This window comes from Rhinolophus hipposideros (assembly GCF_964194185.1).
Source record: "Rhinolophus hipposideros genome assembly, chromosome: 20".
Lineage (NCBI taxonomy): Eukaryota > Metazoa > Chordata > Mammalia > Chiroptera > Rhinolophidae > Rhinolophus > Rhinolophus hipposideros.
Window position 1 is genome coordinate 36,410,484 of NC_138066.1, and position 270,149 is coordinate 36,680,632.

The 270,149-nt window shown below is 47.3% G+C and overlaps 11 protein-coding genes and 1 pseudogene across 24 annotated transcripts; 3 read left to right on the forward strand and 9 right to left on the reverse strand.

Moving 5' to 3' along the window:
• Positions 1-23,671: 23,671 nt before the first annotated feature.
• Positions 23,672-31,668, reverse strand: DHX58 (DExH-box helicase 58). 2 transcript variants are annotated; one of them, XR_013991913.1, is made up of 14 exons: positions 31,604-31,658; positions 31,196-31,364; positions 30,803-31,004; positions 30,263-30,453; positions 29,417-29,533; positions 28,673-28,799; positions 28,334-28,525; positions 27,402-27,655; positions 26,760-26,909; positions 26,509-26,670; positions 25,639-25,788; positions 25,062-25,206; positions 24,575-24,671; positions 23,672-24,284 (listed from the first exon to the last, which is right to left on the reverse strand). XR_013991913.1 is itself a non-coding variant. In XM_081028513.1 (13 exons), exons 2-13 carry the CDS (start codon positions 31,361-31,363, stop codon positions 24,099-24,101), a joined length of 2,037 nt encoding a protein of 678 aa, XP_080884639.1. In that variant the 5' UTR covers position 31,364; positions 31,604-31,668; the 3' UTR covers positions 23,672-24,098. The 2 variants fall into 2 exon arrangements, 1 of the variants encoding a protein (XP_080884639.1); XM_081028513.1 differs by lacking the exon at positions 25,062-25,206 and having other exon boundaries at positions 25,598-25,788; positions 31,604-31,668.
• Positions 31,669-32,198: 530 nt separating this feature from the next.
• Positions 32,199-39,686, reverse strand: KAT2A (lysine acetyltransferase 2A). 2 transcript variants are annotated; one of them, XM_081027143.1, is made up of 18 exons: positions 39,302-39,686; positions 39,045-39,168; positions 38,559-38,704; positions 38,364-38,453; positions 37,897-38,078; positions 37,615-37,806; positions 36,636-36,742; positions 36,327-36,437; positions 36,099-36,235; positions 35,805-36,013; positions 35,462-35,588; positions 34,476-34,586; positions 33,928-34,071; positions 33,558-33,672; positions 33,430-33,466; positions 33,288-33,351; positions 33,061-33,145; positions 32,199-32,918 (listed from the first exon to the last, which is right to left on the reverse strand). In XM_081027143.1, exons 1-18 carry the CDS (start codon positions 39,638-39,640, stop codon positions 32,725-32,727), a joined length of 2,514 nt encoding a protein of 837 aa, XP_080883269.1. In that variant the 5' UTR covers positions 39,641-39,686; the 3' UTR covers positions 32,199-32,724. The 2 variants fall into 2 exon arrangements, with proteins under 2 accessions (XP_080883269.1, XP_080883268.1); XM_081027142.1 differs by having other exon boundaries at positions 36,099-36,238; positions 39,302-39,681.
• A 1,277-nt stretch (positions 39,687-40,963) lies between these two features.
• On the forward strand, positions 40,964-41,446 carry HSPB9 (heat shock protein family B (small) member 9; the record flags this gene model as incomplete). Its single annotated transcript, XM_081028742.1, has 1 exon — positions 40,964-41,446. The coding sequence occupies one exon, from the start codon at positions 40,964-40,966 to the stop codon at positions 41,444-41,446; it is 483 nt and encodes a 160-aa protein (XP_080884868.1).
• An 820-nt stretch (positions 41,447-42,266) lies between these two features.
• Positions 42,267-63,336, reverse strand: RAB5C (RAB5C, member RAS oncogene family). Of its 2 annotated transcripts, XM_081027729.1 has the most exons (7): positions 63,173-63,284; positions 52,957-53,068; positions 46,659-46,913; positions 44,994-45,145; positions 44,698-44,820; positions 43,732-43,825; positions 42,267-43,191 (listed from the first exon to the last, which is right to left on the reverse strand). In XM_081027729.1, exons 3-7 carry the CDS (start codon positions 46,822-46,824, stop codon positions 43,076-43,078), a joined length of 651 nt encoding a protein of 216 aa, XP_080883855.1. In that variant the 5' UTR covers positions 46,825-46,913; positions 52,957-53,068; positions 63,173-63,284; the 3' UTR covers positions 42,267-43,075. The 2 variants fall into 2 exon arrangements, with proteins under 2 accessions (XP_080883855.1, XP_080883854.1); XM_081027728.1 differs by lacking the exon at positions 52,957-53,068 and having other exon boundaries at positions 63,173-63,336.
• A 1,571-nt stretch (positions 63,337-64,907) lies between these two features.
• On the reverse strand, positions 64,908-82,211 carry KCNH4 (potassium voltage-gated channel subfamily H member 4). Of its 2 annotated transcripts, XM_081027046.1 has the most exons (17): positions 81,829-82,211; positions 79,738-79,971; positions 79,277-79,414; positions 79,024-79,151; positions 77,968-78,214; positions 77,481-77,638; positions 74,463-74,670; positions 73,338-73,532; positions 72,709-72,908; positions 70,848-71,097; positions 70,048-70,292; positions 69,361-69,399; positions 68,808-69,160; positions 68,427-68,533; positions 67,762-67,835; positions 65,888-66,555; positions 64,908-65,127 (listed from the first exon to the last, which is right to left on the reverse strand). In XM_081027046.1, exons 1-16 carry the CDS (start codon positions 81,902-81,904, stop codon positions 66,172-66,174), a joined length of 3,036 nt encoding a protein of 1,011 aa, XP_080883172.1. In that variant the 5' UTR covers positions 81,905-82,211; the 3' UTR covers positions 64,908-65,127; positions 65,888-66,171. The 2 variants fall into 2 exon arrangements, with proteins under 2 accessions (XP_080883172.1, XP_080883173.1); XM_081027047.1 differs by lacking the exons at positions 64,908-65,127; positions 65,888-66,555 and having other exon boundaries at positions 67,818-67,835; positions 68,427-68,528.
• A 2,051-nt stretch (positions 82,212-84,262) lies between these two features.
• On the reverse strand, positions 84,263-85,664 carry HCRT (hypocretin neuropeptide precursor). Its single transcript, XM_081028768.1, has 2 exons — positions 85,568-85,664; positions 84,263-84,727 (listed from the first exon to the last, which is right to left on the reverse strand). The coding sequence occupies exons 1-2, from the start codon at positions 85,586-85,588 to the stop codon at positions 84,353-84,355; spliced, it is 396 nt and encodes a 131-aa protein (XP_080884894.1). The 5' UTR covers positions 85,589-85,664; the 3' UTR covers positions 84,263-84,352.
• A 1,673-nt stretch (positions 85,665-87,337) lies between these two features.
• Positions 87,338-91,752, reverse strand: GHDC (GH3 domain containing). Of its 4 annotated transcripts, XM_081027815.1 has the most exons (10): positions 91,607-91,740; positions 91,329-91,412; positions 90,836-91,131; positions 90,419-90,534; positions 89,770-90,271; positions 89,202-89,394; positions 89,015-89,086; positions 88,805-88,938; positions 88,356-88,441; positions 87,338-88,102 (listed from the first exon to the last, which is right to left on the reverse strand). In XM_081027815.1, exons 3-10 carry the CDS (start codon positions 91,116-91,118, stop codon positions 87,884-87,886), a joined length of 1,605 nt encoding a protein of 534 aa, XP_080883941.1. In that variant the 5' UTR covers positions 91,119-91,131; positions 91,329-91,412; positions 91,607-91,740; the 3' UTR covers positions 87,338-87,883. The 4 variants fall into 4 exon arrangements, with proteins under 4 accessions (XP_080883941.1, XP_080883944.1, XP_080883943.1 ...); XM_081027818.1 differs by having other exon boundaries at positions 90,836-91,412; positions 91,607-91,752; XM_081027817.1 differs by lacking the exon at positions 91,329-91,412 and having other exon boundaries at positions 91,607-91,737.
• Positions 91,753-96,431: 4,679 nt separating this feature from the next.
• STAT5B (signal transducer and activator of transcription 5B) lies at positions 96,432-157,295 on the reverse strand. Its single transcript, XM_081027271.1, has 19 exons — positions 157,150-157,295; positions 121,542-121,678; positions 118,280-118,436; positions 117,086-117,175; positions 115,975-116,149; positions 112,930-113,060; positions 112,532-112,683; positions 111,900-112,055; positions 111,326-111,505; positions 110,865-110,952; positions 110,664-110,786; positions 109,320-109,412; positions 106,952-107,158; positions 105,727-105,821; positions 105,486-105,616; positions 104,417-104,587; positions 100,041-100,092; positions 99,616-99,720; positions 96,432-99,078 (listed from the first exon to the last, which is right to left on the reverse strand). Exons 2-19 carry the CDS (start codon positions 121,667-121,669, stop codon positions 98,952-98,954), a joined length of 2,361 nt encoding a protein of 786 aa, XP_080883397.1. The 5' UTR covers positions 121,670-121,678; positions 157,150-157,295; the 3' UTR covers positions 96,432-98,951.
• A 9,073-nt stretch (positions 157,296-166,368) lies between these two features.
• Positions 166,369-186,240, forward strand: LOC308488956 (signal transducer and activator of transcription 5A). Of its 2 annotated transcripts, XM_081029374.1 has the most exons (19): positions 166,376-166,506; positions 167,302-167,439; positions 167,780-167,936; positions 169,085-169,174; positions 171,705-171,879; positions 176,579-176,709; positions 176,956-177,107; positions 177,584-177,739; positions 178,134-178,313; positions 179,696-179,783; positions 179,862-179,984; positions 180,377-180,469; positions 180,931-181,137; positions 181,731-181,825; positions 181,920-182,050; positions 182,469-182,624; positions 183,335-183,386; positions 183,703-183,807; positions 184,806-186,240. In XM_081029374.1, the coding sequence occupies exons 2-19, from the start codon at positions 167,312-167,314 to the stop codon at positions 184,966-184,968; spliced, it is 2,382 nt and encodes a 793-aa protein (XP_080885500.1). In that variant the 5' UTR covers positions 166,376-166,506; positions 167,302-167,311; the 3' UTR covers positions 184,969-186,240. The 2 variants fall into 2 exon arrangements, with proteins under 2 accessions (XP_080885501.1, XP_080885500.1); XM_081029375.1 differs by lacking the exon at positions 167,780-167,936 and having other exon boundaries at positions 166,369-166,506.
• Positions 186,241-187,561: 1,321 nt separating this feature from the next.
• Positions 187,562-239,543, reverse strand: STAT3 (signal transducer and activator of transcription 3). Of its 4 annotated transcripts, none has more exons than XM_081027899.1 (24): positions 239,237-239,543; positions 211,592-211,742; positions 210,538-210,682; positions 209,852-209,950; positions 206,889-206,984; positions 206,631-206,712; positions 206,347-206,441; positions 206,053-206,204; positions 203,931-204,089; positions 203,686-203,778; positions 202,821-202,880; positions 199,216-199,245; positions 199,022-199,115; positions 198,874-198,921; positions 196,910-196,993; positions 196,075-196,173; positions 195,803-195,938; positions 194,997-195,049; positions 194,686-194,780; positions 194,432-194,571; positions 193,712-193,924; positions 190,720-190,762; positions 190,325-190,387; positions 187,562-189,668 (listed from the first exon to the last, which is right to left on the reverse strand). In XM_081027899.1, exons 2-23 carry the CDS (start codon positions 211,717-211,719, stop codon positions 190,363-190,365), a joined length of 2,169 nt encoding a protein of 722 aa, XP_080884025.1. In that variant the 5' UTR covers positions 211,720-211,742; positions 239,237-239,543; the 3' UTR covers positions 187,562-189,668; positions 190,325-190,362. The 4 variants fall into 4 exon arrangements, with proteins under 4 accessions (XP_080884025.1, XP_080884023.1, XP_080884026.1 ...); XM_081027897.1 differs by having other exon boundaries at positions 190,325-190,437; XM_081027900.1 differs by having other exon boundaries at positions 193,715-193,924; positions 239,237-239,489.
• LOC308488365 (large ribosomal subunit protein uL22-like) lies at positions 219,780-247,720 on the forward strand (annotated as a pseudogene). Its single transcript has 2 exons — positions 219,780-219,864; positions 247,203-247,720. The product of its transcript is annotated as a large ribosomal subunit protein uL22-like (transcript).
• Positions 247,721-248,005: 285 nt separating this feature from the next.
• On the reverse strand, positions 248,006-262,446 carry CAVIN1 (caveolae associated protein 1). Of its 2 annotated transcripts, none has more exons than XM_081028881.1 (2): positions 261,610-262,446; positions 248,006-252,084 (listed from the first exon to the last, which is right to left on the reverse strand). In XM_081028881.1, exons 1-2 carry the CDS (start codon positions 262,078-262,080, stop codon positions 251,383-251,385), a joined length of 1,173 nt encoding a protein of 390 aa, XP_080885007.1. In that variant the 5' UTR covers positions 262,081-262,446; the 3' UTR covers positions 248,006-251,382. The 2 variants fall into 2 exon arrangements, with proteins under 2 accessions (XP_080885007.1, XP_080885008.1); XM_081028882.1 differs by lacking the exon at positions 248,006-252,084 and adding an exon at positions 254,817-256,487 and having other exon boundaries at positions 261,610-262,401.
• Positions 262,447-270,149: the final 7,703 nt, after the last annotated feature.

Sequence of the window (270,149 nt, forward strand, 5' to 3'; positions counted from 1 at the left end):
ATCTCATAAGTCCACACATCCAGTGGTGGAGCACATATCTGAATAAAGAACATGAATTTCTCAAATCCACAACCAAGAATCTGCCCCTGACCTACCTCCTGCTCTCAGTAAGCTGCTTGTCACTGTTGTGGGCAGTCATCCCTCATAACAGGTCTGTCACTACATGTGTGGGGACTGCGTGTGAATGGAATAGAGCTGCACAGTGATTAAGAGCACGAACTCTGTTGACTCACTTCTAGGTTCAAATCTCAGCTCCGCCCATTTGCGGCTTGTGTGATCTGAGCCTCAGTCCCCTCATCTCTATGTCTGTAAAATGGGGGTGATTCATAACAGCTCCTAAGTCATAAGCACATTGTGAGGATTGGATGAGCTGATCTATAGAAACACTCCTCGGTGTCCTATAAAAGCCAGCTGTTATTAATCTGTGGTGTGTCTGTTTTGCAGCTTGTGAGCGGAGTCACCTGGTCTGTCACCCTGCATGTCTGTCATGGTGTACCTGGCTCCCTGTGAATGTCTCTGCGACCCAATCATTTGCTTAGGTGACTCTGTCGCTCACTGTGTGCACGTCACAGTGTACCTGTATCACAATGTGAGGGTCGCTGTGCCCATCTCATTGAACACTGAGACTCACCATGTTTTATGGATTGAATTATGTCCATCCCACCCCCAAATCATATGTTTAAATCCTCACCCCCAGCACTCCAGAATATGAAATACAACCTTGTTTGGAAATAGTGTCACTGCAGATAGTATTAGGTTAAGACGAGGCTATACTGGAGTAGGGTGGCCCCTAATCCAATATGACTGGTGTTCTTATAAAAGGGAAAATTTGGACACAATCATGGGCACAGTGAGAACGCCATGTGAAGATGAAGGTAGAGATCAGGGTGAAGCTTCTACAGGCCAAGGAATGCCAAAGATTGACAGCAAACGACCCAAAGCTAGGGGAGAGGCATGGAACAGATTTCCTCACCGCCCTCAGAAGCAACCAATCCTGATGATACCTTACTTAGCTTGGACTTTTAGCCTCCAGAACGATGAGACAATAAACATCTATCGTTTAGACTACCTGGTTTGTAGTACTTGGTTATGGAAACCTTAGAAAACTAATACACCATGGGTCAGACCCTCATGTGCTCACTGGTGCCTGATGCTTTGAGGGCAGACCCTGCAGGATGGTGGGGCTGGGCTGCAGTACCAGAGGGAGCGTCCAGGTGGCGCAGAGAGCACCTAGCAGGAAGCTCAGAGGTGGAACTCAGTACCCCTCCAGGCAGGGCAGACCCGACTCCTCCACACTCCTGGGGCAACTGGGCTGCCCCTCTGAGCCGTGCCAAGCTCCTGGGACCATATCTGGAGCCCAGGGAATAGCTCTGCCCACAGAGGGCACACTGGAAGGTCACTCCCATCACCTTGGGAGAAGCTCCCCCCCACCAGGCTTCACTGAGACGCCACCAACATTCTGCACCCTCTCACGTGTAGATGGAGGTTATCATAGCTATTCTTCTGCCTTTAAAACTCTTCCCCCACCCTCCCAACAGGAAGAAGGGTCAGGAAAATACCAGGTACTAGTGTCAGAGGTGGGGGTCCAACTGGCCAGGGGTGTGTCAGGAGAATGAGAATTTTCTGGCCATGCCAAGGGAGCTGCCTGCCCCGCCAGCTAGAGGAAAGGGGTTTTTTTTTAATCTCAGTGCAATTTATGACAGGCAAACCGAGGACAGGGCCCAAAACAGCAGACAAATATCTGCCACAGGGCTAATTAAACCTCTGTGATATACAGCCTTTGGGCTCACAGGGCCCTCCCGGATTCCCGGGCTAATTGTGTCCCCCCAGCCAGGCTGCTGGGCCTGCCACAGCCTGCCCTGCTTGACCCAGCCCTCCCAGCTGTCCCCTCAGGAGTTATACCACTCCAGCTAAGCTAGGGCTCCCACCCAGAACATTGGGAGGGGTAGGCAGTTTTCAGGGCACACAAATGGCTTTTAACTCCTGCTGTGAGCATCAGCAGGTCAACAACCCCTGCACTGGCCCCTGTTCAGAACCAGCATGACTCACCCTAGCTGGACCTACACTTGGACAGGACCCGGTCCACATGTTCTCATTAACTGAAGAGGAAATTGAGTCCCAGAACAGCAGAATAGACTTTCTTCAAAATACATGAAAAGACAGTGCAAGAGCTGCGTCTAGAAGCTTCCCTGCCTTCCTCTCTACCAGCCAGATGCCAAGGCCACCTCTTCTTCATAAAGACAACCACTTTATTGAGAGCTTACTGTGTGCCAGGTGCTTTACACAGAGGATCTCTTTTAAATTTCACAACGACCTCATGAGGTGGGCACTATTATTAACCTATTACCCCACGTCACAGTGTAGAGAACTGGGCTCTGAGAGGTTTCACTGACTCAAACCTACACTTGTCTGACCCTGGAGCCCAAGTCTTTAACCACTTACTGCCCTATCCCACTTCTCCTTAAAGACTGCCAAGCCCTGATTTGAACTGCTGGGTGGGGAGGGGAGCCCTGATTTGAACTGCTGGGTAGGGATTCAAAGAAGGGCTCCTGGGGAGGCTTGAGGCTGCCCAGCCCCTATCAGGCTGAGGTGCCAGGCAGGGAGGTGCCACACCCTGGTCAGGAAGAGTGGAGCCAGACTCAGAAGGCTGGGAGGAAGGGATGTGAAGAAGGGGGAGAAGAACTAAACTTAACTCGAGAAAAGACCAAGTAAAAGCACAGCAAAAGAGTGTGCTGGTGTCTGTCTGTCTGTCTGTGATTTACACAGGAGTAGGGGGTAAATCTCTCTCTGTTCTCACCTTCCCTGAGAGATGGGCTGAGGCTGCAGCAGGGAGGGTGGGGGGTTGGATGATAGAAAAGAGCTACCCACTTGAAGGCAGGCTCATACCAGAGCTGGGGAGCTGATGGAGGTTCTCTGATGGAGGCCAGGGTAGTTGCCTGCCTCCTGTCTGTCTATATGTCCTCCATATGGAGCTGGAGGGGCTTGGGGGAAGGGAGCACTCAGGCAGGGTCCCATCTCTACCACTTCTTCCTGAGTGACAATAGACTTCAGGGCCCGGTGTCAGTGGGACCCTCAGACACTGGAATTCTCTGCCTGCCTATCCAAAGAAGGTTGGATAGAAAGAAGGTTGGAGACCATAAAATGCAGAGCCAGAGTTGTTTCAGCTGCAGTCTAGGGAAGGGGATCCTTAGGAAAGAGCTGCTTTTGCCAAAAGGTTAACAGGAGAGGAAGGTTCTCTGCTTGTCCCCAACCTTTGGACAGGCATGAAGGGCTCCCTCACCAAACCTTTAATGAGCACAATTACACTCTGGCATTTTCCCCCACAACTGCCAACATTTACTCTCCTGCCTCCCCCAGCCAGGTCCTAGATCTTGCCTCTGAGAAGGGAGCCTGGCTGGCTGGCCAAGCTTGGGCCAGTCCCTGCCCCTCTGGGCTTTAGTTCCCGTCTTTAAAGAGAGAGGGCTGAGCTAATCTCTTAGGTCCCTTGCAGGCAGTGTGGCAGTGGCAGCACAGAGCAGCTGCCTCTAAGGTGGGGGTTGGGGGAGACCAGCAGGGTGGGTATGGGGAAAGAACTGCCAGGTGGTGAGTGTCCATTGCCTTTTGTACACTGTAGAAACATTGCCTCCATTAAACCTCCTAACAACCCTGGGACGCTTTACAAATAAGGAAACTGAGGCTCAGAGTCGAAAAGAGAAGCAGGTGATAGAGCCAGTTCTCTCCCACCCTATGATTCAGGGGTAGGGGGTGCAGACATTGGAGAACTCCATCACTGTCACTTAGAGGGTCGTAAGAAGGAGTGTGGGATTCCACTCTCCCCATTGACCCAGCTGCAGAGAGAAGTGTCTGGAAGAAGAGAGACCTTCTCTGTTCCTGTCCTGGCTGCTCCCTCGATGCCCCCGAGGAGCCGCCACTGAGCCTTTTGTTCCCTCTTTCCTGCCACTTCCCCTCTCCCAAGACTGATACCTTCCTGGGGTGAAGAAACAATCCACTTTAGTGTGTGGCCACCACAGAGTGGCACCCACCCCAACCATACTGTGGGCTCAGAGAGCTGCGGTCACCCAGAGTCACACCCAAAACTCCCCAGAAGAGCCAGAGACCCCCCACCTAGAGGATAGGATAGCCTGAGTGGGGCCAGCCATGCTAACCCCCAGTCTAGACATCCCTGCTTTGCCAGAGGAAGATGCCCTGGGGGCTGAGCAACAGCTGGTCCAGGTGTCAGGGGCCAGGTGGGGGTTCCATCAGGCAAACCAGGGTCGCCATGCCTGTCTTGCCATCCAAAGTGGTAACAGAGAAAGCCTGCCACCTTCCCTGGGGACTGCTGGGTGCTGGGGATTTCAGGAGTGAGCTGGCTAAGAGGTGCTGAAAGTCACCACTCCAGCTCCAAGGAAGGGAGAGAGAGGGTATGGGAGGTGAGGGAGGGTGATGGTTCAGGGATGAGGTCACTGTCCCCAACCACTTCCCCTCCCCCAGTCTGCTGTCCTCACCCCCTATTGTCTGGGTATCCCAGAGGCCCACCTGACACCCTCAAAGATAGAGGCTTCCTCTCCTAGGCAGTGAGACTCCCTGAAAAGACCCTCAAGCCACCCTCAGGAAGGAAGTCCTTCTTGCTATCTAACCTGCAATTCTCCTTGCAGGGTCCACAGTCACAACACAGAGCAGCTGCTTCTAAGGTGGTGGGTGGGTGGGGTGGTTAGAAAGGGAGTATTAGCCTCAGTACCTCCCTGTTTAGCCTATGCTGCCAGGAAAGGCCTAGGAAACCTGACGTTGTACAGGAGGTACCCCAAACCCTACACCCCCCTCTTCTGTACACCACCCAGGATCCTGGCACAGCTCAGCCTAATCCACAGCCTGCTCCACCAGCCCAACTCTCCATAATACTGAGCAGCACCTCCCCCAAACCCCACCCCCTGCCCATGATAGCCCCATCATCCGCACTTCCAAGTTGGGGCTGGGGGAATGAATCCTGGAGCCAAAGGGAGGAGGGTTGGGAGGTCCCAGGACTGTTTGGGAGTTGTGGGTGGGAGGCAGGCAAGGAGTGTCCAGCCTATGCACATGGCTGAAGATGAGACAATCTGCTTGAAGGGGGAGGGGCGGGGCAGGAAGGCCTCCAATGACTGTGAATGACCCTGGTGGTGGAGAGGTTTGGCAAGGGTGTTCTTTGCACCCCAAAAAAGGCAATAGGAGACCTCACCTACCTCACCCCTTCCATTCTATTCTATCCCAGGGGCTGCTAAGGGTGGGTTGATTTTTGGGTTCTCTAAACTCCTTAGGAAAAACAAAGTGAATGATTAGGTTGAACCTCATCTCCAGAGAATGGTCCTCTCTGGAGGGTGGGGGTCTCACCGGCTGTGCCCTGTGGTCCGCAGCCGCCCTTCCTCTACCGGGAGCTGGAAGTTTCCGGCTAAGTTGTGGTTCTTGTCTCCCCACCTTGCCCACACACAAGGCCGGGCAGGGTCTTGGCTGCTGCCTGCAGCCCTACGGGGTCACCTACAACCAACCCCACCCGTGCGCGGCCCCCTCGGGCGCTCAGTCGGAGCAGCGCGTGGGTCAGGGATGGGGACCACCAGCGCCTACCTGAAGGGAGCTCCCGACCGGAGACGGGCCGCATGCAGCCGCCCGCCGCCCCCGGGGTGATCCGGCTCCGCGGCTCCCGGAGGTGCACGGCGGGGGAGTCCCGGGCCCGCGCGTCCCGGGACGCGGCGGCCGCGTCTTCCGAGCCCGCCCCTGGGCGGCCCGCACGGAGCAGGTGACAGGAGCCGCGCCGCCCGGAGCCGAGCACAGGCAAGTGGGCCGGCGGAGGGCCTGCGCGGTGTGGCTCCCTGGGGAGGAAAGCGAGGGGACACCCAGGGGCTCTCACTGCGGAAGGGCTGGGCCCACTGGAGAATCTCTTTTCTACCCCTGGCCGGCCAGGCCTGAGTGCCCTTCAGCTTCCAGGGGTCCCACAGCTTAGGGAAGGGGACCCCAAGGTGGTTACCTCCCCCTGGCCTCCCCCACGCCCTGCAGATTGCCCCTCTTTTAGAGGGAAGCCCAGAGAGAAGGAGAAAGTTGACATTCATGGAGCATGTACTGGGTGCCAGGAGGGATCACATTCAATCCCCATAACCACTCAGCCCGACTGGTTTGATCCCCATTTTACAGACTAGGAAATGAAAGACTCGGGCCATTAAGTAACTAATCCAAGTCACACAGGAAGTGAGCACCAGATGGGAAACTCCAGAGGGCTCCTAGGAACCGTTTCCGGAGGTCAGGGGAGGTAGCCAGCGGGCCTGCTGGGGAAAACTCACCTGTGTGCAGCAGCTGGGGGTCGTTTCTGATTTCTCCCAGGAAATCAGTGCCCTGGGGCCGGCCCACGATGGGGGTACAGTGAAGAAGCATAAAGCCAAGCAGGTTAGGGCAGGAGACAGGGGGTGGTGGCATGGCCTCCTAAGTGTGCTCTGCCATCGTTCTGTTATTGGGAAGGCAGTAACAGTAAAGAAAGCGAGTCCCAAAGAAAGGGGACAGAATTGTCTTTTGTATCCAGAGAAGATGTATCAGTGCTGCTCACCCACCTCGTGCCCAGGGCCGACCTCATGAGGACCAGGTCTTCTAGAGAGGAGGTCCCAAGCTGGGGAGCCCCGCAACGCCTCGCCCACTGCTCCCCAGTCTCCCAGCACCTCTTCCTGGCCTTCACACCCACCAGCTCACTCCTATCTTGAGGGCTCTGCCCCTGCAGTTCCCTCCCCCTGACCTTCACAGGGCTGTTTCCTTGTCACTCAGGCCTCAGCTCCAAAGTCATCTCCTGAGAACCCCGTTTCCCGGCCCCACCCCTGGTTAATTTCCCTCTTAGCACTTCTGCTGAGGCAAAGACACAATTCTTCTGCTTGGATCCTTACCTGTCTCCCTCATGAGGGCAGGGCCTTTGTTTCCCAGGGACCCAAAGCACCAGCACAAAGCTTGATGCATACCTAATAGGTGCTCAATAAATAGTTGTTGAATGAATGCATGGATTCCTTTCCCCTCTAGCGGTAAATCCACATTAAATTGTATACTGTAAATGGGTGAATTGTATGGTGTGTGACCTGCCTCTCAATAAAGCAGTTAGTAAAAATCAATCAATCAATCCATCCAGGGTGGGGATGACAGTCATGGTACACCCTGTGTCATCCTGCAGCGCACCCATCCTCTAACTCAATCCAGTCCACATCCTGCATCTGTTCATGGACAACTTTAGTTGCTCAGACTTGGAAGGGATCTTAGAGGTCATCCTGGCCTTTTTGTAACTTGTCCCTGACTTTACCCTCTGGCCTCTGCTTGAACATGCCAACGATGGGGAGCTCACTGCCTCCAGAGAAAGCGCACTCCATTGTTGGATAGTTCTCAATGATAGACATCTCATCACTGTGGGGGGCTGAAAGCTGCTTTCCTATAATGCCATGCACTGACTCTAGATCTGCTCCCCAGTCATTTGGGAAAAATACACTCCACCTTCTATAGCCAGCTAAACATGGCTGGCAGCTTCTTCCTAAGAGTTCTCCCCTCCCAGCTAAAGAGACCCATTTCCTTCAACTACTCTTCCCCTTCCCCAAGGCCACCTCCTCCAGGAAGGCCCTCCTCTGAGCTCCCAGGACACCTTATATGGGTCACTAGCACGGTACTTATCACAGTATTGAACTGTCTCTCCCAAACCCTGCCCTGACCAGCCCACTGTACTCAGTGGGTTAATCCTGCCCAGTTCCCTTGCAATGTTGACCTGAACTAAGCAACTCAATAAAAATTTGTTGAATAAATGGCTTGTAGATGTTTTATTATTCCAGTCACATCCCCCTAAACTTCTTTAAGCTTTCAATGTCCTCCTTAGAACAGAAAAAGGGATAGCATCACCTTCCCCATCCTCAACCCTGTCCTTGATTATGCTGTCCCTGAACTTTTCTGCACTCTTCGGTCACACAGCTGAGGGGCCATGAAACCCCCCAGGTCTATTTTCGTGTGACACGTTGTTGAGTTCAGCCTCCCCATCTAGTCTAGAGAGTGATTCCTTGAACTGTGAGCAAGAGACCTTATGTTAAGCTTGCTGGCTCTCCCGTTCTGCCCAGCCTGTTGAAATCATTCAGCAGGACCACAGGTGCCAGCTTAGTGCCACCACAAAGACGTGGCTTCACCTAGATACCTAGGAATAACACTCCTAAACTCCAACCCCACACGCAGACAAAACACTGCCATTCGTTGTGGGCCATCTACATTCCAGGGCCTTCCCACACCTTTATCAACCCATTTTATCTTTCCAAGAGCTCTGAAAGGTGGTATTCCTCTGAAAAGGGAGGGAGGCTCTGAGAGGTTAGTTTACCAGCCCAAGGTCACACAGCTAGAAAGGGGTGGAGTTGAACCCTATCTGGTTGACTACAAACTCTAGGCTCTTTCTTCTATGTTATGGTGCTTCTAAAGGCCTTATCTCAATATGCCCTGTGAATATTTTCCTATAAAGGTGGGCTAAGAAGGAAGAATAAAGAAAACCTCTTCCTGGTAATGAGAGTTAAAGATGCCACGTGTTGCTGATGCCCCTTGCCCACCTACCACTCATCCAAGGAGGGATTCAGGTCCCTGGCTGTTGCCCTCTTCCTGGCCAAAAAAATGACCCTTAGTCTAAATAAAGCTACCGAGTCTCTAGTTGGGCCGCTCAGTTCTCACTGCTGCCCAGTCTCATCCTGTTATCTCCTCTTCCTTTGTTTTGTCTGTGATCAATCCCCAGCCTGGCACACCGAAGGCCACCAGTACAAACCGCTGGGTTTGAGGAATGAACCAACTCTCACTGTGGGTGCAAGAAGTGGAATGGGCTGTGTGGGCTGAGGCAAGTTACTTTCCCTCTCTGAACTTCAGTTTCCTTCTCTGTAAAATGAGGCAGTTGATACATAAAAAAAATTGCTGAGGGTGATGTGAGATCATCTCTGACATAATATATGCCCAATTAATAATACGGGCATCATTAATGAGGTGTTATAATCTCCACTTTAGAAGCAGGGACACTGAGGCTCAGAGAGGTGAAGGGATTTTGCAACCCATATTACCAGCTTGGAAGTGGTCTATACAGAACAGGTGCCCAGGTGAGCCTGACCTTAAGGATATGCCCTCTTCCCTGCCCCAGGGCACCTTCCATAATTGCTGGACAAAAAATATGAGATGGTTATATTAATCGTTCACACTAATAACACCAAGGGCCCAGCTGAGGCAAAGCCTGTCGCAAAGGGGCTTAGGCCAGGAGCCATAGATGTCTGCCTGGCCAGCAGTTTCTAGTCTTCTCATAGCCTGGACTAGGGTGGGGTGGCAGCATAATTCTGAGCCGCTGGGGTCCAGGCAGGTGAGAGAAGCCCCAACCTCAAGTTGGCCTGCCCTGCCCATCACGGGTCCTTTCCATTCCCACTGAAAGGGCAGAATCACTAATGGCTTGAACAAGTCCACTGTGTTCCCTCCCCCCTTGGGCCAGCCTTTTGCCTCCTAAAATAGCCCAGAGCTACCATGTGCCCAGGGCGGCTCTTCACCCATTGCAAATCCCCCTGAAATTAAATCCCCATCCTGCCTCAAGCAGGATGGCACCACCTCCTGCCACTGCTGGGCTCCAGGGCTGGCCAGACTCCCCCCAATGGAAACTGGGACAGTTGTCCTTCACAGTGACCGAGACATAAATCCCCAAATAATGAGACAGGCACTCTAAACACAGAACCAGACACGGTGCTAATTGGTTTACTCTGGGCAGGCATGACGTGAAGACAACAGCAATGGGCCTCGGTTTCCCAGCCAGTCAAACGGGGTAGGGGGATGTGATGACTTCCGGTGTCCCTACCTGGGCTGATTATCTGTGCCCACTGACCAGCCTCACACCCAGACCCCCATATGAGAACAATAACTTCTCAGATATAAAAGCAAAGCTTGGGTCCAGGTCTTGAAGTAGGGAGGCACAAATCATCCCTACCATATCTAGAAACACCTTCCTTCCACTAAAAAGAAAAAAGAAAAAACAACCAAACAACCAAACCAAGACTCAGTCCTTCCCAGTATGCACGAGGATGGGGGTGAGGATGAGAGCAGGGAAGCCAGGAGGGCCCAGCGCATTCTCCCGCTCCTCATGTGAGGCTGGTAATGGATTCTTGGACGAGCCAAAGGTCCTCAGTTTGCAGTAATCAGGATGAGATTATCACATTAAACTTTGAAAGTCTTTGCTCAAAAAGAAACAACAGCAGCTGACACCCTTGACTCCCCCAACTTTGCCACTGTCACCCTCTCCTGGACAAACTCCAGATACCAGCCATGCAGAGGCTCCCCCTGCACCAGCTAGAGGCAGGGGGGATGGACAGGATAACCTCTCCCAGACGAGCCTGCTTCTGAGTTGTGGTGAGATGGGAGGGGGAGGAATCAGGGAGAGGGTGAGCATGTGTCTGCAGGAGGAATTTGAAGGGCCCCATGAGAACTAGAGTAATGTGGAGTCAGCAAACATGCACTTAAATTACAACTTTGACACTAACCTGTGGCTGGGAACATGTCCTTTTCTCCACACCTCAGTTTCCTCATCTGTGAAATGGGGATAATCATAATAACCCCAGGCTGACAGCTGAGAAGATTAAATAAGATAACATACAGAAAATACCCTGCAAGCTGGACAGAGCCATTGTGATGTGAGGAATGACATTAGCTACATAAAATAGGAGGAACACTGATAAGACTACAGTAAGAACTTCCTCTCAGCTGTGCATTGGAAACTAATGGGGCAAAAAGAAAAAGAAGACAAATGGGCCTGGAACCCCAAAAACCTCACCAATGATCCCCTCTCCCAGCCCAGGGTGTCCATCCCATGCCCAGACTAAATTGCTCCCTTCCTGCCCATCGTCTTGCCTCCAATGCTGCCAGCCTGTCCTCAATCTTTCTCAGCCCAGAGCTGTATCCAACTTGTGTTTGTTGCCAGTGCAATGGAAATTATTTCAACCTCCTCACCCAGCTTGGCAGAGCTGCTTGCGTTGTGTAGGAGAGGCTGGAGCTACAGGACAGGAGGCTGGGAACCGGGGTGCCCACAGCAGGAGTGGCCCTCTTCTCAAAATATTAGCTGCAGTAGCAGCAGTCTAGAAGGCAGTCAGCTTACTGGGGGGACTTCCCCATACAGCCCCATGGAAGGGACGGGAAAGGCTGAGGGCCCAGGGGTCCTCGCTGGGACCTTGGCTACCTTTCCCTCTTACTTAAAGAGCTGCATTCAAAAGAGGTTGGGAGAGGCCCTGACTACTAGCCAGGATCAACCCTGTGGAAATTAAGATCTTTGAGTCTCCCTGACCCACCTTTCATTTCCTGATGCTTTCATTTAGTTTGTTCAAGAGAATCCTCCCACCATAGCCCACTCCACCAGACCTTGGGGGTCCTTTCCCCTTCCCCAGTATGAGAAACTGAACCTAACCCATCCTAACCTCAGAAGGATGGAGGCAGAGGGTGGGTGAGGATGACCCTGAAAATCCAGGGTCGTCTAGAGCACAAGGGAGGGGCAAGCCTCCAAGCCTACTGGCTGAGGGAGACAATGGGGTGGCCAAGGTCCCCTTTGCTGGCCAGGGAGCAGCTGCCGACCACATCAAGGAGTCTTCCTCTCAAATTGGTCCAGCGAGTGGAAGCACATGGCAGTTACAGGCCATGAAGGAGGTCTTTCAAAGGAACCTCCATGAAGGAACCTTTCAACTGAAAGGTTCCAAGAAATGCCCCAAGGATGGCCCACGCCCCCCAGGCCCTCTGTCCAGCTTCCAGGCTCCCGGCTGCTTCCGACAGCAGGGCTGCTCCAGGACCTTGGCTGAGAGGCAGCTTGGGGCTCAGGACCCAGCCATGGTTCTGCAGCCATCAGACTTTGGGCAAGTTGCTTCACCTCTCTGATCTGTAAAACAGGCCCAATAGTATTACTATCTATCTCACAGGTTTGATAGGAGAATTAAGCGACGATATAGGGAGAGTGCCTGCCTTTGTGGCTGGCACACAGTAGAGGCTCAGTAAAATCACTGAATAAACATTTGTTGAACACCTACTATATGTCAGGCCCTCCATTCTATGCCTGGGGAGCCAGCAGTGAGGAGCGGTCCTGAGGGGCCCTCATGATGCCTGCAATCTAGGAGCGATAGGCACACTAATAAGGGATAAACACACAAGGTCAGAGAGGATGAGTGAGCAGGGGACAGTGCAGCCTAAACCTGGTTAGTATGAAGGACAGGCCTGCCTGAGGGTCCTCAACCATGGTGGCTCACTGGAATTGCCTGGCAACTTGGAAAACTTCTGATGCCTGGGCCCCTACTCAGGGATTCTGCTGGGATTGGTCCCGGGTGCAGCTTGGGCACGGGGGCTTTTAAATTCTGCCCAGGTGATTCTGATGTGTGTCCAGGGGTGAGAACCCCGCGCCCTGCAGTACTTCCAAGTGTTGGCCACATGAGCAGCACCCGGGCTTGTCAGGCACCCTGGGCTGGGCCCCAACCCCGGGGGTTCCGATTCTGGGTGGGGAGAGGCCCAGCATCTGCCTTTCTAACAAGTGCCCAGGTGATTCTGCAGCATAGAGAGGTCTAGAGATGCGTGTCAGAGAGCACATCCCAGCTGAGAGCCCTTAGCGCTGACCCCAGCCACTCCCACGGAGACCACCTGCTGCTTCAGTACAACTATCCCTCCTTCTCACCCTCAGCCTGAGAGGCCCCGCCTCCTTTCTCAGCCCGTCAAGTCCTGCACAGGTGCCTAAGCTTACTCCTGAAACCTGAAGGTCCCCATCTGTAGGCTTGGACTGTTTCCCCACCACCCTCAACCCTTAGCTGAGTCCCCCTGCCATTCAGTTCCATGTCCACGCTTCGTGTCTGCCGAGACCCTGAGCTCCCTGGGGTGGAGCTGGCTCCTCCAAGTATGTGGCACCAAGCCTGGCACCCCACAGAGGACTGGTCCTTGTTGAAGGAAGACCAAATCTGCCCCAGCCTTCCCTGGCATAGCTGCCACACCTGGGCCAAAGATGCCAGGATTGTGAGCTACTTCTCCAGAGATCCCTGCTCTACCCTCTTCTCCTGCCCTGGGTCTCTGGTCCTGGGACTCCTCCAGTGGAGTCTGACTCCTCTCCCTCCCACTGCACTCTTAGCCCTGCCCTAGGGGTCAGGCCCTGGGACGCGAGACATTGCACAGTTATGTTCCCCTTGCACAGAGCCGCTCCATCATACTCCTGCATCCCAGCTGGAGTCAGGTCCCACCCCCTTTAGAAGCCTGGCCTAAGGGATGCCCACCCCTTCCTTAAGAGACGCACTGTAGTGTACCCATACTGCCCCAGTTCAAATCCTACCTCTGCCACTTCCTGTGTGACCTTGGCCACCTCTGTGCCTCAGTTTCCCCATCTGTAAAATAAGGATAAATCGTACCTCTTTTAGAGGGTCATTACTGGGGTTAAATGAATCAATATTTGTAAAGTCTTTAACAAACAAGTACAAGGTAAATAATGTTTAAAAATATGGGATTCTAGGAAGGTGATGCTTTAGTCAGTCAACCAAGGAGGTCCAGACAATGCACCAGGTCTGGGAGGCTGGGATTAAGACTCCATTTTACAGGTGAGGAGACTGAGGATCCAGCAGAGAAAGTAACTTGTCCCAGAGGACATGCAAACCTCGGGTCTGTGTCATTTTAAGCGTTCTCTCTTCAAGTAGCCCCAGGCCCAGCTCCCTCCCTCCTCAGGCGCCTGGCCTGGCCTAGATGGGCTCTGTGCCCTGCACGCACTGACAGAGGCCTCTTTGTACCCCTGCCCAGGGTCACACCCTGAGCTTGGAGCCAGGGGCCGGACAAGCACCCTGTGTCTGGGGCTGTTTCACCGCCAGCTCTGCGGCCACTCTGGCTGCTCCAGCCACGTGCTCTGGGTGGGTGGATCCAAGAGCCATACCCCCTAGGCCTTCCAGTCCCCCCCACCCGAACCTCCGCTGGGCATCCCTGACTCTCCCTTGGCTGCATTCAGGCAGGAGACAGACGGGGAAGGAGCCCCAAGGAAAACACCCCAGTTCATGGTCTCCACCCTGTGCAAACTCCAGGGGCCAGACTCTGAGGTGTTTGGGGCCTTGGAGGAAGGGAGAGGCAGGAGCTGAGGGTGTGGGGAATGACATCGAGCTCACGCTGGGCACGTGGGAAGGGCTGTGCTGAGATCCTGGGGAGTGGGACAGTCATTACCCTGTCCTTTCTACCTCCTTCATCTTTCTTCAATCTGTTCCCTTCTCTTTACCACCTGGATTGGCATAACGGCCTCCCCAGTGTCCTCCCTGCCTCCACTTCTCCACTTCTTGCCCTCCCAGTCTGCTCCCCACATGGCCAGGAGTCTTTTAAAAAGGCACATCTTATCGTGTCACTCTCCTGCCTCCAACCTTCAAAACCTCCTCCTTTCCTTTAAGAGAATTTTTACTTCAGCCTGGAAGATCTGAGCCCTATGTACCTCCCCCAAACCCTAAGGTTATTACTGGTAAAAGTAACACTGATGCTAGTTAGAACCGGATACAACAAAATTTGTTATTGACTAAAATGGACAGAAGAATCCAGTCTTGACCACAAGTCTTTTTTTAAATTTAAATCTTCCAAAATTGGAGAGGAGTTTACCCAGTAAATTTCACAATAGCAGAGACTGGGGTCAGGAGCTTTTGATCGATGCCAAATTGATCAATGAATCAAATCTTGGCAGCAAAATTTATACAGAATTGACGCCAGTGAACATAATTCCCGTAAAATTAAAATGGAATGAAAAAACAAGTGGAAATTTGTTTAACTGTACCATAGAGAAAAAAAATTGAAAAATCTGATCAAGAAATTAAGTTGGACGAATAGCGTTCAAACTGGAAAATACTTTCTAAAAAAGTCTCCAGTGTTGGTATGTTTGGTTTAAAATGTTTGCATTCAAAACATCCTTGGGGTCAAAATGTCCAGGTCAACATATCCTGTGCTCCTCTGATCTGTTTTTGTACCACTCCCTACCTTGCTTCTGATACTCCAGCCACACTGGGTTCTTTCTCTCCCTGGAGCACAGTATGCTCTCCTCTAGAAACCTGTTCATTCTGCCTGGATCACTCTTTTCCTCCTGGGTCCTACCTCCCCTTCTCAGGCTGATGCTGAAATATCACATCCTGAGAAACCTTCCCTCCTTGCCCTCCTTAAGGTAGATTTCCTTCTTGCCTCCTTGTAGTGTTTCTTATTCACCTTATTCCTCCTTGAAATCCCAGAGCAGGTCCTAGCAAGTATAACACACAGTAGGTGCTCAATAAACATTTGTTTAAAGAACGAATAAATCAGTATCACTGGGGTGAGGGTTAGGGGAATGGGTTGGGGTTTACAAGGGCCTCTGAGAGAGAAAAGGGAAAGTCTTCTACTCTATCCCCCACTTACTCATGACGGTAAGTTCCAGATAAGTCCATGTCAGCAGGAGAGAAAAGAGGAGATAGTACCAGTCCTGCTTAATTTCTGCCTCTTGCCCAGCTTCCCAAGGTCTAGAGCCATGTGCCAATGGGCCAGCTGCCCCCAGCTGGGCTGCACCCCCCCCCCCAGCCTGGCTCCCACATCTGGATGTGGGCCAGGCTATTTGGGGAAACTTCCTGATCCCCTCTCTGGCCTCTCTGCCCCCACACCTCATCCTGCAGGCCCGGGAATAGCTGTCCCCAGTCTCAACCTAGGGACAATCTCATTCCCAATTCGCACCCAGATGGTTGAAACCATCTCTAAAAGCTTCTCGTTTCCCTCTCCCCTCAGGAAGCTGCTAACTAGGACAGCAGATCTCAGAACGAGGTCACAGAATGCTACCTGCTCCTACACTCTCTTCCCAACTGGAGACACAAGTGGGCCCAGTAAAGATGGAGGGGGAGATGCAAGGAGAGCCGAGAAATGGCTGCAGCCTGGAGTTCTTTTTGCCCAAGGAGCAGCTCTGGCTCAGTCCGGGGAGGAAGCCTGGCTATGGGGAGTGAGGAGACCAGGGTTCGAGTCCAGTCTCTGCCTGAATGGAGATTTTGTCACCTCTCCAGGTGCTCAGGGGGCAGGATGAGATAGTTCTGTATATAGTACAGCACCATACAAAATCCAGGGATGGAAAAACCCTTGAGGTACCAGAGTGATCTTTCTGGAATGGATCCTGGGAGGGGCCCCAAACTCATGAGGGAATTATTCCTCTGCTGAAGTCTCACTCTAGCACTGGTTCAAGCCTCAGTCAATGAGAGAGGTGGGCAGACTTCGCCCACATGCTGAAGGCCACACGCCATCTGTTCCTCTCTGGGATCCCCCCAGAGAATCCAAGGAAGGGTTCCAGTTCCCAGCACCTTCCCCTGTCCCTCCCTAGGTGAGGGACAAGGTGGGTGTGTGCAGAGGTGTGTCTTGTACCTCCCTATCCTGTCTGTCCAGTGGGAGGAGTGCAGCTGGCATCAGATGTAGGAATTGACAGACCTGAGATCAGGAGAGGAGTAAAGTCTGGGGCCTGGGGATGTAGGAGAGGCATGTGGGAGCTTGAGGTAGGGCCGTGGGGGCAGTGGGAGCATGGTGGGGCCAGCCTGGCATCTTGCCTGGGCATCTGACGTGGGGAGAAGAATCAGTGGAGTCGGTCTTCACCCCACCCAAAAATCTTAGTCAAATAAACAAACAGCCAACACAGCCGCTCCTGTGCAAGAAACCATGGCAGCGAGGAGAGGCCTGCCGAGGTGGAGAGGCCAGGAGAGAGGGCAGGGAGGCTGTTTGAACAGGCCCCACGGCCCAGGGGCAGTTGGCGGAAATGTTTGGAACAGGGTGGGGAGCACAGTGGTGGTTTGGAGCAGGAAGCTGGGGCTTGGGGTGGGTGCGTTGAGCTTGGCTGCTTCGAGGAAAAAGAAAAGTGTCAATTCAGCCCCATTCTGGTTAATGCCTCTTGTGAGGGGAACTTCAAGTCCCCAACACTTTTTCCCTTGGCTCAAAGTCAATCAGATCAACCAAACAGACAGGGGCGCTCTCCCTCATCATCCTGAACCCCCAGTCCTGTGCTCCTGGGCCTTGTCACTAAATGACATTTCAGAATCTGGAGCCAAAGCCCCCAAGATCTTAAATTCTCAGCAGAGGAGCTGGGGGAGATGGGCCAACGTCTATCCTCTCCAGAGCCTGATATCCTCCCCCACTCTTTGCCTGGCATTGGAGGGGCCCAGAGTGATGGCAAGCCCCTTTCCCAGATGCTTTGCCATCTTCTTCTACACTCACAGACGTTTGACTGTCCTGTTCCTCTGGGACACTTCACAAGAATAAGACAGGGAGAGAACAGAGAGACACACACAGACTTAGAGACAGAGATGGAGAGAGGTAAAGACAGAAACAGACTCAGAAAGACAGACTAGAGAGATGCCACACAATCAGAGACAGAGCTGAGACACAGGAGAGAGATCGAGAGTAAGGAAGGGGTGTGTGTGTGTGTGTGTGTGTGTGTGTGTGTGTGTGTGTGTGTGTGTGTGTTAGAGACAGAAGGGCAGAGACATACACAGAGACTGCGAGAGAGAGAGAGATTGAGAAAGACAGAGATACACATACAGAGAAAAAGGAAGAGGAAAAGAGAAAGACAGAAAGACACATAGAAAAAGAGACTGAGAGGCAGGGAGAGAGGAGAGACAGAAAATAACAGGCACAGGAGCAGGGCAAGGACAAAGCAGAGAGCAAGCAGGAGACACACTTGCAGGTTGAGAGGCAGAAGGCGGCTCACAGAACTACACAGGGTCAGATAGACTGAGAGGGACTCAGGACCCTGCGAGACTCGGGGGAGCAGAGGTGCCGGACATTGAGCTGAGTGCAGTTTGTAGAGAGTCCCAGGAGGGCAGCACTGCTGCCTCCTGCCCCCAACACGGAACACTGCAGGTGTCTGGCCCCTGGCCACTGGAGCTGGTGGGTCACCCAAGGTGAATGAAAAGCCACTGAGGGGGAGAATGAGACTGGGACTGTGGTGAAGGCTCAGGGGTCTGCAAAGCGCATGTGTCAGGTTGCATCTACGGGGGGGTCCACTCCCAAGATTGCACTTAACGCGGTGTTTCGGAGTGTGCGACTCTGTACAGAGACATCTGTGAGTTAGTGTAGGTGGCATGCGTGCCTGGGTGTGTGAATATCTGAGTGTGAATGTGTGCGTGTATGAGTGCATGTGTGACTGTGTGTGTCCAGTTTCACCAAGCACTTCACAGCACTAATGAGGCCAAGATGGCAGGTTTGATTCTCAGACAGCCCCGTCAGAACTGCGTGAGTCAGAGATGGGCACAAAAAGGCCGCATGTCTCTCTACTGAACAGACGGCGTGTCCAGGTGCCACAGGGTCCTCAAGTACAGTTGCAACCAATGTGAGAGAGACTGAGAAAGACAGAGACACAGACACAGATACACATTCCCACCAGGGATGACTCCCACCGCTTGGCCAGCTGGCCCCCACACTCTTCCCCATCCAAGGCCCAAGATGGAAACTTACGGGAGGGCGCACATTACAGATACTCGGCCCCCCGCTTGGCTGCACGCATAGCTCCCTCTGAGAAGGGCAGCTGGAGGGATGGTGGGGTCCAGCCCTGATCTTCCCTCAGTCTGACTTCCATCCTTCTTGCTGCTGTGGCCCCATTTAGCACCCTCCTTGCTCCTTGGGTCCAGTGAGTGCCTGCACCCTCCCCACACTTAAGGACATAGGCAACCTCGCTCCTCATCCTTTCTCTGTAAACATCACAGGACATGTTCAAAAACTGTCCCAATTCTGGGTGGAGAATGAGGTCAGGAGGCCCAAGGGGGGGACTGCTTGTTGGTGACAGCTGACAGTCTTCATTTCACCTTGGAACTCTTTCCTGGTGGTGGTGGGGGGCATGTCGTAAGCCCAGTTTTACAGGGGCACTACTGTACTGGGGGACAGACAGCAGAACGGGAATTGACCAAATAGCAGAGTTAGTCACAGGTTCTGCCAAGCCCACCCCTAACATTTGCACAGTCTGGGGCAAGAGGACAAACGGGGTCCGCATATATATGCTTAAATATTTAAAAGTTTCATATCAAGCTAACAAACTTAATTAAAATATATTGTAATCTCCCACCTTGATAAATACACGCTCGCAATGACCTGGAAGACCAGATTCCAATTAGACTTCTCTGACTCCTGAGAGTTTTGCAGGACAACGTTATGGAGGGAGAGAGAGCTCCGTTCCCACCCTCGCCCCAGCCAGCACCCCCTTCCTACTGCCAGCTCCTTCTGCACCACAAGGGACTCATATACATGTAGGTGGACACCCAGCCTCACCTCCTAGTTCCATCTTCATGCCCTGCAAACAGCTGTCCCTTAGCCATCTCTAGTTGTCCCTCAGGTCTAGGGTGCACAGCTCGTGGCATAACCTGCCCTGTGGAGAACAGGCTCACAGCAGAGGCTTGCATGAGCTGGGAACAAGCTGGCGGCCATCTAGGCAGGGGCCTTCAGAGTCACAGGTGTGGGGAATGTGGTCTTGATGGGGATGAACAGGCTCCTTCCCTTGGGCCTGTTGACTCCTCATCTCTCCGGGAGGGGGACGGCCAGAGGAGTGCCAGAGCAGAGCCCTTGAAGGCGCCCAGCTAGTGCATGGACATCCCTGCCCTTGCCCAGATTTAAGGGTGCTTACTAGATCCAGCCTTCCCCAGCGGCCTCCAGGGCTCAGGCCAGGAACTGAAGCTGTTATTCCATTGGAGGGCAGCGCCGGAAGGTGATGACAATGGGGCATTTTTTTCGGTTGGGTCTCTAAGCCAGTTTGTTCTCCTGAGGCATCGTCCCAAGTGGGCTCCTGCTGCCACAGGTCCCTGCCCTGTGGTCCCTCTCCTCACCCTGAAGACAAAAACAGGGTGATTAAGAGATGAGGAAGTGAGGGGTCCTGGGCAGACTATACAGGTTCAGCAGAGATCCAGGGACCAGCAGGGAGCAGGGGCTGGTACGGTGGTGATGGTGAAGGGCATTGCTCTCTCTGGCCAAGTTTTAAAAAAAACTTCTAACCCCCACCCCCACCCCCTGCAGATCGGCTTTGCTGTCCTACACATGAGGGGACACTTATACTTGTTGAGCCCTCACCAGGCGCCAGGCACTGTGCTAAGCGCTCTATTGCGTATGTTCATTTAATCCTTGCAGCCACCCTATGAGGTGAGTTCTATTATTATCCCCATTTTACAGGTGGGAAGTGAACTCAAAGAGGTTAAGTAACTTGCCCGAGGTCACACAGTAGGTAGAGGTGATAGAACTCGTCTAACTGACCCCAAAGCCCCCACTCTTTCTACTATAGCACATTGCCTTCCAGAAGCAAGAAACTGGCACAGAAGCAGAAGGGATGAAGGTCAGATATGAGAAAGAATTTCCTGACGATAGTGTATATGATAGAAGGAGACAATGGAATGGGGAAATTAAACAGACACAGGAAGCCCTCCCACCTGAGTTTGGATGTTGGTCTGTCGGTAGTTTGTGATGAGCTAGAAGGTCCATTGGGCCCTGGCTGGATCCATCGCAGCATTCTGACCTACTTCCATTCTATAATCTGGGCTCCTCTGCTGTACGCTAACCCAGCACCAAGGCCCAAAGTCTAACTCTTCTTTGTGTCTCAGAGCTCTAAGCATCACAGCTGAGCTTTCAGCCCTAGAACTCCTCTTCCAGGAAGCCTTCCTTGAGGTTCGGGGAGGCAGGAACCCTTTCCTACAGCCCAAATCCCAACACGGAGAGTGCAAGTGCGCCCTATGTCTACAATAAGGGCCACTTCTGTGATCAGCTCTCCCACCTGGCTGTGGAACATGGACACAGAAAAGATCTGCTCAGTCCCCAGGACTCTGGGCTCCCTGCTCCCTAATCCCCATAACCCTTGCAATCTGTACCCCAGTGTAAATAAATGATGCAGGTGCCCTGGGGCTCATCAGAAAACCCAGGCCCCAGCTCCGCTAAGCAGTGGACCTTACCTCATTTGCACATAGAACAACAGCCGTCTGGGTTACCCCATCACTAAGGGCCGTTGGGGCAGGTAGGATGCTGCTGGGGACATGCCAGTCAATGAGGGTCCCTACTTGGAGCCCTGCAGTCACTACCCCCAGCCTGCTCTCTTCCAGAAAACTGTGTGCTTAATGCCCAGCTCTGCCTGTTTTCATCCCTTGGAGCCCACCTCGGCATCAGGGATAACCAGCCAGGATCCTCTAAACTTCCCCCGAGTTTAGTCCCATCCGCTAGATGCCCAGGTTCCATGCGCAGAACCAATAGGGATATCCTCACTGCCTCTTGGGGTCCCCCAGTTTTGAGACGAGGGTACAGGACAGGCGGGAGGGGCTGCCTTGCTATCCTGCGCTGCCCTCGAGGTCCTCAGGGTGGACCAAACCGCGTTGCTGACTTACCTGCGGGGCAGAGACGGAGCCCGCCGCGGCCACCTGCTCTTGCTGCGCTCGAGAGCGCAGCGGCTTTGGGCTGGCCAGGGAGGGGGCGGGGCGGGGCCGGGGGCGGGGCCTGGGAGGGGGCCCGCGGCTGAGCCAGTCCTAGAGTCTCACCAGGGTGGGTGGACCAGCTTATTCAGGTGGGGGAGAAGGGAGGAGCATCCGGGCCAAGAGGGAAGTCTAGAGCTCTGGCTGTTCTGAGGATTGGGAAGATAGGATGCCTGGGTCTTGAGGAGCTCATGAAATCCTCTCCTTCAGGAAGCCTTGTCCAGGTGCCCCGGAGGCAGTGGCTCCAAATAAAGACCCTCACACAAAGAAGAAAGCCAGGGAACCCTTCCTTGTCTGAGTTCCGTTTTCATCTGAGCTCAAGAAAGCTCTCCCAGCCAGCCTGGTGAGGTGGGTGTGCGACAGGACATTCCCTGTAAAGTCAGGGTCTCTCATCCAGGAGCTCAGGCCACTGAGGGAACCATTCGGTGCCCAGGTCATCTTTATTCTCAGTCCATCTCATCTCTCTCCCTGCAACACAGCCCCTCCACCCTCAACGCCAGCTCAGGTCCCTCAGCTGTCACTGTTTAGCCCTGAAATGACAGGTGTCAGGACAACGTGCGTCCAGCCACATTCAAGGCCATTCAGCTTAGCACCCCTAGGCCTCTACCCCCCCTTTTCTGCCCCCAGTCGCTAATTTTATTGACCTGTAAAAGGCACGTTGCTGGCAGGGGCAGTAACAACTGAAGGCAAAGTGGGAGCAGATGGGCAGAAGGGACCCCGGGGAGCCAAGATACGATAGGAAGGAGAAGGGTGACTCCTGGAGCCAGGGCCATTGGACACTGGAGATTAGGAGGAAGGGGGCCCTGGGAAACAAGGTTATACCCCTTTGTGGGGGTTGAGGGGTGGAGGCCAGAAAGCCAAGAACTGGAATTTCAGCTCTCAATCAGATAAGAGGTGGACTGAAGAAAGAATATACTGGGGAAGAGAGAAAGCATTATTTCCCATATACCCTGAGGTAGGACCAAGGATTGTAGCAGGAGAGAAGGAGGTTAGATGGCAGGAAGGACTGCCATCCTGCTCTCAAATCTCTGCCCTAGCCCCCTCCCTTCTCCTGAAGGTGACTCCTGCCTGCTGGGCCTCTTACTACAGAAATAGCCCTTTCCCTGAAGAATCAACCCAGATCTTGCCTTTCTTTTTCTTTCTTTCTTTCTTGTTAAAATGAGAACAGAAAATTTAGGCCTTTACAACTTCCCCCACCCCCATGTCTACACCTCAAATTCTTTTGACCTCTACCCAGCCCGGGGGAGATAACATGGGGGTTAGGAAAAGATGGAGAGGGGGGCATTGGGTTTGGACCCTCTTACGGGATGGAGAATTTCCTGGAAGACCTCATATTTTTGATGGCTCTCAAATTTAGACTTTTGATGCTCCCTCCAAATGAGCTTACATGATAGCCATAAAACGGGGTGTTAAAAAATAACAACACTTTTAACATTAAAAATATACTCCAAAGCAGATCAGTGGATGGGGGAAGGAGGAGGTATTATAATGGGGACAAGAAAAGTTCTGAGGCTGTTCATTATCTTGATTGTGGAGGAGCCTACATACGTTAAAATTGATCAAACTGCACACTACAAACATGTACAGTTTATTTTGTCAATTATGTCTCAACAAGTCTGTTTTAAAAATACCATTTTCTACAGCAATTTTCCATTTCTTTTTTTTTAATTTATGGGGACCCTCATAAAATAGAAATAGCCTTGGCAGGGAAGGAATGTCAAGGGGCCAAGGGAAACTGGTGATTCTAGTATAGTCGTCTCCTCTTATCCGTGGGGGATATGTCCCAAGACCTCCAGTGGATGCCTGAACCCACAGATAGTACCCAACTCTACACATACTATGTTTTTTCCTGTACATACATACATAACTAGGATAAAGTTTAATTTATAAGTTAGGCACAGTAAGAGATTCACAACAATAAAATAGAACAATTATAACATACTGTAATAAGTTATGTAAATGTGGTCTCTCTTTCAAAATATCTTCTTGTACTGTACTCACCTTCTTGTGAGGATGTGAGATGACCCAATGCCTATGTGCTGACACGAAGTGAGGTGAGTGATTTAGGCATTAGGACAGAGCGTTAGGCTACAAAGGGTTACTTGGACATAAGCACTTAGATACCTCGATTGATCGCTGATATCCTACATGGCTACTAAGTGGCTACCAGGCAGCATATACAGTGTGGATATGCTCAACAAAGGAAAGATTCACATCCCCAGTAGGACGGAGCAGGATGGCGCGAGGTTTCATCACACTACTCAGAATGGTGCACAATTGAAAACTTGTAAATTGTTTATTCCTGGAATTTTCCATTTAGTATTTTCAGATTCCAGTTGACTGCGGGTAACTGAAACTGCAAAAGCGAAGCCGCGGATAAGGGAGCACCACTCTACAGTGTGGTTATTCTTCTGCCTCAGTTCTCCCTCCACCCCGTTGCCACACCATCCAGTGTGTCTGAAAGTATCTGTGCGGATGTGAGAGACGTCAGATCAGCTGTGACCCTTCAGCTGCTGCGTCAGTGCGGGAGCTGGAGCACGTGGGGTTCCTCTGGGGCTGGTCAGCATGGGGGCCCTGAGCTGGTGACTCAGGCAGGAGGAACCTGTACACAGGCTTGGCTCAGGGGAAGATGGTGGCTGCTACGGATTCTCCCGCCCCCTGCAGCCTGAGCCGGGCACTGCAGTGACAAGACGGTCAGTTCAGGGAGAGGTCTGACAGGCTCTGGGCACAGTACTGCACGTAGTCGAAGTCAGGCACAGGGAAGGGCACGCGGGACCACTTCTTGGCCTGGACTCGCCCTCGTGGTGTCTCCAGCAGCATGCTGCGGACTTTGAGCACCGGCAGCTTCACTGACTTGTAGATTATCTGCAGGCCCCAGAGCTGGGGGTGGGATGGAGACGGCAGGGTCTGAGTCTCTGCCCTCAGACTGGGCTTCTGTCTCAAGCTAGGGTCCCTGAATGTAGGGACCATGTCTCCTACCTCAAACAGAGCTATCCCCCCCATCACACTGTGGGTTCCCTAACACAGGGGCTGGACCACCCCCCTCAGACTGGGGCTCTTGGGCCAGGGCTGTCTCCCCCGTCCCAGTAAAGGCACCCTGACGGCTGGGACCCCTCTCTCAGAATGAGGACTTCTAAAGACGAGCTGAGAGCCATGGCCCCAGCACTTACTTCCCCACAGGTCTTGCAACTAATGACACCCCCAGGCTTCCAGTCCTTGAAGACTCTGTCCATGACCACAGGCTTCTGGGAGACGTTGTAGTAGATCCTGGAAAGGAATGGAGTAGCCACAGCCTTCATGGACCCCCAGCCCCAGACCACATGCCATCCTACTTTCCGAGTCTCTGCCTGGGCCTTGGGCCTTCCTGCCTGTTGAGAGGCACAGAGAGGTCCATAAGCTCTGCCTCCATTCCACTCCCTTCTGCCCAAGTTCAGAACTCAGCACTACCTACCTGGATGACCTCAACAGCCTCCCAGTGGATCCCCCAGAGCCATCCTTCCACCCCATCCCATCCTCGCTCCCACCCCCACACTTTCCTTCTGCCAACTGCCAGAGTATCTTCTAAAAATGTAAATCTGACTCTGACATTTCCTTGCTCAGAATACATCGAAGACTCCCCACCACCTACAGGATAAAGGCTAAACTTTCAGGTCTGACCTTCAAGGGCCTCCACAGGCTCGTCTGTCTTCCTTCAGAATCTCTTCCACTCAAGTCAACCCGTGTTGCTCCTGTCATCCCTGTCTGTTGGCATCATCTCACAGCCAAACCCAACCCATCCATCAAGACCCAGTTGAAATGCTACCTGCTCAAATGAGAGAATCTGTGTGAAGACCCTTGGCCCGGGGGCCTGGCATACAATAGGTGCCTAATACACATTTACTGAAATCATGAATGAAGGGAGGATGGGGGAAGGCTACCCTCTAGGGGGCAGAGGATGAAGAGATGGCTGCGGGACAACCAGCCCCTCTTGATGTCTTCACAGTAGGGAGGGCCAGGGGGCCAGTTTGTGGCCCCTGGGCTTTTGGCACCCTGAATTCCAGTTCTTGCTCAACCATACAGTGGCTGTGTGAGCTTGGGCAAGTCACTGCGCCTCTATTTCCTCACCTATAAAATAGGGTGGTGATAAAACCTATCTAACCCTTAATGTACCCCACCCTCCCTTTTGTCTGGACAGCCCCTTCCACAGGTCTCACGAGAAATTGGGGTTCACGTTGACATGGTGGGTGCCCTCCACCTTCTGCAGGTCGTTCCCGTAGCCCACGGCCACCATGCAGTTGACGCAGAGGAGACGCACAAGCTCCGCTCGAAACTGGTGCCGCTGACTCTCCTGCTGGGCCGCCTGGGCTGCCCGTCTGACCACAGCTGCCCGCTGCAGATCTCGGATCTGGGGTGGGAGGGCACACCAGGCATGGCTGAGGGCCAAAGAGACCTGACCCCAAGGAATGCTCCCACGAAGACAAAGGGCTTCCAAAGACCTCAGATCATTAGTACCCGGAAGAGACTTTTCTCAACCCTCCCTGGAGCTTTCAGAAGCAGCTCGGTGGAGACAAATAATACTGGGGTCGGGGGCAACAGTGGGAAAGGGGCAAGCTTTCTCACTGATTCTGCCCCCACTCTGAAGGATTTTGTGCAAAGCTACTTCTTTGAATCTAACATGAGGTACCATTAATAATCATGTTGGGAGAACAGGAGAAAATAAGGACCATCCTCTGCAAGGCTAGACGATGGTGAGTCCACTCAGGGGACTGATTTAAGTCCTGGTTCTGGGCTCTTTTTCTGCATGTGTCTTTGTTTGTTTCCCTCTGCTTGGTTCCAAAAGGGCTGTAAGGCAGCTCTCACACATACACCAAGTATTTGCTGACAAGGATAAATTAAAAGCCCTGCACAAGGCCTGTTCCCAAGGCACTATGGAAAAACAGCCATTGCCTCTCTGGCAACCCCTTGCCTGGCCTCTACCCTTCTTTGGATTCAAACCTTCCCCAGGTGGGCAAAGTTAGCCCCCAGAGGAAGGTGGAACAGGAATGTGTATGTGTCTGCATCAGAGATCCTCCAGGCAGTACGACCACAGCCCCCTCCCCATAGGGCCCACAGGTTGCTCACAGACCTTGGCCTGGTACTCAGCCTGGTCCATCTCCTGCACAGCAGCCACTGCCCGTTCCATCAGAGTCTCCAGTGCCTCGTTGGTCTGCTCCCGTCGCAGCTCCCGACTGCCATAGGTTGCCACGAATGAGTACACACTTTGATCAGCCCGGGCACGGCCTCTTGCCTGGGGAGGGAGATAAAAGAGGGGCCTGAGTGGGGCTGGGGTCCCACACAGGATCCTTCAAAGGCTGTTGAGAGGGATGGTTTGGGCACCTGGACCATAGAGATCTCGTTGGTCAGGAGCCCATAGCGCACCACCACATTGCACTGGGGGATGTCTAATCCCTCTTCTGCCACACTCGTAGCCACCAGGAGGTTCAGGGTACCATCCCGGAACTTTCGGATCACTTCTTGCTGGTCCCTCTAGGGGTGAAAAAGGAGGAGAAAAAGGAAGGCACATGAAATAGGTTCAGCCCTTTTACTAACAATCTTGGCCCCTTTCCCGAGGGACCCTGAGTCTCTACCTTTATCTCCAAGTACGCCCAGGATCTTCTCCATCTTCCCAGGTGACCATCTAACCCCTTGCTTCTCTAGGGACTGTACTGCCTCTGTACTCTAGGAGCTCTCAGGACCTACTCTTCTCCTGCAAAGAACCCCCAGACCCCCGATCCTCTGTCCTGAGGACATCACTCATCTCTTGCCCCGCAGACCCTCATGTTTCTGCTTCTCTGCCCCCAGAGACCCTCAGATTGAACATTCAGCCCTGAAGTCAATCTCAGTGTTCACCTCTCTCCCCCAGCTCTCCGCCCGCTGCCTGGGAATAATCAGTCCCCCCATCTCTATGTGCTGAAGACCCTGTCCCCTTCTCCCCTGGGGAATGCCCCCAGCCTCAGCTCCTTTCCCCAAAGCCCATACCTGGGTCATATGGATGGTCTGGCTGCTGTTTCCAGCCCCTATCAGCAAGTGGGCCCTGATGTCCACTGTCTGCAGACCAGGCTGCTGCTGGAGCCAGAGCAGGAGGGAGTGCGTGCTCTGGCGGGTGCAGGTGAAGATGATGCCCCGGGGACTCCCAGGGCTCCTGAACTGCTTCTGCAGGATCTGTTCCAGCATCTCCAGTTTGGGGTTCTCTGGGCCATGGGTTGCCAGGAGGGCCAGCTCATTCTTGTTGTCTGCCAGAAAAACCCCAAACCAGAGGCATAGGACTCAGGCCCAGAGGTGGGCAGGGCATGAAGGTGGGTGGGCTAGGATTGCAGGAGTCCAGAGGGGGCCCGAGGATACCTGCTCCTGCCTAATTTCTCCTGAGCAGCACCAAGAACGCATGTGAGGATACCCTCTGCCCACCCAGCCTTACACCAGGGACCTACAGTCTAGAATCCTTTGCTCACATACCTTATCCAGCACCCCTCTTCAATCCTGCTACCAGGATGACCCTTGACCTTGTCATGCTGACCTCTGCAACCCAGGATTGACTCAACCTCAGGTCTCTTCAGAAAGATCCTTGCCCTCCAACCCGTGCCAAGGCCTCTAGCCTTAAATTTCACCCTCTAAACACCTCACTTTCCCAGTTCAAAGGTACCACACACCCTAGACTTTCAGAGACAGTCCCAATGAAATGGTTTTCAAAAAATCTTTGTCAAGAACTTAAATTAGTTTTCACATCTATGCAAACCTTCACAAATGAGGGCATACATACATCTTTCGTCATATCCACAGCTTTGAGTTTTGGTTATAAAAATGGGGCTCCAGTACCCTCGTTGGCACCTTCCCAACCCACGATGGCGTCCGGGCCCTGGCTGGCCTCTGACAGCTAGCCCCATTCCGATCCCCCTCCTCCCAGCAAACCTCACCATCAAACAGCGCCAGCAGCCAGCGCTCTGCGCGCAGGATCTGGGTCTTGGTGGTGCGCTCCCTGTCGTAGAAATCCTGTAGCACCGCCAGGGCGTCCACCGCACGGACCGCGTCGTGTACGAGCAGCGCGTCATTGTAGCGCCGCAGGTGAAGTGCAAACACTCGCCGCTGCTGGAGGCCGGCCTCGGCCGCTGCAGGCGGGCAGGAGGCGCAGGATCTGAGCAGCCACGCCCCGAGGGCCCAAGACAGCCTAGACTCCGCCCCTAGAGGCTCCGCCCAGGCAGGCTCGTTCCGGGCTGCCCAGCCCCCACATCCACCGCCTGGGCCACCCCTCTCACCGTTCTGGCTCAGCTCCACCACCTGCTGCTCGTACATCTGAGTCCCGAAGTCCCGGCTCAAGTTGGGCATCTCCAGGCGGTCGTGGATTTGGTCCATGAGCTTTTTCAGCATGTCCCCGAAGGGGTCCTGGATGAGAAGAGTGAAAGCATGAGGGAATTACCATACACATGGAGGAATGGGCACTGGGGTGGGGAGGGCTGCTCTCTGCGTGCTGTGTGGCTACTGCAGTCCGTGTTGGAAAGGAGGGAGTTCCGGAGGGAGGCCAGCTGTGGTGTGAAGTCCTGGCTGGCGGCGAGGGCGGGGTGGGGAGGCGTGGGGGGTCAGATTCCCACACCTGGGTCTCCACCCCCTACGTGCCCTTGACCTCTGGCCTGAGCACAGTGATGTCTAGTCCTTGTCCAGCCTTGTCATAGCAGACACCAGTCAGTGTCCAATGGCAGGAGAGCTTGGTGTTCTCCTTACAGCGCCCCTTCTCCATACAGCGCCCCTTTGCAGCTGTATGGTTTGCAAAGCGCAAGGTTTACATAGATGCCTAAGGTGGCATCTGAGTGAAACCAAAGAGCAGGCTATAGGCATGGGCTGCATCTGCTCCATTTTACAGAAAGAAGAAATGGAGGCTCAGATACATAAGCAAGTAACCTGAAGTCACAGAACTAGTAGTAAGGATGGAGTCAGGGCTCAATCCCAGGTGCCCTAATTTCACTCCAGACCACACCCCAACCCCATGCCCTCCCTCCACACACCTGGCTGTGCCTATGGCAGAGGTCATACTGTTTGCAGGGCTGGTGGCAGTGCTCTTGCAGCTGGGGGCGGTGGTTCTGGGATGACATGATGCGCCACGTGTCCAGGTTGGCACAGAGCTGGGGCGACAGAGAGGGGTTTACTGGAATAAGGGGGGTCCTGTAGGGACACTGGGTAGAGTTTGGGGGCAGGATGGGTCCCAGCCGAGGCAGGGCCATTGTGGGTGGAAATTTATTTATTAACAAGTATTTCTTGCTTGCCCTCTCTGTGCCAGGTGCTGTTCTAGGTATATTGCGGAATCACAGCATCTTATGTTGGAGTTGGGGAGACATGATAAACTAGGAGAGAACAACACAATGAGACAATTTCAGATAGTGTTAACGAACTCTGAAGATAATAAAGTTGAATAATATGACCGAGTACAGTGGGGGTAATGGGGGATGACTTTGAAGGGGTGACATTTAAGCTGTTCCCTGAAATGACAAGAAGGAGCCAGACAGGTAAAGTGCAAGGGGAAGGGCACTCAGGGCAGAAGGAATGGCAAGTGCAAAAGTCCTGAGATGGGAACAAGTCTGATATGATCAAGAGACAGAGAGAAGTTCAGTATAGCAGGAGTGAGGGAGGGTGAAGGAAATGAGCTTGGACAGGTAGGCAGGGGCTAGGTCACATGGAACGTTGTAAGCCAGAATTAGAATAAAGTGCAATAAGAAGTCTTTGAAGGCTGGAACATAGGTGGGAAGGTGTGTCCGGACCCTGCCTGGGGGAGCCTGGGTGGGCATAGGGTAGGGCAGGCCAGAAAGGTCCCTGGTAGGTCAGGCTGGGGGAGGGTCACATGGGCCAAAGCTGACCTGCAGGATGTGTTCAATGGCTCCATCGAGCTTGGTGGCCCTGCCAGTGCCTGGGGAGGCGGTGAGACCCAGCACTTGGGGCAGGGGCCGTGTTCTCCGGAGTTTATGCTCTAGGTACCGGCTCAGGATGACGTTGTAGACAGTGTCTTTGTGCGTGTGGTGACACTCATCCACCACAAGTAGGGAGAACTCTGGGGGCACATGAGGAATGCCGTGACCTATGTTTGCAAAGCCCTTCCTCCCATAAGCTTTGTTTCATGTGCTCCCCACAAATCATCTGAGAATTCCTCCCTTCCTTCAACTTGCAGCCAAGCCCCAGAGAACAGCCAGCCAGACAGGGATGATTTAATTCCATTTTACAGATTAGTAAACTGAGGCTTAGCTGGGGGAAGGGATTTGCCCAAGATCCTGCACTGTAGACAGATCTTTTTCTCCAAGGAAGTTATGTTGGGATTTGGTGAATGAAGAACACCTACTTTACTCCCACAAAATCTAACATTTTTGCTAGAAGAGGGGGTCTAGGATACACAGAGCTCTCACCATTGAGCTCCACATGCTCGTCCTCCTCGGAGCTGGTCAGTGCTATCTGCAGCAGCTCAGCTGTGCAGATGAGCAGGTCATTCTTCCGGGCCAGGTGGCCAAAGCCGGGTCGTAGCCCCATGTCCCCACTCAGGGTTGCAATGGCCCAGCGCCCACCCAGCATACGGCTGAACTCCTCACAATGCTGGGTCACCAGGTGTACCTGGGGGTGGACACGAGATGGGGAGAGGAAGGTGGATCAGGTGAAAGGGGATAGGGAGGAGGCAAGGTGTGGGATGGGTAAAAAACACACAACTGAGCTTAGAGATGGCCACAGCAGCTCTGGTGTTCTGGAGGCTCTTGAGAGGCACCCCGGGAGCTGAGAGCCCACTGAGGGGAGAGCAGGCAACTCACCCTATTGACCAATACAACCACCTTGGCTCTGTCCACAGTCTCGAGATGCCTCTTGGCCACATAAGCAGCTGCCCGTGTCTTCCCGGCGCCCGTGGGCAGCCATATGATGATATTCTTGCCTTCCAGGGCAGGCATGATCACCTCCCACTGGTAGGGTTGCAGCTCCATTCTGGGAATGGCAGGGCACTCAGACCCCTGGCCCTCCTGGCCCCCTCCCGGGCCTGACCCCCTCAAAGCTGTCCCCCACTCACTCCCAACCAGCCCAGTCCGGTGCAGAGAACTCCATTTGTCCAAGACTCCATCCATCCTGCTTAAGGCTGGACAGGGCACGAGGACCTACCAGGAAGCTGATCTCATCAGAGGGGAGGTACAAGTAACTGGACTCCACCTGACCCCTGCCCACCTCACCTGCACCACTTGCCAGGGGCAGCCCTACGCAGCGTAGCCCAGATGCCTGTCGCTGAGCTCTGCTGAGATCTGGCTCTGCTGAGATCGAAAATGGAAACTGAAACTGAGGGGAGGAGCCAGCCCAGCCGAGATGAAGCTTGGCCTTAGGAATCTCCCTTCCCTGACCCACAGAAAAAAACTGCATGGTCCTCGGAGTGGGAACAGAACTGCTGACAGGAAAGTACCATTTCGTAACTTCTGGGTCCTGCCAGCCACCCCTGTCCCCAAGAGCAGAGTCTCCACCACTCCACCCCACCCCCACTCCTTTTGGAGTCAGCTGTAACCATGTCACCCAGGGAAAGGCAGCCAGGTGGAGATTTGGACTCCTGTCACCCTGGCACCTGGATGAGAAACAGCCAGAAGTGGGGAGAAGCGGGGGCTGCAGCCAGGCAAGTCCTGTCACCCCAGGGGCACGGTGACTAGTCATGAGGCTTGTTGGGGAGGTGTCCCCAGCACCACCTGAGCTTAATCGGTTCCAGCTTGCTAGAGGTCCTGGTGGGAACAGGGTCAGGCTGCTGAGGCCTGGGATTCTACTGAAGAAACAATCACACAGCAAAAAAAAAAAAAGAAAAGGCTTTATTGATCCCTCCAAGGGATTAATGCCAGGATACGAATGGTCCCCATATCCCCAACCACTGGGGGACAGAACACCGCAGGGCGAGGCATGGCCCCTACATTCCAGGTTAAACTTCCCACCCCTGGAGGCCCCTCACTCAAGCTAAAATTGGCAGTCTCGCCTTGGAGGAAGCTGACCTGGGTCAGGCCCAGACTCCACAGCTCTGTAAGAACCAGGGCTGGGGGCCACCAGGGCTGGGCAGGGTTCATCCTCTGGCCACCAGCCACGGCAGAAGGGCTGAGCCCCCGACCCAGGAGGCCCCTCCCAAGGTCAGACACAATGAAGGGTGAGACAGCTACAGGCATGGGGGTGCCTGAGGGCCCAGGCCGGGCTGCAGGATTAGGGGATGAAGGGCCCCTGGGTAGAGGGACCTGAGAGAAACCCGGGCACCAGGGTCCCCGTAGGGATCAGATCAGAACCCGAGGTGGAGACATTTGAGGTGGAGGCAGTGGTCCAAGGTGGGGGACTACTTGTCAATAAGTCCCCCCTCTTTGAGCTTGAAGTAGAAGAACTTCTCCAGAGCACTGGCACAGCGGCAGTACTCGCTGTCCGGGGGGTTGTACTCGCGGCAGTTGGCGATGACCCGCTGCAGGTCAGCCACAAAGAGCTTCCGGGTCACATAGTAACGGCTGCGCAGGCGTTCCGTCATGGTCTTCAGGTCTGGGGCAGCAGGGCAGAAGGGCATGACTTTAGGAGGCCGAGGAGAGTGGGTCAAAGGGGCTGTGCGGCCCACTGAAGGCAGGAGCAGGAAGAGATTTGGGGGCGGAAGTGGAAGGAAGGGGTTGGGATGGGGCATCCTCACCGATGGGGAACCGAATGACCTCATAGTAGTCAGGGGCCTCCGACTTCTTCACGGGCTCCATGAAGGGCCAGGCACTGGGGTGTGACTGGAGAGGAGAGGACAGGAGAGCTAGGGCCAAGCCCACTGGGCCCCAGGCCCAGCTTGTGACTGCCGCCCACCCCAGACTGGGTCATAAAGCCATAAGCCATTGGCGCAGGAACTCCCAGAAGGGAGCTTGGTCTCCGCACCTTGATCTGGGCCAGCAGGTTTTTGAGGGTTGTGTAGAGCTGGTCAGGGTCTTTCAGTTCCTTCCTGGGGCAACAGATGCCAAGTCTGAGGTCCTGGTCCCTCTGCCTCCCCCAACACCCTCTCCCTCCATACAATACTCACCCCTTCTCCTTCCCCAGCGGTTTCCAGCCTGTCTCTCCTGCAAAGTGGGGAGTGGGGAGAACATCCCTAAGAATGCCTGTCCACACCACAAGCAGCATGCCTCCTCCCCCACCAAGGCCCCTGCTCACGAATGCCAGGGACACTCTCCACAGGTATCTGCCTCACACCCTCCTTGAAGCAGCTGAGCCCGGGGTAGACCTTTCGGATCTGGGCCTGTTTGCGCTCAATCAGCTTCTTGATGATCTGAGGAAGGAAGGGTCTGAGGGGCCAACCCCAGCCCCAGCAACTACCCTCCCAGGGCCATTATCAGAGCCCGCACCACTGAGGCCAGGTGCCTCCCCTCCTAACTTCCCTGGAGGCAGCGCAGGAACCAAGACCCTGGCCCCACCTCACACGTGCACGTGCATGGACACAGGGTACACGTCCACACACGTGCTCATCCCCACACACACATTCCACAAAAAGCCCCATGGGTGAGCGCACACGCACACACACAACCTCCTTCTGCTTCTTGATGATGTGGGAGAGCTCCGTGTAGGGGATGCGGGGGTTCAGCTCACACTCCATCAGTGTCGCCCCCTCATAGTCCTTGATGTAGCCCAGGTAGCGGCTCTTGGGCACCTTGATGTCCTTGGAGAAGCCCTAGGGAGTGGGAGTCATGACCCAACCCATCGGCAAGACTTTTCCAACCTTAACAGCTCCTCCCCCACTCTCCCCAGTTCCTGAACCGCCTCCAGAGGTCCCCAGCACAGCACTCTGCACTTTGAAGGCTCAATCTGTCCCAGGAAAGATTCCAGGTCACGTGCCCCTCTCAACTCACCCCCAAGAGCCTCCAAATTCTGCCGGCCACCCCGCTGCCCTACAGGACCCCACTTGCTGGGGCAGCAGCCGGAGGAAGACAGGCAGGCAGGATGTGCCCACGGGTGCTGGACAGCACAGGGGACACAAAGGGAGGGACTCCCAGTCCATCCACACCAGGAGGCTAAACAGAATGACCCCTACCCCAGGTGGCGGGCAAGTGTGGGGTGGGGTGAGGCGAGGGTCACCTGCTTCTTGAAGTAGCCAATGGCATACTCATCAGCATAGGTGAGGAAGTAGAGGATGTTGTGTTTGATGTGATACTCCTTCAGGTGGTTCATCAGGTGAGTCCCATAGCCCTGCGGGGGAGGAAGCAGGGCTTACCAGGGAGGAGGGGCAGGCCTCAGGAGGGCCCTGAACCCAGCGAGGAGGGGGCAGGTTGGGAAGGAGGTGGGGTACCCAGGAGATCCAAGGCAGGTAGGAAGAAAGGGGACCAGCAGAGGGGGGGAAAAGTGCAGGACGCTCCATTTCTAAGTGCTCGCTCTGGGCCAGGTACGGTGCGTGGCGCTTTGTAGGCCGATTCTCAAGTAAAGTCATGAGGTAGATATTACTGCCATTTTACAGAAGGAAAAACTGAAACTCAGCTACATGGGGAAATGCGTCCAAGGTCAGGCAGCCAGCCATGACAGGGCCAGGATCCAAAACCAACCAGAAAGTTGCTGTCCACAGGCTACTGCTCCCTGCTCCCTGGGCCTCAGAAATGGGGGGAAGGGAAGGGGTACACCAAGGACCCTACTGTCAGGGCATTTGAAGCGTGAGGAGACACTGTTTCCCACACATGTCAGGACCAAGGAGGCACCGTGCAGATCTGGGTTATGTAAAAAGGAGAAGCAGGGACTCTATTAGTGGGTCTGTTGTGACAAAGCCAGGACTATCACCCAGCAAGGCTATTGTAAAAATTACTTACTCCCCAACGTATGTAAATGTTCTCGTGATGAAAGAAATTCACGTCCATTTAAAAGTGTGACTGATTCTTGGGATCCATTTGTCAACAGGCGTTTATTTAATGCAGGTATTAGAGTATAAGTGCCACCTTGTGGGGGAGTGAGGAACTGTCTGGCCACGAAAAGGGGATGGGGGCTGCGGCATCACCATTTCCTCTGCTCCGACCTGGTCCCAACTCAGAAGCGGGTGGTGGATGGGGTCGGGGCTGGGGCTGGGAGCGTGCACTCACCTTCACCTGTTCATTTGAGGTGACAGCACAGAAGACAATCTCGGTGAAGCCCTGGGTAGGAAACATGCGGAAGCAGATCCCACCAATGACCCGCCCGTCTTTGATCAAGGCCAGAGTCTTGTGCTTCCTGAGGGGAGAGGGAACAGGTCAAAGTCCCTATCTGTCCCCCAAATGTTCCCAAGCTCTCCACAGCCCTGGAGGCCTGGGCTGTAGTTGGGGCTGGGAACTGAGAAGCAAGAATTCCCGAAGTTGGAGGAAGAAGCCTGGGGAGGGGTGGACAGGCCAAGAAAGACCGGCGCCCGGGGGGTGGTGCTGTGGGGTTGCGGCTCTCCTGGGAACGCACGGGTCAAAGACGAGGCGGGCGATATACTCCTTGGGCATGCGGGGCAGCTGATGGGAGAAGACATTCTGCAGCCCCACGAGCCAGAGCAACACCCGCCGGTTGGCCTTGGGCGTCAGCGAGTTGCCAATGACGTGGAACTCGATGATGCCACGACGTTCCTCCAGGCGGGCTGTCTCGTCCCGGGCTGCATTGGCCGACAATAGGCTCGTCTAGGCACCAGAAGAGAAGCAGTGAGCTAGGGTCTCAGGTCCATGAGGCCCTCTCCCCGGATGGCCAGCAAGCTGCGCTGCTTACCTCAGGCCCCAGCATGGCGGCAGGGTCAGTGATGGTGAGCATGACCTCGTTGACCAGCTCCATGGGGATGTCGCCCATCACACGGAGCCTCTTGGCATCCTCTAGGGTCAGGTTCTCTGGGAGCTTCCTCTTCTCACCTGCTGAAGAGGTTGGCAAGGTCTCCCAGGGACAGCAAGAGAGGTTGGGGGAAGGGTGAATGGGGTCAGAGGTCAGGGGTCAGGTACCCACCTGGCATGGGCTCAGCACCTCCAGAATCTAGACTCAAGGAGCTGTTGCTGCTCCCACCTATGGTGGGGCTGAAGATGGGGGCGCTGGGAACAACCGCTGCACTGACTGTAGCTGAGAGACAGAAGAATCGGGGGACAGGGGTCAAAGGTGTTGGTGGATCCCCAAAAAGAGATGTAGACCCTCCAACCCTCAGGTGAGCCCTCCTGCATGTCCCCACTGCTGCCATTCACAGCGCCTCGTCCCCAGCAGGGGCTGAGCTCAGCCAGGAAGGCCAAGCAGATATCCTGCAGAACCTGCTGTGGCACATACCTGGCCGGGGCACCAGCTGGGTCCCCTCTGACGGCGGCATGGTGAAGCCTGACTCCCAGATCGGAGAGTTTGCTCCGTAGATCTCCTCCTCCAGCATGGACAGGAACCTGTGGAGAGGGGACAATCTGTCCCACACTCTGGCCAACCAAGGGACCAGCCTGGGCCAGACACCAGGGCACTGGACATGGATCAAAGAAACAGATCCTGTTCTCAGGAACTGGGAGCCTAAGAACAGGGACAACTTCTGCCTTCAGATTAGGGGGCGGCACAGTCCTCCTCCTTCTGGGAGACCCTGATCGAAGGCCGGAGGGCAGTACAAAATCCAAGACAGAGACCAGAGGCCCAGTCTGCCAGTGCACCGATGAAGGAGACAGGAGCTGAACTGGCACCGTCCTGTACTGTGTGGCCAGACAGGGCACCAAGTCACGCTGGTCCTCAGTGCCAAAATAGGGCCCAGAATCCACCCCTTCCTGCCACCTTATTCCCATCTGGGGGCAGAAGGGGCACGGGAGGCCCTGGATTAGTCAGTAAAAGCTTCTTGAACTGGACAGCTATGAGCACGTTTAAAATGAGAAGAAGGTGTGGCAGAACAGAGAAAAATCTTACTGAAAGAACTAGGAGTGGAAACTGGTTTTACCTCAAGTGTAAACTCTGGTCTTTTGAAGTGTTGTGGTAGAAAGGACTCTGAGGCTGTGTCCAGGCCCCATGGAAACAATTACTAATGTCTACCAGGGGTGTGGATGGGGCTAGTGTTAGCACTCAGGCCATGTACCTGCCATCCCCAGCCTAGTACACACAAAGGCAAATGCTAGCAAGTTGTGTCTGGGCCATGGGCAAATCTGCCAGGTAGATGCCCAGATCCCAGAAGGCTCATGGAGGGAGAGGAAGGACCAACTCAGGAAGCCTTCCTGGAAAAAAGGGGACATCAGGGAGGATGTGAACTTGGGGCTAAATCATGATAGACCAGAAAGAGCCTTACTTGGGGAAGTGGGTAAGGATAAGGGTTCTCTTCTCGGGCACCAGCTTGTCCTTCTCCACCCGGAACTTCTCTAGCAGTTGTCGCCGGGTAACAGTGAAGATGGAACGGAGAAGGCTTCGCCCAAAGACATGAGTGGTCTCGTAGCGGGGCAGGCTATCGCAGCTCTGGGGCACGTGGCAGTAACAGAGCCATCTGCAGGGAGTGCGGAAGTGGTAAGTGAGAGTGGAAACCACTGAGCTCAGGCTGGGCCTTCAAGCTTCCCCTCATGCTGGCTGGGCCTACCTGGTGTAATTGACCTTGTAGGTCGCCACATCCTCAGCCTGAGACCTCTGCCGAAATTGGGCAGGTGTCTCAAGCTTCCAGTAGTTAAGGCAGAGTAGGAACATCTTTGACAGCTCAAACATCGTCTGCCGCTCCCGAGGAGCCAGATGACTGAACTTGTACTGCACAAAGTTTAGCACACCCTGAGAAGGGGTGGGCAGGAGACAAAACCAGGAAGGAGGTGTGAGCAGCCAGCAGGGGCTTCTTATCCAAAAATAGAGACTTCCTAAGGGCAGCAGCAATGCTCTCCTCTCATTCTGAGGCTCTATGTGAAGAAAAACTGGCCCCTCTCACACACACCCCGAGGTTGGCACAATACATGTTCCCCTCTTGGAACCTCTCCCATTCTCAGTTTGATGAGGATGGAGAACACAGGCTCCCCACTCCTCCAAATGCCCCCAACTCTCTTGCCCCCTTCTTCATCCCACCTGTTCAATATTAGGCTTCTCAAATGGGGGGCTGCCCAGAGACCCCTCCACTACAGGCCGGGTCATCTGCAGGATGCATTTCCGCAGGAGCTAGAGGAAGAGGAAGAGGGAGGGGTAGAGGTCAGCAGAGCTCTGAGATGCAGAGTTCCCAGCCTCAATTCCTTTGCTCGCTCACTCTCTGCGGAGGAAGCTCACCTTGAAGAGGTAGAAATAGACCTGCTTAGTGTCTGTATCCTCCTCCTTGTGAACAGACATGAACAGATTCTCCACGTCCACCACCATCCCCAGCAGCCGGTTAATCTCATCCTCTGACACATTCTCCAAGTGGGACACGTGGTCAGCTACAAGAACAGGTGGTAGAATTGGGAAGAACACACAGAAGACATCAACAGGGTTTTCTGCCCCTCTTCATAGCCAGCTACGATACACTCAGTCTCTCCAAACACTATGACCAGCACTAAGACTGACTGCTCCTGTGTGTCAGCCCTGGGTGACCCCTTGTTTCTTCTGAATTGGCAGATTTCCTTTCTCCTCCCCGGGGAGATACACATTCCCAACCCAATTCTTCCTTAGAAGGCATCTTAAGAGATGAAGCTCTGCGGCATTGAAGTCGTCCTCTCCGAGCAGGACCCGGCACCTGCCTCTTCCCCGCCACCAGCTCCAAGGCACTATCTGCCTTACCCAAGGGGTGCTCACAGCTGCGGCACAGCTCACTCAGGTTAGCAGCTGGCTGTTGCAGGTCCATGCGGGGTGCAGTGGGGGGCTTGGGGTTTTTCCAGCCATTACACTTGCAGGTTTCATTGGCCTGGAGGCAGAAGGATCAGTCAATAACCTTGTACCCCAGGGACGGGGAGCCGCTTCCGAGCCAGAGCTCCCATTGCCACCCGAGCCCTAGGATGTCCCAAGCCCCGCCCTCTCACCCCAGGCCCCGCCCCCACCTTGCAAGCCGAGAAGACCCCTAGCTTCTCAAGCTTCTTGGCACGCGGCAGCCCCCGGACTTGCGCCTTCCTCTGGCTGGCGCGCTGCTGCTGGCTCAGGCCAGGTCGAGCCGGATCCCCCCCGGTCCCGGTACCCCCACTTCCTACCCCGGGCCCCCCCGTCCCGGTGCTCCCGGCTGGAACTGCAGCTGGGGCGGGGGCTAGTGCCGGAGTAGGAGCCGGAGTCGGCGCCGAAGCCGGGCTAGGGGTAGGAGTCGGAGTTGGGGCAGGGGCTGGGGACTGAAGGGGACGGGGCTGCGCGGCCGGGGCCGGGGTGGAGGCCTGGGAAGGTTCCGCCATGGCCTCCCCCGCAGCGGAGCGCGGCGTAGCGCTCCCAGCCCTAGGGCCGCATGGGCAACCGGCGCTCAGTGCGCAGGCGTCGCTGCTTCGGAGCATTATGGGAGTTGTAGTCTTCCACCGCTGCTCCCTTTGACTCCAGCTTCCAGACTTTTCTATCCTGTCTCTTGGTCCCAGACAGCCAAGAGAAGTCCAAGTCAGCACCCCAGATTGAACCCCTCTTCATTTCCAATCTCTCTCGAAGGCTTTCAGGATAGTCAAGATTGCTGTCCCCTTGGGGATAAGGAGAAGCATCCCAGAAAAAAGGCTCTGGTTGGGGGACTCCCCTCCTAAGACCCGATGGTGGACGTGCAGACCTAGCGTCTGGGGTCGAGTTGGCTTCCTGGTACATCTCCCTCCCACCTCCATCCTGTTCCTGTCCCACCTCTTCAGAGACAGAGTTGCAGCTACGGAGGAGATTAAGCAGCAACAATTCTAGTTCTTGATATGTGAAGTGGTTACACACGTGTATTTCTCTTTGGAATACTTCAACTGTACCCTTTTGTGTACTTTTCTGTATGTACGTTATAGTTCCACAAAAAGGGTTTATTATAAAGCAGCACCAGAGGCATGGCTGTGGTCACGAAGAAGGCTGCCAAGGAGGGTATGAGGTAGAAGCAGGGAAGGGCAGAAGCCTTTCCCTACGTGTGGTAACGTCTCTTCCCCAATACCATGGGTACCTTGAGGGTTGGACCCGCGTCTTCATCTTTGTGATCCCAGAACCCAGCTGAGCCTGCCGCACGGTAGACCCAGCATGGATAAATGAGGGAAGCCAGGAAGACTGTGTCCACCTCCAAGTCCCCAATGTGTCACAGGTTTGTGCCTGGTCAGAGAAAGGCAGGACATTCCAGTGGCTCTGTCCAAGGGACAATCTTCTTGCCCCTAGGCCTGATTCTTGGAAGGACAAAAGCCCTGACATCTCAGTGTTATCTCCACTCTACTCATTTCCGCTCTGGTGTGGGGCCCACGTAGCCCAGCCTCTTTTAGCGGACCCAGTTGGGCTCCCTGCCCGCGATGGGGAGGGTCCCGAGAAAGGGCAGGATCCAGGGTAAAAGCAGCAGGGGGCGCTCCAGGGTGGCTGACAACCTGACCTATGGATATAGGACGTGCACAGCTGACCCGATACTGCAGAAGTGAAGGGAGCCCCACTGAACAGAGTTGAGCCGCGAGGAGTGGAGCCAAGGCAGAGTAGAGCCGTGCGTGGGGCAGGAGGGGCCCTCCTCTTCCTGTCCTGCGTAGAGCGCTACACTTGGGCCTCGTGCCCTTGAACAGCAGTTGCTCAGTTGGATGCAGCGGGTCGGTAGCGGTCTTCCCAACGGGAGCCAGGTGATGTCGCGGTCCCCCAGCGCAGCCCTCGCCCAACAGAACCGAGTGGCCGTACTGCCGGTGCAGCTGCTCAGGGAAGACGTGGCAGCTGCATGGGACGACATCCAGGTGGAGAATGGTTTCCGGATGAAGATGGATGCCCACGGCTTCACCCCAGAAGAGCTGGTGGTGCGAGTGGACGGCCAGTGCCTGATGGTGACGGGCCAGCGGCAAACGGAGGGCTACAACCCGGATGGGGGGTGCTACCGCATGACAGAGACGATGCAGCAGCAAATGCAGCTACCATCATCCCTGGGTCCTGCAGCCATGACCTGCTGTCTGACCCCGTCGGGCCAGCTGTGTGTCCGTGGCCAGTGCCAGGCGCTGCCTTCCGCTGGAGCCCTAACAGGTCCATCTTCGAGACTCGGGAGCCCTGGCTCTAAGAAGGGTTCCAACCTAGCCTGACCCGGTAAACCATCACCCTAGTGAGCAGCAGCCTTGGCGTCTGTGGTCTTTTATCAGGGTTGAGGTCAGAGGTGGAAGTGTAACGAAGGTAGAGGGAGGCAAGAAAGGCCCCTCAAGGTGCTGGTCCACCAAGAATTAGGCCTTTGTGGCCGGTGGAAGCTGGGGGTGGGGGTCGGGGGCGTGTTGTCCTACTCAGCTCAGCTCACTGCTTGGACCAATATCCTCAACCTTTGGCAGATGAGAGCAGCAGCGCCAGCAGGGAGCAGCAGAGGGCCGGGAGGGCCTACGTGTCACCTGGTTCCAGAACCGGCAGAGGGCTCCCTGGAGACCAGGGAGCAGATGGCTTAGACCTGGTGTGAGGCAGCTGTCTTGGCCTGACCATCACTCAGTCCACAGCTCCAGAGGTCATAGGTGTTTCTTCCTCTTCAGGGAAGAGGACCCAGTCCCTCACAGGCCTGGTACAGACTAACCGAAAACCCCAAAGAGCTTTTTTTGGTGTTTCAGAGACCAACTATTTTCAAACCCAGACTGCAAATCACCCCAATGTAATCTGGATGGGGTGGGGGAGAGGCAAATGTAGGGCCCTCTTCAAACTCGGTGAGATTCAGTTCCAAGTCAGTCTTACCCCAACCCCATGCCAGTAGCACTGGTAACCAAGGGCCTCTTTCTCCTGGTTACCATGAGCACCAGCATCTCCCCCCTGGGGGGGGGATTTTGTTTAACAAAATTCAGTGGTTCATTGTAAATTAACCTCAAGTAAGCTAGAGAGGATATGGTCTGATAAGCTCTGCCAGAGAAAGACAAGCAAGACAAGCAGAGGTCGATCGATCGGCTGACTATATTGACAAGATACTGATTGGTTACATGTTGAAGAAAACATACAATACAAAATACAGAAAAAGTTGGTTCCATCCCCTCCCACTACCCCCCTTACCCACCCACCCCCAAATACTCATCATCGTGATTTGGTCAGAACAGGGCTCAGAGCCAGAGGTCAGTCAGGGTGACCAAGGACGAGGAGGGTGGGGTGGGTTGTGGGCAGTGGGTTCGTGGCTGTCACAATAATGCTGTGGTTTCTCTCCCATCTGTGAATCAGGGGTAGGCGGGTGGGGGTGGGGGGCTGCTCCCTGATGCCAGCCAGCTGAAGGTAGAGCTGCCTCTCCCTTCCCTAGCCCCAGGGCCTGCCCCACCACCCAGAACCAAGCCCACTCCAAACACGGTAAGGATATGGTGCTCTTGCTGAGTCTGCTAATCAGCAAGAGGAAAAGAGGGTAGTTGCTCCCACCCCTGCCTCCCCATATACAAGGGTGGGAGGAACAGGGGCCCGTGGCTACTACCAGCAAAGGGAGAGTGGGAGAGCAGTAGAAAGGGCAGGAAGTGGGAAGAGCAGAAGATCATATATATTAAAAAAGTGACTTAAGACTTAAAATTGAATTAGTATTTGTACAGAACGGTGCAGGTGGAATAACTCACTCCGGCCTATGATCAAAATTATATGGTGAAATCATGGTGGACCCCTCCCCCTGCCCCCGCAGTGGTGGCCCGAGGCGTTAAGTGCGATTGGTTAGAGTGGATTCCAGTCGGGTCATTCAGGCGGAGGAAGTGGGGGCAGTGGGTGGGCAAGGGGGCTCAGTTGCTGCAACACTGGCTCCGGCTGGCTGGGTTGTTCTCCTGGAGGTCCACACCTCGGTTCCGGCCTGGAGCACCAGCTGCATTCTGGGGCTCGTTCTTGGGGAGCTTCTTAGCTGTTTGGGAGAGGAGAAAATGTTTGTGGGGGTAGGCTAATACTGTTTCCCAAGTCCACTTGAGTAGAATCTGGCCTTTACCACCCAATCAGTAATAATGAACATACTGAGGGCTTCACTTCCATGTGTCAAGTGCATTCTGAGTGTTTCAGGAAACTGAGGCAGAGAGAGGTAAAATGACTTGCCCAAACCCAGAGTTTATAAGTGGTAGAGCTAGGACTCAAACCCAGGCAGGATGACTCCAGAGCCAAAAGGCCTTAAAAAAAATCCTAAGAAGTGGGTAGGATGGTGACACAGGGTTTTAGATGGGTGGCAAGCTAAGAGGTCAGGAAATGAAATGTTGAGACTTTGGCCCAGGCTGTAGAAACTTCTGGAGTGAACTATCTATATCTGAGAGTCAGATGAAGAAGAAAATGATTTTATCAGAATATTAAAAATGGTGAAAGATCTGTTGGTGAAGGAATCTACTACGGAACAGCAGGCAAGTTCTATGCCCCGATGTGGGGGTGGGAGAAGAGGCAGGCAGAAGAGGCAGCTCACCTATTGCCATGAAAATTTCATTCACGTTCATTGCGGTCTTTGCTGATGTCTCCATGAATAGCAAACTGTTGTCGTCTGCATAGGCTTGTGCTTCCTGATTTGGATAGAGGCGAGAAAGGGGGTGGGAGGGAAGTGGGGACAGTTGGTAGGGGCTGGAGCCCAGGATAAAAAAAAAATCTTCCCTGATCAGTGCCTTATACACAATAGCAACATTGTGCAGGGGCTTTTCAGGCTGCTAGCTCTCCTGCTCTGGGTTCCGCCGAGACATCTGGCCCCATACCCCCCACTTAGGTACAGCGCCTCTCAGCTCACAAACACTGGCAGATGTTTTACTCAGGTTTCCCTATGTCCATTCTGTCTTCTTCTTTCTCAAAATCACTAGGCTAGGAAATACTCTAGAAAGTGACCTACAAATATAGTTGCACATTTGAACAAAAGCACAGAAGTACGTGCATGTTGACTGCAGCACGAACAACCTAGAAGTCCATCCGTTAGGGACTGGTAAAAAAAACACAGTATGTAGAACACACTCCCATCTATGTAAAGAAAGGGATTCATACACATGTGCCTATTTCTGGAAAGATGAGAAACTGAGGAACTGGGGAGGGGGGCGGGAGATTGATTTTCTAGGTTTGAGACTTAAATTTCATTTATATACCTTCTTGTGCTGTTTAAATTTTACTATATGCTGGTATTACATGAAAAAAGTATTCTTCAATAATTTCATTTAAAAGTCACTGTACAGAACAAACAAGCAGAGGCTTCAGCTCCCTGTACACACACACACGCTACCCACCAAGGAGAGGCAGGCAACTCCGTTCGGTCCATGCTCGAGTCATGAGAGGACGGCAGATAGAAGTGCTGCTGCTGCCTCCCCATAGGGCCCTTCCTGAAGCCCCTGAGGGGCCTGGGGAAAGCTGAGTGGAGCTGCTCACACCTCCCCCAAGCCCTTTCCATGCCCCCCACCTGGAATTCCACGGCTCTCTTGCTGGCCAGGTCCGCCTTGTTCCCCGCGAGCGCAATGACGATGTTGGGGCTGGCCTGCCTCTGTAACTCCTTCACCCAGTTCTTGGCCCGTGCAAATGTATCCTGGGGAGACAGGGCCAAATGTCAAAGGGACAGAGGAGGCATTCTGCCCAGGCCACTCCCTGGAAAAGCTCGCGCTGGCAGAGCCCCAGTGATTCTGGTGAGACACCCCCAAACAACAGGAAATTTGCCCACATCACATCCAGGAACAAAGGTCAAGAAGGGAAAATCTTTACTGTGTTGGTGATGTCATAGACCACGATGGCAGCCTGGGCCCCCCGATAGTACATGGGGGCCAGGCTGTGATACCGCTCCTGTCCAGCTGTGTCCCAGATCTCAAACTTGACTGTTGTGTCGTCCAAGCAGACGGTCTGTGTGAGGAAGGCCGCTGTAAGAGGGAAGGTGGTGTTACCAGGCAAGAAGGAGCTCGAGAAGCCACCCCCACTTATCTCCACTCTTGCAGCTGGGCTCTGGCACTCAGAAGCCTTCTACTGAGATGGGCACAGAAAAGCCCCCGACGTGGCAGTCAAGCAGGCCTGAGCAGAGCTGGTGGAATTTCTATTTCTGTCTGTGTCGAGGGGGCTGTGGAGTGCACAGACTTTACAGACCCACACTCGGCAAGGGCAGGAGAAGAAGGGAAGCCGGCTTGCACCTGAGCCATTTCAGGAGCACTCAGAAGAGGAAGGAGGCAAAGGGGCAAGAGACAGAAAGCCCAGGGAAACCTGACTCTTAGCTCAGCCAGGTGGGCCCACCCTCTTCCTCCTCCTCCCTTCCCTCAGAGAGAACAGTCCAATTGGAAACCTCTCTATCCCCTCAGTGTGCTCCAGCCCAGGGCTGCCGCTGGCCTTCTGTTTCCTGAGGACACTCTCATACACTTAGCTATGCTGGGGACGCCTGAAAGTACAGGCTGTTCTACTGCCAGGCGGAGGCTGGGCGGCTGGCTTCACAACCGCCCCTGCCACCTCCAGGGACGCTGGCTAGCCAACCCCCCCAGCTTTGACCTCAACCCATTTCTAACTGGCTTGACCTTCAGGGAACAGAGTGACCCTACTTTTGGCCTGAGGAGGCAGGAGAACGCGACACTTGTGCATACGCTTCAAAGGAGGAGTCCAAGAGCTGGGACAGGCAGGTGGAGTCCCCTTTGCCCAGGACCCAGAGAGGATCCCAGAGCTCTGCTTTTGAAAGTCCACTCTCGTGTCTGCCTTCCCCCCACCTCCCTGAGGGCACGGGGCACTGCCTCACTTCCCCCTCTCCAGCTCCTGACTCCAGTGCTGAGGAGGCAGCAGAGACTGCTGACACGGCCCATTTTGTTTCCAGCTGCCTGGAAACCTCCTACCAACCAAGAGGGTAGAGAAAAGGATGACCCAAGCCCAAGGTCAGCCCTGGCCCCTCAAGGTTTACACTGGCTACTAAGGCAGGAGGCTGAGCTCAGACCCTTACATCCTCAATGCTGACCACTGGGAAATCAGTGACAGGCTCTGAGCCCAAGAAAGGGCAAAGGTCAGCTTCAGAAATACCAGCCCACTCACCAGGCCATTTCCCCATTTTGGAAAGTGAGAGAGGCCAGGGCAGACGCAGTGCCTGGCACAGTCAGAAGGACCCACAGAGGTCTAGACCCCGCCTCTCCCTTCCCAGAGGCTGGGTCAGTGGAAGGGTCTTTGCCAAGGTGACACAAATAATAAAGAGAGAGAACGAGGAGAGGAAGGCAGTTTTGACTCCCAGCTAATTCTTGGGACTCTGGCATGGAGACCAGCTGTTGGATTTGATTCCAGGGCCCAAATGAGGAGAGACGCTGCTGCCCCAGGTAGGTTTAGTCTCTCTGGGCAAGTAACTCCCTTCTCCTCAATGCCAAGGCATTTCTTTGGCCTCCCTGAGCCCCCACACCCCCTTGCACCACTCACCTCCAATTGTGCTCTCCTGGTACTCGTGGAATTGTCCTTTGACAAAGCGGAGGACGAGGCTGGATTTGCCCACCGCGGACTCCCCCAGCAGGACCAGCTTAAATTGACAGATCTTGTTCCCAGCAGCTGGTCCGTTGGGTCGCGCTGCACCTCCCCGACCCGCCATGGCCCGTCCCGCTGTAGTGGTACCAGTGAGCGTGGGGGCGGGGGCCGGTGCTATGCAAAGAGGCACTTAGTGGGGAGGGGGGCCTCCAACTGCAGGGGAGAAATCAGAAGCACTGGGTTAGCCCAGAGACTGTTGCGCAATGAGCCCTTCTTAAATCACACGTTTCTCCCTCTGCCCTCCCTGAAAACCTGGCTGACCGCCTCCCATCACCCCAATTCCCTGCCCTCCACCCCCAGAAGTTAGGAGAAGAGCCCTGACTAGGCTGTACCACAAATATATTTGCTCTACAACCATCTGAGCAGTAAAGAGACAAGTGGTCTCCCCACTTTAGGCTCACGCTTCTGAGCAAACACACTGACTTCCCAAGCCCACATTATGTGCATTCACATAGATGCATGCACAGGAGAGGAATGGGCATATGCCAGTCTGGTGACACTGAAGTCAACAGGATCCTTGGGCTACCAAAACATCGCCCAGGAAGACACTAGGATGGAGGTCAACACACAATGAACTTGCAGTGTGGTGGCTATGAGCACACCGCCTCTGCAAAGCCAGGGTGGGTGGAGACGGCCATCAGGGCACAGGGAGTCCCAGCAGAAAGCTCAGCAGACAAGGTGCTTGCCTAACCTCCTGGGCACTCAGGGAGCAGCGCCTGGCTGGCGCAAGCTATCAAAATAGCCATTTTGTCCTGCCGTCTCCAGAAGGGCTGACTTTTTCAAGCTGAGCCTGTACTGTGCACTGGAATCTAAGCCGCATCCTGAGCCTCCCCCCTGCAGTTCTCTCATTTTTATGGGCTAGAAGTCTCACACACATTAAAAAACAAAACACACACAAAACCAAACACACACCAATGCCAGAGCTCTGCTGGCAGTCAGAACGGCTGCCAAATTTCCCTTTTAAATAGAGATCTCAATTCCATTCTCTACTGGCAGAGGCAGAGGGTGACGCAGAAGAACAAGGGGGAGGCATGGGAGGGCGGAGAGAAACACGGGACACCAAGACCTGCACCCCCAGCAGCTGGTGTTCCCGCACTAACGTCTTAGTCACTCGTCTAGTGAGAGCTTAGGAGGTGCAAGGTTTCTTTTGTTAGGTTTTGGAACTGCAAAGAAGGATGAGGCGTCTACCTCCAGAAGCCTCTGGAAGACTTACACTAAAAGATATCAGAACATATACAGAATGTTTTACAAACGAGGACTGTGAGTAGGTAGGTATCAGGTCCTGAACGCTCTGGACAGAGCCTGAACTCAAGGCGGAAAGAAAAGACTGTGATCAGACTGCCCTTTGCATTAATAGTCTATGCAGGAGGGGTCTTTGGAACAGGATCCCAAGGACAGCCCTGACCTGCCCCTTGAGCAAGGGGAACGTACTCCCTTACAGTCACAGGACAAGGGTGTAAATGGAGAGTGGGCTGCTGTTTGTGGGAAGCAGTGGGCTACGCTTGTGCAAGAAGCTGACAGCAGAAGGCTCGCTTTGTGCAACCTCAAATCGGTTTTCACGTCCAAGTTCTCCCAGCAACGCATTAAAAACGCGAGCTTCAGGAAGAATGATTCACTCACCAGGAACAAGAGTTTCCTTTCTGGACAGCACCAAAGGAAAAGAGGTTTGAAATGGGGCCACCTCTTCCCCAAGAGTACAAGGAAGGAAGTATTTGGGGCGGAGGGGGCCCTCAATTAGTAACAAGAAACGCCCGTTTTGAAATATTTTATAGCTTAAGATGCTTTCTCTTTTCACCTCCCCTCAGTGATTTTGCAAGACTCTATGGCCCTTGAGACAAGGTCTATGCTTCTGGCTTCTCTGAAATGCCTTCCTCACCATCCTTAGGTACACACTGGGCATTCAAAGAATGTTTATCACATGAAATAATTTTCAGGGACAGCTAACATTTACTGAGCAATTATACAACGACTATCTCCTTTACACATGAAAACACAGGCCATTTCAGATGACTAGCCTCATGCCCTGCTCAAGGCCACCCAGCACACAGGTGACAGCCTGGTCCAGCGATCTCGGGTTGCCTGTATGCTCAGCTGTCTCCCTGCCATTCTCCCTGCTGCGGAAAAAAGATGGAGGCAACACCCACCCCGTGTTTGGGTCAGGGTTGCTGAGTGAATGAGACTCTTGTGGCAGCAGCTCTGCTGGCCCAACAAGGTCTGGCTCTGGCAGACGGTCACAGTGATCTTGCAGTCCCTGAGGACTCCCAACAATGGGAGGAGCCACCCAGGGCGACAGCAAGAAGGGAACCACAATGGAATTATAAGTTGGTTGTTACCACAAATCCACGTGACACAGAATCTTAGCTAGGCAACAGAGCGTGGCTCGGCCACTGGAGGAGGTATAAACAAGTGGGGAGAGGGAAACAGAAGGCGAAGTCCCCAATTCCAAAAAAACCAAAGCAGCTGCAGCTGCGGGCTACCAGCATGAGTCAATGGCACCTACGAGTCAAGAAAAATAGAGACGACATCTAAGTCTTGTCCCTGTCAAACCAGTGGGTTTCTAAAATTGCCCACACAGAACGCGATTTTTTAACAAGCTGGAAGGAGAGACAAATAACTCTTAGGCAGTGGTCCTCAGCTCCGCCCACACATCAGAATCACCTGTGCAGCCAGCCCCTGGAGGTTCTGAAGGTCTGGAGGAGCGTCCAGTACCTGCATTTGCTTGTTGTTAAAGCGCTCTCAGCGCTCCGCCTAGCACAAACTGGCTGGTGACATGTTCCACCTGGATGCTGGTCCTGCCTTCCAGACACCTGAGCAGGCACACCTGGCACTTTTTATGGTCTGCTGCCTCGTGCTTTTCCTGGCCCCACTGGGTGATCACATGAACAGAGGTGGCAAACCTTCCCAGACAATAAAGCACAGAGGAAGCTGATTTTGCCATGAAGGGCACCCACCCAGGCCCCAGGAAGCTTTACGCTGTCCAGTCCCCTCCGGGGCAGGTGGTACAGGTGAATTTACAGGAGGAGCTGGCCTGCCGCCTAGGGGAAGGAATCTCAATGTGGGGATCTTTCTTTCCCACCAGTGACAAGAATCATCCACGGGTACAGTCAGGCGATAGAATTATAACCAAAAATGGCATAGTAAAAGTCTTCTTTCAGTCAAAACTCAAATTATCTTTAAGAGCCAAAGTTGTAGTCAAAATTTCTTAAAAGATACAGAACGGGCCAAAGATTTTAACTAGTCTCTTCAGCACCAAGAAAAACACACAAGTAGAATAAATTTCCTCCCGGATATTTTCATGAAGCTGCTGAAATGGGTAGCTTCAGATCCATGACAAAAGATTCTCTTTGGCATGACCTGCTCCCCACCCCCTCCAAATCAGAACCCTGGTTTGTTCAGAGGCCATGGAGAAGGAAAACCATTCATAACCTCACATCTTCACAGGAAACGAATGCAAGGACTGGGCCATACCCTATGCCTTTTCCCACGACGCACATGAAAGGGCAGAAGGGATCCAAGCTCCTCAACACTCTGGCCCGGTGAACAGGCATAATGGGCATATGCTCACACAGTTCTCGGGGAACGAGAGGGAAAAAGCAGGACACCGCTCTCCCCTGCTCTGGACACTACAGATCAGTGGGTCGCAAACTTTTTCATCAGAATCACCTGGGGCATTCAGAAAATAACCCTGCCCAACTGAATTAGAATCTCTATCAGCGGAGTCCAGAAATCAGTGCTTTTCAAATAAGTTCCCCAAGTGGTTCTAGGCAGCTGATGGAAGCACAAGAGCCACAGGGGATACAGGAAGGAGGAATGCAAGAGACAGAAAGGCTCCACCCCCATCAGCGTGGTGGACCGCACAGGTGGATCAGATTAGGGGTGGGGACTGTTTCCTGGCTTCACTCAACAATGGGAGCCTTCTCCAAGACTCCAGGCGCTGCTGGAATGTGACCCCTCCCCTCCGGCCTCCATTCAAAATTCGCACGTTTCTCTTCTCTAATCCATGAAGTCACCCGCGTCATACTTTGTGTCTTTCCTGGTAAAAGGGTGAGCAATTCCAAAGCTGATGGGTGTCTCTCATGCTTCCTGTTTGCTTCAGTGACTTCCTCTAGCTGACAGTCCCAGCACAGCCTGGATAGTGAGCTGATTAGGGACACCCATCAGGCTCTGTTGACCAGAGGCTGGGCAGGAGACTCACTCACCCAAGGCTCACTCAAGGTTAGCCTGGGGGGGTGCGGGGGCGGGGAGAACCAAGTGGCCCTGCCCAGGCTTCCCTGGAGGTCATTCTGGCTAGTGACACTTTACTCTGAAAAAAAGCATTCCTGAAAAGTTAACACCAGAACAGTAGGGCAATATAAGCTGACAGCAGAGCAACTTGTTAGCTTAAAGAGAATGCAAAGGGCCACTGGAGAGGTAATTAGGTTCAAAGGCTAAGGTGGAAGACCTTAAAAGCTCAGATCACCAGGGAGCTGATTTTCCCGTAGACTCAAGAACGGGAGGCTCTTCCTCCAAGGGGAAAATCACCACTACCGCACACAGGACCAGAGGGCAGATTCAGCAGGAGCAGCTGTGCTCTGCCAGAGTCACCGGGGCCTCTAGCTGGTTGCAGACCCAGGGGAAAGAAGAATCTGTAGCAACATAAGCCATGAGCCACGGGAAGTACCTACACACCATTCCCAGCACAACTAGCAGGTTAGGACTTGGGACACTGAACCAGGTTTGGTCTAAGCCGGCTCCACTGTTTATCACCTGAGTCACCTTGGCCAAGTTAGACAAGTGACCGCTGTTGACTTCAGTCCCTTATCTATAAAACGGTATTATTTAATACTAATTGCACAGGGTTGTGGAAAGGTTAAATGAAACAACGCATCACATACAGAGCACAGTATTAGGCTGAAGGTAAGGCTCCAACAGGTGCCAGGTTTATTCTACTAAGAGGTTAACTAACTAGTTTCAACTCATTGGTTGTCAAAGCTCAAAAGGTCCTTGAAGACCTAATCCTCCCCTTCCCGATTAGAGGAGATGAAGGTGAGGTAAGGTGACCTGCCCAGGGTCACAGCCAGGTGGTAGCAGAGGCTGAGCACAGGACTCCTAACTCCAGCAAGGCTCCCTCCTCAGAGACACAGAACCCAGGAATATTACCAATGTCATTACGGCCACTAGGACGATTGTAAATGGAATAACGGGGGCTGCCACCTTCTATGTATGCTTTAATAAAATATGGCTCTTAACTATGGAAAAAATGAGCTTATATCAAATTAAAAGAGAACACGGCTATATGCAAAAGTTTTATATCTTGATCTGGGAGACAGGTACCTAGACGTATACGAATGTCAATGTCCGGCTTGCTGTCCACTTAAGATTTGTAAGCCTTACTATATGTAAGTTACGTGTCAATAAAAAGGCAGACAAGGTTTCTAGTATAGAATTTGCATACAATAACGAGAAATTAAAGCTCACAAATGATATGAAATCAATCTAGCTCCCCTGTACATAAAATATTCTCTGCCTCCTCTTTAGTATAACAAAATTCAGGATAACAGAGACAATAGAAAAGATGACACCTAAATTAGAAGACCGAGAGAGAACCAAGATACCCAAACAAACAAGAGAATGGGATCCAGCACAAATATGACTGCTGCATATATATTTATTGTTCATACTGAACTGTGGGCTACAGAATTGTAGAGCTGTTTACAGCCTCATCACACTAAAAAGAGAAGCCCATGTTTTCATGTCTTCTCAATGACGAAGAAGGTTACGAAAGTGTGATGGCTGCACTCTCCAACCAGGTAAGAGAAGATATTAAGAAGAAAAAGGGCTGTGGGGTTGGGAGGATGGAATCAAAGAGACAGGTGTCTTCCCCCATATGACCAGGACAAGGGATGGCTCCACACAGGAGCTATGTCTCCCCTGGGGAGTGTAACAGAGGAAGCTTGGCCCTGGAAGCCAGGTTGAGATTTAAGAAGCACTCTGATGGGGTGTGTCAGGCCAGGGCTGGGGCTCCTCATCCCACCCGTAAGTAGGGAAATGGCAACAGAAGAGGAAGGGGTTGCGGCCTTTACACAGCCACAGCAGGACTCCCCCCTTTCCAGGGGGAAGGGAGGGAAATCATCCCAGAGGGGGACTCAGAGTGAGTTGGGTCCTATACCACTGGGACAGGACCTTAAATCTGTCCCCAGTCACCTAACCCTCTTACCTGGGATCAGTTTCATCTCACTCCCCTTTCAATCGAGCTGAGTGCCTAGACTTATACAACACAGCAAGGCCCCGATGGAGTCCACGAGAGCTCTAGCTGAGGCCGCCAACACCTGCAAAGGGGCAAGTGTGCAGGGGCATCAAGAGGTTGAACCCTGCATATACACGACCAAGTGGCCCTGCAGCACTGTCCAGGCTGAGCCGGGAGCCCTGCCAGCAGTCAGCCAGGACAGAGCACAGCTACTCCTACGGCGCCGGCCCCAGTGTGGGAAGGCCTGCAGTGACATTCGGGACAGATGCTAAGCTGCGTTAGGTGGAAGCCCCTCCAGGAACAGAATACCTGCCCAGGAAGAACACCAAGAAGCCCTTCCCTGAGCTCCAAGCTGCTTTCTCAGCTCTCGACAACAGATGGGTTCCCTGGGAAGGCTGAGGGAAGCAGAGTCAGCGCTCACTTCAGGCCAAGGATGAAACCTCCACCCACTGCTCCCTCTCTTCCTGCACCCACAGGGAAGAAGGCTGCTGGGGGTGGGGTGGGGGACATCTCCATGTAGCTGCTGACACAGCTTGGTCCGTGTGATCTGCCCGTACTGTCCAGAAGAGCCCCAGGATTCATGGGCAGCTCTAGGCTTCTCATTCCCCGGTACTGAGGGCCAACAGGAGCCAGGCGTTTGGGTGGCAGGTTCAGAAGGAAGGCCAGCCAGACAGGGGACAGCCTGAAGTTGCACCAGCAAGGCTTGTCCTGCCCACTGATTCTAAGAGGCACCAGGGGCCCTAACAATGATATTCCTAAGAGATTATTCTCCCTACGAGGGCCTGGCCTCCAACTCAGCACCGCTCAGTCAGCAAGGTTCTGGCAGATTCTCTGGCCCCACAGAGGGCAGCTCTACAAGAAGCCTTAAGCAAAAGCTCAACTTGAAGTCGCCCACTTTCTGCAGCACAAATCTATAGGCACACATCCAGCGACAGGGCATGGCGGGGATGGGACGGAGGCTGGGTGATGGCTCGCACCCCACCACCCAGCCCACCACCTGCCGGTGCCAGCGGGATGCTAGGAGCGAGCCAGCCACCGCACAGGTTCTTCCCCGGCACCCCCTACACCTGCTGTGGTCCCAGGATGGAGGGCAAGTTATGTGAAGGCCAGCTGGAGGGACACTGGTCCCTGCTGATCCACAGCCTCATAAAGTGCCCGTTTTTGTTTTGCTCATGCACTTACTGTTTACTTAGGACAGTTCTGACAGGAAGCTCATCAATGCCTGTCTTCCCCTCTGTCTCAGGAGGGTCTCTGTAGGGCCAGGAGTACCAGCCAGGACAGCTGTCACTTGTGCTGCTGCCCCAAACCCAGAAAAACTCCAAGAACCTCTGCTGAAGGTCAGGGTCCTCAGCAGAACCTGTCCATCCAGCTACTCATACCAATAACAGCAACGGACACCTCTCACAAACCCTTCCGGTCTTTATAAAAAAACAAAAATCAAAAGAAAGCCAATTTAATTTGCTGCCCTCTTTGTCTTGCCCTCAGCTCCTAAACAGAGAGCAGAGGACAGAGGTCACGTTAGAGGAAAGCAGGGGGAAAGAGAAGCCGGTATCAGATACCAGCAAACCAAATTCCTCTTGCTCAGCTACCGCACACACTGTGGTCAGAGGCTGCCCAACTAACAAGAAACAAGGTCAAAGTTCCCACTGTGAGATCTGAGGGACCATGGCTGCTCTCCAGAGCCTGGGTGCCAAAGAACAATATTTTAGGCCAACTTTTCCTTTCGTAATTTTTGCTGAACAAAATGTAGGATGCTGCCAGGTGAAGAAACCAGGCAATGAATGGGTCTGCACAAGTTTTAATGAATGAAGCACACTTCTATTTCCATGACCCCAAATTTTCAGAAGACTGTTGTGGGTGGCAAGAGCCTGGCGAATTTGGGTGCTTGAGGGTTGGGAGTGAGAAGGTGAGAGAAATTAACGGCACTTTGTAGATGAAAAGGGCCACAAAATACAATTCTCAAAGGCTAGACTGTAAGTTTCCTTTGTTTTAACAGCACAACACATCAAGCCTGACACACAGTAGGTGCTCATAAATGTGGTGTACCGAGGCCTGGTTAGGTTTGGCAAGAGAATGGGGGCAGTTGAAGGCTTAAATACACATCTCTCTGCCAGACAGCTCAGATCCCCAAACAGAGCCACAGCCCAGCAGAGGAGACACCTCACTACTCCAGATAGGTTCCTTCTGCACAGGAGTGAAGAGAGTAAATGCTGGACTCGGACAAACTTCAGTTAAAGTCCCAGGGCCACCACTTATTAGGGTGACCTGGTGTTGTGTTGCTGAACCCATTTCCTGACATGTGAAATGGGGAGACTGGTATCCATCTCCCAGAGCTGCTGGGAAGAGGAGGCCTCGTAAGACCCTTAGCCAAGGGCCTGGCTCAGAGCAAGCACTCAGCGTTGTTCACAGGACAGGGAAGCTCCGTCCTGCCAAGTCCCCATGAAGGAAGTGGATTCCTCTATCGAAATCTTCAGATACTAGTCTCGCATTCCTTTTGCTGCCAGTTTCCCTACATTCCACTCTTCAGTGCCCCTCATTTGGAGAGAATGCTTACTTGGACAACTGCTATGGTCTGAATGTTTGTGTCCCCCAAAACCCACGTTGGAATCCTAATCCCCAAGGTGATGGCATTGGGAGGTGAGGCCTGACAGGTGACCAGGCCACAAGGGCAGAGCCGCCTGATTGGGAGTAGAGCCCTTTTAAAAGAGGCAGCAGAGAGCTTCCTTGCCCCTTCAATCATGGGAGGGCACAGTGAGAAGCTGGCAGTCTGCAACCTTGAAGTGAGTCCTCATCAGAACCCAACCATGCTGGCGCCCTGATCTCGGACATCCAGCCTCCAGAACTGTGAGAAATAAATTTCCTTGTTTATAAGCCACCCAGGCTGTGGGATTTGGGTAGAGCAGTCCAAATAGACTAAAACTATAACTTTCACCAGTGTCCTGCTCATACCTGATGTCCTGTGTCTTGTGAATGACCCTAATCTTGTATTCTCTGAAGACTGGCTTCCAAAGCCACCAAAATGGAGGAGATCACCACCATCCAAAAAAAAAAAAAAAAGTTCAGCAGTGAGTTGAAATCCCCAATCAGGCAAACTTTACCTCCTTAAAAAAAAAAAAAAAGAAGGCCCCACAATGCAAAACATCTCAAAGTCTCTTTCAGGAAAGGGAAGAGGTGGTTCAGTTGTGAAGAGGGGGAGGGGACAGGACTAGGACAGCTGACAAAAAAACCAGAGTTCCTTTTAAAAACCAGGCTGAAAATACTAGCGGTTTGGAAATTGGAGTCATTAATCACCACGGCCTTCAGAGAAGCTCAGAGAGCGACTGGTAACTAGGAAAGCAGCCAGAGGTAGGGAGGCCACCCACGTCCTCCCGACACCGACACCAGGGCTGCTCCTGACAGAGCCACCTGAAGAGAACACACATGGAGCTATGAATAGAAGGCAAGAGGCTTGTAAACCAACTCCTGTTAAGATCCCAAGTTAGTGTTTCCAGCAGGGTTCCAGTTACACATCTTCAGAGGGATGACAATTCAACGGAAGGATTGAAGCTAGTCAATGATTCAGGATCACAGCTCAAAGTGACAGCCTGCCCTGAGCCCGCCTAGAGCCATAAGCCCTGCACACACCCTCCCAAAGGGGAGGGCCATTTGTGAGTGGCAGCCAAAAAAAAAAAGCCAGCCCAGTCCACGTGGGTGTTCTTCTCAGACCCAGAGTCCTGGAAAGTTTGGCTGGAGAACTTAGAGCCTGAAGTAGAGAAGGATTATTACCTCATCTTCCTAAGTGGATAGTGAACTCCAGAGTAAATATCACATCCGACCGTTTTTTGGATCAGGCAAAGCATTAGACAGGGATATGAGAAATATGAATGGGTGAGTAAAGAAGCAACTCCCAGGATTCTCACACAGTAGGTTTCCCAGGTGCATCTCTACCTTACCGAATTCCAGAGTGTTCAGTGACTATTACTAACCATCAAGAGAAGAAATACCTTAAACCCATCTGTGTAACCCCACATCAACATACCTAGAGGAAATGTTTGCTAAAAAAGCAGTGGCCCTGGACAGGCAGCTGACTGTAGGACTGGGGCAGGAAATATACACAAGGCATATCCTAATGCCTGCAAAGTAAGGAGGTGCTTAAAAAAATGAAAACCAAAAAACCCCAATGATGGGGGTAAGTCAAAGAGACCTGAAAGACCTCCCAACGAACAAAGCTAGAACAATTTGAGCAATAAAATAAAGCAGCATTGGGTTATAAATCAGTGTGTAAAATAAATGTCTATGAGTCCATACTGATATAAATAATTGAATAAGTAAACAAATGGGGGAGAACTGACAAATCTCTTGTATACAACAATTCCAAATAATTCAGGGAGATATTCTGCCCTCTAGGAGAAGGGCAGAACTCCCCACTCCTCAAGTGTAGGCTCCACCTAGTGACTTTCTCCCAAATAGGATAGTATGGGAGGGAGGAGGGGAGACAGCCACTTCACAGTGGAGGAACCTGCCAAACATCACCTCAGCCAGGTGATCAAGGCTGCCGTCCATTCTGATAAGGCCTGTTGATTATATTTCCCTTGATATGATGGGATGAGAACGGCACTTTACCTCTGTGGTCTTCCTCCCCAAAACTCATCACCCCAGTCTAATCATGAGAAAAACATCAGACAAAACCCAGTTGAAAGACACGCTATCAAATACCTGACCGGTACTCCTCAAAACTGTCAAGGTCATCAAAAACAAGGAAAGTGTAAGAAACTGTCACAGCCAAGAGGAGGCTAAGGAGGGAGACATGACAGCTAAAAGTACTGTGGTGTCCTGGATGCGATCCTGGAACAGAAAAAGGACATTAGGTTAAAAACTAAGAAAATCTGAATAAAGTAGGGACTTTAGTTAATGTTGTCAACACTGCTTCGTCAGCTGTGACAAATGCACAATACTAAATAAAGTAAGGTGTTAGTAGTAACAGTGGAAACTGGGTGCAGGGGTTTGTGAGAAAATCCTACCACCTTCACAGTTTTTCTGAAACTACTCTGAAATAAAAAGTTTACTATTTTTTTTAGAAAAACGGTGGCTCATCTTGGGACAAAAAGAGATCCAAGGACTCCAGTGACCACAAACTCCTGTTTGTAAAGACAAGTTAACTTTTCAGGGAGTTGGGCCGAGGGGTGAGTGGGAAGGAGGCTGGTGGGAGCCCTATCAGGAGTCTCGAGACAAGCAGATGATGATACCCAAATCCCACAGGCACAGGGCGGGGGGATTTAAAGGCCAGACCTGTGGGTTACACAAGGCAGGGCTGCCCTCACCACTGTGCATCTGTACCGCGGACGCCACCTGAAGCCTCCCCCCACCCATAAAGGAGCCTTGTGCAGATGTGCAAAGCAGCACCCGCAGACCAGAGTGAAATTCACTTCCACTGACCCTCGCTAAGTGAGCCCTGGCCTGGGGGCGCTGCTGCCTCACCACACACAGCTGCAGAGATAGTCAACAAGACGATGGAAGGCCAAACCATGCCAGCCTTTTCCAGTGAAACTCGTCACTGGAAATGGAGATTTGGAGAGCTCTACCCTCTGGAATTTAGTTGGGGACCTCTCCCCACCTCCTCCACAGCTCCTCTATCTTCTACACTGTAATGTTCCTCCTATTTGCCTGCTTGCTTTTCTATCTGTGAGCAACTTTCTAGAGAATGGTCCGAAGAAATGCTCCAGGCTTTGGGATCACAGGGCTGTGAGGGTGAAGCCCAGATCACCGCATCCAAGCTGCTGAGCTTCGAAAGTGTGTGTTAAAGGAGAGGCAGGCATTTGCTTCCAGGGCAGGTATGAATGTCTGCCCTTTAAAAAGCACACTGCGGACATGGGAGGACTGGACACACAGATAAATGGGACACAATCGGTGCCGGTATGGGGATCACACACTTGACAGGCAGTGGACAAGGGGCAATGGAGGAAAGCACAGGGAGGAGAAAAGCCCTCAGCCTACCTGCGGGGACGGAAGGCTTCATGGAGGAAGTGACATTCCAACTGAGCTTTGAGAAAAAAGGGAGGGAGGCGCAGCTCCCAGGAAGGTGAGGTGGATAAGAGCTCACAGTTAGCCTGGGGAGGGGCAAGGAGGGGCTGTGCTGCATGGGGTTGGAGGCCGGACCAGACTTTCCATTCGGTCCCCTGCTCAGGCACTTACTGCTGAGTTCCCCACCATTAGGGATTAAACAGAATACCTTCCGCCTGGGGCTTTTGTGAGGATGGAAGGAATAAGCATGTGCGAATGGCTCTGCAGAGTGCCTGGCACATATTGAACACAGCTTGAAAGTTTAGCTTTTCTTGTATATTGTTTCTACTGTGTTTCCCCGCAAATAAGACCGAGTCGGACAATCAGCTCTAATGTGTATTTTGGAGCAAAAATTAATATAAGACAGTCTTATTTTACTATAAGACTGGGTATAATATAATATATAATACCGGCCTAATGTAATTTTATATTAATTATATTAATTTTTGCTCCAAAGTCACATTCGAGCTGATTGTCCGGCTAGGTCTTATTTTCGGGGAAACACAGTATATACAGGAGATGGGGATATTTACTGTGAAAACTAATCTCTTGTAATACCAGGCTAGTAATCGGAGGACTCCTTAAGAAATATTCCGATTCTCCTCTGCCAAGGCACCGGATTTGGGAACATTCTAGTTTACAAACCCTACCTGAAGCCATGTTTTTCAAATGGCCTCAACAAAAGTACTCCTGACTCAAGCAAGGTAGGAGAGAGAAAATGCAAAATCCCAGGAATTTGAGATTCGAACACAAAGCAGCCTGCTGCAACCAAAATACTGTCTTCAAGTTTCCTGTTTTAGCTTAAACGCATGCAAATTTTGCATTCCAATCTATAGTAGATCCAGAGCTGTTTTAATATAAAAATGTTTAAAACTGAGTAAGACGGAAGTGCCGAGAAGATGCAAAGACCTCACCTAGTCTATGGCTCTGAATATCCACAGCACATGACCCCATCAGGGTCTGAAAACCTCAATGGAAGAAGCACAATCATGGCCTTGACATTCTATTCTGTAAAATGGGAACACAACCCATACCAATTCTGTTATGAAACAAGAAAAGTACCAGGCATCACAGCAACAACACTTGGTATAAATGTTGAATCAGAATCCCACAGATGAGTTATGATGTACCTTCAAAACCCCAAGGACCCACAAAATTGTTATTTTGTGAGTATCTGTTTTGTGCCAGGAACTAGACTAGCTTCTTTACCCTTTGTTTCTAATTCTGCAAGATATTTTGTATCTTCATTTTACTGGAAGAAACAGAGGCTCAGTCAGGTCAAGTAACAAACCCAAGGCCATTCAACTGGTAAGTGGGGGATTCCAGATGACAACTCAGGTCTGGCTCCTCCAAAGCTCTAATGCCTTCCACCCCATCACACTGCCTCTCTTCACAAGGCAAGGTTCTTTCTAGAAAGTACTTGCTTGGTGGGGCTAAGTACTTGGTGGGGGAATCAGAGGGCTAAGCAGATGCTAGCTCCGCTGGTTCCCCACACCCTTAACTGTGCCCAGAGGGACCCCTGAGTCCACGCACTTTTACTTTCATTTTGTAGCCATCATAACTTTCAGGTTCCTAATAAATTAATGGCATGCCGATGTCAGCAAACTCTCAGGTCCTGAAGGGTACTGACTGGGGACTCATAACTGCCATGGTCTCCAGAAGCAGGGAAACAGTGGATCAAGAAACAGGCTAGGAGAGTGGGGTAGGGGTAGGGACGAAAACCAGCAGCTGAGGAGGAGTGCCAATGATGAGGAATACTTAAGGGTCTGCACTTGGGCTACTGTCTGCTCACTTTGCATGTTCACTCCTTTAACAAACAGACCAAAAGAGGGCCCGCCATTAGGAAGGATGAAGCACATCTAATCCCAAACCAAGTCGTGGCTCTGCCACTTTCTCACTGTATGATCTAAGGCAAGCTACTTAAATTCCTTCAGCATCATCTCTAAAGTGGAGATACAAACCCCACTATCTCCCAGTACTCTGAGAGGAACACGTGAGAAAAGAACCTTGCAACTTGAAAATGATTTATAAAAATTAGTTATTACCGCCCCTCTATAGTATCAAGGCAGAAAAAGGCCCACTTGTTGTAAGAGGCAAGAGAGGAGAGTAAAGGCATGAGGAGGGGCTTCTGTCCCACACAGAGCCCTCTCTCTTTCTGCCAAGCAATGTCAGATCTCTTGAGATTTCTGGATGCCAGAAGTGGCTGCCTACCACTCAGGGCACTGGTGCTTTCCTTGTCTCTCTGAAAAGGAGAGCTTCTCCTTCAAAAGACTGTTTCAGATTCAGAGCTGGGAGAGCACGTCCAGACAAAAAGAGGTCCCCTCAAAGACTGGCCAGCCTCACCCTGGCACTCCCAAAGAGTTCCAGAAACCACAGCCTACTACTGAGGAGGTAAGTTTGGTCAGAGATCAATGGCTGGTAAGCAGTCAGGCCTCTCTGGCTCTGCCCTCAGAGGCACAGACTGACCAGATTAGAGAAACTGGGTTGGCCACAGAAGTCTCCAACGACCCTCCAAGGAAGCACACACAGATAGAGAACTTGTGATCTGACTGTTGACCCTGATAAGGAATTTTTGTTGTTGTTGTTCAGTAAAAAATGAAGTAAGTGCATCCCAGGTCTAGCTCAAAAGTTTGTAGGAGTCAGACACCAGTTACACTGTCCAGAAATTGTCAAAAAGATCTCAAGGTAAAAAGACTTTAGCACTTGTAAGCAGTATCCAAGGGCAGTAAAGATAGCCTAGAACACTGAAGAGCTACAGAAATCCCCAAAGATTGCATGGTTTTCCCTCCCTTCCTCTGCTGTAGATAGCTAGGGTCAGTCATGGCCTCAAAGAGTCAGGCTGCTCTCATTAAGGTACAGTCTCTGGCCTGTACTTTGGCCACATAACAGAGAACCTCCCAGCTTGATCTGAGACAGCAGCCATTTCACACACCGAAGTTCCCAGCAATAGACAAGGATCAGATGTCAGTACCACCGTCCCTTGGAAAGGCTGGGGAAATAAGCACTTTCTGGCATGTATGGGAATTCTTTGGGCTACAAAAATTAGCACATTAAAAACCAGTAGGTGTCATTGTGATCTCAATTTATTCTTCTGTAATTTACAATCTGCCCAAGTCCAGCAGGGGTTGGAGATAGACCCAGGGACCAGAAGTGGCATGTACCTGTTGATTAGGGAGGAGTGTGTGGTGTGTGTGTGTGTGTGTGTGTGTGTGTGTGAAAGAGATAGCCCAAGCCCCTTCAATTTCAGGCGCCTCATTTTTGGTCTTTTTCTCTTCCCTAAAGACCAGCAGACAAGAGTCCCAGGAGGAGCGTCCCTCTGAGGCAGCTTGGACACCACTCCTATGCTCTAGGAGGACACCCCTGAGCCTGGAGCATGGGGGGAGGAGGAGGGGGGTGAGAAGATAATGAATGGGCAGATCCCCCCAGATCTGTGATCTGTAACTAGGATAAAGCAAAGCTCAGCTAAATTTTTCAGAGGCAGGAAGAGAGCTACACTCAGAGGATAACACAGCTAGAGAACAACACAACTAGAGGGCAGGGCTGGGGGCAGAGGCAGCAAGACAAGGAGACGACAGCTCATTCCTAAAGTGACCCAGACCTTAAATTCTGCTGAGATCTCGGTTGGCTCTCCGGCTTGAGGGAAGAGAGGAAGTAAGGAGTTGCGGGAACGTGAGCGAGTGGAATGCTCTCACCCAGGACCCCCACCCCCACTTCCAGGAAATCGACACAAAATTCCTCGAGGGTTGGAGGGACAACTGTTTTGGTGGGATAGTTGGGAGGAAAACGGCGACAGACAGCACTCCTCGCCACCTCTAAAAGAGAAGGGGGACAGGCTCCTTCACACCTGGCAAAGATTCCTCCAATTCTGGGAGCAGTGGGAGCGGAACTTAGGGTCTCTGCCTCCCACAACTGGACTGGACAGGCCAGAGGGGAGCCAGGAGGGTTTCCCAAGGCTCACGAAGGGCAAGTAAGGAAAGTAAAGAAAGGCTCCCCTTTTGCCCCGACGCCTGGGGAGCTCCTTAAGAGGGGGCTACGGGTCGGGGGAGGGGTCAGTATCTCCCTAAGCCAGGGATGGGCGGGAGGAAGGGCTGCCCCGAAGAGACTTCAACCCGAGCGAGACACTGAGTCTCGGGACAGGGACACTCACTGTGGCTCCGGAGCGGCGGCGTTACTTGGGGCCGGGGTTCGGACAGGCTCCGCTCCTCTCCCCCCGGCGGTGTCCCAGGCTCCGGCCTCCACTTCCGCCTTTCAGCCGCTCCGGATCCGGATCTCCATCTCCGACCCGCCCCTCAATACTCCCAGGTGACTGACAAGGCGGAGAGACCAATGGGAGGCAGTCTTAGCCGACTCACAAAGCGATGCCTGTTGGGGGCGCGGGAGAGGCGGGAGAGCCTGCGCGAGGGACAGCGGGACTTGTAGTTCGCAGCGGTGGGCGGAGTCGGTGGCCTCCTGGGACTTGGGCGTAGGGTGGAGCCGGCTGCCGGCGAGGCGGAGCCGGGCCGGGAACTTTTTAAGGCCGGGCTTGCTAACAACGTCACCGCCAGTTCCGGGCGCCCAGACTACGGGCGCGTTGTGGAATGTTGCAAAAGGGCAGAAAGCTGCGTGTGCAGACTTATGAAGGGAAAAACTCGGTGTGAATGCATATGCACATGAGGCCTTTTAGACTAGTCCTGAGCTCTCGCTAACTCGGAGAAGCCCCTGTCTGTCTGCACTTTTGGGCCAAGTCTGCCCTAGGAGCCCGATTGTTGGGGACATTCTGTGATGGGGAAGGTGATCGAAGCGCTGTAGGAATGGTTCTCTGGAGGCTACTGGGTGAAATCAAAGCCTCCAGAGATGGAGGCTACTGACCAGCAGTAAGCCTTTGGCTCCACCCCAAAACACACCAGGATCACCTCTGCCTCTGCCTCTCCTCTCACCCAACCAGAGCCTGCTGTTGTCTCTGATGCCAAATACCGAGCTGGACTATTTCTGCCTTGTCTCTCTCCATCCATAAATACAGATTAGAACCACTTCTGTTTGTCCCCACCTTGCCCTCCGTGTGGATCAGGACTGTTTCTATTTTTCCTTCCCCCCCTCACTATGGATTAGGGCCACTTCTGTTTCTGCCCACTGCCTGGCCCCCAACACAGACCATACCTCCTTTGCCCCTGCATCTCCCCCCCGAGGGACACTACTCAAAACCTGTATGGAATCAAAGCTCACCCCAGAGACGGCTGTGGGCGTTGTTCCTATGACACCAGCCAACACCATACTCTGGAGCCTGAGCTAGACAATTGACCTGTCTGAGACAACCTGCCACAAAACTGCCCACGCCTATTTCCATCAGGTCACCAGGGCACCTCTTTCTAACAACATTCATCACATTCACCCCTTCCCACCCCTGTAACGATCATCAAAGAAGTGAAAGTTAAGAGGGAAGAAAGGGCTTAGAAGAGCAAAGAGGATGGGCAGAGTGGGATTCCTACCAGGTTTTTGGCTGGTGACAAGCTCTTCCCCAAGATCCTTCTGTACCTGGTCTGCAACAAGTACAGGATCTGTTATCCAGGATTGGTGGTGACTCTTGTGGGCCACCTTTCCAGGGCTGGAGGTGGGCCTGAGCCAGGACTCCGTCCCCACATACTGTGTCTGAATCTGTGACTGTGACTGGGGTGGGGAAAGGAGGGGGTATAATGGCCCATAGTGACTCATTAAGGTTTCTGTCTCATCCCTGGGGCCTCTGGTGGCATGAATGTGGTGCCAAGTGGATTCGTTGGCACCATTGCCCTTCCTAGAGACAGCAACAGGGCTCTGGGGTATGGTGCGGGGAATGACTGCAGTGTAGGTTCCTTCGAAGCCCTGGGGCTCTTAGACCAACCTCCAGAAACAGCCAGAATCAACAACTACAAAAATAAAGTTTATTTCCTATCCAAAAATGAGCTCAGGGTGTTGGGTGGTAGAGAGTTGAACAGGGCAAGTTTGCAAGAAGTCAGGGCCCTGAGTAAGACCATATTGGAAGTGGGTAGAACAGGCTTGGCTGAGGTCTGGGGGCAAGGGAGGAACAGGGAATGCTGCTGGGACTGTTTCAAGTTGCTGGCAGCAGAAGAGACCACCTTCAGTGACAGCCTGCAGAGAGAAACAGAGATGTTGACAGGCCCAGGTCCAAGGGTAGAAATAGACATTGCTGGACCCAAAAAGTACCCACTGAGACACAGAAACCTGTGAGCACACTTTATGGCAAGGATTGCAAACAAAAAAAAACCACAGAGATCAGACAAATAATTCAAATGAGGGAAGCTAGCTGGGCATCAGGAGGTGGTCAAGAAATGTGGGCACTGCAAAGAAGTGAAAAGTGCAGGCCACTTCTAAAGAGGACAGTGTCCACCCAACACCAGTTGATTATTGCCAGGTGGAATGTTGGCTCAGGATTGCCAAATCTCTCAAAATTTTTTAGAGAAGCTGGAATATCTGTATTTTTATGTGAACTGTCCTGATTTTTAATGTTGGCAACTCATCCATATTTTGAAAAAAAATGCTGAGAGCCAAAGAATACATATCTGGGGGTCATCGGTTTGTTTCCTGTGTGGACTGTGGGAATCAATGAGCTCCTCCAGTATGAGCTGACAATGGGAAGCCTCAGAAGTCTTGGGTTCCTCAAATGCCAACCACCCCACAAACCTAGCCCTCTCAAGGCGACCTTGCTCTCAAGGTCTCCAGCAGAGACCTAGGCGCTGGGACAGAAGACCTCACAATATCACTTTGCTATCTCCATAGTGGAATCTACAATCTGTCACCATGATCCTGCATGCTCTTGCCTCAGTCTTCATTTCCCGGGCTGGATCTGGGGCCCTTCCCCATATCTCTCTGTTCCCTCATCTCTACTTGCCTCCAGATCCTGGGGAGAAAGCAGGACATCTCATCAGCCCAGCCCAAATGGCCACAGCAGTCTGTCTGATGCTTGTTGGGTTCCATGGCCTCAGGTGGCTCCCCTCCCAGAGGGGAAGGAGGGGAAGGTTTGGAAAAGGGAAAAGGGTCAGAAGTGACTGAGAATCCAGAGCCGGCCAGACCAGCTGATGGCTCCTAACCCGAGGCAGGAGGCCACGGGCCCAGCACCTCCCTGATGACAGGTGGCAATGCCCACCCCAGACAGGCCTGGGCCCAGAGCCAGGGTCAGTGGAACGTGTCTGACCTGGACCGGAAGTTGTGCCTCATGAGGCTTGGAGTTGGGGGTGAGGTCTCTGGCCCTGGGGAGGGTCCCAGAGGGTCAGGCTCTGAGGGATAAGGGGACAACACGGAGGGTCTCAGATTGGGGGGCACAGTCCTCATCTCTGCTGTCCCCACACTGGATGGGCAATGAACCTCAGCAAGAGTAGTATCCTGGAAGCTAGGCGGTGGTCCGGACAGGCAGGGAGAGATGCATGAAGGCCTCAGCTGGGGGCAAGGAGGGTCTGAGACTACTGGGTGGCCTGGGGAACCCAGCCTGGCCTGCACCAGGTCTATCATTTGTCGAAGCTCCTGGCTGAGCTGAGACACTTCCTGGTTGAGACGGGAGATCTGTTGAAAACACATCAAATTGTTTCCCAGGTGCCATAATAATCACCACCCTCCTAAGTGTACCCCCCCTTTACAGTTTACAAAGCTCTTTCACTACCACTCTCTGCTCGTGACCATCCTAAGAAGAAGGCAGAGCAGGGGCTATTTTTGTGTAAATGTAAACACCCCAGGCTCTTTCCAAAAAGGATTGGGGCAGCAGCTATTGCCATCTTCCCCACCGCCCCACTTTTACAAGATGTAGAAAAATGTGCTCAAAGAGATGGCACAGCTATGAAGTGACAGATGTAGATTTACTTTCAGGTGATCCCGTCACGCAAGTGCAAGTATCTATTCAATGTTTTTCAAATCTCAGGGAGTACAGAATCAACTGAGAAACTTGTGAAAATGCAGACTTTTGGGCCTCACCCCAGATATTTGAAACTGGATGAGGTCCACAAGTCTACATTTTACCAGGTTCTCCAGGTGCTGACAGGCACTCAAGTTTGGAACCGGGCTTAAAACTGTGAGCAGAAGAAGGACTGGTGCTCAATCTTGCTGAACAGGTGCTCCCTGGGGAACCCTGATGTTTATCAGAAGGAGGGAAGGCCAACTCCCAAGGGCGGGGCCTGGCTAGCCATGGTGACAGCTCTGAGATCCCTGGAGAGGAGGTGGAGACAGAGCCTCTGCATACACCATCTAGGCTCTTTCTGACCAGATATTGGGATCAGATATTGGGATCCAGGTCCCCCAATGCAGATGGCCTCTCAGCCTCCCTGTCCTCTGCCCCCCAAGTCTGCTTAGCACTCATTTCCCAGGGCTTGGGTAAGGGAAAGGCCTGCAGCATCATGACTTGCTGGGGGACTTCTGTGCAGGAGAGCATCCCAGGCAGAGGAAAAGCCCTCCTTCCAGGACAGCCAACCTGAGCCAGCTGGGAAGGAGGGGAAGCAGAGATCACTGAGTACTCAGAGTGGACCAGGGACTGGGCCAGGCATTCGTCAGCTCTCATTGCATCCTCACAATAGCTCTAGAAAGAATAGATCACTTCCCCCATTTTTAGATGAGGAACTCGAAATTCAGAGTGGTTGTGGGACTTGCCCAAGGTCATCCAGCGAGTGTGACTATTTGATTTCAGGACTGGCTCCAAACACTGAAATGCTCTTATATGAGGCATATCTCTGATCCCAAAATGATATTCTTCAAGGAGGGGAGGAACCAGGCCCAACACACCTCTTGGTTCAGCCTGCAGACCTTTTCCTTCACCTCCTCTGTCTCAGTGGCCGCGTCCTGGCTGGGCCTGGTCCCTGCAGGCAGAATGGGGTGAAGGAGTGCAGCATGAATGCAGGGAGCACGAGTCTACAGCTTGGGTGGGCTCCTCCTCTAGCGCCAGGATGATGGGGAACCCAAACTCTCAGGCTGGTTTCAAGGCCCTATGACTTCCCCAGTCCCCTCACTACCCAGCTTCCCCTAGCTCTAGACAAGTATCTTCTCTTTGATATCTGAACACAACATGCTCTTGTCATGACTTTGTGTTTTGCATCAACTACCTTACTCCACTCCTCAAACTCTTACCTGCCTGTTAAGACCTAACTCAAGAGTTCCCTGCTCTAAGAGGGAGAATTAGGGGAGCTCTCCTCTCATACTTCAGAGCCCTGTTCTTGTCTCAGTTGTTGTACTTGGCATACTGTTCTGAAATCGTTTATCAGAGTACACAGCTGTCTCCTTCACTAGGAGTGTGGGCCAGATCTGGCTTATCTGTGTATTGCCAGCACAGCACCTGGCACACGGTAGGCCCTTACTACATGTGGGATGGATGGATGGGTGGATGGATGGATGGATGGATGGATAACAGATGAATGGGTGACTATGAGTTGAAGTCCACTGATGACCCTTACCTGTCGGAGGGGCCTGAGAGTGGGACCTAGGGTGCTCAGTCCTCCTGCCAAACCGGAATATAGGGGCCTCTGCTGTGCTGCCAGAGTCCTCAATGCCATCCACTATCCTGGGACGGGGGCAGTGGTCATCAGTCCCATGGGGAGAGGGGAAGGGCAGAGCAGACAGAAGGTGAATGGGAACAGCAGTGCCAGAGAGGTGAGGAGGAGCAACAGTCAAAGGGGTGGGGTGGGGTTGCAAGCTGTGTTGGATCAGAAGGGCGGGGTGGGTAGATGGTGCAGAGACAGGGAGGAACACTGGTTGGAATGCTGGGGACAGTGCCCAGAGAAGGTTCTGGAAGTCAGCAGGGGTAATGGGGAAGGCAGGGGAGGCTAGTGTCTCACCTGGGACTGAGGTCCGTAGGTCCAAATGTTCCCAGTGGGGGAATGAGAAGCTGGGGGGGCTTCCAGGCAGCAGAGCCCCTGGGCAGGGCATGAGGGAAGGGACTATGGCCTTGGCCAGCCAGGGCAGGGGACAGGGATGGGGACAGAGAAGGGGAGGAGACAAGGGCTGAGAATGGAGGCAGCTCTTCGCCCAAAAGGCTGACCAGGGAGCCCCGGGGCTGTGCTGGGCTAAGGTTGGGCAGCAGGAGGGGCCGGCGGGGCCTGGGACCACCTCCAGGCTCTTCCCCAGCCTTAGACTCTGTGATGGACGGCAAGATCTTGTCTGAGAAGGAGCCAAGGCTTTCAGAGTGGGGCTGTGGGCAGAGGGGGCAGCTGATATTATTCATAGGACAGTGAACAATAGGCCCCTTCATTAAGCAACAGCCTACACTGGTGGATGCTTACTCCCCATCTCCTCGCCTTCTCCCTGAAGCAGAGGAGCCAAGGAGAGATTCTCCCCATTCCCAGACTCTCCCCCATGCAACCTCAATCCCATCCAGGAAGGGAGTGTTACCTGGAAGAGCCGAGGGGATCGGGAAAAGCAGCTGAGGCCCTGTGGGGACAGAGGGGAAGTCAAGTTGACTCATACCTGCCCATTCCCCTGGTGCAGTACCTCCTACTTCCACCCATCAGTGTTGTGGGGTTTGAGAATGTGGCGCCTCTTTAAGTGGACTCAAGTCAGAGATACCTCCAACTCTGACTCAGAGAAATCCTTAGTGGAAAGTCAGTATGGAAAGCAGCAAAAGACAAAGGCCTACAGTGTAGCCTGCAGACCTGGCCCAGTACCTAAACCAAAATGGGCTCAGGAAACATCTGGTGAGTGAGGAAGCCCCAGGGAATGGTGCCCAGTCCAGACAGGGACTTCATGGAGGAGAAGCAAACGAGGGGGATTGTTTCCAAAGTGGGGGTCCTTTGGGGAGTCTGGAGTGAGTCTGAGGGGTGACCAACAGGAGATGGGTCAGTAGAGTTGGAAGTAGAGGTAGTGAAAGATCATCCATGGGATTGGTGATGGCCAATGGAGAAGGTGGGTGGAATTGAAAAATGTTAAGTATGGAAGGGGCAATGGACAGGGGTGCCTGGGGTTGAGAGAGGACATTTTCAGGGTGGAAGATGATACATGAGGCTCTCTCTGGGACTGGGGGATGTCTGCTTTGAAAGAAGGGACCTCGGAGGAGAGGGAGGCCATACGGGGTCTACATACATTGGTGTCAGAGCCATGGTGCAGGTTGAAGGTGAGGTCCCGGGGCAGGCCAGCCCGGAAAGCAGCCGCATACTCAGGATAGAGTCTCAGGACCTCAGCCAGCCCTCGGCTGCTAAGCTGCTGCAGGCCACAGTAGGTCAGTGCCTTCACGTCAGCGCTGGTCTTCAGCACGCAGCTTGGGCCTGCCCGTGACCCAGGCTCCTGCTCTGGCTCAGGGATATCTGCCCCAATCAGGTCCCCCTTCCCTGTGGGTAAGGGATGGGGACAGTCAGCTGGGGCAGAGGGACCAAGAGGATATTAGTGGGAGGTGGTCAATGGATTTGAAGGGTGGTCAGTGTGTTTGAAGGACAGTTGAAGGTGGGTCAAGCAGTGGGACGGGTGGGAATAACCAAATGAGTTGGGAAAAGGTCAGTGGAGAATGACTGTTAAAGTTGGGAGACAGTCAAACAAGGATGTCAGTAAGGTTGGAGGAATGATCAATAAAACTGAAAGATCAATAAAGAATGGTCAGAAGGATCAGTTCAAAGGTAAAGGTCAATGGAATTGAGGGTCAATGGGGATGAGTCCGTTGAGTTGGGGACAGTCATTGAGGAAGGTTTAATGGGTTGAGGGATGTTGTAAGGGGATTAGGGGAGAATCTGAGGGGAACAGTCAAAAGGGGAGTATAGTAGGGTGAAGGGACCAAGAAAGAATACTCCTCAGCAGTAATTCCAGCTATCCACTGAGGGTATCCCAGTCCCTAGATTCCTGGCCACTCCCCAGGGTCTGGGGTAGGTAGCACGTGGTAGTGGGATCCTTACCCAGGATGGCCAGCACCACGTTGTCACGGAGAACCTCCAGCGAGCCTGAGCAGACATAGTAGTGTGCCTGAAGAGCATCCCCACGGCGCAACAGGTACTCGCCCGGAGCACAGAAGGAGGTCTTGACGTGCAGGGAGAGGGCCCGCAGGCAGCCCCTGCTTGCTGCTCCAAACAGCGGCAGCTTCAGGATCTCCCGATTCAAGTGCATGGCAATGTCAGCTCTCAGCTCGTCTGGGAAGTCACGCAGTAACTGCAGAGGGGGCATAGGTCACTCTGGCCATCTGCTGCTGGAGTTCCACAAGTGTGCTGAGCAGTCTCCAAGGAGAGAGCTCCAACTTGCCCTCTAAAGTTACCCATTGCTGACCTTCGGAGAAGGCTTCTGTGTGTCTAACCTCCGTTCTGGAGCAGAGACTAGGTCTTTTCCTGTCTGTCCATTGCTTATGGCTACATAGCCTGGCCTGGTTACCTGGTTACACATGTCCTGGTTACTCAACCCCACACATACAAGTACCATCCCTGGTGGGTCAGCCTTTACCTGGGAGTCAGGAGACTAGAAGTCAGCTCGGCCCTAAATCCCTGTGGACCTTGAATGATCTATTTCTTCTCTCTGGATCTCAGTATCTGTAAACTACAGTGTTACACTAGACCTTGAGTATTATCAACCGCTTCCTAGGAGCCAAACTCAATATTCACAGTTCCACTCATCTTATGGAGCCCCTTGGCCACTCTGGCTTGTTGACCTCTCTATTGTCACCATTGCTTCCCCAGACTAATTTTCCTCAGTCTACACACTTGCCTTTCTTCTAACTTTCCACACAATCCCTGCATCATGGCAACCAGCTCCATGACTTCCCCACTCCCTGTGAGCCTGGAGCCCCACATCTGGGTCCAGATCTATATTTTCAACTACCTCCAGGGCAAACTCCACTTGGGTCTCCCACAAGTACCTCCCCCTCATCATGGCCCCACCCTGGACTCTTATTTTCAGTCCAGTCTTCCTCCTGTATCACCTCCTTCCCACACATCTGCCCCAGCCAGAAACCTGAGACTCACTCTGAGGTCCCCTTTTGCAACCAGGCTCCCAAGTCCCCATGGCACCTGCTCTCAGAAGTACCTCCTACATCCCTAGGCCACTCCCCAACCTAAACATTTTGCAGGATAAAATCTCAGTCACGGCAGTCTGGGAGCTGGGCCTGCCCACCTTCCCGGCCCTGTCTCTTGCACTCCTCTCCCCCTCCCCCTTCCATCCCACTCACACCCTTGCTCCTGAAGGCTCACTGAACTACCTTCGGTTCCCTGAACTCACCCTGCTATTTTGCATCATTTCCGGACCTGTGTTCCTATTGCTCTTTCTATCTGGAATGGCCTTCTGGTAGCAGGCCAATTTCCTTATTGTCCCTCACCTTGTCCCCTCTTCTGTGCCACTGTCCCTGACTCCTATAGGTCCAGTCACAACCAAGGCCCCACTGCACCTACATTCTTCCAGCAGGGTCCCATTCACTATGTAAATATTTGTTTACCTGTCTGTCTCCCTCACCAGACTGGTGTCTCCCTGAGGGCAAGGGAAGAGTGTAATCACTGCTGAGCCCCCTGTGCCCAGCACAGAGGCTGGCCCAAAGCAGGTGCTCGGGAAATGTGAACTGAAGGGGGCGTGACATTAGCCAGGGCCTGAACTCCATTGCAGTTTCCATATTCTAGTGCACAGGAAAAGAGATGTGGATTTGGGTGGGTGTGTACCCTTACGAACAGCACCTCGCTTCCCTGGGCCCACTGTGCCTCCATTCCAAACCTGCAGAGGAGGCAACCCTTCCCCCTCCGCACTCCACGTGTCGTGTCGTAGACTGGGAGAGCCGCGCACTACCTCATTGGCGTCTATGCCGCTGTTGACAGCCCACGTGGTCTGGAAGTACTCGAGCATGCGCTGCTTGAGAGGCCGCGGCAGGCGATGCACGCGGATGAAGTCCTTCAGGTCCCTGGCGCGGCGGTGGTACAGCGAGCGGCGCGAGTACATGCGCTGGATGACGGCGGTCACGTTGCCGAACACCACCGCGTGCATCAGGGCTGCGGCGGTGGCGCCAGGTAGCAGGTTAGGGGCAGCCCCTGGCTCCCAAACCCACCCTGCCCTGGATTCCTGTCTGTGGGTTCCTGGGGAGGGGCAGGAGAGCCTGTGGGCTCCCGCGTGCCTACCTGGTGCCTGGTGCTGGCTTAGGGCGAGGAATGGAGGGCAGCTTCCTCAGGTCAGAACTGATGCCCCTCTCATGCCATCCTCCCTACCCCAATGAGGTCATTAGCTTGGGTTTCCCAGCCCCTTCGCAAGAGGCCATGCCTGTTCGTGGCCACCCTCAGGGCCGCATGTAGTAGGTGCTGAGAAAATGTCTATAAATGAATGCAAGACGTGGATGGACATCTCGCCTTCTCTCGGCCTCAGTTTCCCCATCTGCACGCTGGGCTTAGCAGGGCTACCCCGGGGCTTGGGAGGCCAGGCCTCACCTCCTATGAGCATGGTGCAAATGGAGAAGATCTTCTCGGCGTTGGTGTTGGCACACACGTTGCCGAAACCCACGCTGGTGAGGCTGCTCAGCGTGAAGTAGAGCGCCGCAATGTAGGCGCTGCGTGGCGACGGGCCGCCGGCCGAGCCATTGACGTAGGGCACCTCCAGCCGCTTCCCCAGCTCGTGCAGCCAGCCTGGGGAGTGGGGGGATACAAGGAGCCCTGCTGCGCAAGGTGGAGGACTGCGTTTCCATGAGCTGCCCGCGCGTGGGCCTCGCAGCGGTGAACTGGTACACTCGCAATTCAAGCCTCCCAATTCCCCACACTGCTGACTGTTCAGGGGCCCTTTGGACCCTCTAGGACTTGACCCAGCCAGACATTCTCCCTGCCTTGGTGGAACTTCCAGTCTGAGGGGAAAGAGATATGAAATAAATCATTCGAGGTGGGAAGCAAGCTACTGAAAGGGAAGTGTAGGGTGTCCTAGGAGTCGTACTGCGTTAGGAGAGCCAACGGGGGGGGGGGGGGGGGGGGGGGGGCTATGGTTCCTGAAAGACTCCTTTAGGACAGAGCATTTTAGCTGAGACTGCAAAGAAAAGAAAAGTCACCTAGGTGAAGGAGGAAGAGGAGACAAAAGGGACAGATTCCAGAGAGGAAAACATGTTCAGGTCCAAAGTGAGAAAGCAGTACACCCTGGGGGCTGGAGGGAGGCCCGTGTGGCTGCAGCACAGGGGACCTGGGAGAAAGAGAAGCCAGGTGGGGACAGAGAGGGCTGCAGCACTCTGTAGGGTGTGCTCTGAGTGTGGACTCTACTTTGAGGGCAATGGAGAGCCCCTGGAAGGGGCTCTGCCCCCAAACCCCTCCCCACCATCAGAGTGTGTCCCCCACTGTATTTGGGTGGCCTATCACCAGTCTTACTCCCCTGCTACGCGGTGAGGTCCCCCCAGGGCAAAGCCCTCGTCTTCAGATTCCCATGTGTGATCTGGAAGGAGCTCAATGCATGTTGGTTGGATGAATGCAGGACTGTGGGTGGCGGGCGTGGGTACTGGTGGAGGCATCAGAGTGGGGGCCCGAGTGGACGCTGCAGGCGGATGGGTGGTCAGTGGAAGCCTGGGGTCGGAGGCTCACCGATGTCCCAGAGCAGGGGGTCGTTGGCCTCCATCTCCCGGCGCCCGATGACATACCAGACACAGGCCATCCAGTGCGCGAGGAGCGCAAAGACGGACATGAGCAGTGTGAGCAGCACGGCGCTGCACTGTGAGTAGCGCTCCAGCTTCTGCAGCAGCCGCAGCAGCCGCAGCAGCCGCACTGTCTTCAGCAGATGCACCAGCGATGTCTGCAGGAGTGTGGCAGAGGAGGCGTCAGGGCGCAGGTCGTTACAGCCCCCGCCTAGCACCCTGGAGTCAGGGGAAGCTGCAGCAGGACAAACATCCCTCTGTCCTGAGAAGGGGACCAGGAAATGCGGGGGGAGAGAATGACACTGAAACTAATAATGGCTGACACTGTGTAAGTACTTACCATGTGTCAGGCCCTGGGCTAAGTGTTTGTAATCCCATTTGGAAAAAAACGTATGCCTTCGGTCTAATTGTCCTCATCATTCCCAGTTTGCAGATGAGTAAACTAAGGCCCAGAGAGGTAGTGATTTGCTGGAGGTCACAGACTAAAGGTATGATGGAGCTGGAACGCAAATCTGGGCTGATACCAAGTCCATTCTGTGCTATCCTGCCTCAGCGTTGTGGGCTGTGAAGGAGCAAGTCCTGGTCAGAGTCAGGGGAAGAGAAAGAATGAGCCCCTGCTCAAATCCCCCAGTGTCCTAGGCTCAATCAGCTGTGGCGACGAGCTGGCTCCTGATGACAGCAATTGTAATAGGAGCCACCCCTCAAGACATAGAGAAGCATGGTAGAGTGGGGACAGGCAAGAGGCTGGAGGACAGGGGAAGGTTTAGGGACCTTTCCTCTCATGGGTTAGCTGCAGGCAAGAAGAGCGTCATGCCAAAATGTCAAGGGAAGGAGAGCAGGGACTGAGGGAGCCTGGGCTGCGAGGTCTCAGCCCTGTGGGGCTAGGTGGGGGTTGATGGAGCTAGTGGTACCTAGTAAGGTCCTGTAAATGTTAGCTAATCGTGGTAAATGTTACCATGATGACTGTTTCCATTGTGCTTATTAATGCTCCAATTAGCCCTTCGAATCTTGGAGGTGAGGAGCAGGTAGGGGGCTTATTTTCTCACTACTCTGGATGGGGGCAACTGGGAGGCTAGGGCTATGGACTCTGGGACAGTGTCTGGGTTACCTGGTATGAAGGCCCTTCCCCATCCTCTCAGGGGCTTCCAGGAGCGTCCCCCATAGCCCTGGCCCTACATGGTTCCTGAGCCATATAGGTGAAGTAAGCGGCCCTGATTGCCCCACATGGACCCTCTCCAGGCTTACTACCTGCCCTTACCTCCCAGAGCTCCTGACGTGAGTCCGTTAGGGCTTTCCCCCAGTCACCTGGCCCTGGGCCCCACTCCCTTGGGGTCCACCTCTCCTTCTCCTTGGACCAGATTGTCCCAGGCCTGGCTCCTTCAAGTCCATAGCTCTGCCAGAGACTCCTCATCCTCTCTCTTTGCTCTGCCTTCTCCAGCCCCCGCATATCTCTCCTCACCTCCCCTTATGCCAGACCATCCACTCAGGTATCCTGCTTTCCTGGGAAGCAGGGTGCTGTGCTAGAAACAATACTGGACTAGGAGTCTGGAGACCTCGCTCCAATCGCCTGCTTGTCACTGTTGGCTGTGTGACCTTCAGCAAGCCACTTAACCTCTCTGAGACACTGCATCTACCTCTGAAAAACAAAGATAAAAGAACCTGCCCTGAGGGTTACTGTGAGGCTCCTATGTGATGATGTGTGTGAAAGTACTTGGTAAACTGTAAAGTGCTCCTGAAGGTACTAAAGGAGGGGAACCGCCTGGGAGGAGGAACAGGGGGCTCTCTTCAGCTCTCCCTCTCCCCAGGGACAGTTGTTTGCCCCACTGATAGTTTGGTGGGCATGGGGGATGGGGAGGGTGGGGAGCTCTGCCCGGAATGCCCGGAGCCTCAGTGCAGACACACACACGTGTGGGAGCGTGCACACACGTGTACACAGCCAGAAGAGGCCCACAGCTCGTTGGCGGCTAGTTAAATCTGGCTGTGTGTAGGTGGTTTCCTGCTATAGCTGAGTGTGGCAGAGAGAGGAGTGCACAGGGAAACAGCTCTCCACCTCCTCATCCAAAACCAAGGGGGTCTAAGGACAGGGCGTGGGACTCCCTCACCCCGGACTTGAGAAGACCTACTGTCCACCAGCTGGATGCAGAGCTACCCACTTATAAGCACCTCCGGACAGTTGCCAGGGAGCTGGGAGGACACCGGTCTTAGCATTCTCTGCCTCCAAACCCAGCCACGGCCTCTACCTCCTGGCCTGGGCTTGCTATGCTCCCTCCTAATGCTCTCTTTCCTCATCTCCCACCAGCTACATCCTACTCTCCGTCTAGCTCTACTCTCACCTCCCTCAGGAACTCTTCCCACACTACCCTAGCCTCTGCCCAACTGGGGTACTTTGGCCGCCCAGGCTCTGTCTAGATTTTAGATCATTTTGACACACACCCATGTTCCAACCTGGAATTACAAGATCAGCTAGCTCCGTGCCCAGCCCTCAAACACAATACCTGGGCCCCATCTTCCACTTCATTCACCTCTTTGTTCCTGCTGTCCCCTCCAGTAGTTCTGTCCCCTCACCCGCTTAACTGCTTGGAGGCTGAATCCTTGTACCTTTTTCCCACAGTGACCATGCCCCACACAAAGCTTTGCAGACAGCTAACTGCTCATTCGTTGTTTGTTAAATAAAAATGTGAAAAGTACCACTCATTTGGCATGAGGCCAGGGTCGCCTCGGTAGCCCTACTTGGCTTTTTGTTCCTCAGCTTCCCTTAGAGGCTGTGCGCTGAGCTCCCCGAGAACACAGACCCTCTCAGGTCCTGCTCAGCTCCTAGCACAGGGCTTGGCCCATAGCAGCTGCCTGACGAGTAGTCACAGATAGGTTGATGGGAAGGACTGAGTTTGGGTTTGGGGTGGGTCCCTTAATGGGAGGTGCTGTGCTAAAGCTGGGAGGTTAGGCTGCACGGGGGATGGGGGTCACTCACCACAGTGATGTTGAAAATGTAAAGCAGGTCAAAAGGCAGCGCGGCAATAAGATCAACGAAGAACCATGTGGCCAGGTAGTGAAGACCAATGGAACGAGGAGCAGAGACCACCTGGCCGGACTGGGACACATAGGTGGTGCGGAAGTTCAGGATGATATCTGGGGGTGCAAGAGGCTGTTACTAGGGGGTCTTGGCCTACAAACTCAGGCCAAGGGGCCAAGGAACTGGATAAGCTGGGAACAACACTTAGAGACCCAGAATGGAGTTGGAGGCAGAAAAGGGGAAGACAGATTGGGCTTCTGGCTGGTCCTTAGGGAGGAGAGGTCTAAAAGCTGCAGGGGTCAAGGGGCAGGGGGCAGGGCACTTAAAGACCCATAAATGGATGGTCTCTGAATACCTGGGTACTGCAGGCCCCTGATGGGGTGAGGCTTGGATAAGTGAGTCCCTCTAGCCCACCCCCCCGGGTACGTGGGGCAGAGCGTCTGACCCAGGATGAAGAGCATCTCCACGGCGATGTCGCTGACAAGAGTGTGTCGGGAAGTGATGGAGGTGTCGTCATCGTCGCCCAAGAAGCAGACATTGTAGGGGACAGTGACCGCAACGTAGAAGGTGGCGAGGAGGATGAGGCCGTCCCAGACAGCCTTGGGGATGCTGTAGTGGAGGAGGAGGCAGCGGGAGCCCCCCACGGAGGCCACCTTGTACTCGGGCACTGATGGCTTTGGCTCAAGCACGTTCTAAGGGGAGAGGGGTGGCAGTTGGGGACACTTGGGGGAAAGAGGAGCCAAGGCTGGGGAAGGGAGAGGAAGGGGATGGGGCAACGGGGGCGTGTGGAACTGCGAGTACAACCACAGGACAAGACAGAAGGTGAAGGAGAGGGGTTCGGGGGCTGGCATCTGACACTTCCTTCCCCTGCCGAGCTACTGCTCAGGCCTCATTTTGAAATAATACGTTTTGGGGGGGGGGTATCTTAAGGTCTGGCCTTCATCCTGCTTGAGGAGATTATGACAAATCAGGCACATGCACTAGCTTGAAGGGTCACTAATTTCTCCCTCAAGTTCCTCTTGGGTTCTGGAGGCCCAGTGGGGGATGGGCGTATCCCAGGAATGAGGGGAGGCTGGTACAGTGCACCCCATTCCCTGTAGCCCTCACAGACTACACAGAGCCTTGGAGACTCAGTCCTGTGGCTTTATCGGGTCCTAGGAATGGTACACAGGGCTAGATGCCAGGCTCCCAATGGGGGCTTTCTCCCTAGGCCCACAACTTATGATTTCACCCCCCACAGGACAACCCTTATCAGCCAGAGGTAGGTGACATAATTGCTGCTAGAGCCCCACCCTGTGTCATCATCAGAGCAATGTCAATCACAGGGAAGCAAGGGAGACGAAGATGGAAGGAGATGTGGGGGGACATGGGATAGAGCAAAGAAATGAGCAGACAGAGGAGCAGGTCACTGGAGGGAGAGCAGACAGACAGGGAAATGAAGACAGTAACAGAATGCCTCAGCATCACGGCTGGGAGATGTTGGGGTGGAGACAGGACTCACATTATTGTTTTTCATGCCTCTGTGGCCCCGGCGGCCAAAGTGGCCAGTCAGTCTGTGTAGGGCAGTCCGGCTCTGTCTCCTGGTAAATCGACATCTTGAGCTGGCTCCCCTCCTGCCAAGGGAGTTTCCTATTGGGAAGAAGGTACAGAGATAAGTGGGGGCACATCCCATGACGCTGGGTAGGGAGAGGTCTTATGTGACCTTGGGCAAGGACCTCTGACAATTTGTGCCTTCTCCCCAGACTTGCAGTTACCATGATTACTGTCCCCTGAGGGGCCAAGTCCTGGGCCTCCACTCTGAGTGATGTCCTTGAAGGAGAAGAGGAAGAGCACGACCTCCCCCATCTCATTCTTGATTGGCATCATGTCCAGGAGGCACCAAAAGGCCGAACCTATAGGTGTGGAGAGATGGAGGGGAAGGGTGAGCAGCCCATGACATCCCTTTCTCTCAATCTCCCTTGGTTCCTGGGCATAGGCAAAGGGCTTGGCAAAGCTTTAGAGCTAGAAAGAACCCCAGAGATTATGTCAGCCGATTCCTTCACCTTCCAGATGGAAGAACCAAGGGCCAGAGAGGGTCAGGTCACACAGTCAGAGACTCAGTGTCACATCGTCAGCTTGTGGCAGTGTGGAAATAAGCACCCAGGCTTCTGTGTGAACTGAACTCTGAGTAAAGCCTGGGGACTGGGCAAGGGTGCAGGATAGGCAAGGCCCTCACCATCCTTCCGGTAGAAGCAAATTTCAGCCTGGTGTTCCTGATGGCCCTCCAGTGCCTTGTGCAGCCTCTGCAGGGCTGGCTCACTGGTCTCTGGACCATAAAGGAAATGGCAGCTGCATGTTTTCTGCATGACCTCAGTGCGGCCGTAGCCTGTGAGCTCACAGAAGCCGTCAGAGCAGTAGACGATGGGAAAGCCCCGTGGGCCCTGTGCATTGGCCAACAGGAAGTTGCTGTCTGTGGGAAGACAGAGGAGGTCAAGGTTAGGTCAAAGCCAGGAGGGGAACTCAGCTTCCAGGTAGACAGTACCTCCCCCAAGCTGTGGTCAGAGGTCACAGAGCCAGAAGCTTCCCAGGCTTCCATGTGATTCCTGGATCCCCCTCTGGTATATTCTGAAATGAGAGTAAGAAGGGATGGAGCAAAAGGACAAGGAGACTTAAGGGTGCTCTGGAACTGGGACAGGGACTACTGTGGCTTGGAGAAGGAACCCCAAGAGGTCATGCGTTCCATCCCTCCGCTCTTACTATAGGAGGCAGCATAGCATGGTAAGTACAGGCAGGAACTCCATCACCCCACCTTTGCTGCTTACTGTGTAATCTTTGGCAAGTTAATGAACTCCTCTGTGCCTCTGTTTCCTTGTCTGCAAAGTGTGTGTATGTGGGGGGGGGGAGGTTATAGATCTTCCTCACATGGTTTTGTGAGAGTTACATGAGCAAGTCCTGGCACATAGTCAGTGTCACACTGACTGGGTGAAGTGATTCCCCCTCATTTGCACAGCTTTCAAAGCACATCAATAGCTGCTACCCTGTCATCCTATTCAAGAGTGGACAGGGCAGAGAGTCTCAGGATATCACACCCATTTTATTGATAGAAAACCAAAAGGCAGAGATAATGCAAACTCACAAATCTTTGTGTGGGGAGGGAAAAACTTCTTCATCCTCTGCCTTCCAGGAAAGGTCCTCTTTTTAGCATCCCTTTAGCTAATTTTAGGGGCCTGTCCCCAGTGCTTAAAGTCTGACAGGATTGGGCAATGAAGCTGTGGCTCCAGCAACCCCAGCAGTACGACCTGAGCTGGCTCCTTCCAGTTCCAATAGGTGGGAGGCCACAGTGGGACTCTATAAGCCATTCAGGGACAGAGGGAATGGGTCTGCGACACAGCCAGTCCTGGGGGGTGCTAGGAAGGGTGAGTGTCTGGAGGTGGGGTTGCTGATGGAGACATTGAAGGTGCCTGGCAGGCGATGGGCCCTGGGCAGCAGCCTCCTTCTTCCATCCCAGGGCCTGTTGCCCCAGTGATGGGCGCTATGGAAACCAGGGAGGTGTGTATAGGGGGGTGGGAAGGTGAGGAGGCGGGTAGGATGCCCGCAGCTTGGTTTCTGCCCTCAGGTACCTCTCCCCCCACCTTCCAGATCCTGGCCAGGGTGCCCCAGAAGGGCAGGGGGAGATCCTTAGGCTCCAAAGTAGGAAAAGGGAATGGCGGGAGAAGAGGCCGGGAAGGAGGAGTGTGGCTGTCCAAGGTGCTGAACCTGGAACCCAAGCTGGGGTCGGCGAACAGGGAGTTAGTTCCCTTTGTCAGAAGGGACCCCTTCTGGCTCACCTCCCTCAGACACTGACGCGCCACGATTTGGGGGCGCATGACCTTAATCCAAACTAGGTCCTGCGGAAGTCTAATCTTTTCCTTCTCTCTCTCGCTCTCATTCTCCTTCTCCTTTCCTGGAGGAAGGGGATGCTGGAGTCGTCTGGGAGTAGACTCCAGAGCGTCTGGCCACTTCGTCCCACCTCCGCATCTCGGATATTCCCGCATACATCCCGCCAGCAGAGCTCTACACCGTACTGGGCCTCTCCCAAGGCCTCTCCTCCGTTTTGCTGCACAAAGAGCCTTTCAGTCACACCCCCCATTTTGGCCCCCCGCACTTTTGGCCTTCTCCCCGCTTCCCCTCACAGAGTGCTCCCAGTTCTGTTCCTCTACCACGGCTTCGGGAGTTCCTAGGCTCTCAATTCCACTCTCTCTCCATGCCTCGGGTCTGACCACATCCAGGAGACCCAAGCCGACCCTGAAGAAGTCTTGGCCCCCGCCCCAGCCGCCGCCCCACTCACGTGTGCCGTCGAAGCGGCTGGCTATGGTGTCCAGGAAGGTGTTTTGTGGGGCCAGCAACCCCTTCATGACAGGCATGGCCTCCCGGCGCGGGTTCGAGGCGCGGCGCTGGGGGTCATTCAGCGCGGCGGGGCCCAAGGGGGCGCGCTGCCGGCCGGGCCGGGGCGCCCCATGCGCCAGCCTGCCTTCTCCCCTCCCTCTCGCCGCCGCGTCTCTGCTCCAAACCCCGAAGCTTTCGGCTTGGCTCCGCAGTGCCTCAGTGGTTCTTTACCCCACGGGCCAGCTTCTTTCCCCTGGGCTTGGCCCGCGCCTGCCACGTGGCCCCGTACCGGGAGGGGCAGCCCGTGACACCCGTACACCTCTCGGCGGCCCTCCTTCAGGAGGCAAGCAGCCCACGCGTGTCTCTCGGGGAGAAAATTCGGGACACGCCCACCAGGAGTCGAGGCTCAGAGGTGGGGCGGGGCTTGAGCGACAGACACGCCCCTTCCAGGGTGGCCACACCCCATGCGTGGTTCCCAGGAGCTCCCTTTGGCTCCGCCCGGACGGGTTTCCCGGCGCACCGCCCACGTTGGGAATAGTATCTGGTTCGCAGTGCCGCCTGCTGGAGTTGGGCTGTTTTCTCAGCACCCTCAAGTCCCTGCGCTCCAGTGTGACAGCAAGGGTTTAAAGAGGCTAGTTTTGCCAGTTGAGCATCGCTGGAAAGGCTGAGAACTCAACTTCTAGAATGTACTACTTAACCCCATCTGTGCCTCGATTTGCATAGGCCACCCTGGAGAATTCTGTCTCTGAGTCCAGCAGGATGGATGAAAAGAGCTTTGGAGTCCACAGGGTACAATCCCGGCTCTGCCATTTACTAATGGTGTGACTTGGCCTCTCTGAGCCTCACTTTTCTCATCTGTAAAATGGAGCTAGAACTTTTCACTTCATGTGGTTGTGAGAATTTAGTAGCATAACGCATGGTGTTGGCAAAAAATAAGTGTGTTGGAGAGCAAATTTCTCCCTAATCTCCTTCTTCCTATGGTCTTGATTTAATCCTTCTCTCTGCTGCCATTCAAGTTGAAGAAAGGCTGGAAGCAAGTTTGGGGCTGAGAAAGATAGTTTAAAGGTAGGCAGAGTCAGTTTGCAGCAAGAAGGACGCAAGTGAGACCAGACACAGGACTTTTGCACCATATAAGTAGAAAACTACTGGGGCGGCTTAGTGTGGTGACTTAGCGTAACTGCTTCCTGCAACAAAACAGTTAAAGCCAGTGAGAATGTAAAGATGTCCCGGAGAGGGCAAGCTAGTACTCCTCCCCCCAAGGGTCTGAGTCCAATATCATCTGGGATGGTAGATTGCTTAAAAGTGTCCCATTGTTCTGTGTCTCTACTTTTGGGTGTTATATTAGTTCCCTAGGACTCCTATAACAAAGTATCACAAACTGGGTGGCTTAAACAACAGACATTTATCGTCTCAGTTCTGGAGGCTCAAAGTCCAAGTTCAATATAATGGCCAGATTGGTTTTCTTTGAAGGCTGTGAAGGAAAACCTGTTCCAGGCCTGTCTTCTAGCTTCTGGGAGGTTGCTGGCAATCTTGGCATTCCTTGGCTTGCAGATGCATTACCACACCTCTGCCTTCACGTTCACATGGGTTCTCCCAATGTGTGTTTCTGTGTCCAAATCCCTCCGACCCTTTTTGTAAGGACACTAGTCATACTGGACTGGAGGCCCACCTCACACCAGTATAACTTCACCTTAATTAATTACATCTGTAACCACCCTCCAAATAAAGTCACATTCTGAAGTGCTATCACTTCAACATATGAATTTAGAGAGGGGGCACAATTCAACCCGTAACAGCTGTGTTCAGTTAAAGTTGTAGGAAAATCTCACCCATCTGTGCATAAGAACTGGTAATTCCCAGCTACCTACAGAATAAAGCCTGATGACTCGTGAGGGGCTTTACAATCTGCGCTGCACAACCTGTCTCCCCCTCCGGTGCCTCACCGCTCCACACACCCTCTGTCCCACGCTGCAGCCACTCTAGGTGACTCATGTTGAACCTCATTATTCCCTGCCTCCTCCGAATGCTCAGCTCCCAGCCCTTCTCAACCGGATTCCGCTCCTCTGTGCAGCTTTTCTTGCTCTCGCTCCCCTCCTGTGTCTATCCATGAAGGCTCACATAGAATGACTAGCAGAGTATCCAGGGACGTGTCTATCCCGCATCCTCCCTTCCCGCATGCACATATGCGGTTATCTACGCACCCCAGGGCCTTGCACGGTTCCTTGCTCTGGAAGCTCCCCATCCAAGAGTGTTTCAAGTTCAACGACGCCCAAGCTTGAGGTGCCCCAGAGCCGGGCTTCCAGGCCACTGGGCTCTTTATAGTTCACAAGACTCTGCCGCCCCCTGGAGGGAGAGAGGCGACCACGCAGGAACAGAGAGCAGCCACACCAACGGAGTCTCGTCTTTATTGCACTTTTTTGTTTGGGGGCTGACTCCTGGCGGGCAGAGGGGAGTGGGCAGGGACAGGACAGAGCCCAAGCCGGGGCTCAGACCCCGGACCGTCCCCCAGGCGCGACAGATGACGGAGTAGTAGAGGGACAACGGCGCCCGGAGCAGGGGCGCGGCGCAGACTCTGCGCCTGCGCGGCGGCCCATGGTCAGGATGCCGGCCGCGTGGTTACCGCTGGCCTGCAGGAGGCGCTGCAGCCGGCCCTGGAGGCCGGGAGGACCTGGCCGCCGCTTGCCCAGCGTAAGGATGCCAGCCGCGTGATTGCCAGCGCCGTGCAGCAGCTGGTAGAGTCGGCAGGAGCACGTCTTCTGGCGACAGCAGTCGGGCAGGGGCTGCGCGGCCGCCCCAGGAGACAGCAGCGCGGGGGGCAGCAGCAGCAGCAGCAGCAGAAGCGTCATGGCGGCCCAGGAGACCTAGAAAGGTGGAGATCCGGCGCTGGGGGGTCTCACCACTGCGCGGACATCCAGCCCCCACACCCAGGCCTTGCCCCGCTGTTTGCGCTCCTCCTCTTGGCCTGCTCCCCTCCCTCGCTGTCCCTTCGTGTTCCTGCCTCTGCGCCATGCTACGTGAAGGGCTCTGTTGGAAAAGAGCTCATCTGGCTCCGTTACCTCATCCTTCAAATCCCAGCACAGCATCTCCTCCAGGAAGCCCTTTGAGATCCCCTGGGCAGAATGAATCCCTCTGTCCTCTGGAGGGATTAGTCTCTATTGTACCCCCATTGAAGTGCTTACCACTCCATCTGAAAACAGGTGTGTCTGAAGTTTGTGCACTCAGGGAAGCAGAGGCCCTATTTCTTCCTGCTCCCCTTACGCCCAGCAGCAAACCCGTGCAAATTAAGAACTGGCAGGATCCAAGTGTTGTCTGCCTGCTCCCTTGCAGGGGACACCGGACTCTGTGGCTTTGGTCCAGTTTCCTACCCTCTCAGGTGGCATAGCTTCCTCACTTGTGACCTGGGTATTAAATAATTCCTACTATGCAGGGCTGCTGGGAGGATGAAATGAGATGGCAGGTGCAAACACAGCAGCTGAAACATAGTAAGAACTCAATAAACATGAGCTCTTAGGAAAAGAGGCCACAATTGAATATTAGCCAAGACAGGTTCTCAGCCAAGTGTCCATCCAGCCTCCAGCCTGCCTCAGAGCTCACATAGGAGAAGACCAAGTGGGAGATATCCTCAGCTTTTCTTCTACCCCTGAGCAAGCATTCTCATTGCCCCCTAGTATGATGTGTCCCCTCTGTCCCTGGGTCTTTACCTTTGTGGAGGGAGGGTTCATGGTGTCTGGATCTCAGAGTGGGGTAGCCGGGAAGTTGTCTCCAGTGGTCCAAATAGCCAGGAACTTTGAGGCCGTCGACTGTGACCTGCTACCCCAGGGGCTTGGGGTTTATAGTGCTCTGAGGTGGTGGGGGAGAAACGGGCACTTGCGTCCACTCTGGGGCCAGACAAAGGCAAGTCTAAGATTAGCTTCGTGTAGGGGGGCCGTCTCCAGGCTGGGCCCAAGGAATGGCCGCCAAGACACTCAGAGGCCGGAGTTGGATCACTGTCCCCCTGATCTCCCCCTTGTCTGTCTGCCTGCTCCCTGGAGATGGGGCGGTCTCCGGGCACTAATGAGGCCAACTTGCACCCAGGAATCTGAGAGCACAAAAGAGGCCTTGGCTGGGGCGCTGGCATGGAACAATGTAGGGGGCACAGCTGCTAATTAGGGGCAGGCGAGGAGGTGGTCATGAAACCCACTCTCCATAGGGTATATGTGGTAGGGGGAGGGCACCCAGACAGCAGGCCTCTCCCCACCACTCCTCGTCACTCCCCGTGGGTCTGTCAGGCTCCGGGGCCTTCCTCCTCCATGGAAAAAGGCTTGTGAGCTGGTTCTCCCTTCCTCCAGCTCTTTTCTTCCTTTTGCCCCTTCCACCAACCTCCAAGATGGAAAACCTTGAAAACCAAACCTGGGCAATGGGAGGAAAGCAGCCAAACCTGGTGATTTCCTTTGATCTCCCAGCTTCCTTCCTGGAGGGGAGGGATGGGGTCCCATCCTGCCATCAGCAGTCAGTGAGCCACCACGGTTGGAGTCTGTCTTATTCAGGGCACTGTCTATTGAGCACCTGCTCTGTGCCAGGCCCTGCACTGGATGCTGGAGTGACATGCTCAGTTTTCAAGGTGCTCCAAAGTCCAGGTGGGGGTGAGACCCACCAGTGATAGCTCAGTGGGAGAAAGGACTCTGAACAGGTTTTTCATGAAAAGGGGATTTCTACCAGGTAATTTTCGGGGAGAAGGCATTCTGCAGGAGGGACAATTTGAGCAAAGACCTGGAGGTGACAGTGGGATAGCAGAGGGGGGTCCTCGTGGTCACAGAGGAGAGAGGTGGCTGGACCGGCAAATGAGGTCCACGGTGAGTCAAAGGTGGGTGCTGGGGAGACATGCAGGGTTTTAGCAGAGAGGAGTCATGGGCTGATGTAGGGGCCGGCTGAGTGGGCGCAGGAACCTGAATGTGGGGCGTGAATCCAGATGTAATTCAGAGGCAGAATCAGAGACTTAGGAGCAGGTGTCATGCTACTTAGGAGGAGCTTGGCCTTAGGCGAGCCTCACAGCCTCGCCAAGCCTCAGTGTCCCCACCGGTAGGATGGGCAGTTGACACACATGGTGTCTGCAGTTGCTTCCTACTGTGAGGCTTTACAATTTGCAGTACAGCCTCTGCCCATGGAAGTGATTTGTGGGTGCTGGGCCAGGAAATGGACCTGTGCTGAACCAAGGCCAGCTCTTTTGGGGAGCAGCCCCTTCACATTTAGGTTAAGCTTGGAATGAGGAGAGGTATGAGGAGGGAGCTTTGTGTTTTCTGGGTTGATCTAGGCTGTGGCAGTGGTCCCCGAGGGCTCCCGAGTACACACACACACGCTTGGGGCCTACCCCAGTGGAGAGTAGGGAGAAAGCGCTGGTGTCCAGAGCTGAAGGTGGAAGGGCAGGCTGCGGCAGGAGCAGAGCAAAAGGGACCACTGTAGTTTTCCCAAAAAGCAGACCCCGAGTCAAGAATCTGGGTGTAAGAGGTTTATTTGGGAGGTGATCCTAGAAAACACATAATGGAGTAAGGATGGGAGGAAAGCCAGCAAGAACTGTGTAAATAAGAGGGCTACCACTGTGGCCAACTGGTGCAGAATACACTTCTGAATTGTCGCACTGAGAGATAATGAAGCTGAGGGCAGCATTCTCAACTCCTGCTCCTTGCTGACTGAAGTTTGCTCCTGGGAATATGAACTCCCAACATTTCCAGCCTGCCCAGAGCACTGGGCTGAGAGGCACAGGAGCCATCAGCATGTATGGGAACTCTCTAGCAATGTCCTCCAGAGTGGGCAGAGGGGGCTCCGGGCAGGGCATGGCTGGTATCGGCTGTCCCCCTGAAGTCACCTCCTCAGAACTGGCTGACTAGGTCAGACCTTCCTACATCCCAGAAGCTCTGATGGGCAACTGTCAGGTGACACAGAGTCAAAAACCCTGGCCAAGGGTTCCCCATCCAGAGAGGCCCCAGAGGATAGAGTGGGGCAGCCTCTGGGGGTGGATGGGGCAGTGGGTGGGCCTCAACTCAGGACACCACCCTCCTCTGCAGGAGCTGGGCCAGGTTCCTGTGCCTGAGGACCCGGGGCATCTCAGGAGGGAAGGGGGACGAGGCACAGGCAGCAAGGGCTTCCCGGAGCGCTCGGAAGGCCCCCTGCCCCACCAGGTGGACTCTGGCAGGGCCCACACTGCCCCGGAACCTCAGGGACTTGTAGCAGGGAGAGACTTCCTGAAGGCAGTGGTCAAGCTGAGGACAGAATGGCCCGAATAAGTCTGGTCTGTGGCGTGTAGATGAGGTGTGCACACTGTGCCCAGCATATGCCTGGGTAGGAGTTCCACTGGCATGCGTGTGTCTGTGGGATTCACCCCTCCCTTCCCAGAGCCATAGGAAAGCACTCCTCCCTGCCCCACTCCTCCCCATCCTTCTCTGTGCCTATGGCACTTGGGGACATGCAGAGTGAAGGGGACATTCAGTCAGATACTGTCTCTGCCTCATTTACCTTGTCTCGATGTTCCTCTGACAGGTTCCTCAGCCCCCTCAGTGCCACAAATACCTCATAGTGGGGAGCAGAGCCCCCGGAGGAATCTGCAGACAAACCCCACACACATGCTCTCCTGTGAACAGGGCAACTTCCAAAGCCAAAGCCTGCGACCCCCTTCCCGTCCCCCATTCTTTCCCACTCTGGGGTTCACAGGGAAAAAGGGGGTTTCTTGGTGGGGAGAGGGTTAATGAAACCCAGAACTTAGTGCTAAATCTGAAACAGGTCAGGAAAGGAAATGGGGAGAGACTGAAGCAGGAGGGATTGGAGTTAAACACGGGGAAGGACTCTTGTTAGGAGCAGCAAAGGAAGCTGGGTCTAACCTCCTTCCTAGAGGTCTCCCAGCAGGATGGTTATGCACTGGGGGGCAGCCAACCCAACAGGGGGCAGGAACTGATGGCGAAGCTTACCCAGAATGCTGCTCTCCACACAGCCATGGTCCAAAAGCTTGGCCCCTGGCCACTGCCCCACCGCCCGGCCCAGGGCCTCGGAGAACATATCCTCACCAATGTCTTCTCCTCGAACACTCAGGGTCTGGCCCAGCCTGGAGAGAAGGGAGGGGAAGGCAGAGGAGCCCAGGGCACAAGGACAGCCCCTCAGCTCCCTTGGAAGTCACCTACCTGCCAACGAACCTGACAACTGGACACTGATTGTAGGCACCAATCACCCGTACCACGTCACCCAGACAGCACCTGACGGGGTGGGAGTGAGGGTAAGGTCAGGTCCAAGGACCCATTAGCTCATGCCCCTGGCCCTCAACAGGGTCCCAGAGGGCTTGCGGTGGCTGGGGGGGGGGCAGGTGATCACCTGGTAAGGCTGGCATGGTCAGTCAGCACCAGCTCGTACTCCTTGCCCTTCTGGGCCTCAGCCAGCAGGATGGTGGTGGCAGCCTCTTCCTGGGGTCCTTCCTTGACTGGGAGCAGCTCAATCAAGGGAGCACCAGGGGGCAGGACATACAGCCCACGGGGCTGTTCTGGCCACAGGTTCAGGCCCATCACCCCTGCGGGGAACAAGCAGCCCCTTTATCTGGTGGTACCATTGTTTTCTGCTAGGCCCTCCGCCTGCACCCCGGGCTGCAGTCCTCTGAGCATCTGATCCCACTACTGCCCTTCCACCCCCTCCTTCGCGGCTTCCCCAGGCTCAGCCCACTGCCTCTCGGGTCCTGACTGGGAAGAGGCAGTGGTTCTGGAGGCGACAAACGGGTGCTGTATGAATTTGTGCAACTTCTATGAACCCCCGTTTCATCATTTGTAAAACGCAGCTGCTGGTGTTGGGGAGGATTACATGAGATGATAACGTACGGCGCTCTACATGGCAGCTAGCGGTGTGACCTCTGTGCCCTGCCCCCAGCTCACCACCCTTGAGTCCTGCTGACCTCCAGAGGCAGCATAAGCTGGAGAGAAGAAGTCTAGCCCTTGGCACCACAAGGCCCCCAGGGCAGCCACAGCTTCGTCCTGGCCTCCTGCATCCAGAGTCACCACCACCTGCAGCTTTGGCCAGAGCCGAAGGGCCAGTCCTCGGGGTCCCTGCTCTAGGGCCTCCCGCAGCTCATCTGCCCGTCTGGGGAGAGGTGCTCCTGGGTTCCCAGCAGCTATTGCCTCAGCCAGCTCTTCGCCATGGGCCTCCAGGCCCGAGAAGACATCCAGGAGTTCAACTGCTGTCCCAGCTTCCAGTGCCCGCAGCCCTGGGGACATCAGTGCTCCCAGTAGCAGAGCATTGGGGTCCTTGGATCCAGGGGGGCTAACCTGGCCGAGGGCATGCCAAGGCCAGGGGAGGCGGTGGGGCCAAGGGGACGTAGGAGTCACACAGGCCTTGCCTCCCGGAGCCTGCACTTCCGGGTAGGCCTTGTTTAGGGCTGCCAGACCCAGCAAGGTGGCCTGGAGAGAGACATGAGAGGTTGTTGGCCTCCGACCTGAGCCAGGCCCTGAGTTCCCAGGTTATGGGTTCTTTGCCCACCCTGATTGAAGGGTTTGGCTGCAAATAGGGGTGTCTGGTGGGGCTGGGCTCCAGCTTTCTCAGTTTACCTGCACAGCGGCCTCCCCCTGGGGCTGGTTTGAGGTAGAGAGCTGCCCCTCACTTTCTTCCTTCTGGGCCTGGCTGGCCTTGGTCAGAGGGAGATGCTTCCGGAAGGCGCTCATATCTGTAGCCCCAAAGACATCATAAACTCTTCATGAAGCCACAGAGTTTCCCAAGAATTTCAGGCAAGGCTGGCGAGACCCTTCCGGAAGGGACCCAAAATAGGCCTGGGGGGAAGGGGACTATCAGGGCCCAGGATGGGAAAATTCATCTTGAACAGTCTGGAGCCTGGGGAGGATCTCTGGGTCAGGCCTCTCTGTGTTGCCAGCAGAAGTGGGGAAGGGAGGTCTTCAGGTTCTGGGATTTGACTGTCCTGTGGGGTTTCTTCCTCTTTGGGCCACCTCCTCAGACCCTGGAAAACACACCTGTGCTCCCCCTAAGGGGACAGCGGGGACCCTGGGCTCGCTTCAGACACCACCTCAGGGCCTGCTGCTGGCTCTGGCCCACATGCAGCGTTCTCCGCTCCAGTCTCCACTGCTGCCAGGCAGCTGCCCAGCACAGAAGCCCCCAGGCCACATGGTGCTGGAGGCCAGCAAGCCAGGACAGCCTGGGACCCTGGGACTGCTGTTGCTGGAGCACGGCCAGTGGCGGCAGCAGCAGCAGCAGCAGGAACAGCAGCAGCAGCAGCAGGAACAGCAGCAGCAGCATATCCAGGCGGCTCCTGGGAGGAGGAAGGAACCAGAGTGCTGGTATGGGGGCGTGGGGGGATGGGCAAAGGATAACCCATTTCTTACATCCCCACCCCCACTCTACCACACACAGGAAAACCAAGGACAAAGGAAGTTTAGAAAGAAGCCAGGACCCCTGTCAGGCAGGTGAGGCAGAGGAGAGAATACCAGGCTTTGGAGTCACACTGACCTGAGTTCAGCCCCTGACTCTGCCACTTGCTACCTGTACGGCCCCAGGAAATTCAGCTCTCTGCTCTGAGCTCCATCTCCCTATCTGTCAAATGGGAATATAATACCCCCATCAGAAGGTGCAAAAAGGGCTTGGCGCGGTGCCTGGCATACAGCGGCTGCTTAACAAATGACAGGTCTTGCCCACTCCTGAGTGGCTCAGCTACGTCTCAGGATCCACCCTGTCCCAGCTCTGTGTCCCTCCTGAGTCCTGGGCAGAGGTTCACGTCCCATGTGCACCTGTCACAGGCCACTTGTGCCTACTCCCAGCACCCAGGGCCCCCTCAGCACTCCGGTCTCAGTACACGGAAGGCCAGAAAGATGGAGCCATGGCTTTAAAGAGCAGGGCCTCACAACAGGGAAATCCGGCCACTGAGCTTGAAGGAGGAGCTGACATGGGGGGTGCTCTTAAAGGGGCAGGCTGCCTAAAGGGGATGTGCTGGGTGCTAGCCCATGCTGGCAGACTTGGGAAGCTAGGGCCAGAGTACCGTGGTTCTCAACCTTGCGCAGGTGAAGGAAGAGAAAGCTGAGTGTGGAAAAGAGCACCAGGGAGCAGCTTCAGTTGGGAGTGGGGCACATTCCATCCTGGAGCAGATTCAAGCTTGAGAATTGTTAAAAACCAACATTTTCTTCTCCATAAAGGTAGTAGAGAGAGAAAACACGTTTGTTATTGAGTAAGCATTAAACCAGAATGTGATGCTGTCGTGCGGGGCGGCCTGCAGGGTCTCAGCTCCCGCTCCCCACATAAGAACGCAGGACATGGTGAGGCCAAAAAGGATCACCCACGGAGCCATAGGTAGGGGAGTCATATTACTATATTCTTGCTGGTGTCTGGGTTGGAGAAACAGGAAGCAGGAGCCACACTGTCCACAACCCGCCGTCCTAACTGCAATCTGCGCTTGCCAGCCACCATCTTCTTGCTAGCCCCCATTTTTTACTAGCGTAGCCACGGCAGTTATATTAGTGGCCAATGGCTCACTGGTTACAGCTGACGGCCAACTAGCCACAGCTGCTGGCCATCCAATCACAGTTGATGGCCATTTACTACATGAGCCAGCACCTTTCCACTTGAGGCCGAGAGCCTGGAAACTGCGCTCCTGGCTCTGTCCCCACAGATGTACAGCACAGGCAACCCGCTAAGGAATTGCAAAGACAGAAAAGAATCTCACTCCATTTTATAGTGAAACAGATAGAACCCATTACACACATTACAACTAGTCTCAAGGTAAATTATAACTAGTCTCAAGTAAGTGGACCTGACGGCACCGTTTGTCACACGTCGTTCGTCCTAACTTTACCTGGTAATTGGGGTCACCATCTTTATTAGCTTATTGGCTTCATCCCAAGGAAAAACAAACTTTTATCTTTAAGACACTAAGTAGTTTTGCAACTGGGAGCAAAGCGCTCACCGAACTTAGGCTCCTACTGTACTTTCCTGTTGTAAAGTTTAAGAAGCTGTGCTCTAGAATAAGGTTCCTCTGCTGACCGTGGTTAAGCCCTCCCTCCACCTGTGCTCTGGACCCAGGCTGTCAGACACTAACCTCCTCCCTTGAACCCCTCACCTGCCTCTAAGTCTTGCAGCCTCCTTTCTTTTCACAGCTGAGCTCCTTTGCATAGGCCTGCTCTCACAATTAGGCCACCCTACCCCACTTTCGCTCCTTTTTATTTCTTGCTGAACTCTTGCACTTGCTTTTTAAAAATAACCACTTTATTAGATATAATTCACACATCACACAAATCACCCATTTAAAGTGTACAATTCAATGGTTTCTAGTATATTCTGACATGTGCAACACCAACAATCAATTTTATAACACTTTCATTACCTCGAAAGTAACCCCATACCCTTTAGCTATACCCTCCATTCCCCTCCCAGCCTCCCCGGCCCCAGCCTTAAGCAACCACAAATCTACTTTCTATCTCTATAGATTTGCCCATTCTGGACATTTCACATAAATGGAATCATATCACACATGGTCTTTTGTGTCTGGCTTCTTTCACTTAGCATAATATTTTCAAGGTTCTTCTATGTGGTACTGTGTATCAGTAGTTCATTCCTTTTTATTGCCAAATTATATTCCATTGGATGTAACACCATCCAAATGTGGTGTGTAAACAACACTACATATGTCTCTCCACTCATCAGTTGATGGACATTTGGGTTGTTTCCACTCTTTGGCTATTATGTATAATGCTGTTATGAACATTTATGTACACCTTTTTTCTGTGGACATGTATTTTAATTTTTCTTGTGTAACTGCCTATGAGTTGGAAGGACTGGGTTGTACAGTAACTCTGTTTAACTGTTTAAGGAACTGCTAAACTGGTTTCCAAAGTGGTTGCACCATTTAACATCCCCACCAGCAGTACACCCTTGTCAACACTTGTTATTGTCTGGACTTTTGATTTAGCCATCCTAATGGGGTGTAAAATGACTTGAGTTGATTTTAACTTCCATATCCCTAATGACTAAAGATGTCTAGCGTCTTTTTATGTGTTTAGTGGCCATTTGTATATCTTCTTTGGTAAAATGTCTTTTCAGATCCTTTACCCATTTTTTAATTATGTTGTCTCTTTTAAGTTGTAAGAGTTCTTAGATATGATTTGCAAATATTTTCTCCCATTCTGTGGGTTGTCTTTTCATTTTGAGTGTCCTCTGTGTTGGGGAAAATTTTCCGACATGTACTAGAACAGACCTCCAAAGGAGGACAGGGCCAAGAGACTGAAGAAAGAGGCTAACAACTCCAGAATTAAAGTTTATTAAAGGAGCTTACAGACAGAAGCCATCTTGGGCCGGCAGCGAGATAGTGGATTTCTACATCTGAAAGGAGACGGGGGGGGGGGGGGGGGGGGGGGCTTGATATATAGAGCCTTCAGGAACAGATGGCTTGTAGCACATGCTTGTTAAGAGCTGTATATTCCAAAGCAGTAAACACATTAATGGGCCTACTTATCTATGTAAAAACATTCTGAACTTTCAGGTGATACAGGTACAATTTTCTCCATGAAAATGCTGAACTCATAAGGACAGCTGTGTCCTCTACTATCAAATGTACTTCTTTGATGTTGAAGAATAAGTTTAAAAAAAATTGGTATTCTTTAAATGTTTGGTGGAATTCAATGGTGAGGCCATTTGGGCCTGGGCTCTTCTTTGTAGGTACTTTTTGGTTGCTAATTCAATCTCTTGTTAAAAATCTATTCAGATGGTCTATTTCTTCATGAGTCAGTTTCAGTAGTTTGTTTTTCTAAGAACTTGTCTATTTCATCTAAGTTATCTAATGTATAGGCATACATTTGTTCATAGTACTCCTTTATAATTCTTTTATTCTGTACCGTCTTTAGTAATGTCTCCTCTTTTGTTTCTGATTCTCTTTTTTATCGGTTAATCTAGTGAAAAGTTGTCACTGTTGTTGATCTTTAAAAAAAAACCCTAGTTTTTGGTTTCTGATTTTCTTTACTTTTCTATTCACTATTTCATTTCTGCTCTATTTATTCTTTCCTTCTGCTTACTTTAGGTTTAGATTTTTTATTTTTGTCTTAAATTGGAAGGTTGGGTTGTTGACTTGAGATTTTCTTTTTAATATGTTTTTACAGCTATAAATTTTTCTCTAAGCACTGCTTTAGCTGCATCACATAAGTTTTATGTTGTCTATTCATTTTCATTCATCTCAAAGTATTTTCTAAGTTTCCTTTTGGTTTCGTCTTTGACCCATTGGTTATTTTGGAGTGTATTGTTTTATTTCCATGTATTGCCAAGGCTTGTTATTGTTACTTACTTTTTTAGTGAGTGGCTGGATTATTTTAATGAGTTATCTATTCCCCACCACCCACCGCATAGTGTGAAGTCTGTTATTGTTCTTCATGGGGATGTAGATTTGAGTATACCCATAGTCACCCTAGCATGTCAGTGATTTTTCACAAGTCTCTCTGTCTCTTTGCCTAACCACACCCAGATGTTAAACTAATTATTGGATGATTGCTTTTTCTTTTTTTCAACAATGCCTAGGGGAATAAATTGCTCCACAAACTGATCCAATCAAATTAAGGCTTCTTTGTTTCAAGACAAGTGAAACAAATTCAGGCTTCATAGTTTCAAGATAAGTGTTTGAGATTTGTCCTGACCCTGAGAGAGCTCCTGCCAGCTGTTTCTTTCCCCATTTCTCTCTAGCAAACTAGCCAGCCCAGTTTAGCCTATATTTCCAACGAAGCTCTTTCTCCTGCCGATTGCCTTTCACTATCACCTCCACTGTTTTTGAGAGCAGCTTTAAGCTTGAACTTCTCTTGCAAATGCAGTCAGTTCCTTTGAGGAGATATTCAAAGCTCTCTGTTCTACAGACTGCCTCTCCCCTGTCAGGCAAAATGTCTGAGCCAATGGCTCTGGCCTCTGGTGCTGGGGGTAGGGATGATGGCACACTTCTGAGTGACGTGCCCACTTCAAAAGCTGAATGCCTTTTCCTTTCTTAACGCCTATTTGTTCCTTAAGAACCAGCTTAAGCTGTTTGGTGCTCTTCCTCTATGTTCTTGGGGTACCTTTATTTAATAGCAGCATGAACCAATATCCTATCATAACTGATTGTGTTAGTTGCCTTTCCCTGACTGCAATCCTCTTGATGGCAGAAACAATTTCTCATCCCCTACACAATGCCTGGCTCAGGGCAGGCACTCTAAATGTGCTGAGTTTTAGTGCTCACTTTGGCAGCACATATACTAAAATTGGAACAATACAGAGAAGATTAGCATGGAAATTTATGAAGCGTTCCATATTTTGAAAAAATAAAAAATAGAATAAAAAATGTGTTAAATTTTAAAGATGAGTTTCCTAACAGGAAGAGTTTAGAGACAGGAGGCTAGTAGATAAAGACTATCATTCTAATTTTCAAAACATCATATGAGCAGGAAGGTAAGAAATGCCCCCTCTGCGATCAAAGCTGAAGACTGGCTCTCTGAGGCAGCCAACTCCCAACTAGTTCCCTTTTTCAGAGTCACACTGATGATTTCAAACTCTTCCTATCAAACCACACTCCCTTGCCACCTGATAGAAAAAAACGAAAACAGGAATCAATGCTGTCCCTTCAGAGGAAGCCTTTATTGTAACATAAAATACACAGTTTTGTGATTGCCCCAGGTAAAATTGTACACAATACTCTTTCTGGTGGCTATAATATACTACTCTGCCTCAACACTAAAATATGTATCTGAAATAATTTCACAAAGTTTTAAAAAGAAAAATTATAAAAAGTATACTTCCATTTTAAGTTATATTCACTTTGTCTCCCCCCGTCCCCTACAAAACCCTGCACATGGCACACATAGAGTTGGAACACTTTGATGATTTCTGTGTGTGTGTCTGGGAGCGACCAAGAGGCTGAGGTGGTCAAGACTTCCCATCGCCTCTTCTTCCGGTTTGCAGGAATAGGGAGAAGAGAGAAAGTATAATGCAGATAATGAGCACACCTTTCAGTCAAAAATCTCTCCCACCCATAGGTACAGCCTCAGGAAAATTGAGGACGGCTCAGCAACTGTACAAGCATGGGACCTCCAACCCCAATGCCGACTGTAAAGTGAGAGCTCTGCCCTCAGCATGCCCTCAGGCTGGGTCCACTACCAATCTACAAGTGTGGCAACCCCTTCCCCTCCCTCCCATCAGGGCTGCTGGGACAACCAGGTCATCACTCAGAGGCGGGTGCTGGTGAAGCCTGAGAGTCAGGGCTGGTGAGGGCTCTTTAAGACTGGGTCCGAGAGCAGTCAGGCTTCCTTTTCACCTTTCCCCAAAACTCCCTAAAATTCCACGAGGTGGAATTTTAATCGACTCTTGAGCGGCATGTAAGGGGCTTAGTAGCCTCCGATATCAGCCTCCATGGAGGCTCAGTCTGCTCCTCAGAGGCAGAGACTCTACTGCCTGGCATAGAAAAATAAATCAGTGTACGAAACCAAGCCAGGGCAAACAGCAGCTTTTAAAAAGTCATCTTCCAATAAATAATTTACTATAGAGGAATATTTTCCTTTAACATCAAAATACTGATACGTTCAGAAGTTATTTTTGTAAAAAAAATATCTATTTACTGACATGTATAAAAATAAGGTTTTTAGAGCGATTCTCTCCTGGGCGTGGTCATGTCCTTATTTTAGAGAGAGGGGCCTGGGGTGACCTTGTAGGCTTAACCCAAAAGCTATACCTGCTCCCCGCTTTTCCCACCTGCCTGCCGTAGCCCATTCCTTCCTTCTGGCGTATAGCTATGGAAGAAACTGTAACAAAATTATGCTGAGGCTTTTGTTTTGTTTTTGCAGCTTCCAGCAAATCAAACTTCCAGCAAACCCACTGACTGCATTTCCCCAAATTACCAATGCTCAATCCCCTAGCACCCCACCAGGTGGGCAACAACACCCACTGACCACTCTGGCCCTGGGTTCAGGCCACACTCCTGCCATCCACTCCCCAAGACATCATATGTGAACAGCGAAGGAAAATGAGGTGACCTGGGTATGAATGGCACAGGTACCTCACACAGGAAGAGTTCTGATGTATAATTAAGGTGGAAAGGGGAAAACAAAGTCCTAATTTAGAAACAAAAACACCATTCAACATTTGCAAAAAGCCATGTCCATAAGCCTTCGGAAGTCTCACTCTCATGCCTCCCCTGGCACAGAGGAAGGATGGACAGACAGGACAAGTACAGCTTCCATGGGTGACAAGACACCATGCTCAGTGCCTGAGAGTCAGGGATGGGCATTCCACTCTGGCTGCAACACAAAGGACATCGACACTGTAAGGCTCGGTTATACGACCCTCTCTTCTTTCCTCTAGTTCATCGCTGTACATGTGTACACAGAGGAAATGGGTGGCAGTTCCACAAAGTGAGAGAAGGAGAGAGGGAGACAGAAAGGGTGGAGAGGAGGGATGGAGAGAACATTAAGATGGGTTAAGCATATTTAAAAAGCCACTGCCCATCTGAAAACCCCGGACTCCACTGGCCCCAACTATTTTTGTATATTGCCCTTTCCTCCATCCCTACCCAGGAAAATGGGACTGGGGAGAGAGGAGAGAGGACTGGCTTTCTTTGTCAAAAGGCAGTTTTTACATTTCAGAAGCAGAGACAATCATGGTTATATAACAATTGTTTGGCAGACACAGTGACAAAGACTCACCAGAGAGGAGGTGCTTTCTCCTCCCTTTGTCCTGCTCTTACTTGAACAGCCACATGCCAAAGTTCAGCCACCCTCAAGACACATGGGCACATTCCAGGGTTCACGGAACTGCCTTTTTGTACAAGGTTAAAACAACCACAGCCTGTTTGCAGCCTCAATGCTGTAGCTAAACTCTGGACAATGAGGGGGAGAAACATCACAACACACACACACACACACACACACACACACTCTCTCTCTCTCTCTCTCTCTCTCTCTCTCTCTCTCTCTCTCTCTTCTTTCACTGGCACCACCATGCATAGAAACACTAAAGTCACGACTAGTATTAACACTTCACATTATGAGTATTGTTTCCAAAGAGAAGTGATTCATGGAATTAAAACATCCACAAGAGTAACTCCTCTGGCGAGGATGAAGAAGCTATGGATGAGATGGGAGGTCACGACTGCGCATGAGGGATCCACTGAGTGTCCATAGGTCGGCCTAAGAGTTCCTCCACGCGGCGTGCCACGTCCATTGTGTCGTCCAGATCAAAGTCCCCATCGGTGTCAAGGACAGGGTCAGGGCTTGGGAAGGCAAGAGAAGAGATGACATGGGAGGGAAGGTTGTCACAGGCCAATGACGAGCAGCAGAGACTACCCCAAGCCCCGCACCCCACCAGGTAAGCAGCCCAAGACTGCCTGTACCCTCAGCCGAGGCTTCCAGGGAAAAGAACAACTTCTGATCTACAGTCCTTTGCCAGCTAGACAGAAAGACTCAGACTAAAACACCCATCCACAGCTGCCCCTAACACTTACTGTCCAGACACATCGAAACTCCACCTGGTCCTTACACAGAGCGAGGAAAGTCTCCCTTTTAGGAGCAGATGATATTTGCTTAACCCCGCTCTAAACTACCAATATATTCTGGTCCCATCTCTCCCGCCCTGCACCTTGGCACATACTGGAGCCTGGCCAGGGCTGGGAGGTCTCAGACCTAGAGGAGCTCTGGATTCCCACCAGCCCTCCAAGGTCTGAGGTCCAAGGTCTGGATTCCCACCAGACCTCCAGCCTGAGGTCAAGTGCCCAGTTCCTCCCCCGGAGCCCCATGAGAACACAACCTACTTCTGTGGGTACATGTTATAATGAGCCTGGGGGCACACGGCTGGGGAGGGGGCCTGGTCCATGTAGGTGGCGCTGCCCCCAGCAGAGTCTGCAGATGTCACAAACCTGTGGGAGGAAGCAGAGCAGAGCCTCAGCGGCCGGGGTAGGAGGTGACTTGGGGAGGGGCTCAGGGGGCATCTTTATGTCTTTTCCAGGTGTAGAAGGACACAGTGTCCACTGGGTTTGGGGCTCTGGTTGTGGGAGTGGGCCCTGGGTACGGGTCCCATGGTGACCAAACCCCGTTCCCTCCCCAGGGCCAAGCCAGGTTTCGGGGAAGGGAACGCTGGGTCTGTGAATGGGAGAGAAGGGTGGCAGTGAGGGGTGAGGACAGTCAGGGGAGGAGGACAGAGGCAGCAGGAGACCAGAGCTGGCCCTTGGACACTTACTCAGGGACCACTTGCTTGATTTGTGGCTTCACGTATCCGTCCACTGCTTTAGCTGTGAATCAGGGAACGGTGATGAGAACCAAAGTTCTCAAATGAAATAAAAATACAATCTCCCCTACGAATCACATCTTTTCTTAGAATAGGACACAACCACCTAATTTTATCTTAGGATTTCATACAAGCACTTAACATTTCAATCTGTTAGGAAGACCTGGCAGAGGAGAAGCCTTAATTAATGCTAACATTGCAAGTGAAGAGATCGTCCAAGTTGGCTTAGATGTGTTAACAAATTCTTCAAACCACAGAAAATATACACTTCAACACAAACTGAGATCAAGCATTATTTGCATACTACCGTGTTTCTCGAAAAATAAGACCTAGCCAGACGATTTTACTATAAGACCAGGTCTTATATAATATAATAATATAATGTAATGTAATATAATATAATACCAGGCCTTACATTAATTTTTGCTCCAAAAGATGCATTAGAGCTGATTGTTCAGCTAGGTCTTATTTTTGGGGAAACAGGGTAATTGTAAGAAGAAAAAATATCTAAAAAGTTAAAGTTGCATATGCAGCAGAGGGACTTGTCCTTTAGGAGTCAAAATTAGGATCAACAGGAGGAGATCAGAAGAGGACAAATTCTAGTCATATAAGAATGTTGTCATTAGAGTTACCGCCCCGCCCCCCAACACACACACACACACACACACACACACACACACACACACACACACACACACTGGACCGTCTTGGGAAGAACTGGTTTCCTCATCACTAGAGGTTTTCAAGTGGAAAGCATACAAACACTTGTCAGGATTGCACAGAAAAACCAAAGCATTAGAGAAGAATTAATTTGACTTGATCCTGAAAGTTACTCTGAGTATCTACTCTTTTAGGAAAGGGAATGTCACTGCAGAGCTGTAAGCTTGAAACCTATGTGACTTTGTTGGTTATTGTCACCCCAATAAACTTTGGTAAGAAAGAAAGACAGAGAGAGAGAGGGGGGGGAGGGGGAGGAGAGAGGGAGGGCGGGAGAGAGGGAGGGAGGGAGGGAGAGAAAGTAAGGAAAAAGAAAGGAAGGAAGAAAAAGAAAGGAATGTCATTCAGATATCTGCATGCTCTTTGCTGCCCCTTGGGTTTTTGCATTTGGGAGTAACTGACAGTCACTCCTCACAGTGAGGGTTGTCTATGCCCCGTGGCTGGTTGGAAAGAATACTGGGGTGTCTCTCTTTTTTCACATGCCACAGAACCCCATTGGGATATGGCTGGTGACAGGACAAACCTGACAGGGATCTGGCCAGCTACAGTTACCTTTGACAAAGGCTGATTATGGAAATCCAGTTAAGTAGGTGGTAGGAATGTGATAGTCTGAAGTCAGTGAATGAAATCCTGTTTGCTGGGAATGTGAGTCTGGGAATAAGTATAATCCTGACTATATTAGATAATGAAGATTACCCTATGGCCGACAGGATGGGACAGCCCAAGACAGTGAAATGAGACATGGCTCACAAAGTGCTTGAGATCCGAACCTACTTCTTCTAGGGCTTCAAATGTCAGGAGCTACCTTTTCATAATATGTCATGCTTTTTGTGCTTCACAGTCTACAGAGAATTTTATAGATTGGCAGAATAGATAAAAAAACAAAGAAATGCTGTAACAAAGTAGGATTTCAAAATCTAGATTAGCTGTGCTAACAAAAAGAAGCAGTGATAGGTTTAATCCAAAATATCACAAAAGTCTAAAAATATTTTGGCTTCTTTCCTACGTACCTAGAAATACAACCATCACCTTAGGGTGGGAAGGCTTGATATAAAAGAGACTCTATAGAGGAAAAAGGTTGCTAGATTGGGTGATATAGAAATTACAAGTCTTTGCACTTCAGCAAAATAAAACCTAAATGTTAAATGAACAATGACACAATGAAGAAAATATTTGCTATATATCATAAAGGGTTTATTTACTATATAAAATTACTTAAACATCATTAAGAAAAAAAAGGAACTCCAAAAGGAAGATAAACAAGGAACCTGAATGTACTTCACAGAAAAAATACAAACAGCTAATAACGTGGAGGTTCAGAAACATAGGCTCTGGTGCTCGAATCCTGGTTTGGCCTCTTCCTAACTGTGTGACCTTTGGCAAATTTTTATACTTCTTTGTGCCTCAGTTCCTCATTTGTACAATAGGGACAGTAATAACACCTGCTTCACAGAACTGTTTTGAGAATTAAATGAGATACTATGTGAAATGTGCTGAGAAAAGTGCCCGGCACACAATAAGCATTCAACAGAATGCTACCAGTATTCTGTTTATTATTACTGTTATTATCATTATGTGAAATGGTATGTGACCTTACCAAGAATCAAAGAAATGAAAATAAGAACTGAGATGCCATTTGTATGCCAATCAGACTGGCGAACATGAAACTGATAAACAGACTCTGCGATTGGCAGGGGGATGGAAAAGCAGATACTCCATCAGACATCTGTGGGAGTAAAGACAGATTCTGCTTTCTGGAGGGCAGTTCTGCAAAGATGTTCCTAAATGCTTAAAAAGCATATACCTTTTACACAAATTCTACTTTAGGAATTTATCCCAAGTAAGTAATTGAACAAGATGCATGTACCAGGTTATCTCAGTATTAAACATAACAAAAAACGGAATAACTTACCATATTTTGCCATGTAAAACACGCACTTTTTTGCCCAAATTTGTGAGGGAAAAGTAAGGATACGCATTACACGTGGGTAGTACTAATTCTGTATCTATATAAATGTTTTTAATTCTTTTACATATGCTTATGAGTTAAAAGTGTAACTCTAGAAATCAATAGCGATATCCATATACAAAATAATACCCTGGAATACAGTAATTGGTTTTGTTGAACTTATGATGAACTTGCAATGACGAAAAGTTCTTGGCCTTCTATGAGTAAATATTGTACATTTTTACCGGTACATAAAATCTCTTATACTTTGTATCTGTTCTTGTGTTTTGAAATTATTTGTTACATAAATTTCTTGGACCATAATGTCAAAAAAATAAATGCTAAAATTCCTTTATAATACAAAAGCAAGTACCTAAATGTAAACAAATCAAAATTTGAATTAAAAAATTAAAATGAAATATTTTTTCCCTGAAAGTTTCCGCCAAAAACATGGGTGCGCATTATACACAAGAGCTCATTAAACACAAGAGCTCATTATATGTGAGAGCACATTATATGTGGCAAAACATGGTAAATTATAAATATCTTAAATAACAGATATAAACTGTATCATGGAATCACCATACAATAGACTTCTATGCAATCATTAAAATGATGTGGTAAGATTTTATTTTCTGATCTGTAACTCTGCCTATGATACATTTTGAAGTGGAAAAAAAAATCCGATCACACCAGCTGATGTGTGGTATGACTCAAACCTTCTACCTTGGACTCCACGCCTGACAATAATCTGCCCTTATTTCCTACCATTTTCTTCCCTGCTCATCCAGCTCTAGCTTCCTGGGCCCTCGCGACGGTGTTTGAACACACCAACCTCAATCCCACCTCAGAGTTTCTGCACGTGTTCTCTCAGCCTAGAATGTTCTCTCTCTACATCTTTAGACACAGCTCCCTCACTTTGTTCAGGTCAATTCTGATGTCACCTCCTCAGGGAAAGTTTCTAGTGAGACGCTACCCCCGTCCTCCACCCTGCAACTTCTCTATCCCTTTGATCGTGCTTATTTGTCTTCATAGCACCCATCACTACACAAATATATTTAGTTCTTTTCTTGTTTGTTTTCCTTCTGCTATTAGATTGTAACCTCCATACAAGAAGTACTTAATACGCACCTGGTGATTGACTGACCCACTGAATGAATGAAGAACACATATCTATAGAGATGAGGAAAATATTCACTAAATATCTACAGTGATTAATCTCTAAATGAGAGATGTCATGTGATATCTATTTTCTTTTCTATACTTTTCTGGAAAGTTTACAATAAACCCATAATATTTTTAGGTTCGTAAAACAATAAAACCATCTCTGTTTTGAAAAACAAAATTTTACCTAATTTTGTTTGATCTAAGTTTATGTTAAAAGCAATTTGTTTCCTTCAATTTGATAGTTGGGGTTAGTGGCAGATATGTTTTCTGTGACTGAAGAATATACATCTGCAGGATTTACATCTGCCCTGGATAATGCTCAAACAGCAGTAACTGAATGCTAATTGTATAGATTTTCATGGAAGACAGACAGATGGTCACACACACACACACACACACACACACACACACACACACAACTAAAATAAAAGCAAAATCACAACTAAAACAAAACCAAAATCACAACAAAAACAAATCAGAATGCGAACATTGTTACCAGTGGCAGGCTCGCATGGAACTGGTGTGTAATATTTTGAGTACACTTCGTCTTTTGGCCGATCAGGGAACACGTAGATAAGGTAATTCAGGTCTCCCAAGCGGTCAGCCAGGGACCTGATAGAGAAGTCTCTGGTGGTAAAAGGCATCAGATTCCAAAACATTCTTTCCTCTAGATCAATAAACAGAATAATTATATTCTAAACATGACTTCTGAACAGGAGATCTTAATACCCAAATAAACTACAAATTAAAGCTCTCCATTAAAATTGTACCAACAAAAATCTCCACTTAAAAATAACCACAGGTTATACAGATCAAGTAGCTGCTTTTAAAAGCCAAAGGTAGACAGCTGGTAATGCATACACCACTTCCCTAGAGATCCAATGATCTCCCTCAGGGAGTTCTAAGTCCAAATGGTATTCTGTCCCTTTCTAGAAGAAACTTATCGATTCCCCCATTTCCTGTACAAAGGATATAAGAGAGACAGGGAGCATGTCCGTGGCCTGAAGACATGTGAGTGCTATTATATCTTATTAAAATCTTTAAGTGACATAAAATACCTCTCAAGCTACTCTTACCATGAGGGTCAGAGGAAAGAACTAACATTTTTGGATGGAAATGATCGATGGCAATATCCTTGTAGTAGACAGGATAAAGGAATAATTAAAACTGCATATTATTTCTACTCTAACAATTCCAAATCATCAAAGTAATTCTTCACTGAAATTAGCTCAAGGTTTGAGAGTAATAGGAAGGAGAACATTTCGAATGGGAAGCAGCTCAGATTTTGGACAAAACTTTACCTTCCTAACTTTACTTTCCTGTATTACAGGTCAAAGTTATATATTTGTGTTTCTCAAAATTAGTACTTGTGTTTCCCATAGTAAGATTTTACACAGGCTGCCATATTATCAGCAACATGTCATGGTTATACATGCTTCCCATAATTAGTACTGGCCCCAACAAACAATAAGTACTAAACAAACTATATGTTAAAGTAATTCTGCAACAAAAGGAGCTAACTAGAGCCCTCTTGGCTCTCGTCTTAAAAAAGGAGGGGTACTCACGAGAATCAAACTTCCAAGCAATGGTGATCCCACCAATTTCAGAGTCGCTGAATCTCAGCAGGAAGGTCCCATCTGGCTTGTTAATGAGTAGGTCGTGGGCCTGTTGCTTATTCACGAAACCCAAAATAGCCCTGGATCACAAAGGCCAAAGGAGCAGATGCAGAATGTGATTTTTTTTTTTTTGACACCAGAAAGATGACCTTCGTACTCTATTGCTGACTTAAGAAATGACAAGTCTCACCCATCATTCCAATGAGGCTTCAGATGTTTTTTTAACACTTCCATCACACCATCAAACCACTGCCAGAAAGTATAATTCCGTCCTGGTAAATTCTCCTGGTTGGAGATACAACAATGAACACAAGAAGGCAAAAATAATATTCGGAATATTACCTGTATAGACTTTAACTGGAAAAATCAAATAGAAAACACACATCTACACTGTCAGAATCATACAAATATACATGCCTGCCTGAGTTTTCCCAAATCAATGGTCCTGGCAACCAAAAAAAGAGAACAGAGAGGAAAAGAGGGGAGCAGGGGAAAATACCACAGAGCCATTACCAACACCCACGGACCCCTGCTACAAGCACCTTCCCCGGTACGTGGGCTGACTGGTCCTTTGCTGTTTCTGAGGTGGAGTCTGGGACCATCAGCAGCAGCCTCACTGAGTAGCTTCTGAGAAATGCACATTTTCAGGCCTCATCTCAGACCTACCGAATCTGAGCCTGCATTTTAACAAGATACCCAGGGGGTTTGTAAATTTGAACTCGATTAAATCACACCGGGAGGCCACAGGGATTGCTCCATCACACAGTAGTTAGTAATTACCAGCGAAATGCAGTTATCTCATTCTAGTGGAAGGCAGAAGCTTTATCGCAATGGCAACGAGAGACCTCCTGCCTCCCCTATCAAACCTCCTCTGATTGCCAGCAAATGTGTTGGCCAATTGGTTAACACACAACCATTTATAGGAGACTCAAGAGACTGAGGGATCTCTGAATTAGGACATTTGAAACATGGGGTGGGGGTGTAAGAAAGGAAATAAAAGTTAAATTTAAAATCAAAGATGTGACAGATGACATCTGAATTTCACATGCTAAAGGAAGTTTCCTTCATCAGCATCCCCTTTGGCGGGCTGAGGGCCCCCTGGGAGCCTGACTTCCGGTTACACATCAGGGAACATCAGAGCCACCGAGTTCTGAGCATCACCAAAGCTTTACTTCTCCTGAGTTATCTTACCATTTGCTTTGCGCTGTTCCCTTTACAAAACGCACTGGCTGCACGCAAAGCCCAATTTACTCAACTATGCAAAGATGTGATTTTTCCACATAAAAAATATGTGGCTGTCCATCTATTCCAAAGCTTCCCGTCACTTTGGACACATTCTGTTAGAGGCAGGGAGGCTCCTGAGGTATCTGGTTTGCAGGGACTGATCTCGTGGCAGCTGCTAGCAGGTCCCTCACCCTGTTGAACTGGGACCAGGACACGGACATGCTGTTGTAGTCCTCGACGTGGCTGCTGCTGCTGTTGAACAGTTTCTGTGCCAGGAACACCAGGTTCTCCTTGGTCAGGCCCCGGTTGCTCTGCACTTCGGCCTTGAATTTCATGTTGAGCGCCTCACACAGCTGCGGCCACAGCACTTTATCAGGCACGGCAAATGGCACCCTGCCCTGAGAGGGGGAGAAGCCAGAGCCTTGTGAGAAGACAGGTACGTGATTTATTCCCTCAACCTGCAAAAGGAAAACACTTATGGCTGGACTTGGTTACAAATATTTGTCTTACCGAGCCTGAGGATCGATTCAAAGTTTCATGGGGTGTACAGTTCTGGGAAACTCAGAAGGTTCGTTTTACCTTCTTCACCCACAACTTAGAGGGGAACCTCATGCTATACTGTTCTGTAAATGAGCTGCCGAACTATGGTCTGATCCTACAATTCTCACAGCCACGAAAACAAAACATGGCCAAGGCCTGGCTCCTATATTGTAAATCAATGGGAATAGAAATCTAAAAAACTGGTGAGAGAGAGAGAGAGAACGCTTATACATGTGTGTGCACAAGTGTAATCCTTGCCCTTGACACCGAGAACTCTGGCTCTAAGTGAAACAACTTAAGGAAGAATGGTAACTGCACGATAGACAACTTGAATAAGAAATAGGTTCAACTATGAACTTTTAATAAACTACTTTTTATCTCCTTCAGCCATAGTACTTCATTTTAATTATTATAAATTGTTTTGGAATAGGCAATCCCTTCACATGATAAAAAATATAAAAGTACAGAAGGTTATACAGTGAAGTCACTTTCCTATCCCTATCCCCTAGCAACCCAGTTCCTCTCCCCAAAGGCAGGTAATTTAGTTTCTTGCATATACCTCCAAAGATAATCTATGCAGGCCAGCAAATATATATAATTTTTCCCTTTCAAAAATATAAATGGAAGCATAAAATCCACATGTTCTACACTGCGCTTTCTTAACTTACTACTGTATCTGGGAGACCTCACCTCAGCACATAAAGAAATTCTTCATTGGCTTTTGTGGCTGCTAAATATTCTCCAGCATGGAAGAATAGTAATATATTTAACCACGCCCCCATAGACGGACATCTGTGCACCAGCCTTCAATCTTCAGCTATTACAAACAGTGCTGCAATGTACTTATCTCATTTGACACACATGCAAATATATCTGTAAATTCCCACATGTATTTATTTTAAAAAGTGTAAGATGTACATTACTTATTAACATAACTGAAAATGTTAAAAATGCTTATTTACTTCGACAAAATACTTTAGTAATGGCATGTTGTAAGAGACGCCAAAGTCACCTGGGGAGTGAGGTCTGCTGACAGGCAAGGAAAGCAAAGAGAGAAGATGCGGCCAGGAAGCTGATTAGGAACACGATGTAGGCAGATAGTTTTTAAAATGGGCCTAAAACTCCGTCAGGGTTTGCATTACCCATCAGGGAGCACAAGCATGGTAGAATTTCTGATAAAAATCTCACCTTTGCAGCAAAAATATTGTTCTCTAAAGAAAACTGTTGAGAATGTAAGACTCTTCACATTAGAGTCACATTAGAGAACATATTTTTCTGTCTCATATAACAACTACAACCTTTTAATCATGCCTTTCCGGACTGAGCTCTACAGGAAATATGCAACACATAGAAAACTTTGCCTACTGAAACTTTTTGAAAATACTCATCAAGCAACACACTAGTGGTGTTAAGATAATATTTGCATAAATCCACAAAATCATACTGGTCCCTTTAGACAAAGCATCTCATTCTTCATGAGAGACCTAGGATGAACCACGGAATCTAAAATTTTGAAAAGACATTAAATGTCGCCTTCGTTTATTGGAAGGAAGATGATGTGAAGCAACTTCTCAGCTAAAGTAACCTCCAGAGAGGTCTAACCTCTAGAAAGAACCTGGGAGTCCCAAATTCCATTTATGGCCTCACCCAACGATCCGAAAGAATATTTACTGAGTATTGACTATGTGCGAAGAATTTTGAATGTTCTCCAATTGACTCTTCCTAACAACACTGTGGAGCATTATTATCCCCGTGTTGCAGACACTTCAGGGACACTTACGCTCAGGGAGGTAAAGTGAATTTCCCATGGTCACAGAGTGAGGAAATGGTAGAGCTTGAAGCGAAACCTTGGCCTGACTTCAAGCCCATGCTCTTCCCATTTTCCACATTCACTCTCTTCTGCCTCCCAGCAAGGAAAACACCATTTTTCCTGTGCTCTTTTGGGAACTAATACATGAAAGAGATTCGTGACACCAGCATCAAGATCCTGAGACCCGCAGGCCCAAGGAACCCACTCACCGGCTCTGCAAACGCATTGTCCCAGAGAACGGTGGCCGTCGCATTGTTGTCCTGGCTGCCATGCACAATCACCACCACCGGTAGGGACAGGGTCTAAAACGACAGCAGGAGCAGGGCTGAGCACCCCCAAGTCGCACGTTCTTCCATCACAACACATTCATCTCACCTCAAGTTTCAGTAAATGTCACCCTTGGAGACAGAATGTGAATGGCTCCAGGAATTATATGACTTTTACACATTGGCACAGTTACAGAAATTTTAGATAAATTAAAAGAGAATATAGTAAATATTTCTGAAGAATGGAGTAAATTCTCCAAGTTACATGTAGAACAAGAGAGAAAAAAAGAGGGCCAGTGGCTCAGGCGGTTAGAGCTCCATTCTCCTAACTCCGAAGGCTGCCCGTTCGATTCCCACATGGGCCAGTGGGCTCTCAACCACAAGGTTGCTGGTTCAACTCCTCGAGTCCCGCAAAGGATGGTGGGCAGCACCCTCTGCAACTAAGATTGAACACGGCACCTAGAGCTGAGCTGCCACTGAGCTCCCGGATGGCTCAGTTGGTTGGAGAGCGTCCTCTCAACCACAAGGTTGCCGGTTCAACTCCTGCAAGGGATGGTGGGCTGAGCCCCTGCAACTAGAAAATGGCAACTGGACCTGGAGCTGAGCTGCGCCCTCCACAACTAAGACTGAAAGGACAACAACTTGAAGCTGAACGGCACCCTCCACAATTAAGATTGAAAGGACAACAACTTGACTTGGAAAAAAGGCCTGGAAGTACACACTGTTCCCCAATAAAGTCCTGTTCCCCTTCCCGAATTAAAAAAAAAAAGAGAGAGAGAGAGAGAAAAGAGTCTGGAGACATTTCTGGGTGGGGGAGTGGGAAGCAAGTAACAAATGTCTAAAACTTACTACAACTGTTACTCAGGTTTCTCCTGATTCCTTTTCTACCTACATCACTATTTCAATTTTATATTGTTTCTTCCTTCTTTTTTTTAACATTTTTTATTGGGGAATATTGGGGAACAGTATGTTTTTCCAGGGTCTATCAGTTCCAAGTCAAGTCATTGTCCTTCAATCTAATTGTGGGGGGCGCAGTTCACTGGCCCATGAGGGAATTGAACCGGCAACCCTGTTGTTAAGAGCTCGTGCTCTAACCAACAGAGCCAATCGACTGCCCCTTTTAGTTCCTTCTTAAGAGAACCTAAGAGATACAGGTCTAAGGATGAGGTCTCCTCACATTGTTCATCAGTAACCAAAAAGATCAATGGGTATGTGACCAAAACAAGTCTTCTGTGATACAAAGTACACACGCTCACACTCACACACACAACTGAGGGAGGGCTTTACCTTGACTTGAAAAACCAGCTCATTTCCACCAACACTGAACTGTGATTCAAACAGGATTGTAAATTTTTCTTCCGTCACCGACTCTGCTCCACGACGGTCAGACCTCTTAATTCGTTTCAGGGACTGCAAAGGAGAAAATTATGGTGACAAAGCCCTCAAACAAGCAGGGGCAATCCCTTCTTCCTCTTCTCCCATCCTCACCATGTTCCTGAAGTGGGCACTGAGCGTTCCAGTGGCTTGGTGGTACTCCATCACACAGCAGTTGTTCAAGATCTCTCCACTGTAATCACTGCAAACGAGAGAAGCAACTCTAAATCCATACAGGGCCTCAGCTCACACGGGGTAGAAATATATTTGGGGTAGAAGAAAACACAGCAGGCTCTTAAAAATGTACACCATTTAGAGGAAATGTCAGCTCCATAAAATACAAAAGGAAAAAATACACATAAAATGTACAAAAGTTTTCATGAAAATAAATCAAACCAAATTGTACTGTCTTCATAGAAGAACCCAATATTTGTCCTGTGAGAGCCAGAGGAGTCCAGACGGGCTAACGGGGCTCTTATATAGGAATGGCTGAGCCCAGAAAGCTCTGAGCTGGGGCACTTCAGCCCATTGGGAGGGCTCGAGGACAGGGCAGACATGAGTGTGGACACACGTACTTGCGGGTGTTCTCGTTCTTCAGCAGAGACTTGGCCTGCTGCTCACTGATGATGGTGGCCTTCACCTGAGGGGGGTTCATGTGCACGTTCAGCTTCCCGCCCACCAGCAGGCGCACGGTGGCTGCAAACTTGGTCTGGGTCTTCAGGACCTGAGGGGGCTGCTTCTCAATGATGAATGTGCTGCGGGGACACAAGTGACCAGATGCTGCCTCAGGGACAGGGCGCTGGTCCCTCTGTGTGGGGAGGCTGCCTCCCATGGGGCTCAGGTGCAAAGGAAGAGCAGCTGGCAGGGACCCTGTTCCCAGGGAGACCACTGAGAGTCAGGTGGACGGCAGGAGGGGAGGACAATGAAATGAACTCGACAGATGGCACGGGCTGCAGAGGACACAGGCAGCCCATGCGTGTCCACAAGAGAAACTGGGCAAGGTCAACACCGAGCAGCCATAGCAACTGGGGACAGAGGGCATGGGGGGAGGAAGTGAGGCAGAGAGAGGCCAGGATTCAAGCAAAAGCAGACCCTGCCTCCCCATGACAACCACATGGGGGCTGGGCGTGGCCAAGAGGCAGCAATCACCTGGTCACCAGGGCCGAGATGATGTCAGTGATGGTGGCGTTGACCTCAGCCAGCATCTCTTCCACCGGGCCGGGGATGGGCAGCTGCTGGCAGAGGTGCTCGGCTCTGCGGATCTGCTGCCGGTTCTGCCAGATGATCTCGGCCAGCTTCTCACACCTGCACACGGGCCCCAAGGCCAATGGGAAGGACAATGGCTTCACCGCATCCTCGACACCAGAGGTGGGGAGGCTCCCAGTCTGGGGAACCCCTCACCAGGAAGCCCTCGCCAGGAAGGCTTTACACCTTAGCCACCTCTCCTGTGCGCACAGCACAGTGGACCTGCCCCGCCGTCCAGAAACACAGAGAAACACACAGGAGGGACGACGCTGATTCCGACGCCAGCATCACTATGCACACCCCGCTCTGCCCCACGCCTCAACACTGTGACTCCCTTCCCGGGGGAGGAGACATGATTGGGGGACACCAAAGTCTGTATCGGGAACCAGAACCACTGGAGAAGTAAGACCTGTCACAGGGCAAAGTGAAGCGGCTGCACATGGAAACGCGGGAGCAGAAGCAGCAGCCCAAGCACCACCCTGAGCCCCTGCCCAGCCCTTCCTGCCCGCGCCCGCCCGCCTCCCCCACACCATTACCAGGACTGCAGCACGTCCAGGCTGCCCTCGGGGGGCCCGCCGTTCCCCGCCAGCTGCTGTCTCCGCTTCCACTGGATCAGCTCGTCATCCAGAATGATGGTCTGCTGCTTCCGCAGCAGCTGCAGGGTCTTCTGGTGCTTCTCGGCCAGCTCCTGAAGGGAGGGGGGAGCAGGTCCTCTGGGCTCTCGGACAACTCTGCAGGGCCTGGCTCAGGAGACAGGGCCGCCCTCCCCCTGACCTGCTCTGCCTCACAGGCCCCCACAGGAAAGGGGGACCTGGCCTCCTGCTCTCCTGGGAACTGCTCTCTTCCTGGCTGTCCCTCTCTCGGGCACCCCGACAGCTCAGCTCGGGATCTGACCCCCCATGGCTGGGAGGAGAGGGACGCAGACCCCACTCACCACGCGGTACTGCTGCAGTGTCTGGGCCTCGCGCTGCAGCCAGGCCTCCAGGGACACCTGCTTCTGCTGGAGGGCCGTCTCCCGGCTCAGACGCTCCTGGGGGTTCAGCTGGGCCAGCTGGGTAAACTGAGCTAGAGGAGGGGACAGGACAACACGACCGTGATCTCCCAGCTTCCAGCAGGAAACCCAGAGAAACCCCACTCACCCGTTCTACAGGCAAGGCCCTCAAGGGACAGGTCTGACCAATGGCAAGTCGGGGCCTAGCAGCCAACAGTGCCAGAGAGGAGCGGGCTCCACTCCCTGGCCTCCCAACTCTGAGCTCCCCTCCAGGGAGTGGGGAGATGGAAGCTTGCGGGTACAGCTGAGGAAGATCCTGCCCTGCGGTCTGCCCTCTCACCCTGGCCCACACTGCCTGGTTTGAAGTGTGCCCTGGCGGTTTAGTGGCTGCGTGAACTTGGACAGATCTCTTCACTCTCCTGTGTCTCAGCCTCCCCATGTGTAAAACGGGAGAATCCTGGTCCCTGCCTCAGTGGGTTGCTGTGAGGATTAAAAAGTAATGATACAGAAAATGCTCAAGACTCTGGCTGGCACGTGTAAGTTCTGGGCGAGAGTTAGTTCTTATTGGTTAATGGGTTACAGGATGGGATTAAAGGTTGATGGAGACCAGCAGCTCTCAGCCCCCACCTCACATGGCAAAGCCTCATGAGGGAAGGCCCTGCTCCCCGGCTTTGCGCCACCTCCTGGAGCACAGCAGCCTGTCCTGGGGGGAAGAAGGAGTTTCTCTAGGTGCTGGAAGGTGCCTAATATGTTTGTCCGGGTTGGGTCACTGTGAGCTCAGTCAACCAACAGGAAGAGGAGGAAGGGAGAGAGGGAGGGAGGGAGGGAGGGAAGGAGGGAGGGAGGGAGGGAGGGAGAGAGTGAGAGAGAGAGAGAGAGAGAGAGAGAGAGAGAGAGGTGTGTGTGTGTGTGTGTGTGTGTGTGTGTGTGTGTGTCCAGGGCCCATTGGGAACACAAAAGCATCAAGATTCTCTCAGGAAAGCAAGGGTGGACGGAGGCAGTTTCTCTCCATACTGGCTGATAGGAATCTCATCAAGGGCAGGAATAGGGAGTCAGTGAGTCCTCATTACCCTTTTTCAAAAAAATCACTTATGAAGCACTTAAGACATAGGGAAGGTAAAAAGAATACCTGTGTAACCGTCATCCAGCTTAAGAAATCACATTTCCATAATTATAGGCACCTGTCCACCCTCCCCGCTTGCAAACCCCTGCCTCCCCTCCGAGGGCCCCACTCTGCTAAGTGCTGGGCTGTCACCCCCTGCCAGTCGCCTTTGTGAACACCCCAGTGTCCTTACTGGGGCTGAGTCAAGTTGACGTGAGTCAGCACGTCTTGGCCAAGTTCCTGGACACACAAACTGGGACAGACCAAAGCAACTCTTGACAGCCAGGAAGAGCCCAGAACTACAAGAGACTTCAGAAATATGGCTCCAATCTCTCTGCAGGGCACTGAGCAGGAAGAGCACTGTCCAGTAGGGAAACACAGCCGAGTAGCGCGTGCGCCCACCTCAGGAATCCTGCCACCCACAGGGAGGTGGTGGCAACCCCAACACCTGGGCCCAGCCTCCCTGTGCAAGTGACCCACTTAGGTCTCTCCCGGCAATTTCCAGAAGCTTCTGGGAAGGACGCCAAGAGACGTGAGGCAATTGTCTGCTCCATTGGAGGGAGCTGAGCCTTTCTTTGCACAAACAGATCAATAGTCTGTGTTTCTGATGGGTGAACTGGGTAAATGAGACTGAACTGACATTGCATGATGGGTACAAACCCAAACCAGAATCCAAACCCAAACCCATAAATAGGAAACAGAACACCCAAGAATAGGACCATCAATATGGTCAACCAGTTCAAAGTCTTGGGTAGAACTGACAGTCTGAATCTCTTTTCCCTAATGTAGGAAGAGGGACATCCTCTCTGGGTCAGTGTGGGATGGAATCAGATGGGAGGAAGACATGCTAGAATTGTCTCATCAACATTTACTCAACACGTAGTATGACTGAGACAGTATGCTGGTCTCAGGGTACAGAGATATGAGACAGTCCCCTTTCAAAGAATTTATATTCTAGTGGGGAAGACAGAGTTAATACATAATATCAGCATACTTGTAAGATTGATCCCCCATGCATGCTACTAGAAGAGCACATGGCGTATGTATGCATGTATGTTTTCATGGCTGGTTCATCCAGCATGGGCTTCTCTGAGACTCTGAGCTGGGCGTGCAAGCAAGGAGAGTCAACTATGAAATCGCACTGTCAGATTCTCACAAGGACAATAGGGGGTGCTGTTGGGGCTCCACTGCCTCAAGACTGAGTCCATGTTCTCTGTACCCAAGTACCAGACAGGATTTACATGGGGAAGGGGAGCTTGTCTGTAAGGCCTACTGAGGTGCGTCCCTGTGCTGTGCCCCAGGGCAGCTTCCCCGAACTACCTCACAGCACAACATGAAAAGTCGGTCACCACAGGGAGAAGGGGGATGGGAGAAGAGGGTAAACGGGGTCAAATATATGGTGGTGGAAGGAGAACTGACTCTGAGTGGAGAACACAATGTGACATATAGATGATGTATTACAGATCTGTACACTTGAAACCTATGTAATTTTACTAACCACTGTCACCCCAATAAATTTTAATTAGAGAAAAAAAAGAAAGTTGGTCACCACAAACAGTCCTTAGCCCTTAAACTATCGCTGCTAGGAGAGCTTAAGGTTTCCAAAGCAGCATTTATAAAATGCCTAGTACATACAAAAGCATTGTCGAGTACTGTTCACCAGGCTGGGAGCTCCTTCTCAACAGACCAGGAGCTCCCTGGGTGTGGGAAGCCTGAGTGACATCGCAGTATCTCCAAAGGCAAGCGTTTATGTCTCCCGTCCCCCCAAGCCTCATCCTCCCAGCACTGTCTTCAATGCAAATGATCTCTTGCTACGCCAGAGAAATGCAACTGGTTCTCTCCCAATTGGACCGGAGCTTTTATCTACTCCTCACTCCCCTCCTCACCCTGGATCCTCAGGCTCTCCTGATATTGGATGATGAAGTACTCCTGCGTCTGCTGAAGCTTCTTCAGTTCACTCTCTGTGTCCTGCGTGACCAGTCGCAGCTCCTCAAATGTCTGGTTGATCTGAAGGTGTTTCTGGGACATGGCATCAACCAGGATCCCAGCAGGAGAGGTACCCTGGAGACAGATGGGAGAGAGTGCAGGCAGCAGTGAGCTGGGCAGTGAGGATGGGAGGAAACCTCAGGCTTTAATCCCAAGGAAAAGCCAAAGTAGCACCTATAGCTGGGTTGAAACCACAAAAGCTAAATTCTGAGTCAGAGGAATTACAAATGCCATTTGTGAGAATTGGTGTAGAGGGAAAGGAGGAGAAACAGGTGACCTGGCAGACCATGGCACCTTCATAAAGCACAGCAGAAACTTCTCCTGCAGTTCTGGCCTCCACCAGAGTATCCCAAACAGGGTCCATCTAATTCCCTTCAGAGAGACTAAAACTCATCACATCCCAGGAGTTACCCGAGTTTTCCTACTAATGATGATGACCCCTCATTCCACATTCTTTCACTGACCCAATGCCACGGATTACGCTAGGTGCTGGGGACAGAGTGGGGAACACACATCATCTGTGTCCTCACTCAAGACCTTCTTGTGATGGAGGGAAGAGGGTGAACCTTTAACAAGTGGCAGCACCCTGGAGACCCCAAAATGAAATTACAGGGAAAGCATCAACAAGGCCTTGGTGGTTCCAGCCATTTAAGTGACCTGTTCTGATCCATTCCTCCAACACCTGTCTGAGAAGGGGGTTAAGGCTAAGCAGGAGTCTTTCTTAAGTAATCTTGCCTGAATATAAATGGGACTTGACTCAAAAATTATTCAGTTGGGGTTAAATTATTTTGCACCAGTTGACACTGTTTTGTGGTTGCAATCTCATCAAGGTTATAAATCAGTAAAGATCAGAGGACAGTCTTCTATTTCTTTTGTGCCCCTGAGGACAATGCTGTGTTTGTAGAGACAACAAGAGATACACACTGAGTTACCATGACAAACCTGGGTCCAGAGAGAAGAGGGCAAGAAAGGACTTCCCAACTCCTCTCCCCATACCCACGGGACACTCACATTGTTGGCTTCTCGGACCAGCCTCTGTTCATTATACAGAATGTGCCGGATGCAGCGGACCAGCTCCATGGGGCAGCGGTCATACGTGTTCTGAAAGAATCCAAGAGCAGACATCACTTTGTCACACTCCATGCTATGGGCCTAAACCCTCCTTGGAAGAGACCCTGGAGACATGATGATGTAACCATGAGAAAACTTGCTCCTTTGATATCAATGAGGGACAAGAAAAGCACATCGTAGGAAACCCAATCGCAGTAAGAAGGTAAGATTATTCTATTTCTTCCATCCTAATTTGCCTAAAGTACTAAGGTACTATTTTTGGAAACAAAATAAATTTCAAAAAGGCCACATCCGAGGAGAAACTAGACACCAACTGGACTGGGCTATCAAAATTACTTCCCCCAATGAAGGGGAGATGTTCGCTGTATGTCTCCAGATGTGATACCCTGAGGACACAACATCACCTATTTAGAATTCTGATCAGGGATGTGTCACCTGAATAGAATCATGAGGAAACTTTACCCAAACCCAAAAAGAAGGGACATTTTCTCTTAAAAAGTAGAGGAGATGAATTATTTTTAAATGTCAATGTAATGACAGACAAAGAAAGGTTGAGAAATGGTTCCAGATTAAAGGAAATTTAAGAGACATAATCCTAGATGCAATACGTGATCTTGGATGGGCTCACTGCCTCGGGGGAGGAGCAGAAATGCCCTAAGGGGCAGTCAGTCAGTTGATAAAATGGAAATACAGACATGAGGTTACCTAAAGGTGTTCTATCAATGTTAAATTTACTAAATATGATAACTATACTGTACTGTACCTATGTAAGAGAAGGTTCATATTCTTAGAAAATGGACATCGAAGTACTTAGCGGTAAAGGGACATGATGTGTGCAACTAACTTATTCTCAGGTGATGAAAAAATGGGTGTGTGTGGAGAGCACATGATAAGGCAAATGTTAACAACAGGCGAATCGGGACATACGTAGGCGTTCTTCCTATCAATCTTGCAACTTTCTGTAAGTGTGAAGTTATTTTCAAATACAAAGTTCAAAAAAGGCTACAGCCACTGAAACCAAACAATAAGAATGTGACACAGGAATGCAGGGTGAAGAAGAGACAGAAAATCTCTACCAGAAGTACTAAATGAAGGACGAGTCCGGCCCAGGGAAGAGGACTAAGTGTGACCCACCTGGAGCTGCGTGGCATAGTGCCCCAGCTTGATCTTCAGTAAGAAGCCATCTTCCCCCACTTGGTGCTCCGCCTTCTTCTGCAGCTCCTGCACCAGGCCCTCCAGGAGCTGGGTGGCCTTAATGTTCTCCTGTGGATTATCAAGATCTATTGAGTCCCTAGGGGAAAAAAATTACATACATATGTATACAGACATGCACATGAGCCTGTATAAATGCAGCCTCAATGCATCACACCTTTTCTTCGGCTAAAGTGATTTCTGCATAATGCTCACTGCAAATTTTAGGACACAGTTCAACTCAAATTGACTAGACGCCTCCATTAATCTACCCCTGATCCACTAACTACCTCCACGGACTGTACAGTAAGTAGTATAATTTTTTTTTCTTTCTTCTTTTTTTTTTTTTTTACAAAGCACTGCCTTTTCTCCTTTCCCCTACTGACTTGCTCTGGTGCTTGTGCTATCTGCTTCTAGGAATGAAGGGAAAGGAAAGTGCTTTGTGTACACTCAAGGAAATAAGGACTCTGATAACTTCCTGTTTATAGTTGCCCCCTGCAGGGTATAAGGGGCATAAGGTCAACAATGGTCTGCATGTTTTTTTCCAGCCTCAACTCCTTCTGTGTGTTGCTAATTTCAATGAGAGAATTTCTTAAGTAAAGACAGGTGAAACCACATTTATTGCTATTTATAAGGAGCCCTGGAAATGAGATACTAAGATGCCTACATGATTTGGGAATTGTGGCACCACTAACTCTACCGGTGAACCAGAGAAACCATTCTACGGACTTCGTATTACATTCAGAGCCATTTAACGGGTGACAGGTTGGATGGCCTCCTTTCCTTCCTCCCTTCCTTCCCTCTTCCCCCATTCTTAACTCCCCTCCCCGATTCCCTGCCTTTCGTTTTTTGATCACCTTAGGCAACAATTGCTGTAGGGTGGTACTACATTACTCAGCTCACTGAAGAAATCAAACAGCTGTCAGATTGAAATATCATTTAATTTCTGCTGCCCAGGTCTGGAGCCAAACAAGAGATCTGGTGGAAGCTAAGGGCACTGTCGTCTCTAACCCCCTGTAGTCAGTTAGCCACTAATTTCAAACAAGGGCCCAAATAGGTGTACCAGAATACTGATAACAGACTTCATCCAATAATATGCTCAAACCTGCACTTGGAGAAGGCCGTAGAGAAAGCCACATTCTAAATGTGTATGCTCTGTGTACTAAGTAAAATATGTACTAAATAAAAGCCTGGAAGGAACAAAAGGTGGCCCTACACTTCTGTTTTGAATGGCGGTAATGCTCCTCATCCGAGGAACCCCATTCTTCAGAAGATCCAGTCTCTGAACAAAACTCATGGAAACCAAGTACTGGTTCTTGTAATTCTCTGCTATTTAAAAAAAAAAAAAAAGATTTTCTTTACATAAACATGAAGAACTGAAGATTTTTTATTAAAATTTTTATATTCTTAAAATCAAAACTAAATAAAATTATAGACTTATCAGGGTGATCATTTCATAAGTCATATAAATGTCTAATCACTCACTATGTTGTACACCTGAAACAAATATAATATCGTATGGCACTGTAATTGGAAAAAAAAATTTTAATCTAACAAAATTCAAATTTCCCTTAATATCAACACAAGTTTTTAAATATTCATTCAGTAAGAAGACTACATGGGACATCTACTAAATGAAAATATAAATCAACAGAAATTTCCTACTAATGTTTTTCTGAACTCTCCAAATCATTAAAACAGAAAAGAAAATGAAATGGAAATGGAACGGCACTAAGCAAGGTGCAATTGACATGCTTACATTTAGCTTCTTTTTTTCCTCAGTTAATTACACGAGGCTGAGATTTTTTAATTGCCTAGAAAATTGCCTTCCTTTGGTGCGCTCTAGTTTCTGGAGAGAAATCTGCTACTAACACACAATTGCAATTATTCCAAGACAACATTACTGACGGGTGTACAGCCTTCCTCAAACAGTAGCATAAAGGCTGTCTGCTCCTGGACTCTGTCAAAAGGGACCCCCCGCCGCCCCAATCACGATAGTACCTAATAAATATGTCAGATCAGACTGACAGACTGGTAACTAACCAACACGTTCCCAGGCCCTGAGCAGAACAGCTGACAGCCTGCTGCCTGATGTGCAATAATGTCGATTAAAAAGCTTTGTACAGGCTTTGTACTAATTCTAACCAACTGAGCTAACTGGCCACCCCAAATGTACTAACTCTAAAAGAATTTAAAAACAATCCTCCAGCCCTGAATATATAAACCGTAATTTGGAAAAATAAAATAAACATGCCTGTTAAATCTGCCACCAAGATGTAATTATTATTTTGGTATATCATCTTATAATCTTCATGTGTATATATACATTACATATAAATTTAAAAACACCATGGTCTCTATTAAGTTTGTTAACAAACATTTTATTAAATTATGTGCATGGACATATTTGCCCCATTCAGCACTAAATTCTATCTGGGCAAAGGATTTAATTTTTTCACACGAACTCCACTAGTTACAACACTGCTAGGCACCCTATAGACACCCAAAGCACACTTGTTAATTGTTGTTGTTTTTTAAATCTTTTTTAAAAAATTTTATTGGGGAATATTGGGGAACAGTGTGTTTCTCCAGGGCCCATCATCTCCAAGTCATTGTCCTTCAATCTAGTTGTGGAGGGCGCAGCTCAGCTCCAAGTCCAGTTGCCATCTTCAATCTGAGCAGGGGGCACAGCCCACCATCCCATGCAGGGACTTGAACCGACAACCGTGTTGTTGAGAGCTCGCACTCTCACCAACTGAGCCATCCGTCCGCCCCTCCGGAAGCTCAGCAGCAGCTGGTTGTCTTCAATCCAGTTGTGGAGGGCGCAGCTCACTGGCCCATGTGGGAATGGAACCAGCAACCCTGTTGTTCAGAGCTCGTGCTCTAACCCACTGAGCCATCCCGCCGCCCCTAATTGTTTTTATTAGCCACAATTCTCTAGTGTTTTTAGTCAGAATGAACTATTAAAGGGAAGAAATCCTATTTTTTAAATCCCAAGAGTCATTCCATCTTCCTAAAATGAAGATGGGGTTAAAAATAATACCTTTTCATAGGTCACATATATATATATATATATATATATATATATATATATATATATATATATTTAACATACAAGTGTTGGAGTTTCCATGATGTTAACTTTCCAATCAAACTTCAATAAGCTGTGCTTCACGAAATATGATGGAGAAAAGTGTTCACTTACCAAGCCTGGCTTTCAATCCACTGGGATAAGTAATGGCGCACCTCGATAGGGAAATGCTGGCCGTACAGCGCTTGCATCTGGTGCAGGGCATCTCCTTGCAGCTGCTGGGCTTGGATCCACACAGCCATGCTCACAATCTGCTAAGCAAACAATCAGTGGTTTGGGGGTTCGCTTGCCTCTCCTTCCCCTTTTAAATCCACTCGAGCTGATATTCACACAGTTATAAAAGCTAAAGATAAATGCTTTTCAGCCGTTTTGGGTAGACTGAAGATCAGTATTCCTGAACTGAATTTCAGCTCTAAAATGTTTTCAAAATATAGAGGAGTGTTGTTATCACTAGTTACCTAAGCAACAATGCTTTGCACACAAAGGGCACAGATTTATCTGGAAAAATACCCCAAGGTTCACCTCCTGAGTTATTGCTAAGGAATTTATGAAGCAATGTTCTGTTAAATTATAGCCTTTAAAAATCTTTCTGACGTAAAAACAATACATCTCAGCGAAGAGTCAGAAACAAAACCCATTATATTCCAATAGTGAGTCGGTCTTTAACACATGCCCTTGATTTCAGAAAAATGGTTCTATAAAACTACCATGATGTCTTCTCAGACCCACCTGAGAGTTTTTAACTCATTTGTCAGAAACTCTCTGGGCTTAACCAGATTGTGGCAGCAACGTTACTTTCATCTACACAGAAGGGAGTAGAACTGAATCTTGCTCTAACACTCTGATCCATAATGTAGAATTTGGTATAAGGCAGGGCTATCTTGGATCCCATCCAAAACAATTTAGATACTGATTTGCACAGTTCTCCCAAGAGCTATGCTACAGTTAGGGTCCAGCGAATCAGACCTTGATTTTGTTGAATACCAGAGACTACATATGTGTGTTAGGAAACAAAAATCCCATCTGTTAGTTGTCCGATCGCGTAACACTGAGCTATTTATGGAACAAGTCACTTAGCCAACAATGAGGTGTGGGGTGGGTGCCAGTTACCTATTTTAGACTTGTGCAATGCTATAGAACACTTGAGTAGTGTACAATTTTATTTAGGGCTTTGGGGCATTAAGGCTGGGGTCACTGTAAGATCATCTAAGATATCAAATTTCAATGGCTGCGAGTTTACTAGGAGAAAGTCTTGGATAAAAGAACTCTCTTCTTCAGCAATTCCTTGTTATAATCAAACATCTGGAAAACATTTAATTGTACAATGTAATTTTTAATCAAATAAATCATATTTCAAGATTTTGGAAACTTGGAACAGATGCCATAGCATTTTTTTCTTTTTTTGGATAAAAGGTAGAGGGATGGATGGATGAATGAAGGTGCTTAGGCATTTACACATATAGAAGAATGAAAAAGGAATGAAGAAAAGAATGCAGGTACTAATTTGTTTTGTTTCTTTTTTAATATATTTATTGACTTTTTTCTGAACATGAAAATGTTTCAAGTCTACTATAGAAAAATTGGAAAGCACAGAAAAATGCAAGGAAGAAAGTAAAACTCGAATATAATTCTGCACCCAATGAAAACTCTTATTAACATTTTGGTTTTCCTTCCGATCTTTTCCTAACATATTTTAACATAACATCACACTATGTGCAAAGTTTTTTTTTGGGGGGGAGGCTACAGAATAAGTGTTTACTGTCAGAGCACTGGCGATCTGAGAAGGCAGCAGGTTAACACCTTCAAAAACTGCCTTAACATTCCCAGATCGCCTTACGGTATTTAAGGGAAAATCTGGGCGATCTTCCAGAGGCTAGGTGAGTGAGGGTTGGGGGTATGCATGGAGCCTTCCCTCTGGCAATGTTGTTCTCTGGTGGCATCAGCAACCCAGGAACAAAGATGGAAGTAGCCTGGAAAGAATGCTTCCATGTCAAGGGCCACCCAAAGTTCTATTCCAGGGAGTCTCCATTCTTCTTGCTGATACAGTGAAGAATCAAAGGTCAGCAAGCTGATGAATATGCAAGCAGGGTTTATTAGTGATACTTCTCAGGAAAAAGAACTGACCTAGCCCAAGTGGGAGAGAGAGGCTTGGATATTAATAAGCTCTGGATATTAGTGATACGTTCTCAGGAAAGAGATTCGGCCTAGCTAAGGTGGGTAAGAGGCTCCTGGTAATGTTCTCAGAGAAGAGAAGGGTCTAGCTAGGGTTTCCAGGCAGGAATTCCTGTTCTCAGGAAATTTTTTCGCTTTCCCATTCCCAAATCCAGAGATATAAACTGTTTTCTGTTCTCCATGATGAATCGATGAATCGTTTCCACAAAGTGACAGCCAATACTACCAACTACCTGGGTTCAAGGAGCTGATTTTCCCGATTTCCTGACCAACTTTTCTCAGGATTCGGGAACAGGAAAGCAAAAAAATTTCCTGAGAATGGGCGGGAATTCCCACCTGGAAACCCTAGGTCTAGCCAAGGTGGGAGTGGGAGAAGAACAGAGAGAGGGAGAGGAAGAGGGAGAGGAGGAGTGGGAGGGGGAGAGGGAAAGGAAAAGGGAAAGGGGGAGGGGGAGGGGAGAGGGAGGGGGAGAGGGAGAGGGAGAGGGAGAGGGAGAGGGAGAGGGAGAGGGAGAGGGAGAGGGAGAGGGAGAGGGAGAGGGAGAGGGAGAGGGAGAGGGAGAGGGAGAGGGAGAGGGAGAGGGAGAGGGAGAGGGAGGGAAAGAGCGAGCAGACGCTTGGGCATGCAGGCGAGAGGGAGCTAGGGCCAGAGGCTGGTACTAATTTGTTTTAGTGATAAAGAATTGGAAAGAAGTTAAGACCTTACTATAGCTCTCTTAATGAATATTTGAACAATACCAACAGACAGAAAAAGTATCTTGCATACTGCATTCATTAACTGAATTGACTCAAGAGACAAAAGAAGGAAAACTGTGGGAAAACTCTTCTCTCCTCAGGGACTCCTTCTCAGTCAACCCACGTAAAACATCATCCTGGTCACTACCCACAGTCTGCTTTATTTTTCCTCATGTCGTTTATCACCCTCACATTTATCACATACTTGTTTACTGTCCTCCCACTAGGTGAAATCACCATGAACACAATAACTTTGTTTTGTTCACTGCTCCTTCTCTTGGGCCTAAACCATTGCCTGGCACATAAGCAATCAGTAAAACATTTTGTTCCATAAGTAAATGTATACACACAATTTGGTCAGATCTTGCAGCTCTTTTCAAAGTTATTACGGAACAAGATATCATGAAATACTAAGGCAACAAATTGAAACAGATTTTATACTTTGGACGATTTTATAATTTGGATGACTATATTTACAATGTTCTATTTGTTCCTTAATAACTAACATATGCCATAATTTGTAATTTTTCCTTTCAGTTTTTGTTCATTTGTTTTTGCCTATCTTTCCCACTGAAGTCTTAAAAATAATAAGTGAAGGAAGCACATCTATTCACTACTGTGTTCCCTGGGCCTCGTACAGTGGCTTGCTATTATGGTAAATAGTCAATAAACATTTTCTGAGCAATTACATAAATGCCAAATATTTGGTAAATATTTCACATGTCCTGCTGGCTGGGCATATTACAGGAGTCTATTACTGTTTTAAGACAGACAGACTATGGTGATATGCCATATATGTAGGGGTACTATGTAAACATCACACTATTATGTTTTATATTAGTTTTTCAATTTTTATCAAAGAATATAATTCTGAGCTCCTAGAATTTGTCAGAATATTTTTATGGCTCTAAATAGGAACATGTCATAATATTTTCTGAAATGCCATTTGAAGAGTAAATAGCTGGAAATAGAAGGTGGTAACCACCTTATTTTGATTAAATACAATATACTTTAATTTCACTATATTAAAATGCTTTAATAGAATTGGATTTGGCCTATTACTAGTCAAAAACGTAAAATAAAAATACACTAAATAAAACGGAATCATTTTTATTTTACTTGTTAACTAAGAATTATATACACATGGAATGAGGTGACTCACTGAGATTATCATGGAACAATTTAAAATAGGCAGTTTAGAAAAAAACCACTCCCCCCCACCCCCACCCCCCCGCTACTGTATCAATAAAACGTAGACTCTAAGTACTGCTTTTCTTCATACATGTCAACGCTCTTCACGCCCAATTATTAGGCTCTGCCTACACCTGGTATAAGCTGGTTCCCTACCCTTTCTCACCAGTCTTTATCCTGCCATCATCGAATGCTACTCCACATCCTTCCCATCTGCAGGGACTGTACTTCTGTCCCTAACACACGCTCTCTTCTGCTTATTTACGGGCAGCTCCATCCTCAATGCATGATGTTCTGAAAAAGGAAATGGTTTGTATCTTTGGTCAATCACCACAGGGGCTTCTTTAAAGACTGGAAAATGGATTCACGTCTTATTCTTAGCCAAAGATGAGAACTGTCTGGGCCTTGCTCAGTTGCACTCAGTGTTCATCAGCATTCCAAAGAGCCTCCAACATCCCTGGATGCCGAACATTGTAGTTTCTGAAAGCATAAAGTTTCTACACCAACTTTATGTATCTGGATGTGTCCTAGGGGTGCCCAATAAAGTGGACCCTCAGGCACTTGTTATAAAAAGGTTCCAAAGTCTAATAGCTCATAATGTTACAGGCTTTTTGAAAACCATAAAAATAAATGTCCGCTAACATAAATAAATCACATGAGTGGGTGGGATTTAGGGACAATTTTGACTCAATAATAAGTACTTCTTTATCAGACGCTTTCCCTTTTAAAAGTAAAATATAAACCTTTATAAAGAAAAATAGCACTCTGTCTGAACACTTCTAGGGCAGCTGGCCAACGTCACGCCATGGCTAAACTGTGGGGAAAGAGAAGTATGGATGGTAGACAACAGAAGGCTCCCGGAGCAAATGGGCCAACTGAGTGAATGAAATATAGCTTGGGGTGGGAGTGGGGGGTTTGAAATGTGTGCAGGGATTTGGTTTGCTGGAGCTATGTGTATAATTTAAAGCTGTTTATAATTCCTATCCTCCATCCCATCCCATCTTAGGGCCAAAGAATCTAAAATAGGGTTCAAGTTCTGGAGATAATGGCAAAAGCATCTAAATAGAGACCTACAAAAGACTGAACCTCTTAAATCTCTCTGGGCCTCAGTTTCCTTATTTTGTGAAATGGGAATAAAAACACTTAATGACCCTCTTGGGGTTGTTGAAAGAATGAGTTAATATGTGTAAATGCTTAAGACGGTGCCTGGCTCATAGTAAGTACTCGATATTATTCTGACTTTTACAACATTACACTTACAAAGGTGGCTTCCTTCTCCCCATCTCTGATTTTAACTCACTTTAACAAACTATATGTTTCCAAAGTCAGTCCTCCACAAAGAACTCTTGCTCTCCTTAACCAATATCCTGCAGTACAAACTTTCCCTTCCTTTTAACAGATGGTGCTGTATTCCCATTTTTAAATCAATTTCACTGGCACAGAGCCTTCTATGGATGAGAACGATGGAGGATGTTCTCTTCACACCTCTGAATGGCAGAACTAAGAATTGTGAAGGGTGACATAACAAGAGTAAGACTGCCATAAGAACAGTAAGTCCTCACTTAACATTGATAGGTTCTGTGACTTTAAGCGAAATGACGTATAATGTAACCAATTTTATCATAGGCTAATTGATATAAACAAGAGTTAAGTTCCTATGATATCTCATCAATATTACAACAAAACAACACAGAATGAAATGACTTGCTGTGTAGTAAACTCAAGGGGAAAAAAATGAATCCTGTCCCTTCCAAGGACACATCTGACTCCTACTAATTAAAGTATGAATTATTAGCAAAAAATATTTTGATTCATCTAAAAATTTCAGAAATAAGTTTGAAAAATAACATTTATTAGTGTTATTATCCACCGTTCAGATTTATAATTAACTGTTATATACTGAATACTTACTATATTATTTATTACAATAAGTGCTTTTATGAATCTACTCATATAATCCTCACAAAACCCTAGGAGGTAGGCACTATTATTATCCCCACTTTATAGATGAGGAAATTGAGGCTCAACAAATTAAACAGGATTGTAAAATGGTATAACAACTTTGGAAAACAACCTGGCAGTTCTTCAAAAGGTTAAACATAGAATTATTATATGACCCAGCAGTTCCACTCCTAGGTATACGCCTAAAAGAACTGAAACCTATGACTACAAAACTTTGTATACAAATGTTCACAGTAGCATTATTCATAATAGCCAAAAAGTAGAAACAACCCATTAATGGATGAGTGAATTATATGAGTATAAATGGAAAAATAAAATGGATAAATGGAATATTATTCAGACATAAAAAGGAATAAAGTACTGACACATGCTGCAACATGGATGAACTTTGAAAACATTATGCTGAATGAAAGAAGCCAGTCGCAAAAGGCCACATGTGGTAAATTCCATTTATATGAAATATCCCGAATAGACAAATCCACAGAGACAAAGTAGACGGGTGGTTGCCAAGGGATGGGGTAATGTGGAGAGACTTTAATGCGTACAGGTTTCTTTTTGGAGTGAAATATTTGCCCCAAGTCCTACACCACCAAGGGGCACCATCTGGGCTGGTTCTGCGCATTCTGCTCCCAGAGCCTATACTTCTACCCCAATACCATGCTGCCTTTATCTTGAGGACTTGTGGTGGATGGTCCTATTATTTTTTGTACTTTTCTGTGTGTTTGCTATATTTCATAATTTAAAGAAAGAAAAGGAGTAATAAAATAGGATAAGAAACCTAATACTGCGAGGCTGTGATCTGGGCAAAGACTTGGTCTAAATGGCGGATGAAATAAAAGGTGTATAAACATTGCTTCTGACCTGAAAAGTATAATGCAAGGAACCAGGATTGAAAACTGTTAACCGTATTAGCACCGTTTAATAACTAAAGGACTTTGGATAGAATATCAAAAGCAAGTTCCCTAGTTGTGTCAATACCGACATTTTTTGTTACATGTATTCGGTGGTGGCGGTTACCTACCAGTAGGAACTTGGCGGGACAGAAAAAATTAAATAGTAGTAATAAAGGATTAAGATTTTGTTCATATTAAATTGACCTAATATCAACTGAGAAGGTTAGAGTAAAACTAAAAGTAGATGAAAACCAGAGCCGTCCACTCTTTAAAAAAAAAATCTAAACACTACTTTATAAGCAATAAGGAAGGCAATTCTCTAACAAAATCAGATTATTAAACAGATGAGAAGAGAACAGAAAGAATAAAAGTATTTGGCTCACAAAGAAACAAGGAAATATTTGCCCAGGCAACATAGAGATGATAATATTCTGGGAAGACAATCAGTCATAAATCTTTACGTCACAGCCAAATCATTACATATTATTTTGAGACGAAAATAAAGCAAGTGAGGGAGGGACGAAGTTGGGAGGGAAGGATACAGGAAGGGAAGGTAGAGAGAAGGAGAGGGAGGAAAAGAGGGAGAAGGGAGAATGAAGGCTATTTGCTAAACATAAAGATCAAGTATTAATCAGTGAGTTATCATATATTTAAAACTCTCACCTCATTATAAGATACCTTGACCAAAAACAGACGTCTCAAAAATAGAGCAGACTCAGACAAAGATCATCAGAACTGCTGACATCATTAGGTGATACCTGTGGGAACAGGATTCCCACAGTGTCCAAGTATTAGCTCACATATTACGTATTATTCACAAAGGGAAAAGGTACATTTTCAGTGGGGAAGCTGGCCAACACCTTAACCAAGTAATCAAACTACCCAATCGACAAACTGACAATTTAGGCCTCCAGATGTGATGCACTGAAAAGAATACACAAACCTCTATTCATGAAGAATCAGACCAATCCAAACTGTGAGACTCATGAACGACAGAAAAATGTGGAACAGTTCTGGATGAAAGGAAACTAAAAAGACAGGATAACTACATAATTAAAAAACACAACAACAACCACAGTTCTAAAGGACATTACTGGGACAATTAAAAATTAAAATCTGAAATGTACATTACATCTAAAAATGGCCTATATCTTGGATATTATATCAATATTAAATTTCTTGAGAATGATTAAATTTCTTGAGAGTGATAATGGCATTGAGGCACAGGAGAATGACCTTGTTCTTGGTAGATACATACTCAAGGATTTAAGGGTAAAGTCATGATGTCTGCAACTTAACTTTCAAAGGAGAGAGAGAGGTGTTACCTAAACGCAATAATTGTTAACAATCGGTCAATCTAGGCAAAGTGTCTATGAGTTCATTGTTCTATTCTTTCAACTTTTCAGTAATTAAACAACTTTTTTGAGTCAAAATTAAAGGCAAAAATTAAAAAAAAAAAAAAGAGAGAGAGAAAACATGCAATCCAAGTAGAGGTTTGACTCTCACCTTGAAATTGTCCCTGGTAGTACACAGAAATCTGGCCTTCTCAGACTTTGTGCTGCAGCCCGTACCGTGTTTTCCCCAAAATAAAACCTAACTGGAAAATAAGCCCTAGCATGATCTTTCAGGAGGACATCCCCTGAACGTAAGCCCTAAAGTGTCTTTCAGAGCAGAAATTAATATAAGACTTGGTCTTATTTTTTGGGAAACACAGTAGGACGCCGTCACACACGTCGGGCTCCCTGGCCCGCAGCTGGAATGCACGTGTGTTATCATTTCCTCAGAGTTGACATCCATTTAGCAACTTGAACAACCCATTGGGAAGAAGCTACATTACTGCATTTTCCCGATAACTAAAAACATTTGCTATAGCCTATGAATAATGGCCATCTGCATTATGGAAAAGAAATGATTTGAGGCTGCCATGTAATCCTCTGTCGGCCTCAGAATTTCTAATGATGGTTAATATCTATCCATTTTATACTGTTAATCAAGACCAACTCATCTTAGAATGTGTCTCTTGTACAGTGTGAATCCTTTAGTGCAGAAAATAAAAATTCTTCAGCCACAACAATATACTGAGTTTCCGTACCATTTAGATGAAAGAGAATCCCTTCCCCCTTGTTCTTAAGGGATTTTTTTTCCCTTAAAAAAAGCAATTTATTAATAAAACTACACATTTCTAGTATTTTCCCAATTAAAGTTCACAATCTCCCTCTTACCACTGAGAATTATGGTATTGTTTCAACTTAACAAAATTTGCTTTGAAGAGCACCTTTGCACCAGGTTAACTCCCAGGGACAACCATTAGTTAGATATAATACATAATAGTGAGAAACTGGAAATAACCGAAATGTCCAAAATAGGAGAATGGTTAAGCTATAATGTTTTAATCTCATGGAATATCATGCAATAATTTACAATATAATGCTATGTTGAAATATAAGTCCGTGTAGACACATTTTTTAAAAAAGTATAAATAAGGGGCCGGCCCAGTGGCTCAGGCGGTTAGAGCTCCATGCTCCTAACTCCAAAGGCTACCGGTTTGATTCCCACATGGGCCAGTGGGCTCTCAACCACAAGGCTGCCGGTTCAACTCCTTGACTCCCGCAAGGGATGGTGGGCTGTGTCCCCTGCAACTAGCAATGGCAACTGGACCTGGAGTTGAGCTGTGCCCTCCACAACTAAGATTGAAAGGACAACAACTTGAAGCTGAACGGCACCCTCCACAACTAAAATTGAAAGGACAACAACTTGACTTGGAAAAAAGGCCTGGAAGTCCACACTGTTCCCCAATAAAATCCTGTTTCCCTTCCCCAATAAAATCTTTAAAAAAAAGTATAAATAAAAGAATGGTAAATGAAAAGCATACACAATATATATGCAGGAGGACAACTATCAGAAAAAGGTCAAATAGAGCTGGGAACAGTTGTTACATTTAGGTGAAGAAATTTTGGTACAATTTTTTTTGTAATTTTTGTTGTTAAATTTTGTTTAGAATGAAAAACTTGAAATATAAATTTAATAGTCATGAGTAATTGGTATGACTCACTGTCCCACAGGAACCAAGCATAAAAGGACATGCAACAGACACAGGAAGAAATATTTCCCAACATGACAGTATCCAGGTGATGGCACTTTCTTACAAATTAGGTAGTCTTAATTGAAGTAGAGCATGCAATAGTAAAAATTCAGAATTATAAAATTTTTTAAAAAAGAAACGCAATTCTATCATTGTCTATCAAATACAGAGCAACTTAATGTGTTTTCAAGTAGTGGTCCAAGACTACTAATAGCTGAAATTAATTTGTAATTTTGACATCTATTTATGTATACATACATATGTATACACATATATTTTAAAGCCTTTAAAGTGTGGCGCACGGAATAACTGTTCATGTTATTCTGTTTAATAAACTCTTCTTCTAGAAGTAGTGTAAAAGTAAATGGCACAAAATATATTTTGAAGTATTTTTTTTTGAAGTCCAGATAAAACAAAAAATGTGCATGTAGAGAGTAGATGAAAAAAGAACAAAATTTTGGTATGTTTTTTAACTTGAGTGATCTATAGAAATTCATTATATACTCTTCTCTCTTGTTCTGTGTGTGTTTGAAAACGTTTACACCAAACACTCAGAACAGCAAAAGGAAAACAGGAAGGTAAAACTACAACTGGGAACAGGTTGAAGACGAGTGATTGCAGAGGTAGTGGAGTTTGAATTTAGGAGGGTTTATTTCTCCTAAAGAAATAAGAAGAAAAGAAAAAAGAAAAAAATGAATGTTTGGGCAAGTCGTATTTCAAGACAAGAAACAGTATATACTTAGCTTCATATTTGGCTCTTTTTCCATCTTTCATATGACTAAGCAACTGTCCCTCCAAACTTGTCCCAATTGTAAACAGAATGAATTGCATAGAAAAGCCACTTATAGCCGTGCAAGAAATCCTTTTCAAAAACTACACTTCCCTTACCCCTAGTGACACACCTGTACACAACTGACCTATGAAAAGGCCCTTGAGAGTTCAAGGGTAACGATTCAAGGCCTGCAGAAGCCCACAAGGTCAGATCCCACACAGCCTTAGCCATTGGGTTCTAACTGCTCCTACTCAAAGGCCAACGAAACTGGGGGAAAATCTTCCTGTTTTGCTGATATGAACTTATTTTGTGCCCAGAACCTATATCTAACGCCACAGCAAGGTTTGTAGTCCCTCTTGGATTCTTCACTATCTCAGGAAAGCTGAACAGATCAGGCCAGTTTCTAAGAACAGGAAGGCAGCACCTTAGGGCAATCTTGCTAAGGACACCTTGAGATAATTCTCCTGAGGTTACACTCTACACCTTTTATGTACAACACCAGCACTTACCCAACAATCTTTACTATCAACAGTAAACCTGGGAACGAGACCAAATTACACTGGAAAAGCACACCTACCCACTGAACCCAAATGAAGAGCAGAAGATTATAGTATTTCTCCCCTCTTTTCAGGTAGCTGTGTCCTCTGCATTTATTACACCAATAATCACAATCTACTTCATTTTTGCTTACAGTTAGTTATTTCAATGTAAATCATTTCAAAAAACAAAATAGAAAACAAACCTAAATATGTTTTGGTTAAAATAATGGAAGACTAAAATCTTCTCTTTTAAGAAAAAAGTGCTTCATCAGCTAGTTCCTTTGTTTGCTCACTGGATGATGTTCCATTTGTGAAGCCTGACTGCTGGCAGTTTTCTGAAGCTAAAACCAACGTTTACTATAATACTCACTGTGTTTAAATAAAACAAGTCCTGCAGAAAAGGTGGGTCCAACAATGGTATCAGGTGTTAAGAAGCTAATTTTAATTCTGAGATGAAATGATATTTAATAAGAGCTCACTATGTCTTAGAAAATCAAAATGTTTGGCCTCGGGGGTGGGAGTGGGGGGTGTTATCCAGTATAGGAAGTAATAACGATATCAGGACATCCAACATTAAGATGAATTAAAACTGTGCACACAGTAACATTTACTACTGCATTAACACTGGAACTTTGCAATGAGATACAATTACTATTGCTAAAACAAACTACTTTTTTCTGGAAATAGATTCTCTCTTGCAACATGTGTATTAGGATATCTACATACAACTTAGCACCGTGAACTTGAGTGAATGTTCCTACAACGTACAACAGATGCGCTGAAAAACTCCCACCTCTTAACTAGGAGCTTTTTGCCCTGAGACATCAGCCAGGATAATGGCAGAACCCTCTGTGTCTGCTCTTTCACGGGCTGCACTGTTACAGGAAGAAGCAAAGAGCACCGATTTCCTTCCAAAAGGTCAGCTGCCTCAGACAGACCAAACAGAAAGCAGCTACTTCTTGCCAACTTCCCCTCCTGCTTCTGATGCTTGTACGCAATAGTGTTTGGTTTCCAGTAAAGCTCCAAAGAAAAACAAAGCAAACGTGTGACCCAGAACCTATGCAATGTGAAGTGCCTCACTTGACTACATTAAAGACAATCAGATCACAGGGAGCTACACTTTTAAAACAGCAGTGGAACTGTGAAGAAGTACCAGATTTAATACGGAGTTAAACACGAGGAAAAGGACAGAATTGGAACCATCCTAGACTTTATAGTAATGCTCAGAACTTTTTACCTAAAAAATAAGGGTATTTTGGCTATAGTAAATGTGACATGTAAGGTCCCTAGTTGATGGATATAAAAATAAATCGTTAGCTCTCCTCTTCTCAAACTAAAGTCAAATAGTTATCCAACATGCTAAGGCACTGGCCAGGTTCAATATTGACAATGAGTAGAAGCACATAAATAACGCTTATATAGTTTCTTAGATTAGATGTGGAGAAAAGACTGTACAACTAAGAACAAAAAGGGAAAGAGGACAGAAAATATGATTTTAAGTCTTCTTTAGGTAGTAACCCCCAAATAGCTATGGAATAATACTGAAGATCGGCCCACTCCCAAAGAAACAACATACTGGCGTGTAGACTTTTTTAAATTAAGGGAGCATCTATGCATTCAGTCTTCCTAGAGGGAACAAAATTAGATCCTTTTGAATGTAAAAGTGAAGGAAGGAAGGAAAAATGAAACTTAAGTTTTCTCAGCCAGATTGGTTCCTGGCTTAGCTGTCTACATACAACTTACAAGAAAATGTGACGGGTCCTTGAAAGGTTCCTACAGCATGTCACCGGGCTCTGTGTGGTTTCTAACTCGTTAGTTTCACATTGTGATGGCAACAGAAACATCAGGCTTTTTGTGAGACAAGCTCTTGTGTTAAAAATTCTAGGCTTTGATGATGGAAAGCGTGCAACCCACTCCGAGACTATCTCATTTGAAAGGAAGACAGTTTGGGTTTCAAGGAAAAACTTGTTAGTTCGTTTATATATGCTAACTTAACTACTGCAACCCACACTAGAAACTATTTCATGTTGGAAACAAAATAAACTATTACGTTTCCGAGTCTTTCCTATACTTCATCACCAAACCTTACATAACAGCAAAGGAATTGGCACAGAAAGGAGAAAAAATACTACCGGTAGCAGTAGCAGTAATACCAGTAACAGTGGTAATACTGAATATTCAAGGAGCTCTTACTATGTGCCCTCACTTAATCCTCATGAAAAGCCTATAAGGCAGTAGATTATTATCCCTGTTCTCTAGAGGAGGAAATAGTTTTATGGGTTAGGAAATTTGCCCACAGCAAGTAAATCAAGGAGCCGGGATTAGAATCTAGGCTCAGGCTCTCAACCCCACTAGTTTACTTATTAAAACCCCTCATCCAACCAAATGAGTTTTTCCTGACCGTACCTGTGGTTTAACACTGCTTTATGATAAAAACTACAAAGTAAATTAACACAAACTGTAACTCACAAACAGATACGGAAAATTATTTGACAATCCAAAAATGCTTTAAATGGAACTCGTTTCCCTAAAGGTCAGAGAACATCAAGATGACAAACCTTCAAACAACCAAAGGAAGCCATATTTGGGGTTTGGTGGTTCACCTTCATTCCTCTAAATCAATCAGAAATCAGCTAAAAAATCTTTAGATTGTTAAAGGGAGTGGGAGGAGAATAACGAGAACAGTTCTGGGGGTGGGTAACTTTCCAATGAGGCCAAAACCTAGATTCTGACCACTTGTGGTCAGAATTGACATTGTGACATTTCCTATAAGAAGGAAAGTGGTTGTTTATATTTGCCATATTTGCTTCCAAATTCCTTACTGGGTTTCCATTAGCTACATTATTATCCGTCACCAATATTTACCAGGGAACATCCTAACCTCAGATTTTCTGCCTGCAGGAAACATTTCTCATTAAAGGGACAATACTCATTAATACAAACGAGAAAATAACTTGCGATATATTTTACTGAGTAAGACGAGATAGTAAAGGATACTGCAGTCAGTTGTCATCTGGTTAACTGTTCAATTATACCAATAATTAAACATCAACTGACCTACTGCTGATGCACACATAAAGTTACAGATTGGGTATAAATGGTAGATTCTGCAATCACTGATAGACACTAACATGAAACACGCAGAAATAACCACGTTACTGTGCACGGTGTACATTAAATAATTGGCTAAATGTTAGGAGATCATGTGGGTTCACCAAGCCATGCGACTTAGAAGGCATCACTCTGATTTAGAAGATGAATGTCACAGTGGTGTGCCACATGTCAAAGGGAAATTGGGGACAGGGACACCTGAAAATGCCATACTCCTGTGAAAGATACCTCATACAGTCTTTAACGCCTTTAGCTAAAAAAAGAACACAATACTTGTGTCCTATCCCTTTTATCATTTTGATCATCCCAGTTTTCAAAGATGGAATGCTTTTACCTCTCTAGAATTAGAATGTGCTCTACCTACACTCTGGGCATAAGAACTAAAGCAATTTTGAGTTACTTGTTGCTCAACCACTACACTGTAAGTTATCCCAGGGCAGGAATCGTGTCTCATTCATTTTGATTCCCTCAACACAGTACTTGGTGGTAGATGTTCAATAATTGTGTGTTAAATTAAATACAATTTTGGTAGACCTCCATGTTACAAAAAGAACCTAAATGGGGGGAAATGGCTGGTAGGTCAGTTATTTCCTTCAAGATGTTATTTTTAACACTGTGGAGGTCATTAACTTGAATCCTTATTACAGGAATAATGGGACTGAATCATACTTTACAGAAACTGTGACGGAGGTTTTGACTCATCATTGGTGCTAATCAAGGTAAATATAATCACAAACTGCACCATTCCATAACCATCGTGACAAGTTTGTAAAATAGAGCTAGTACCTCATTGCAACAGTTTCAAAGAGGAGAATTAACATGAAATGCAAAGATGCTAATACGAGCTGAAATTCCAAAGAAACCTTTTTCTTTATACAAACTAATATTTTTTTCCCCTTTAATTATGTCTCAAGAAAGAAGTTGAGTATAAACGGAAAGCACAAGGTTTACCAACAATCCACTCCTTCGGTTACCATGTATACCACCAAATACAATTCAGAAAGATTTATTATTGTGCCAAAACAAGAGGATAAGGGTCTACATCCAGAATGGAGATTAATGTTGGAAGGATGACTCAGGACTAATGGCATCGGTCTGACAGACACTGGACCTATTTTTTTTTTTTTTTAATCTCCTGAGAGTTCTTTAGCTACAGGATCGAATGCAAACTCAGGAAGGTATTTCAGTAAATTCAGCCATGGTTGACTACAGACTATTTTTTATTCAAGACGTATTTCCATGTAGCAAAATAAATTTAGCAAATGAAAATAGAGTCTTGAATTGCTATGGATGTCCCCTACCCCTGCCAAAAATGACAAGCTGCTTGCTCAAAACTGTCACTAATTAGCAGCTGCTGCTGTAAAGAAAACCAAACTAAGTGCCAATAAAAGCTTATTGAATTGAAAGAGGGCCTATGACAAGGAATGGGAAATGCAAATCTCTATTTGTGACCAGTAAACTTTCTAAATGGGGGAGACCTGGGAGCAGGGAAATAATGGCAATAGATGTCCATTCATATGTAAACAGGAAGGACTGGAAGAGTCTCTTACCTCCTGAAAGTCACAGAAATGCCAGGGGACTGAGGTTAGTAAATTCTATCCCAACCATTTCCACCTTTCCAATTGGAGCCAATCTTGGTTTGGGGTAATTCTTCATTGTCAGTACTTGTCTCTAGCACACTACCACTTTCATTTGTAGACATCATAAAAATCGAATTTAAAAAATACCTTTCATATTCTAATGGCTGTGGCCCAAATTCTTATAGTTGAATCTAGATGTTGACCCTCCACTTTACAGGTTTAGAAAATGGATCAAGGCAAGCAGAAGTGGTCTGCCCAGTGTAAATGAGCAGGGGATGTCGTGCTAGAAAATCACTTTACTGTGTTCAATGGTCAGTGTAAGAAGACTTGAAAATAGTTCATAGATTAAGATCCTGCTTGAAATCTAAATTGCACAGGCTACTTTTTAAATCATTCTTCAAGGTTTCCCTCTCTCCTTCTCTTTGTTTCTTTACCACTCAGATCTCCCCGTATACTTCTTTTTTTCCTCAACAACTTAGTTTCTGCTCTTTTAAAAAAAAAAAGTTAACGGTATTTCCTCCTTAGTTTTAGTTCTTTTACTCTCTTTTCCTCTCTCCCTCCAGGTAGACTGATAGAAAGCCATTATTACTTTATTTAGATTTAAACCCTACAGTCAGGTTGTCTCTGTAGTAACTACTCTGAAAAATGAGAATGAAAAAGAAAGAAAAAGGGAGGGAATCAAGGAGGGAGAAGATATAGTGAAAATAGAAAAACAGAGAAAATAAACAAGTATGAGCATATAATTTCTTAATGAAGCTGGAATGAAAACCTCTTTTGTACCTCCTGTTCTTTATGTAGAGTTTGTGTTAATGTCTATGGAAACAATTACAACAATGTACCTGTAATTTTCCAGTTCATAATCAGGCTATAAGAAGGAGAACAATTTGCTTTATGAAACATGGAGAAAGACTAATCTCTGATATTACTGTCAGTGCAGGTTTATCAGCAAGACTTAGAGGAGATAAGCCTACCGACATACAGATGAGGAATCACATTTTCAAAGCTTTAATAACCCCCTAGCGGTATGCAACAGGCTGCTGAATTAACTTCTCTTTAAACACCTACTGTGTATGCATTGCTGGCTAAGCCTGGGTACAAAGCAAAAGCTAGAAATACAGAGGGAAGAAAGACTGTCAAGTCTCCAAGCAAAAGGGTCATATGCATATATATATATATATATATATATATATATATATATATATATATATATTCTTGTATATATATATATACACATATACATATATGTGTGTGTATATATGTGAGATATATATATATATATATATATATATATATATAAAAGAATAAACCAGACAGAAAGGGACAAACATATGATTCCACTTATATGCAGTACCTAGAGTAGTCAAATTTATACAGAAAGTAGAAGAGTCGTTGCCAGGGGCTGGGGGAGAGGACAGTTTTGGAGAATGAGAAAGTTCTGGAGACGGATGGTGATGGTTACATGACAGTGTGAATATACTTAATGCCACAGAATCATACACTGAAAAATGGTCAAAATGGTAAAAGAAATATTTATTTTTAATGGGGAAAAAGCCAGTCTTGCCTAGTGAACTCCCATTCCTTCCATCTTTAACTCTGAAATCCAAAGGAAACAGAGCATTTGTTTTTCCTTTCTCTTTTTATCTTCCGCAGTAAAAGGCATACTTTCAGTGCTTCTGAGGGTTGAAGCAGTCTCTGAATAGACCCTCTCTATTGAGATTAAAGGGGAATACATGGAATTAAGGTGTCTACCACACCAACTATGATTATTATCAAAGATTCGCATCAGCTTACCCTAAACAAAGGTACATGGATCAACCCTCTTATAGAAACAGTATTTATTTAATGAATACTTACTGTGCACATATTACATGCCAGGCTCTGTTCCAGGTACTGAGGATACAGAAGTGAACAAAACAGAAATGCCTGTTATGGAATTTAAGATTGGATTCTAGTAGCTAATATGAAATACTTGAAAGTTTAAATAAATACAGCCTAAGCTATACTTTCTCATTTTTGCTATTCATTTTCTTTTTATTTCTGTTGGGGGGAAAAGGATACCACTTGACTATTACAGAATCTTACAGGTAAACAACAAAGTCTGTGCATTCAACCCAATATTTGGAAATAAGTTTTCAAAACATCTCACCAAAATCAGACTAACAGGGGTGATGACTGGCTTTTGGGAAAGGCCTGACAATGTGAAAACAATTTCTGATGAAACCAGGACATCTGTTCATCCATAAAGTTGATCATCTTTATGAAGCTATCGTACATATGGGCAAAACAAATCAGGTCTAATCAAAGATTCCATGGTTAAGATCATTTCAGTGAGGTATTAGTCCAGCTTTTTTCCAGGATACACAGTTTTATTTAGAGGATAACGTTCATGGTTGCTACAATCAAATCAAATCATTTATCTTTCGAAGATGATTTGCAGATTCAATCTCCAAAAGGTACTAAAAATAAAGAGCACAGAGTTAAAAATTCACAATGGGACTTGAGTTCCTACCCTCCAATGCACAGCAGCACAAGGTGGCAGATGACTAGCAAACATTTAGTTTCTTCTTTTTCCCATAGAATAAGATATAGGTCAAATTCTACTAAAACGACAAATACCATCACAGTGAAAACCTAGGTATAACAAAAACATTTTGAAATACTTGAAAATGCACCATCTGTTTTCTCAAGTCAACACAACCATCTTTTGTTCAATATAACGAATATAACAAAGTTTCAAACAAAAGAATCAGACTCCTTGGAACATAACTTTTGTATATGCTCTTAAATTTTCACCTAAGAAAATATATTAAATATTCTAAAATAGGTTGTCATATTATATTGGGGAAAATATTTTTCATTTATGGAAATAATCCCCTTGTATTGAAGAATTAATTACATTCAATAAATATATCAGGATGTTTTCAGTGTTATAATTAACCTACTTTTGGCACCGTATTAAAATAAAGGGGTTCCTACAGCCTACCTAGTAGTAAAAGCTACTGAATGTTTTATTTAACGTTAAAAAGCCAATTAATTTGGCTTAGATGTCAACCAATAGTCAAAACACACAGATGTTCTATCCTTTTCTTCAAAGGTTCCTTCTAGAATCAGAGATCTAAAAAGACCATTAAGATAAAGAAGTAGGAAGAACTGAAGAATGGAGGGCCCTGGGGCGTAGGCATTACCTAGATTACCTTCCGAAGTTCTCTACCACGTGGGCCTCCTGAAGCCCCATTGGTTCGGTCTTCCACACACAGTTGGCATCATCACCACCTCATGTATAAAGAACTAAAAATTACTCCCCTCCCTTAGGTACCTCGTAAGACTAAACTTTGAAAGGAAAAATTTCATCTGTAACTAGATGATGCCAAATTTCATGCATTAACTTTAAGTACACCATAAAAAGAAAGAGTAGCTAAGACCAAAAGATGAACCCAATTATTTTCTAGACAAACTCATTTACACACACACACACACACACACACACACACACACCCCAAAGCAAAACAAAATAACAACAAAAAAAACCAACTCAGCCTGAAAATGATTGGACAGCTGAGTAACACCTAAAGAAGAATGGGTTGTTTTTGGTTCCAGAGTTGTAAGCAAGGTCATACCGTGTTTCCCCGAAAATAATACCTAACCGGACAATCAGCTCTAATGTGTCTTCTGGAGCAAAAAATAACATAAGACCCGGTCTTATTTTACTATAAGATTGGGTACAATACAATACAATATAAAAGACCGGGTCTTATATTAATTTTTGCTCCAAAAGACACATTAGAGCTGATGGTCCGACTAGGTCTTAGTTTGGGGAAACACGGTATAGGTGACAAGAGATGACATAGGCTGATGCATCAGTTCGTTATCCAGGCCCTTGTACCTTTCAGTAATAAAACAACAGGCAACTCCCAACCTCTTCCCTGTACCCTCTTCCTGGTCACCTTACAAATGGAATCCTATTCCACGTTTGTTGTTTGAAACACGGAACATTTTCTCATAGAAACAAAGTTATAAAGAGATTTTGAAAAATTCCTAGGTAAGTCGCCAAACCTCAGTTGATCTATAATCCTACAAAACCCAATCACCCTTTATAATTTTGTTTCTGAAGAAAAAGATGCTAGAATTTCAAATCAGGGATACCATTAGTAACAAAATAACGCTTCCATCCCTGTCTATTCCCCATCCCAGGTCCGACACAGCACAAACTGGAGAAGTCTAACTCCCAAGAAAAGAGAAGAGCCTCCAAGGACATGAATGATGCCCGACCACGCTTTGGTGCAGCAGTTTCCAAAACAGGGAGTGCATCTGTGTAGGTCTGTGTGTGTTTCAGGGTGGGCGTCTGGTGGGAATTTAGGGGTGTCAGCTTCTTCCTGTAAGAGTAGCTTCTGCTGGCTTATAGACCAGTAGCTTCAGTTTCCAGAGGACAAGACACCCTATTTGAATTTGAGTTATTTGTAAGCTAAATGTTAAAAGTAGGAGACAGCTATGTTGTATTTGATTTCTTTACGAAGCCTGTAACTGCAGTCTAACACGATGGCCACTAGCCACATGTGCTATTGGGCACTTGAAATGTGGCTAGTGTCACCAAGAAACTGAATTTTAAAATTTTATTTCACTTTAATTTAAATGTAAACTTAAAAGTTGCTGCTCAGTTTAGTTATTGGAAAACTTTCAAGTATGTTTGGAACAACTTGGGTATGTGAATCTACTTTAGCAGTCGATCAAGTAGAGATTTTATGAAATCTGAATATATGTTTCTGGTGAAAATTTTGCATACAAATTGAGATACACTATAAGTATAAAATACACACTAGATTTTGAAGACTTAGAACAAAAAAAGGAATGTACAATATCTCATTAAGTTTTTATACTGATTGCATGTTGAAATGATAATATTTTGATATACTTAAGAAAAAATGCAGTATGACAATTAAGTTCACGAACTCATCCTAGAAAAAGTGCTACATACCTCATTGCTGAATAGTACTACGGTCACCCTGGAAGTACTCCCCTTGGGAAGTTATGCATCGATGCCAGCGCCTAGAACAGCCTTCAAAGCAATTATGGAACTCTTTTTCTGGAATGGCCATCAGAGCTGTCATCGTATTAACCTTGATGTACTGAATGTCATCAAAATGTCTTCCTTTCAATATTTCCTTTATCTTCGGGTAAAGAAAGAAGTCACTGGGGGCCAGATCAGGTGAGTAGGGAGGGTGCTCCAATGCAGTTATTTACTGACTAAAAACTCCCTCACAGACAGTGCCCTGTGAGCTGGTCCATTGTCGTGATGCAAGAGCCATGAATTGTTGGAGAAAAGTTCAGGTCGTCTAAATTTTTCACGCAGCCTTTGCAGCACTTCCAAATAGTAATCTTGGTTAACCGTCCAGTTCATACAAACTCATAATGAACAATCCCTCTGATATCAAAAAGGGTTAGAGACATCGTTGCAACAAGTTCGTGAACTTAATTGTTAGACCTCGTATAATTAAAATTTATTTCACTTGTTTCTTTTTACTATTTTTAAGGCGGTTACCATAAATTTACATTTATATGTGTATTGGACAGCACTCATCTATAATATGATATTTTACATAGTTCATATATAACTTTTGTTTACAACTTTTTAGTTCATATGTCTTTTTTTTTAAGTCATTTTTTTAAGTGTGTTTTTCCAGGACCCATCGGCTCCAAGTCAAGTAGTTGTTTCAATCCAGTTGTGGAGGGCGCAGCTCACAGTGGCCAATGTGGGGATTGAACTGGCAACCTTGTTAAGAGCACCGCGCTCTAACCAACTGAGCTAACCGTGCTCTAACCAACTGAGCTAACCGGCTGCTCCAGGTTCCTATGTCTTATTTGTAACATTTATAACTTTCTTCCTACATTTTGCTTAGGAGGAAAAATTTTTAAAATCAATCTTAAGCTTTTAAATTAAAAATTTAAAATATATGTAGTCTTACTGTGCTTACTGAAATGTTAGTATGAAATAACACTATTTTAAGTTGAAAGTGTAGAGTATTTTGTTTTTAAAACTTACTCTTCTGTTACAAAATCTCTATAGAAAGATATGTTTAAGAAGACTAGATTTAGTGATTTCTTTAATGGAATTACTGGTGATTATCTACCATCTGTCCAAAGAATGTGAAGTTCATTTTTAGTTAGGATGTAAAAATATATCCTAATGCCTATTTCAAAGGACATTCAGGCAAATTCTTACCTCTCTTACTCTCTGAAAAAATTTTAATGATCCAAATTAAATGTCCAATAATTAAAACAATGTGGTATATTCAGAAACACACTGATCTATAAAACAGAATAGACAACAAGCAGATCTAAATATGTAGGAGGACTTAGTATATGATGGGAAATGGTGGACGTTTTTTAGATAACTGGCCAGCCATTTGAAATTGATTTAGGTTAAAACTGTTCATACATGTAAAACATTTAGCTCAGTGCTTGTAAACAGTGAGTAATCAATAAATATTAATTATTGTTATTTTTAGGAAAACAAGACTACATTCCCACCTCACTTCTTACACAGAAGTAGATTCCTGGTGGACCAAGAGACTGAAATGCAAAAAAACAACAAAAAAAAGAACCATAAAATGTTATAAATGAAAATTTAATAAAATTTGGGTATGGGTATGGATGGTTTTTCTAAGCATGTCTTAATAGCAAGATCAGAGAGGAAAAGACTACTAAATTAGACTACATAAAAATGTAACATTTTTGTAATGCAAAAAATACTACACAAAGTTGAAAGTCAAAAAAAAAAAAGGGAAGAAATTACTTGTAATGTGTAAGACAGAAAGATCTGGGCAAACTCAAACACCTATAATAGAAAAACAGGCAAATTATATAGAAAGGCAAATCACAAAGAGGAAACATAATGGCCAATAAACATGTGAAACACTGTCCAACTTTGCTAGAAATCAAAGAAATACAAACAGATATGAGAGGCTCGCACATATATAAAAGCCGGCAATACTCAGTTACGGAGGATGTAGGGAAATGGCCATCCCTTTCAAGCACTAGTTATTGGTGGGCATATCTGCTGGGATTGTCATTTGGGAGGGCAGCTGGCACTATCTATACAAATGACTCAGCAATTCCACTTCTAGAGCTTACATCAAAGAGATGGTCTGGTAAGTATGAAAAAAATCCACTCAGCCTAAGATCCACATCATGTTGTTGTTTATAAAAGTGAAAAACTGGAAACAATCTAAGTATCCATTAATAGATTAACTAAATTATGGTAGGGCTCTACAATGGAATACAGACCCTTAAAATGTTAAAGTGGATTGATATTTATTAAGTTTCTGGGGGAAAAGTTCCTCCTGAGCGCTTAAATAACAAGATCAGACTAGAGGTTTGTTTTAACCATAAATATGGATTATTTGTTCTCTTCTCCATATTTCCAACTCCGTTACCTGTGTCAATGGGAGCTGGTTGTTTATATTAGGGGCTTGTAACTAGAGTCTATGAACCTTTCAAAGCGTAAGCAAAATTACATGTGTATGTGTATTTTACTGGGAAGAGAATTACTGGTTTCATTAGAGTCTCGAAAGGTCCCCTACTCCCCAAGTGGTTAAGAACCATTGGCACAGATAGTATAACGGGTCAAGGTGTTGTCTAACTGCCCAAAAAAGCATATGTGATTATACAACCCATTCATTCACTAGTCAACAAATATTTACTTAGTACTTACCAAGTCTTAAGTTCATTAGTAGCTAAATTACAACAAAATTTTGGAATACATTTCTTTATGCACTTTGGAAGTATTTGAAACACACACACACACACACACACACACACATCCATAACCTCAAAAAGCCCTCTAGCAGCTAAGGACAAAAAGCAGATCAAACAGTTTCAAACAAAATTATGTTAACTTTTGAAAGAAGTAATCTTTTTTACAGTCTTTTGAATCTTACATACATTTGAGTTCCCTTAATAAGATAACCTTAAGATTTATAGACTGAAAAAGACATCTTTGTGAGGATAGCCAAGTTCTCAAAACCGAACAAAGACCAGAACACAAACAAGTAGTTCTAAATGAAGAAAGTAATAACTCATTTCATATATTAATTTTTAAAATGTTGTATAATTGATTGATGCCATATTACAAAATATATGATGCTAAATTTGAGACCCTAAATCTATGTACCTTATAAAATATCTCTTGGCTTGATGAAGACTCAGATACATAAGAGAAGAAACTGGTCTAACTGGTCACAATATCAGTAATAAAACAGATTACAGGGCAAATTAGCAACTACAAATGAACTGAAACTGCAGGAAAACATAATTTTGGATTAAATGAGATTATCACATTTTCAGGAGGCAGACGAGATAAAAAGTGATAAGCAAAGAGACCCATAAGATCAACAGGATTTATTAATGAAGGCATAGTAGGAAATATATGGTTATAATTTTATTTTCAACACATAATATTTAGCTTCATGAATGCAAACTGCTCATGTATTTAGGTATAAAAAGCACTAAAAGATACCATATGATTTCCTTTATGTTTCAGTATTTTCAAAATTGACTTAAATAAAATTCTATTACAGCAAATTTCATTACAATAAATTCCAGGCATAATCTAAGTTAAGGTAGATTTTTACTGAGATGAATTTTACATAAAATAAGTAGAAGTGCTGGGCTCAAAAATATATATTTTTTTAAGATTGTAATTTTGTTTGGTACAAAGTGATAAGTCCTAAAAATAGCTGTGCTTCAAAAATTCTCCTAAAACATTAACTTGTAATTTAGTTTCATTTTTCTCTTTTAAATTCCTTAAAATGTTAAAATGCTTTTAAACACTAAATCTAGTTACAAAGAAACTGTTCAATGTAAATTCAATTAAGGTAGAACATAAGTCTCTTGTATTAACAATAACATACCCAAGAGAAAGTATCTTTCACTAGAGATTTCCTTTACCAGATATTCCCAAATGAATACCATAATAAACATTTAGAGAAGTCATTAAGCAGTATGCCTAATGGAATTACAAGAAAAATAAATCCATAAACCCAGCAACCTTTGTAGGTATCATTATGAAAGAGAAAGCTATACAAAAGCAATCCAGAAAATACGCGTATTTTGAAATAATACAATGCTCAGGGTTGTAAGAGTTAAACTAGACAAAAAAATTTAAGTCGATAAAAACATACCTTCAATACGAAATGAATGGCAACTTAGAAGAGCACATACACAAGTAAAATGATAATTTCTTTATATTTATAAAATAATTTTCTATACATAAAAACATGGAGCATTCTACCGAGTTTAGGAAATAAGCCAGTGCTCAAGTTCAAATTATTTGAACTCTGAAAACACTGAATACAATTAGAATGATTTTATAATATAATTCTTCAACAGATGTCCTATAACCATACCAAATAAGTACACTATGCCAAAATACTTAACACAGACATCACAAACTACTCCCTTTTCTGCTCCTAAAAAGGAAACACTAACTGAAAACCAAAACAGGTTTCTCATTCTAAGATAAATCAATACACAAACATCATTTAAAAAATCACTTTCCCTCCAGCTTTATTGAGATATAATTGACATATAACATTGTGTAAGGTTAAGGTGTACAGTGTAGCGATCTGACATGTGTATATATTGCAAAATGGTTACACAATAAGATGAGTTCACACGTCCATCAAGTCACATAGTTACAATTTGCGTGTGTGTTGAGAACTTTTAAGGTCTACTCTTAGCAACTTTAAAATAAACACCGTATTGTTAACTGCAGTCATCATGCTGTATATTACATCCCCTGAACTTGTAACAGAAATTTGTACCTTTGACCACCTTCACCCATTTCCCCGCCCCGCCACTCCTAGCAACCATCAGTCAGCTCTGTTTCTGAGTCTGGTTTTTTTAGTTCTACATTTAAGTGAGATCATACAATATTTGTCTTTCTCTGACTGACTTATCTCACTTAACGTAATGCCCACAAGGTTCATCCATGTTGTCACAAATGGCAGGACTTCTTTTTTTTCTAATGGCTGAATAATGCTCCATTATATATATACATATATATGTTAAGAAGGGATATATATATATATACGTATATACATATATACGTATATATATATATAATTTTAAAATGGAGTAACACTCCATTATATAGATATAAAAGGAGAAATATATGTATTGCATTTTCTTTATCTACTTATTAAAAATAACATTTTTTCTTGATTATAAACTATTTCCTGTTCATTATTACCTGTTTATTACAGAAAAACAGGAAGATATTAGAAAGCACGTGCGTGCGCACACACACACATCCAAAATCCCACAATCCGGAAGAAATCTTTTTTCAAAGCCTATTCTTTTTTCCAAGCACAATTGTATGTGATTGTTTTGTAATTTAATTTTTCATTTAGTTATATATTGTGAACTTTACCTAAGTCATTAAGTATTGTCTTATAACATGATTTGAAATGGCTGAATAGTATTCCATTGTATGGAAATTTCTTAATTTAGTTAATCAACCCTCTAATGCTGAACACTGAAGTTGTTTCCAATTTATTGCTACTTTAAATAACACTGTGAGGAATATCTTGTACACAAATCTTTGAACATATTTTAGATTATGTCATCTAAATGGAACTGTTAGTTCAAAAGGTATGCACATTTTTAAGATTCTCAATAACATAAATCAAACTTTAAAAAATACACCAATTTACATCCAAACCATAGAGTAATGAAGGTGTCAGCTTCCCCACATCCCTAAGCATATCCCTGCTTTTATTTTTTTCAATATTGTTAGACTTTGTAAATTTGTTAACCGGAAAAATTGTGTCATTGTTTTTATTTGTATTTCTTGATTTCAAATGCAACTGAACATAATTTTATACAATTATTGGACATTTGTATTTCTTCTTTTGTTAATTTTCCCATTGGGAGAGCCATCTATTTCTTATTATTTGTATGTATTCTTTATATGCTAAGAGTATTAACTTACAACCTTTTCTTACATATGTTAAAAGCATTTTCTTATTTTGTCATTTACGTTTGGTTGCTGGCATTTTGGGCATAAAGAAGTTTTTAATATTTTTGTATTTCTCTATATATCAATATTTTCTATTATAAGTTGTTCCATAAAAGCCGCTGTTTTAAGTCTGTCCTGTTCAAATTTACCAATATAACTGGAACACAATGCTAAGTTTTGTCCAAACTAGGCCACTCACATTTGGGTAATAAAAATTCAAAACCATAAATTTTGACAATGTCACATTTCTAGCACAAAATTTAGAATGTGTGCTTAAAGTAATAAGTTATCTTACTTAAGAACCCATTCCTTTAAATTTATGTGCTTTGCTCTGGTGTTGCAAAATCAAAAGCTCATGCTTCATCACCAACTCAGCATGTTAACTGTAGCCATGTCATTCAGGAAGCCAAATATTTTCCATTTTGTTTTGATAACCTTCAACAGTTAAGGAGGACGGCCAATCTCTATTCATATTATAATGAATTTAGTATTTTTACTTGATATTTAAATTCATTGCAAGATAAAAGCATCTTTAAAGTATGTTTAGGATAAGCTTCAGAGTTTCCATTTATCATTACATAACCGAAACAATAACAACATAAGAGAAGGAATATTTACATTGCATCTTTATATATTTAGGCCTTCCATACCTTTTGGAGTAAGGCTCTACAATGTCCAACTCTCTATAATTCTCTCTCACTTTCTACCAGAAATAAATCACATATCCTAAAAACAAATCCACAGGGAGAACTGACTGTTTCATTTTGTAAAGAGCTGTATATTTCTATAGATCTCTATAGTTTGCTACTTTTCTCAAGTCTAAAAGATGATCAAAAGATTTTGAGAAACATGAAGCAAAACAAGACAAAACAAAACAGAATTAGCATCATTTCTGAGAGAACATTTTACCTAGTTTAAATTATGGGCGAATATTTTGTAGAATGCTAAAGTTGATAAATTCCAAAATTCCAATTTTTAGTGCTTTAACAGATTAAGTCCTCAAAAGTTTCTTTTTATATATGCAACAATGACCTTTGTGACAGTAGCGTATTTAGAACATTTTTCCTAGGTTGGAATTTTAAATCCCATTTTTTACAAAAACATAGTGATTTGCCACCAGGTAGAGGCTCTGACTTTTAGACAACACAAAACAGTTTTTCGCAAACTTTCTAATTTACTCTCACCTAAAGGCTGGAAAACCCCGTTGAAGGCTTTTTAAACTCAACAGACATAGAAAAAAGAAAAAAAAAGCTTTAATTGTAGGATCTCACTGACACAAACATAAGGAAATTCTGAGTTATAGATACTTCACATTAAGCTTTTTCCACTGACACTGTAACTTTTGTCAACATTCAAAGAAAATTCAACCCTGGTCAAAGGTGACAGTTTGACAATCCTGGAAGCGAACATCCTCTGTTTATTTGAACTAGTTTATACTCTCTGCTCAGGGAACTGAAGTTTTTCTTGTCCCTGACTTGATCTCTCAAATTCAAATCATTACACTCTAGGGTTGTGAATTATATCTCCAAGATTTGACTTCACAATCCACCTCCAAGGAAAAGAGCTGAGAAAAAATAAGCAGCAGATGAAAAGGACTGCATTTCTGAGACAGGCTTGTAATGGCCTTTGCATAGCTCTAAACACACAATATTTCTTTCAGTTGCCTTCACTCTCCCAAATTAAAATTCTTAAGTCTTGCTGTCTCAGAAATCACAAGTAGTAGCTCTAAAAAGCTTTAATAAAGCAAAAATGGGACCATAAATCCCTTTAAAATAAAGTTGTAAATAAAATGAGCTGGATACTTGTGTCCTCAGTCAACAAACACATACGTGGGTTATCACTTTATGAGGGGTTTACGTGTCTAATTACTGTACAGCTGAAACTAATAAAAATAAACAAACAAACAAACACGTCACATGCCACATTGGCACGAAAGATCCTTTTGTTTGTAAATAGAGGCCAAGGAGACAGCTTACAGCTCTCCTCCTATGGTGTGTATAATAATGCTCGTGAAAGAATAACAAAGGACAACTTATAGTTAAAATTAAGACTTTCTCTTTTAATTAACAGGAGAGAAGGGAAGGAAAAGAGAGGTGAGAAACTTTGTGGGGGCAGAATCAAGATGACTTGGAAGCGACAATGACAACCTCTTTGCTCCCAAAGTGCTGGGAAAATACAATAGTTTGGTGCTAACAGGTCTGCACTCCTTGGAAGGCACTGCCTGAAGGAAGAGTCTCCTGCTGCCCTTGAAGAAGGAAGCTGCCATGTAGTGAGAGGGTCTGAAAGGGGGCCACATGCAAGGAAGGAACTGCGAGCAGCACCCAGATGACAGCAAGAAAGCAGGACCCTCAGTCCTATGGCTACAAAGACCTAAGTTCTGCCAATGAACTTGTGAGCCTGGAAGAAGATCTGAGATCCAGAAAGAAACGCGGCGCACAAAAGCCCTGAAGGGAGTCTAGTGAGAGCCCAAGCAGAGGACCCAGAATATACCAATTTCTCAAGCTTCCAGGAGCAGCAATGTTGGGGTACCACACTGCCAGTATTTGTGCGGGAGATGTATGGTACTAATCATCTTTCTGTCAAGGTTCATTTTCTTTCACATCAACCAGGAATTTCCAGCAAATGTTCAGACCTTTTATTTAATGATCTTATGAAATGGAGATTTTATACCCATCCACACTTTCACCCTAAAGAATGCATCTGTTGCTAAAGCCTATTTTATTGAAAGAATTATTTTTCAAAATGGATATGGCTTTATCTTTTTATAATTGTGGAAACAATTCATGCTTCAAATGTTTAAAAACATTTGCACTGTGCAGAAAGATGTAAAAAAGACAGTAAAAATACCCTTATCGTGCCATCCAAAGATAACTTTTATTCCTTTGTGTGAGTGTGTGCACACATTAATGCACATATATTCACACAAGCTCGTGTTTATATTTTTACTAAAATGAGATCATACTTTTTCCTACTTCAGCAATCTACCATGAATATCTTCCCATGTTAATAAATATAGATCCACCTCATCATTTAAAAAACATTTCTGTTTTAATATAATTTCCACCAGGAATATATACGTTAGTTGGAAAAATACTTATCATCACTTCATAAACTAAAAAAAATTAAAATATATAAAAAAAATTTTCTATTAAAAAAAAAAGGGTCCATTTTGGAACACGAATAAATCTAAGCCTTAAGGAAATCATTGTCTCATTGCAAAGTTACAGTTGCCTGCAGCCCTTTGCAGTGCAAGGGTTAGGAATGCAGCCTCAGGAATCAGCATGGCCTGGATCTGGATCCAGCCCTGTCATTATTGCAATGTGACCTTGGACAAGTTACTTAACTTCTCTGTGGTCATTTCTTCATCTTTCATATGCGGGTAATACCCACCCCTCTGAGGATCATGAGTTAAAACAGGGCAAGAGCTACTAACGGTGTCTGCTTGGCACTGGAAGTGGGCAGTGTTTTAGGTATTATTTTTACTATCTTTCTACTTTTCAGGCTTTGGACAAATTTTGAGGTACTTTTTAATGAATTTTCTGATCACATTTTGAAAGATGGCATAATAGTGATTATACAGATATGTTAATATATCTCCCCAGATAAGCTCATGGTAAGCAGAGCTATAGACCAGAATGGTAAATAGTTGTTTTTAATACAAATCATGGATGTGGCAGTTACTGGTAACTTCAGCTTGATTTCCCACATGCAAAAAAATCCCCTACCAGGGGAAAACAAGCAGTATTAGAAAACATTTGGGTTTGTCCTGTTATTTATTGCAGGGTAAAGCCAAATTCACTTTTACTAGCCTGATGGGCACTGAAAATATTAGTCACCAAATTAATCCCAACAAATAACAATAATTGATTGGCTCATTGATGTATTTCCCCTTGTCTTCCCCAACCTTTCTCTAACGAGTCAGAAAGGAAAGTTTTCATATTTTCTGAGAATCTCATTACTGCTCTCAAACCATACTCTACATCTTAGTATAATTTTAAAAATGAGTCAGCACAAGCACTTCAAAAAACTAGCAGTGCATAGAATATGGGGATATTTCTCTTCATGATATAATAGAAATCTGGGAAAATACAAAGAGTTAGTCAGAGTGCCAAAGGCAATGGAACCATAAATGGAGAGTGAGTATTGGAGTAGATTTTGCAAGCTGGCTTCCAAAAATAAATAAATTGTTCTTTATCAATCAATATATGTATTTTTCATCTTAATACTATTATAATACATGGGAAATGGATGTAATTATTATGAATAAATCCAAAAAAGAAAATATGCACTATGTGAAAAATGACAACTTCTCCTTTCTTGAATATGAGGGGGAACATGGGAGGTCAAGATACTCTGTGTATTAATCCCATTTGCAAATTGCATAATACATAACTGTACAACACACTTATGTAATATTGCCTGTAGTCATGCGATCCAAAAGAAAATTTAGGAGATTAGCCACCCCTAAACTGCAAACATATTTGAAAGCCAATTTAATTAGGACTCTATTCAGTCATTACACTTCTTAGAATAAAGTTAGTTGAAGGCCCAGAAAAGGCCACTTGTTTCAATCACTGAAACAATATTATTACATTCTCCTTTCAAGGATATACTTCTCAAGGCTCCATGTAACTCATACTCCAATATTTACATAAATAGTAACCTACCACGTGAAAATTACTCAGGAGGGTCAAGGAAGAGTTTTATGGCTCAGGGTGATTCCTCCAAAGTTTTACCACCATACCCAAAATTTCTCCTTGTTCTTACTTAACTCCTTCATGACACTTTGTATGGCTTTTAGGTGAGGTCAGAAAAACTTCTATAGTCACTGCTTAATACGTGGGGTTCTATATTATGTAAACCTGTGGCAACCGCTCTTTCAAGGCTGACATTCAAGGATCCACAGAACACGTTTCAACTCTTAGTGCTTCGCATTTTCTAGGTGAGGAAACACATGCCAACAGCGCCGTTTTTCTGTTAATTGCGCCTTTGTTGTTGTTATTATTTTACTGTTGTTGTTTTAAGATTTCTTCCAAGGCTGCGAAACCTTGAAGAGAGTTGGGGATTCAGGAATGTCTTGCCTTCCCAATTGGGTATTCAGGCTGAGCTCAGTAAAGCTGTCATGAAGCAGGACAACGGGTCAAAGATAAACCACATGGCATCTGATACTTGTCTTTATGTTTAAAATTAAAATATGATACTAAGAGAAGGTTAACATGTGGACCTAATTTTGAAAATACAAACAGGAAGCACCCCCACCCCAATATTACCATATAAAAAAAAAAGGAAACCAAACCTCAAAGATAGAAGTCATGGGTGTGACCAAAACTAACAAAAGTAATAAAACGTCATCTAAAACCCTGAAACCACCAAAAGTGAGGGTCTCATTCAACCAACTAAAAATCCAACACCTGTAAATTACTCCTCTCTTTGATTAGTAAAAATAGCATAGATTTAGATATGTAAAATCTTCTCCAAACTGGCTTAGGCTTTCAGTAGTAAAGGATCATCATTAATAAGAACATATCCGATATTCTACTTTAAATAAGGACATTATAATTAAGCGTGACTACAATTTTCAAAAGAAAACTTTTTATCACTGTGATGTTCATGATTGAAATGTACAGAAAAAGTGCCTGATCAATAGAAACTAGATTGTTAAATCTGACTTTCTTATTCCCAGAAATAAGCATAAAACGCTTGTGTTGCCAACATTGCAGGGGAAAAAATACTTCTGATTTTAGAACAATTCTATTAACAAAGCTCAGATTTAAAGAAAAGTTTTTCTTTTAAATACCACACAAAATTGGGGACAGTGATACTTTAGAGCTAACTTTTAAACATTATTTTTATTAAGAAGTTCCAGTCAAAATATTTTGATACTTTATTATGCAGTAAAAGGATGTTTTTCTGAAGAGCCCAGTAACCTGGAATTTTCAGATAACTTTTTAAAAGAATAAGTTTCAAATGCTCTAAACAAATAAAAAACCGGGAGGTTTTTGCTTCTTTTTATAGGGACAAAGTGGTGATCTACACTTTAATAGGGAAAAAAACATGCCACTGATAGACCAGAAATCTGTACTTTATGAATACATGTTTGTAGGGCACTAGAATAATTAAGCTTCCTTTGATTCTACCTTCAATCTGCAATCTAATCTTGAACATATAATTTACCTACTTAAAACACCTGCCTTTTATAATAAGACTACCTGTATTACCTACTTACATAAAAACAAGCCAAATGAACCACAAGCACATTCATTAACATAAACCTAATACAAACCACAAACAACCTGAGTGTAACTTGAAATAATTTTAATATAACTTGAAAAAAACTGACATAAGTACCAAAAGAGCATTAAACGACACCTTTTACTAGTCTTGGTGTGGTGTTTGCCTATGTAATTACAATTTTAGAAAATCAATTGAGAGCAAGAAAATGAAGATGAAATGAGAAGTTGGGGCTCAATAGGAAGTGCTGACCAAAATATTTATGTTGTAACACTCCAAACAATGATAGCACTGTTTTCCCCTTTTATCATATATATCATGAAGTACCTATTTAAGAAACACATCCACCTTAAATTTCTTAACACAATCCATATTAATACCCTGTTGGAGAACGTGAATAGTGATAAGGTAAGGATGAGTAAGAAGGTGGGATAATTTATTTATTTGGGTATACAGCAAAGATTTTCTGCAGAGTTTAGCTCCAAGTTATGCAATAAGCAAACTGCTGGTGATAGAAATCAACTCTTTTTTTTCCCTGATGTTTTGCGTGTTGTTGTTTTTTTTTTAAAGATCTCTTCATTCCTTCCTTATGTCTCAACCAGGTGCTTGAAATTTTCATCTTCCAAAGGCTACAGAAAACAAGTAATCTACCAGACAACATTTACCTGACCAAAGACGTGGTGCTATTTTAATTAAATAAGGACAGACATCACAAATTGTCGCACAGGAAATTTTTCTGAAAATTAGCAGCCCCTTTCCCATTTACGCCATCAATTCTAACAGCTGTGATCTTCCATGAGACAGAAATTGGTACCAAAACAAACAAAAAAACACGAAGCCTTAAAATAAGCTTTCAAATGGTCGAATCCATTTGAAATGATCAGAACCAATCCAATGCTCACAGTGTTACAAAATAAAATTAGAAAAACATGAGGAACCCTAAATAAAATACATCCTCTTCTAAGAACTATAGCACATGCCTATAAACAATATAAACAAACGAACAAAAACAGAACAAGAGGAAAGAGGCAAAGTTCTATTATCTTAACCGAACAATAACAAAATTATTTGAGATAAGATACTCAACAGCTGAAAGCTTATTATGGCCTAGGCAGCTATCCAACCACTTTGGAAATCTAAGATACAAACAGATGATTAACACCATTTGAAGACTGAAAAAAACGACATACACTCACTTTAATAATTTGGGGACACACTAGCCCTTTCAAGGGGTATTCCCCGTGGACATTCCAGAGATAATTTATGAAATTGTATTTAGGCAAAGATCTACCATTTCACTGTGCTTTGGTAAGATCACTGCTCTGAGAGTCCCCCGACCAACCTTTCAGTTCCTGAACACAGCTGTGTGAACCGAGCAGGCCACTTACTCCACCTCTCTGAGCCTCAGTTTCCTCGTTTGTACAATAAAAGAATGTGGCATAATCGCTTGGTCCTTTCCAACGCTAACCTTCTATGACCCACTTGTAACATTTATTTACTTGATACAAAGCTATGACAGGATCACACGAGACAAGAAAAAAAAGAACTGGGCATGGCTCCTCAGGAAAGAGGATTGCTCTCTTTTTGCCTTTAAAATTCTTGTGGTTTTCATTAAGCTCATCTTTCTGAAAGCTGGTACTTGTTTTTCTTCTTTGCCTTTTCCATCACTGCTGGCTACAAGTGTTTGCAATCGCCTCTTGCTCCACACAAGTTCTTTCCTCTTTGATCAGCCTGACCATCTTGCCAGATTCCTTTATAGCCTCCGACCAGCTTTTGTGACACACGACTCCCTTTTCTCCCACTCTCCATATCTACCCCCGACACCAGGAGCACTTTTTTTACTCTTTATCCTGGGCTACAAAAAGAGAGCACGCTGCATCCCACTGCCACACGCTCGAGCCCGGGCCTGGCGGGTCCTGATGTGGGGTCCCGCACCCACAGCCTTATCGTATTTGTTGCCTTGAGTCCTTATAAGGCACTGTTCCCTGAAGCTCTGCTAAAACCCCCCACCCCACCGGGCACCCCCGGCTCACCCGACCCCCGGGAGTCGCAGATACCTCTTTTGAAAGGAGGAGGAAAGGCAAAGAGACAGCGGGGACTATTCGGAACCGCACCACGAAAGTGTGAGTGGACAACGGCAGCCCTCTTGGCGCTCAGGATGGGCACCCGGGTCCCTCACCCCCCCTCCGCAGACACACGCCCACCGCCTCCACTCTGCACCTAACGCCCGCCGCGGCCTCTGCAAACGCCCCCCGGCCCCCCGCACCCCCCCCCCGGTCACCCAGCGCGCAGCCACCGCGGCCGCCTCCCCGCCCCGGAGCGATGGCGGCGGCGCGATCCTGCCGGGCGTCTCGGCGGCCGGGGCGCTGGGCCCCGCCTGGGCCGTCTCCCCGGCCTCTCCCGCAGGCCCCGAGCCCAGAGCTGACCCCGCAGCTCCTACCTCGTTCGGCCCTTCGGGCGCCAGCAGCTGCCTCCCGCTCGCCCGCTCGCTCGCTCCCTCCCTCGGCCGGGCCGCCGCGCAGAGTCGCCTGCGCAGGGTCCCCGCCTGGGGTGACGGCTCCCGCCGCCGACTCTTCTCGCGCCGGGGCCCACGGGGGCGCGCGCGCCGCTCGCGCGCGGACACCCGGCCGCGCGCGCCGCCCGCCCCCCCGAGCGCGCCCCGCGCCGGCGCGCGCCGCTTCCTGGTTCCGCCCGGTGCGCGTTCGCGAGCCCCAGCGTGTCTCGCACCCGCTCTGCAGCCGCCCCGGAGGGACCCGGCTCCCGCTCCGCGCACCCCGAGGGGCTGCACGCTCCCGGAGGCCGGTGCCCCGCGCAGCCCCTTGTTGCCGAGGTGGGCTGGGTTCCCCACCGGGCTCCCCAGTCAGGTCCCACAGACCACGAGCACATGCTCCTTTGCGTGGGGAGGGTCGACCACCACTAGCAGGGCTCGGGCCAGACTGCTGTGGCCGCGTGGATTGGCCCCCCTTCGCTGCCCGCCCACCTCCTTTCCCCAGGGCTGAGGCCTGCGTTCCGGGTCCTGTCCCCCCCAGGCCGAGGTCAGAAGTCCGCTGCTGGCCCGTCAATAATTATCCCGGGTTCGCTCCCTGGAGGGCGTTTCAGCCAGGCTCCTGCCGCCACGGCAGGACTTTACATTCACCCAGGCCCACTGGATTGGTCCACTGTTCCAGAGTGAATCTATGGTGGACAGGGGCGTCTCACACCATTTCCCTCCCTGCGGAACCTTGCTAACTGCCACCAGTCAGAGCTGCGGGAGGCGCTGACTCCTCTATTCAAAGAAGGAAGAATAAGCAGAATCACCTCTGTAGGATCCAGGGGAAAGAGGTCCCTAAGTCCCTTTTCCGTGTAATGGGGAGGGCATGTGGTGTCTGAGGAGGCAACCTGAGTCATCCATTCGCCTCTCCTCTGACTACATCTCTGGAACTAGCCAACGGTTTCCCTGGCAACCCTCCAAGGGCTAGCACCAAAGCAAGGCATATCAGATCTCCAGAAGCCCAGCTGCAGGTGCAGAAGGAGCAGAGGACCCTACACACACACACACACACACACACACACACCCTCCCTTCCCTACAGTCTGAAAATCTTTACGTCCAGGGATGGACAAGATCTGCAAGACCCCAAGTTCTCCCATAATCCTCCTTTGACAGCACTTCCAAGCAGCCTTCCCTTCACTTCCAGAATAACACCAGCCACAAAGTCCTTCTCCCTCTCCCAGGCTCCTGCTTCTATTCCACATTCTGGGACAACACTTAGCACAGTGCTTTGCACAGAGTAGGTACAGGGAGCTTGGGGCTGGAGCAGGAAGACAAGCCTGGACAGGAAGCTGGATGGAAACACCAGCCCTGAGCTCTCTCTCACAGTCACTATCCGTGATGTTTGGACATTTGGGCATACCACATTTCTCTTCCTTGTAAGCTTTCGTACCAGCACACATGCTGTTCCCTCTGCCTGGAATGTTCTCCTGCTGTCTTGATGTCTGTCCTTCGCCGACACTTGCTCCAGGCAGTATGAACCTCGCCCTTCCTATTGCCCACCACACATTTATGCCTCTATCATGGCACCTCTCATGTTGAAGAACAATTTGTTTACATGTCTCTCTACCCCCAATGGCAGGCCCATTCCCCCTAAAACCCCACCCCATGCAGACACCCAATAAATATTTGAGGAACAAACCCTACGCTCTAGGAATAGAAATAGAAACCAGGAGGGTTGTGTAGTAATTAAAAGTGCAGAATCTAAAACCAGGCTCACTGTCAACTCCTTGAGCCATGTGACCTCGAGCAAGCTTTTTGCCTCCATTTCCACGTTGTAATATAGTGATAGCAATAGGACCTGACCTCCTTGCAGTATGGCAAGAATTAAGTGAGTTAATACATATAAAGTGCTTCCAACGCTGTAGAGCACTATAGAGCTGTCAACTTGTTTTTCATTATTGTGTTTAGTAACAGCTAAGATTTATACCCCTCTTCCTAGGGCTGGTCAGAACTAGGACTCAGTCCAGCTGCCTCAGCTGCTGAGTGGCAGGGTGGTAGTTTGAATGCCCTGGAGGCTGGGGCAGGGACAGTTCTTTGTTCTTCATCTCCTAGCACATCTCTGACTGACCACTAGGCACCAAGCTAGAGCTGGCTGGCTGTGTGCAGAGACACACCTTACATAATGTTCTGGGTGATTTCCTCAGCAAAACAAGGCTGTTGTCAACCTGAGATGGGAGGAAAGGTCCAACACCTAACCTCTCCCTACTTGCTAATTTAGATGAGGTGAGACCCTCTCCTCCTGGGCCTCAGGGACATAGTCTCCTAAGGGAGACTACACTGAGACATGACACACAAGGAGTCCTAGAAAGAAACACTGAACAGGAAGGTAGGATCCAGAAAGACCCTACAGAGAACCCACGTAGAAAAGGTCCCAGAGGCACACGTGCAGATGTGGAGATGTCCACAGAAGAGAGACAGAGAGTTGGTGTCGTCTCCTGGCCCACTATGGTCTGGCCCAGGGGAGAAAGAGGCTTGAAGGAGAGTTTAGAAGTCTGGTGGGCAGCCTTGTCCATACCTCTGACCTACTCTCAACCAGCTTGACTCCACCCTCCCTCCCTCGCTGTCATGGACAGGCATGTGACTGCCACAAAGAACAGGACCCCCCACTTCACATCCTCCCCTAGCCCTGCCCAGCCACAGGGAGATCATGAGGACATTTTTTGGAAACATAATTGAAACCATAACCATGATCCTCTCTACCCAGAGACCCATACTCATCTACTTTCCTTCTCCAGACCGCTCCGGACCCCAGGAATCATGTTGGCCCTGGGGGACCCCTGGCCACACAGCAGCAGCTTCCCTTCTTCCACAGGGGTATGATTCCTCCCTATTAAGACACTACAGGCCCTTGGAGCCATGGGGAGAAGCCATCGGATACTCAACAGACAGGAAGGCAGAGACCTCAGATCTCTAGGGCCTCAGACTGGCGTTTTATCTCAGCCGGTGGTTCGGGAGGTGCTCCGTGGGTGCCAGGGCTTACTTCTGCCAGAGCATGGGTGGTGAAAACAGCTGAGTTTTGTAGTTAGATCCGGTTCCAAATCCCAGCGCTGCCAACCTGCCAGTTGTGTGACCTTAGTCAAAGGACTCGACTCCTCTGAGGGCCTCAGTTTCCCTCATGTGTAAGTCAAAGGAGTTAAAATCTAGGATGTTTGTAAATGCATAGCATTTTTCTGGGAGTACACGTAAGACCCTAGTAACTGTGGTTGCCCCTGTGAAGGGGACCTGGGGGACAGGAAAAGAGACTAACTTTCACCATATATCCTTTCGAATCTTTGGAATTTTGTACCACATGCTGTACTACCTATTAAAGTACTAGGAAAATGAACTGTTTTGAAAGGAAAATGTAGAATGAGAGCATGTTCATGAAAGTAACTAAGCATCATACATGGCTTGCAGAAGGGACTTGATGAATGATGTTTTCTCTTTCTTTCCCTCAGCCCAACCCTAGCCAGTTTGCTGGGCCAAGAGGAAGTGGGCATGGCGGTAGAGTTCGGGGTGGGGATGTGACTGATGGATGTGCAGGTCCTTGCAGGAATTGCCACCTGGAAGTTCTCACGTACTCTCCATTTGTCTTATTCCTGTATGCCTCACCTGTCTGGTCTCCCTTCCAGACAGAGCTAAGCGGCGGGGGGGGGGGGGGCTCTCTTCAAAGCCCCAGGGACCCCCCCACCTGCCTCCTGAGACAGGATCACTGTGCCCTCTCCACCCAGAGTCCTGGAGCCCTCTGCATTATCCAGAGAGGGCAGGGCTGACAGAGGAGGGAGCAGCGTATCACCCCAGCCACTATCTTGCTGGTTTCCCAGGCAGTTTAAGAACTCAAATGTCAGTTCAGCACCAGGCAAAGATGAGGCTACTGCTGTTGCTTCCACGGGCAGAAAAGCAGGTCAGTAGGACTGGAACATGCAGAGGCTAGGACAACAGCAAAGAGAGCCTCTGGGCACTGTGGGTCAGGATGTGTGAGGGAAACAAGGGTTTGCAAGGAAACCCCTGAACTGTCAGAGCTTGGGGTAACTCTGTGCTGTTTGATGAAGCTTCACTAATCCCACAAATATTTATGAAGCCACTAGTATGTACCAAACAGTGAGACACACCCCTGAAGGCCACTAGTTAGAGCCATACGAAGAGGCCTACAATACAGGAAGATTTATGAGGCGAAAGGAAGGCAGAAAAGAAAATGCCTGGCTCTACTGGCCGAGGTCTCTGAGGACCTACGCTGGAGTGAGTCTTCACAGCAATCCTGGGATGTGGGTCTTTCTGTCCTCCTTTTATGAAGGAGGTCTCTCAGCTCAGAGAGGCAGACTCCTGTGCCCAGCAGAGCCAGGGTTGGCACCCTGGCTCTAAAACCTGTGTATTTTCCTATGTGCCATACTGAATCTATGAAAGGTGAGGAGGATGTCACCAGGTAGCCAAGGGAAGAATGATGACATTCCAAGTAGGTGGAATGGAGGGGCAAAGGCTTGGAGTTGAGAGAGGCCAGTGCATTGGGGGAACAGCATGGCTGAAGCCCAGAGTGAAAGTGAAGGGAAGGCCCATGCTTATGCGCGATCACAGCAGTAAATGGATGTATAGCCAGCCAGTGAGGAGCCCGTGAGGACTGGATGGGCCATTGGCCCTTTCTTCATTTGGGCTTCATATCCCCCATTCACTCCTGGGGCTGGGGAGCTTGTTTTTGAGGGTTGGAGTTAGGAGAGGGGGCAGGGAAAGTGTGGGTAGGACTCTGCAGTAAGAAACCAGAGAACGAGGAGAAACAGAAACAGAGAGAAAGGAACCCCCTCCAATCATAGCAAAGGAAAGTGTTGGGGGATGGCAGGGAAAGAGATGCAGGGCCCTCTCCCACACAACCCCCAGAGCGCTCGAGGTGAGGCTCGGATACTGGGCTGGCTGAGCCACAAAAGCTTTCCTATTGGGTGAGGAGGAGACACTAGCTCAGTGGGAAGAGGGGCCTGGTAGTTGTGGATGAGGATGGGAGCCAGCTGAACCCAGCCTGCTCAGAAGAGCAACCATTCCCACTCAGCGACCCACCTCTCCCTCAATAGGCTCTGAGCCTACCCCTGATAAGGGTGGGCTCCTCCCTGCCCTCCTGACTAGGTAGGAAATGTACGCTCATTAGAAATGTTGCACTCCCCCACTCACATTCACCCCCACTCTCCCTTCACCCCCACCCTACCCCAGCTCATGCCAGCAGATGGACAGGGCCGCTGGGCAAAGGAGGGCAGGATTTCCCTCTTCCACCCACCCTGTCAGTCCCACACCCCTCCCCTCACTCTGTTCCCAGAAACAGAGGACAGTCTCTATGCCTCAGGCGGGATGGCCTTGTGTTCTCTTGGTGACTTCACTGTAAATTGACTTCCCTGAAGAGCGGTAGAGGACAGGGGACAGAGGCAGGAAGGGGGAACAGGCTTCACTCAGGACACAGCAGCTCCTACCCCTGTTCCAAATTCACATAGAATTCCTCACCATGTGCACACACACACCCTCTCTTGGTCCTGCTTTGTCTTCATGGACAAGAATGGGGACAGCATGTCTACAGGAAGGCACTAGGGTGAGGAGACCCGGGAGAGACAGGGACATTGGTCTTGGGAGTTCGGTGTATGCTGAGCATGGATGGGCCTATTGCCCCCTTCCAGGCGCCTTGGGGGTGGGAGCTGGAGTGGAGGTGGTCAGTGCCAGCAGAGGCAAGGTGGGGGTGAAACAGGACATTTAAGAGCCCAAGGGCTTCAGTTCTCCCCTCTCTGCTGGACACAGATATTCTTCCTGGAATGCCTCCAGCTTTCTTGGAAAGACTCTTCACCACCACCCCACCTCCCCTCTGGCTCCCACACAACAGGAACTCTCCTTGAAGAAGGGACTTGCAGCAGAGGAAACAAAGGCATCTCTGTACCATCTCCCTCCGCCACCCAGGAATGGTTAGGTCAAGGTGACCTCAATCTGTTCTCCCCAGGGCATCATCAGGGCCTTCTCCACTAACCTGGTATCCCCGGGCAGGACAAAAATGGGACTTGGGAAAATTCTTCCCTTCCTCCATAAACTCAAACCAACACACAGAGCAAGAGCATGGGCTGTCTTGGAGATGGATAGGCCCCATGGGGTGCCACAGAACAATTATGGGCTAGCCCAGTCAAAGGAGAAATCTTCACTCTTTGGGTGTGTGCTGGGGTTAGGGGAAGTCAAGAAAGGTCGTACTGAGACCCTGGATTTTTGTGCTAGCTGTGCATTTACTGGCCAGACAGCTGTGGACAGGTTTCTCTCCTAGACTAATCCAAGGGGATGATTCTGGCCCTGCCACCTTTAAGGTTGTTGCAAGGATGAGCTGAAGAGTGCAATCATGTTGGCACACAAATGTGCCATGATTCAGTTCAGTATATGTGCATGGTGTGCTGACTACAGACTAAACTAGGAGTCATTATTATTCCTAATCAAATATGATCAGTCTTCTTTGGGGGAATGTATTCCTGTAAGATTTTTTAAAATCCTTCCTCATTCCCCATGTCATGCTGCAACTTGGAATTGGGGCTGATGGGCAGTGAGGGAAGCCAGCCTGGGACCTGAGCTCAGTTCAGACAGTTGGCAGTTTCTGGTCTTCCTGAACCCCATTCCCTAGCCCTCAGTTTTCTCCTCTATAGTCTGGGCCCCTAAAACCACTAGGGTGCTTTGTGGTGAGAAACAGCAGAGACCAAACCAGGGGACTGAAAGCAAAAAGAAACCCCAAATTTGACATTTCCGGGTAGTTGTGTTACTCGGAGCTGTGACCACAGTCACCTCTGCCCCCAACCCAACTCTGACACCCTTCCCTCTTCCACTCCTTTGGGTGCCTTTGCCTATCCTGGGAAAGTGCCAAAGCGCCTCCCTTTCCCACTGCATCTCAAAGGGAGAACAGAGGCACAAAGAAATGGAGAGACACCCAGACAGCATTAAATGAAGAACAAGACAGACCGAGAGAGAAAGAACCAAAAGGAGGAGAATCAAAAAACAAGAGGAGGACACCTGCGATGAAGGACCCTGCGATTCAGAGCCTCACAGTCTGAGGACAAATGGGGGGAGCCAGAGGTCAGCCAGGAAAACAGCTGCCAGCACTGGACACAAGGTGGTGGTGGAGGGTAGAGGAGGGCTCTGAAAGCAATGCACACGTCCTTTTATGCCAATCCCTCCAGTTTTGTTCACTCACCTCAATGGTAGCTTTTTAGGATCCAGGACTACCCATCTCCTAGCCAAGTCCAGCCCAACCCAGCCAGATGTTCAGTAGGTAGGGCTTCCAGCTGGAGCAGCAGGCCCCTTCAGGCTCTGGGGAGGAGGCTGCAGAAACCGGCAACCCCATATCACCCTTTCCAGATGCCCACATATGGGTGCATGGCAAGTGTGGTCCTCTGCCCTCCAGATGTGACTTAGAGGGCTTGGAAACCCAAGGAATCTGCTCCCACCGACTGTGACTTACCCACCTGCTCCAAGGGAGAGTCTGGAGGGCACAAGTGCCAAGCTCGGGCCACCCTCCATGTGGCAATGGGTTTGGATCTGCCACTGACAAGCTGCGTGACACTGGCCAAGTCACTTCCCCTCTCCAGCCTCTGTTTCCCCCTTTGTAAGATGATCTTTATGATTGTTTCCAGCTATGACGCTTGACTCTCATTCCTGGTGACCCCCTAGCTCTGTGGGTCGGACTCTCCCCCGCCAAATCCATTGCACAGGGGGGTGGGGGGAGGGAAGGCATAGAGAGGCCTGCGCTTCCTCCTCCCTAGGGCTCCCCTGTGGAACATCAAAAGAACAAGCTTTCCTCAATCCTTTGCACACTCCTTGACAGTTTTCAATTCCTTTCCTCATGATCCTGCCAACTAAAACTGTGACCAGACATGGAAGTGTGTCTGTAGGACCCAGACATTCCAGCTTCTGCAGTTTTAAACTTCGGTTTTTCTCTGAAGTAAAAAGAATGAAAGTGGAGAGGTGGTGAGGGGCAAGAGGGTGGGGGAGTGGAGGGGAGAAAGAAATGGAGAGAAAAGGGCAAATCCAAGAAGGCATTAGGCAGGGAGGGAGGGAGAGGAGAATGATCCCCCCCAGGACAGAAGTCTTGGCCCAGCTGGGCCGTGAGTGGGCAGCCAGGCTGGCCCCTCCCTTGGTGGTGCCAGTACCAGCTGCCAGGCAGAAGGAGGCCCAGAGGAGAGGGAAGCTGGGCAAAGGGGATGGAAGGCTTCCAGTCCCGCCTTGCCCAACTCTGCAGGCCCCTTCTGGGGCTCTCAGGGAGGGGCTGTGACCCAGACAAGGCTCAGGGAGGGTGTCCCCTGCTCTGGCAAGGCCTATAGGCAGTCATGAGCTTGTGAGGATTCAAGACAGCCCTCCTTAGACCTTTCTGAAGGTAAGATCAGCTTCAGTTGTGACTGGGCTCGGGGAAAGGAGGGGCAGCTTCATTTATGGACCATAGCCTGACAAGTAGGCCACGTGCCCACTGTGTGATGCTGGGCAAGCCCCTTCCCCTCCCTGGACTTCCATTTCTTATCTGCAAAATCACGGGGGGTTCCAAACATATGACTGCCAAGGTTCTTTCCTGTTTCAACTGCGGAGGGTGAGTGCACAGCGGTGGGGGTAATGGAAGGAGGGAAGTGGGGCCCTGGCGGTGAGCTGGCTTCTCTGGAATCCCCAGTCTTTCCCCTCCCTACGGCTTTGCCTCTTAAGTTACAAAAACGGTGTCCTCAGCCCACAGAAAGACACGCACACACATTTACTTTTTTAATTGAGAGACTCGAAAGATGACAAACGCCAGAGCTGGAAGGCATCTCCAGCTAGTCCAACCCTTCCTCCCTTTTTACAGATGAGAAAACTGAGGCCCTGGTTTGGGATTTCCAGAGCCCGGGATTTCCCCCGCCCTCCCACCCCCATTCCCCGGCCACTCCTGCGCCTCTGGCCCACCGCAGTCCAGGGCCGCCGGCGAGGGCCGGCTGGGATTCCCGGGGGACCCCGCCATCGGGGCAGCCTCCACGCCCGGCGCCGCCCAGCCTCACCGCGCGGGCCCCGGCAGCGGCCGCCGCTGCGCATTCGCCGGGGAGCCAGCGACCGAGGGCGGAGGCGGGGAGGGAGCGACAGAGGCTGGGAGGGGTGTTGGCGAGAGCTCGCGCGCTGTGTATGGTCTATCGGAGGCAGCTGACCTTTGAGGAGGAAATCGCTGCTCTCTGCTCCTTCCTGTAGTAACAGCCGTCGCCGCCGCCGCCAGGAGCCCGGGCCGGGAGCTGGAGCCACGGGCGCAGAGCCTGCCCCGCAGCCGGACAGCTCCGCGCCACCAGGTGGGTGGCCGGGCAGCGCGTCCGGGGCGGCGCGCTCGGAGCCGGAGGACACGACTCCTGCTCCGGCCCCACGACCCGGGACCAGGAGCTCGACGGCCGGGCGGGGTGCAGGGAACGGTCCCCGCGAGGGACTTAGTTTCGGCGGAGCGCGGACGAGGGACGAGGGACACGGATGGAGAGAGGGCGCCGCGGGTGGGCGCCGTCTTCGCCCGCGGTGGGCAGGGGGCGCTGTCGGGCTGGACAGGGGGAGACCGTGGGGCACAGCTGCCCGGGCGCCGCCGACGAGAGGGAGCGTCTAACTCCCCAACCTTCTCCCTTTAACAACCCGAGCCACGTGCCCGCAGGCACCCGGCCCGTCCAGCGGGAGCCGTCAGGGCCATAACTTTGGGCTGGAATATCCCCTCTTCGCAGAAATTGGGACTCGCATTTAGAGGCAGGGTGGGGGGATTCTTGCAGCCCTCTCCAGAGGGCCGTGGGCCTCTGCCGTCAAGTTTCTCTTTCAGTTTCTAGCTGTACCCCCCTCTGGGGAAGCCCCGGTGGGGCGAGGGGAGAGGAAGAGGAGGAGGGCACCTGACTTTCGAGAGCCCCTCCCCAAGCCTCAGCGGGTTCCTTGTTGGAGGGCTGGGCGGCCTTCCCCTCCTCACCATCTCTCTTCCCGCACAGGAAGGCGTGTCTGTGAGAGGGGAGGGGCCTGGCCTGACTGCGGTCCAGGGATGGGTGGGCATGGTGGGGCCAGGGCAGGCCCAGCCCGCGCCCTGCTAACGAGGCACCTCCTCAGCGCTCTGCTCGCCCTAGGTGAACGGACATGGCGGGCTGGATCCAAGCCCAGCAGTTGCAGGGAGATGCGCTGCGCCAGATGCAGGTGCTGTATGGGCAGCACTTCCCCATCGAGGTCCGGCACTACTTAGCGCAGTGGATCGAGAGCCAGCCGTGGTAGGTGCCCTGGCCCTTACCTTCCCCCGCGCGGGTCCTTACCATCCTGGTCCCTTGGCCTTTAGGTCTTCTCTTTGTGGTTTGGTGTGATTTGGTCCTATCTGCCCCTCGCTGTGAAGTAGGGACGGTGTTCCTGGGAAAGAGGAACAGGGCAATGGGAGCCTGGGAGGGGAGATGGGATGTTTCTAGACTCTGATGCCTGTGGAGCTGATAGGAAGAAGTCTTGTGCACTCTGGAGCGCCTTTAGTCTTGAGCCTGGGATTTCCATGTCCCTCTTGGTGCCGGACTTCCTTGCCAAGGAGGCATCACAGTAGGCTTCTCTCCCCTGCCCTGCCCCAAGGGATGCCATTGACCCAGAAAATCCCCAGGACCAAGCCCAGGCCACCCAGCTTCTGGAGGGCCTGGTGCAGGAGCTGCAGAAGAAGGCAGAGCACCAAGTGGGGGAAGATGGCTTCTTACTGAAGATCAAGCTGGGGCACTATGCCACGCAGCTCCAGGTGGGTGTGAACTCCAGGTCATCTGCAGGGAAGTAGTGTTGCCTTCTCTTTCTAGCATCAGAACCCCTGGGTTTTTTCCTGGCTTGGCCACTGACTCACCATATGACCCTGAGCTTATCGGCAACTTTTCTGAGCTTCAATTTCCCCCACCTCCTCTTTCTAAGTCAGACCTGTCAGATTTCTTCAGCATATTACAAAGCAAAGAGTGGGCTGTGTTTGTCTCCAAGAGAAGGAGGATGGGTGAAATGGCATTCTGGACAGGTCAAGCGGAAGGGATGGAGGTGGATTGAGTCAAGATTCCTTTATTGGAGAAACGAAGACTGACAGATTCTAGAAATGAGGGAATGAGGCAACCAGGCATCCCTCCTGGGGCTCATTTGATGGGAGAGTTGCTAAACTGGGGTGGAAGAAGAGCAGAGTTGACCTGGAGGCAAGAGCTGGATAAAAGAGCTTTGAATTAGGGTTTAGATGTAGGATGCAGCTTTTCCTTCACATGGGAGATGGGGGGAAAGAATATAGGGGAGAGAAGAAGATTTTGTGGAAGCAGGAAAGGGGTGTGGGTGGTAATCACAGTCAAGCATTAATTGGAATTCACTTGTATTTCTTAGAGAGTCCTTCTTAAATACAAGCATCAGAGTGCCAGGGAAATGAAAAGTCCATCCCAAAAAAGGGAGGAAACAGGAGAAATCTATGGGGAAGAGGGAAGCTGAATAGGAACCCAGGACAGGAGTATGTTGGAAAGTACCTTGACCTTGGCAATAAATACCCCAAGTTTTGATTCATCTGCTCACTCACTTGTTTGTCTCTGGATAAGTACTTGACCTCTCTGAGCATCAGTTTTCTCATCTGTGAAATGGACATAATCATTTCTGCTTACGTTGTAGGGCTTCTATGATGTGGAAGTCAAAGGAGATGGTAGACTGGAAGTACTTTGTAAACTGTGGGTTTCTAATGCACTGTAAACCAAATGAAGATCGGAAAGGGGAAATCAAGTCAAGGAGAGATAGAGGTGTCTGGTGACAGTGCCTCAAACTTCCCAGGGAAAACTGAGGCAGGGGCTGGAGGCCAGAAAGGGGTGAGCATGGCACTGTGACCGCCATGGTGGGTGCGGAGGTTGGTCATTGGTAGTTTCTCTTGGATTCTTTCAGAACACGTATGACCGCTGCCCGATGGAGCTGGTCCGCTGCATCCGGCACATTCTGTATAATGAACAGAGGCTGGTCCAAGAAGCCAACAATGTGAGTGTCCCATGGGTATGGGGAGAGGAGTTGGGAAGTCCTTCTGCATGTCTTTCCAGACACAACTGTATTTTATAAATACTGGCATGAGAGAGCACCAAAGAAATAAGAGACATGAGCAAGTATGAGGGGCCATATTATGTGCAGGTATAGAGTGACCCCTCCTCACCACCCTGGCTTCAGTCAAGTCAGTCCCTGGCTCTGCCACTTACTAGCTGTATGACTTGAGTAAGTTACTTCACCTCCCTGAGCCTCTGTTTCTTCAATTAGAAGTGGGGATAGTGATAGGACCCACCTTGCAGGGTCATTGTGAGCATTAAATGAGATACTGTGTGGGCCAGGGATAGACAAAAAGACCAGTGAAACAGAAGAGGAAGCCCTAAACACACACACACACACACACACACACACACACACACACACACACACACACTGGAAACTCAACTCTGTCAGTGATGGCCTTACAAACCACCAGGGAAAACATTTGTCATTCAATAAGTGGGGCTGGGCCAAGATAAGAAATACTCTCTGGTGGGGTCTGTGAGGAGAAACGGAGCCAAAGTCTGTGTCAGAAGAACTAACACAGGCAAGCGCAGAGAGGAGAGGCCCAGGGAGACAGAACAGGAACTAATTCCCCTAGTTTTGAAATCTTAAAAGCATTAAACATCTGCTTGGACATTGGTACAAATGTTACATTATCTGCAGTAAAGCAAAATGACTTTCATAAAATGATATCATACAGGTAAAGACCACAGAATAGTGCCTGGAGCACAGGTCATATTCACTTGTTGTGGACACTGATTTCAGGAATTTGGCAGTTCACTCAGTAAACATTTATTGAGGACCTGTGGTGTCCTGTGGTCCTGGGCTAGTACTGGAGAAACTGAGGCCTGGTCCCACCTGAAAAGAATTCAGGCGATGATAGATTTGCTACGGATGAATTGAGTGCTAAGGGGACAAATACCCAGCTCAGACTGGGGCAGGCTGGCAGGGGGTTGTCCTGAGGGAAGGGAGATCTGAGCTATAGTGGGGAAAGAAGGAGGGTGGAATTTTTAGTGAAAAAGTAACAATAGTATATGGGAGGGCATGAACCATTTTATTACATTTGAAGACTTGTAGGTAGTGCAACTGGGGAGAAGGGAATGAAGTGGGGAGCCCTGGTATGTAAAGCCAGAGAGGAGGCAGAAACCAAGTTACAGAGGGTCTTCTGGGACAACCCTTGTGTCCCTTGACTTGTTGCAATCACAGAGCTATCTGTAAATGTACAAATGAATTTGGCTCCAATTAAGAAAGACATGTTTATGGCACAGGTGTTGTCATGGTTGGGGGGCAGGGAAATCATTCCTTCTCCCACCATACGTATTCTTGGACAGCTCTGATGTTCTAGGCCTTGGGGATTTTGTGGTACACAAGACAGACGAGGTCCTAGCACTTAGTGCGCTCACATGCTAGTGCAGGGCAGGCACAAAAGGAAAAAGTGAACACAAAGACTAGACACTATCAGATAAGGGTGGTGCTACTTCAAATTGGCCCTTTAGAGAAGGCCACCTGAAAAGGTGCCAGGTAAAGTGCCAGCCTCAGGAAGATTTGGTGCCAGAATGTTCAGAGTGATGGAACAAGTGCAAAGGCCCTGAGGCAGGAACATGCTGTGTGTTCAAGGAACAGAAAGTAGCTGGTGTGCTTGGACAGCAGTGGAACTGGGTGTGGAGGTAAGCAGAGGCTATCAGCTAGGGCAATGGAGGCTGTGGGAAGGAGTTTGGATTTTATTCTGAGAACAGTTCATTAGAAAAGCCCTGAAGACTTGTGTGTTCACCCAGCCTTGTTCCCCACTCTGTCCCCTGCACCTTCCGTGTTTCCTCAAAAATTAGACCTAGCCGGACCATCAACTCTAATATGTCTTTTGAAGCAAAAATTAATATAAGACCCAGTATTATATTATATTATATTATATTATATTATATTATATTATATTATATTACATTACATTACGACCCAGTATTATATTAAAATAAGACCAAGTCTTATATTAATTTTTGCTCCAAAAGATGCATTTGATTAATATAAGACCCAGTCTTATTTTAATCCCGGTCCAGCTAGGTCTTATTTTTGGGGAAACACGGTAGCATAGTCCGTGGCATTGGGTCAGTGAAAGAATGTGGAATGAGGGGTCATCATCATTAGTAGGAAAACTCAGGTAACTCCTGGGATGTGATGAGTTTTAGTCTCTCTGAAGGGAATTAGATGGACCCTGTTTGGGATACTCTGGTGGAGGCCAGAACTGCAGGAGAAGTTTCTGCTGTGCTTTGTGAAGGTGCCATAGTCTGCCAGGTCACCTGTTTCTCCTCCTTTCCCTCTACACCAATTCTCACAAATGACATTTGTAATTCCTCTGACTCAGAATTTAGCTTTTGTGGTTTCAACCCAGCTATAGGTGCTACTTTAGCTTTTCCTTGGGATTAAAGCCTGGGGTTTCCTCCCATCCTCACTGCCCAGCTCACTGCTGCCTGCACTCTCTCCCATCTGTCTCCAGGGTACCTCTCCTGCTGGGATCCTGGTTGATGCCATGTCCCAGAAACACCTTCAGATCAACCAGACATTTGAGGAGCTGCGACTGGTCACGCAGGACACAGAGAGTGAACTGAAGAAGCTTCAGCAGACGCAGGAGTACTTCATCATCCAATATCAGGAGAGCCTGAGGATCCAGGGTGAGGCCACTACAGCATGGGCACTGTGTGTTGCGAGGATAGGAGTGGGGACCACTTTGTGTGCCCTTGCAGGTTGGGGCTAGGTTGGTGTCTATCTCCCCAGAACCTTCCCAAAGACTGGGAGGAGTAATGGCTCCCAGTGACGGAGCCCCTGCTGTGCACCAGTTCTGGGCTAAGCCCTTCTCACACATTATTCAATTCAACCTTTACAACAGCTCTAGGAAGCAGGTAGTTGTATTATCCCTTTTGCAGATGGTAAAACTGAGGTTCGAAGAGAACAAGAAGCTTGGCCTGGGTTGCTGTAAGTTGCAGAACTGGATCTCAACTAGAGATGTGTCATGAAATCCCTATACTCCATTAACCAATATTCTCTCCCTAATTGTAGATATTCAGTGAATATATCAATGAATGAATGAATGAATGAATGAATGAATGAATGAATGAATGAATGAATGAATCAATGAATATGGACAAAGTGTTCGCCAGTCAAAGGGGGGACTTATATTGGAAGTCCCCTGGTTGACCCAGGCTAGAGAGAGGTGGAATTCCAGGAATGCCTCTGCTTGAGTCTCCCTGATAGGAAATGGAGCTGGAGGGAGGAGGTGACAGTGGAAAATTCTCCTGTCTCCTGGGTCTGTAGTTTGCCAATGGCTGCCATGATAAGGATGCGGGGAAAGAAAAATTAACTCAGAGGAAGGAATTAACCCCAAGTATAATTTGAGGAGTCTTGAAACATGCCCATCTTCCTCCCATTCCAAACTGACCTCAGAGCGGCACCACCCCATATCCTAGTGAGAACAAGAAGTGTCAAGCTGCCTTTTCCTTTGCTCTTCCTTTTCTGGCTTCTTCAAGTAGAATCTTAGTCATTAATTTTAGACTAAGACTAAAGACTAATTAATTTTAGACTAAGACTAAAGACTAATTAATTTTAGACTAAGACTATTTAGACTTTAAATAAGACTTTCTTATTTTCATTATATATATTATATATAAGTATATATATTATATATATAAGTATATATATAAATTTACAGTTCTGAAATATTATATATATTATATACTATATATTATATATAAATATATATTATATATATACTTATATATTATATATATATATATATAATATTTCAGAGCTGTAAATTTCCCACTAAACATTGTTTTAGCTGCATCTCATGATTTTGGATATGCTGTATATTCGTTATCATTCAGTTTGAAGTATTTTCTAACTTCTCTTCTGATTCTTTTATGCATACACTTAGAAGTATATTGTTTAATTTCCAAATATTTGTTTTTTCCTAGATGTCATATCCTTATTGATTTCATTTTCATTTCATCATTGAATTCCATTGTTGTCAGAGAACATACTCTGTATGATCTCAATTTTTAAAAATTTATTGAGATTTGTGTTATGACTCAGCATGTGTTCAATCTTGGTGAATGTATCTGGTGAACTTGAAAAGAAGATATTTTCTACAGTGTTTTATTCAAAAGCAGTAATAATAAAGTCAATAATGTTAATAAATATAGCATAATATTTATTTTTAAATAAATATTTAAGTATATTATTAATATATTTAAATATAGTTTATAAATATTTATATATTGTATATAATATTATGTATATAATATAACTGTACATTTATATATTATATATTATATAATATTATATAAGATATATAATATTTAAGAGTATACATAGTTAAATCTTTTAATAAATACATATTCATTATGTTAACATAATAAAATTTCACCAAAAAAAGGGCAAAAACAAAAAACCAACAACATCTATATTTTCCAAAACAAAATTTAGTGAGTAGAGTGGCATTGCTTTACATTTTTACAAATCTCTTTAATGTTAGGCTTAATAGGAGATAGTTAGATCGGGTTCAATCTGTTATAATATCACATATCTCGTAGTCTCTAGAAAATTTCACTGTATAGTTATAAGAGATTAAAAGAGAAAACAGCAAATAAAGTCTTACAACTTTTGAAAAAAGTTTTAGCATTGTGGACTCTCTGTAAGGGTCTTGGAAGCCCTCCAGGAATCCTTGGTCCACATTTAGAGAACCACTGATCTATGTCTTTATTTATTTTTTTGACTAATTGTCTGTCAGATGCTGAAAGAGAAGTATCAAAATCTCCTATTATATTGTGAAATGGTGTATTTCTCCAATTTTTTCTGTAAATATTTCCTTTATGTATTTTGAAGATTTGTTATTAGATTCATAAAAATTGATGAGTATTTTGTCTTTCTGAGTGATTGACACTTTAATAATTATGAAATATCTTCCTCAATCTCTGGTAATACTCTTTGTCTTGAAGTCTACTTTATCAGATATTAATAAATTTACTCCAGCCTTCTCATTCTATATAGGCACAGCATACTGTTTCCATGCTTTTTTTAATTTAAAATGTAGACAGTGCATAGTTGTCTTGCTTTGGTATTTATTCTGAGAACCTCTGCTTTTACTTAAGGTGTTTAGTTCATTAATATGTAATGTAATATCTAATACAGTTGAGTTGAGATCTATAGTATTTATTTTTGGTTTTGTCCTGTTTCAGTTTTTACTTCTCGGTTTCTTTTTTTTGTTATTAATTTTTTTTTAGAATTCAGTTGTAACTTACCTATTTAAGCTTTCCTCCTAACCCTGCACTGTCAGTGTTTTCTGTACCCTGAGACCAGCATACTGTCTCAATCATACTACGTGTTGAGTAAATGTTGATGAGATGATTCTAGCATGTCTTCCTCCCATCTGATTCCATCCCACACTGACCCCAGACAAGATGGCCCAATTCCTAGATTAGGAAACAGGAGATTCAGGCTGTCAGTTCTACCCAAGACTTTGAACTGGTTGACCATATTGATGGTCCTATTCTTGGGTGTTCTGTTTCCTATTTATGGGTTTGGGTTTGGATTCTGGTTTGGGTTTGTACCCATCATGCAATGTCAGTTCAGTCTCATTTATCCAGTTCACCCATCAGAAACACAGACTATTGATCTGTTTGTGCAAAGAAAGGCTCAGCTCCCACCAATGGAGCAGACAATTGCCTCACGTCTCTTGGCGTCCTTCCCAGAAGCTTCTGCAAATTGCCGGGAGAGACCTAAGTGGGTCACTTGCACAGGGAGGCTGGGCCCAGGTGTTGGGGTCGCCACCACCTCCCTGTGGGTGGCAGGATTCCTGAGGTGGGCGCACGCGCTACTCGGCTGTGTTTCCCTACTGGACAGTGCTCTTCCTGCTCAGTGCCCTGCAGAGAGATTGGAGCCATATTTCTGAAGTCTCTTGTAGTTCTGGGCTCTTCCTGGCTGTCAGGAGTTGCTTTGGGCTGTCCCAGTTTGTGTGTCCATGGGGCAGGGCCTAGGTCAGTGTGACATGGCCTTCAGAGGCCTGCCAGGAACTTGGCCAAGACGTGCTGACTCACGTCAACTTGACTCAGCCCCAGTAAGGACACTGGGGTGTTCACAAAGGCGACTGGCAGGGGGTGACAGCCCAGCACTTAACAGAGTGGGGCCCTTGGAAGGGAGGCAGGGGTTTGCAAGCGGGGAGGGTGGACAGGTGCCTATAATTATGGAAATGTTTGATTTCTTAAGCTGGATGACGGTTACACAGGTATTCTTTTTACCTTCCCTATGTCTTAAGTGCTTCATAAGTGATTTTTTTGAAAAAGGGTAATGAGGACTCACTGACTCTCTATTCCTGCCCTTGATGAGATTCCTATCAGCCAGTATGGAGAGAAACTGCCTCCGTCCACCCTTGCTTCCCTGAGAGAATCTTGATGCTTTTGTGTTCCCAATGGGCCCTGGACCCACACACACACACACACACACACACACACACACACACACATATCTCTCTCTCTCTCTCTCTCTCTCTCACTCTCTCTCTCTCTCTCTCTCTCTCTCTCTCTCTCTCACTCTCTCCCTCCCTCCCTCCCTCCCTCCTTCCCTCCCTCCCTCCCTCCCTCTCTCCCTTCCTCCTCTTCCTGTTGGTTGACTGAGCTCACAGTGACCCAACCCGGACAAACATATTAGGCACCTTCCAGCACCTAGAGAAACTCCTTCTTCCCCCCAGGACAGGCTGCTGTGCTCCAGGAGGTGGCGCAAAGCCGGGGAGCAGGGCCTTCCCTCATGAGGCTTTGCCATGTGAGGTGGGGGCTGAGAGCTGCTGGTCTCCATCAACCTTTAATCCCATCCTGTAACCCATTAACCAATAAGAACTAACTCTCGCCCAGAACTTACACGTGCCAGCCAGAGTCTTGAGCATTTTCTGTATCATTACTTTTTAATCCTCACAGCAACCCACTGAGGCAGGGACCAGGATTCTCCCGTTTTACACATGGGGAGACTGAGACACAGGAGAGTGAAGAGATCTGTCCGAGTTCACGCAGCCACTAAACCGCCAGGGCACACTTCAAACCAGGCAGTGTGGGCCAGGGTGAGAGGACAGACCGCAGGGCAGGATCCTCCTCAGCTGTACCCGCAAGCTTCCGTCTCCCCATTCCCTGGAGGGGAGCTCAGAGTTGGGAGGCCAGGGAGTGGAGCCCGCTCCTCTCTGGCACTGTTGGCTGCTAGGCCCTGACTTGCCATTGGTCAGACCTGTCCCTTGAGGGCCTTGCCTGTAGAACGGGTGAGTGGGGTTTCTCTGGGTTTCCTGCTGGAAGCTGGGAGATCACGGTCGTGTTGTCCTGTCCCCTCCTCTAGCTCAGTTTACCCAGCTGGCCCAGCTGAACCCCCAGGAGCGTCTGAGCCGGGAGACGGCCCTCCAGCAGAAGCAGGTGTCCCTGGAGGCCTGGCTGCAGCGCGAGGCCCAGACACTGCAGCAGTACCGCGTGGTGAGTGGGGTCTGCGTCCCTCTCCTCCCAGCCATGGGGGGTCAGATCCCGAGCTGAGCTGTCGGGGTGCCCGAGAGAGGGACAGCCAGGAAGAGAGCAGTTCCCAGGAGAGCAGGAGGCCAGGTCCCCCTTTCCTGTGGGGGCCTGTGAGGCAGAGCAGGTCAGGGGGAGGGCGGCCCTGTCTCCTGAGCCAGGCCCTGCAGAGTTGTCCGAGAGCCCAGAGGACCTGCTCCCCCCTCCCTTCAGGAGCTGGCCGAGAAGCACCAGAAGACCCTGCAGCTGCTGCGGAAGCAGCAGACCATCATTCTGGATGACGAGCTGATCCAGTGGAAGCGGAGACAGCAGCTGGCGGGGAACGGAGGGCCCCCCGAGGGCAGCCTGGACGTGCTGCAGTCCTGGTAATGGTGTGGGGGAGGCGGGCGGGCGCGGGCAGGAAGGGCTGGGCAGGGGCTCAGGGTGGTGCTTGGGCTGCTGCTCCTGCTCCCGCGTTTCCATGTGCAGCCACTTCACTTTGCCCTGTGACAGGTCTTACTTCGCCAGTGGTTCTGGTTCCCGATACAGACTTTGGTGTCCCCCAATCATGTCTCCTCCCCCGGGAAGGGAGTCACAGTGTTGAGGCGTGGGGCAGAGCGGGGTGTGCATAGTGATGCTGGCGTCGGAATCAGCGTCGTCCCTCCTGTGTGTTTCTCTGTGTTTCTGGACGGCGGGGCAGGTCCACTGTGCTGTGCGCACAGGAGAGGTGGCTAAGGTGTAAAGCCTTCCTGGCGAGGGCTTCCTGGTGAGGGGTTCCCCAGACTGGGAGCCTCCCCACCTCTGGTGTCGAGGATGCGGTGAAGCCATTGTCCTTCCCATTGGCCTTGGGGCCCTTGTGCAGGTGTGAGAAGCTGGCCGAGATCATCTGGCAGAACCGGCAGCAGATCCGCAGAGCCGAGCACCTCTGCCAGCAGCTGCCCATCCCCGGCCCGGTGGAAGAGATGCTGGCTGAGGTCAACGCCACCATCACTGACATCATCTCGGCCCTGGTGACCAGGTGATTGCTGCCTCTTGGCCACGCCCAGCCCCCATGTGGTTGTCATGGGGAGGCAGGGTCTGCTTTTGCTTGAATCCTGGCCTCTCTCTGCCTCACTTCCTCCCCCCATGCCCTCTGTCCCCAGTTGCTATGGCTGCTCGGTGTTGACCTTGCCCAGTTTCTCTTGTGGACACGCATGGGCTGCCTGTGTCCTCTGCAGCCCGTGCCATCTGTCGAGTTCATTTCATTGTCCTCCCCTCCTGCCGTCCACCTGACTCTCAGTGGTCTCCCTGGGAACAGGGTCCCTGCCAGCTGCTCTTCCTTTGCACCTGAGCCCCATGGGAGGCAGCCTCCCCACACAGAGGGACAAGCGCCCTGTCCCTGAGGTAGCATCCGGTCACTTCTGTCCCCGCAGCACATTCATCATTGAGAAGCAGCCCCCTCAGGTCCTGAAGACCCAGACCAAGTTTGCAGCCACCGTGCGCCTGCTGGTGGGTGGGAAGCTGAACGTGCACATGAACCCCCCTCAGGTGAAGGCCACCATCATCAGTGAGCAGCAGGCCAAGTCTCTGCTGAAGAACGAGAACACCCGCAAGTACGCATGCCCACACTCATGTCTGCCCCTGCCCAAGCTCAATCTGGGTGCCGACCTGTGTCCTACACCTGGGCTCCTGGTGATAGGACAGCACGTCTTCCCTCCCTGCACCCTTTTGTCCTGGCATCGCACATGTGTTCCAGTGTCTCTCCAGTTGACTCTCTCTGTCCTGGTATACACCTTGCTTCTCCTGCTGAAAGGCTTTCCCTAGTCCCAGCCGTGCCTAGCACATAGTAGGTCAACAAGGATTGCCCTGCTGGGGTGTTCCAGGATCTGTGCTTAGCATGGGACACAGTGTGACCCAAACAGAACTTGGCTGTGTCCTCCCCCAACCGCTTGACCAGCACAGCAGGCAGCAGACATGAGAAGTGATGCCGGGTGTGTGACAAGGGAGACGTGTAGGGCACTGTGGAAGTGGGTCATGGTGGGGGCGGAGCAGCACCACACGCAGTCTCAGGCTGTAGGGTGAATAGGAGGTAGCTGGTGAAAAGGCAGAGAGAGAAGACTTTGGGGCATAGCAAATATGTTCCTTGTCCTGAAGGAGGTACATGAGTGCCCAGAGAACCCAGGGGTGGGGTGCCAGGGTCAGGGCAGGCCACCCATAAAGGGTGCAGTGAATGAATGAAGGAGGGAATGAGTGAAGTGGGAGACTTGGTCATGTGTATGAAGGCCTACATGTGATCTGGGGATAGGATGATGAAGACAAAGAGATTCTCACTGTCTCAGAGCTTACATGTTGGCTGGGGAGGAGACAATCTTATACGCTTGAATATAAGGCAGTGTCAAAAAGTGATAGACCCTCCCTAGAAGGAAAATCAAAACAGTGACATCACAGTACCTGAGTGGTCAAGGAAGGCCTTGCTGAGAAGATAATTGAGTTGAGACCTGAATGAGAAGGTCAGGAGTGTTGGGGCAACAGGAAGAATGAGTACAAAGGCCCTGAGGTCGGTACCAAGCTTGCATGTTCAGCATACAGGCAAGGCAGCGTGGCTCGCTCGTCCTGCATGAGGGCAGAGGAACCCAGCGAGGCTAGGGAGGCGGGCAGGGGTTGATCATGGGCATCCTTGGGGGCCGTGGTCATGAGTTTTATCTTAAGTGCATTCGAAAGCTGCTGGAGGCCACTGAAGGCCCTCACATCAACCTCGAATGCCCAAGGAATTTTTAACCTTAGAGACCCAGAGCCTGCCCTTGAAGGCTTTACTTGGGTACTCTCAGGTTGATGAGAAAGTAAGGCCGGAGACACACCGAGGAACGCTCTGAGGGGATGGGTCAGAGGCTGTGGGCAGGGCTTTCTGGAGTGAAGACCCCGGCCCAAGGCTCAGACAGGCCCGTGCTCCTGGCCTCGGGCCTGTGCGGACATGGGGCCCCATTCTCCTTCACAGCGAGTGCAGTGGAGAGATCTTGAACAACTGCTGTGTGATGGAGTACCACCAAGCCACCGGAACCCTCAGCGCCCACTTCAGGAACATGGTGAGGACGGGGCCTGGCCCTTGGAGGGAAGGTCTACCCAGAGCTAAGTCCTGGCTACCAGCTCCTGTCTCCTTGCAGTCACTAAAGAGGATCAAGCGTGCTGACAGGCGAGGTGCAGAGTCGGTGACGGAGGAGAAGTTCACGGTCCTGTTTGAGTCTCAGTTCAGTGTAGGCAGCAACGAGCTTGTGTTTCAGGTGAAGGTGAGGCTCCACTGTCCCATCCCCCACAGGTTACCCAAACCGGTGCAGGGCCTGCCTGAGGCCCCCCAGCTGGTTTGGGTTTGGCAAAGCCAGAGAGCTCTGAATCGTCTCTCACACCGTGTCTGACCAGTTACCCTGTGATGCTATCAGAAAACCTACTTTCACTCTGCCGGTGCCTGTTTGTGAGGTTATCATCTGGCAGTAGCCCACAGAATTTGGGCAATGGGCCAAGAAGCTATATGTTGTGTTTTTCTGTTTGTTTTTGCTTTGGTTTTGTTAGGAAGGGCTTGTGGTCGGGACTGTGGGTAAGGAGTGAGGGTTGGTTGTCTTGCCTAAGCGGAGGGCAAATGGTGGTCGTACGCCCTCAATTTTTGTTCTTCTGACTCCCGCAGACCCTGTCCCTTCCCGTGGTTGTTATTGTTCACGGCAGCCAGGACCACAATGCGACGGCCACCGTGCTGTGGGACAATGCCTTTGCGGAGCCGGTGAGTCCCCATGGGACCCCTACCTCCTGGCCCTGGGAGTCTCCCAGGCTCAGCCCCACCGCTTTGGGCCCCTGCTCAGTGGTCCTCCCCACCCCAGGACCAGACCAGAGCCAGATGAGGTGAGGAGGGCAGTGGGTGTGAGCGCCCTCGCCTTGGCCTGTCTTTGGGCTCTGTCTGGGCTGCAGGCTTGGGACTGGAGCCTCTCAGGTCTGTGAGCTTGGCCTTCGGGCTCTGGTCCCTGACCTTCCTACGGCTTCTGGTCTTCAATCCCCAGGTCTGGGTCTCTGTCCTGCACACCTCTGCTCCTGCCCCCCTGCTTTTCTTTCCCTAGTGTTTGTCTCCTTTTCTGGATCTTCTGCAGTCCCCTCTGCCTCTAGGTATCTGTGTGTCTGTGTTTGTGTGTAAATATTTCCTACTCCCACAGACTGCCTTATTTTTCCCCTTTCTTCTCCCCCTCTCAGGGCAGGGTGCCATTTGCCGTGCCTGATAAAGTGCTGTGGCCGCAGCTGTGTGAGGCGCTCAACATGAAATTCAAGGCCGAAGTGCAGAGCAACCGGGGCCTGACCAAGGAGAACCTGGTGTTCTTGGCACAGAAACTGTTCAACAGCAGCAGCAGCCACGTCGAGGACTACAACAGCATGTCCGTGTCCTGGTCCCAGTTCAACAGGGTGAGGGACCTGCTGGCAGCTGCCTGCCTGGCACCACCTGTGTCCTGCCTCCCCTCCCCCACAGAGACAGGTTAGGCCTGAGGTCAGAGCCCCACCCTCTCCCACAACCAGGAGAGAGGGGGAGGGACTAGTACCCCAAGGAATGCAGGAAGCGGTGAGAGCCAAAGCAGGACCCTGGGAAGGAATCCGGAGCTGAGAATCAGGATCCGTGGGTTCTAGACCTCGTCCTATTAACTACTTTGCCTGGCCCCTTCCCTTCTCTGTGCCCCGTTTCCCCATCTGTGCAGTGAAGGGATTGGGCAGGAATGACTGGAGGTCTCATCCAGCTTGGACAACTCTTTGCACCTCCTTCCCCCACCCATGGGATTGTCTTGGATCCCTGTGTCTAAGAGGCCAGAGGCGAGTTCACTCAATGGTTTCCTGGGATACGGGTTGGAGGCTGTATCAGTTTATGGGCTGCCAGAGTGTGGGACAAGTAGAATGAGGAATTAGGAGAGTGTCTGAGTAAGGACAAGAGGGCACTGACTGTTTCCTGGGCCGCCTGTGACAACAGGGGCACAAGCCCTGACTTGGGGTTTCCTGGGCGTCCTCAGGAGAACTTGCCGGGCTGGAACTATACCTTCTGGCAGTGGTTTGATGGGGTCATGGAGGTGCTGAAGAAGCATCACAAGCCCCATTGGAATGATGGGTGAGGAGCAGTGGGCACGGGGGTTGGGAGGGTATGGGCTCAGGGGACATTGACTGCTGGCCCAGCAGTGACACTGTATGCTTCGTGCACCCAGGGCCATCCTAGGTTTTGTGAATAAGCAACAGGCCCATGACCTGCTCATCAACAAGCCTGATGGGACCTTCTTATTGCGCTTTAGCGACTCAGAAATTGGGGGCATCACCATTGCCTGGAAGTTTGACTCTCGTGAGTACCCTCTTTTGTCTACACCCCAGTCCCAATAGTGCTGTCTCCCATTTCCTTGCTGCCCATCCTCCATCACTCCTGCATTCTTAGAAGGTACCTGGTGGGAATGCTGAGAGTATGGAAGGAGTGTGCTCAGAAACGCATTCCCTTTCTATCATTTTCCATTTTGGAGAACTTAGACTTGCTGGCTCCCTAGACTCCAGACTGCTGGGTGACTCCTCCAGCAGTTTCATGCTCTCTCTTCTCTACCCTGACCCAGCCTTACTGGTATCTACTTGCCTGGTGTGCCCTATGCCAGGAAGCACAAGGGGTAGCAGTGCAGGCTAATAAAAGCGTGGATGTCTCCATAAGCCTGCCCTAAAAGCCCATAACTCTGATCCTCTTCCTGATGGAGGGACTGAGCTTGTCCTTTTCACAGCTGACCGCAACCTGTGGAACCTGAAGCCATTCACCACGCGGGATTTCTCCATCCGCTCCCTGGCTGACCGGCTGGGGGACCTGAGCTACCTCATCTACGTGTTTCCTGACCGGCCCAAGGATGAGGTCTTCTCCAAGTATTACACTCCTGTGCTTGGTGCGTCCTGCCCCGGTCCTCCCAGGCCTCTGGGCCCAAGAAGTCACTCGCACTAGGCAGCGGGAACTATCCAAGAAGTGCCCAGGCGCCATTCCCCCTGTGGGTTTTGGTCCACGGGATGGTGCAAAGCATGTGGAGAGGATTTCAGGGCTCATAACTGAGGAGAGGGAAAGAGAAATCTCTGAGTCTGCTTTCTTCTCTGTAAAGTCAAAAGTTGAGTGGACTCTCACTTCTGTGCCCTTGGAGGAAGAGGCTGCAGTGCTCGGGGAGGAGCCTGGATAATTCAAACTCACAGATAATGCACTACGCTTGTCTTCGTCCAGTGCTCTCACCACTCCCCGCCCTCAATCCTGCTCCCAGGTTGAGTGTAGGAAGTAAAGTGGACAGGTTTTTCTTCTTTAACCTGTCCCCAATCCATTGGTTGGGTTTGTTCCTTGGTGTTGATTCTGTTTCCTTGGCAGGGGTGGGGGTGGGGAGAGAGAAAGCAAAGGACCAGAAAAGGAAATGGAAGGAGGGATGAGATTGAAGCCAGGGTCTGGGTGGCCCTCAGGCTGGGTCTGTCAGCAGGTGTTCACTGGGGGTCCATGGGAAATCTCTTCCCTGCTGAGCTCCCTGTGATGTGTGTAGGGGGCAGACTGCCTGGGGTGGGCTTCCACCCCCTGACGAGTTCCCAGAGACTTTGGTTCTCATCACCATTTCCCCCTGGGCAGCTAAAGGCATGGATGGATACGTGAAGCCACAGATCAAGCAAGTGGTCCCTGAGTAAGTGTCCAAGGGCCAGCTCTAGTGTCCTGCTGCCTCTTTTCCCCTTCCCTGGCTATCTTCACCCCTTACCACCACCCCCTCCCGTTCAAGGGCCCAGCCTGTCTTTCCCTTAAAACCTGGCTCAACCCTGGGGAGGGAACTGGGATTGATCACCATGGAGCGAGTACCCAGAGCTCCATTCCTGCAGCTGGAGACCCAGGCCCAGTGGGCACTTTATCCTTCTACACCTAAAAAAGACATGGCCTTCTGAGCCCCTCTCCAAGTCAGCCGCTGCCCTGAGGCCACTGAGGCTCTGCTCTGCTTCCTCCCACAGGTTTGTGACATCTGCAGACTCTGCTGGGGGCAATGCAACCTACATGGACCAGGCCCCCTCCCCAGTCGTGTGTCCCCAGGCTCCTTATAACATGTACCAACAGAAGTAGGTTGTGTTCTCACGGGGCTCCGCGGGGAACTGGGCACTTGGCCTCAGGCTGGATCCTGGCAAAGGTCTCTAGGTCTGAGACCACCCAGCCTAAGCCAGGCTCTGGCACGTGCCAAGGTGCAGGGAGGGTGAGATTAAGCAGTAAAAAGCACAGAGCATTTTGAAGTTACATGTAGCAGGGTCCTTGCTGTGATGCTGACTGGCCGTGTGATCTTAGGAGAATTGTTGAGCCTTGCTGATGCTCAGTTTTCTCATCTGTAAGATGGAGGCAAGCATACCTACCTCATGCGATTGGGGTCAGGACTAAATGAGAGCGTACAAGTTCACACAGGGCAGCTCTGGAGGAGGTGGTCGTTCGTAGGAGTCGGGTGGGAGCAGGGTATCAATTGCTCCTCTCTGGAGTTCCAAGGGTAGAGAAGTTATTCTCTTCTGAGCTATGAGTGGCCTGGGCTGGAGGTCTGGGTGCCCGGGAAGCACTAGGGGCTGACCACAGGTTTGAGGGGGTCACAAAGACCAGAGTTCCAATCCTGACTCCACCCACCAGCCAGCTGCCCGAGTAAGTTTCCAAACATGGCCAAGCCTCATTTCCTCCTCTGTAAAGTGGAGTAAATGCCTACCTTACATGTGGCTGGGAGAGTTGGAGGTTACCAGGCCCTCAGGCCGTGTAGGTGTTCAGTGAACAGTGCCTGGGATTTAATGGAGTAGCACTGCAGGTGGGCAGAGCTCACTGGCCCAACCACGTCGCTTTACAGATGAAGACAGGGAGAGGAAAATGAATTCCCTGTGATCATTCAGTGAGGTAGCAAGAAATGAGACTGGGGTGCCTCCCAAAAAGCCAGAGGCTGACATATTCAACTTGGGAGGTGGGGGGTCCAGCCAGAGCTGGTCCTGTTCCCATGAGACTGGCGTGAGTGGGGAGGCGGCCGGGGGCTGCCCCGGGAGCCTGAGGCTGTAAGGCAGGCCAGCTCCCTCTGACCTCCCCCTCTCTCTACCAGTCCTGACCCCGTCCTTGACCAGGATGGAGAATTCGACCTGGATGAGACAATGGACGTAGCCCGGCATGTGGAGGAACTCCTACGCCGCCCCATGGACAGTCTGGACCCCCGCCTGTCCCCACCTGCCAGTCTCTTCACCTCTGCCAGAGGCTCGCTCTCCTGAATGTTTCACTCCCACACTTGTCTTTGGAAACAATGCTCCATGTGAAGGGTTCACGTTAATTGTGATTTTAGTATTGCTGTGCGTATTGATGCGTCTGCAGGCGGCCCGTGTACCTGTGCATACGTGTGTGTATTTGTATGTGAGGTGTGCCTGCCTTGCCTTTGCAGTCCTGGGTACGTGGCTGGGGCAGCAGCAGCGCCTTCTGCTTCGGATCGAGGCCTTCCAAGATTCCCCGGGGCCTGTCTCTGTTGTGGAAGAGACTGAGCTGCTTCCGTCGTGTCAGGTACTCAGGGCAGGCAAACCTATTCCTGCCACGGCCTTTGCTCAACAGCTGTTTGATTGGAAGTATTCAAGAAAGGGTGTAGGGACAGGTGAGGGCTCTCAGCTTCAGTTGTACTCCTGAGTTAAGAGCTTCGCCTCCCGTGTGTGTGTGTGTGTGTGTGTGTGTGTGTGTGTGTGTGTGTGTACATGTGAGTGTGCGCATCTGCTCTCATGCACGTGTGGGTCTGTTGATTCTTCCCTCAGGAGGGAGGTTGGGGTTCAATTCTGAGACATATTTTATACCTTATCTAATGAATATGGATTCCAAACTTCTTGTGAACCAAGAGCCTATCTAGGCCGTGGCCATCTCCCTAACAGCAGAAATGGGTCATTGGAGTCAGGCCTGTCAAAGCTGCTCTGAGTGTGTAATTTCTTGACCTTTTGGCCTCCAGCCAGGAGCGTAATGCCATTGCCTATGCTGCTCTCGCTATCTCTTCCCACCCAATATCCCCTCCCCTCCATAGGGTACCAGCCTTCTTTCCTCGCCTCTCTTGCTTACAGGAAAGGCAGAAGGGAAAATGGATCTAGGACATAGTGGGTAAACAGGGAACCCAGGACTTGCAGGATTGATCCCCTCCTATCCTGGCAAAAACCTGCAATGAGAGAATAGAAAATCAGCTGCTTGCTGCATGCCTGTGGAATCTGGAGTGAGGGGTGAAAGCCGATCTTTGCTTCCACGCTGCTGGGATGGTGAATCTGGAAGAGGCCTCATCACAGTTGCACAATTGCCTGTGGTGTGAGAAGCCTTGGCTCTCAACCTCACTCACTCCACCCTCTGAGGCTACCTGGCACGCAGCCAGGGGCAGCTGACTGCAGGGAAGATTCGGAGCCCCAGGTTCAAACCTCTCTGAAGGCAGGTGGGGATGAAAAGAGGGAGTCTTTTGTACTTTGTACATAGGCCATACATTTGTGAAAACAGTGTTTTTGAATAAAATATGTATTTTTTTTCATAAAACTGCTGGTGTGGGTCCTGGTTGGGTAACAGGAATTGCTGGAGCTGGAGGCCTTTTGTTCTTTCCCTCCTGCCAGCTGATGCTGTAATGTGTAGCCCGAAGTTACGATTCTGCTCCCTTTTCTATGGTTTTAAGGGTGCTGAAACCCGCTCTCCCCCACCACGAACACTGTCAGTACTTCTCAGAAGACTAAAGAGCTAAGACTCAAGATCTTGGGAAAAGATGGGGCAGGAATTAGTGGAGAGAAGGGGGCACGAGGAATGGGAAGAAATGTAGTCTGGCCTCTTCTTATCAGCTGCCGCTCGATCTTGAAGCTGGCAGGCAGCTCAGGGTCAGAGCCAAGATGACTCAACCCTCCCGGGCCAGGGTCAAAGGAGAGCCCAACAGTCCCTCTTCCTCTGGCCTCTTCCCAGAGACCAGCAGGTGGCACCATCCCACTGCCACTGTTTTCAAAAGTTTGGCCAGAGACTAGGGGAGACTCTCAGCTGGGCTGAGAGCAGGAATGTCTCCCCATTTGGACACCCTCCCCCTGGCACCTAGGTGCCGAGTCTAGGGGCCCTTGAGGGATGGGGGAGCAAGGCCTGCTGATGAAGTTTCTTTAGCGCTCAAAGCGAGGGAAGAGGGGCTTGCAGCCTGCCCCAGGAGGCGCAGGGGCCCAGAGTTGGGGTGGAGGGGGTGGGTGGGGAGGGAAGCAGCCGCCAGCCGCCTGAGCACACTAATCTCTCTTCCATCTCTGCAGGGGAAGGCGGCTCATATCTTACACCCTGCTCGGCTCTGTGGTACTCGGCACAAGGGGAGGGGGTGGGAAACAGCTGAGTGGGCGCTGATGTCTGTGAATTATCACCACTGACTGCCGGCCTGGAGCAGCAGCCAGTTAGGTGTTTAGTTGGTCCCCACTGAGTGAACTGAAGAGAAGGTGATAATGGAACAACTGTGGAAGGGGAGGCCTTGGGGGTGGGGTGGGAGTACCTTCATCCCAACCCTCTTAGTTAGGTAGCTTATCTGACCCCAGACAGGAGGCCCTGCTTGCAAAGGCCCCGGGAAGGAGGAGGGCAGAGAGGAAGAAGGGCGAGGGAGAAGAGTGGCCTCCACTCTGACACTTTTGTGCCTGAGGAGTATGACCCCCCTTACCTGGAGGCTGGTGGCTGTATAATATAGGGGTGCTCGATGCCCCAGAAGTGGGCCGGTGTCAACGTGGGAATGAGCGGGGGCCACCACCTTCTCTCCAGATCGGCTGGACCTGTGTGTAAGGCCCCCTCAGCACTGAAGCAGGGAAAGGGGAACTTCCACTGGCCAGAGACACAGCTGCCACACTGTCGTACGGGTCCTATATAATTTTTATTTTTGGAAGTTTAAGTAGATACAGCAATATACAAAAAAAAAAAAAAAAAAAGGAACCCACAATAATATAACTTTTTACACTATGAAGTATACATTGGCATTTGATGCAGCGGCCAGGACAGTAGCTTTCAAACCACTGTAAAAGTAGGTTACGTGATGGAGGGGACCCCCTCGGCTGGGCGGGGGTTGGGCAGGGGCAGACAGTGGGGAGAAAGCAGGCAGGTCCTGGACGATTTGCTTCTTCAAGGGACTGGCTGGACCAAGTCTCAGCTCCTCTCAAAAGAACTTTGCTACAATCAGAGTGCAACCCAGATACACATGCTACCTGAAAGCCCCAAACTTTACAATATCCATCTGCTCCAGATCCTTGCCCCGGGTCCCTTGAACTAAATCTTCTCTCAGTTTACGAGTCAAGCTTATCATGAATTGAAAGAATGTTGCTGGAGAAGGGAGCACCCTGTACTACCTGTCAACTGTCTCTGGGCAGGAGGACAGGGGACATGGATGGCCAAGGGCAACCCTCTTGTCTTGGAGAGAGGGTCCTCATCCCCTACTTCAGGAACTGGCTCCTTTGGGTGTAACAAACAGCATTCCACAGAAACTCTGATCAACTGAGACAAGGTGGTTTTGGACCACCCACAATAGCCAGGCCTCTGAGCCAGAGGCGGCCCCAACATCAGACCACCTCTCATGCTCCTACGTGTTTCGAAGTACACCGTCAATTTCACCTGTTCTGCCTCATCTGTAGGGCCCCAAGGGGCAGGAGACAGTCGCCAGTGCTGGGGGGAGGCTGGGTGTATACTCCCTCACTCCCTCATATGAGGGACAGACAGTTTATCAGTAAGCCTTTGCCCCTGAGTTAACCAAGTGAAGAAATGATTCCAGGTGCTGTGGGAAGTCACCAAGAAACTGGGATAAGAACCACATTCCCTGAGCTCAGTCAGACCCTTGGCTGGGGCCCCATACTCTGAGTCATGTTCAACCTGTAACTCTCTTCCTCTTATTCCAGGAGGTCCTGAGACCAGGACTCCTAAAACAAACAGGACAAGGGACCTTTGGACACCGAAAGAGCCATGCCACAAGGGGGGTCAGGTGGACTGAGGGAAGGAAGGAGAATCATCCCATCCCTTATAAGGCACCCACAAAACCTCCTGGGCTCTGAAATAGGAGTGCAAGTCCACGGGGGAAGGGAGGACAGGTTGTAAGTGCTCCTCTGCCCAGCCTTACCTACCAACAGGCCAATACATACAAGGGAAAATAAAAACTCTGCTTATAAAAAAAAATCTAGAATGTTCAGGTTCTCCTTCAACCTTCCTATTTCAAAACCAAAGGCCACGCCACAGTGTCAGATGTCTTTTAAGGGTTGGATCTGAAGCCCATTTCAGGATTTATATAAAGTATCAGCCTGACGAAAGCTGAATGCCTAAAGCACCAAAGAGGCTATTAACTGAGTTGTCTTAAATACAGAAAAGACTATGCTGATACAGTGTCTTTTGCCCTTTAATTTTTTTTTTCTTTTAAATTTAAAAAGAAACCTAGGGGCTTTGAAAGTCCTGTCTTCTATTTAGACGTTAGCAAGGTTAAAAGTGCAATGCCAGGGGTATGCATATGTAGCTAGAGGCAGCCTGTGGCATTAGCTTACAGAAATAGGCAGAGGGATGCCGCTGGCACAGGAGGCACTTGTCTTACAACCACAGCAAGCTGCTGAGAAAGGAGGGCAGGGGGCGAGAGAAGACAAGACACTGCCTTTCCCTCCCTCTCGCCATCCCTTCCACAGCCCCTGATCACAGTCTAGGAGGACACGTTCTTATTTGCATTTAGATAAAAGCGTATCACCCACATTCATTCATTTCTCTATTTTAAAAAGTGCCCAGATTGCTCATAGATAGATAACAGAAGTAGGAGATTGAAAGAAAATCTGGAACCACAACGTTAGGGATTCAGACGCTCTGGGGTTTGGCTGCTTAGGGGTGGTCGAACACAGGAGGTGCCTCTGTCATCTCTCTCTGCAGCTCCGGTCCTCGGCTCCTCACATGGGGGAGGTAGCACACTCTGAGGTCAGCTCCATGTCGAATGTGAGGGACTCTGGGGGGACAGACAGGGAGCGCCAGTTCAGTCGCCTGAGCACTTGGGCCGGCCGGGCACACACGCCTCATCACCGCCACCATCCAGTCTCCTGCCCTCACGGCCAGGACAGGGCTGGCTGGCTAATCCAGGTTTGCTCGCCTCCCTGCCGGGTCTCGTCCTCAGGAAGGACTCCGTCCCCTTCCTACCTTAACTACTTCCCAACTCTCCATGTGTGAGGAAGATCTAGGGCTGCCATGCTGAATGAGGCCGCCTGGAGCCAGCCACAGGCAGCTACTGAGCACCTGAAAGGTGGCTAGTCCGAATCGAGGCGGGCTGGAGCCGCAAAACACCCAGCGGATTTCAAAGACTCAGCATGAAAAAAACCTCATTCATTTGTTTCACACACATTGAAATGATAGTATTTTGGATTTATTGGGTTAAATAAAATATATGACTAAGATTAACCTCACCTGTTTCTTTTTACTGTTTTTAATGTGGCTACTGGAAAATGTACACTCACACACGTGGTGTGTATCCCCTCTCTACTGGAGAGTTCTGCTCTAGAACCTTCTCCTACAATCCATATGCTCCAGCTCTTGGCTCTGTACATGGGGCATCGCAGAAGGGGGCCTGATTTCCCTCACAGGGACAAAGTCTGCCAACCAAATACTCACCAAACTGCCCTCCTGCTGAGGGCTCAGCACCTTCACCATTATTTCCAAACTGCATCAATGAATCTAAAGTGCGGGGGGACATCGGCAGGTCAATGGTATTGCTGCAGGTCGTTCTGTAGGAAATGGGGAGCCGTGGGAGGGGAAAGGGCCGGGTTGACAAGACACAATGGAGGAAAAAAAAAAAAAAGAACAAAACACACACACACAAGCCATCAAACTCTGGTCTCCAACAGAAAAATAAAAGCTCAAGCTTTTTAAACACACAAAGTCACTGAGTATTAAACATTGCCCAGGGCCTTCCAACCCTTTGCAGGAAAACTCTCACCCAGTGTCCCATTCCCAGGGGTAACTGAGGACATTAAAGGAAGGCAAGATTGGGAAGGTAAGCCACTTACGGTGTCACACAGATAAACTTGGTCTTCAGGTAAGGGGCAGCACCTGGGAAGAGGAAAGTGGGGGCTTATTGACTGGGACCCCACTCTGGGTACAAGGCAGGAGAAAGCCGGCTGCCTCACCAGGCCTGACTTGAAATCATTCCATCCTTGAGCAGAGACTGTTTTGAACGTCTGTCCCCCTTCAGGGCTGCCCTCCCTCACTGTAAACTATTTGGTGTTCTTGGCGCTTCCGGCTTGGAAGGAAGTTCAATTCTTTCCATAAAGCTTTCCTTCACTACAGAGACTTTTCAATATACCCTTGTCCACGTGAGCCCAGACGAATGCCAGCATTGTGTTCATTCTTTCCCTGGATTGTGCGATCGTTTAACTGCCTGTATGTGGTCTGAGGATTGTATACTGGCTGGGTCGTATCTCTGAGATAACTTCTCTGCACACAAAGCGGAGCGTATGCAGTCCAAGCACAGCGTCCTGCTCAGATACCAACGTCACCGAATCTTTCAGAGATCGTGGAGCCGCTAATGGTTGTGGTTCCAAAGCCAAGAGTTACACCTTCTATTCCTAACGGCACTAATCTGCCTCTATTACATTGTTAGGTGAGGTTATCAATAACTTTCTAAGCGGATGACTATATCACACAAAAAGCAACCTCTCTATAAAGGGAAGGGGTCTGTGATGCAGCACAATTGACTCTGGAAAACAGGAGGCCTGGGCCTCCTTACGTCTTCAACAGCAAAGAGACCTGGGGCAAGGGGCAAGGCACTTGCTCTACAATATGATGGGGGGAAGGGAGAAGGAGGTGCCCTCTGTGATTTACATTTCTTGTTCTATAGTTAGAAACGTGAGGATTAGAATAAATGATTTTAGGTGCTAAATGCTTACAACAAGAGGTCAAGAAAGCTTGGAGACACTGGCATGAAATTCAGGGGATTCAGGCAAACAAATAGTGTAGGAGGCATGGGGCAGGGTGTGGTGGGCTGAGAGAAGCACAGTTCTAAAGCTTAGTTAGGGCTTATGGAAAAATTGAGGGATCAAAAGCATGATGACAATCTCAAAAAAGACATCGCCATCTTTAGATTCTGCCATCTAAGTTTATTTTGGGCCAAGAAATAGATTCATTCACTGCAGAATCCAAAGAAGATACTGAGACAGGCTTCTTGTGTCTTAGAAATCCATTTGGCCCTGACCTGAGGGGACCTGCCACCCCAAACAGAAAAGGATTTAATTCCCCAGTGATCAAAGTAGCTGAGAAAAATAGCTTTAGCCTTAGAGGGAACAGTAGAAGCAAAGCCGATTTATGGCTCCATACAAGGTTGTAAATGTACTTTATCCAGTTTGTAGGATTAAGGAATTTGTCACTTCTAAGAGTGGACTCTTTCCCTCAAGCTGTAACAAAATACTGTATGGGCTTCTGGTTGGAGAAGGAAGGAGGAATGAAGAGTCCTGGGCAGATAATCTATCTCTGAGAGATAACAATATCTTCATGATGGGGGTAGAGAGAAAATGGTCACAGACCCACTCCCACGATTCCCATTTTAATACAGGGGCTCCATATACACAGACAACAGCCAGCCCCACACGACCCCTGACCCCATTTCCATGCTCACACCACACCGAGCCCATCCGTGCACATTGCTTACACTAGCCTTCCCAGGAGGCAGGCAAAACACAAGTACTTAGTTCCATTTTTGTGACTGGCATATGCCCCTGAAGAAACACCGAGGTCTCCAGGCAGGAAAGGACCTTGCCTCTCGGTCACGCAGGAAGGACAGATGGAAATGGAGGGCACAACCTCAGATTGGGAACTTGGATCTTGAAAGCAAAATTAGTCAAAGGGCCAACACTTGGATCTAAATGTCCTCTGCAGAAGGAACAAAGAGTAGTGTGACAGAGGCTGATAAACAGATCTCCCAACTGAAGCACAACGTGGGAAGAGAGATAAGTAGCAGACAGGAAGTGAGAGTTAAACTTTTCGAGAGTATTTGAACAAAACTCAACACCAGAACAAGGGGGAAAAGAAAGTCAATTGTTAATGAGCTCAAATTCCCTCCTCCAATTCCAGCCCTTCCCGCCCCAAGGAATCCTTCAGAGGGCATTCCTACGAAAAAGTGGGAGGGAAGCTGGACAGCTTGTGTGTGAGCTATTTGTACAAAAACAGACTTTTCAAAACAGCTGGGGCAGGGAAGCTAACCTCCAAGGATCACTTAAGCCACTGCTGGCTCCATGATTAAGAAAAGTTCAATAAAAACAAAAATGGCAAATCACAGATTCCTCATCAAGATCTGGAGGGAGAACCCAGAGAGCCAAGAGCAGCAAATGCTGATGGGAGCAAACTAGAGGCCTCTGCCCCTCCATGTGATGACCGCACTTGAGATCACAGGCTTAATGTAAAACAACTGTATATAACTTACATAAACACCTATGCTTTTGCACATTTAAAAAAAATCTTACTTTCAGCAGCCACACATTCTAAATACCAATTCCACACGCCTCCCACCAGTTACCAGCTTGCCTTTCAAACACCACTGTCCCCAACTCTGCTCTTAAACCATGTGCTAATGCTGCTAGCACTCATTTCCTCCAAAAGCCTTTCTTCATCCCACTCGACACTGCTCACATTGTTCAGTGATGGGGAAAAGGAAACACGCCAGACTGAAGTCTGGGTTGCCAACCTTCCAGCACCTACTATGTAAGAAGCACCGTGCTGGCTGGGCATCCTGTTACTGACGAATGCAGACTCGCTTTCTCTTCAAAGCGTTTTGGGTATGTTTTTTGGGGGGAGGGTGCTCCCTGTGGGGCAGAGACTAGTGACTCTGAGTCTTCTCCTCTCTCCAACCCCCTCAGCTACCCCAAAAGCACTCACTACAAAGTTCTTTTCCATAAAGAGGAATAAAGATGGCCAGATTCCTCAGGCATTCACCTGTCTGTCTTCCAAAAATCCTGTAATTTCCTATGTTGCCCCAGAATTACATGCCTGACGTGGAAAATCAACAACTACCTGGGTCAGCCTCGGGATGCTCCTGGCTCTCCGGCCGACAATACTTCCCGAACGCCTCCTCCTTAGGGATGTCAGGGTAGAGATAGACCAGCGGGGACACGAGGATATTGGTGGCATCCATGATCTTATAGCCCATGATGATTTCCGCGAATGACATGTTATTCAGCTGCTGCTTCGTATATGGTTCCACCGACTGGATCTGGGTCTTACCTGTCATGGGATATAGGAAGGGGAGATAATGGAAATGACCTCAGAGAAAACTACCTAATTTATTTTTCCTTGACAGGAAAAGACATGCCAACCTAGCACTTGAGACCCTGGATATCCTGCCCCGTCGCCTGGCACTGTGGGTATGTTCAGCTGGCTTCTGGAGAGGCTATCCAGCTGGGTTACAGGTAATAAACACTTGAATAAATACTTGCATAAGCTATAGTAACAGGGTAGGTAAGAAAAGAGAAGAATAAAATTTAAATTGCAAATTCCTAGGCAAATACCAGCCCCTCGCGCCAGCAACACAAAATTGGCAAACCAATCCTTCAGCTGGAAAAACTTAGAGAAAAAAAGCCACCCAAGTTGTGTTTTGCCAAGTCTGAGGCAGGGAGTGCGAGGCCATCTCTTCCCACTAGGGGGCAGTGGGTGCTTGAAACTAGCAGCAGCCCCAAGAGCCGCAGCAGCAGCTGCCACCAACAGGGATGGGTGGGTGAGAGTCAAGCTTACCGCTGATGTCCTTCTCCACCCAAGTGAAGGTGACGCCTCCTTCTTTGCTGCTTTCACTGAATCTTAGCAGGAAGGTGCCTGGGGGCTTGGTGCTCAAGATGGCCCTCTCCCGTTCCTTACTGATAAAGCCCATTATGTACCTGGAGCCAAAAAAGAGCAACAAGAAGGTTTGGGTTGAACGGATCTCCCCATCCAATGGCCTGCTGAGACAGCAGGTAACCTTTTACCTGCCAAACACAAGAGTGGCAACCTACCCTTCATTCCAAAGGGCCAGGATGTACTTTTTCACAAGGTCAATGATATTGTCCAGCCAGACCCAGAAGGAGAAGCCCTTGCCAGCCATGTTTTCCTGGAGAAGAGAATAATGGGAAAGCCAAGTCTACTACCATCCCAGCTTTTTTCTTCCTGGGGGCACAGTGTTGTCAACATCTTCAGGCCTAACTACGCTCAGGCAGGTCCTCCTGGCTGCTGGACCGAGTCTTGGGCCTTCGGGCCCAGTGTCTGGGCCTACCTACCCACACCTATTCCCAAGAAGCTGTGGCAAGGCGTTAACAAGATTGCTTACTTTGCAAAATTTAGCCCATGTGATCTGACACCCTGAATAGTTCACACCGGGTCCTGAAGGAAAAAAAAGAATAAAGTAGTATAATTTTCAGCTTTGAATCAAGATCTTACTTCTTAAAACAGAACACACACTCATACACATTTGTCCCCCAATGGGCCGTGAAACCGCTGGTTTTCATGTATTGAAGGTTGCCACCACTGTGCACACGTGTGTGTACGCATGTGCACACACCCCCAAGCCCATCATTTGAGCCCCTCCCTGAGATGTTGTTTCGCCTGGCAGAGGGGTGGATGATGTATCACGTTCCCCTGCCCTTCCTAGCCAGGTGTGGTGGCCTGGGGACCAGCAGCACTCACTAAGAAAGTGGACAGCTGGTGTAACAGGGTCACACATTTAGTGGCAGCACGGGATGAAGCTACTTATAGTCCAGGTAGCATATAAATATCCTACTACATTTTTTTCTAGGGGAAAAAAATTACAAACCAACCTACAGTTTATTGAAGAAATGGACAGGAATGGCGAGCCTATGGCTCCGCCATCTAACAGGCACTTAAAATATCTTCCTAAGATTAGACAAATCTGGGAGGGGGAGGGAGACAACCACCAAGAGAAAAGAAATCTGCCTCCCACCTCATCAGAACGATCATTAGGAGGCCAACTTTCCCTGCACCTAACTGCCCGCTCCCAGCTGTGGGAGCGCACAGTTTCTGGCCCCAGCACAGGGCCTCGCTTAGTGAATTTTCCTGAATGCAGAGCCAGATTCCGTTTTTGAGGAGGGGAGGAGGGACAACAGGTAAAATGCTGACCCAGGAGTTTCTCTGCCAGCGTCGTCAACTGCTCGATGCTCAGCCCTCGCTTTGTGGTGGAGGAGAACTGCCAGCTCAGCACCTCGGCCACTTGATCCCAGGTTCCAATTGGGGGCTTGGTGAAGAAGTTCACATTCTATTGAAAACAATACATTTGCTCATGCAGGTGAAAGGGCAGTGCCTGCTGACCCGCACGAGGCACCATCACAACTTCTGGGCAATGAGGAGTCAGAAGAGAAGGCGGGTGTCGTTCCAGAAGATGGGGCGCTCACCTTGGGGTTGTTGGTCAGCATGTTATACCACAAGATGGACGCCCAGGCGTTTGGCATCTGACAGATGTTGGAGATCACCACGACCGGCAAGGAGTGGGTCTGTGGAGCAAGTGGGAGATGAGGTGGGAGGCAGGGGCCCTCACGGCTTCAGAATCCTCTTCCCCCAGATCTCCCGGGGTTCAGAATAAAAGGCCATGCTGTAAGCCACACCCACTGCCACCTCTCAAGGAGGTGTGACTGAGTTGGCTGAACAACCCGGAGTGCGAAGAGTGCTGAACACAGGCCATAGGACTCGGGCTGCAGTCGGAACATAACCAGAAATTTGTAAAATCTGACTTGCTCAAAGCAGGAATCACGGTCCACACATTCCCACATATAAAACCTGGAAGGCATGCTCCAAGAAGTGAAGCTGTATCTGCCCATTAAACAGACAGGTTCCAGAAATCAAAGACTAGGATTCCTGCTTTTTCTCTTAAAGATCAAGAAAATTGGGAAAAGAGAATGTAAAGGCCATGATTTTCTGTATACTAAAGACACTGACTGTTTAAAGACTATTTTTCCCAAACTTTATAAAGTTAACTGCCGTCAATCTCTAAATACTGCTTTTCATGTCAAGTTTGCTGAAAGCTGAGTATACGTGTGTCTTCTAAGCATTCAAGCAAGACTTTACTCTCAGATGGGATTACTAACGATTTTTTGGAGGAAAATAACAAAAGTAAAAACAGGGCTTAACAAAGAGTCATCCCTGCATCTTCTGTGATAAAAATCCCATCTAGAAGTTCTTGTCCTGATTCACCCGAGTGTAGCCCTGTCCCCATTCTGCGGCAGAACTCACCTCTAGGTCAATCTTGAGGCCTTGGTGATACACCTCAGTCTCAAAGGTGATCAGGTGCAGCTCCTCGGTCACAATCAGGGAGGCCTACAGTAACGACAAGAACGTTCGGTACTAAGAGCCACAGTGGAGGACAGGACATGCCACAGCCTCACTGCATGAAAAAGGGGAATCCACCAGGTGGCCACAGACAAACTGCCAGGGACACAGCTCTGAGCATATACTCTCTTCAGCACTAAGACTCTCCAAGGCTCTGTTCCTCAACCTGATCTTTAGTGGGTTGTATTATACAACATTACACAGATCCAATAGGCTATTTACAAAATGGGTGAAGCACAGTGAATGACAAGATGATGAACACCTGTCTCCCCACCACCCAGTTTAAGGAAAAGACCGTGACCGCTGAGATTCTCTGGGTATCCTTCCCCAGTCCCGTCTTCATCCCTTTTCCCTCTGATGTAACTGCTACTTTACCTTTGGGGTTTATCGTTTCCTAGCTTTTCTTTACAGTTTTACCATAGTTATATTTAAACAATGTACACAGTGTTTAGTTTGAGGTGTCTGTGAACCTTATGCATATGGAATCATACCCTATGTGCCCTTAGTGATTCACCTTTTGCAGCCAAGTGGTGCTGTACATCATTTTCACAGCTGTATAGTATTCCATCATATGACTACACCACAAATCATTTACCCATCCTAGTGTTGATGGGTATTTATGTGAGTTGTATGGAGGGCTTATGACCAGGCTGCTGTGACACTTTGTGCATGTCTCCTGGTACATATGTGCAAAGGTTTCTCTACTGTTAAATCCTGGGAGTGGCACTGCTGGTTTATAAAAGTATGTTCATTTTTATAATGCCAAATTGTCTTCCAAAGCAACTCTAACAATTTGTACTCCTCCCAGCAGTATAGCAACCTCGTTTTGAACAAGAGCTACCAATGAATTCTAAGAAACAAAATTCCAATTCATGTTTAGAATACTCTTTTTCTGATTAAAAAAGTAATACATGTTCAGTTTAAAATACAAATATTACAGAAGCAGCATAGAGTAGCCTCGGATACTAACAGCAGCGCAAATACATAGGCACTGTTTGGTGTATATTCCTCCAGAGTTTTTCAGTGCATACGTGAACATGCAAAAAACAGTATTATGTATTTTTCAAACAAATATACTAATATACTACTCAGATTATTTTGCATCTTGCTTTTTCTAAACAAACATGCCGCATACATTTCTCTGTATCATTGTGTACTCTTTACTGTCAAGCATTATAAATTCAATCTTTTTTTATATTTTATTTTTTTAAGGCCTGCTACATTTTAGAGAAGAGGGAAGAATGGTTCGGGGGACAAATATCAGAAAAAGAACAGGGTGTCACAATTTTCTTTCTTTTTTTTTAAATTAAAAACTAGTTTTTGGTCACATTTACCTTTTTCCTATCTTTTTTTTTGAAGTTTATTCTTGACACTAAGAATCCAATAATATAAATCAATGGAAGGCAGAAAAGAAATAAAGGGGATAAAGAACAAAATAGGTTTTTCTTCTTTTCTTTTTTAAAATGTTTAACTCAGATTTCTTACAACCTTCTATCCCACCTTAGTGAGAAAAATAAGTCACCAAAGAAGGAGCCAAACAGCGTCAGCTGGCAGAAGCTGGAAGAGGAATTGGGAAAGCCCCAGGTCACGTGGCAGGCTTCTTTTCTACTAAATGGGTGTGGGTAAGGCAACAAGGGACTTTCCACTCCTCCTTAATGTAAGCTTACTCCCGGGACAACCAAGGAAATGCTCCAAGCCAGAGAACTCACGGCAGGTGTGACTTCCAACCATGTCATTTTGGCCCCCAGTGAATGACTACAGCTGAAATGGCAGGTCGATGTCTCTATTTCTGGGCAATAAGAAGACCCTTTTCCTTTCCCCATCAAAGAAAATCCTCCTAGTTGGCTTTCATCCCCAACAAAACTTACATCACAATTGGCTCGGCCCCCGTTACCACATCTTTGCTCTCTCAGGGTCTGTAAGAAAAGCAAATGGCACCTAGGTCACGTGAGGCTGTCCCCCACCCAGTCCTCTGCCAACCCTTGGAGAAGGGGAGTCTGGGCTCCTCCCACATACCAAGTGTTTGAATTCTGCAGAGAGGCTGCCGTTGTTGGATTCTTCCATGTTCATCACTTTTGTGTTTGTGCCCAGAATGTTGAATTTCCGGGATCTGAATCATAGGAGAAAAACCAGCCACAAAAGGTGACTGAGTGGCCAGAGAACAAAGTTAGACTAAATAGAAGAAAAGGACGCCTCTAGGCTGAACTCACCCTCTGAGAGCTGCAACATCCCCGGAGTCTCTGTTAAGAACACAAACTGGTGTTAATAAAACAGGCCCTGTGTTTCTTCAAAAAAATCTACTTTGAATACCTGTAATGTACTCTGATGGAAAAACTGCTGTGCTCCTGGGAATTTCTATAACCTCTTCAATTACATTTTATATGTGAAATATCAGAACCCTGTACACGCTTAAGTAGTAGACACTAGTAGACAAAGCTGGTTGTCTGCCCCAACACCTACTGTCCCCTTCCTAACAGAACCTTGCTTCTGCTCAGGTATCTTCCCATCCCCACATCCAGGGGATCCTGATCAGAACACAGCATGCCCACAGTGCAGTGGTCCCGGGGAGTGAGGACATGACCTACATTGTCTCTCTCAGACTGGGAAGGAATTATATCTCAGGCTGGATTTACATTCCCTGGCTGAACACGAACAAGGAAGCATGTGGCCTACAAGCAACCATGTTGCAATCCAGAAGGGAGACTTAGAATGCAAGTGATGAGAAGAGACGGAAGATTCTGGGTCCTCGATGCCATCAATGAGTCACTGATCTCACCGTCAGGAACCTGCCCTAACTGCATTTCCAGTAATTCCAGGTTGCAAATTTCCTTGTTATTTCAGCCACACTGGATTTTATGTAAAGGTTTCCTGTTACCTGCAACTCAGAGCGTCCCATTTGATATAGCTGGAAATACTCTTTCCTCTTAACTTTTTCCTCTTAATACTCTTAACTCTTTGTTTTTGATTATATAGTCTTTTATATAGTCACATTTCTGTCTTTTCCTTTTTTTATTATTTTATACTGTTTTAAAAGACCTTTGCTATATATTTGCTTACAATTTTAGAATTAATAACAGCTACTATTTAATAAACAGTGCATTCCAAGTGGGATTACAGATTTATATCTTTCAGAAGATATATTTCCATATATCACATTTTAGAACTTAAGAGTCTTCATAGGCAAATCTCCCTATGTCTAACTTATATTTCTTTTTTAAAAACATTCTTTTTGGCATTATAGCTTTGATGGATAATTGATGAACTGTACTATTTTAAATGTACAATTTGATACATATATATAATATATACTTGTGAAATCATTAGCCCAATCAAGATAATAAACATAGCTACCATTTCCAAAGTTTCCCCATGCTCATTTGCAATCCATTCCCCAATCCGACACTCCACCCCACCCCTGTCCCTAGGCAATCACTGATATGCTTTCAGTCACTATAGATTCATTTGCATTTCTAGAATTTTACATAAATGGAAACATAGCCTATATACTCTTTTTTTCCCCTTGGTCTGGCTTCTTTCACTCCGTGTAATTAAGAGATTTATTCATGTGTTACAGCTATCAATAGTGCATTCCTTTTTGTTGGTGAGTAACATTACATTCTCTAGATATACCACAAATTGTTTATTCATTCATCTGTTAATGGACATTCATCGATGAATGTCCAACCCTTTGTGCAGACATATACTTTCACTACTCTTGGGTTAGTAACTAGGAATGGAAAGGTTGGGTCATAGGGTAGGTGCTTGTTCAAATTTTTAGGAAACTGCCAAAATGTTTTCCAAAGTGGTTCTACCATTTTGTCATTTTACCACCATTACATTATACATTCACCTATGCTTTTAAGATACTTTTGTTTAAAACATGTAGATACATCTGGTATTTATTCTGATGGACAGTAAAAACTAAAACTCTAACTTCTCACTCTAATCCTCTCAATTCCAACGTGGGCCAAAACCACTTACTAAATAATCCATCCTTTCCTCACTGGTTCGAGATATCATTTAAAACATATATTAATTCTTTATATAACCCTGAAGTCTATTTCTGGATTTAGGATTTTGTTTCAATGATCAATCAGTTTATTCCTGTCCCAGTAACATATTCATTTGGTAAATGAAACTTTGTGATATATTTTAGTATGTGGCAGCGGCAGCTTCTCATACCACTCTCCAATATTTTTATTTACTTTTTAAAAACTGTTTTTGAAAGTAGAAAGGTGGTTGCTAAGGGGCTGAAGGTGAGGGAAATGGGGATTTATTGTTCAGTTTTGATTTTGCAAAATGAAAAAGTTCTGGAGTTCTGTCATACAATACTGTGAAAACACTCAACACTACTGAACTGTACCCTTAAAAATGGTTAAGATGGTAACTTTCATGTTAAATTTTTTTTTTACCGTAATTAAAAATAAATAAATCCTTTTAAAAAATCTATCTTTGCTTATTTTTTTTTCATCTAAGATACAACTTGAAAGTCAGGAGCTTTAAAAAAATCTCATAGGAAAAATTCTATTGGGGCGGCCTGGTGGCTCAGGCGGTTGGAGTGCCGTGCTCCCAATGACAAAGGACGCCGGTTCGATTCCCACCTGGGCCAGTGAGCTGCGCCCTCTGCAGTTAAAATTGTGAACAACGGCTTTCCCTGGAGCTGGGCTGCTGAGAACAATCAGAGGTGGATGTGAGCTGTGTGCTGCCGTGCGCGGAGGCGTGCTACCGTGAGCGCCTGGCAGCAGGTGTGAGAGGCCAGCAGCCATCGTGAACGGCTGGCAGCTGACAAGAGCTGCCATGAGCTGCTGTGAGCGGCCAACCAACAACTCGGCCAGGTGAAGCGCAAGGCTCATAATACCAGCATGGGCCAGGAGCTGTGCCCTACAACTAGACTGAGAAACAATGGCTTAAAAACCCGGGGTGTGGGAGGGGGGGGGGGAAGAGGTGGGGAGTCAGAGGCAAAAAAAAAAAAATTCTATTTGCATTTTGGTTGGTGCTGTATTAACTGGGAAGAATCAACATCTTTATAATAAAATTAAAAGTCTGCAATCCAGGAATATGATTTGTCTCCTCACTTTTTACAATATCTCTTCCTCACTAAAATATCATAGTTTCCTTCAAAAAGGTCTTTAACATTTCTGTTAAGTTGATCACAACATATTTTTACTTTTGTTGTTTATTGTGAGATAATTTTTCTATGATCATTTCTCACTGGTTAATGCTAATATCTGAATGAAGTTATTAATTTTTGCTTACTTATTTACTTATTAAACCTACCACCTTCCTCGAGTCCCTTATTTCATTAGTTATTATTTCCAATTTCATTAGTAATTATTTCCAGTTCATTCTGATGAAATTTCCAGATAAATAATTATATTACCTAAAAATAAGAATACATTTTCTCTTTTCAAATCTCTTCAAAGGGTATGTGCATTTTAATTTTTGAAAGGCATTGTCAAATTTTGAAAAGTACTGCATCGTGGTGAAGTGTGGAACAATAAAAAAAAAATCCATTTTCCCCATATAGTCTCAGTTTTATATAATATGCATAAATTACATTTACAAGTAAGAAAAATAAAGAAAAGGAGGGCCCAAGGTCACAAGAGCAATCGCAACTCAAATCTGTACCATTAGCTTTGTGGTTTTGTTCAAGCACATAAATGACAATGCACTGCAAGTCTTTTGAAAACTTTTGTTCAAAACGAAGATTTCTGACGAGATAAAGTCTCTAAGTTCACATGCTGTCTGTCAAAGTTCTCATTTCTCTCTCTCATTTAAAAAAAAAGAAAAAAGAGCTAAGATAAGGAGTACTTACTTGTCAATGCATACTTTAATTTTAAGCTGATAATTTAACTCGGGGAATTTGACCAGCAATCTATTTCAAAAAAAAAAAAAAAGTTTCTGAGCAAAGGAAAAACAATCCAATTTTTTTTTAAAGTCAGTAGGTGCCCCCAGAAACCTCTAGCTGAAGAAATATAAAATTCATAAAGTCTTCATTTCTAACAGGTAAATCAATCACAATCCCAAATTCCTCTTCCTGTGCTGTCTTTGACGTTAAGTATCACCCCTTTAGGCCAACGTACTGAAAAAAAGTCTAAGAACTAAGAATTTGGACAAAGTTGTAAGAGATTCACCAAAGGATAATAAAAGCCATTTCATGAAAAATATTACAGGAATACGTGTTCCGCAGCTGGTATTCTTTCTATTAAACCTGAAACCCAACACCACACCAAGTTTCTGAAGAGGGAAATTTCACTGCAGGAGGGCAAACCCCAGCCTACCTGTCTGACTTGAGTGTGAAAGTAACACTCCACCCTGCAGGCCCACCACCCACCTGCCCTGTGGCCCCTTTGCTTCTGTATGACTAAGGCTTACACTTTTCCTTAAAATCACCAGGAAAAAGTAGGCTCAAAGAACAGAAAATAACCAGCATTATTTTGCCCCTTTTGCAGGGCAGAAGGAGACACTGTGGTCTAAGACTGTAGGCCTGAGATCGCAGGAATACGATGACCTCTCTATAGCTTCTGACAGAAGAATCAAAGAGCAAGTTGATATGCCAACAAATTCCACACCCACCACAGTACAGCCTGTGAAGAACCACCCTCGCCACCAACTCTGCTCTCCTTCTCAGAACATCCTTCCATAACACATCTACCAACAGTGGAAGTGCCATGGCCCACCTGACTTTCGTGGTAAACTGGACGCCGGTCTTGATGACTAATGGCCGGTCAGGATGCATGGGCATGCAGGGCTGCCGCTCAACCACAAAAGCGCTGAAAGGGAAAGAGAAGGACAGCAGTTCACACAGCGCGCAGTGGACCAGTCTCTGTCCTGTGCCTCTGAAGAGAGCCAATCTCTCGTTTAAGGACATGATTTTTGAGGGGGTGGGGGGCAATGAGGGAAAGGGACAAGGATTGTGGGTTACCTTTTCATTAAGTTTCTAAACAGCTCCACGATTCTCTCCTCCAGCATTGGCCGGTGCTGTACAATGGGGTCCCCTTTGTAGGAAACTTTTTGCTGCAACTCCTCCAGTTTCTTAATTTGTTGGCGGGTCTGAAGTTGAGATTCTGCTAATGAGGTTATCCTGCCAATAAAATAAGAAAGTTACCAGTTAGTTACCTAAGGGAGGGTACACAGGTAAACTGGAGAAGGGGAAAAGGATGCCATCGATATAAACACACTAAAATAAGAAAGGGGAACTTTTTTATTGTGGTAAAATATACATAACATGAAATTTACCATTTGTAAGCGTACAATTCAGTGGCATTAAATAAGAAAAGGGGGAATTTATTTTGCATCTACTGAGAAAAAGGGGGATTTATTTTGCCTTTTTAAAATAGTCCCTTTCTAAAATTTTACATTGCAAAGAGGGAGCTAGGCACAGAAGAAGTATTAAAACCTACACTACAAGGAGGTATTAACGGAATTATTGCAAAGCGATGAGTATTAGAACCCAGATACAGAGACTAAGAAGCAGGGAATCTGGCACTCACTTTCTTCATCTTAACTTATCCTTGTACCAAAATGTGGGGACCGGGGAAACAGGAAATCAGACAACCCAAGGAGATGGGTTTGAACTAGCTCTGCCACTCACTACCTGTGCGACCTTGGCTAGGCCCCTTCACCATCGCAGGCTGTAATGTCCCCTTGCACAAGCGAAGGGGTTGAACTGCATGACCCCCATGAGTCCTCTCCATGTCAATCTTCAATGGATTAAAGCGTATGACATTATGTTTCAAAACACTGACAGCACAACATATAGAAAAGGTGGACAGGGAGACAAAGGCTGATGAAGCCTGTCCCCAAGAATAGAGAATATTGGTCTCTCCTTGATGTTCTCCCATTAGTTTAGTAAAGATTAAAAGACCTCTACATGAGAATGTGAAAGATGCGGGGCAGTGAAGGGGTGGTGGTCCTTGATCAGAAAGCATTTAAAACTGATTTCAGTAAATTAACAAAATTCAGCCTTCATAAGGATATGAACAAACAGGCCTTCTCATATAGAGTTGCCCTAAATTTCTAATTTCATGCTCTGTGTATCTGAGTCCCCCTTCATGTTAGGTTTCTCCTAATTTAAGCTGGTGCAGCACATTCACTATTAGGCCTTGTACATCAAGGATGCTTAAAAATGTTTGCTTGCTGAATGAGTGTAAAAGAACAGATTACAGAGGGCAGCCGGATGGCTCAGTTGGTTAGAGAGCGAGCTCTCAACAAGGTTGCCAGTTCAATTCCCGCATGGGATGGTGGTCTGCGTCCCCTGCAACTAAGATTGAAAACGGGAACTGGACTTGGAGCTGAGCTGTACCCTCCACAACTAGATTGAAGGACGAGTTGGAGCTGATGGGCCCTGGAGAAACACACTGTTCCCCAATAGTCCCCAATAAAGAAATTTAAAAGGGCTGGCCGGGCAGTTCAGGTGGTTGGAGCGCAGTGTTCCTAATGCCTAGGTCGCTGGTTCGATTCCCACATGGGCCAGTGAGCATGGACCAAGGAGCTGCGCCATCTACAGCTAAGATTGTGAACAACAGCTCTCCCTAGAGCTGGGCTGCCCTGAGCAGCCCGAGGTTGGCATGAGCAGCCGTGGGCTGCTGAGTGCTGCCGGGGGCTGCTGTTTTTTTGCCCTTATAAAGAGAATGTGTCATTTTAGATTATTAAAGTAATTAAAACTTAAAATTTAATCTATGTGTTAAACAGTTAAACCAAACGCTTTATTTAAATTAAACATTTAAAATATAGTAACATAAATAAATTTTTGTTTTAAAAATTGTCCAAATGAAGTAAGAACTTTAAGGCTCAGACTTAATTTGAATAGGCAAAAGTCCCCACCTTTGAGATACAGTACCAACTTTTGGGGCCTGCCAGTTATGACCCTAATTTAGCACAGATTTCTAGAAGGAAAGGAAAAACTTCTCTTTCATCTTTTACCAGTTTTCTAGATGAAAAGTCCCCACCTTTGAGCTATAATACCAACTCTCTGGGCCTGCAGTTATGACCCTAATTTAGCTGCTTTCTAGAAGGAAAGGAAAAACTTCTCTTTCATCTGTTACCAGTTTTCCAGACGATCTAGGCAGATGTTGGGAGGGCCTCCAATGCAAGCAATCTGTTGCCGCCTCTTCCAGTCAGCCAGCTCTTCATCCGTGAGAGTTTTCTGCACGTACTCCATAGCTGACAAAAGCCCCGCCAACTCACTCACGATGCTCTGGGTGGAAACCAAAACAAAGTCAGAAAACATTTCCTCAGACCGTCTCTAACCACACGCTGTAGTCGATTCCAGAGAAGGAACTCATTAGAAACCAGACAGGCCACAGGTGCGTGAGACACGCAGGGGAAGGTGTTCTTACTCGTCGCATCTGGTCCAGCGCTGTGAGCATCTGTTCGAGCTGTTGCATCTTTTGCCTGGTCACTGACTGGTTGTTTCCATTCAGATCTTGCATGTCTGTGGAGGAAGGAATACCTCCTTGAGCTGAGGGAACACTCCCATCCTTAGTAACGAGGCTCCCTTAAGCAACAGAGGCCCCTACAACCCTTCCCCGCAAAGTCTGAACACAGCGTCAAGACAAGTCCTGAAACTCAAGTCACACAAACTCACTTTCTACAGATTTTAAGGTCTCTAATATTCACTTGCCTCCTTGACTCTTGAGGGTTTTATAGTTGAAATCAAAGTCATCCTGGAGATTCTCTACCACTTTCATTTTCTGTTCTAGATCCTGTTTCAACAAACAAACAAACAAACACAGAGAAGTAGAAAAGACTTCTCTGGGGAAAAGGCAAAGAAAGTTTCCAAGAAGAATTAAAATGAATCCAAAACCTCAGAAAGGATACAGGCAGGACCCACGGGCAACATCCCCAAGGAGTGGGCTATCCGGCCCAAGCCCCGCTTTACCTGTACGCGCTTCCGAACGTCCTGTAGATGCTGCTCCAGCATCTGCTGCTTCTCTGTCACGACGGCAGCTGTGGGGTGGTTGGCCTGGCCCCCTTGCTGCCAAAGAAGGGAGTCCACACACATGTGAATGCGGGAAATATAAGGAGAAAAATACCTCTGACAAGTCTCCATCCCACCCCACGCCCCTTCCTGTTTGGCCTGAGATACTGCTGCCATGGTGAGAAGGGACACAGCAGCAGTGCACCTGCCCCGCGATGTACCGGGCAGTCCCTCAGCAGCCGGCGCTCCCCGGGGGCCGGCAGGAAGCTCTCACGGAGTTTTACCTGTGTCCTTGGCCTTTTACCTCTAGGTCACACTAGAAACCGCCTCTGTGTATTACACTACATTGGAGACCACAGGTTGAGCTAAGACGTGGTCCATACCTTCTAAAAGCTCGTTCTGGGTAAGTATATAAAAAAAACTCACAATTTATGACAGCAAATTTTGGATGCCTATTTAAATGTATAGAGTATCCAAATATATTTCTGTGGAATAATAAAAAAACCATTCTGTCCTGCGGTGAAATGCCATATCGGGAGATATTATCTCAGGGGAGAAGGGGAGATTGGTACCTTTAAAAGGTCAAATAGCACATGAAACTTAAAAATGGTAAGTTTTGTCAAAGTAATAGGACATCTTCTGATTAAAAAGGAAAAAGAAGACCATGGAAAAGCTGAGGTGATGGAGACAGCGTGGTCCTGGTATAGGACAGAGAGGTCAATCAATGGCACAGAACCGAGAGTCTGGGGAAGCCATTATATACCCAGTGTTCCAAGTTAGAAATTCTCAGCTGTTTTTCATTTCGGAGTCAACCAAATCCTTGGCTCTCCTTTCCATAATCTCTCAAATCTATCTCTGGTGCCACTGGCTCCTTTAAACCCCAACCGTTGATCTTTTTGCCGCTAATCTCTCTCACTTCCAATCTGCTCTCTACACTGATACCGGAAGTCTCCAACATAGATCTAAACGTGCAAATGTTAGAGGTGACCATTCTCTCCCTCTCCCGCAGGCCCTGCCCAAGCCCACGGAATACAAAGTTCCCTGCCTTAGCAGTTTTGAGAAGGCAACCTCCACTCCTACTTATTTTCTTCATAAGGGGGTGACTCATCTGATTGGTGAGATTGGGGAAAAGACTCTGCATGCATGGCGATCTTCGAGGAACCCAGCACTCAAGCTGGTGCCTCTCTCCTCCCACTCTTGCCTTCCTGGGGCACATGGGTCAGGAGAGAGGGCCTGGGCTCTAGGAGCAGTGCTAGCGGCCGATCTCTCTGTGTTCAGTGGGTACACAGCTATTTCTGAAGCTCTATCTGGATGGCTGGGGAAGTGCTGCTCTCCAAACCCAACCTCTCCACCCCAAGAACTAACTCAGGGGGCAGGCATCAGAAAGCTCCCATAGTGCCCAACCCAAATCATGCTTTCCAGTCTTGTTTTACCAACAATACAGCTGATATTTTAATGAGTATTCGACTCCCACGTCTATTTCTCAATTAGGACTGCACTTAAAGGGGGAAAGTAGATGTGATTAATGATCACCTCCAGAATCCCACCTCTAATACCTTTGTAAAAACTATTGTCTGCCACCGTTTCCAGGTATTAACATCTCAGCCCAGCACAGACAGATGTTTCACACAATCTCATAACAACTTAAACCTTCCCTCCCTGTGCTTCAGTCACCCCAAACTACCCATTCTTCCCTGAATACAGCATGTTTTCACACTCTACCTCCCCACACAATGTCCACTCAGACAGGCGTGTGCTTCTGCCTAAATACATCTGAACTCACTGACCTTCAAACTCAGCACAACTGTTTGTTCTCCTGGGAAACTTTGTTCAACTTCCCTAGGCCAAACTACTCACATCCTCTCATATGTTTTTCTCACTTTGAGTTTGAGTGTCTGTGTTCCTATAATCCCAACTAGGCTGACAGCCCTGGTAGCAGGGATCACCGCTATTTGTCTTCCTATCTCTTGGTGCTTTACAGATAAAAGACACTTAAGAATATGCCAGGTGATATAAACAAAGAAAATAACAGCGAGGCCTGGGTTGAGGCCTCAAATATACAACTGGTAGCTGTATGTCAGGGGCTGCAAACTTTCTCTCCAAGGGCAAGGTGGTAAATCTTGTTGTCTTTGTGGGTCATACAGTCTCTGTCACAAATACTCAGTCCTGCCACTGCAACATAAAAGAAGCCACAGACAGTGCATAAATGAATATGTGTGGCTGTGTTCTAAAAAAATACCATTGATAAAAACAGGCAGCCTGGAAAGCTATCGTAGAGACATCAAATCCTGAATATATAAAGATATATAGGGAGACTCGGGAGTAGTATTTATAATGGACAAAAACCGAATGAAGTGAATGTGTTCTGAAGGGGGAATGGTTGAATAAATTACAGCAAATCTATACCGCAGACCATAATGCAGCAAATAAAGAACATGAGTTAGCTTTACATTACTTGACTTAGAGGGCTTTACATGACATAATGTTAAACAAAAAAACCAAGATGAAGGGAAATAAACCCATTTAAGTAGAGAGAATATGCGTGTGTGTAATTTCTATAGTTTATATGAGCCTGGAGAAAGGTGTGATGGGATATGTACCAGACTATTAATGTTGGCTTCTTGGGAAGAAACAATAAGGAGAGGAACTGAGTGACAATTCAGATTTTTAAAAAACTTTCTCCCTTGTACTTTTCTGTAATGTTTTGATTTTTGCTTTAAAAAGGAAGAATGCATTCTGTGCTCAGGAAAAAAAGTTATTTTTCACTGCATAAAATTTAAAAAACCCACACACCCACTTCACACCCACCTCTACCCTAGACGTCAGTGCACATCCTAATGACCTCATAAGAGCAAGCACATCTTTGTACACAACAAGGAAAGAAAACACATCTCAACAGCACTGTGCTTCTTCCCAGGTCTTACCTGGGCTGCAGTGGCTGCAGTTTGGAGGAGGCGGGACTCTTCCCACAGACACCGGGCTACAATTCGGGCAATCTCCATTGGCTTCTCAAGATACCTGCTCTATAAGTAGGAGAGAAAGAGAATGGAAAGCAGTGGCAGGCTAAGGCAATATGGACGGAACTTTGCTAACTTAAAGCTACGTTCTGCATAAATTGAGCATTACATTTACTACATGAAACAGAAGAACAAAGGCCTCAGAGCCGGCTGCAATCAGCGGAAGATGAAGGGGAGACGAGATGAAAGGGGGAAGGCACGGTTGTCTGAGTGTTTGGATAGTGTGTTATCCTGGTCTTACAGGGAGGCGACTGACAGTCCAGGAGTAGCCAATGATGGCCAAACCTTTAAACATTTAAAAGTAAGAGTCATCTTCCTATGAGGGGACCCAGTTACAATGATGTTATTACCATGTTAATGTGATTAACATGACAATCACGTGATTACTCCAATTGGTGAAAGCAGTGAATTTCAGGTAACAATGCTCAAGGGTGAGAACTGGACATTTGAGAAGGGGCTCATTCCTTCTCCTTTGATTTAAAGTACAAGACAGGTTCTCACTCTTAGCCAAATGAGAAAAATACTTCCAGGAAAGAAAGCTAAAACCCTACACTGAAGATTCGGTTTCTCCTCTACTTAGAATCTCATCACACCTGAAGGAACTGCTTGATTCTTCGCAGATTGTGCTGATAGAGAACGTTTGACTCTTGTAGGAAGCGGCTGTACTGCTGATCAATCTCACCCAAGAGATTATGAAACACCAAAGTAGCATGGGATTCTTTGCTGGCAGCATAAGCCCTAGGAAAAGGAAGAAGGATAAACAACAATTCTGAAACCTACACAAACACACACACACACACAGAAATCAACATCAAGGAGGAAAAAGCCAAGGCAAACCTAATGCTTTAACTCACTCATCATTGTAGATTCATCTTACTCAGCAACAATAAATATCAATTTAATAATTACTAAAATGTATTCCAGATACTATCAGCCACTGTCATAGTCTATACATACAAAATATTTGAGTAAAGTGGACAGGTATGTTGTGTTTGCTTTAAATTCTCAGTCAACTATGTGGTCAGATTATTAGGAGCAAATAAGAAATCCCAGGCGAGGATTTCCAGCATCTCTGATCCCCAACATCTCTGAATCACCTGTCTGCCCCCTCACCAAATTCTGGAAAACCTGGGTCCCAGGATGAATTAAACCAAAATTAATAGGTGGATCTGAACACATTAAAGGAAATAGTTGTTGGAATTCTGTGCCATTATGTCCTCTATGAACAAGTCTCTTACTCTTACTCTGTGTGTCTTTCCTTTAAGGGGAATCGGAAGCAAGGACCTAAACTTCTACCCATGACACAGTTCTGACTCAGATAAAAAATATTTGTAGCAAGTCCCTGAAGTTTAGGAACACACACAGGCTCTCACAAAGTCAAGGAGACCCAAATCAGCCTTGAAAATGTCTACCACCAAGCAGGCTATTTCAATGTGCCAAAAGACAGTTCCGTGTGTGCTTCTAATATAGAACATATTTATACATGACTAAGAGTACCTCTTATCTCCTGATCCTTTACCTCATCTCTTGTATCCAAAAGTTTTTCGATGAAATAGTTAGTACAGAGTCAAGGTAGATAAAGCAGATCATATTTCATGATGCAAACTAAAACATAAAAAGTTGGGGAGGTTCTCAAGAAGGACTTACCAATCTTGACTCTCAATCCAAGGGGCCAGAAACTGCCGCAGCTCCATCGGGAAGCTGTCACTGTACAGCTGGTGAAGCTGCTCCAGGTACCGTGTGTCGAGCTGCTGTAACTGATTCCATTGGGCCATTGTGCTGGAATCAGGGGTCCCAACTGTAAACCAAATGTTCAGAATAGTCACTACAAACCCCAGTAGGGGTAGGGGCAAACAATCTAGAAATACCCCAACTACCCAACACAGGCGTCAGGTCTGTGATTTACAGATAAAAGTTGCTTTGGAAAGCTGTCTCTTCCAATTTAGAACAACACATACACATTCACAAATCTCTACCTCTGGAACCGCATCACGGCTTCTTGTAAACTGAATGACAACGTGGGCATATGCCAAGTCCTAGAATCTATTATTGAAAAATAACTTCCAGATTTCCATTTCCTCATCAATAAAATAGAGATCACAATTCCTACCCCTCAGGGCTACTGAGATAGTATTTCTGAAGCACCCAGCTCAATACCTAGCATACAACAACGGATACTCAACAGATGTCAGGTCCTTTCTTCCGACCTTACTCCCCTTTTAAGTGAATTGGGAGGTACATAGAGTGAACCTGAACTAAGACTGAAATGTGGGCTGTGGCTGTTCAGGGAGGACAGAGAGCTAATCCCGAGACTATAGGCTTAAAAGTATAAGCAAGGATCTGCCTGGAATTCTCCCACTTACCAAAAACTAATTTTGTTTTTTAAATTTCTCAGACTGGGTGCTCGCTTCGGCAGCACATATACTAAATTTCTCAGACTGGGAAGAGAAAGAAGAGAAGCTAAATACCAGGCATGGAATGGAAGCTGTCCTCAGGTTCATGAATACCCCAAGGAAATGCTCCGATATGAGAAACCAACACGGCTAACCACCCTTAGTCCGCGTTCTGAATAGATAGCATGGGTTATGAAAATAGCAACACAGACCAAGTAGACTTAAGAAGTTGTAAAAATAACTATAAGAAATAACCAAAGACTACGGTATGTAGAGGTCAAAGTATATTGAGATGGTTCTCTGGGATCGTGAGAACATTTAATGAAAGGTTGAAAACATACAAACAAATACACCTAACTGGACTTCTTGATTTATTTATTTCTCACAGAAGGCTACATGCTACACGCTAAAGCACTGTGATTATGGCATGTGTTACCCTCAATAAGAAGTCAAAGGCCATTAGAACTCTCTTACAATATTCGCATTAGGACCAAGTTCAAATCTGCCACGCAGGCTAAAAGCATCATGATCTGCCTTATGTTTTTCAGGACCCAATCTGCACAGAAATCTGTATAATAATGTCAATTTGTGTAGATTCTCCTGAATGTAAATATAGTGAAACTCTAGATCTGCCATATTAAAAAATGGCAGCCACTAGTCGTGCAGCCATTGGACATTTGAAATGTGACTGGTTGAAACTGACACAGGCCGTAGTGTAAAATACACACTGGATTTTACAGACTTAGTAAAAAAAAAAAAAAAAAAAAAAAAGTGAAATGTCTGATTAACATTGAAATGACAACATTTTGGATATACTGGGTTAAATGAATCTATATTATTAAAATGAATTTCACCGATTTCTTTTTACTTCTTTTACTGCGGCTACTAGAAACTTTATGTGACTTGCATTCTACTTTCATTGGACACTGCTGCTCTTATCTAACCAAAAAGTTGTGGCTCTTCTAATAAAGGATTTAAGAAATAGATGCCTACTTTTCATAACATACTAGTATTATAAATTAATACAAACTAGACTAGTTTATTGAATTGCTTATCTTGGATACAAATGGAGAGCCATCAGTGTGCTTCCTGAAGCTTGAAGTTAAAACCATAAAGCAGCAACCCCCTATGCCTGCTCAATTATAGATTATCTTTGGGGTCATGATGAATATTTGCATTTTCAAATTTAATATACCATTATATTTTATGATATATCATTAAAAAATTACAAGTTGTTGAAAACTGTTCAATTCATTTCTAGTCCATAACTCAGAAGGTTTTTGTTATTGTTGTTTTGGTTTTAGTTGAGATTTTAGTAAGTAGTACAGTAATTGTGCTATTTCTTAAACCAGAAACCAGCTAATAGTTTTTTCCATAAAATTAAAGCACCAAAAATGACTTATGTTCTACTTCTTTGTCTAATCACTGTAGGTAATATTGTAATAGCTACTAGATAGATAGATAGATAGATAGATAGATAGATAGATAGATAGATATAGATATGTATATATTTAAATCATTGTGAATTAAGGCCAAAAGAGCAGGTAGCATTTTCAAAAACAGGAGCAAGGACTCCAATAAGGAGTCCTTATTGGCTTCTTAGCTACAAACCATATTGAACCAACAGGAGCCAAAGGGCTATCAGACCAAATACCCTTCATAAGAACTGCATATCCTTAAGAGATCGCTAGCCAAACTGTCTAGGAAAACCATTGCCAAGTAGCTTTGTGGTAATTGTTTTACTGGGAAAAAAAATTATTTAAAGCCCACTTTATTTCACAACCTCAATTCTGGTTTTTCAAATTACAAATTAATCTAAAGAAATCCACAAAATTCTAAATAAAGTATTTCTTATCTACGAATTATTTCTTATCTAGATTTCTTATCTAGTATTTCTTATCTAGAATTATTACGGAATAATTCTAAGCCTGTGATTTAACAACCACTGAAGCCCAGAACACAGAAAATGATATGCACAACAGTTTGAATACCAAGCCCCATTCTGGGTGCACGGGAGATAAATCAATTTATTCTATTAATTGACAGTGGCTGGATTAGGGCATGACATAGGGCTTAATTCTCTCAAGGTATTTACCAAATTTAGGCTAGCAGTTAGGAAATGTTAGCATAAAAAGGAAAAACGTGACCTTGTTTTCTACAACTGAAAAGAAAAATGAAACAGCACCACAGACTTTCTGGATTTAACAAAACAGGAATTTATCAAACCCTTTACCAACAAGTCATAAGGCAAACAACTATTGTCTAAGGCAAACAACTATTGTCTAATGGGGAACTTAGTACTGTGAAGATCACTAAAAGAGTTTGTCCAAAGTCACAGTTCTCACTTATATACTTCAATCTAAAGTAACCACGGGCAAGTTGAGAAACACAAGTCACGACCACTAACCAAAGAGTTTCATTATGTCATTTCATAAAACTCCTTTTTAAATTAAGACTTGTACTTCACATCCACGCTCCAGTGGATTTACCATAAGGGTGAGGGTGGAGGGGCAAAGGTGAGGAGAGGGATGAAAACCAAGTGCATCCAATAATCCAGAACAGAGCGCTCTAAAGAAAATTTCTATTCCATTTTGCAACGTGCCATGCGAGTTTTCTTTGGGTGTTGGTCATATACCTTAGGAAATACCTGTATGTTAAGAAATATCTATGTCTTAAATTAAGCATACTTATATTTTATCTGTTACCTACACTAAGCTCCTTTTTGCTGTCAGGAAAGGCCCAGTGACACAAAGTATAAAGTAACAGAAATATACTTGCCCCAATTTCTATAGAAACCAGTCCTTTCAAGAAGTCATTTTTAAAAGATTACAAAGTAATAACATTTACTGTGGAAATTTTGAAAAAGAAAAAAGAAAAAAGAACCCAAATGATAAAGTCACCCATATCCTACCATCCCGCGACCTAGAATTACACTTGACATAGTGGTCTAATTCCTTTTAATTTATCTCAAAAATGTGTATACATTTTTTGCTTTTTGGGAAAGTTGGGATCACAGTATTTATATTTCCAAGCTCCAATTTATTTATTCTCATCATACCACATTCCAAAACTAATAGGTAGCTGCAAACTCAAAGTAAATTAGAAAGGAGAAAAATTAAAAGACAATTACTGCTAGACAAAGACACTCAACCTTCATGAAAATTTACTGTAGGATTAAAGGTGTAATGAATGACAGGGAGTCCACATTTAAATATTATAGCTTTAACTATTTAACCATTGATAACTTAACCATTCATAATTACTCTAGATATTAAGACTTTGAAATTTCAAATTAAAAAAGATAACTCAAACTAAGTACACTTATATAGTAAACATAATTTCATTGCTTACAAATCCAAATACTACCTTTATGATGTTTAAGAATAGATGTTTACCTTTATAATAAGAAGTCTGTATATAAATCTAGTTTTGATTTCCTAGAAAGAAAAAATACTAATACTTGGGTTCACAAACTGAATATATTTATTGTAATACTCAAATATATTCAATTAAAAAAATAGGATTTGCTTTAAAGTCAGAAATCAACTCTTCCTTGCAAAAATGGACATTGAGAATAAGAGAACTTGAATTATAGTTCCCTATTAATGTGGTAAAATTGAATATCTGAAAGAAGTAGTAAATTACTTGGGAGTAGAGCTCGGAGAAGTGAGGGAAAGAAGAATTTTTATTGACACTCTGGAGCATTCTTAACCCAAAAAAGTGTATTTAACTATCCGTCATCCTTCTTATCTCACTTTAATTCAAGAAATAAAGCATCTTGTGCCAAACACATTATTTTTTCCATTCCAAATCTGATCACTAGTCCTACCTTTGCATAGTTATCTAATATATACCCACAAACAGAGAGAATAAAATGTACTAGATTTACAGCTAACTTTAGGAGGCGGAGACTACCAGGAATGTGAACAGCAAAAGGGAAAGAAAACCTCGTACTCTGATCCATGAAGGACAGCCAGAATTTTAAAAACAAAACCAAAAGAACTACCCAAAATGTAGTGTTCACCCCACTGTCTTTGAGAAAATGATTCTGAGACTATGAATTACGAAGTCCTCTTAATATTTCAAATCTAATAGTGTTAAGGAATTAAAAAAAAATTTGATGGATTCTCCATACTTCTTTTGGGATAGGCACTATATTTAATCACAGATATTTCAGATCAAAGGAGCAAGAGCCTTTTACAAACATAATTCCCTCTAAATTAAAAGTAACACAGTAGACATAACTTCATCAATTACTAAGCAGGCAGTTTATGGTTAAAACTGCCTGAGAACAGGTCTGACTCTAGATAAAAACCACAGAACAGATTAAATTTGTGCGTCACATGGCCTCCTCACTTAGTGACACTTCCACTCCCCAATCAGACACACTCCTCCAGTGTGGTGTGAGGCCAAGGGCAGGAGAGACCTTATGCTGGCTGGGCCTGCGTGTAAACCCTGCCTGCCATTTGTCAGCTATTTGTTTGGGGGCCATTACTTGACTACTGAACAGTCTTTTGTTTCAGTAAAATGGGGAAGTACCCCTCTTTTGAAGGATTGTTGTAAAAGTTAAAAATAACAATGGATATACAACATCCTTTCTATATGGTCAAGGTGCTGGGTGCACCTTACTATTGCACTGTATTGTTCTGTCCCCCTGTGGAATCACTGTCATCAGCATTGCTTATGCTAAAATCCATTTCCTCATTGTTCTGGGAAACAGATTCATTCTTCCTATTAGTCATGTTAAATGATAAAGTCAGCTTTCTCTGCTACCATGTTTCCCCGAGAGTAAGACCTACCCCGAAAATAAGCCCCAGTTAAGATATCAGCCAGACGGACGCATGTAGTATGTTATGACGATGTTCCAGAAGAAGATGACGTGACTGTATCTGAATAAATGTAGATGGTTGTACATGAAAAAAATAAGACATCCCCAGAAAATAAGCCCTAATGGAGCAAAAATTAATATAAGACCGGTCATATTTTCAGGGAAACACAGTATGTAAAACTCTGCATTGTTAGGGGCCTTTATATCACATACTAAGGAAGGAAGTTAGTAATGCTTTGGCATGTAAGGGGGCAAGGGGAGTGCAGGAAGGGCGGGTGGTGTTCTGATCAAGTATCTCCATACATGGTTCACCTATGGATAGCGCCAGGTCCTAAAAAGACTAAAAGTGAAAACACTAAGTGATATCCAAACGGAAGAAAAAGATAAAAAAAATAAACTTGGATTAAAAGGATTCCAAACAACTAACGGCTGTTACTAATATTTATATAGCACTGTGTGCCAGACGCTGTTTTAATTAAAGCACTTGACAGATTTATTAACTCTTTTCATCCTCACAACAACCTTGTGAGACAGACGCTATTTTTATCCACATTTTACAGAGGGGGGAAACTGAGGCACAGTAGTCTGTTTTCAGAGTTCCTCCTCTTAACCACTATGCTGGAGTGAGAGTTTTCATTGATCTTTCAGTATCCCAAGAGTCAACCATGATACCCAGTCAATGTGACCTGATGGTATTTTAACAGACATATATAGTGGTCCCATTAAAAGATCTATCAATCCTGTCGTAACTGGCCCACATCTAGAATGATGCTGTAATTATACCACAATTTAAATGACACACTAAAAAACAAACACATTCAGGGTGTGAGGTGTCCAAAAACGAACATTTTGCCCAATAAGAAGACTTGGGGAGAGGCAAGTGGGGTTAGGAGAGAAAAAGCTAAATTAGGGAAGAGTGGCTCTTCAAATACCTGGAGGTCTGTACATGAAAGGGTAAATCCCCACAACATCTACTCCCAAATTCTGCCCTCTTCAGTGATTCCCTCTGTATGCAGAGGTTCCCCACCCTGGCCCCAGATTAGAATTATAAGGGCAGATACTTTTTTTCAATAAATATATACATAGAGACGCCTGGGAAACAAACCAGATGCCAAATCGGAATCACTGAGGGTGAAAACCAGGTTTTGATATTTAAAAGCTCCTCAGATGATGCTAATGTGTGGCCAGACTGAGAACCTCAGAGTAAGAGCAGATGTCAGGGATCAACTCTGGACGCACAACGCATGTCAGAATCACCTAAGGGGCTCTGAGAAGCCAGGTGCTGGTTCTCACCCCAGATGGACTGAATTATAACCTCCATTGGGTGGGGCCCCGGACGTTGTCATGAAGCAGAAAACACTGTAGAAACTGCATAAAGAGACTATGGCGTGAGATGAGGTTAGAGAAGGTTCCTGTGTAAGCCACACCAAGAAACAGGGCAATGGGGGAGGTCTGAAAAATTTTAAGCAGACAAACGACAATTTGATTTATGTTTCAGGAAGATCCCTCAGACTGCAATAATCAAGGTGAGAGGTGGCAGTGGCCCGAACTTGGGTGGAGGCCTCGGACATATTTTGAGGGGACATCTTCCAGAGACATTACAGAGGGAGGTATTACATACAGGGCTTAGGGACTGGTTCAAGGGCAAAGGCGACTCAGAGAAAGGGAGGAGGAGTAAGGGACAACCTCCCAGGCCCCTGTTGTGTTTGGTGTTCAAATGGAGGTTCAAATGCTCGCCCTGGGAAATGTCACAGCAGTAATTCTGATACTGAGACAACAACTGGACTGGCTGGCCTCTAAAGACTATTCAGCCTATAAATTACGATCAGGTTCCATTCCCCCAAGACATTTAGGTTACTACAATCCAAGAATAAACGCTTCAGTAAAAGTAGTAAATTGATATTTCACCAAAAAAGGTCCAGGGTTGGTACTCCAGCTGACTGATAAACTCCAAAGAAAATCGGCCAGAAATCTGAGCCAAAATGCACCTGGGCCACGACAAGAGCTTTGAGCTGTCCCCCAACCTCTGCTTGCCTCCTGCCAGTCAGTTTCCACCCTGCAGAGAAGACCTTTCCAAGACAGAGACTTGATCTTGCTACCCACCCCGCTTAAAACCCCACTGATGACCTTGCGTTGTTCTTAGGCTGAAAAACAAAATAGGAACAAGAATGTTATGTTGTGTTTAGAGCATGGATCTTGAAGCCACCGGACCCAGACTTGAATCCTGGCTCCACCACTTAGATGTGTGTGAGCTACTGCCAGTTATTTCACCTCTTGGTGCCTCAGTTTCCTCATCTGTAAAAAGGGGACAACACAGGATTCACAGGGTCATTGTTAGAACTAAGGGATTAATGTACACGAAGCACTGAGGACACAGCCGGCCACAGCGTGTAAGTGTTGGTAAGTGTTATTAATGGGACCGACGGATGGCTTGGCAGGCTAGCCCTGCCTTTCTTGCCTCGGCTGGCACCAGCCTGCTGGCTGAGCTCCTGCCACTCACTCTGTTCTCCTTTCAGCTGCTTGAAAACACCAGGGCCTCCCTCCAAAGGCTTGCCTTATGTCACCATCACCATTGCTTGGACCAAGCACTGTGACTCAATAACTTGTAGCCACTATGCTGGACTGCCAGCTCCATGAGGGCAGGAAAAGCCTTGGCTTCTGCTCCCCAGCATCCAGCACAGTGCCCCCGCTCATCAAAGGTGCTCAAAACATATGTCTCGAATGAATAAACTGCTGGTATGAATTACTGAGTGAGCCAGATTCTCCCAGGGGAGGACACTGCATCCAGTAAGAAGTATTCCGAGAAGCAGACCAACTCTTTCAGTTTTGCTATTTGAAAAGTTTCAGGATAATCCTTCAGTGCCCTGTCAATAAGAGTAAAATCACAGCACTCCCCCAGCTCAAAAACATAACTAACTTCTCCTTGTCCAATGCAAACTCTTTATCCCTGCCCAAGGCTCCCCAACAAACTCAGCCAGCTTTGAGCACCTACAGCTCCTCTCTCCAGCCTCCAGATGACTTTCCAAAACGTCCTATCTTCTATCAAGTCAGCTTATCTCCCTCTTGCCCTCACCCCCACAGACTCTGTTCCTTTCTCACAGATATGTGGGCCTAAAATGTTTTTCCCCTTGGTAGCACTATATGTCCTTTTCCTGTCAGTCAATGTTAGAGAGGCTTTCCCTAACCCACATATGGTCCAGTCACTGCTTTAACTCTGGATGCCCATAGTACTTACATATGCAGCTGAGGCTTTTTCTTGTTCCATCTCCTTCCGTTTGAGGAGTTCTCTGTTGGCAACCTTCATGTATCATTCTGATTTAAGAGCTTCCAACTGGGTATTAGATTTAAGATACCAAACGAACATCTCCTTTATAGTTTACTACATTCGCATGCGCACAGATAAATACCACCTCTACTGCACAAGTCTGTACTGAACAGTCAGTCACTGATGGCCACCAATACTGAAAAGCATGGCACGAATATGGCAACTGCATCTAGGAAAACAAGATGAGCTCTACCCTGTACGACTGGCTACCTAGAATTTGGAAGTTTTTCTGGAGAGAAGCGAAGCATCCTTCCTCACAGAAATCAGAGGCAGGCTGCCAACTTTTTAAAACAGAAAGAGTACAGCCTTTAAGAAACAACTGTAGGTTGGGCAAGAAAATCGTCGTGTCAAAATTTCCAGGCCTTATTTGGGAGACCACCTCAGAGATAATGTGGATGCCTGACCATGGCATTGTACACCAGAAGCTAAATATTAATGAATGCCAACTATAATTTTATATATATAATATGATGGCTCGGTGTGAGGTCGGAGGGATAACGGATGGGGGGAGGGGGGTTCACAGTGTGAGGGATATAAATGATGAACGTCTAAGTATTACCTTGTCTTGTACACCTGAAACTAATAAAAAAAGAAAACAAAATTAAAAAAAAAAAAAATTTCCAGGCTTGAAGGCAACTAAAGGGAGAAGAAGGGCAAGTTGCTGGAAAAAGCCTGTGGGTTCTGTTAGCTTCGGCCAAAGCCCAAATAAGAGTCATAAAAGCATTCACTGATCTAGAATGCCATGTAAGTTATTAACATTCTTTTAACATAGGCAACAGAAATAAAGCAGAGGAGGGAAACTTAAATTTCTGAATCTCAATGTCATAGACCCATAACACAGATCAATACTTTTTGAAGAGAAGGAAGAACCTTTTCTCTTATCTATTCGGGTCACTTTCCTGACAAGAGATATAAAGGTAATCCTGGACACTTAGCACGGAGCAATGTATAACAGGGCCGAGAGTCCATATTCTCAGAGAGCCCATGTGGATCCTGTGTTAGAACTCCTTCCTTCAAAGTAACTGTGGTTGGAGGGCAGAACCTCAAATTCAAAGAGCATTTGTGGTGGTTGGAAAACATGGCCCCAAATTCTTTGATACTTGTCCCCCTGAGAGAAGGGATCTTTGTCCTCTCTTTAATCTGGCTAAGCCCATGATCGGTCCCACCAACAGAGTATGACTGAAGTGTCAACATGCAACTCCCAAGGTTATGGTGCTTTCCGCCTGGGATTCTCTTGGGAGGCTCATTCTCCAGAAACCAGCCGACACCCTGTGAGAAGCCCAAGGCAGAGAAGAGGCACTTGGTCTACAATCCCAGCTGAGACTGCCCTTTGACTCAGCCCAGCGCAGGCATCACATGTGAATAAAGCAGCCTCCAGATGATGGCTGCCCCCAGATGTCCGGTCTTCCCAGCGGAGGCCCCAGACATTCTGGAGCAAAGACAAGCATCCCTGCTGTGCCTGTCTAAATTCCAGCCCCAGAATCCGTGGGCATCTGTGATTGCTGTTTTATGCCACTAAATTTGAGATGGTTTATTGCATTTGGTGACTAGAACATTTTTACTAACATAGTGATGGAATACCATCTTTATAGAGTCCAATTTTCATGAGAAAAAGAATTTGCAGTTTCAAAGCAACACGCTTTGCTGTTAAAACTTTTACTAGTGAACCTCTTCTTTCCTCTGCACACTCACTTTCTAAATGATTCATCCAGTCCCATTTTTTTCCAAATAACATCTATACACCAATAACCCCAAATTTATATCTCAGTCCTATCCTCTCATGAACTCCAGAGTCCTATTTCTAACTGGCTACTCAGTATCTTTATTTTTGGATGTCTAACAAGCACCTCAAATTTAATGTACCCCAAGTTAACCCTTTTGTTAAAAACTTCTCCCAGACAACTTCCCCTTCAATCTTCCCCATTTTAGCAAATTACAACTTCATTCTTGCATGTACTCAAGACTAAAAACCTTGAAAATAAGCCATGATTCCAATTTCTCTTCTCCTCTTCCTTCCTTCCTCTTTCTCCCCTACCTATATTCAATCTATTAACAGATTCCGTTGGTTCTACCTTCAAAATATACCTAGAATGCAAGCACTTCTCATCATTTCCACTGCTATAGTCTTAATCCAAGCCACCATCATCTCTTACCTAGACTAGTCCACTAAAATCCTAACTGGTCATAATGCTGTCACCCTGTCCCTCTATAGCCTATTCTCCACATATCCTTTCAAAATATAAGCCATATCCTTTCAAAATATAAGCCAGATCATTTCATTCCTCTGCTCAAAGCCCACTCAGAAAACAATCCAAACTCCTACCATGGCCCCCCAAATAATCCATTTTACCCCTGGATGCCTCTCTGACCTCCTCTCCCACTGCTATTCCTGTTGCTCACACCTGTCTTTCTACTTCCTTCTGTAACACACCATGGACATTTCTGCCCCAGGCCTTTTGTACGTTCTCTCCTTCCGGGAAAGCCCTTCCCCTAGACAGCTACATGGCTCACCCCTCACTACCGTCAGGTCTCTGGATAAATGTCCCTTGACACCACTCTATCTAACACAGCACATAGACCTCTGCTGAATTTTTCTTCACAGTACTCATCACCCTCTAATATATCATATATTTCTTTTTTGTTTATCTCCTTCCACCACTACCTGCTAGAGATGTAAGCTCCATAAGAACAAAGACTTTCTTCTGTTCACTGCTACTTTCCCAGCATCTAGAGGATGCTCAAATATTTGTTTGAATAAATGAATAAAAAGTAAATAAGTTTTTTAAAAAACATTTGTAACATACTTTTAGCATAGAGAAGTCTATGCTAAAGAAGCTAACTAACTTCATATAATGGCATAAGTTAATATTCCTTAAGCATAAGCTAATAGGTATAATAATTCATGCAAATTTACTATAAGTGACAAAGCAAATATACGAAGTTTCCCAATAGAAGAATTTATATTAAAATGTAAGCCTCAAAAGAATTTGTTTTTAAAATATAAGCCTTTTCCCATAAAGCTAAACTTATATAGTAGTTATTTCTCCTTAAATTGAAATAATGAGACTTTGGCACCCTGTTGTCATCTAAAAGAAGACAGTTTATGACACGTGCTTGTTGGTAGTATTTGAGAATCTAAGAAGCTATACCATAACTAAATATGGACATGTGGACACTGAAATGAGGCATCTCATGAAACAAAAACCACTTGGATGAGTTAAGTTTATTGTGAGATATTCTCAAAGTGAAAGCACTAAGACCCAACCTAGAGTCAATAGTAAATCTCTTTACACAGTAAATCTATTGCCTGCTTTTCAATGCTTTACCCTCAAGACACTTGGGCTCCAACCCAATAACAAAAAACATCTGTCGTGGTTATTGTTTAAGAGCTCTTAAAATATGTAAAATCCAACCTCCTCACTTTACATAGGTGGAAACAGACCACTGACATGAGAATTAGGAACAACATCCAATCACTTCTTGACTTAGTCTAGGGGTTCATTCCACCCCATTATGACTTCAGAGGCAAGGAGTGGATCAAGTCTTCAACTTTACAACTGAAAAAATATGGTTAGAGGGGAAGAAAAAGTTTGACCTCAAAGAGAAAGTCATCCATCCAGGCATAAAAATAGGGTCACAGTTGTTTGTCTCTTAAAGAGAAGTATTTTGTTGTTGGGATTTTTTTTTTTTAATGTTTATCACAAAACTGTAACCTCAGGAGATAAAAATGCACAGAAGCAAAATACATCATTTCTCAAAAGTTTTCTTTTCTCCCCCCCCCCAGCTTTATTGAGATACAATTGACAGAGAATATTGTATTAGTTTTAGGTGTACAACATAATGATTTGATACGTATTTTGAAAAGGTTATCACAAAAGTTAACACCCACCAATTCACATAGTTACAAAGATTTTTTCCTTGTGATGAGAACTTTTAAGGTCTACTCTCTTAGCAGCCTTCAAATATACAATACAGTACTGTTAACTATGGTCACCATGCTATACATTACATCCCCATCTTAGACATTTTGTAGCCAACCTGTGACACCTAAAGGCCACATGTAGAGGTGTCATTGGTTCATGGAACATTTGAGTACCTCTTTACCAGGTGCTTTGCTAAGCCCTGGGGAACACAGAATTGTAGAATTCATAGCCCCTATCAAAGCAAGAGGAATGCAACACTCTAGGGGGCACCCGTGGAACATAACTCCAAGACAGCAAGGTGAAGGGTGCTCCTGAGAGTCGTGTAATCTGGTCCCTATTATCAAGGAAGATACAGTTTTGAAAGAAAAGCAGACATATAACAAGATAATTACATGAAAATGGAATGGTACTACATGAGAAGGCAGATACTTTACAAGGTATCATGGATGGATGGGAGATACGGTAATGCTACTGAGGAAAAGGTAGCCAGTCCAACTAGAGGGGATGGCAAGTGCAAACATAGGAGTGCTCAACAGAACTTAGCATAGATCTTCTGGTTGGTTACACATGACCCAAAAGTCTACGAAAGTGACAGTTAAGCTGGGGCAATGGGTATACACCCAGCAAGGACAAAGAATGGAAAATGAGATGACAGTGGACAAAAGATTATCAATAAAATTCTGAAATCCAGAAAGTGGAGAGATGGTAAATGACCTAGCACAGCTGAGAAAACTGAACAATAAAGGCCTTCAGAAGGGATTTCCAATCAGAAATATAAGGTATATCCCCAAAAAGCTCAAAGTTGGAGGTGGTAGGTATGGTTGAAAGCAGGGATAAAAGATTTAGCTGAAAACAGGAGAATTGATTGAAAAATCTATAAAGAGCATTTAGATTCCCCCAAATAACTACCTCTCTTCAAACCCAGCAGGAGATAATTCTTATTGTCTAGAGAAAGCTAAGTCTAGACTTGGGGACACCAGACACAGCTGAGAGCAAGTAAGTCACTGAACTAAAACAATAGAGATGAGGCGAGAAGATACATACATCAGCTCCCAGGACCCTGGCAGCCAGGGCCTCCCCCAATCACTCCAAGTGAAGCCCAACAAAAAACAAACCCAACAAGCACATAAGATCATTCAACTTTAAGAACTAAGAACTACTACACTTTTAAAGAAAACCCCCAACGAGAGAGAGAGAGACAGAGAGAGAGAGAGAAAAGAAAAAAGGAACGAACCCATATTCAGAGTACTTGAAGCAGACAAAAATCTCACAAAACTGTAAATAATATCCTCAGAGAGACAAATTATACCCATCAAACAGGAATAGGATAAAAATGAGGATGAAAATGGCAACTGAAAAAAGTTCCTGAAATTGAAAATGAAAGCCAGAATTAAAAGTTAAATAGACAGGTTGAAAGATAAAGACAAAGAAATGTCCTAGAATGTAATCCACAACAACAAAAAGATGGAAAACAGAGCAGAGGGGAAGTAAAAACAAAACAAAACAAAACTCAGATGGATCTGTGCAGCAGATCCAATATCTGATCAACAGGATTCACAGAAAAAGAGAAGGGGAAAATGCAAGGTGGGAATTAACAAAGAAATAAAAATTTCCCTTTCCAGATGGAAAAGAACCCATCTAGTATCCAATTTAACGAATGAAAATAAACCCACACTAAGGTAAACCCACACTAAGGCACTTCTGGTAAAATTTCAGAACAGTGGGACTAAAGAAGTTATAGAAGCTTCCAGAGAAAAGAACCAGGTCTCTTGAAGAGGATCAGAAATCATAACAGCATCAGACTTTCGACACACTGCAGAATTCTAGGCCAATTGGGCCAAAAATGCCTTCAAAACCAAAAGCAAATGATTCAATGCCCACCCAAAGGATCATTCAAATATGGAGAGAGAATAAGATATTTCAGCTCAAAAAATTTACTTCCCATGCAGCTTTTCCTGATATCCTATTACTAGAATATGTGCTTCAGCAAATGAAGCAGTGAAACCAGAAAGAGGAAGACATGGGAACCACAAAAAAGGGAATCCAACATAGCACAGTGGTAAAAGGAGACCCAAATTGCAGCAGGACTAGGGGGGATGGGGCTTTGCCTAGGAAATAATGAATAGATTGTTGATGTGTTTAATTAAGTATTTGAAGTAAACTGCCAGGCATTTGAGAGAACTGCTGGAACCTCCAGGGAAATTAGCAGTAGGTATAAGAAAAATCCAAGAAATTTTCAAAAATAAAAATATTAACTCCAGGAAAAATCAAATATTTGTGTGTGAAAAGAAACACAAATATGTGTTTGGCTTATCGGTGAACAGTATTTATTTAGTCAAAATAAAATGCATTAGTGGTTTAAAAATTATGACGATTGTATTGTGAGGTATGGGAAGGAATAGTGGTGGTAAAAGAAATCTTAACCAATGATAACAGGAAATTAAAATGTCTAAAAATTTGAGATATCAAAAATCACAGGATAGGCTTATTACTTAGAAGCATGGACATAAATACCAGAAGAAAAAGCTAAATGCTTTGAAAGTGGCTGTCTCTGGGAAGCAGTATGTGGAAGTGAGGAGGGATGAAATAGAAGACTTATTTTCAATACAAGCCTTTCAGTATTCTTCACATTCTAAATTATTTGTATACATTACTTGGATAAAATTTAAGACTATGTTTTAAAGTGGAATGCTGAATTCCAAAATAAAATAAAAATTAGGTATTTTATATTCTCTCGGAAGGAACCTCTTTATTCATTCGCCCATTTATTTATTCAAAAACAATTCAATCTGGAACCAAGGGCAGGGTATGAGAGCGGGGAACAGGGCAGACAGGTCTCTGTCCTCCTTGAGATGGAGAAAGAGAAGTAAACTAGGAAGATAATTAGCACTGGTGATAAGAGCAGTAAAGATAGGGCAGTGAGTGACTGAGGTCAGGTTAGCATACTTTAGATTATCAGGGAAGGCATCTTGGAGGAAGTAACGATTTGTTCTGACCTCCAAAGGAAAACAGACCTTTTTATGTTAAAATCTCAGCTTTGACTTTCTAGACCAAAAAGACAATGTAAATTAAAATCTTAAAATAGGCAGACCTATGATTAGAGATTCTTTTAGGAGACTTGGCAGTTCCAACTCTTTACCAAGACCAAGCAAAGCCTTGTCTCCTGCCCAGAGTGGCTGTTAAACTAAAAATCCTTAGTAACAGAAGTAAGTAAATCCATTTCCCCCTCAGCCCACTCCTACCCTGTTATAGGCTGGGTTCTTCCCCCCTTTTTTTGGTAAGATTCCATTGATTTTGCCTGTGAAGAGTTCCCTAATTTTCTTAAGAGCTCATTCGGTTTATCCAGCATTTCTTGGTGTTTTGTGCAGGAGGGGTTTCTGGGTATCTAGTCTACCACAGTGGGAACAGAAGTCGGATGTGACAATGAAAGGAATTTAAGAGAACTTTAGAGGTAGAACCAATAGGACTTGCTGATAACTTGAAGAGAAGCAGTCATATGAGAAAACGAGAATTAAAGATGTTCCTACATTTTTTACTTGCACAATGGGGTGATGCCATTTACTTAGATGGGGAATGTTGGGGAGAATGGCACAAGCTTGTGTTGAGAAAGCTTCAGAGTTATGTTTTGGACAAATTAAAAAAAAAATGATTAAAAAGGGCCCAAGAAGAATGACCTCTAGAAACAGTGATTCTCCTCCCTCAAAAGACAGGAATCTTCACTATTTCTCCACCATTCCAATCCACCTTGGCTCGGCAATGTTCAGGTCTTAAAGAGAAATTAATACTCCACCCAGCATATTGTATGTAAGGGCAGCGAGAATAAAGACCAGCATCTAAGTCTGTGCTCTGGACTGTCGCCCTCTAGCCAGCCCTATCTAGACCCAGGAGAGTTTGAAGATTAAATTTAGGAGGGAAAAGGTACGTACTTCATTTCCTTGTCCCTGGTACACTAAACACAAACATCCCAAAGTCTCTGCATGAGCTTGAATTCTAGAAGAGAATTTTATGCCAGAAAGTTTTAAGGAGGAAAAATTAAATATATCCAAAATATACAAAGAACTCTTAAAACGCTCTCAGTAATAAGAAAACAAACCCAATTTTAAAAAAATAGGCACCTCACTAAAGATATACAGAAGGCAAAAAGCATATAAAAAGATGCTCACTATCATATGCCATCAGGAAATTGCAAATTAAAACAACGAGATACCACTACACACCTAGAATGGCCAAAATCCAAAACACTGACAATACCAAATGCTGGTGAGGATGTGGAGCAACAGGAACTCTCATTCATTGCTGGTGGGATTGCACAATGGTACAGGCACTTTAGAAGAGTTTGGCAGTTTCTTACAAAACTAAACACACTCTAGCAATCACTTTCCTTGGCATTTACCCAAATGAGTTGAAAACTTATGTCTGCACAAAACCTGCACCGGAATATTTATAGCAGCTTTATTCATAATTGCCAAACTTGGAAGCAATCGTGATGTCCTTCAACAGGTGAATGGATAAACAAACTGTGTTACACACAGACAATGGAACGTTATTTAGCAATAAGAAGAAATGAGCTATTAAACCACAAAAGACACGGGGGATTCTGAATGAATGTCGCTAAGTGAAAGAAAGCAGTCTGAAATGGCTCCATACTGCATGATTCCAACTCTATGACATTCTGAAAAAGATAAAACTACGGAGACAGTAAAAAAGATCAGTGATTGCCAGGGGTTGGGGGAGGGACGGATAAGTGGAGCACAGGGGACTTTAGGACAGTGAAACTCTTCTGTATAATACTGTTATGGTAGATGCACATCACTATACATTTGTCAAAATCCATAGCACATATCACAGAACGAACTCTAAAGCAAACTATGGACTTTCGTTAATAATAATGTATCAATATTGGCTTATCAATTATAACAAATGTACCATACTAATGCAAGATATTAATAATTGGAAAAACTGGGGGAGATAGAATAAAAGGTGTAAGGGAACTCTCTGTACTTTCTGCTCAATTTTTCTGTAAACCTAAATCTGCTCTAAAAATATATAGTTTATTAACTTTTAAATGTATGAATCAACATTTATGAAAAATAGATTTAAAAGATAAATCTGACCCACAAAGTTTAAATTATGTAAAAGATGAAAGATGAGCTATCTCCCAATTAGACAAGCTTTTCTATGAAAGTCTTATCAAAATGAATAATATACTTGAAAAAATAAATGACCTTGTTGTACATCAGTTCTCTTCAGAGAATAGCTGATCTTATCCATTAGCATCTACACAACAGGAGGTTAAGAAAAGGCCAAATTACTCATGGAATTATCATATAAACCAAAAATGTAAGTGAGGTAATGGCCATGACTTAGAAAGAAAAAGAACAAACACTTAAAAAATTATGAAGAAACCCTATTCCAGTTTGCATTGGGTGTAGCTTATGATCTAAATTCTAAAAATCACACCTATGCAGAACCTAGCCTGAAGCATGAATTGACATTGGATTTTTTTCAATCACTCAACCAAAGAGAATCCTGAATTGGCCAAGATAATGTAACAATCCTATCAAGCAGGTGGTTATTCCCATTTTACAGATAAGAACATAAAAGTTAACTGATCAGGCAGATAATGGTAGAGCCAAAACACAAACTTGGAGTCTTTAAACTCCAAGGCCAGCAGGGGCAAATTATCTGTTTTCAACTCTTATCTCTGTTGCATGATCTCTGACAAGTAAAATTCTCTTTGAGTTTGTTATACAATTATAAGATAGGAAAATGAGAGCTTTACTCATTTTACATATAATAAATTAAAGTTAACATTAGTACAAAGACATGTCTGAAACAGAACACTAATTCTTATAAAATTTAAAGAAATTCTTTATTTAAATTGTCTATTTAAAGACAATTCTTGTCTTTAGAAAGTAATCCATGCAGTCAGAAAGTCTTAATATGTTCGTAGTGTACCGTGTTTCCCCGAAAATAAGACCTAGCTGGACAATCAGCTCTAATGCGTCTTGTGGAGCAAAAATTAATAAGACCCAGTATTATATTATATTATATTACTGTGTCTTATATTAATTTTTGCTCCAAAAGACGCATTAGAGCTGATTGTCCAGCTAGGTCTTATTTTCAGGGAAACACGGTATGAAAAACAGGCTGGCCCAGTGACTCAGGTGGTTGGAGAGCTGTGCTCCTAACACTGAGGTCCGGGTTCAATTCCCACATGGGCCAGTGAGCTGTGCCCTCTACAGCTAAGATTGTGAGCTTTCCCTGGAGGTGGGCTGCCATGAGCAACTGGAGGTTAGCGTGAGCTGCCACGTGCTGCCATGGGCTGCCAGCAGCCAGTGTGAGCGGCTGGCAGCCAGCAAGAGCTGCCGTGAGCGGCCGAGCGAAGATTGGCGACTGACTGCCTGGGGTGAGGGCAAGGCTCATAATACCAGCATGGGCCAGGGACTGTGTCCTACACAACTAGACTGAGAAACAACCACCTGAACTGGAGTGGGGGGGGGGAGACAGAAAAAGGGGATAAACAAACAAACAGACAAACAAAACAGAATGAATATTATTTCAATTGTCATGATTGTTTTGATAGTTAAAATCCATCCTTGATTAATATTCAGGTCCATAAATATCAAGAAGAGTAAACAGAATAAAAATAAATCTCCAAAGCACTTTCCTTTGTCTACTCTACCATTTACCTTTATCTCCAAAACAACAATGATTTCTAAACCTTGTGGATATGACTTCACAAATCTGAAGAAGACTTCATAGTTTATGGTCCTTTAGAGCAGCATTTCTCAAACCAAGGACCATATGCATTAGAATACCTGGCTGCCTGTCAAAATGACCCTAGATCTATTAAATCAGACTCTCTGGAGTAGAATAATTAAATCTTTTCTTTTCTTTTTTAAACAAATACCCCCAGGGTTCTTATGTCAAAGGCTTTACACCAACAGGTCTCAAACCTTTTGCTCTCAGGACCTCTTTATATATTTAAAAATTGAGGACCACAAAGAGTTTTGTTTATATAGGTTATATCTGTTAATATTTGTATTAGACATTAAAACCGAGAAAAGTTTTAAACATCATTAATTCATTTTAAAATAATAAACCTATTACGTTAACAAATAACACTTCTATGAAAAATAGCTATATATTTTTTAAAATAGTGGAAAGAGTTGTTAAAGGCATTTTAAAGGTTTGGAAATTTCTCTAATGTCTAGCTTAACAGAAGATAGTTGCATTCTCATATTTGCTTTTGCATTACATCTATTGTAGAATATTGTTTAGGTTGAAGTATATGAAGAAAATTTGACCTCACAACAGTTAGAAAAGGGAGAACTGTATCTTAATAGCCTTTTCAGATAATTTTGGATATTACTCTTTAATACTACACCAAAACTCGACAAGTAATAGTGTTTAACGGTTAGATGCAATGTGGAATCTGAAACCTTACCAATGAATTTTTCATATTCAGTTACATTAAGAAACATTAGTCTAGACACACACTGGGGTTTCATGTAATGAGGTAGCTAGACTTCTTCCCAGATTAAAGTTTAAGTTTATGGGGGGAAATGTGCACTCTGTTAATTGAAAAGCTATATTTCTAAACAGTATGCATATTATGATTAGAACATTAAAAGTATATACATACGGATTTATTCATATGTCCTGAACACAAATATGATATTTACATTGTTTTCTGTCTTTAGATTCTGCAAATAATTTATGTCTATTATTAGCTTAAATAAATTATAACATCTATAACCTAGAACATTACTATGCAGACCTTTAAAACATGAGGTGGAGATATAAACATATTTACATGGAGTGTTTTCTAAGATAAAGTGACAAAAGCAAGATATGGAGTTATTGTGTATAATTTTCTACAATCTATGGAAGGAAAAAAAAGAGAAAGAATATACTTGCATGTGTACACATGAAATTACTCTGAAAAGATAAGAAACAGGTAACTAGCTATCCCTGGAGAAGCTGTCCCCTACTACACACCTTTTTGTACTGATCACATTTTTTTTGGCTAAAGCATTGCTTTCACAGTAAAAAACAAAACAAAACTGGAGTCTGGAACTGAAAAACAAAACTTGTAGATTCTTGCTACAAATCTGCGGTTAAGATTTGCATTCGTCTTTCCTAGGGAAAGGGGAAGCAGTTTAATCCAGACACGGTAGAGGTCTTCTCTGTCCCCCACCTCCAGTATCATTCTCCGTTACTTAGAAAATATTCCACTGGGTATAAAAGAACAGTACTCTCATTGTAAAGCTCAGAGTAAACTGAGGTAGAAGCCTATGAAATCACACAGCTGTACACAGGATACTGCTGACCCAGGACACCTCAGATATGTCTACAGAAACAGAACTTTTTTTTTTTTAATTAACAAACTTTACTTTTTAAAGCAGTTTTAGGTTCAAAGCAAAATTGAGTGGAAAGTACATTGCTTCCATAAGCCCCCTGTCTCCCAACAGGTACAACCTCCCCCTCTATGGACATCAGGCATCACAGTGGTACATTTGAGAAACAGGAATCTTAGAGCCATCTAAGATGATTCTTCCACATAGCAATTAGAACCCTAAAGTGTCCCATATGCTCCTACCCACTAACAGTCCTCTCTTATTTGTGCTCTGTGATGCAAAGGGACAATGCCACATGGAATTAAGAATAAACATTGACATTTGGCTTCAGAATGCTTCAATTATTCCACCTGCCCCTATGCATTAGACAGTTACCATCCTAATTATGTTTTAGTTTGGTTAATATTTCAATAAATTTGCTTTCCTTGAACATATTGATAAAAAGAGGCCCAAATGCAAAACAGGTTTTGTCAGGCAGTCAGTCTGAGATTAAATATTTATTGTGTCTAAACCACAAGTAGAAAAAAAATTCAAAGGCCGACTATTTTAATGCCAACTCGATGCAATATTGCACTTTGGTTTCTAAGAGAGGTAATTACACAGCTAATATCTGGGTTTTGAGGTTTTGAGGATTACATTTGGGTGGATTGAGGGGGGAAGGAAGGGGAGAACAAAATAAAAGTCTAATGCCTTTAGATTCTGTCAGAAAAACACTGTTTGCTAAGCAGCAAAACAAAATCAATATTAGAAAAGACGCGAAAAACAGGCAGTTTAGCACATTTTCACCCAAGCAGGTGTTCAAATTCAGACGCAAGTCCTCTAATTCTTGTAAGAAGAATGAGAGGTCGGGACACCACAAACTAATAAAATCAATCAACAAAGCGGGAAAACAGGTGGTTAACACCAGACAAGGGTTTTCCTAAATTAGGCTCACCTTCGATAATCTAAATCAGTTTTCAGAAATGCCTTCTACAAAAACTACCCAAAGATCCCCCTAATAATTTGCACTCCTCCTCCACAATAGGGAAGCCATTTATTTACCAGAAGGTTTACTTTCTCTTTCAAGTGCTGCTGGCTTCCTCCTGCCCCACATACGGCCAACAGGCAACTGGAAGGCCTTTACTTTCCAGCCTTCCCCGATCCCAGCCTGGAGAGCTGGTGTGCGAGAACCTGTTTCACAGAGAAGCTGTGTGCTTCTTCACAAGGCTATTTTGAATACAGATGCGTTTGCAAAGCAAAATTACAGGATAGGAAAATAAAACTCTACTCCAATGAAAACGCATGCATACACACATGTACACACACACACACACACACACAGATGAGAAGGGACAAATCATCCCAGTCTGTACAGACCATTTACTGCACCTCACCCCCAAACTGTACACTGTCACACCCTCCTACCCCTCAAACTTTCAATATTATTTGTACTTTTTACGTCATAAGGAACTCCAAGGGACTGTTCAAATTCCTAAGTGGTAATAAATGTTTAACGTGTTGAATATTGCTTAAAATAAATGGTCTGCAATCGTGAAAGATGCAGAGAGACTTCTCACCTGGACATTTGTATAAACAGGAATTTTCGGTTTGCCTTGCCTATTCCTTTTGCAAAATGGCCTCCCTTTTCTCCTCCACAATGCAAATGTCCCTGGTCCCTCTTCATTTAGTGTTTTCCTATTAGGTTAGAATCTCCTAGTTACTCCTTCTTTCCTTTGGGTCATTAATGGCTTTTGTGAAAATTGTGACTTCCCTGACTTTATAATTAGATACTGCAGTTTTTAATAATACTAATTTTTAGCACTCAAGTGTTAGCTATCTGCCAGGCACTGTGCAAAGTACTTTACGTACATTATCTTGCTTAATCCTCACAACTCCTCTCCTGCATTTCATGGAGAGAGAAACTGAAACCCAGAGAAGTTCAAGCAACTGACCGAAGGTCTAAGAGGTAGTAGAGGGAGATTAAAGCAGAAGGAGTCTGAGCTCAGAGCCCATTCTTTCACCTTCTTCACCAACTGTGGACCGTGAAACCCTCACACACACACACCGCCCAAGCGTAAACCCTACAGTAATGGTTATCATAAAAAAGCTCAAAATGTAAGTTCCTTGTCCCATGTCGTTAAAAAGTCAAAGGTCAGGTAAAAGTTCACTGATAAGAAAAGTCATTTATTCTTATGGAACGGGGTAACAGAAAAGAGAATCAGATAATCCAAACCTTATTTTATTTGAAGGGCATATGTGCCTTCCTTATTATTCTTTTTATTAGGCTGTGAAATAGGAATTTGCAATAAATATATCCAAGATAAACTAGTAAGTAGAAAAAGCTGTAACAATCTGGAGAAATACCAAACTATTAACAGGATATATATAAAGTATACTAGCTTACATTCCTACAAATTTAAATTTTTTTTACAGTAGCATGTATTACTTTTGTAAACAAGACAAAAAACTTATTTTAATGACCTCTGAATCCAATTATTAACAGAATAGAAAGGATAAGAGCTGTGGCTCCACAGCTTCCTTTCCCCTCAGTTTAGTTCTCTTAAATTAAAACTTCCATTTAAAGCTCCCTAACTGCACTATGCTGTTTCAAGCCTCTCCTCTCCTGTTCCCAACTGTTTGCAGACAAATTTTAATTCCTATTCATCCTACAAAACCCTGTTCAAGGGTTCCCACCTGAAATAGCCACTGTATGACAAAGCCTTTTTCTTACCCCGTCACTCTCTTCAACTGGATATTTAATAAGAATTTAGGTTTATGGAGTCCTTATTGTGTGCCAGGCATGCTAAGTTGCCTGTATTATTTCATTGAATCTTCAACAGCCCTAGGAAACAGATAGTGTTATCTTCTCCTCTTACAGATAAGAGAACTGATTCTCAGATTCTGACTAGGAAGTGGCAGATCCGGGAGCCAATCCCAGATCTGTTTGACTCCAGAGTCTGAGTCTTGAACACTAGTCTGTCATCTACCCGGCCTTAAGTCCGTACAGACACAGCACACCCCCTGGTCCCCACAATGCCTCCAGTTCTGTGAAAAGAGAGAACATGTTTCATTATCCTTGAATCCTGCCTAGCACAATAACTGGCTCTTAATATACGTTTGCTGATCTGAACTAAGAGTTGTGATAATCCTAACATGATACATGAGAACTGGCCATAAGAGAAATTCATTCTACCATATGCTATTCCCTTTAAAAACTGGAGTTATTCCAAACAACTTACCACCAAAGTATCATCTTGCCATCCTGACTAAAGTGCACCATAGTAAAGCCAGGTTCCTAGCAACAAATAATGTAACCACAATATTCCTTTTTTTTCACCATAACCAGTAAAGACTAAAACAGCCAAGATGTCATCCTGCTGGACTTCACCAAGGTTGCCCAGGACACTAGGAGTTCTTCAGGATTTGGGGGTGTTCTTCAAGTTCTCTTTAGCTGATTTTTATGAATGGCCCAAAAGTTATAGTAAAATTTTTAAAATATGGAAGACATAAAATGTGAGTGGTCAAGTTGCAGCCAACTAAAAATCCTCGAAAAATTAAAAAAAAAACAACTTCTGCACTTAACCCACACAAACCCAAAAAATCGGGACACTTCCCTTTGGATGCTGGCCCAGTATATAAGGTCAAGCTCAATGACAACTCCACTAGGGCAGAGGCCATGTGCACTGATTTACTTTGGACAAATTAACCAACCCCGGGAACACACCTGCCGCATAGTAGATACTCCATAATTAAACACCAGTATTCCGCCTCAAAAATCTTTCAAAGCCTCCCCTACAAAAAGTCAAAACTGAAAATCCTTGGTCTTGCATTCAGGACCTCTTATAAGTAGGCACTCCTTTTCTCCTACTTACCTTCCTAATCTACCAGGATTTTGTTTGTGCTATACCACCATACCTCCTCACCCCTAATTCTTTATACCTATCAAATTCCAACCATTACTTGGGACCCAGACCAAATTTCTCCTTTGGCAAGACGACTTCCTAGACAATTCCAGGTCTCGTGACCTCTCCTTCCTCTAAAACCTGTAGTTTGCTTAGTGCAGCACTCTCCAAAATAACTTTCCACGATAATGGATATATTCCATGTCTGTGCTATATGTTTTCATTTTTCTTTTAATATACAATAGCTACCTTGCTAGAGATCATAGGCTTAATGTCTCATCATCTCTTTGAGGACAACATGTTGCACTGTATGGATAAAACATTTATGAAGTCACCTCAGTAGACTGCAAGTTCTGTCAACAAGGCATCCTATCTTCACAGCAACTTTCACTAAGTTGCAAAAAGTAAGTATTTGTACACCCCCTCTAAGAAAACTATAAGGTGAAAATGTGCTAGACTACCTCTGCCCCATCTCACATCTGAATGTCAAGACACGCACAGTCAGGGAGGAGAAAGCAACTTTCTGGAGACATAAATGACCACTGATCAAGCCACAAGGCACTTTGGTTTAAATAACATTTAGGTCATGACTGTCCTTCACCTACAAACTTGCCTAAATAAATATTTCTTTCCATTAGCAAATAGCTAAATTCTGATGATTATGCTGACCAAAAAGTTAGTTACTTCCCAAGTTAAACAGTACAGATAGAAAAATAACCTAAGCGAACCCTATTTGTACTTTTTTCTCCTGTTTATTACGTATCTCCTATGGGGTCTGACAGTGGTATTTCACTGTCCAGGTATATGTTAGAATTTCACCACCAGCTTTCCCAACAGGGACTACACTCACTCTAAATCAAGACCAAATATTTAAGCATAGATAGTCAAAAGAGCACAAAATGCACAGGTGTGAGTTCCACCACTATAGCAAGTATCTTGTTTCTTTGCCTCAATTTTCTTACCCACAAAATAGGATTAATGTTACAAGAACTATCTATGCCTTGCGGGTCAAGTCATAACTGTGGATATTTCTAAATGATTATTCTTCCCAAAATAACTACATATAAAACTAAAAGATTAATAAATTTGCTATAGTTGTTTGCGGAAGGTGTACTAACAAATATAGACTAAGATCAACCCTCCATCATCTTCTACATTTTTTTTGTATTTCACGCTTCTTTCCCCCATCCCACTAGGCAAATATCTGAGCAAAAATTCTGCTAGTACTCTGGCACATGTAATAAGGAAATAAATGTGTTGATTCAGGGAACACAGATGTTTAATATAAAATAAAATAGAAAATTGACTGAATCAAGTCATAACACAATCTAAATCCACATCTAAAAGACTGCGATGATTCACTATTCTGATTTATTCAAACCAATGCTTTATCAGCACAACTAGCCAAAAAGTTACAACCCATTCACAGAATATATACCCTTTAGATACACACAATAAAAACCAGCAGACACACATTATGTACATTTTTAATAAGTGTTGTCAACACCATACACCCACTTGATATAAACACAGAGGGATGTGTACTAAACATGGAAAAAGCAACTTGAGTAACAGTATGAATTCTGCTAACTTAAGACCAACCACACCCCCCAAACACAGGTAAAGTTTGCACACATGGCTTCACCAAGGCCAGCCAGTCTTTGTTTCCCTCTCCTCTGCATTTACCCAAGATCTTGGCTCTGAGACAGAAAACTCCCACTCTCGATTGGTGCATTCTGCCCTATGCAATTAAGCAACACCACAACCCAGTAAACGCCAGGTCTCAATTATTTATCTTCTGGCCGAGTTTACCAGGTGTTTATACAAGAACAATGTCAAGGAGAAAAGAGGTTTATTTCTCTCTAGAGCGGGCTTGATTGGGGGGGGGGGTGGTATTTTGTTTTAGAAGGGGGAGGAGGGAAGCAGGGCTTAACGTTGAAAAAGACGGGAGGGAATTTAGAAAGAGTACACAAGACTGCCAATTTCCCTACAGGAAACTTGATTCTTACGCAATAATCCTACCCACAACCAACCAGCTCGTGAGACGGTAGGGGGAAGACACCTATTCTTACCTCCAGAGGGGCAAAGCTGGCTCCTAGAGGAGCGAGAACACCGCAAGGCCGAGGAAGTGGCTGGGGGGGAGGCTCTTTTCAACCCCCCCCACCTCCCCGAGATCTCCGCCGGCGTGACAGTAGCTCCTGTGGCCAGAACGTCCCCGGAGCCCCAGAGAGCAGGAAGTCGGGGGGCTGTCCCTCATCTGCCACCCCCACCCTAGAGTGCTCTCGTCCCACGGTCCTCCCCCTCGAGCCCATTCTCTCTACCTCGGCGCCTCCCCCTTCTCTGAAGAACGAAACTTCCTTCCAGCGCCCCCTGTCCCTTCAGAGGCCCGCTCCTGTCATCCCTAGGAGTTGTCCCTTCAGAGCGACCCTCCGTGTCTCTTTGTATCCCCCTGCCCCACTGAAGTTTCGATCCACAACTCCCCCAAACACCCCAGAAGCTCCCGATCACTCCGGTGTCCCCGGGGTCCCCAGGCTTAGGAGCCGTAGGGGGAGCACGGCCCCACCCTTCACCCCCTTCACCTGTTTCTCCCGCTGAGGCCCGACAGGCCAGGGTGCGCTTGCGCCGGGGTGCGAGGCGCGGGGCTCCCCGGGTCCACTGGGTCTCCCCTGGCCGACGCTGAGAGAGCGCGCCGTGCGGGGGTGCCAGCCAAGGATCGGTTCGGGCTCACTCCCTCCGCCGCGAAGTCGGAACCCCAGGCTCTCCCAGTCTACGCCGCCGCAGCTCCGGAAATCTCTGAATTACAGCCCCTCCAGCCAATCCCCGCCCATCCCCAGCTTGGCCGCGACACGCCGTCCTGCATAATTCATGAGACGGCCAGTTTTCTCCGCCACCCAGAGGCCCTGGTGCAGGTACGTACATCCGAACCCCCACCCACTGACCAATGAGGACAGCTTCTGTAAGGAAGGGCGGGGTCACACAAGGCTGGGAACGCCCCTTGATGGCTGTTCCGAAGGCTTTGTGTTCCTCCCTCCACAACAGCAGGGGAATTGCCAAGGACTCGGGCACAGAATTTCGGGGGGAGGGAGGGAAGATGACCGGAATGTCCTGCTAAAAACTCAGCTGAGTTCCTGGCAGTGCGTGACGTCAAGACACTTTAAATGCCCCTGATGCGGCTCTCATCTGCTTGCTCTCCCTTTTCCCGGCCCTTGGCACCACGTGGCGGCGAGGTTGGGAGTCACTAACCACGTGGGAATCAGCTAGTTAGACGGTCCTAAGATACCGCCAAGTCCTCGGGGCCCAACACCTCAATTGGGTTTCTGGAGACGGCAAAAAGAACATGGGTGACTCCCGCCAGCTTTGAACTGCAGTTTCTGCGTGAGACGGGACACACACACCCGGAAATATGACGTGGAAATAAAGTAATTACTAGAGTGCGTGGGGAGAGGGTAGTGGATTTAACCCTGTTCTCGGTTGCGTCGCTTTAAGCATCAAACGCCACTGTTCGCTCATTGGCCAGTTCACGAGAATGCAGAAGACAGTACATATGAAAATTGATACGTATACATATTTTTATGCTTCTGAGTTGAAATTGTCTGCCTTTTTTTCCCCTAGTCTACTTCGAGCGCGAACCCAAGTTTTACTGCATTGAAGCCAGTAGTTTATAGGAAATGTAGATATTTTACCTTACATAATAGAGGATGTACTTTGCATGATGGAGTAATTTGTGTGTGTGTGTGTGTGTGTGTGCGTGCGCGCGCTGATACTATCAGGTGTTTTTTCTTTTTAATAACAGCTATTGTTTTTGTGTTTGTTGTGAGTGTTTAATACAAAGCGGTATAAAGATGAAATCTTAAAAGGGCCTATTATGCTACCACTCAGATAACCTCTGATGATAGTTATTTTCAATGAAACTAACACACATTCGTGGTTAGAAAATTCAAACGGTTCAGAAAAGTTGAAAATTAAAAAGGAAATTTTTCCTCCTTCCCCCACCAGTCCTTCTCCCCAAGGATAGCTATTCTCATTAATTTCTGGTGAGAAAAATCAATGACTCTTAACCTTTGGTGGGGGCGGGTCACAGATCTTTCTGGACTCTGTTGGATTCTCGCCCTATATATGCTTTTACCCACAAATTCTCACGATTCCCCAGATAACTGAAGCCCAGTCAAAGACCAGATTTGGACCTTTGTACCACCTTATTTATATCCAAGTGAGAGGTGATCCACCTCACCTAAACTCTGCTTTAGCTGTATTATCCCACGCAGTTGACAGCCTCCCTAATAGCATAGGGTCTAATATTTCTTTAATTATTTACTGCTTACAAAGTACTTGCACACTTATTACCTCTTTTCTTTCTCACAATAATTATGTGTAGCAGATAAAAGAAGCCATATTATTTATTGATAGGAAACTAAGGCCAAAATAGTATGACAATCTCAGGTCAGGAGCTACTCAGAGGTATACCAGAGCCAGGTTTTTGAGCTTCACACCTCATGACTTTGTTCCATTTACTAAAACCCTGCCCTCTTCCCCTGCCTTCTCAGCAGCTGGCTTTTGTTTCCCTCACACAGAAAATCTACCCCTGAGCCTATTTGTTCCACCTACAAAATTTCTCTCCAGCCCCGCCACTGGCCTTTCTCCACACTCTGCCAATCCCCCTGGGCTTACAGAGGGCGGTTTCTTTCACTTGAGCCTATGCTTTGACCTGAACTCCCCTTTCCAGCCTCATCCCCTCCATCCCACAAACCTTTCACTCCCACACTGAATTCATCCCTTTCCTCCAAACATGTCAGCACCTCTGTAACTTCATGCCATTAAAGATCTTCCTTCCACCTAAAATATCTTCTCTTTCCCCATTTCCTACCTGCAAAACTCTTATTCATCCTTCAAAGCTCAGTTCCTACATTACTTCCTTCGGGCTTTCTGAGATTCTTCCTGTCAAAGTTCATCTCTTCTGCTGGACTCCCTTAGCAGGTTGTTTCCCTATTCTAGTTTCCCTATCCACCTCAGCCCCATTTATTGGCCTACTTCCTGGTATATAAAATTAATGATTAACATTTATTAAGTAATTACTATGTTCCAGGAATTGAGCTAAGGTTTTTACATGGATGATCTCATTTGATCCTCAAGAACCTAGTGAGGTAGGGCACTATTATAATTCTTATTTTCAACTGAAGAAACTATGGCTGAGAAAACGAAAGACTGGTCCAAGATCCCACAACTAGAAACTAAAGATAAACTCAGAATGAGAATCCAGTCTGGCTGACTCCAAAGCCTGGCCTCTCTGCCTACATAGTTGAAAGCATTTGACTTCTAGCCCAGAACTCACCTAAGCCTGATTTAATCGAATAGTAATAAACATGTATTGAATACTCATACGGGCAATAGCTAACACATATAGAGTGTTCACTGTGTACTAGCCAGTACTCTAAGTATGTATTAACATGTATTAACTCATTAAATCCTTATAATAACCCCATGAAGAGGATACTGTGATTTTACAGATGAAAATGAGGTTTACCCAACGTTAAGTGACTTCCCCACAAATGTATGCCTGGTAAAGATGGCAGAGTCAAGATTCAAATCCAAGTGTCTATTTTGAAAGCCTGAATAACTGCTCTTCCTTTACCATATCTCCAGGCCTAACCTTCCTCTTGGATCCTCAAGGAAGCGTCTAAAGGAGAGGAAAAGGTGAGCGCCCCACTCTCTACCCATCAAGTGAATAAGCCTTGCGAGTTTCTGGTGGTTTATAAACATGTCCTCAAATTATCTGCCACTTCTCCCATCTAAAGATAAAGTCTACTTCCATTCCCTTGGTGACTTGCTTCTAATACATAGACTATAGAGGGCATGATGCTGTCTGACTTCTGAGATTAGGTCATAAAAGGTGATACAGCTTCCACCTGACTCCTGGTACACTCACCCTCAGCCTCCATGTTGTGAGGAAGCCCAGGCTCCATGTAGAGGCCACACAAAGGTGTTCTGGCCAAGAGTCCAGCTAAGAAGACCCAGCTGACAGGAACCATCAACTGTGAATGAGCTAGACTCCAGCTGATTCCAGCCCCCAACATTCAAACCATGCCAATGGAGGCCAAATGGAACAGAGAAGAGCCTTTTTTTTAAAAAAAAACAAAAAACCTTTTATTCATTTTAAATGTGTTTTTTCCAGGACCCATCAGCTCCAATTCAAGTAATTGTTTCAATCCAGTTGCGGAGGGCGCATGCAGCCCATGCAGAGATTGAACCGGCAACCTTGATATTATTAGCATCATGCTCTGACCAACTCAGCTAACCAGCCATGCCAAGAGAAGAGCCTTTTTTGCTGAACCTTACCCAGATCACAAATTCATGAGCAAAATAAATGTTGTCGTTGCTTTAAGCCACTAAGATTTGGGGTGGTTTTTTACACATCAATACGTAGCCAGGATAGGTTTCCATTTATCACCTCAGAGAGACTCAGATGAACTATAGGCTAGATCAGGAATTGAGACTTACCAGGCTTTGTAAAATTCTAGAAATGTTTTACTTACTTCCTCTTCCCTGGAGGAATTAGTACTAAAACTTTAAATCAAGAAAAAGATATGGCAAGGAAGAGAAGATTTGGAGAAGAACATTGGAGGTGGTAAATAGTTGGCAATCACTGCAGTGACCAAAAGGGACAAAGGGCAACTTGTGTGGATGATGGGACCCCCATGGGGCACAGCAACAGAAAGGTTCATTCACACAGGGTTGCCCAACTCCCCCTCACTAAAATCACAGAGGAGCAGATCTGTGCAACACGAACTCCTTGAATCTCTACTTTCCTTGTGCAAAAACACTGCTCAGGCATCATCATGTAAGCATCTCCCTTTCCTCCTGTCTGAAGAACAGTCCTCCCTACTCAATATTTTCAAGGTTAAGCTCTTTACCTGCTTAAAATATCATTCATACGATGTCATTCTGTTCCGTCAGTGGCTTCCCATGAGGCTTAGGATAAAGGAATTCTCCTTTTTTTTATCCCCTTCAGTACCTGCTTACCCATCCCCGACACCTCTATTCTGCCCACTAAATTCCAACCAGTCCATTTCCCACCTCAGGGCTTTTGCACACACCATACTTTTTCTTTCTCCAGCTTTCACATGGCTAGTTTCTTCTCACCCTTCTGGTGTCACCTGCTCAGAGACGCCTGGTCTAACTACCCTCCCCTAAAGTTGCTCCCAGCCCCTTCATCTCTTTATATGCTGTTTCCTCTGGAATTCTTATTATAATTCTCATTTATCTGTTTACAGTTTCTTCTCTTTCTTCCTCATTATACTGTCAGTTCCAAAAAATGGTCCTTGCCTGTTTGGTGCTCCTTTGTCTCCCCAGTGCCCAGGAAATAGGCACTCAATAAATACTTATTGAATGAATGGAAGTTCTCTTGGCCCTACAGTCCCCTTTCCGAGCTTTATCAATTCTCCTCTCCCTCCTGACCTTCCCCACTTATTTCCTCCCTTCTGGCTCCTAAGATACTCCCTCCTTTTTATCTTGATCCTCAAGTTACCCCCTTCTTTCCCATCATGGCGCTCATGCCCTCACTTTCACTAGCTCTACCCGGGTGCCTTCTGCTCTCTTCTCTCCATAGCACAGTGCCCTTGAAGACCATCAGAGACGTCCTCCTCCTCAAAGCTGATGTCTTATTCTCAGTCATTTTATGTATCTTTGCTCTAGAATCTGGTACTGATGATCATCTGCCCTCCTCACTCCTAGCCTTTCTTTCTTCCCTTGACCCCTGGGTTTGAATCCTGTTTCGGACACAGGATAAGCTGTGCAACCCTGGACAAGTTCTTTAACCTCTCTGAGTCTCAGCATCCTTGTCTTCAAATAGAGAACACAATTCTGACCTGGGTGCATTTGTATGAAAGTGCTTTTGATTGGAAAATACTCTCAAATGAACTGTGCAGCATGGAAGATAAAAGCCAGGTCCTGGCAGGGTCCACTGCTCAGCCATCTCACACAGAAGTGTGACCCTGGGCCAAATGCTTAACCTCTCTGAGCCTCAGTTTCCTCATCTGTGAAATAGAAAATATGAGACCATCTGCCTCATAGATTGTCATGAAGATTAAATGAAATAACCTGCAAAGCATTCAATACAGCACCTGGCACACTGTAACCCCTAATATATGGTAGTTATTATTGTTTTATGCAAAAAAATCAAGGTCAGAGTGGGGAAGACTTATTGGAAGAAAACTGAGATCTTTCCCAAATTCGAATAAAGCATTAAACAACTACAACTTGGGGTGGGCAATTCCAGGAACCTCACCAGAGGGAGTTTGTACAATGTCCCACTGGAGCTCTGCCCTTCCCTTGTTATGACTTGACTTTGAGGCTGCTACTAAAAACGTTAAGTCTCGGGCCGGCCCGGTGGCTCAGGCAGTTGGAGCTCCGTGCTCCAAACACCAAAGGATGCCGGTTCGATTCCCACGTGGGCCAGTGCCAGATGGCTGTTGGTTGGAGAGCGGGCTCTCAATCACAAGGTTGCCGGTTCGACTCCCACAAGGGATGGTGGGCTGCGCCCCCTGCAACTAACAACAGCAACTGGACCTGGAGCTGCTGAGCTGTGCCCTCAACAACTAAGATTGAAAGGACAACAACTTAACTTGGAAAAGTCCTAGAAGTACACATTGTTCTGGAAGTACACAATAAAGTCCTGTTCCCCTTCCCCAATAAAAATCTTAAAAAAAAAAAAAAAGTTCAGTCTCTGTGACTGTAGGCTCGAAATTCCAAATTGCTGGCAGAGGGGATTTCATTGGCCCAAACAGAACCAGATATCCATCCTTGATGAAGCATCTGTGGGAGTCCTGGTTACCCAGCAGCAGAGACAAAGTCCTGGAGGGAGGGAGCAGGGCTTTTCTAAGTAGAGAGGCATCCAATACACATCAGAATTACCTGAGATAATGTTTGTGAAAGTGCCTTGCACCCAACAAGATATCCTTCTCCCTCCCTGACCATCCTACAGTCTACTTTGCTGCTATCCCAACTCTCGTCATCCCCTAAAGGTGGACACTCCTGCCTTTAATTCTAAATTTCATTCTCTTCTCTCCCTAACTTCCTCCCTTGGCAAATTCAACTATTCCTAGCACTTTAAGGACCACCTCTCTTCTGATAGTTTTTATGCTGAGTCTTCTTAGGAGTAGATAAATTACTTTCTCTCCTGGGTCCGTAGAAACTTCCTCTGTAAAATAACTCCTGTGTCTTCATCTATAAAACAAGACCCCTTTTAATTCTTACATTCCATAATTCTATTAACTGCTCCTCAGTCATGCCTTCAGTTTTCCCACTTCTTTGTCTTTCTGCATACTGTTCCCTTTGCCTGGAGAACCTTCCCTGAGCCATATCACTGCTTTCACTTAATTGACATGTACTGAGTACCTATTGTTTCAACAGATATCTCTTGGGCCCTGCTGGCTCAAGTCCTTCTTTCCTGGGAATTGCTCCTGCCCTCCCCAGTCATATACTGGAATAGGTACCTTCAGCCACGACTGGATGACATAATCCTGTCCTCCTGGCCATAGATTATTAAATCCAGGTTGAACACTGATAGTCTCTGGCTTAATCAGATTCTGTCTGCCAGGAATCTGGAGTTTGAAGCTGAGAGGCACGGAGCCTGGGTTCCATTAATGTCAGCACTTTAAAGAGGGCCATCCGTCAACTCCCTCTCAAAAGTCCCTGGAGATCCCCCTGATTCCTGCTCTTCCTAGCTTAGCTGCTCAGCAATTCCTTGGAGCCCATGGGATATTTTGGCAGCCTTCCAATATAAATTCTTTTTCCCTTTTGGTCAATGTCCTTTACTTATACTTTCATTTAAATGATATTAACCAATATAATCCTATTTGAGACACTGCTGGGCTCTGGTGACACAAAAATCAAGTGAAATACTATCTCTATCCTGCAGCAACATCTATTTGAAATCCTACCCAGGTTTGGAATCACAACCTAAAAGCCAACTTCCCCCTTTAAGTTTTCCCATAATCCCAAGCAGGATCAATCCCTTTCCAGTGTATTGCCACTGCATTTTGCTTTATCTCTCTTACAGTCACCTCTTTGAGCTATTTTGAACATCTGCTTCTCCCACTAATTGCAAACCCTTTAAAATCAAGAGCTAGATGAGTTGTCTTTTTAGTCCCTTGGCTCCTAGCACATTGTCATAAACAGATCATTCAGAAAGACCATCTGTTGTTATGTCTGCCCATCATCCTCTTCCCTTTCATTGATAACCACAACTCAATTTCTTTGGGAACTCAGCCTTCCTTCACACTCAATTCCACACTTCAGGTAGGCTCTACAAGTGGTACATGACCTAGATTTGGTCAAAGACACAGTGATCTGAATATGTGACCTATCAGAGCCAATGGACATCATACCTAAGATTCTGCTGGATGTGGAAAGAAACCCTCTTAACTGGGGTTGTTCAGCTATTAAGCCATAAGCCTGCAGCTATTGATGGTCATCTTTGCCAACACATGGGGAAAATCTGATTACTAATGAAACATAGTGGAAAAGAGAAGAGGTGACCTCTGAAAATAGTTCCCTATTCACTTGACCCAGAGAACCCCACAAAATCATACAAATCAAGAGGTTCAAATGTTCGTGTTCACTTTAAGAACACTCGTGAAACTGCCCAGGCTATCAAGCATATGCATATCCGAAAAGCCACCAAGTATCGAAGGAATGTCACATTACAGAAGCAATGTGTACCATTTCATCTTTGCAATGGTGGAGTTGGGAGGTGTGCCCAGGCCAAATTGTGAGGCTGGACACAGGGTTGATGGCTCAAAAAGAGTGCAGAATTTTTACTGCACATGCTTACAAATACAGAAAGTAATGCTGAACTTAAGGGTTTAGATGTAGATTTTCTGGTCAGTGACGTCACAGAACTTACAGAGCTCACAGGCGGATTAACCCATACATGAGCTCTCCCTGCCACATAGAGATGATCTGATGAAAAAGAGCAGATTGTTCCTAAACCACAAGAGGAGGCTGCACACAAGAAAATGATCTCCTAGAAGAAACTGGAGAAACAAAAACTTATGGCCCAGGAGTAAATTCAGCATCAAATAAATGCTAATAAAAGTAAAGAGAGAGAGAGAGAAATTCCTAATGACATTACATCAGAACTTGCAGCCAGACACCCCTGGACCTATTATCAGGAACTTTTCCAATTATATTAATTCCCTCTGTGTTTGTTTTCAGTTTTGCTTGTTTTTGTTTGTTTGTTTGTTTGTTTTGTTTTGTTTTTATCAGCTGAAACCAGTTTGAAGTGAGTTTATGACACTTGGACTGGAAAGAGTCTTGTAATTCATTCATACATTCATTCTTTCATTCATTCAACAAATGTTTATTGACATAAAGTTTATGGGAGTCCTGAAAAGGGACTAATTAGTGTAACTGGGATGGGCTGAGGAAGAGGTCACTTTAAGAGGGGAGGTAGAAAGGGGGAGGCCATTCCAGAGAGAGAGAACAGCCTGAGCAAAGACTAATTTATTGTCTGATTCTAACCCCTGGAAATAATGCTAATGATGGATGGACAAGTTCATACTGGTTGGTGGAAAAGATGCTTGGTGGGTGTGGGACCTTGGAGTGCCCATCAGATCCTATTGATAGGCAGTTGACTATTTCACCAATGCCTGAGACCAGTCCTCCTCCCACCCTCAGCCACAAGAGAAAAGGAAAAGGAGTAATTTCTGTTGTTGGGATCGTTTCTGGATTTGTGGTCCCACCCTGTCATGTAAAGGAGGAATGCGATGGTGCAGAGCCCAGCAGAAAAGTGGCTGTTCAGAGAATTAGGACCACTCTTAACAAAGTGGTGTTCAGACAGAACTGAGTAGGGAAGGTACAGCAAAGTAACTGGGTTGGTATGGAAAGTGTGGGGACCAGTGAGGAGGCATGGCTTGTGGAAAAGGAAGACAGACCTGCAGCCTATTGCTATGGTAAGAGAAGTAGACATGGTCTGGTATTTCAAGGCCTTTCCTGGTTTCCCTCTACAGCTGGGGTCCTGATGTCATCCAATTTCTCACAGCTGCACATCTGGATGCCAGAGAAAGAAGGGTTCTTAGCGTGTCTCTTCTGGGAGGAGGGAAGTTTCCTGGTTCCCAGTCTCTGAATTTTCAGCACCAGTTTGTATTTCTTTTGGTGGGAAACCAATCCTTTCTGGGGGATTTACAACTCTGGAATCTGGGGGTATGGGCAGGGGAGTCGAAGGGAAATGTATGGCTCATTAAGAAAGACTCACCTTGTTTGAGGTTTGAGGTAGTGGCAGGAGGCTGCTACAGAGCCCCAGAAATGACATTGTATTCATTAGGGATACTCCTTTCCAGGTGATTCTGATCCCGGCAGAACCCACATGATGATTTGAGTCCATTGCTCTAGGAAATCCATAACCTGGGGGCAGTTGGGGCAGGCTACCCATGGGGAAGAGAGACTGCACAAACGACGACATAGGTACCCATCCCAGGGTCATGGGGAGAATTAACCATGCTGTGTGGCTATGACTGGCATGTAACATGCACTAGAATCCTCCTTCTATGACAGTAGCCCTCTGAGTCAGGGCCTCTGACTTTTCCCCTCCCGGAAAAGCCTCCCCTAGGCCTTTGATTCTGAAGCACATAACTAGGGGAAACTCAGGCAGAGTAGGTTAACTGAGCATGTCTGGAGGGCTAAAGCCCTAACAGCAGGAAAGTGGACCCAGACTGTACAGGGTTACAGACTGTAACAGACTGTAGACTGCCTGGCTCAGAATCTCAGCTCCACCACTTATCAGCTATGTGAACTTAGACAAGTCCACCCTGTTTCTTCATCTCTAAAATGGGGATGATAACACACCACACTCACCCCCAGGCAAGTGAGGCAAGTTTAAACAGTTCTCTTTTTCACTCCCTCCCTCCCTCTCTCTCTTCCTGGTTCCCTCCTGTCCTCTGTTACTCATCCTATGTAACTTCCTTCGGAGAATACAATCCAACACAAATCCTTTTAGAAAAGCAGGTTTTATTGGTCAGGCTGCTCACCAGGACACAGCAACGTGAGAGGCTCCCCAGAGCCTGCAGGAAACTGCATCTGCCCACAACTCAGGCCCCTTTAGCCCATCAGCACCAAGGAACCTTGTCCCATAATCCCCATCCTCCCTCAGCTGACCTGTCTCTTGTCTGGAAGCTTTCAGAAGAGAGAAGGGAACCAAGGAAAGGGGGTGGGGGGAGCAAAGCTTTGTATTGTAAAAAAAGGTTTGTGTCCCCAGGCTCCCTCCCTCCACCCCTTAAAACAACTAGCTGCAGTTCTAAAAAGCAGAGCAGGGAAAATAAGGCAGAGGAGGTGGGGGGAGAAGGAGGAAGCCTTCAGGGTCCTCTTTGGGCTGTGACTTGCAGGGAAGGGAGTTGTCCTTGTTTCTGATAACCCCCCTTACTGGGAAGGAACAGCAGGACCTTCGCATCCTGAGGAGAACCTGGAAGTAGCAACCCTCTTACCCCAAAGATTCAGGAGAGGAACACACAAGGACAAGAAGGCTTTGGCAAATTCTGCAGCTCTTACACTAGCTCTAGGGAAGGATCTTGAGAAGAATCTGCCCCGAGTGAGGCAAGGCTGGGTTGCCCTATACACCAAGATACTATACTCTGTTCACCACCCCTCCATCTTGCAGCTCGCAGCTTGGGGGCATAGCCTTTGGCACCTTGCTTTCTCCAGTTTGCTCCCCTCCTAACTCCCAGCTCTCAGCAGCCTGGTGCTGCCCTCTTCTGGGACCCTAATTTTCTGGGCTTCCAGAAGTGGACTGCCCTTGTGGCACCATCCGAATCCCATTTGAGGGATGGGGTGAGGCTTACTGCTCTCTAATGTTTGGGTCATCTCTTCCTCACTGTTCTCCCTCCTTATCCTGAAATGGTCCCGCTGTCCTCTGAGAACCCCAGTAAGATGAGGTTCTTGTTCTGTGTTTCTCATGCTACTAATGAGAACGCTCCTCTCTTCACCCATTTCCACCCACTTTCTACTATTTCCTGTTCTCCTTCCCAAAGCCGTAGACATGTGTTCCTGTGTGTAGATACATAAACATATGTGTGTGCCACCCCCACCCCCTTCCCCACCGCTCTCCTTGGGTCCAGCCTTACTTGTTGGGACCCTTTGCAGATACAACCTGTGCTAGACCCTCATCCAGGTTCATGGCTCATTCTGCCCTCTCTCCTCCACGGCCCAGGTTCTCCCAAAAGCTGTTTTCAAGTCCTTCTAGTATGGGGCCTCCCATATGGGCAAGGATCTTCTTCGGAATTCACTCTTTCCTATATTTTGGCGTTGAAGCCTCCAAGCATCAGGATGAGAAAGAACTAAATGGGCAGGAATGACAGCAGCTGGGTATGTGAAGGGGAGATTGGGGGGAAGGCAGCCTGCCTCAAGGGGGGCCCAACTATTGACATGACAGCATTTTCCCCTACGCTCCCCAACTTGCACAACCAGGACATGAATCACTTCCCTCTCTAGTTCCCTCCAGACTGTGCCCAAAGTGGAGCTGTCCTTTGTGGAGGCTGCCTCCCTCTCCCATCTTAACAGGCATAAGACTCGGAAGGCTGCTCCTTGGGGGAAGGTGTCCTCAATTTAGAAACATATCAGCCTGTTCGAGGCCGAGAAAGAATGCGAAAGAGAAAGTTCAGGAGGGAAAAGAATCAGGGAGGGGGCGGGGAAAGGCGGGGTGGTGCAGCCGCCTGGGCAGAGCCCCACGCCCTCCCGCTCAGTCGCTGTCGCTCTTGTCCACCAGCACGGCATCCGACTCCTCGGTGATCTCCAGCAGCGTGTGCACGTCGGGGCTACTCCCACGCAGCAGGTCGATGGCCTCTCCACGCTCCGCGCTGCCCTCCTCATCCTCGGCGCCCACCTCCACCATCTCGGTGGCCTTCAGGACCTCCACCTCACCCTCACGGATCTTCTTGACGTGGAAGGTGAAGGGCGGCACCTTGTAGACCGCGGTCTTGGAGCGCGCGTAGACCACGTGGTCGGGAGTGAAGGACTTGCGCAGCTTTTCTCGGGAGGTCTTGAGCTTCTCACGCCGCTCGCTGGGGACCAGGCGCGTGCCCAGCTTGTTCATGCGCTTCTCCAGCGTGTGCCGCGTCTTCTCCAGGTTCTCCTTGGTCTTGAGGCGGGTCTTCTCCAGGTTCTCGCGGGTACGCACCTTGGTCTTCTCCATCTTCTCCTTGGAGAAGGCCTTCTTGAAGTCGTCCACGCGCCGCAGGCCACTGCGCTTAATGCGCTCGGCGCGGGACTCCTCGATGACCTCCTCCACCTCCACTGCCTCGTCCGAGGACAGCTCCAGGACTGCCGCGTCGTCCTCGGGCCGCTCGCCCTCGCCCAGCTCATCGCCCTCCTTCTCCGGCAGTGTCTCCGACTCCTTCAGCGACTTGCTGATGCTCAGTTTGGCCGGTAGTTTCACTTCATCCTAAAGGTAGAGCAGAGCGAAGAGATGAGGGCGGCTGGGTGGGAAGGCCGGACGGGGACTTAGGGGACGCTGGGTGAACCTGAGGCAGGGTGGCGGTGATTCTGAGTGTGTGGTACCCATGAAATCGACCTGGACTTGTTTGCCGTTGTATCCCCAGCACTTGGCACAGAGCTGGCGCCACCTCATGCGCGCCCCATAAATTTGTGTCGCATGAATGGTAACTACACAGACATGGCGAGGAGGGAACCGTCGGAGATTGGCCTGTAGTATAATAGCACTTCGGTTAAGTATCTCTACGGCCCTCCAACCCTGTCTTTGCACCCTACTCCCACCCTTCATACACAAATCATTCATTGTTTTGTGCCTCCCAGAGAACGGAACGTAAGTTTGGAAATTGGCAGAGCGCCCTCTGGTGCACTAAGTCATACACTGCCCAAGCCAGGCCTAAAAGCAAAAGGGTTTGTTCAGGTTGAGAGGATCGGTAGGGAGATGAACTCACAGTCTGTATCAGGCGTCCCCCAAGGAGGGTAGCTTGAAAGCAAGGTAAAGGGAGTGCGTTTCCCAGATTTCAAACCATGTCAGAACCAGTCTTAGGGAAGGTAAGTTGTGGCCCATATCCCCCCTCCTTGACATCCGCACACTATTTGGCTCCACCAGTGATCATTCCCCCACCCCCCACGCGTAGAAATTCAGGGAGGCAAGAGGGAGACGCTGGCTAGCAGCCAAGGACATGTTTTCTCCCCAGCACTTATATTTCTTCTGGTTCTGGCTTCCCTGCCTTGGAATGGGAGGGAGGGATTATTTTTCCATTCTTGCTTTTTTCCTCAGATCGGAGCTCAAGGGGCCAGGAGGAGGATGGTGGTCCAAGATTCCCTGAGATCCTGGAGCTCAAAGCCAGTTCCTCCCTTTTCCCCTCGCAGGACCTAGCACCAATACTGTTTTCCAAGATCCTGACTCTGGGCCAATGTTTCCAAATCTCAGGATCACCTCCCACCAGAAAGGGAAAGGGGGTATAACCCAGAACATAAACAGGGTCTCCTCTTTGGCCCAGACTCTCTTTAGAGTCTTCAGATGAAGGAATGAGAGATAGCTTTTCTAAAGGGTTTTCTGAAGATTGTTTCCCAGGACTGTAAGAAAATCACAACTGAGAAAAATGAGGCAACATGAGCTGATAAACATGTAAATACACACACACATACACATACATTGGGCACTTGGTATCTGCACCACCTGCCACAGAAATTCCTTCCCCAGCCCCCAACCTTTTTCCTCTTCCCTCCCATCCACATCCCCCCAGAATTTCCTGGTTTACACTGAAACTAGGAACACCCCCTCCCAACTTCCTTCCCTCCCTGTCAATAGCATTAGCATGGACAAAGAGGGAGTGCTGGCTCCACCTCTTCTAAACTGTGCACCAGCTCTTCTGGGCATCAAGCCACCTCAAACTCTCTAACTCTACTACACTTCCCAGCAGGCAAGGTGACCTGGACATAGGGCATGCTGGGATTTGTAGTCTCCACTTGCCATAGATGGTTTAGTACTATTGTGGGCACCCTATATCACTCTGTCCATCCTTCTGCCTTTTACCACTTACAGAGGCACTGAAGGGGTGTTTTCCTTATTCTGAGTGTAGGAGGGTCCCAACCTCTCTTAGCATTCCCTCTGATTTCCAGTTGTGAACCTTTGGGTCTCCTTTTGCAATCAGTTGTCCCTGTTCACTACTCAAGTCCTTTCTTTCACACCATTTTAGGACTCTCTAGGATTTGAACTGTCACTACTTCACCTGTCTCCACCCAAAATTTATCTGTAGCCCCATATCAAAAAAAAATTTCAGCTCTAATCTCTCCTTCATAGCCTACCAGAATAAAAACCCACATATACACCCCCAAAGGGTGGAGGAGAACCCCTCCTTTCACTAAGCTCAGACAATGTGGATGGGCTAGGGTAGGATTAAGGGTGATGGGCGGGGAATAGTCAGGAAACAGATCCAGCTGCTGGAAAACAAATCCACATTGTTTCTTTGCCCCACCCCCAGCATCCCTGATTCTACCCCCTGCTCCACCCCACCCCCTAAAGGCTGAGCTGGCTGGTTTTTCTGGCCTCTGGCTTTCTAGATAAAGGTCTTTGCCAACTGAGTTTGGAAGTGAACAGGCCTTTGGAGAGAGTTGTAGACTTCTTATATCCAATGCCATCTTCCTAGTGCTTGATGAAAGGTCTCAAATGCATTAGGGAGCAATCCCAATGAGGAGAGGTTTATTTCTGGATTTCGGGGCAACTTCCCCAGTCCAGATAGGTACCTGGAAATATAACCCCATTCATTGTATATTTTCCCCAGAGCGATGGCTTACACCAGAGGAGCTGCCTTCTTGGTGGAAGGTCAGAGGATAGGGGAAGAAACAACTTGACCCAAGTCCCTGGACGGGTCTAGCTGGCTCTGGAGAGGGTATTCCACCATGACTTCTAACTTTTCCCCTCCATTAATGAATTGTTTCTTTCTCCCCATTTCCACGCCAGGTTTCCCCTATGACTCACAGCCTTGGAACGCTGTCTTGGGCCCACCCAGTTTGCCTGTTGCTACAACAACCATAAACACGGTCCCAAAGCACCTCCCCCTACCCTGGGCACACAGACCAGGCACCCTTGTCCCACCCCTACTTCCCTGGCAGAGTTCCTGAACCAAAGGAGGAGCCTAAGCGGGGGCCAGGGAGGAAGGGCTCTGCTTGTTCTGTTTTCACGTTTTTATTAAACAAAACCACCACTCCCAACAGGCTTGGTTTCCAGAGTTACCTTTAATGACCAGATCTGAACAAAAGCATGCACAGCTTCCCCTGTCCCCCACCCCGAGCACACACACAGCTCCCCAACCCAGGAAAGCATTAGTCCAGGATGAATAGAGGAGCCCCAGGGAAGCTCACAGCCCCTTTCATTCCACTCCCCATCCCTGCTGTATAAACTTAAGATCCTCTGTCTTAGGAAGATTTTATGATGATCATAATTTAATTGAGCACCTACTATGTGTCTGGTCCTTGGCCAGGTACTTCACATTCGTCAGGGAGAAGGGACAATATCATATAGATCTGGGTAGGAGGCTTTCTTGTCTTAGAGCAAACCAGCTCTGTCCCCAACCACACTGCCTGGGAATAGCCAGAGAAGACTTTGGAAAGATAATTCAGAGACCCAGGATCTGCTCAGAGAGGATGTTAGAAGAGGGTGCAGACTTGGGGAGAGGTGAAAGAGAGGCTCAGTCTTAAAAACTCAGGCTGTCCACTTTAGGTTGCCAGAGAAACCACAGTCAGAGGGTCCTTCTTTTCTGCTTTAGTGTGATTCTCAACAGGGGTGATATTATCCCTAAGTGTATGGAAATTGATTCTTGAGGGTATGAGGGGGTTTAGATATTATAATAGGTTGTGGTACTCCAAAGAGTTCTGGTACATAGATATATATAGTATAATGGTAGCATTAAAATTTCATGGGGGCAGGGACATTTAGGGGGAAATGTCTAAAAGGACTCCTTAGAGGGATTATTATGAAAAAAAAAAAAAGTTGAGAAACACAGTGCTATAGGGAGGCCAGAGGATCCAAGCCAGAACCAGCTACACTGTCCCCCCTTCTAGCCTCTCCAAGTTGGCAGCTTTTGAGTGCCCCGCCCAAGGCAGGATCTGGCAAACATAAGGGATCTCTTTGCAAAACATTTTCAAAAAAGACTGGAAAAAATAACTGTAAATATTTTCCCCCGCTACAGGGAGGGGATGGAGAGGGCACAGAACAGACCCCAGGCCTGGGCCTCAAAGGGTCCTCTCCAAAGAGGCTTTGATCCAAACTGGCCTGCCTGGGAGGAGGAGGCAGAAGGGGAAGGGAAGGGAGGATCAGAAGCCATGGCGCAGTTTCATGCAATTTAATGCAGGGCAACATTGGGTGCAGCTCAAGTATGGTGCTTGGAGTATCTACTATTAAGACAGAAACCAAGAAGTAGGGGAGGGCCCCTTCCCTTCACCTCCCACCCCATTGCACACACCATATTTGCCTGAACACTGCACAATGCAAGCGTTATTTCACAATACTCATCACCCACCCACAAGGGACAGTGACTTGGAAGAGGCTGGCCATTCTGTACAGACCACCACTAAGCAGTGCACTGATCGTGGACTGGAGTGACCCCCCCATGCCCACAGCCCCATGGGACTGAGGAGACCCTAAGCACCCCCACCAGCGGTCGGCTCCTTTGGGGTGGACAGAGGCACAGACTCTGGATAATAGGGCAGTGCCCTAGGCATCTGGTCAAAGGGTGGGAGCTCAGGCACTGTCTCAGGCTTCAGGTCAAAGGACTCATTCTCAGGCAGAAGGTCAAAAGGCACGATCTTGGGTGTGGCCAGGTCAGAGGGTGCATTCAGCTTCTTCTTGGGCTAAGATGAGGAAAAGGGGTTTAAATGGGACTTGGGATGGATGCGGACGGGGTTTAGAGAAAGAGGCCTTAGTGAGCATGCAGAGTTGGGGCTGGTGAGTAAGGACATGGAGGAAATACACAATGTATTAGGATGGAAAGAAACCACATTTTAAATGCTTCATCAAGAGGGCCCTGGGGCTCATGGGTGGGACAAACCCAAACCCATGAATTAATAAACACAATTTAAATGGAACCCCCTCCTTTCTTCCCTCTGGAATCTTCCCCAGTCCTATCCTAGGCTTTCTACCTTCTGTCTCTACCAGCTGTGGCCATGGGGTGATGCTATGGGGGGGTAGGAGGGGATGGGGTAGAGTGATGGGGAAAGAGGCTGCTGGGGTAGGGAAGTAGGGAAGGAGTTTTCTAAGGAGCCAGTTGTTAGACTCTAAGTGGGTAGGCTCCAATGAGTAAAAATTAAAGGCGGGGATCATTGCTGGTCCCAGTTCTCATTATTCCCCAGGGCAGGGTGGGCACCGGCTGCCGCCCTGGATAAGGAGAGGGAGAGGCATAGAAGAGGGATATCCTGGCTATTTCCCTTTGGTCATGTCCTCGCCTCCTGCCTCTCTTGACACCCTTCCCCCTACCCATGCTTGGGCTATCAGATACCAAGAGGCACAGAGAAATCAGGATCAAAAACCAAGCTATATTTATGACAGGTGGACCTACGCCCTGGGATACCCAGAGGTAGCTCCCACCTCTCCCTCCTGAGCAGCTGAGCTGCCACTCTTGCTTTGGACAATCAGGAGAAGTCAGGGGAGAGGGACAGTTGAAGGCATTATCAGACTCTGGTGACAGTGGTATTAAGTAAAGGCCTGCAGGCACAAAAACGCAAAGCAGCAAGTGCCAACCTGCCCTGCGAGATCCAGGGAGAAGGTGGGAGTGGCAGAGAGGCTGAGGAGACAGGAGCTAACGTGGTCCTCTTCTAGCCAGATGCAGAGGCCATGCCAGGGGCCACCCACATTGGCCAGGAAGCTCCAGTCCTTACACCCTGCTCCCCCCATTCACTGTCATTGGGCCAGGTGACCATACATTGCCTCTACTTGAGCACTGTGAGACTAAGCAGCTAATGGGCACCAACCTTAGCCATACTAAGGTAACACTGCGCGCGCACACTCACACTCACACTCACACACACACACACACACACACACACACACAGCAGCCCCAGTGCCAAGACTGTGCAACTGCCTCAGAAAATGAAGAAACAATAACCAACCCTCCATTAGTGCAAGCTTGCACCCTGCTTTCTACTGCAGAGTCCGAAAATAGAAGGAGGAGGTGGGGAACAGAAAGTGTAGCAGAAGAAGAGGTACACCTGGGTTCTGGCCTCAGGTTTGACTCCCTCACCACTTGAGTGACTATAGGCAGATGACTTCCTTTCTCTGAGCCTCAGCTTCCTGCGCTACAAAATGAATAAACTGACGTTGATTATCTCTGAGACATCTTCCAGCTCAAAGTGACCCTTGTGACAGAATGATGAAATATTCACAACGGTATGGTTCAAAAAAAATTGAACACACCACCACTCATCTCTGAGGTTGGTTGCCTAGCAACAATAATCCCTCTTTTCTCCCTATCAGCTGCCCACTCTGTGCCATCTCCCTTTTTGATTTTGACCTTTACAACAGTCAGATTTTATTTACTTAAAAAATGTCAGAGGGAGGAACACAATTTCATTTCGTCTTAGAAATACCCCTAAGAATACTCTCCCTGCTTTGGATCCAGTGACTAGGAAAAACAACCCAAACTCAGCTTTTTGGAGGAAAGGCAGGCATGGTAAGCACTTTCTCCATGGCCAGGAGGCTTAGCGGGGTGAGAGGGACCACGTTGGGAATATTCTTTGACAAAGGTGTGGGGTTCTTCTGGAACAAGGTAGCCCTGATTTGCCTTGAGTCCAGGAAGGAGCTATAGGTTGGATTAGGACTTGGGGAGGAGAGGCCAGCAAGCCCTCCTTCCAGCCCTAGTTGTCTTTCCCTTTAATGCCCATGAGCCACCTAATCCCTTAACTGCTTCCTGGTCCTACCCTCAAGCACTTAGAGCAGGTCTGATGGGTCCATATGTAGGTCACTAACTGCCTCATCAAAACTGCTCAAGGAAACATTATTACCATTCTAGCCTCTCTTTCTGGATTCCAAAAGAATTCTAACAACATGCAAATCATTGGGAGAATTGGCTTTTTAATGATCACAGGACCTCCTGTTTGTATAGTGCCCACAATCTGCTTGATCAATCTCCCAGCAGTTCTCAGTCCACTGACCCCTAGTAGAATTCTCTTCTCTCCTTCACTAGCTGTTGCCGAGCTAGGTACCCCCTGATAGGATGGGAAGCCAAACCACTAGTTTTTGTGTGGGAGACAGGGAGGGAATTGCCAGAGAAGGACAGTGATAATGACTCAGAAGTGAGTTTAAAGTGAGGGCTCTGGTATCCTGGGGTGGGAGAGGCTGAATTTTGGGTGTGTGTGTGTGTGTGTGTGTGTGTGTGTGTGTGTAGGGGGTCAAATGCAAACTTAACCTGTGATGTCATTATGCCTAGCAGTTCCTTGAATCTGGGATGGGGCCACATAAAGGATTCCCTCCTTTATCCCCCAGGAAGAAGGTATGGGAGGCCAGATGACCTGATCCCACAGCTGGGGCCATCCCACTTTTTCATGCTGTCTTCCACTCTGCCCCCCTTACCAAATCATCACCTCCCACATCAGCAATTTCAAATACGGCACCCCTCCTCTCTTCCCACACTGAGAACTCATACCATTCTAGGAGGCCTTTCTCCAAATCTCTCTCTGCCTGGCTACCCAAGCATGCAACCCATCAGCCTGATTTTCCCATAAATGTTGCCGCCCCCAATCTTCCCTATTAGGTCTGCCAAGGCACAGGGCTATTTTTACCTCATTTTCTTCCCAGGCCTGCAGACCTCAGGGAGAAGCGGCCTCTGCTTTCCTCCAGCATCTGAGTTCCCTACTCCTTTGCCCCCACCTGGAACATCTGCTGTACAGCTCAGGGAAGTTCTGCTTCCCTGAGCCCCACCCTGTGGCTGGAAGCTTTTTCTTTACCTCTGAGTTCCACTCTGAGTTGGGAATGCTTTAGTTCTTAGTTATTTCTCCTGTCATTTGGGGGCTCAGGGTGCCCAGCTTGAGCTATTTCTTCTGTCTCAACTCTCTATCCCCCACTGGCCCTGGTTTAGCACAGATGCAGTCAAAGCCACCCTTTGATTAGACCCCTCCTCCCAACCAGACACAATAAACAGCCACAGATCCCTGCCAACTGCTGAGAGGGAGTAACAGAGGGATGTTCTTGGCCTCTGCATGGAAGTCTTTCTCCCTCCATACCTGTCCTTCTCTCAGGTTCTCCATCTTTGACAAAGAGAGGTTTACCCTGAGACTAAGAATTTTCCCAGGTCCTATGGTCCAGGACATTTAAAGTCAGAAGGGTCACTCGTTCAAGCCCTTTATGGCAACCCTCTACCACAAAGCTGGCTTATTTCCCTGTCTTGTTCTCCTTCCCTTGATGCCCCCCCCCATGCTAGGTAGACCTCTTTAAAAATCTCACCATCATCCCCAATTCTACTTCCTCCAAACAGTTAGATTAAGTGGAAACAACTCTGGGCAAACATTTTCTACCAGATAGTGCTGTATAGGGGGATAGAAAAGCTTATTAAAAGCTAAGTGCTTCTTGGGAGTAGTCCCCGGACATGGGGGCAGGGTGGAGAGTACCACTTCTGCTTCTGTCCCACTACGGCCTTCTCAGATAAGTACCAGCTCACCCACCTCCTGTGTCTGCTGTCCCCAAACACTTGCATCTTTCTTAGCTCCTTCTGAAGAGACCAGCCTAAGGACCTCACAGCATCCCAGACGGTCACTCAGAACCCAGCTTGACCAGGCCCCAGAGAGGTCAGTGAGACCACAGCTCCCTGATAGGGATCTTCTCACCTAAGGGGTGTGGGAAATCTAGCCTTCTTCTTCTTTCCATTCCCTTTGGCAGGCAGAGGAAGGGGAAGGGGGAGCACAAACTACCTCTCAACCTCCATGAGCTCACCTCCTTGAGGCAGGAACATCAACCAGGCTGCAAGAAGCAGAGAGGTGAGGCTGGGCACATTGCCACCCAAGCAAAGACCACCAAGCTCTCAGCTCAGGCCCAGATGGGACTGGGGCGGGGGAGTAGAGAGGGGCAGCAATACTAAGATTCCCAGGTTTATGTGGGGTTGTGGTACAAAAACTACGTTTTTATTCAGGCAGGGGGAATGGGGAGAAGTGCAAAGCTAGCAACAGGCGGCCTGGGCGGAGCCTGGGGCGCTCCAGCCTCCTCCATCCAGTGAGACCTCTCCTCCACCAACCCCCGCAGGTATGCGGGGTGATTCACTGCGCCCAGACCGCGGGACCAGGCGGGACCCGAGGGGGTTGTCCACTATCCTACCCCAGCCCCTCTTGCCCTCTTCACACTGCGCCCCCCGCCTCCGCCCTGGCCCGCCTGCTTCTATCGGGTGAAGGGTACCGGCGCGCCGCCGGCTAGGGTGCCCCAAGGGCCTGAAAGTGCTGTGAACCCAGGGGCAGACCGCAACGGAGGGACGGGGTGAGCAGCCGAAGCTGAGGCGGGGTCCGCGGGGGTGTGCTGGCTGCGGCGTCCCTCTCCTGACGCAGCCCCCGCCGGTGCGTGCCTGAGCCCTGAATCACCCGCTATATTGGGCGGGCAGGGCCGGAGGCCCCAAACCTGGGCCGCGCGGCCAGTGTCCGTTTACAGCTGGCCCTAACGGCCGCCTGGGACCCCCTGGCTTTCCCCAAAACGTCCTCCGAGTAAGAAGACTTATGACAGCCAAGTTGGGAGCAGTCTCCGAGGGGCAGTGTCTCCGAGTCCAGCCCCGTAACTCGGTTCCACTACATGTCTGACACCAGAGGGAGAGGGCTCGGTGAGGAGGCATGGGGTGCAGAGCGCACCCCTCTGCGCGCTTCAGGAATCCACCTCTCGCCCCACCCCACCCCAGCAGCGCTCTCCCAAAGGAGGGTGTGTCGCCCGGGGCGGGCTATGCTGGCGGGATTGCCGTGCCGCGGGCAGGACCCCCACCCCAAGCCCCGGTCCGCCCCGCCCGCTCACCTGGTAGATCATGACTTTAAAGTTACGGCGCCGCAGCAGCTCGGCCTCGTTGACCTCCAGCTTCTTGATCTGGCCGGCCTGGCGCTCCAGGCTGCCGCGCACGGTCTTCACGTTGACGCTGACCTTGCGCACCTTCTCCAGCAACTTGCTCACGGTGTTGCTGGTGGTGGCGTGCGCTTTGCCTAGTTTGCTCAGCTCGCCCTGGATGCTCTGCACAGCGCCCTCCATCTCCGCCTGCCGCTCCTCCAGCTGGGCTTGGGTCAGCTGGATCTGGTCGACCGCGCCGATGATTTTGTCCAGAAGGCTCAGCACCAGCACGCCGTTCACCTGGTCCGGCTTGATCAGCTCCTCGGAACCGGCCCCCGACGGCTCCTCCGCCACCGGCCCCCGCACGGCGGAGGACCCTGGGTCCTCTGCATCAGTGTACCCGGGAAGCGGCTGCTCGATGATATGGAGCTGGGTGTCCTCCATGGCTACCCGGAGCCGTGCGGGGCCGGCCGGGTGGAACTGAAGCTGGAGCGGGAGACTCGGAGAGGAGGAAGAGCGGGAGGGGGGAGAGCGAGAGCGAGCGAAGAGCGGAGGAAACCCGAGCCACGTCCGTGCGCCCCGGGACGGCGGCCAGAACTGCGGGGCGGGGGGTCTGTGAGCTCCTGGCTCCCAGGCCAAACCCCAGAGTCTCGTTGCCCATTGGCTGGCCCCACCCCAGAAAGGGAGGGACCGGGACAAAAGGAGAGACCGATGGTGGGGAAGGGAGGGCAACCCGGGGGGACCCAAGAGCTGAGCGCCCCACCCTTCCCAGCATGGTTGGAATAGTTGGAGCCGAAGACTAGGGCCTCCACGGGCAGCGGAGGCGGCGGGAGTGGGACTGGGACGGAGGAATGTGAGCTGGAGAGGAAACAAGTCCTAGAGTGTTGCTCTACTTTTCCCTCTCGCTTTTTCTGCTCACCTGCGGACCTACCTCAGCCCTTTCAGGCTAGAGCAGGGAGTCAGGTGGAACACGAGATCCTGAAATTATATGCGAAACATTGTGTTTGCCTGGGCCCAATTTTTGAAAGGGAAAGGATCCATGGCTTCCCCAATCTTTTCGAAGGAGCCTCTAACCCTCCACCCCAAGTTACCAACTGCTGTTCTTGAGGGGTTGTTTGGGAACGGGAAGAGAATTTAAGTTAGGGTCACAGTGGTGGTGAGGGGCTGCAAAGCTCCTCTAGGTTCCTCTTAGAATTATCCTAACAGAGTAGGATTTAAGATACTTTAACCTCTCTCTAAAAAGCACCTTTCCCTGTCTTTCTCCCTGCCCCAGAGGCCTAGGTGACGCTAACCCCAGAGAGCAGGATCTAGGCAGGCACCCTTCTCTATATATCCTAGAGACTAGCGCTCAGCAATCAGGGAAATCAGGGAAATCAGGAAATCCCACCTCCTCATCTGACAGAAGGCAACTGGAGGGCCTGGAAATGGCAAGTGACCTGCTAGAGATTAGCCGCAGGGTAGCATTGGCTTGGCGCTCAAACCAGGTCCCTGGACTCCTCTTGCGCTTTCCACCTTTCATTGGGACAGGGTGGGGAACCCCCCCTGCACAAAACCAGCACAAAACCCCATGTGCTGGTTTTGAGCCTGTCAGCCTGAGGATTAACTACAGACATATTTTTAACCATATTGGATACCAAGAAGCAGGACCAAGCAGGACCCTTAGCTCAGAAGTTCAGGGAAAGGGAGGCTGCCCATGTTCCCCCAGTTTGCTCTCCAGCACAGCACTGGAGCTGTGAGTTCCCTGGAGCAGCACCAACCCCCTTTCCCCCAGAAAAGCTGCAAACCTTTTCCCTGGTTAGGAAAGCAAGCTTGGGTTTCTCCAGCTGGATAGATGATGGTCTTGGCAAAAGGTCTTTTCTAGTCTGGCATGCATTATCATTAGGAAGAGTGAAAAACTGCTTAGTGGGGACTCGGGGTTCTGTTAATCCAGTGAGAGAACCCACCAACCCAGAAAGGAGCTGAAGAGCTCACTGTCTGGGATAGCCCCAACAACTGTTGGATAAAATATTTCCCTGACACTTTAATAGCTGTTTTGTCAGAAACAAGTGGCTTTCTTGTCAGATTCAAGTAGAATGAACTGGTATGTCGAATCATAACTGGTATATAAAATCACACATATATCATATGTAATCTATAAAAATATATATCTGCTAGAACTAACAGATTACCAATTTATTTTAGAATTTAAGAAAAGTGTATTTTGTCAATTTAAGTCGCTTCCATTGAGCATTGATAAGATTTCTATTAAAAAGAAGAGGGACCGTAGAGAACCTTACTGGATTTTCATAAGTTTCTTACATTTTTTAAATTGGTTACATTATTTTCATAGATGACACACAAGATACAAACTGTGAATAGCACATAAAGATATATACTGAAAAGAGGCTTTCTTCCTACCTCTGTCTGCAGTAATTAATTTCTCTTCCAGGAGACAACAATTTCTACTCTTTTCTTCTATCGAGAGGCTCTGCATATATAATCAAATATATATATTGCTCAACATTTTGCTTTTTTCCAGTCACTAATATATCTCGGAGAATGTTCTCTATCAGTACGTGTAGAGCTGTTTTGTTTTCCAATATATAGATGTACTATACTTATTTAACTAGTTCATCAATGGACATTTACAGATTATAATTTACAGATTACAATTTAACCTCACTTGGGGGGGTTGCGGAAGAGGAGTTTTAGTAGTTGACTTGATTTTCGTGGTTGCATGCTTGCTAAAAGAAATTGAGTCCGTGCCATTTTGGCTTTCCCATCAGGAAAGTATTTCTACTCTTCAAAAAGGAACGTCAGTATTTGTGAATGAGTCAAATTATGTCCCAGGAATAGTCTAGTGAACACATCTCTGATTCATTTCATGCCTCCTTAACAAAGAATTTGGCAGAAATGGCCCTACCCCCATATACCTACGTCCAAAAAATAATCTATATCAAGTTTCTCTCCTGTTCTTTTTCTTACTAAATGCCAGCTAAATCCAACAGGGGGCGTGCTGAGCCTTGGTGAACTATCAACACCCACACCCAGAACTGGGGCGGAACAATCCTTTCAGGAGGACTTCTCTCCCTTTCATTGAAAATAAGCAGTTTCTCTTCGTTTGGCGTTGCATTCAGCATGCCGTTGCTTGCATTCAGGGTTGACGTTTTGCATTTTCCACTGCTCACTCTGTTTGCTGAAGAGCATCTTGTTCTATTGTGTGCTTTCAGCTGCTCAGGCAGTCTGTAAAAAGGGACAGAGAGGTGAAAACAACCCTTTGGCCCAGAAAAAGAACACCAGAATGCAACCATGTCAGCAGCTGGAATCTCACAGCACTCTCCTATTCCTCCATCCGTCCACTTATTCAACTACTTACCATGAGCCAGCTACTTGGCTGACTTCAAGGAGGAATAAAGCTCAGTCCTTCCTGCTGAGAAATTCATAGCGTAGCCAAAGAGGCAGATGCATAAATAGTTTCTGCTACAACGTGGAAGGTGCCGGGGACAGCTCAGGGAAAGTTGTCACTACTTCCTAGGAGAGTGTGGAAGGGTTGGGGGTGGGGGGAGTCTAGGTATAAAGGAGGAGGGAGAGTGGACCCTTCCCCATCTCCCAGCAGTGACAACATGAGGTGTGAAAGCGCAGGGCTGAGGGCTGGGTAATCAGGCATTGCTCATCTCTTATGGTGGTTCTGCCATAAGTCTTAACAATTTACATTCAGGGAGGTCCAGCAAGGTGTGAGGAGTGCAGCATGCAATGTTTCATTCAGATTGGGCTCCTCACTGGGCGAGACCCTAGGGAGACAGTGTGTTTTGTTTATAATAAATGGTTGGGATGAATGATGTGTCCTCACATCAGAGAAACAAACCATCCCTCAGGTAAAGCCAGTTCTCAGCAGCTGGCTCATCGTTGCCGCAGGTAACAACAATGTTTTTCTCCGCAGATTTACAGGGACTATTCTTGTCCCTCTCATGAATAGATGAAAAGTGCCTCTAATGTTTGTATGTTTCTCTTCCTCACAAATTCCTTCCTTTCTTTTTCAAGCAATATACAGCTTTTCTGAACCAGAAAACAATCAAAATTATTTATTAAGAGCTAATTTATACATATCGTGTTTCCCCAAAAATAAGACATAACCAGACAATCAACACTAATGCATCTTTTGGAGCAAAAATTAATATAAGACTCAGTCTTACATTATATTATATTATACCGGGTCTTATAGTCAAATAAGACCAAGTCTTATGTTATATGAAAAAATTAATATAATATTAACATGTAAAATATTAATATTAATATTAATTTTTGCTCCAAAAGACACATTAGAGCTGATTGTCCGGCTAGGTCTTATTTTCAGGAAAACACGGTAGTTTGCTGCTAGAAACCATTCAAAGGACATAACAAGTTTGCAGTGGGGAGAGACTTTTAGTCTCAGGGAAGCAGTGATTCAGGCTAACACAGAAAACATCAAGAAAATACATTAATGAAAGTGCCATAAAACTTCCCCTCCTCCTTTGCCTTCAACGTGCACCAGACTCTTATCCTAAAAATAAAAAACAACATGCAAACAAACAAAAACTGCAGTCTTAATTGGCTTTACCTTCCTGTCACCTCAGGGTTGGGTCCATCTGTTTTCTCCTGTTCAAATTCCATTGTTTTCTGGAACTGTTGCTACAGATCCTTTACCCCCAATTCAGTCCTTTAAACTTCCGCAGTTTATCGAAAAAGGTGCTTTCCTGCTTACTAAAAGAGTACTTAGAAGTCACTAATAAACTCCATATTTTACCAATTATTTCTCCTTTTCTAATTTTATTTGTACTCCTCAGGATTTAGCACTGCTGTCCCTGAGACTCTCCCTCTTGCCTTTTGTGAGGTTGTGTTCCTTTTATTTATTTCTTGTCCCATTTGCTAACTTATTTCTTCTTCCTTTCATTTTCTTTTTTAACAGCTTTGAAAACTGCTCAAAAATGTTTTTTAAAAACCCCAGCTCTATTGAGATATAATTCCTACAACATAAAATTCACCTGTCTAACGTGTACAGTTCAATGGTTTTTAGTACATTCACAGAGTTGGCAACCACTATCAACTTTAGAACATTTGCATCCCCCCACCCAAATAAACATCTGTTTAATAAAAAAACAAATCCAGACGTAGTAAAGAGAGACTTTATTTGAAAGGATTATCTCATGGGAGGAAAGGGACTATTGCAGTCAGGGGAGGACAATTCTATTGTGCTGGAAAGAACATTGTGACCATAAGATCTGCAAGTGTCCCAAGGGCTAGGCCAAAGGGGTTTTCTTTTATAGAGAGGAGTAAAGGAAGCTAGGAAGAACCAGGTGCACGGAGTAGATGAAAGGGTGGCATGATTGGGAAATAGACCCAAGGATGTGTTTCCCTGAAGCCAGCCTATCCTTAGGAGGAGCTGTGCGCTGGCTCAGGCTGTGAGAGTGGGCCAAAGATCAGGGACTTGAAGGAAGGAGAAGAGCTTAAACAAGGTTTGGTTAATAAGCATTTTGTTCTGAGTGATCAGTGGGAACAAGCAGTTCAATGATCATTTATGAGGCAGAGAATGAGAATGTCTCTCCTTGTCATTGGTAAACAAGAGGGGCATCCGTGAGTCATAGGGAGAAGGGTGGTTCTTTGCAGTAAGCTATTCTCCAGAACACAAAAGCCTAGGGAGTTTCCTTTAAACTGTTTTCCAGGAGCACAGGGCTCAGGTAAAATTCAATACTGTTACCCCATACCCATTAGCTGTCACTCCCCATTCTGCCCTTCTCCCAGCCCCTGACAATCACCAAGCTACTTTCCATAGGCTTGCCTACTCTGGCACTTCATATAAGTGGAATCATACAATATGTGGCCTTTTGTGTCTGGCTTCTTTCACTCAGCATATTTTCTTCTTCTTTTTTTTTTTTCCTTCTTAGAACTGTACTTTGTAACCCTCTTTTTTAGCCTTTGGAAGTTCTCGTCCTCACTAGCTTCCCCTAACCCTTTAGGTCTGTTATTCTCTCACCTTTTTTTTTTTTTTTAAGATTTTATTGGGGAAGGGGAACAGGACTTTATTGGGGAACAGTGTATGCTTCCAGGACTTTTTTCCAAGTCAAGGTGTTGTCCTTTCAGTCTTAGTTGTGGAGGGCGCAGCTCAGCTCCAGGCCCAGTTGCCGTTGCTAGTTGCAGGGGGCGCAGCCCACCATCCCTTGTGGGAGTTGAACCGGCAACCTTGTGGTTGAGAGGATGCACTCCAACCAACTGAGCCATCTGGGAGCTCAGTGGAAGCTCAGCTCAAGGTGCCGTGTTCAATCTTAGTTGCAGGGGGCACAGCCCACCACCCCCTCTAGGACTCGAGGAGTTGAACTGGCAACCTTGTGGTTGAGAGCCCACTGGCCCATGTGGGAATCGAACCGGCAGCCTTCGGAGTTAGGAGCACAGAGCTCCAACCTCCTGAGCCACTGGGCCGGCCCTCACTCAGCATATTTTCAAGATTAATTCATGTTGTAGCATATCCGTACTTCATTCCTTGTAAGGGCTGAATAAAATTCTGTATCGATATGCTGCATCGTGTTTATCTAGTCATCAGTTGAGGGGCATTTGGATTACTTTCATTTGGGGGCTCTTATGAATAATTGTGCTATGAGTATGCACGCTACTTTCTTTTTCCTGCCCTTTTCTTAATGTAGTCATTTCACATGGGTTCAGTCTCCACCCCTCTGCTCTGGTTCTTGTCACTTTCCCTTTCCTTTTCATCTTCTTTTCTGACATCTCTTTGCTATGACTCTAAAATGTCTCTGGTCCAAAAATGGGAAGATATTACAAATATTTAAAACCAGTGGCACATGGGGCAGCCTGATGGCTCAGTTGGTTAGAGTGCGAGCTCTTAACAACAAGGTTGCTGGTTCAGTTCCCGCATGGGATGGTGGACTGAGCACCCTGCAACTAAAGATTGAAAACGGCAACTGGACTTGGAGCTGAGCTGCTCCCTCCACAACTAGATTGAAGGACAACTCCCTGGAGAAACACACTGTCCCCCAATATTCCCCAATAAAATTAAAAAAAAAAAAAAAGATAGAGGATTGACATTGTATGTCTGGTGTGTGATGTAATAAGAAGTACATACCAACACCTATGACATAGTCTTGACAACAAAACAACCAAACCTGAATTTGATCAAACGTCCAGATTTAACTACCAGATTACAGGAAATATAGGGGTCAGGGAAATACATTAAACAACACTGTAGGAAAGCAATCAGCAAAATCTAGAGAGGTGGGAAATTCTACAGGACAAACAACCCAGTTTCTCCAACAAGTTGCAGAGGGGTGAGTGTGGCGGGGGGAGAGGAAGAGATGATGACAAAGTGGGAAATCGCTGAATTAAAAAAGACTTTAAAGGCCTATTTTATAATAGTGCATTGCACATTTGAAAGTTGCTAAGAGTAGATCTTAAAAGTTCTCATCACAAGAAAAAAAGTTCTGTAACTGTGTATCGTAGAGGTTAATTAGACGTACTGTGATGATCATTTCACATATACAAATATATACAACCATCAAATATACATATCGTATACAACTATCAACTCATTATGTTGTACACCAGAAACTAATATAATGTTGTACATCAACTACACCTCAATTTTCAAAAAGCCTATATAAAAAAAGAAAAAGCCATTCAACCAATTACAATGTATCTACCTGATTAGAACAAACAAATTGTAAACAAAAACGTTTTATGAGACAATCAGGGAAATTTGAACACTGGTTATATATTTGCTGACATCAAGGAATTACTGTTAAATTTTAAAGTGTGATAAAGGCATTGTGGTCAGATTTTTAAAATAATCCTTATATTTAAGAGATAGTTACTGAAGTATTTACAGATGAAATGATCTCACATCTAGGATATGATTAAAAATAATCCTGAGGGAAGTGGATGGGATGTAGATGAAATGAGGTTGGCCACGTGTTAATCACTGTTGAAGCAAGGTGATAGGCACATAAAGATTCATTACATTGTTGAACTTTCCCATAATAAAAAATACCAAGGTTGTTTTGAGGATGAAATGTGTTCATACATGTAAAGGGACATGTCAGAATGGTTAACACACCATTGGTGGCAAGAAATGTGCCTGACCATTTTTCTTTCCTTGCACTCAAACCAGTCAAGAACTGGTATTCAAGACTTTCTGTTAAACTCATTCTGTTGCTCACAAGAGGATCCCCCCACTTTCTTTCAACTTTCCAGTTGGAACAAAGGCCAGATCTTTAAAACAAGACACTCTCAATAAAAACAGTAAGTTTTTAGCAGCTGTGCACGTCTAAGCAAAACCATTTCATTTGTGGAATCTGGCCCTTTTCCCAGGAAACAAGGTTTCCATTTCACAATGTAACAGAACAGGAAGAGTGTGAACTCTTGTTCAGATACAGATTCTTTGTGCTCCACTCAGATTTCCACATTTCCATTGTGCCTTGGGTGTGAGAGGCCAACTGTGTGGTGGTGGAGTGACTCATTTTTCCACCAAGACACATATTTCTATGAATCCC

Coding starts and splice junctions, on each gene's coding strand:
- LOC308488956 (XM_081029374.1), top strand. CDS start 167,312: ATGGCGGGCTGGATCCAAGCCCAGCAGTTGCAGGGAGATGCGCTGCGC. Junction 177,108..177,583: donor CTGGACGTGCTGCAGTCCTG/GTAATGGTGTGG, acceptor GCCCTTGTGCAG/GTGTGAGAAGCTGGCCGAGA. Junction 179,784..179,861: donor GCGCCCACTTCAGGAACATG/GTGAGGACGGGG, acceptor GTCTCCTTGCAG/TCACTAAAGAGGATCAAGCG.
- CAVIN1 (XM_081028881.1), bottom strand. CDS start 262,080: ATGGAGGACACCCAGCTCCATATCATCGAGCAGCCGCTTCCCGGGTAC. Junction 252,085..261,609: donor TTAAAGTCATGATCTACCAG/GTGAGCGGGCGG, acceptor CTCTACCTTTAG/GATGAAGTGAAACTACCGGC.
- DHX58 (XM_081028513.1), bottom strand. CDS start 31,363: ATGGAGCTGCAACCCTACCAGTGGGAGGTGATCATGCCTGCCCTGGAA. Junction 28,800..29,416: donor TCTGCCATAGGCACAGCCAG/GTGTGTGGAGGG, acceptor CTTCTCATCCAG/GACCCCTTCGGGGACATGCT. Junction 25,789..26,508: donor AGGCTGAGTACCAGGCCAAG/GTCTGTGAGCAA, acceptor CTCCCACCCCAG/ATCCGAGATCTGCAGCGGGC.
- STAT5B (XM_081027271.1), bottom strand. CDS start 121,669: ATGGCTGTGTGGATCCAAGCCCAGCAGCTGCAAGGAGATGCCCTGCAC. Junction 110,787..110,864: donor GTGCCCACTTCAGGAACATG/GTGAGGATGGGA, acceptor TCTCCTTTGCAG/TCCCTGAAACGAATTAAGAG. Junction 99,079..99,615: donor TATAACATGTACCCACAGAA/GTAGGTTGTGTT, acceptor TGCCTTCCCAAG/CCCTGACCCTGTCCTTGACA.
- KCNH4 (XM_081027046.1), bottom strand. CDS start 81,904: ATGCCTGTCATGAAGGGGTTGCTGGCCCCACAAAACACCTTCCTGGAC. Junction 79,415..79,737: donor TTGCTTCTACCGGAAGGATG/GTGAGGGCCTTG, acceptor CCACACCTATAG/GTTCGGCCTTTTGGTGCCTC. Junction 70,293..70,847: donor CGTGGTGCTGGCCATCCTGG/GTAAGGATCCCA, acceptor CCTTACCCACAG/GGAAGGGGGACCTGATTGGG.
- HCRT (XM_081028768.1), bottom strand. CDS start 85,588: ATGAACCCTCCCTCCACAAAG. Junction 84,728..85,567: donor TGAACCCTCCCTCCACAAAG/GTAAAGACCCAG, acceptor CCACCTTTCTAG/GTCTCCTGGGCCGCCATGAC.
- GHDC (XM_081027818.1), bottom strand. CDS start 91,118: ATGCTGCTGCTGCTGTTCCTGCTGCTGCTGCTGCTGTTCCTGCTGCTG. Junction 90,535..90,835: donor TCCCCTTAGGGGGAGCACAG/GTGTGTTTTCCA, acceptor TTGGGGCTACAG/ATATGAGCGCCTTCCGGAAG. Junction 88,103..88,355: donor CAGAGGAACATCGAGACAAG/GTAAATGAGGCA, acceptor TTCTGTCCTCAG/CTTGACCACTGCCTTCAGGA.
- KAT2A (XM_081027142.1), bottom strand. CDS start 39,640: ATGGCGGAACCTTCCCAGGCCTCCACCCCGGCCCCGGCCGCGCAGCCC. Junction 38,705..39,044: donor CAGCTGTGAGCACCCCTTGG/GTAAGGCAGATA, acceptor CTGTTCTTGTAG/CTGACCACGTGTCCCACTTG. Junction 37,807..37,896: donor TACAAGGTCAATTACACCAG/GTAGGCCCAGCC, acceptor CACTCCCTGCAG/ATGGCTCTGTTACTGCCACG.
- RAB5C (XM_081027728.1), bottom strand. CDS start 46,824: ATGGCGGGTCGGGGAGGTGCAGCGCGACCCAACGGACCAGCTGCTGGG. Junction 45,146..46,658: donor CCAGGAGAGCACAATTGGAG/GTGAGTGGTGCA, acceptor TCCCTCTTACAG/CGGCCTTCCTCACACAGACC. Junction 43,826..44,697: donor AGAGAGCCGTGGAATTCCAG/GTGGGGGGCATG, acceptor TATCCAAATCAG/GAAGCACAAGCCTATGCAGA.
- STAT3 (XM_081027897.1), bottom strand. CDS start 211,719: ATGGCCCAATGGAATCAGTTACAGCAGCTCGACACACGGTACCTGGAG. Junction 196,994..198,873: donor GGGGCCGAGCCAATTGTGAT/GTAAGTTTTGTT, acceptor TCGTTACTGTAG/GCCTCCCTGATTGTGACCGA. Junction 190,438..190,719: donor AAGTTTATCTGTGTGACACC/GTAAGTGGCTTA, acceptor CATTTCCTACAG/AACGACCTGCAGCAATACCA.